Source organism: Lucilia sericata, unplaced genomic scaffold, assembly GCF_015586225.1.
Source record: "Lucilia sericata isolate MDLA Ls3-8-SP2 unplaced genomic scaffold, ASM1558622v1 Contig000104F_arrow, whole genome shotgun sequence".
Classification (NCBI taxonomy): Eukaryota; Metazoa; Arthropoda; class Insecta; order Diptera; family Calliphoridae; genus Lucilia; species Lucilia sericata.
Genome location: NW_023994136.1, coordinates 472,178 through 745,386, shown reverse-complemented (window position 1 = coordinate 745,386; position 273,209 = coordinate 472,178). Strand labels below are relative to the sequence as shown.

At 27.9% G+C, this 273,209-nt stretch overlaps 6 protein-coding genes and 1 long non-coding RNA gene across 17 annotated transcripts; 3 read left to right on the top strand and 4 right to left on the bottom strand.

Moving 5' to 3' along the window:
* The first annotated feature begins 30,352 nt into the window (after positions 1–30,352).
* On the top strand, positions 30,353–211,246 carry LOC119600105. The gene is made up of 3 exons (XR_005231119.1): positions 30,353–30,402; positions 59,572–59,628; positions 211,188–211,246. It is a non-coding gene; the product is annotated as an uncharacterized LOC119600105 (long non-coding RNA).
* LOC119600103 (hemicentin-1) lies at positions 67,764–141,034 on the bottom strand. 10 transcript variants are annotated; one of them, XM_037950162.1, is made up of 21 exons: positions 140,414–141,034; positions 130,346–131,473; positions 127,396–127,413; positions 103,085–103,217; positions 102,075–102,280; positions 85,363–85,476; positions 83,211–83,414; positions 82,626–82,777; positions 82,130–82,274; positions 79,631–79,761; positions 78,348–78,507; positions 77,149–77,363; positions 75,922–76,003; positions 74,996–75,155; positions 74,506–74,642; positions 74,260–74,340; positions 73,444–73,743; positions 73,055–73,374; positions 71,352–71,477; positions 68,951–69,481; positions 67,765–68,596 (listed from the first exon to the last, which is right to left on the bottom strand). In XM_037950162.1, exons 2-21 carry the CDS (start codon positions 130,491–130,493, stop codon positions 68,486–68,488), a joined length of 3,474 nt encoding a protein of 1,157 aa, XP_037806090.1. In that variant the 5' UTR covers positions 130,494–131,473; positions 140,414–141,034; the 3' UTR covers positions 67,765–68,485. The 10 variants fall into 10 exon arrangements, with proteins under 10 accessions (XP_037806098.1, XP_037806099.1, XP_037806090.1 ...); XM_037950164.1 differs by having other exon boundaries at positions 140,449–141,034; XM_037950163.1 differs by having other exon boundaries at positions 140,453–141,034.
* Positions 208,728–209,852, top strand: LOC119600104. The gene is made up of 7 exons (XM_037950172.1): positions 208,728–209,059; positions 209,120–209,152; positions 209,219–209,239; positions 209,312–209,356; positions 209,421–209,444; positions 209,523–209,606; positions 209,681–209,852. Exons 1-7 carry the CDS (start codon positions 208,946–208,948, stop codon positions 209,732–209,734), a joined length of 375 nt encoding a protein of 124 aa, XP_037806100.1. The 5' UTR covers positions 208,728–208,945; the 3' UTR covers positions 209,735–209,852.
* A 3,602-nt stretch (positions 211,247–214,848) lies between the features above and the next one.
* LOC119600108 lies at positions 214,849–216,744 on the bottom strand. Its single transcript, XM_037950175.1, has 5 exons — positions 216,581–216,744; positions 216,437–216,523; positions 216,048–216,386; positions 215,847–215,982; positions 214,849–215,784 (listed from the first exon to the last, which is right to left on the bottom strand). Exons 1-5 carry the CDS (start codon positions 216,645–216,647, stop codon positions 214,917–214,919), a joined length of 1,497 nt encoding a protein of 498 aa, XP_037806103.1. The 5' UTR covers positions 216,648–216,744; the 3' UTR covers positions 214,849–214,916.
* Positions 216,745–253,422: 36,678 nt separating this feature from the next.
* On the bottom strand, positions 253,423–254,580 carry LOC119600106 (trypsin delta). Its single transcript, XM_037950173.1, has one exon. The coding sequence runs from the start codon at positions 254,468–254,470 to the stop codon at positions 253,505–253,507; it is 966 nt and encodes a 321-aa protein (XP_037806101.1). The 5' UTR covers positions 254,471–254,580; the 3' UTR covers positions 253,423–253,504.
* Positions 254,581–264,167: 9,587 nt separating this feature from the next.
* LOC119600114 lies at positions 264,168–265,698 on the bottom strand. 2 transcript variants are annotated; one of them, XM_037950181.1, is made up of 3 exons: positions 265,563–265,697; positions 265,325–265,357; positions 264,168–265,137 (listed from the first exon to the last, which is right to left on the bottom strand). In XM_037950181.1, the coding sequence occupies exons 1-3, from the start codon at positions 265,567–265,569 to the stop codon at positions 264,278–264,280; spliced, it is 900 nt and encodes a 299-aa protein (XP_037806109.1). In that variant the 5' UTR covers positions 265,570–265,697; the 3' UTR covers positions 264,168–264,277. The 2 variants fall into 2 exon arrangements, with proteins under 2 accessions (XP_037806109.1, XP_037806110.1); XM_037950182.1 differs by lacking the exon at positions 265,325–265,357 and having other exon boundaries at positions 265,563–265,698.
* A 946-nt stretch (positions 265,699–266,644) lies between these two features.
* LOC119600131 lies at positions 266,645–267,790 on the top strand. The gene is made up of 2 exons (XM_037950220.1): positions 266,645–266,753; positions 266,807–267,790. Exons 1-2 carry the CDS (start codon positions 266,750–266,752, stop codon positions 267,664–267,666), a joined length of 864 nt encoding a protein of 287 aa, XP_037806148.1. The 5' UTR covers positions 266,645–266,749; the 3' UTR covers positions 267,667–267,790.
* Positions 267,791–273,209: the final 5,419 nt, after the last annotated feature.

The following is a 273,209-nucleotide window of genomic DNA, read 5'->3' as shown; positions in this document are numbered from 1 at the left end:
TAAAATTAATACATTTGTTTATTGTTGACAATTAGTTTAAGTTTAATCTGTTTTAACCTTTTGCAAAATAAAAGCTAAGGATACGAAGACTATCAAATTAAAATTAAACTGCATGCTTAATTCAAAAAATTGTTTAGCAACTAAAATATTATAACGTTGTGTAATTTTATATAGAATAAATAAATATATTTATTGTAGATTTCCATTGAAATGGCAAATAATATTTTTGCATGTACATACAATAATATTTAATAATATACTACTTAGCCCCATTATCTCAATGTCTGGTTATATTTTATCTTAAGGTTAAATTGACAGTTTTCATACAAAAATTATTTTAGCCCGCAGAATGTCTACCGGTTAAAAGATAACCGGAGTTGGTGTTAGTGGGGGTTAGAATAAAATCTGAAAACGTGCATGCTTAATCACAATTATTTAACCAAAATTTGATAAAATTTAGGTCATTAATATTGATTCTTCTCCGATTGCAATTAATATTTGAATTATTCATTATTTGATACACGAGGATTTGTTTTTTTTTTTTTTTTTGATGGAAGTGTTATTGTAATTTAATATTATAGAAAAGAAATTAATTCATATTAAGTGTTTTCAATAAAAAAGTTCAAATTATTAAAAATCAGTACAAAATATAAAAAATTTTACTTTGAAAACATTAAAACGAATGTCTTATGCTATGTTCACACCAAATATCAAATATTATAGAAAAGAAATTAATTCATATTAAGTGTTTTCAATAAAAAAGTTCAAATTATTAAAAATCAGTACAAAATATAAAAAATTTTACTTTGAAAACATTAAAACGAATGTCTTATGCTATGTTCACACCAAATATCAAATATTTGACGAAATGGCCCCTAAAAAATCAACATTTTGATTTATTTGTACAAAGATAATATGTCTTTGACGACATTAGTTTAGAACTCCTTTAATATCTGTTTCGATATTTTTTCCAATTATAAAAAACTTGTAGAATCAAAAATAAATTTACGAAAAATAGTGGTTATATCTTTTTCGTCAAATATTTTATAGGTCTCAACGTACCTTTAGACAAATTTGATTTTTTTAACCATTCAAATAATCGAATAATTTTTAAAACGTTTAAATTACTCGAATAAAAAATTATAATTTGTATTCTAACAGTCGTAAACACGAATAATTAACAACCCTAGAAAGAGTCTCATTGGAACTTTATACTTTTCTCATCTTAGTCATACTGAAAACTAGACTTGTCCGGCTATTCTCGCGACATACCTATCAACTACTTGTTCAATTGTGGTCGATCCCATTCGTCTTGTTCGCTTCCATGATATGTCAGTAGAGGTCGATTAGGTTAACACCCTACAAAAAAATGCACAATTTGCCTAATTTAAAGGAGCGTAATATTGCAAAATATACATATGTACAATATGTACATACATAAATATGTAAGTATACATATGTATATGTAAAATCTTTATTTTTTTTTTATTGGTAGAGATGAGTAAAAAATGAATTTACTGTTTCGCAAATTACTTTAAAATAGCAATAAAAGTGTCATTTTGCATCACACGATATACGATTTATAGATGTTTTTAGTCTGCAATGCAGTTAAAAGTAAACAAAAACAAAACATAAAAAAACAAAGCAAGAGGGCTGAGTTATATACACTATGTACATAGATGTACATATTTATCTATATTGAACATTATAGTGGTTCAAAATAACATTTTCTATTTATGTAATTATATGTATCACAAAAACTTTCTATGAAAAATATGAATTTCAATGAATTTTAAGCTTTCTTCTGACATTATCAGCAAATAAATATAATAATCCATAATTAAAAGTTTACTTAGATTCCTCTCTTTATTGATGAACCATTCTAATGAATATACTATGTACAATTATTTTACATTAACACATAAAAAAACAAACATATTACAATCTGGTAAAAAGTTGAATAAATAGGTTTTAGCTAAATAAAGTCTATGTTTGTATGTGCCTATATACAATTTTCAAAACAAAATTTTTTTTCGTATGTATGCATGTATGTATGTAAAATTAATTTTTTGGTACTTTGTTCATCTTGTGAATTTTTTTCATACTTTATATATAACACTGAATCTAGAAACTTGAAATTAAAGATATTTGGTGAGACTCCGCAAAAGTAGTTCTTTTTGAATTTTTAATCATATTAAACCTAGGAGGTGTGTGTGCAGCAGTGTATGTTACTGAAGCTCATAGGAAATTTTGACAAAATAAGAGTGTGTTTAATAAAATGCATAACAGTTTATTTTTTTATAATAAATAAAAATAATATTTTTCATATTTTGTCTGGTGTTAATTGCTTTAAGTGCGTAATACATAAATATTTCTTTTTTTGTGTATGGACCATCAAGTGAATTTTTTTGTTTTGATCTGGCAAAACATCACAATGCAATTTCGAACTGTTTGAAACAAAAAACTTTTTTTAGTGTCACGCACACAAAAACACGACAGTTGGTCAAATTTATCTATAAAACTTGTGCAGTGTACAGAGATGACCACTTGGAGTTTTTGGTTTTGAGTTGAATGCGTTTGTGGGGAGTCCTTATTACAAGGTAGAAGTATGGGGCGGGAGGTACTGTGACGGCAAAATATATGGCTTTAAGCATTCATACATTTAGTCATTGTTTATTTGTGGGTTTAAATTTATCTGTAGTTTATAGTTGTTTTTATGTTTGTCCGTTTGCTTGTTTGTTTGTAGGTATGATTACGTGCAACATTATACAAAAGTACAAAATGAAGCCCAAATAGTGCTATCTGCTTAAAAATGTGGGTATGTATTGTGTTCTCTTTACGTATGTATGTATGCATATGTGTTGATCAGTGTGACCAGGTCGCAAAAAATGTTGCGGCTAAATCCCATCCAAAATAATGCTAGGAAAAATGCTAAATTGATTTTAAAATGCCAAAAAAAAATGCTAAAATTTTTTAAGTGTTTTTATGAACAATTCATATTAATTTGTAAATGAAATTCATTGTAATTTATAACAAGTAAAAAAGTATATTCTGCTGTGGTTGACCATATGAGTATAAAATTTGATTTGTTTTTCGTAATAAAGCATTTATGTTGAATTGAACCTTGGTTCCGATATATTTAAACTAATTTTCTAATGTATGGGGGCTAGGTAAAATAAAGGACGGTCTTTAACCATTTTTAAAAGGTTTTGTCATTGGATCAAAAAGCATACGTGCTTATTGTTTTGAAAATTTCAACCTCTACCAGACGGTCAGACTTACATGGCTTAATCGATTCAGAAAATGATTCTTAACCGATTAGTATACTCAAACGTAGTATAGTGGAGTAGGGTAAAAAATTAAGTTCCGTGGTATTAAGATAAACAGAAATGCTAAAAATTATTTCAAAATTTTTGTAAATTTAGCAATATGTAATGTCTCTAACTTTAAAATATTTCTGAATGCAAAAATTACATTAAAACTCTATTAATTACACTAGTTGCTCATGGTATAAAACCTATATGTGTTTTCGGAAGGAAAAGTATAATATTTCTAGTTTGACTTTTTTTATATAAACAATTTTATTTGTCTTCCTCAAAACACTTTAAAAATGGTTTTCATGTCACAAAAATATTAAAAATTCCGTTGAAATAATTTTAAATCTCGGCGAATAGATGTCAGGTTTATAACTCATACTTCCAAGATTTTTTCGGAAAAATATATATGAGAATGTATGAAATGAATTGAGAGATATATTCAAATCCGTAAGCTTGTAATTCTGGAATAAATTGTCAATAATATTTTCGAAATTTATGTATTTTTTTAATTAAAAAAAAAAAAAACGTGACAACAAAATTACTAAAAATTTGGCAAAAATAAAAAGAACAGAAAGTAGGATGAGAAAGTCTTAATTATATATTATTGATTTTTTTCAATACTTATTTTCAATAAATTAACAAGAACTCCTGAAGGATGATAAAAATTAAAACCTCTTTATTTCGTATAGGAAAAAATAAAATTTGTTAATTAATTTATTTATCATAATTTAAGTTATTTATCATCATGAATCTTTTTGCATTATTTTGAACTACAGGGTAAATTATTACATTTCTCATATTTCTTGTTGCTTGTGTTTGGGTAGACATTTAATTCTGATTTTTTCCGGTTAAACCTATTTCCAATATAAATCTTTTTTGCAAAAATTTGTCTTTTTTTGTTTATATACTAAAATTGCAAAAAAAGCTAAAAATGCTAAAAATATTTTATAAAAATGCTTAATAAAATGAAAATGCTAAATTAAAATTTTACAGCTAAATTAAAATAAAAAACGCTAAATCTAGCTGCAAAAATGCCAAAATGGTCACACTGGTGTTGATGTATGAATGAATGAATGTATAGATGACGGCACAGCATGGAATGGTATTAACTTAAACTATTACTTCGCCTGCAGTGATGACAGCACGAAAATCATGCGAACATAAATACATGTACATGTGCACACATTCGTAGAATTTCATAAATGTATGTAATAGTAAGTGTATATACTATATAGTAGTACTATACCGAGTATGACAGTGACCAATAAAATGTGTTTATATGAAATTGAATATCATTTTAATATCATTCTATTACGTGAAATTAAAAAAAAAAACATCCAAAAAAGCTTCTAATTCTTCAGATTTGAAAATTCCGATTAATAGATATAATCTAAATATAAACATATTAGCCGGAAATGAAAATTCAAACACATACTTATTTGATTATAACATTTTGATAACTATAACCAATTCTATATTTTTACGGTAACACTATTTTATCCTTATACACTGTAGGTTTTCACTATACCATTAGCAGTTCGTATATTATTTGGGTATTTAGTTTGTTACTTACTTATCAATGCAATGTTACCTTAAATGATAAACCAGATAACTAATTTGCTTTGTTATTGAAATGAATTATTTATTTTCAAAAATAGATTAAGAATAAGCTAAACTTTATAAGTACGGCGATAAACTATTAAGTGTATATTATGAATGCCTAGTAGTGTCCCGAGACATAGCCTTTTTAAGAATGGGTCTCAAAAATTCCGTAATTTTGATCTGATAACGGGAAAATAATTTTAAAGTTTTTGTAGAGCATTTTTGGTTTGGCATTTGGATTTATCCATTTCAGAATTTTTTAGATTATTTTGAAATTTATATGGCCCTTATAATACACTAAAAGTCGTTTTGCGGATATGAAACACAATAACAAACATTTTGCTTAGCTTAGAAGCACATTTGGAATTTAAATTTCACAGAATTTTAGGACCTAAACGGGAAAAGCTAGTGGGTAAAAATATATCCACATTTTTACAACAGGTCACTTTCTGAAAATTACTTTAACTTTTGTAACTGACTTAAAAATACATGTAAGGCGATGTTATTCGATTTTTTTATAGAAAATCTTTGTACCAAATATCGTAAGGATCGGTCTATAATTGATCGTACGCACCCCCATATAAAACCACTTTATTGTCAAAAAATCGCTTAACAAGCAAGAGGAATTCGACAAAAATGTTTTGTTATTAGAAATAAATCTCTCTATCCAATTCTGAAGGGTTCGAATCAAAATTGACCAGAGCCCCCATAAGTGGGCCTCTTCCGAAAATCACATTAATATTAAAATATGAAAAGGTTTTGATGGTGGGTACTTACTATTCGGCATAGTCGAAAATTACATTCTTACTTGTTTTATACTGAGATTGCTAAAGTAGGAACAATGATAAAATTTGTTGTTGTTGACACTTTGCCCCAGCAGTAAGAGTTATTGGAATTTATGTATGCAAACAGAAACCTCCAATAGTAGAATACAATCTCAACATTCATACATATACACATGAATACTACGTATCTATGTTTGTACATGTTCTCATATATTAACTTGCATATACCATACACATAAATACATATATATGTTTGTATGTATATCCTGCAAAAATAAGAATTTATTTTTACAGATTCTGTTTATGTGTTCGAGTGTGTGATGTACTCGTTTTGTAAAGTTAAACGTTTTGCAATTCTTTCGAGAACAATTACAATTATCGGAGCATACCAATAAGTATGTACATATGTATATGTATGAACCGCATATGGGTATATATTTACATATGTATGTAGGAAATAGACTTAGCTATTTCTGTGGCAAATCAGGCACATACGCTTTTTAGTAAATCAAACACTTTATTATTTCTTCAATAAAATATAATTTAAATGTTTATTAGTTTACTTTTGTTTAATCAGTCCGCGTATATGTCCGTCTTTGCTGATTGTTTAATGACAACTCTATTGTTCTTCTTTCTGTTTGCCTGCAACAGCCTCTGTCTGCTTGCCACTCAATTGATCTCACTCAATCTCCTCTCATACTCATCTTTCTACATTGTCCGTCCGTTTGTACTGTCCGAATATTATATCACCCTACAATCGGCGATCCTGACATCCGATTCGCCCCGAATCGGTAACACCACCTTTTCATATTCTCGGCCACAGACACGGTTTTATTCGGACCCTCTTGGTCTCCAACCTTCTCCACCTCATACCTGCCGTGCTGTAACTTACTTGTAACCTTATAGGGACCTAGAAATTTACCCCTCAATTTCAAACCAGTACCAAACTGGGTACGCTTAATGGCAACCATATCGTTCACCGTATATTCCTCTTCCGGCTTCCTGAATTTGTTAAAAGACTTGCGGTTCTCGTCCTGTATTTTCGCCATGTTACCCCTAGCCTCTATTCTTGCCGCTTCTCTTTCCCTATCGAAAACTCCTAAGTTTTCCTCTTCTATCATCTGACGGATGTCCGGGTACTCCGCCAACTTCATTTCCACTCCTGTCATCAGTCTAAACGGTGAGTAATGAGTACTTCGTGTTGGGGTTGAATTAATCACCATTTGCACCTTTCGTACATGTTTGTACCAATTTACTGCCTTCTCCCGACATAACTTCGTCAACATGGGCACTACGATCCTGTGAATCCTCTCCACTTGCCCGTTTCCTCTAGGAACACCTGTCGCTATGGTGAGATGTTGGATATTCTCCTCTTTACAGTAATCCTCAAACAGCTTTGCAGTAAATGCGGTTCCCCTGTCAGTTATAATCCTCGAAGGATTTCCGAAAATTGATGCCTGTTTCTCCAAACACTCAATCACGGATTTCGCGTCAGTCGATTTTGTTGGATAAAGCCAAACAAACTTCGTGAATGCGTCGACCACCACCAAGATGTGGTTATACGCCTTATGTGTAGTCTCCATAGGACCAACGTGGTCTATATGATATGTCGTCATAGGCCCTCCATCTTTATCGATAGGATTTAATAAACCTTCCTTCTTTCCGGCCTTGGCGTCAGCAATTATACACTCTACACAACTCTTCGTCACCTTTTCCACCTTTGGTGCTATCTTCAAAATATAATATTGCCTTTCTATCAAGTCCTGTGTTTTCTTCGCGCTGAAATGACCTTGTCGATGAGCGATCTTTATGATCTCTTCTTCCATCTGTTCAGGTACAACAATAAGCTCCTTATTGGGATCTTTATAGAGTAAATCGGCCTTCAAATAATAGTCATCGTAACTATCCCTCTTCAGAACTGACTTTATAGCTCTTATCCTCTCATCTGCCGTCTGGGCTTCTCGCAATCTATGAGATAAATCTCCTTCTGTCAACAAACAACTTACTCTGCTCAGAGCATCTACATGTTTCATCTTATTAGCGGGTCGATGTTCAATCTCGTATGAGAACTCCTGTAAAAACATAGCCCATCTTGCTACTCTTGGCGGAACATCGTTCTTTTCCATCGTCATTCTGAAGGCATTGCAGTCGGTAACGATCTTAATAGGTATGCCCAATAAATAAATCCGCCATTTCTTTAGAGCCTCAATCACTGCTAATATCTCAAGTTCGTATGAATGATATCTTTCCTCGTAGGGTTTCGTCTTTCTGCTCATGTATTGTACTGGGTGCATTTCCTGGTCTTCGGAGTCCTTTTGCATTAACACGGCACCATAACCGTACTTGCTGGCATCTGTGTGGATCTCTGTAGTCGCATCCGGTGAAAACAAACGTAAAGTGGGTGCTTTGATGAGCTCGTTCTTTAGTTGTTGAAAAGCCAACACTACTTCATCATTCAACTTAAAAGGTACATCCTTCCTTAAAAGGTCGGACAACGGCTTAGCCATCACCGCATAGTCCTTAATAAACTTTCGGAAATAGGAAGTAAGTCCTAAATACTTCTGAACTCCTTGACGATCTTTGGGTACAGGATATTTTCTAACTGCTTCCGTTTTCTCCTCAGAAGGTTTTATTGAACCATTCTCAACTTCATAACCCAAGAACTTCACCTTTCTCCGCAGGAACTGACATTTTCGCCACTTAATCTGTAGTCCGTTTTCCGCTGCCTTCTTCAACACCAACTTCAGTTTTTCTAATCCCTCCTCCTCATCTTTGGCTGGAATTATAATGTCATCCATATAGACAACTATAGTCCCGTCGTATATTAGATCACGTAGAACTGCCGCAATATACCTAGTAAATACCGCCGGTGAATTACTTATTCCAAAAGGAACGTAGATAAATTCATACTGCCCTCTATTGGTGACGAATGAGGTATATTTCCTAGATTCTTCTTCTATCGGCACATGGAAAAATCCATTAACTAAATCCAACGTCGTATACACCCTTGCTCCTTGAAGTTTATCCATTACTTCGTCCATCAGTGGCATTGGAAAATTGTCCCGAACTATTTTTGCATTCAACCGTCTGTAGTCGCAACACAGTCTTTTACCACCATCCTTCTTTGAAACTAACACTATCGGCGACGAGTATTCTGAAAAGCTAGGTCTGATGATTCCCTCCTTTAACCAATCCTCGATTTGCTTTTCCACGAACACTTGATCTGTGTGTGCCATGCGTCTTGGTCGTTGCGATACCGGAATATCGTCCTTCAGCACAATCTTCATTTCCACAGGAGTCTTACATACCTTTCCGGGCTTATAAGTCCCCATTAATCTTCTTATTTCCCCTTGGATCGCAGGTTTCAAATGCGTTAAATCCACTTCACCGTCGTCCTGGAATGTTTCCGCAGCTATACAGATTTCAGCGAATTCCGTACACAAATCAAATTCCATCTCCTTCACATCTTCCATCATCTTTGCATCTTTCAATATCCTTTCATCCTTAAACATCTTTATATCTTTGGGTTTAGTACCCGTCATCTTATCATCTTTAAACATCTTTACATCTTTGGGTTTAGTACCCGTCATCTTTTCATCTTTAAACATCTTTACATCTTTGGGTTTAGTACCCGTCATCTTCTCATCTTTTAACATCTTTACATCTTTGGGTTTAGTACCCGTCATCTTTTCATCTTTAAACATCCTTACATCTTTGGGTTTAGTACCCGTCATCTTTTCATCTTTAAACATCTTTACATCTTTGGGTTTAGTACCCGTCATCTTTTTATCTTTAAATTCACCTGGGATTCTAAAATGTGCCTCACCATTCTTCACAATGACCTCTGCCTTATTCAGTAAGCTATTTCCAATCATGACGGAATGGATAATATCTCTTTCGGGCACGACATAAAAGGTAACTTCAAATGGGATACCATCTATTTCAATTCCCGTACAAAAACTTCCCATAGTCTCTATTTCGCTCTGGCCTATGCCCCGTAATTTAATCTTCTCATCAGTCATGTCGAAACCACCTAGTGTTATCACCATATCCCACCTCATTATACAGATATCACATCCGGTGTCTATTAACGCCTCAATTGTTCTTCCTCCAAATTTGACCTCCTTAAAAATGAGGGATGAACCCGCATTCACCATATTAGCCTGCTCATTATTGTTCCCCGACGACGCTTTAGTCCTACCGTTTCCACATTCAAAGGATCTATGACCCAACTGATTGCATTTAAAGCATTTGTATTGCCGGTGGGGACAATTGTTGGCCATGTGACTTTCATCGCCACATTTAAAACATTTCCTCGGTTTCTCCTTCTTCACCAGGTTTGATGCGTTATCTCCTCCTACAGGTCTTTCAACACCGCGATTTAATGATCTTGGTTTAGTGCGTATTCTGTCGTACACCTTCATCTGTTCCTTTAGTGATCGTATATCCTTAGCTTGGTACAGCACCGCCTTATTTAAATTGGAATCGTTTATCCCATTTATAAAATACTCGATGACACTAACTTCATCCAGACGAATCTGCTTACCGAGTTCCATAATAGCGTACAGATACTCTAACAGCGATTCTCCTCCCTTTAATTTCCGATTACGAAGAGCACGATGCACCTCTGCAGCCGACATCGTAGTTCCGAATTCTTCTTCTAATGCTTCCTTTAATGTCACCCAATCACGAATACCCACTTGACTTCCTATGAATAGTCGAGCAGCTCCTTTCAAAAGCTGCTTAGCGTACACGAACATTTGAAGTGGCGTCCACTTGACGATGGTTGCCGTCTCCTCAAATTCCGAAACCCATTGAAAAACATCCGGTGAACCTGTGCCTTCAAAATTCACCAAACTATCTTCTAAATCCCTTAAAGTATAAAAATTCTCACGTGGTGCTACCCGACGTGACTCATCTTCCGTCAATAATCTACCATCTCCATCATCACCTGCATCTACAAAGTCCAATTCAAAGTGTTCCAATAACCTGTCTCTTAAGTCGTTCTTCCTTCCCTTTGTGTCCAGTCCTAACTCTTGCAATTTTTCCCTTAGGTCACTAACACCTAAACTCATAATAGTTACAACGTCCATGTCCTTTACAAAAATATTAAAATATTATATAATAAAATATTATAAAATAAAATATTATAGAGTAAAATATTATAAAATCCAAGATTTATAATATTAAATCAAAATAAAGTTAATTTAAATCAAAAATGTAATAATCATCAAAAGTCCAGAAAAAGTTCAATATTATTTACCATTAAATCAAAATTAATTTAAATTACGTTAATCTTTAATCATCAAAATTAATTATCAAAAGTTCAGCAAAAGTTCAAAATTATCCAGTATCAAATCAAAATTACTTTAAATTAAAGTTTATCAAAATAAATCATCAAAATTATCTAGTATTAATTCAAAATTAATTTAAATTACGTTAATATTTAATCAGCAAAATCAATTATTAACAGTCTAAAATTATCCAGTATTAAATCAAATAATATAAAATAAATCAAACCGTCCACTCATCCATACAGCTTCACTTGTCCTCTGTAGCGCACCATATAATTATGTTGAATCAAGATCTTACTTGCAGCAACAAAAATCTTCCTTCTTCATTCACTGTATAGTACAGAGCATTGATTTCATCAGCTTGGCGACCAATATGTGTTGTTGTTGTCCTACTATTTGCGTTGTTGTTGTAGTTTCTTCTATTAATCAGCAACCGCTATACACCAATGTACCTTGTACTGTTGTTGTTGTAGACACACACCAAAAGTATACACACATCAACTACGTCGAATAAAATCAGTCGGTTACACTTTGAATAGTTTTCGCTCCCTCGTACTATGCTGTGTTGTTGTTGTTTTAGTCTTTATTTCTTTTCTTTCTTTTCTATCAGCAGCTGCACTCTATGAACACCTGCATACAATACACCATATAAAAAAAAAACGTTCACAAAACTGTAACGTATTTTGCTCCGTTCATTTGCCACACACACAAAAAAAAAGTTCACAAAAACTGTAACGTATTTTGTTCTGTTTTTTCCCACGCACACATGTAATATTGTCTATATCAACATCAACAAAAATCTTAGTGGAGTTATTCTCTCCCACTCTTCTAATTACTCTCTTGAGTATCAGATAAAGTTTCACTCATTTATTTTGATGAACAATTGGGTGGAGCTTAATCAACCACCTTTTAGTCACATACACATCAACACTCAAAATCTCTTATTTTTGGTCTATCGACTCTTCTCTGCTTATGTTTGTTCGTGTGTTCTTGATCAGTCTCAACGTTTGGTTTTATGTGTTCGTCTTCCTCTTTTACTTCTTTTCTCTTAACTTCTTTCGTTCTCTTAACTTCTTTAAACTTCTTTAAACATCTTTAAACTTCTTTTGTTCTCTTAACTTCTTTAAGAAAAAATCTTTTGAACACATAAAACTTCAACACAAAACACTTTAACACTCTTAACACCTTCACACAACACTTTCACATATAATTCTGGTTGAATTAAATTTCGGTTGAGCCCCCATGTAGGAAATAGACTTAGCTATTTCTGTGGCAAATCAGGCACATACGCTTTTTAGTAAATCAAACACTTTATTATTTCTTCAATAAAATATAATTTAAATGTTTATTAGTTTACTTTTGTTTAATCAGTCCGCGTATATGTCCGTCTTTGCTGATTGTTTAATGACAACTCTATTGTTCTTCTTTCTGTTTGCCTGCAACAGCCTCTGTCTGCTTGCCACTCAATTGATCTCACTCAATCTCCTCTCATACTCATCTTTCTACATTGTCCGTCCGTTTGTACTGTCCGAATATTATATCACCCTACATGTATGTATGTACATACGTATGTATGTGTCTGCTTTAAAAAATTGTCGTAGGCTTTAAATAAGTTAAATAACTAACTCTCTTACTTGCCATCAATCCATTTTGATATTTATATGTTTAGATATGTATGCACATCTTTAAATCCTAAAAGATAGAAATAAATCTGATGATAGCCTTTAAAAAATCCATTAAAATTCAAATCACATTTACTTTTATTGTACATATATTGCACATAGAAAGTAAAATAAAATAATAAAATACACATACGTGGTCATATACATACATTCATATGTAAAATGTATGTAAGTTTGAAAATAAAATTCTATAAATAGTAAAAAAGTATCATTGTATTGAATTGTCGATTACAATAGTAAAATTGTAATATGCCAGATTACTAACAATGAAATATTACTGTCTCACTCACTCACATATACCCAGTCAATATATTTTTATAATGGAATGTCTGATCAAGTTATAAATTAGATTGTTTAAACTTACGACTCTTATTTCTCATATTATTCAATCATAAAAAAGTAATTATAACGATTCCTCAGCGCAAAGTAGTCATTACTGAGGAAATGAATATACATATGGCGTTAAAGTACTGGCTTTTAAAAGGACAACATTTCCATTCTAGTTGTTTGGAATTAAACAACACGTAAAACAATATTTACTGGGTATATTTTCTACAAAAGTGGATATAAATTCTTATGAATGTGTGAATTATTATTTTGTTGTGCCAATAATGTATTTTTATGTATATTGTGTGCATTTCTTACAAAAAATTTTTGATCTGCGTATCGACACATATTGTTTATGAATATATTTCAATTTAAAATAAAAAACAAAATCTACAAACATATACATACATAAGTATGTATGTATGTACAATGTACATACATCAAATTATATAGCAGTATGTATACTAAACAGCTCCAAAATAATAAATTTTTAAATAAGAAAACTATTTCCAATGAAATCCCAATTGCTTAATTTCGGGATATTTGCACATTGATAAAATTTCGATCCATCTATATAAATAAAAATGTAATGTTAGGAAGAATGGCATCTGAAAATCGATCTGGCATATTACAATTTTATTATTGTAATCGACAATGTGTGTCGAAAAAAAATCAAAAATATTTTTTCTCAAATTATATAATTTTGAAGTGATTACGGGAAAAATTATCCTTCCAATCTACGGGATACCCTAATGTATATACTTATGTAACTAATTTTGGCGAAATTTTTGGAATACCGCCACGTGATTGCTAATGTTGTATAAGTAATAAATATAATTGTTTGAGAACAAAAACATTACGCACCAACACCAACTTCTTAAATAAACCATCTTTTACCCATTTCATCCCTAGTTTCTAAAAATCACTTCCTAATGGTTCTATACAATGCCAAAGAAACCTAGTAACAAAAATTGATTAATTCTAGCTTCAAAACTTTATTGCGTTTGCTGCGTGAACTTTTCTAACAACCACGAAACAATAATACCGTGGTTTTTCATATTTTTTAATGCTCTATTCGACCATGCTATGCCAATTCTCATATTTGCAAAAAATGTCAATAGTTACACAGCAAAAAAAGAACTTCCAAAGAAGAGAAAAAGAAGTAGAATTTACTCCATGGAAGTACTGAAAAAGACCTGAAGAAGTGATGATTTTAACACAGACCTTTTTATTTGATTCCAAATTTACTATTTCTGAACTCATTCTCAAGAAGTAATTTTTATGCTCTTTTTTTTGAAGTTATTCGGAAAGGAAATTATATTATTATAGAATATAACTAATTTGAATTAAATAATATTAACATTAATAAATTTTTTATCTCATAAAAATGAAAAACAAAAAATATATATTCAACATTGAAAAATAGAATTATTTTCGCTTCTTCGGAAGTCATTAAATATCACTTCCACGGAAGGTAAAAAATTCACTAATTGCTACTTTTGAAGTGGTGATAAATGTTATTCTTTTGGAAGTACTTCGCTTTATTTTTGCTGGGTATACATATCTAGGTATCTAAAAATATCGATAATGATCAGATGGGTCTTATTTAGTTTAGTAGTGTATACACTTATTGGTGAAAATATTAGTCAAATCGGATAACAGGGACCCCTCGTAAATAGATTGAAAATTGTTAAATTGGGTAAAAATATGACTTCTCACGAAGGTGAAGGGTATAAAAACACTTTTCTTAACAATCTTCTTTAGCTTTCCACTATGTATATTTCTTTAAACATCCTCAAAAAAAAAAAAAACGCCAAATAAGAATACGGAGCAGTCTAATTTATACGAGTATATAACTTACTGTATAATTTATAAACATTTTCCAAATTTTCAAAAATAAGAAACTGAATTTTGAAGAAATAACTTGTAGTCAAAACTTAGAAGACGAACGAAAAAATCCTTACACTTCCATATTCATACTATAAGTACATAAATATGTATGTATGTACGTACTAACGTATGCATATATATATGAATTTATGTGTCTGAGCTAAAATACAATATCTTATTGAAGAATAGCGAAAAAGAAAAAAATATGTTTGTATACATATTCATACGCTTTAGAATAATCGTGATATTTATAAATAGTTTTTGTTTGTATGTGTTGCAATTGTATGGGAAAAAATCATATTTCTATAAAAAATAAAATCGAAATAATATCAGAAGTGGCAGTCAACGTAGGAGCAGCAGCAATTGTATTAATAAAAGCAGTACGACTAGTGGCAGCATCATGTGTTACATTTTCATGTTGTGTCAGTAAAAGGAGTTTTAAATTTATTTCTCGTCTTTGTTGTTATATACATTCGTACATACATATGCATACATATACATACATCTGAGTATATATTGTATGTTGATATGAGTATAATCAAATTTTGCTTTATAACATTTGACTATTGCATTATGAGCAGAGTATTTTTATGCAATTTTATATTTATTTATTATTTGTGTGTATGTTAATACATTGTATAGATGTATGAGATTTTGTATTTGCCTGTATATGTGTGTATGCGAGTTTGTGTTTATGCTAAATAGATTGAATGTATGAATGTTCAATCATTGGAAAATATTAAAAAATAATAACAAAAGAGAAATGTAAAATTCATAAATGAAAGTTAATGCATGTGTGAGTGATAACGGTTATTCAGATTACTGAAAATCACACTTTAATATGTACATATAAGGACATTTCCATAAGAATACAAATCTGTAAAATTTATTGATTTGGTCGCGAGAAAGCGATGGAATCATTTATGTATATTGTTACTTTTTACCTTTTAACGTTGGTTTATTATCCTTTGATATGGTCCGGATTCTTTAACTGCAAATTCAGCATCAATTAGTTCATAAATTACAAAAACTCTTCACTCACACAAATTTATACACAAACACTTTTATAAACAACACCCGAGAACACACATGACTTTATTAACTTTACTCAATGACGACTTATTACAGACTGATCCATTTGGTTTCTTGCCGGCGTTATTTTTACCTATGCATCATCTTCTAGATATTTTTTGCCGAAAGGAAAAGTCGACTGTTCGACTTTCTGCATTTTTGAAAAGACAATTTTTCGGCTATTTGCGATTTATGAAAACTCGACTTTATTGACTTATTGCTACTTTTCGACATTTTCCGAAAGGAAATGAATATTTGAATGTAATTTCACAACCAAAACGTATGTATGTATATCGTAATCTAGAAACTCGTAAATTAAATATAAAAATTGTATAGGTAGAAAATGTCAATTCGAATGAAAATAAGTTACTACATACATATTATATTTAATAACACAAAACATATTTTTCTTCATACTTGAAGCTTTACTTTTCCGACTTTTAGATTTTTTTTTTTTAATTTTCGAATTTGTTTTTACTTTTTTCAATTCGATTTTTCGACTTTTTCAATATTAAAAAAAACTTGAAGCAAAAATATGAAGAATTTTGAAATGTTTTTAAATAATGTTTTTATTAAATAAAATTTTTTAAATTTAAACCGTTGGAAAAAATAAAATCGACTTCGACTTTTCGACTTTTTCCGACAAAAAGTCCGACGCAAAAAATATTTTTCTTCATACTTGAAGCTTTACTTTTCTGACTTTTAGATTTTTTTTTAATTTTCGAATTTGCTTCTACTTTTTTCAATTCGATTTTTCGACATTAATGAATTTTCGACTTTTTCAATATTAAAACAAATAACAAACAATATTTTTCTTCATACTTGAAGCAAAAATATGAAGAATTTTGGAATGTTTTTAAAACGTGTTTTTATTAAATAAAACCGTTAAATTTAAACCGTTGGAAAAAATAAAATCGACTTTGACTTTTTCGAACAAAAAGTCGATTCTTCGACTATTGTAACGTTGATTTATAGAATCATAAAAGCACTCTGACTTCATGTTGCCATATCAAATGTTATTTTAAGGCACATTTAGAAACAAAGGAAAACAGAATGTTTATAATCATAACGAATGTTGAAACCATTAAAACCGTTTAGTCTAAATTCTAAACACAATTTCGTAACAATATAAAGCAGCATATCTTGGTATTTTTATAATACAGTGGGACCTCGATTTTCTGTAATGGTCGGAACCGGTGGCATTCTGTGTAATCGATTTTCCCGGTTAATTGAGTGCGCCAATTTTGGCTAGTTTTCTAATAAATGAATATGTACATATTTAATAAAAACTAAATAATTCAAGGATTTTATATTCATACATGTTTCAAAAATAAAAAAAAAAATTATTTTGTCAGAAAACAGTAAACAGTAGATAAGGATTTTATGTTATGTAATTTCTAAGAAAAATCATGTTATTTTGTTTGTCTCGTATTTTTCAATTTTGTATTTTCGTTTCAAGGGAATTCCCCTTTCCGATTTGTTCTAATAGTTTCCAACCCGGATAATCGAATCACGGATAATCAAGGTCCTATTGTATTTATTTCAATAATACAAGAAAAACAATTTCACATTTTGTCCATTAGTGGTGTCCAAAATATATGAATTTTGCTTGGATGGATCTCATTTCGTTCATTAGTATCTAAAACTAATTGGTATAAAATTTTAGTCAAAATACCAATACCGATATAAATACTGTTACCGTTACCATTAAATATTCCAAATAGGAAATACCGAAAACGTTAATATACCAATACCGAAATGAACCATAATACTTATAAGTTATAACGGATTGTTTGATTGTTGTTTCTAACTTAATGTAAGATATCTTGGAGAAGGTAGGATATATAAAAGAAGTTAAGTAAACAGGTTAGACTTACGATGACATAACAAATGTTATAACATTTTTTATAAATAGAAAATTTATCATATAATAATAATTTTCTATCAAAAATTAAATAATTAACACGACATTAAAAAAAATATTTTCGAAATTTAGGACCCGGTATTGCAAAAATCTATTATGATTGAGAAATTTTGAGCCCAGATTTTATTTGTCGTAAATACCTCTACAAAAATACCCCATTTTAACTAAGATACCTTTAACTGGCAACACCATATGCTGCAATATTGACCTTGAAATATTAAATAAAGAGAATGTATCAGTAACAAAACAATTAAGTAGTTAGTGTAATCACATTTCCGCTTCCAAAATAATTTTAAGTTTTCCTTCTAGTTCTCTACTATGACTAAATACTCTCACTTTCATAAAAACATGCGCAGTAAATGCTGCGCAGTAGCAGTTATATGAGCGAATTACTTAATTAAATTTTTAAAATCATAATAATGATGTTCATTTAAAAGAGAAGAAAACACTTGTTGCAACTTGCAAGTATATATTAGCTCTCACAACTATTCTTACCAAAATATAAGTGTTGTTTAAGGGGGTGCTGGGGGGATAGAAGTATGTATTTGTTAGTATATTTTTAATATAGAATAAAGGCGTAAAACATGCATAGTTATGAATACATGTGCAGATGATTTACCAACATACTTATTCCCAAAAATAAGAATACTTATTGGAAAGAGGGTAGTGGGTTGAGATGTATTTTTGGTACAGTCTACAATAAAAACAAAACATGTATTATGGTAAAGTTTTGTTGGTAAAGGGTGGTAGCGAGGAGTTGACATTAGTTATAGAAACCTTCAATAGCATGGGAAAAGTATTTACGTATGAATGCAAGCAAAATCATGAGCAGAGTATTTACCACCAAAATAGTTTGATTTCAAAGGGTAATAGTGAAGTGTTGTTATAATTTTTAGTGAAATCTAAAATAGAGAGAAACGTAGAGAAATTTTATAAGCATGCAAATGCATGTGCAGATGATTTACTAACAAACACACAATTTACTGAATATTAGTGGTGGTGTGAGGTTAATGCAAAAATGATTGACAGTGGCGAAAAAACTAAGTATTTATGGAACATTTTCTTTAAAAAGAAATGTATAAAAAATACCTAAAGATTTCTAAAGCGATGAAAATTTTTATATACATATGTATCTACAAATTTTATAAGAAAATTGCTAATAAATAGGAAATTGATAAAAAGTTTTAAAGATAAAAAATAACGATTTTTTTAATATAGGTGCAAAATCGGAATGCGAGTGGGATATCTATTAAAAAAAATTTAACTCAAGAACAAGATTTTCTTCAATATTTGGCACTTAATTTTCCCCTTTTTTAAAATGGACGTTTTTGTTGTTTTTCTCGTTTACTCAAAGAAAAGCTAAGACCGTTTCCTTTAAGAGCTTTATGGTGAGATGTTCTCAATTGTCTCCAATTCAAAAAAAAAAAAAAAAAAAATAATTCGGAAAATCTTCGCATCTATTCCTTTTGTCAAAATGGACGTTTTTGTTGTTTTTTTTTTTGCTAAAAAGAAAGCTTAGACCATTTCCTTTAAGAGCTTTATGGTGAGATGTTTTCAGTCGTCTCCAAGTCCAAAAAAATAATACGGAAAACAAATATCTATTCAAATTTTGTGGACTTTAATCTGTATTTAAAAAATTTTGGTTATGAGTTATCTAGGTTATGTAGTTATTTAATATATATATATATACTACCTGGTAATGAGTAGTCGTTATTAATAATTTTTTTTTTTATTTTTTTAATAGGATTTGTAGCCAATTATCTAGAGCATCTGCCCAATAAAAAATGTTTGTGGTTCAAATTCTAGTTTATATAAGCAGTTTTTTCAGAAAATTTCGATTTATACTTTTATGTAAAAACTACATATTGCAAAAAGTACTATAAAATAACATGTTAATGGAGCCCTGAGTAAGCGGATAGACTAATAATCACAGAAAATAACTGTAGAGGTTTAAGTCCACGAACGTCGGATAGGCCTATTTGTAAGCAATTATTTTTTGAGCCTATTCGAACAAAAATAATTAGTTATTCACCCCAACGGTAATAGATTTTTTTAAATACTTAGAAAATTTAAAATGTCGTTTAATTAAATGGTTTCTCTATTATATTTTATATTTCCTATTTGATTTTACAATTAATTTAATTAAATTTACAATCATTATTATATATTAATTTAATTATTATATTTCCACAAATGTTAACTCATTGTCACACATTTCGACCCACTGTATTCCTTTTTTTGTCTTACTAATGCTCTCTCACCTAACGGCATTTCTTATGGCGTGATTTTTGTCAAGTACAATGCATCATCTTTTAACCAAGAAATTTATTGTTAAGTGACCGGTGCGTGCGTAAAGTCGTGTATTAAGAACAGTGAAGAAGTTTTATAAAAAGTTAACATTTAAACAAATATAAGTTAATTATTTAAATTAAAGTTAAAAGGACTAGTTTCAGTGAAAGTGTTTTAAATATTTGCTTAAACAATATTTAATTAACCATTTTATTAACAATTAATAGTGCAAAAACACACATTTATATAAACGTTTGTATGGTATAGCTCTGCAGCTGAGATTTTTCACGTTAAACATTTTACTAAATTTTATTAATTTGTTAATTGTTTTTAATTTTGTTAATGTAAATTGTTAGCATTCTTAATAATTTGTTTAAAATTTAAAAAAAAAAGTGATCTAATTGTTGTTTGCATATAGTTTCTGTTTTTTCTGCATCTCTGTCATCAGCTCTGCTTTTACGTAGTTCTCTGCTGCACTTGTTAGTGTATTTTTTAAGAAGAAGTTTGTGGGTTAGAGAGGGGTTTTCTTGCTGTATTAAGTTTGCGGGGTGGTAGGAGGAGATTTTAGTGTGAATAATGTATGTGGGAAATTTGTTTGTGTTTTGAGGAGTTTAGTAGAATTCTTGTTGTGATAAAAGCAGCGCTGCTTGGATTTATTTTGTAGTATTGCTGCTTAAAGTAGTTAATAGGTAGTTGTTGGTGTTCTGTCAGGTCATTTGATTGTTGCAGCTGGCTGTTCACTTTACTTTTTTGGTAGTTTTTGTCGCTTGTTTTTTGTTTTTGGACTTAGTCGTATAGTTTGTTTTGTTTTTATTGAAGTGGTTTGTTTGTTTGTTGGTTGTACGTCTGTTTGGTGGGACAGTGAGTTGGTTTATTTTTGCGGGAAATAGTTGTTTGAAGGTATTGGTTGTAGGCTGTTTAATAATTTTGTTGTTTTTTTATTTTATTCTGATTTCTATTTTTGATTTGTCTTAGCATCTCTCCACGAAGATGTGGTAGAGTGTGAGAGAGACATTTTAAATTAGTGTTTTTTATGTTTTTAAGTGGGTAATGTGGGGATGGAAAATGTTTGCAAATTTAGGCATTGTTTCGTTTGTATGAATATATGTACGTTTCGTGTATATATGAACGTACTTGTTGCTTTTTTATTGTGTTTGATGTTTTTTTAATAGTTCTTTGAATTTCTTATTGTTACTTAAAAGAGTTTGATGATTTATGTTAGTGATTGATAATTTATCAGAGAAAAGGGAGTTGCATGAGAATTGATTGTGTGTATACAAATAATTTTATCTTGTCTATTCATATGCACTATTGTCAAGGTTAAAAGGTCTTAAAATTTAAGTTTTGTTTTTGAAAGCAGTGTGTAGTTATACCCTACATTCGTGCATGTAATTGTGTGTGAGTACTTGTTTAAATTTAAAAATTCTGTGAGTGAAGTGTTTGTTAATTTATCCCCCATCAATAATATATTTTTTTAATTTTTTAAAATAATGCAATATATTTAATTTATTTAAAATGAATTAAAAAATTTATCCGTATAAATAATAATCTTCCTCAATCGTCTCATCTTTTCATTTATACCCGTAATTTTTTGTCAATTTTTAACAATGCCAAATATTGGTCCACATTACAAATTGCTCAAATAGATGACAAAAATCAATCTTCTGACAAAAATAGGCGTTTTACTATAATTTTTAATAACAATGTTCAATTAAAAATGTTTACTAAAATATTTTGTAATTCATACTTTAAAAAACTTTTTATTCAATAAAATTTTAAATTAAATGTTAATATTTTTCTATGTAAAGAAAATTTAAACAGTACACAGTATTTTTTTATTTTAAATTAAAAGATAATAATTTTTTATCTAAATTTAATTTTTTAAAATTCAGTATTAAAAATATTAATATATAATTCAGATTGTAGTGTCATATAAATAATCAGTATTAAATAGTTTTAAAAATTTTAAATGAACAATATGTAATCTGTTTAAAATGTTAATAGACGTTCAAGATTTCTTAGCCTCAGTTGTAAATGTGTTTTTCAGAAGTTCAAAATTCATATGTTTTTCGGAAAAAGGGTTCATATGTTTTGATTTAGCAATGTATATGTATCAAACTCTCTATATATGTACATATGACACATAACTCTTTGTCCATATTTCTGTCAATTTGAGTCAATGTCATATATTCGACATTATAATCTCTCTGAAATGCAATTATTTTTAACATAAATTTGTCCGTTTATACCAATCCGCTTTATACTTGCCTCTCCGCCTGCAGAATTTATATATATCAAACTCTCTATATACATATGATTCATATCTCTCTGTCAATATTTCTGTTTGACTCAATGTCATATATTCGATATTATAATCTCTCTGATATGCAATTATTTCTAATATAAATTTGTCCGTCTATACCTATCCGCTTTACACTTGCCTGTCCGCCTGCAGAATTTTTTAAATTTATTAGAAAAGTTTTTGAATTGAGGCAAATGAAATCGACCCATATTTTTCACAAATTCCAAAACTTGTGTTCTATAACTCTATATGTATATGTCCGTTTGTCTGCTTTTCTGTTAATCCGTCTGTTTGTTTGACTTTAGACTATCAGTACGTCCGTCTGTAAATTTATGTTGGTCCATTAATTAGTCTTTTTGTAGATGAATCTGTATATCATTCCAGTCCGTCTGTGGTTTACCTGTCCGTCTGGAATGAAAATATTGTCCACATACAACCCATCCTGATAAATCATTTTTCCAATTCAAAAACAAAAATGTCTAGTCCGTCTGTGCTTCATAACTTATCTGTCCGTCTGGAATGAAAATTTTGTTGTCATAACATCCATTCTAATATACAATTTTTACAAAAGTTGTAGAGTTTAAACTAAAAAAGAGCCATGTGTTTTCTTAATTCAAAAACAAAAATATCTGTAATTTTTGTTTGTATTTCAGTCTATATGCCAGTATCTGCTATATTTTTAGTTCTGACATTGCTTTATTCATTCTGTTTATCCGTTTTTAAATTATATCAAGGAAATTGCTTCAAATTGATCTATATCTTTTCCAAAATTCCAAAAATTACTTAAAATTTACGCAGATACATATACATATGTCTAATAGAAATTGGTATTAAGACACCGTACCACCACATTTTACAAATTTTCAAAACTAACCATAGTTCCCATTAGCGAAAAAACTAAAAATTCAACAAAATTAACTTCAAGCTCATTCACCTGAGACTTTGCGTATACATTTTCCTAAAAAGTATTTTGAAAAAAATATTTTAACGTTGTTGTTTGCTTTTAATAATATCTTGTAGTAATTTTTTCAAATTATTAATTACTTTACTAATATTAATTAAACCGGAAATGTACAGCATTTTTTGTAATTAAATATTTTTGCATACAATTTCATTACCTTTTATTTAAATATTTATTTTTGATGGATGATAAAAGTTGAATATTTGTGTTTAAAAAAGGTAAGTAAATATTTATGTTTTTAATTATTCATTACATTTTATTCTATGCATTAAGTCATGTATTAATCGATAACATCAGGAACATTCCCACGACAACTGGATCTTAGCTCCGGAACCATCCGAGTCTTATCCGAAAAGAACTATCGGCCAAAGTCGAACTGTTACAACAACAAAATTGCAAACATATGTTCCATTGGTCGTGAGAAGTGTTTCTGCGAAGATTTAAGTAAAATTTTAGTTAATAGAGATAATAGATAATAGAGATAGAGATATATAGGATAAAATGAGGACCGGTAGAGTAACTCATAAGCTAAGAATACGTCTCTGAGTTTTAGGTTTAGCAAATAATTCTTAGTATTAATTATTGTCAAATATAAAAAAATTAATTTCACTTTTTTTCGTATTTTTACAGATCAATAATTTTGCGACAGGCTTAAGAATTTCAATAATTACTTTTTCGGTAAGTTTTTTATAAATACCTTTTCAACTTATATTGTTGCTACTGCTGATAAATAATAAGAACAAAATAAATAATACAAATGACTATCTGTATTATTTAGAAAAAAATTAGTTTAAAATGATCAGTACAAATAGGCATCAATGTATCAATGTTGTGAAAGTAAAATCCCATACAAAATGCACAGTTTGCGAGGCTTTTGAACGTTTATATGAAAAACTTTATTGTTTTTATGTTTGAATACTCATATTTTTATAAACTACAAATTTGACCTTGAAACACTAACTAAGAAGAATGTATCAGTAACAAAACAATTAAGTTGTTAGTGTAATCACATTTCCGCTTTCAAAATAATTTTAAGCTTTCCTTCTAGTTCTCTATTAAATACCTTTAACTGGCAACACAATATGCTGCAATATTAATAAACTATAGTTTAAAGCTTAAAGCAATGGTTTTAAGAAAAAATTCATTCTGTTGACCTTGAAAAATGAACTATTTTGAGCCCAGATTGTATTTGTCCTAAATACCTCTACAAAAATACCCCATTTTTACTAAAATATCTTTAACTGGCAACACAATATGCTGCTTTAAACTATAGTTTAAAGCTAGAAGCAATTGTTTTAAGAAAAAATTCCTACTGTTGACCTTGAAACATTAACTAAAGAGAATGTATCTGTAACAAAATAATTAAGTTGTTAGTGTAATCACATTTCCTCTTCCTTCTAGTTCTCTACTATGACTAAATACTCTCACTTTCATAAAAACATGCGCAGTAAATGCTGCGCAGTAGCAGTTATATGAGCGAATTACTTAATTAAATTTTTAAAATCATAATAATGATGTTCATTTAAAAGAGAAGAAAACACTTGTTTCAACTTGCAAGTATATATTAGGTCTCATAACTATTCTTACCCAAATATTAGTGATGATTAAGGGGATAGAAAGAAGTATGTATGTATGTATGTATGTATGTATGTATGTATGTATTTTTTTGTATTTTGTAATAGAGAGTAAAGCCGTAAAACATGCATAGTTATGAATTCATGTGCAGATGATTTACCAACATACTTATTCCCAAAAATAAGAATACTTATTGGAAAGAGGGTAGTGGGGTGAGATTTATTTTTGGTACAGTCTACAATAGAAACAAAACATGTATTATGGTAAATTCTTGATTTTTCAACATTTCATGAAGAAAATAAAGTTTTGTTGGTAAAGAGTGGTAGGGAGGAGTTGACATTAGTTATTGAAACCTTCAATAGCGTGGGAAAAGTATTTACGTATGAAGGCATGCAAAATCATGAGCAGAGTATTTACCACCAAAATAGTTTGTTGTCAAAGGGTAATAGTGAAATGTTGTTACTATTTTTTAGTGAAATCTAAAATAGAGAGAAACGTAGAGAAATTTTATAAGCATGCAAATGCATGTGCAGATGATTTACTAACAAACACACAATTTACTGAATATTAGTGGTGGTGTGAGGTTAATGCAAAAATGATTGACAGTGGCGAAAAAACTAAGTATTTATGGAACATTTTCTTTAAAAAGAAATGTATAAAAAATACCTAAAGATTTCTAAAGCGATGAAAATTTTTATATACATATGTATTTACAAATTTTATAAGAAAATTGCCAATAAATAGGAAATTGATAAAAAGTTTTAAAGATAAAAATAAGGATTTTTTAATAAATGGTAAATTTTGTGTCATGTGACGCATCTTTTAAAATTGATGTCTTCTGATTTGGAATAAATTTACAATCATTATTATATATTAATCTAATTATTATATTTCCACAAATGTTAACTTATTGTCACACACTTCGACCCACTGTATTCCTTTTTTTGTCTTACTAATGCTCTCTCACCTAACGGCATTTCTTATGGCGTGATTTTTGTCAAGTACAATGCATCATCTCTTAACCAAGAAATTTATTGTTAAGTGACCGGTGCGTGCGTAAAGTCGTGTATTAAGAACAGTGAAGAAGTTTTATAAAAAGTTAACATTTAAACAAATATAAGTTAATTATTTAAATTAAAGTTAAAAGGACTAGTTTCAGTGAAAGTGTTTTAAATATTAGCTTAAACAATATTTAATTAACCATTTTATTAACAATTAAGAGTGCAAAAACAAACATTTATATAAACGTTTGTATGGTATAGCTCTGCAGCAGAGATTTTTCACGTTAAACTTTTTACTAAATTTTATTAATTTGTTAATTGTTTTTAATTTTGTTAATGTAAATTGTTAGCATTCTTAATAATTTGTTTAAAAATTAAAAAAAAGTGATATAATTGTTGTTTGCATATAGTTTCTGTTTTTTCTGCATCTCTGTCATCAGCTCTGCTTTTACGTAGTTCTCTGCTGCACTTGTTAGTGTATTTTTTAAGAAGAAGTTTGTGGGTTAGAGAGGGGTTTTCTTGCTGTATTAAGTTTGCGGGGTGGTAGGAGGAGATTTTTGTGTGAATAATGTATGTGGGAAATTTGTTTGTGTTTTGAGGAGTTTAGTAGAATTCTTGTTGTGATAAAAGCAGCGCTGCTTGTATTTATTTTGTAGTATTGCTGCTTAAAGTAGTTAATAGGTAGTTGTGTTCTGTCAGGTCATTTGATTGTTGCAGCTGGCTGTTCACTTTACTTTTTTGGTAGTTTTTGTCGCTTGTTTTTTGTTTTTGGACTTAGTCGTATAGTTTGTTTTGTTTTTATTTAAGTGGTTTGTTTGTTTGTTGGTTGTACGTCTGTTTGGTGGGACAGTGAGTTGGTTTATTTTTGCGGGAAATAGTTGTTTGAAGGTATTGGTTGTAGGCTGTTTAATAATTTTGTTGTTTTTTTTATTTTATTCTGATTTCTATTTTTGATTTGTCTTAGCATCTCTCCACGAAGATGTGGTAGAGTGTGAGAGAGACATTTTAAATTAGTGTTTTTTATGTTTTTAAGTGGGTAATGTGGGGATGGAAAATGTTTGCAAATTTAGGCATTGTTTCGTTTGTATGAATGTATGTACGTTTCGTGTATGTATGAACGTACTTGTTGCTTTTTTATTGTGTTTGATATTTATTAATAGTTCTTTGAATTTCTTATTGTTACTTAAATGAGTTTGATGATTTATGTTAGTGATTGATAATTGGGCAGAGAAAAGGGAGTTGCATGAGAATTGATTGAGTGTATACAAATAATTTTATCTTGTCTATTCATATGCACTATTGTCAAGGTTAAAAGGTCTTAAAATTTAAGTTTTGTTTTTGAAAGCAGTGTGTAGTTATACCCTACATTCGTGCATGTAATTGTGTGTGAGTACTTGTTTAAATTTAAAAATTCTGTGAGTGAAGTGTTTGTTAATTTATCCCCCATCAATAATATATTTTTTTAATTTTTTAAAATAATGCAATATATTTGATTTATTTAAAATGAATTAAAAAATGCAAAGTACATTTATGATTTTATTACAGATTTTATAGAAATTTTTTAAAAAATTAGATAAAATTGTATTTGATAAAGACTTTTTTCATAGAAAGAGTCCCAACATATTTTTTATTAAATTTAGTTTTTTTTTAATGTTACAATATTTAAATCAAAGTTGACATTTTAAAAATTCAAACTTTTTATAAAAAGGCAATAAGCTACGGTCTGTTTCATAAACATTTATCAAAAGTTTATAGAACAAGTTTTGTTTGAAAATTCGTTTGAAATGAATTTTTTTATTTTTTATTAAAAAAATTGTTAAAACTTCTGATCGATTTATAGCTGATCTAAACTAATCTCGGTGTTATGAATATATCGACTAGTTAAAAATTTTCCGTTTAATTCAAACAGTCTGTTAGTCTTATATACATAAACATTCAGAATAACTTTTTCTGCCCTTATGCACATCATAATCTGTATGAATTTCTGAACTAGTCCGTCTATATTAGGATACCGTATTTGTCAGTATTTCTCAATTTATCCGTATATATCAATCTTCCTCAATCGTCTCATCTTTTTTTTTAACAATGCAACATATTGGTCCACATTACAAATTCCTTAAATAGATGACAAAAATCAATCTTCTGAGAAAAATAGCCGTTTTACTATAATTTTTAATAACAATGTTCAATTAAAAATGTTTACTAAAATATTTTGTAATTCATACTTAAAAAAATTTTTATTCAATTAAATTTTAAATTAAATGTTAATATTTTTCTATGTAAAGAAAATTTAAACAGTACACAGTATTTTTTTATTTTAAATTAAAAAATAATATTTTTTTATCTAAATTTAGTTTTGTTAAAATTCAGTATTAAAAATATTAATATATAATTCAGATTGTAGTGTCATATAAATAACCAGTTTTAAATAGTTTTAAAAATTTTAAATGAACAATATGTAATCTGTTTAAAATGTTAATAGACGTTCAAGATTTCTTATCCTCAGTAGTAAATGTGCTTTTCAAGTTCAAAATTTATATGTTTTTCGGAAAAAGGGTTCATATGTTTTGATTTAGCAATGTATATGTATCAAACTCTCTATATACATATGACATATATCTCTCTGCCAATATTTCTGCCAATTTGACTCAATGTCATATATTCGACATTATGTTCTCTCTGAAATGCAAATATTTCTCACATAAATTTGTCCGTCTTTATACTTGCCTGTCCGCCTGCTGAATTTATATGTATCAAACTCTCTATATACATATGACACATATCTCTCTGTCAATATTTCTGTCAATTCGACTCAATGTCATATATTCGACATTATAATCTCTCTGAAATGTTATTATTTCTAACATAAATTTGTCCGTCTATACCTATCCGCTTTACACTTGCCTGTCCGTCTGCAGAATATTTTAAATTTATTAGAAAAGTTTTTGAATTGAGGCAAATGAAATCGACCCATATTTTTCACAAATTCCAAAACTTGTTTTCTATAACTCTATATGTATATGTCCGTTTGTCTGCTTTTCTGTTCATCCGTCTGTTTGTTTGACTTTAGACTATCAGTACGTCCGTCTGTAAATTTATGTTGGTCCATTAATTAGTCTTTTTGTAGATGAATCTGTATATCATTCCAGTCCGTCTGTGGTTTACCTGTCCGCCTGGAATGAAAATATTGTCTACGTACAACCCATTCTGATATATTATCTCTGTATTTTTCCAATTCAAACCCAAAAATGTCTAGACCGTCTGTGCTTCATAACTTATCTGTCCGTCTGGAATGAAAATTTTGTTTTCATAACATCCATTCTAATATACAATTTTTACAAAAGTTGTAGAGTTTAAACCATGTGTTCTCCCAATTCTAAAAAAAAATATCTGTAATTTTTGTTTGTATTTCAGTCTATATGCCAGTATCTGCTATATTTTTAGGTCTGGCATTGCTTTATTCATTCTGTTTATCCGTTTTTAAATTATATCAAGGAAATTGCTTCAAATTGATCTATATCTTTTCCAAAATTCCAAAAATTACTTAAAATTTACGCAGATACGCAGATAGAAATTGGTATTAAGACATCGTACCACCAAATTTTACAATTTTCAAAACTAACCATAGTTCCCATTCCCAACTAAAAATTCAACAAAATTAACTTCAAGCACATTTACCTGAGTCTTTGCGTATAAAAAGTATTTTGAAAAAATAATTTTAACGTTGTTGTTTGCTTTTAATAATATCTTGTAATAATTTTTTCAAATTATTAATTACTTTACTAATATTAATTAAACCGGAAATGTACAGCATTTTTTGCATGTAATTTCATTACCTTTTATTTAAATATTTCTTTTTGATGGATGATAAAAGTTGAATATTTGTGTTTAAAAAAGGTAAGTAAAAAACTAAAACTATTTTTAATTATTCATTACATTTTATTCTATGCATTAAGTCATGTATTAATCGATAACATCAGGAACATTCCCACGGCAATTGGATCTTAGCTCCGATACCATCCGAGTCTTAAATTATCGGCCAAAGTCGAACTGTTACAATAACAAAATTGCAAACATATGTTCCATTGGTCGTGAGAAGTGTTCCTGCGAAGATTTAAGTAAAATTGTCAGATAGATGGCGCCGGAGTTTTAAAGTTTAGTTAATTACACCTTTAAAACTTTTAGGGATACACATAGGAGGATAGAATGAGGGCCGGTAGAGTGACTCATAAGCTAAGAATACGTCTCTGAGTTTGAGGTTTAGCAAATAATTCTTAGTATTAATTTTTGTCCAATATAAAAAAAATTAATTTCTTTTTTCGTATTTTTACAGATCAATAATTTTGTGACAGACTTAAAGAATTTCAATAATTACTTTTTCGGTAAGTGTTTTACAAATACTTTTTCAACTTTTATAGTTCCTCTTCTTCTGTGGGAAAAAACGACGAGAAAAATTTCAAAATAAAACGACAAGAGTTTAACGGATTATTTAAATTTAATTAAAAAAAATCCTGTTAAGGCCTACAGGACTTAACGATAACAATCGATACAGAAATAAATTATATATTATTAATAGATTATTTTATTTAATCCCGGGAATATACTATAAATATTCCCGGGATTAAATTAATTAAAACAATTTTTCCATACTTTATAACCTAGAACATTTTTTAAGAAATATTGTATTTTTCTTATGATTTCAAAATTTTTGCATCATAAAAATATGGTTAACGTGATATATAGTTTGTACGAAATCAAATTTTATTTCTTTTTGATCTGATTTTTAAAGGATTCTTAACAATAATTTTGTTTAAATTTATATGTTGATAAATATATTTAGCTTGTTTGAAAATAACATGTTTTTACATAAATTTAAAGCCGAAAAATAAATTTTTAATATTAAGGGCATTAATGAAACACGAGTGCAAGCTTGCTCATTTGCACAAATGACTATCTGTATTATTTAGAAAAGAAAATTTAGTTTAAAATGATCAGTACAAATAGGCATCAAATGTATCAATGTTGTGTAAATAAAATCCCATACAAAATGCACAGTTTGCGAGGCTTTTGAACGTTTATATGAAAACCCTTATTGTTTTTATGTTGGAATATTTATATTTTTATTAACTACAAATTTATTTATTTTTTGATATTGAGAATCATGTTTCCTATATACAAACTCCGATAAGCCCATTTTGTATATTATGTAGCCGCAAAGTTTTTAATATCATTTAAATGACTAACGTTATCCAGAAAGTGTAATTTTCTTGATATTCTGTAAGATGTATAAGTCCATAATTCGAATTGCACTGAAAAAAATTTCAAACAATCATGTTTTAATTATAAGGTAATGTGATGCTCTTACTGTAATTTTCTTCTACATATTTGTACAGAAGGTGTAACGCATTATTATTTTAAATTATTACACGTTGAAAAAGAAGGAGTTTTCGGCCAATTCGGAAAGAAAACATATGTTGTTTTGTTGTAGATTCGCATCAAAAACAGCAGCAATCCTTACACATTCACTGGTCATAAATACTAGGGATTTTTTGGTTCCAAAACTAGCCCTTCTTTTCTCTTCAATTTAATTTTTTCCCTTCGCAATTTTGCAACAAAATCACAATTCCTTTCAGACTTATTTTCTGTTGTTTATTTCGATATTGAAAATCACCAATTTTGTTTATTTTTTTAACTACATATTTTAAATGAGAGCCTTGAACACATATTTGCTCAGCATTTGCTGCTTAAAAGTTTTCTCATGACAAAAGTTGTGTATCGTTTTTTAAGAATATATAAGTTAAATTGTAATATTTTTTAAGAAATTTAAAATGTCCTATTATTTACCCAATTTTTCACTTACCTCTAATGTATAGTGTATATCAAAAGTAATTTGCACGAACTATTGAATTTTCATTCTCAATTTTCGCATGTACTTATTTATGTATACAAATTCAGTTAATGAAATTCGTTTCAGTATCTTAAAATTAATTGATTGTGATAAAAATTCATTCTGTTTGCAATATGTTTTATTAAAACAAAATAATTAAATAATATTTATTATGTATGATTTTTTGTTAAATAAGACAATAATGAACAAAATAACAGATTCGACAAGCCAACCAGTATTACATGCATTTATTCATGATCATCGTTTATGACGAAATATGTATCTGTTTTGTATTTGTAATAAAATTATTGTGTAAATATGTATTTGCATTTTATATGTAAGTAGTTATATCTAACAGGGTTTTCAATAGAAAATATATTATTCTGAATTTAAAGAAAATATGCAATAAATAAAAATAAAGTGGCATTTTCTATAATTGGTAATATTTAGGTAATTTCCTTCTGTGTTTCTTAGAAAAGGGGACACCCTAACGAACATACATACATATATGTACATTAGACCGACTCACTCTGTATGGAAAGCAAAAACTTGTTTTTGTTATCCCTCTAAAAATTTACCTTGCTTTGTTTTATGATGATTCCCTAAATATTTTAAGTCTAGCGATGGCCGTTCGTGAGCTGGACTAAATTAAAAAAGGTACTTTTGATGGGGTATCGTTTGAAAGGGGTTTTTAAGCCGCGTCCAATGATGTATTAATAATAAAAAACTGTCTGCTCATAATTGCCATATTCCAAAAAATTTAAAATTATTTATTTTTTTATTAATATAAATAAAATTTATGCACAATTTTCCAAATTTTGCACACCACTGGACGCGAATTCAAAAAACCGTTTACATGATACCACATATTGTATATTTTGTTTAAGAAAAAACTGTAAAATTAAAAAAAAAAATAACTAAAAAGGGACTTTTTTGTAACCAGTCCAGCTCACGAACGGCCAACGATAGATTAGAAATATTTTGGGAAACATCATAAAACAAAACAAAGATTTTTTGAAAAAAAAAAAATCATGTCCCCCATAGGATATTTTCTTGAAAACTGTCCAGCTCACGAACGGCCAACGATAGATTAGAAATATTTTGGGAAACATCATAAAACAAAACAAAGATTTTTTGAAAAAAAAAAAATCATGTCCCCCATAGGATATTTTCTTGAAAACTGTCCAGCTCACGAACGGCCAACGATAGATTAGAAATATTTTGGGAAACATCATAAAACAAAACAAAGATTTTTTGAAAAAAAAATCATGTCCCCCATAGGATATTTTCTTGAAAACTGTCCAGCTCACGAACGGACAACACTAAACCCAAAATATTTTGGGTAACATCATATTACATAATAACGAATATTTTGAGGGGGGTAACTCAAGCACCATTTTTTGTGAGTCGGTGTAATGTAGTATATATGTGTATTTATCTGCATGTTTATGTATGAGTAAATGCAATTTTATGTACGTTGATATGGGCGTTTACCGCCAACCACATGGCAAATTAAACAATTATAAATATTGACAGAATTATGAACTTAATGTTTCTTTTTTGTTTCATATTTTTTCCTACATATCTACATATGTATGTATATGCATTGCATGTTGCAATCAAACTCATATCGATCCGATCCAACCACCCCATCCAATGAATCCCAAACCTATCTGCATGTATTTTAAAGTTCTCTGCATACATTTTATTTCGACTTAGATCAATTTATTTAAAGGATATTTAAAATGATTATTCGTTTCGTTTTAGGAATAAAGTTATAGAATTCAAATAATTTTTATGAACGGCACTGTTTAAGAAACTCTTATATACATGCATATGAATATAATATTATAAATTTAATGTCACATTCAAATTTACATACATACATACATACATATGGACCTATGTATATGCATATATTTACGTATATGTATCTATGTATGGATTGTACACTTCCATATTCATTTATTGTTGAAATGATAATTTTAATGCATTATGGCAATTTTTGTTATAAATATCTACCATAGGATATAATGGTATTACTACTATTTACTATAAAATGTGTATATGTATGTGTGTAGGCATTTACATTGACTTGTGTATTGTTACTGAGTTCGTTTAAATGTGTGTTCATTCCTAGCAAACATTAAGTCAAATGTTAAAAAAGTATTCTTTTATAATTATTATTTTGTTTAAATATATCAAAGTGGTTAGTTGATCCTAATTTAGAACCCCCAAGCTGTGATATACACACGTACATACATACATTTGTATACTAAAGTATAGGAAGGACACTATATATAAACAAAATGTTATTTAGATTTAGTAGAGTCTCAATCGTAAAGAAGAATATTATTTTAGAATTGAGAAAGAGTTTAATTTCAAATCATTCTCAATATGAGATCAAACATGTGTTTGCTGGGTTTATGTGTACAAAGTTCACATGTTTTAATTGTATACGTTTATGTTGATGTTTGCGTATAAAGAATGGAATGGGATGGAAGTGTGTAGTTATAGCATGTGTATTATGAGCCATTATATCAGTTTTAAGGAAATTAATACATACATATATGTATGTATATGAGTCGGTTTGTCTGTCTCTTTTGACTGTCCGTCCGACTGTTTGTTTGGATGTATGTGTAGTGAAGTGCAATATGTTGCAGTTGACACTTTTAGTATTATACCTACTTAAATAATAAATTGCATTTAACCTTTTAAATGCTTGGTAAACTCAAAGGAAACAACTTGATGAAATTTACATAAAACAGAAAAGAAAAACAGTAGAGTGAGATATATGTACATATGTATGTTTGTGTACATTGTACATACATATGTATATAAATTTATATACGTATACTTGTTTACTTATTACTGTTAGTTATTTTATTAAATTAAGGTCAAGTGTTACTAAATAAAGATGACTTTGATGGTAATGACTAGTTAAAGTTAAATTAATAAATATTATTTCATGTAGGTCTGATGTGCATGCAGAAGTAAAGAAGAAAACACAGGGTTAATGCATAACATGATTTTCCTCATACTTTCTTTAATTCCTGGAAAGTATTTGAATTGATTAAATTTTTTATAGCATTTGTTATCGAACGATAATGAATACAATTTTATGATTAAATTCAGTTTTATAAATTCGATACAACTTAAAATCAAGTCGATGAAAATCATGATTTGGTCAACTTTGCTACTTACTGTTTATGATTTGACCTAATACATTTTCGAATTATTGTTTAAAATTTTTTAAAATATAGTGACTTCAAATCTGTAACATTTGTATAGTCATTTTCAAGAGCGAAATTCAATAGATAGGATTTAAAACTTAATGTTTTTGGAACATTTGTTTGCAGAAAAGGTTTTTGTATTTCTAAAACTTTTGAGTTGTCAATGATGATATTGCATTTGTAGCTGTAGATACTTTTATTTTTAACATTAAAAGAAATTACAGAAGTTTATAACAAAGTAAAATGTTATTTAAGCATTTACACACCCAAACTTTTTCAGTAAAAAAATCATTTTATTTTTTAAATAATAGAAGTATTAAATATCATTTTGTTTGTATCTTTATATAATGACAACATAGTCTACATACATACACAGATATGTATATACTTACATAAATTAGGGGTATAACCAAATTGTTTATATTGTATTACATCTTGATCTCGATTTTTATTTCGAAAAATTAAACTTTTAATCGAAGATTTTTTTTAATAAAAAACAGTTTTTAAATATGCAATTCGATTGTTATTATATGAAAAATTTAATCAACTATTGTCCGAATAAAAATTTTCTAGTTTTATAAAATAAACCCTATTATAAATTGTATATACAAAAGCATGACAGGATGTACGACTGGCTAGATGGCGAATAGATGGATGGATGGGTGATTTGAAAGTCGGTGTTTGTTATTTTCTTTACAATTTCATTCTTTATCTTGACAAAGTTTAAATAGTTTTTAGCATTTGTTTGCCTTGTTGCGCTTAAGCTATTTGCAATGAAACAATAAAACGAAAAGAAAAAAATAAGTTATAGAATGGAGAAGGAAAAAGTTATTTGCTTAGGCATGTACATATACATTCACATTTACTTATTCACCAAAATACTAACTATGTAAATGTATGTGCGTAAATGTGTTTAACATTATCCTGGATACTCTCTTAAGGAATACGTAGTAAGTAATATGCAAGATGCGAATGTAAGTGTTTTTGTTGTTGATGATGTGTTGGTGGTAGTTTTGTAAGCCTTTCTTTAACAGCTGCCTTAGGATTTCGATGTCATTATTAAGTTCTTCCATTCTACTGAGTGTACGATTACGTTGACAATGTTTCTGTGTCTTTGCGAATTAATTTTTTTTTTTTTTGACTTTTAGTTCTGTGTGTAGTGGTACAATCCAGTACGAGTATTATTTTCAACGACTACTTTTTATTTTGTGTCCTTTTGTTTTGTTATTGCGCTTGTATGCTACTGACTGCACAAAGGCGCTGGAAAAGTTAGCGTGAAAAACTTTTCTAATTTAAAATTCGTTTTATACACAAACGGAATAGCTTTGTGCGTGTTGTATGTTTTGTATTTTACAACTTGTATCGTACACAGTTTGTATTCGTGCTCGTTGTTATTCTTTAACCATTTCTAAGTATTCCTTCTTCTTTCTTTTATAAAAAGTGGAATTGGAATACATTTTCTGTAATTCTTTTATATCTACTGCAGAAAAAATATTGAAGTTTTAAAGTTTGTAAAAATTTTGTCAGTTTTGTTCAACATAATGTTAATTTTAATAACAACATTTTTAAATGATACTTAAATACAAATGTATTAATCATTGTAATCACTACAATGCTACTTTTTAAATTGAATATTTTTGATTGAAGATACTATATCTTTGCATCACATATAGTAATCAAATAAAAATAATTTTTTTGGAACTCCCAATCATGTAAATTACTGTACTGTACTGTTCATTTAAATTTGTTTGTGAATGGTTTAGAAAAACTATTTGCCAGGGAAGATTTTAGCACCAAAATGACCCGATAAAAATATTTTCGTTATAAGAACACTACTGGCCAACACGTAGTAGGGCCTAACTTTGGTTATAACTCTAATGTATATACAATGTATGCATATTAGAAGTGTCAAAAAAGTATAGATTTTGTTTCGATGGGTCTTATTTTTCACATTTGCGGCGAATGTTGCCAATTAAAATTGTTTAAATATTATTTACGGTAAAAACGAAGTGCTTATAATTTATCGTGCAGTATGCAGAATTCCTCTTGAGTTTTTAAGCCATTGCGTTGCCATTGATTTTTTTGTTGTTGTTTATTTATCATGTAAAACAATACATTCCATATTCACCAATTTGAACAATATAAATGTTGCGAGACTGAGATTAACTTTATTTTAAAGAACAATAGAAGCAAGAAAAAAAAAAACACAAAAAGAAAATAAAAAATTAACTTTCACGTTTATAACATTCTGTATTTTGTAAACTGATTTTGCTTTTATTTCTTTTTTCTGAAATACTGGCATGAGCAAAATTTTTTGGTAAAACTATCGTCACATTTCTCTATTTTCTCTATATGTATATAAACTTTGCATGTGTTTGCATTAAGGTGCTTTACCAAGATCAAAAAGATTTATAGGAATTTCATGCTGAACGATGAACCCGAAAGATGGGCACATCAGCTTGCTAAAATGTAAATGTTTTGAATATCTTTATTTACTTTCTTATATATATATGTATGTATTTATGTATGTATTATTAGTTCATAATATGTCAAAAAATTCAAAATCGCAACAGTAATCACGTCGACGCTATTACTCTCATTAACGAACACCGTTTACTTTATCATATTTTGAAACACAAGTAAAAATTACCACAATTTTTCGTTTATTTTGTGACTTAATATTCATACTCTAATGAACCACTCTAATGTACGTACATACATACATATGAACGTATTGGTTTTAGGTTTTCCCGGTGTCGTACATGGATGCTGATTTAATTCCCTAACGATATCTTTTACTGACCACAGCAATTTTTCAGTTATTTATGAAAAACAAAAACAATTTGAAAATGAACAAAAATTTATTTTTTGTTCATTTGTTCTAAAATATTTAAATTGAGTAATTTTAAATCGTAACTTCATAAAATAGTTTTGATGATGATATAATTTATATTTTTATTAGTTGTTGAATACTGCTTTAATGATTATTATTTTGTTTTTAGACAAATTTTTAATGAGTTTGCAGGTTTAATTTCTTATATTTGTTATACACATAGTTAATTATTTGTTATGTATTAATTGTAAATAAGCATAAATAAATGTGTGTAATAGTTTGTCACAAATTTAACAAAAACGAGACTAGAATTTATATACATATGTATACATAAATCATTTCTGTCAAAAATATTAATTTCTTTTAAAATCTAAATTAATTTACTACGACTAATTTTACGACCTTTGTTACATATTTTTCAGTGTTGTTGCGTTTATAAAGTTGGAAGTTCATATATTGCAAAGTTTCAGCAGAAGTTGTGCTGTCAAGAGATATTTTCATTTTTACTCACTGTATACATATGTAGTACTTGTAATACTTTCATTGTTCCCACTTTTCAAGATTGAAACTTTTTTATTATTCCCGTATCAGAGGCAGGAGAAAAGGTTAATAGTTTATTAGTTTTGTTTTAGTTGCACCCTTATTATACTAAGAACTAATTAAGATTTGAAGAATGTTTTAACGCGATGTATTTTCTTAACTACATATAAATTCTTTGCTTTAATGTAATGGTGTAGTTAAATATTTCGATTGAACTAAGATTTTGTAATCGAATTTGCAGGAATCATATTAAAATAGGAACAGAGTATAAAATATACTTTTCTATCCATAAATAAGCATAGTTACTTCTTTAAACTTAATTTATATATTTTAAGCAACAAATATGTTTAAAATTACCTTTATCACAAAAATATCGTTAGTGAAATAATGTAAATTAACGTTAACTTTTCACCGTTAGGAAAATTGTTAAAACACTACTGAGATAGAGATGAAACAGAATGACATGTCGCGATCTTCAAACTCCAATTTTCTAATTTTTAAAAATTCGAACTCGCTTTACAAAGTTCGCTTATAACGAACAAATTGTAATGGTTCCCCGGGGTTCGTTTGACTGCACATTTATTTATAGATTCTAACTAATGATCTTGCTAGTTGAGGAGAAAATTTTATAAACAAAAAACAATATTGTGCTAGTCATCATCATCTTGTCACCTTCATCGTTATAGTTGGCATAATGATGTGCATCTTTTTATCCTTATGGTTTGTGTAGAGCTTTCACTCACTCTCATACAAAGATTGAAACGGAAATGAGAAAAATACGCTTTGTGTTTGAACAAAAACTCTCGCGTGTTCTTGTTTCCGTGTCTGTATCGTGTGTTTATGAATGGATGTGCGTTTATATGTATGCAGTATGTATGTATATGTATATGGGTAATTTCATGTCAAGTGACCCAACTCAAAAAATCGATTTAGATGAAATTTGCACCACGGTTAGTACTATTGGATAGTAAGCCAGAAACAAAATTCCAGCTCTATCGCACTCTCATTCCACTAAGTGACGACAAAGCTCTTAAAGGAAATGGTCTAAGCTTTCTTTTGGGCAAAAAAAAAAAAAAAATATATATATATATATATACAACAAAAATTTGAAAAATTTGAAAAATATTGAAAAATCTTATTCTTTTTTTTTGATAGATATCCCACTCGCATCCCATTATGGGACTACAAAGCCCTTAAAGGAAATTGTATAAGTTTTCTTTTGAGCAAAAAAGGCACATTTTGAAAAAAATTAACTTTTTTGGGAAACAACGATGGAATAGCTATCTGATCTCCTTTGGACAATTTTTGCTAGGTCCAATAGTTAACAAATTTACACTCATTTTAATAAAACCCTTTTGACTAAAATGTCCAACTTTGACCGCCTCTAAGTGCGGCAGTTCTTGACCGATAGGGCGGAAAATTTGTTTCTGGCCTACTATCCAATATTACTAAACGTGGTGCAAATTCGGAAGACATCGATTTTAAATGTTGGGTTATTTGACACGAAATTGCCCATATGTATCTGCACATGAAAGAGAATCATGAATAAACATCGGTTTGTGTGCTATTGTGAAGTATGAGTGTTTGTAACAGGATGTATGCTTCAATAAGTTTCATGGTTAAAATTACAAGTATTGTTATGAGTCCAAAAGAAAAAATAATAACATTGTCTATAAATTAAAAATACAGTTGGTTGCCAATAGTTAATATGTATGAAATACTAGCAATATTGTATTGGATCATAAATAAGTTAGGTACAGATCATGTTCATTACCAAGCGCAAAAGGATCAAAGTTTGTTGCCACATACATACATAAATACTATGTACATATGTGTGCTTATATTAACAATTCAGTAAGTGTTATTTGATGCTGCATATTGCACACCCAGTTGAAAAGTGACTCAACTCTATTTTTTTAGGGAACAAATATTTTATAAATTCTGATACATAAAGAAAGACATAACGTTTTTTCAACAGTTAACAGCAACATAACCTGCTCATATTTTTTTTTACAGACAAACAAGTTCTTGTGCATAGTTTAAGCTTTAAACACTTAAAGCTTTATGTACATAAATCCGAAAAAATCAAATTTTGAGTTGAGTCACTTTTGAACTGGGTGTGCGATAAATTAAATTTAATTATTTATATTTTAAGGCTGAATTTGTTGGTTTATAAAATGTTTGGATTGTAAAATGAGTATTGTAGAAAGCACTTGTTCATTATGGTTTTTGTGAACATAAACGTTCAAGGCTAAAAAAACATATTTTTATTAAAAAATCTAAATATTTTTTCATATTTATTTTAATTTTATTTTAATTGCTTCAAATTATGTTCAATCTTTCAAATTTTATTTGTCAAGCTCTTTGTGAGTTTGCAAAAAACTCAATAGTACCAGTTAAAGAACAAAAAACGTATCAAAAATGCGTCTCTTATACTATAGTTTAACCTATTTAATGTTACCAATTTTTTTTATACCCTACACCACTATAGTGGTGAGGGTATGATACGTTTGAAATATTGGTCCTACACTTACCTTAAAGTATACCGATCGACACAGAATCATTTCTGAGCCGATTAAAGCATGTCCGTCTGTCTATCCGGCTGGCTGGCTGTCCATGTAAACCTTGTGCGCAAGCTACAAGCCACAATTTTCAAGATATTTTGATAAAATTTGGACCATACGAGTTTTTTGAACGATGCCTAATGAAAATGGTTGAAATCGGTCCATTATTTCACCTAGCCCGCATACAACCTTACCTTCCGATTTAGGGTTTTTAACTCATAACTATGTCAAATATACTACTATCTCAACACAAAATTGTCACAACTAATATAATATTTTTACTTTGGAACTGAGTTATCGATATTTTTTCTTGATCAGCCTTTGTTTTATTTTTTTTGGATGTTGTCACAACTACTTCTACCACTGCAACATTATTCTATTTTTACTTTAGCCTCTGCAAAATGATACAATTGCAAATTCTATTAAGTTTTTTTTTTTTTTGTTGTTGCCGTATGTGTTTTAAATTGTTTGTTCTATTGTCAGAGACGCAATTTTTATGCAGTTCAATTGATTGGAAAATCAAATTGATGCGTTTCTATTTTTGCTTTTAGTTTTCTATTTGTAAAGAAAACATTTTTCTGTTGAAGGGTTTTTTTATAAAAAACATTAATAGGTTTTTAAATCCTTAAAGGAATATCATGTTCTAATTCAATGCAAGTATACCAATATTTGTTTTTATAAATTTGTTAATAATTATTTGATATATGAACAAAATCAGAAATTTCTAAGAGTCGATGAAACTGCATTAAAATGTCTCGTATTTGTTTATGTTTTAAAATGAGGTAAAGCTTTCATTCATTTCGTTATAGTTTGTTTACCAAAACAAAAACGTATCCGTAATTGCAGGCCACTAGCTTATCATCTATTAAATTTATGATCAGAGTTTATTAATTAATTTCTCTGTTTTTAACTTACAGAGCCATCCTTCATAAACAAGAGTCACAAGACTGGATATTCAAATATAATAATTGCATTAATACTTTTTAGTGTGGTATGGTTATATACTAAAGTTTAGCGTTTTTCAAATTTGGCACATATCGTCACCTGAAACGCAAACGGCCCTAAGTAACCAACAATTTTATTGTTGATTCCAATGTATTGTATCAAAACAAATGACCACACCAAATTGGACTCCTTCGAACAAAATTACCGATTTTATTGACAAAAAACAAAAGGCCCTAACTATAAAAACATTTAAATATTGAATGTAAAAAGTCCATTTTATAAATTTTTGTATACACCATTGTCAACAATCATAACAAAAGATAGGTTTCACTATTAAATAGTTTGTTTATTTACCTACAAATAAATCGCGTTGTTAGAAACAAAATTTTCAATATAAATAGTTTTTTGTTTTTTCTGTAAAATTTTAAAAATGTTAGATAGGGCCGTTTGTGTTTCAGGTGGAGATATATTATATATATGTATATTATATACAGAAATCTTACTGTAAATTTTTTTAAGATCGGTCCATATTTGGTCATAGCATCCTTAATAGTACCCCTCCCGAAAATTACTTAAACTCACTTAACTTATTACCAATTAATAATATCCATACAGAATTTGGAACAAATATTGCATTTATATACAGAAATGTTACCGTAAAATTTTTGTAAGATTAGTCATAGCTCCCATACAAGGTCCCCTCCCGAAAATTACTTAAATACACATTACTCATTACTAAATAATGATATAGAACAACATTTTTCACAAATATTGATTTCATATACATAATTGGTCGTAGCTTCTATATAAGGTCCCTTTTCCGAAAATCACTTTAAGCTTATATAATTAGTTGTATTATTATTTTTAATAAAATTAATTTAGTATAAACAAATTGTGTACAACAATATATCTAAATTTCCTAAAATCGTTCACAAACATGCATACATGCAAATTATTAAATATCTCTAAAACATATTTAAAATGTTAAAGAAAAACACTTTGTACACTATAATTTGTTTTACTTCGAAAAAAAAAAATCACTTTTCATAAGCCTTAAAAAGCATTTGTGATTAATTCACAAAATCTTTTTACTTGTCCCAATCTTCCTTCACTGTTTATCTCTATAAACCTTACCGTTATATATGATGGTAATATCAAAGTTGTGTAACTTTTCCTTTTAACATACATAAAAACAAACATCTTCAACAGCTTCATCACTTTCTTTTCACGGTAATATAGAATATTTTTCATACTTGCAATAAAGTCTCACCAATGGATATTTAGTAACTGAATCCAAAAGGAACAAAAAATTAATCATCTCACAGAAAAAAGTTCGTAGATTTTTCAAATGTTTTAAACTTCCAGCAACACCTTTTCCTGACCATTAAAGGGATGAATAATCCAAATGAAACTACATCCGTGCTTCTAAGTTTATCAACGGCAACAACAAACAAAAGGGCACCAAATAAAAAATAGCTAAATTTATACAATTTTTCTAGATTTACGGAGAGAAACGAATGAAAGAGAAAAATTGGCACATTATTACGAAAGAATATAAAAAACTATCTTATGATGTAAGAATGGACTCTGGAGTGTTAAAATACACTCATGAGTTAGAAGTACTGAACCATTGAGTGGATCCAATCTTCATGTTCAACTGCATAAACAGACACAGGACACACTTGATGTTTTAAAAGTTGCTAAATATCTACAGCAAAATCATACAGTGTGTTTAAGTACTACAGAAAGTTGTCATTTAAAGAAGTTACTTTACTCCTTGTATTCAAAATCAAAAAGAATCTTTGATGGTTTTAAGATAATCCGACTCTAATAAAATATTTTAACTGCTGTTACCAATTAGCATTCTAATAGAAATAATTTAGAATTGCAATTTTCCCCAATCCTACTGTATTTCTTTTAAAAATGTCGGTAAAATAAATTTTATGGTCTGGGCATAAGAACTACTTTTATAGCCATAAAGTAGAGATACATATGTATATGTATATATAGGTGTATATATTTTCTACATATTCAGGGATTTCATATTCTGTGTACAAGTAAAGAAAAGAAAGGTACATATAGTCAACAGCTAAAAACAACAACAACAATAACAACATAAACTAAAAACATGTTTGATTTATGTAAATTTTTGTTTTCTTTTTCACTCTTTCACTTTTATCACCACTTTAACATACACTAACACTCACCACTCAGTATATGCATACATACATACATACATATGTACATATTATATATTCGAGAGTGTACCGTACGTATGCACATAAGAGGCGCCCTTAAAAAATATTTAGGTTATGTTATAACAAAACATAACAAATTCCGTACCGAAAATCCATTTAAATTTGTAAAATTGATTTTTTTTAATTACTTCTATATATGTGGTTTTCAAATTAAACTTTTTAACATTTTGTTTTAGAGAATAACGAATTATATACATCTAATGCAAATCAATTTGTAAGGGCCGCCCTAATCATGTTGAGTATGTATGTGTATTGTACAACAGGTGTCATGCAATAGTATAGGATTTCCTGATTTTGAATATCAAAACACAAGATGAACAACAAAAAAAGTAAAAGGTAAACTTTTAGATGTGTGTTCAACGAGTAGAGTTTCTGTTTCAAATATTAATGGATTTATATATTAGTCTGAGAAGTTCGTTAAAAATCAATTAACTTTTTGCAAAGAATTTTAATGTAGAACAAATGCAATGCTGAGATATTCCTATATAATTGAAGTCGATTGCAAAAAGTTTTTCGAAATTTGTCATTTTTGCGTGCCCTTTATAAGGTTAGGGTTTGATTTGTAATTTTAAGTCTGGTACAAAGATATCAGAAAAATTAGAAACTCTTGTGTATACAAGGAAAACGAACTTAATAAAAAATGAACTGAGAGGTAAAAACCTTTCTACAACTTATTTGTGTGAGTGTGTATGTGTATGTGCATGTGTATGCATATGTATTTGTAGATGATTTTCATGACTTTGCATGTTTTGTAGACTAAAATAAATATGTGTAAAAATCCTACATACATACTTACATGTATGCATGTGGCTGAGTGTGTATCAACAAATTATTCCATGTGAGTGTACTGAAGCCATGTTTAAGATTTATGTAAATAAGTTTTTCTTTTAAACAAATTATGTCCACAGGGTGTAATTTTACACACGATATTATAAAAATGAAATCTTAAAGAAGAGTAAACTCTAAATATATACACAATATGCTCAACCCAAAGTAAGTCATAAAATATCGAAAAGATACTTTTTAGCTGAATGTTTATTGATGTTTTTTGCGCTTACATTGTTTTAGACTTAACAAATATTTATTTTTATACTCCGAACTAGGATTTTAAATTGTCCACAATAATGCAATTAATTACTTATTTATTGCGTTGTTATTTATTGAAAATTTTAAAGTTTTAGAAAAAATAATATAAGTACAAGAATTAATTAGAAAAAAATTTAAACTACATATCGTCCCTGTTTTGAATTTTAGTACTATGTGGATTTTTCGAATTTTTTTATTGTTGTAATTAGTAGCTCTACTGGTTATACTTATGTATGTGTACAAAAGCATTTATAAATATCTTAATTGGTTTAGGATTTAGCAAAAGTACCATATATTAAATGCTCTAACAAAAAGTCCTATGTGTTACGAATTGTATTGATTTAAATCATAAAACCGCCATAATATTATTCTATTTACACTAGTTAATATAATGGATCATTTTCCGCCTTTTGGCGCACTTATCAGCTTAAAATCAATTTATGGGTCAATTCAATCTCGTTCGTCCTTCCGTTTATATGTCTATGGGACATTCGAAAACAACTGATGATCTATGTATGTGATGATGAAACTATGTTAAAACCCACATAGTACTAATATTCAAAACAGGGACGATATGTATAATAAAAATGTGAAATGATTTAAATATTGCTTCGACAAAGTAATTATATTTTTTATTCGGTTTTCTGTTCAAGCATTTTTTAACAGATGTTTTGATTTGGAATTTTGATTATACATGAATCTGTTTTTGTTTGTCAAACTTTAACATTTTATGTTAAAATACCATTGATAGCTTATAAACCAATTAAGATATGTAAACAAATTTACAGAAAAGTGATTGGACGATATACATATGTATGTAATTGTAACAAATTAAATTACATTTTTGTGCAAGGACAGTATATAAAACGGAAAGGATATAATGCCATTTTTTTAAATATTTTTCAAATAAATAACGAAAACATTCTAAATTTAAATAAAAACTATAAAATTTGTTACTTTAAATTGTTTATATCATACATAAATAATTTTATAACTACATAACAAGAGAAACTACTGTCTATAGAGTTTATTAAGGACATTATTTAAATATTGTTTTTCATAATGTTGGTCAACAAAAGGGTGCAGTGAGAGAGACGAAAATTTAAATTTTTTTTGTTAAACTTAAAAGAATTTGAGTTTTAATTAGATATCAACCTAATTAAAATTGTTTTGTTTTCATTCATTTATTTGTTCCCCAATAAAGAACTAACTCTTGGAGACATTTACTTCCTCTTAGTAGTGATAACAAAACAGAATGGTCAGTATTGGAAATATTTTGCATGCACAACCACTTAAACCTATGAATGCTACTGAAGCAATAACTGCCAACTGTGACCAAAATGCATTTTCATTGAAAATCTATTGTAACCACGTCTTTTACACCATTCCAAATAGAGAAAAATTCCCAACTACAGACAAATTTACCACTGCATGTACTTCCATTCAGTAAAGCGGGCAGAGCAAGGAACATAAAAAAAATATTTGAAAGGACATCATCGTCATGTAGCATTTGGTTTACAATGCATTTGATAATGGATTTTTATTTCTTTCTGTTGTAGTTAGTTGCAACAAGTCGTATCATGTAATGGACCTACACATATACTAAAAGTGCATATGTGAGTGTGTTGGTCTATACACCAACATCTCTTTAGCTTTAAGTTTTTGTACACGTATTTACTGCTATTGTTGTCGTTGTTGCACGTATGCAAGTATATAGTAAATGTGCTTTCTAACTTTCATTTGACTTGTGATCATGTTCATTATCGAGACTTCGGCAAAGCCAGCACATACATATACAATACCAACATACATATTTATACATGTTGTTGGTCAATTGTCTCAAGTGGAGGTAAATATAAACGTGAGTTTGTATGGATTTGCTCAGGAAAACAATTTTAATTAGGGTTTTTTGTAGGTTCCTTTTTTTGTAGAAGTGATGATAATTCTACCTATTCTAAGGCCTTAATGAATTAATTGTTGACAGAAGAATAAACATGAACACAGTAGGCGCTGCATATTTACGGATGTATGTATATATTATGTCGCTTATGTCATAGTAAATGTATGTAAATCGTCATTGACAATCTCTTGTTAAATTTCAATTATTGGATATTTCACATTTGACATAAGATATCCCTTCTGAATTGGACCTGAACTACAAATAGTAACAATACTAAGTTAATGCATTGAAAATTCGAGCAAACGGTATGTTTTACAAATTGTTCCCATTTTAATTCATTTGATGTTCTGATTTTTCTTATATGCATATTATTGTTGACTGTATTTTGACACAGTACTTGTGTGTTTGTGTGGTTCATTGTTTTCGCCATATTTTATAAATAATATTAATGTTTTTTATGTTGTCCATTTTTAATGAAAATTTCATAATATCTACTGACTATATCTGCACACACAAACATGTACATACATATGTATGAATGTACATAAACACACATACATATACAATGTATGTATAAAAATGAATGTATAGTTGTATTCATGTAGAGAACTGTTATTCACTTAATCGGATTATGAATAGATGACAGATGAATGAATAAAAAAGCCATTCATATATTTAATGTTTTGTGTCATGGATTAGAATATCACTAAAATTTATTCACTAACCTATACTAAAATACTTATATGTATTTACACATACTCTTATGTACATGTGTATAATATGTATGTGTGTAGATATGTACCTAGATGTCTGTCTGTTTCAAATATAAATGAATAACAAACCATTTATCTTAAATGGCTCAACATTTATATTTGATTCGTTCACAGGAACATACTCACTCGTACATATAGTAAATGAATGTGGATATATGAATATATTTGTACATTCATAAACAACTAAACAAATATACAAACATTCATATTCTAATATTCTTCTGAATGATTTTTTAGTTTTAAAATACATTGGATGCATATACATTAGTGTGAGCTGGGTCAAAGGATAAAAAGTTCCTTTTTAAGGTTTTTTGCTATTTAGTTCATGTTTCACGCTAAGATATGATATAACATTTTCATATCATGTGAGAGGCGCTTTCAAATACGAATAATTAATTTTTGTGTTAAAGATTTTGTGTTTAAAATTACTGAACATTTTATTTATTTTTTCGAAAATTTTGTTAGTGTCCTTTTTGTAATAATTGAAATGTAAACATTCCTGAAGATTTTAAGAATTTCTACATCATACATTTCTACAACTATACTTAATATTTTAACATGCATCCATATGTTGTGTATACACAACATATGGATCACTTTAATTTAAAATGAATTGCCTTTTAGTCATAAATTAGCTGCACTTTGTAGAAGGTACTTTAAGTGTACAACTCATTATTAAATATTTAGGATTTTGTTAACTAATTCTATGAATGTTGACAGAAAACAGTTATTACTTACTTTTTTAAACATGTTGTCACCCGAAATACAAATGGGCGTAACAACAAATACATTTTAAATCGACTATTTGTTTGAAAGTGATCCACTGCATTAAAATACATGTTGTCGCAAATTTTTAGATTTCTTAAATTTGCTACAAATAAAAGTAAAATATGGCTCAATTATAAATCTAAATATGCGTTAAAATCAAAACATGCAAAATCATATTTCAATTGGATATTTTAGTTTCCCTGGTCGTACCTCTTTAAAAACGTGTTTGATATTTATGACATTTTACAATTTTTAAATGGCTTTAAATCAAATTTTGAGATTTGAAAAATAGAACTTGATGTAAATAAGGGAGATTAATATGTTTATTTAATCGTAATTTTATCCTTACAACAAAAAATTACTTTTACACCGAAAATAGGAGACATTAAAAAAACTTTTTTAAGTACATATGGGCAATTTCGTGTTAAGTGACTCAACTTAAAAGTAGGCCAGAAACAAACTTTCAGCTCTATCGGTCATGAACTAAAGGAGGTCTTAAGTTCTTTGGACAATTTTTGCTAGGACCAATTGGTGAAAAATTACACCCCTTTGGAAAAAATAAATACAAAATGTAAATATGTATGACAAAATGTCATATTTTGACCCCATCTAACTTCGGCAGTTCTTGACCGATAGAGCTGAAAATGGTATACAATCCAATAGTACTAACCTTTCTGCAAATTTCATCCAAATTGATTTTTTAAGATATGTCACTTGACACGAAATTGCCCATACATATGAAATATTTCATGAAATTCATGCAGTAAATAAGCGATATGTAAGAATTAAATACATGGAAATATTACCAAATCCTATTTCTTATTATTCCAGTGGCGTGTTTACTAAGTAACAAATACTTTGAAAAATGACTGCGTTTTTTTTTATAATCCTACTGCACAATGCAGAGTGGAAGAAAAGTGTACTTAAGTCATACCCAAAGGATAACAGAGCTATTGATGTTCTGTTTTATTATTTTGGTGTTGTGATACAGCAACCATTTCTGTATAAAACTATTTTGTTGAGCACGAAAAGAAAAAAATAAAACATGAAAAGCAAAAGAAAATCTAAAACCGAGAAGAAATTTAAACTGCATTGATGTCTCTCTATGGAATTAAACAAGTACATATGTACATTTATTCATACTATGTATAAAAGCACACACATATTTACATGTGGGGGATTTCATGTCAAGTGACCTAACTTTTAAATGATTTTTTTTTACAATATCGGTCAATCCTTTGCTCATTTTTTTAAATATCGGGAGCAATTTTGAACAGATTTTACTCACATTTCTTCTATTGGTTAGACACAAAAATTTGCAATCACATGCAAATTCAGACCAATATCTTTTCAGGATTTCAGGGAAAATAACCGATTAAGAATTGGAAAAATAGTGCATAAGCTAAAAATTTAAAAACCTTTGTCTTGAGAATTCTTGTCCGATATGAAATCTCCCTTAAATGTGTATAGTAAACGCATTTATTTATATAAGCAGTTCTATTGCCGTTACAAAAATTTTAAAAATATTGAATTGAACTCTTAAAACTTTAATAGTTAATCGCAATGAATATATATACATATATGTATCCGTAAATCCTTAATGGGCATATTTCTTTAATGGTGTGCTACATTGAATGTATTTGTTTATCCTTGTCCATCACTTGGACTGCCGCCATAAGTAAAGTTGTCTAGTTGTTATGTACGTGTGTATGTATTTGTTTTTGTAATGTGGTGTTATTTTAACGCATATTTTTCATTTGAATGCACAGAAAAGTGAAAAGACACTAAAACGTATCATACGAAAAGAAAAGTCAGCCAAAACTAAACACACATTGTTGAACTGTAAACTGAAACCGGGACTAAAGCTGAAACTGAAACACAAGTAGTAAAGTAGCAAAATAGCAGTAACAGAAATGCTATATATTGTGCTGTCACGCGTAAATTATTGCTGTCAGCTTGTTGAGTAAGGTAAAATGTTGAGTGTATACGTGTAAACGTTACCAATAATACAAGCTCAAGTTAAGTATTCTCACAATAAGCGTAGTTCTATAAAGGGCGTTCCGGAACGTTTGATTGTTAAACTGAATTTGTTGAATTTTTCATACCTTAATAGTAAATAGTTCATCTTCATAGTGAGGTATTTTTTGTAAAACCTTGAAATTACATAAATTTGGCCCTATTGCAGAATAGAAAATAATTACGCTTCTGTACGAAAATCCATCCAATACATTTTATGGTAAAATCACCTAAGTTTTCGACTTGAAGTTCAGTTAGTTTGCCAAAAGACGAAAAGAAAAAAGAGAGTGGCAGAAAAATACGCAAAACAACATGAACGTACTCGTATTTGTTAATATTAATACCCCTATACATACATACCTACACGTACACATACATACATTTCAGTTTTGTGGGAAATTAGAGTTAAAATGCCAACATTTCCAAAAAGATGATACTCGAGAAAGAAACATTTATTTAATTTATGAGCTTGTTTTTTTTCTTTCTCGGTTTTCGAGCTAGTCCGTTAACACCTTGTTTGCGAATGCGGGAATTAAAAAAGGGGATGAAGAACGAAATAGTTAAACTCCTTGTTGCTCTTTATTCGCTGGCTACTACGATGATAATTGTTAATTTTTTATGTTTGTAAACAAAATGTTCCCTTCTGTAAAATTATCACTTGCTTTCGAAGAAAATTTAAATCATTTGTAATTTAGACCATGAAATTAGTTTTAAAGTTGTTCGGGCATGTATATTGTTTGTATTAATTATGTTTGATGGTATTTGTTGTTTTTTAGTTGTTGGAAATTAACATGAAAACTTTTTCCTTGTAAATTACTCAGGGGTATTAAGAAATTTCCATGTTTCTTAATTTATTTTCCTCTTTTTTATTTTGGGAAGTAAGAAAATATATTTAGTTTGTTGAATTAATATTCAATTCTTAAATAAATAATATTGGCGTGGGAGTAGTTTTAATTTAAATGATAATTTAAAAGTCAAGTTATTGGTTATAAAAGATCTTCTAAATTATCCAATTCACATTTTGTAATTATGAGTTCTAGTTAATAATTTTGTGCAGCTGAAAATCATCAATTTTAAGGAATAGTTTTAGTTTTTTTTTATGTATCAACAAAAAAAGAAAGAAAAACACACTTTCGAGTTGGTTTTAGATGTTATTTTAATAAAAGAACTGTCAATATTTTGTTTGATTTATGTTGATTTATGCCAACAATTTGTCTAGACAGTAGATGTGCTCAGTATTTTCTCTTGTATTTAACCATCCACAAAATTTTGAAACATGACAAGTTTTGTGTCATTAATCTTTATTTTTTATAATATAGATTTGTTTCCCAGCAAAAACATGGTAATGACTTGTACTTACTCAACAACAACAACTACATACCATCTTACTTACAAGGATTATAGTAATGACTTAAAAAAACCTATATACAGAAGCAGTTGACGTATCCCCGCAGCCTATAGTTTAATTTTTTTCTTAAAAACAATACTTCTTACTTAACTCCTTATTTGCAGGCGATCGTTGTGATTAATTAAGAACTCCCTATTTGTAAAATGCTATTGTGTAAATTAATTTTAGCATTTAAACTCCTTACTTTTCAATGTAAGTTTTTGCTGGGTCTTTATATGTTTTAGTTTAATTTCTTTCGTTTTCAACTTGTTTAAATAAAATGTTAAGGTTGATTCTATTAGATTCTATTTCACTCTGACAACTCCAAATATTATTACAAAAATTATGATATTATGAAGTTAAGTTAAATAATACTTCAGAGCATATTTACTATATCTATATAATGATTAGTAAATATGATAAAACACTTGGAGGAATATATAGATCGGAATCTCTGATATCAAATCGCTTTTACTTATATAATAATTAATATAGTATGTATGTATATTCCACGACAAATGGTAATGATAGATACAGCAACCCTTTGATTTCGTTTTTATATAATGCTCATTTCGTTATGTATTTGAGTTGAATTTAACAGAGTTTATTTTGGCTCTTGAATATTTTGCATTTAACGTTTTTCATTGCTAATGTCAACAACAACGACCGACTTTAAGAAAAGCACATTTTAAAATAATTTCTATTCTTCCTTTTCTTTTAATTCTTAGTTTTTATAATACCACTTTGAATTATTTTTTTTTGACAATTTTCCATTGTTTTATGGAATTACTGGCAGGGCATTAATACTCGGCATAGTGCTGTTATAAGACAAGGCCCTTTTAAACATTTAAAGCCTCTTTTTATGCTTTGTTCTATTGTCTTTTTTCATTTTGTCAAGTGATTTTTTTTCTTAACACTTCATTTATGTAAGGGAGTGAAAAAGAAGGAAGACATAAAAGAATACATTTAATATGAAACATAGAGTCAAAACCCCAAAATTAGCTTAAGGAAAAAAAACAATGCTGTTAAGATGGTGCTCATGGTCTTTGCACTTTTGTTGGGATTTAAAGCGTTTAATTTATTTCTTTGGTAAGTCGTTAAAAAGGAAAAAAAAGGAAAAAGAAAACTCTAAAAAAGGAACTTGTTCGAAGAAGAAAAAAAGTCAGATAAATGGATATAGAAGGCATTAATGAAAGCTAATTTTCATTACATTAAGACTTGCATTATTTCCCTCGTTACGCCTTTATTACAAAATGAGACTAAAATCGATACTTTAATTTAGCAACTTTAAAGTATAAAAATATTAAAAAAGTATTTTGTTTGTAATTTTTAACATATGTATTATGTATAAAAATGTTTGTGCGGTTGATAACTATCCTATCAAATATATGTATATGAAAAATATATGCCAATAAAATGGACATTGTACATAATTTTAAATTTTGATAACCTATACAAAATGAACAACGGTTGTACAATACTATCGGATGAAAATATACTCTCAGCTATTAAAATTTTGCCAAGAAAGTACGTCAAAGTTATAGCGGTTTATTTCAATATTATTAAACACATTTTTCCTCAATTGTGGAACTTATTAAAACTTATGTAAAGAAAAACTTCATTAAAGTAGATATTTAAAGTTTTCTTTTTTTAAATTTTTTTTGCAAAATTATAAAAAAACGGCCGATGATATAATTCTTGGAATAATATTTCGGAATACCGTTTTATGTCACGCAAGATAGGCCTATATATTGATCAAGAAGGGTCCGCATGGGATGAATTTTATCCACATGTAGTACCCACAAAATAGAACAAAATCTATATAATTAATAGGCAAGACTATTTTTTGTGACCCCTTTTACTCTTACCGTATACATCTGCTCTTGGCAAAAGAAATATCATTTTAAAGGTATTTGTTCACAGATGTGCACAATATATATATTAATGAGATCGGTTCAGAATTTTAGGAGCTATAAGCGTTTAAAGTTGTTACTAATACATAGAAACAATAGTCACACGTACGTATTCTTGAAATTAAAAACAAACAAAGCATGAAACAAAACAAAAAGTAAACAACACGGCTTTTTGAAAAAAAGAGAGGAGAGTGCAGGAACGTTTAACTTCTCTGTTGCTGTTTTCTTTTTGTATTTTGCATGATATTTGTTTTTGTTGTTTTTAATAAGATTTTTGTAAACAAATAAGTATGTAAACAGGCGCAGGCACTGCGAAAATAGGATTTTATTGTTTTATATTTTTGTGTAAAGTGCTAAATTGTGAATGAGATAATGATCAATTTTGTTATAACATCGTTACGATTGTTACCAAATCGAATATTTTTATAAGAAGTAGGACTTCAGTTTTATATTCAGAGTTTTCGATTGAAGGTTTTTCGTTATTTAAACTTTTCAAAATAATTAAATTGAAGGACTTTCCTGAGGAAACAACGAACTGGGAATATAAAAACATGTGTAAATAATGCTTGGGGACACCTCAAGATATGCCAAAAAATGTACTGATATTGGTGTTTGACCTGGAAAAATATTGGTAGGACATCAGTACCGGAATTCAGTAATATCGTAAAGTAATGACAAATATCGGTTACATTAACGAATTTTCAATTCCCTAACTTTTTAACGACTGTAGAATATTTTAAAGACAAAGATCGGAAAACTATAAGAATGTCAAAAGTTATGTATTGAAATATTTTTAAATTATAAAATTATTAACGTGAACTTTTTATTGGTCGTTACACTGCCGATGCTTTTCGATTATGTTTAACGAAAAAAATCGGTGAAATAAAATACTGAATTGCGATACATAATTATTAGTTTTGATTGATTTGGAAGATTTAAATGATGGATTAACGAATTAATTCAGTGTCAGTAAGTAATAAAAAAAATCCTGTATAAAATATAAGTAAAGTTTAGTTCGTCATGCCGGTACATGATACACCGCAATAAATGGATAGGTATATCGCTTATATGCAGGTTTAGCACAGCGAGGATTTGATGATATTCTCATTTTTTGGGTTATTCTAACCAATTAGGAAATAGTAGTGTAAAGTGAAAACTGTAAGTTGAATAGGGGATGGTTATATGCTATATAAAAATAGATAAAACTGCTAGATGAAACTGCTAAATATAAATCATGTCTTTTGGGATAAAGAGTGTTTAACCGTACTTAGCAATTTATCGTTTATTTAATAAATGTAGGTCTGCTGAAGTCTTTGTCGAGTGTTATAAGGGAGAATTTATACAGCATATACTTGATGGAAGGACTACTAATGACATCCAAATAAAATTTATTTATAATTAGATAAGACATTATTTATTTTAAATATTTTTATTGTTTTGACAAATTATTTAGAACATTTCCACTCTGTATTTTGAACAGCTAACATATCTTTAATGGTGTGTACAGTAGAGTACTCCAGCATTGTGAACGTAGCGTAAATATGTAGGGGATAATAAGTCGATAGAAGAAATGTTCGTTATTTATTATTTTTAAAATAGTTGAAATACTTTTGTAAAACAAGTTGTATAACTAATTTTGACAATTGAGGTTTTGAACTTCTGATGGGACTTTTACCAAAAACCCATCACATTTTCTAAAAGAAAACATTAATCAAAGCAAATTATACACTTTGATAATATCAATAAAGTTCATTTTTTCCGCAGATTTGAACTACAAAAAAGGGTTTTATTTTAGCATATTTATGCATTTTTTCCAGCATAGGTTCTGGTCGAATTTCGACCGCTGGGCGAACTCTAGTTATTATTAATAATTCCAATTTTTGTAAAATCTGTACTAATCTGAATGCGTACAAATGTCACGTGCGATGACATGGATATGCTTATACGTACACACGTTTGTGTTTATTCATAAACTTATTCTGATCTGTATTCACAATATATATTTTATATTTATCATTTAGTGCCACAAGCCGTTTTATTAGGTTTGGTGATCATTTTTAGCCTTTAGCATTGAATGAAATTGTCAAAATTTATGTTTTTAAAACTGTTGACAGAGATTGCATGTATATATTAATGACCAAATATGTTTGTTAAATTCTTTACTTTATTCATTCTCTCATATTTTTTGCGAATGCAAATAGTATAATTTAAATTAATTTAACATTCATTTTCTGGCTAAACGAGAGGCGCTAGGGCAAAAAGAAAGGAAATCTGTGATCACTCTGAAAAAAAGATCCTCAATTATATTTTTGTCTATCAGCTAAAAAATAATAATATAATATTTCGTTTCATATACATACATATGTATGTATATTTTTAAATAACTAAAAGTTATATTTATCCATATGTGTATAATTAACACAAATTAAATGTTTGGTTTTTAGTGATTTTATTTATTTATTTTGATTATAATTAACCACAATATCATTGAATTTTATTTAATTTTTGTAAATTTTAACTTATGATGAGGTCAGGCATGAAAATATGTATTTGAGGAAAAAACGTAACCACTAAATATAATGTGTTTTAATTCCATTATTTATTTGGAAGAATGAACAATTGTAAAAGTAAAAAAATAAAAATAACAATAGTCTTCAGTAATAGCGCTTCATTGAGGGATAAATCGTTCAAGATTTTTAATAATTATTAAGTTTATAATATAAATTAAATAATAAATATTGTTAAATATGATTCAATTTGATTCAAAGCATTTTTTAGAAATATGAAACCTAATACTCCTAAAAGGACTTTTTTTTATCTAAAATTAATAAAAATAAAACACTACTTTATCTTGATTTTAAAAATAAACAAGTAAGAAATTATAGTCGGGCGAGGCCGACTATAATGTGATTTAGTTTTCATAATAAAGCATTTAAGTTGAATTGTACCTTGCCTCAGATATACTTAAGCCATTTATTGTTGAATAAAATTGTGGACATTTAAGTCAAATTTTGAAGGGGGCTTTGTATAGGGGCTATGGTCAAATGAGACCTATAACTATAAAATGTTTGATGGTCATCAAGGCTAGTATAGAACTTGGTTTTGCAGCTTTTTGTCGAGATACGAGTATATTTAACATAATTATGAACTTAAGAGCCTTATTCGGGGGTTCAGTTGTATGGGGGCTAGGTGAAATAATGGACCGATGTTTACCATTTTCAATAGGCTTCGTCTACGATACCATAGAAGATCGTGTGCCAAAATAAATAGAATCAGAAAATGATTCTAAGCCGATTGGTATACTTTAAATTGTGTATAGGACCAATATTACTGTGCGTTACAAACATCAGCACAGACCCAATATACCCTCCCCACTAAAGTGGTGTAGGGTATAAAAAATGTACTGTAACGTTTTGAAGTTTATGAAATTAAAACTATTTGTTAATTTATTGATTTAAAATAATTTGTTAGTAACAATATAAAACCAATTATTACTTTAATCGCAATACAACAGCATTAAAGAGCATTTAAGAATTTGCTGAAAATAATTTTAAAATTTGATTGTATTTTACTTGATGTTTTAAAGACGTTTTATTACTTACCGTTACAGTCATTTAATAAATATTCGAAATAATCTCTTAAAGCGAAAAATCTGCCTTATTTTTTTTAATTTGAATTTGTATACAAGATATTCACTTAAATCCTTTTTCAATTTCTTTTCAACGCTTCTCAATCCCACAAAGAATTGGTATTTGCGTTCATTATGATTAAAACTTTCCCATGAATATATGTATGTAATTTTGTATGAACTTCTGTAAGAACAGAAGACCTCGAAAGGAAAAGGAAATTTCGCATTGCATGTGCGTGTGTGTCATTTATTTTATTTTGTACTTGTGACTGTTTAAAGAGTTTTTCTAAGCCAACCGTAATATGGCCACAAATTCTGATAGTATTTTAATGTAATAGAATTGTAATTGCTGTTCATTAGTTTGTTGAGAGATCAAAACTAAATAAAATGTCATATTATAAAATATGATCATATGTGTGTATGTGAATCTGGAAAATTAATTTGTAATATGTATTGTATATTTTACCCATCATCAGTTGAGGTTGGGGGATATATTGATCGAAGTATTGGTCGTAGACCCATTAGAGTATATTATTAGATTCTAAGTCGATCCATGACGAGCCATGTCCGACCGTCTGTCTGTCGAAAGCACAATAGAGACCATATGGGAGAAGCTAGGATTTTGCAAAGTTATTCTCAATTGATAAGGTTTGTTTGGTATTAAAATGAACAATATCTGTCAAGGATGTCACATATCCCCCATACATGGTCCCCAAGACCCCATACATGGCCCCCATTATTTAATTTGGCAGAAGTGCATACATACCCAGTTATAACACTGTGATGCATGGCGGACATCAGACCATAATTAACCCCCTAAAGGTCCCCTTGAGAAAATGACTTTAACGCTCATAAGTTATAAAAGCAGCATAGAGAGGAAACGCAACATAGTGGAATATGTATATTGGATTTGTACTGATGTTTATATCATGTAGAATTAAAGCGTTATATATAAAATATTATAAAAAAGAAAAACAATATTTCAAAACTTATCAAAAAGCAATACAAAATATTTGTAATTTTTGACTACGTTCTCAGAAAGTATACTATGTGTATTTTATAAAACAAAATATAAAAGGAAACATTTTTGTTAGACTTTTATACGAAAAGTGGTTGAACTCTACGACATTTTAAGTTATTAACAATTTTCGATGTTTGCACTTTTCATATTAAATTTGACTTATTTTAGCATTTTTTTAAGAGTTCATCAATATATCTTGCTATTTATCTAAGTCCATTTGTATATATAACTTTTGTAATTTCTCGAATTTAATTTTGCTACTCTATATGTATAGTATATACATATGTATGTATGTATGTATGTGTATAGGTAGTCAAGTCAATTTAGCGATGTTATCATTTCAAATCTCATGATTTGTATAAAAGTTATTTAAGAAATTCTGAAATTATGTTTTTGGAGTTATGCCAGTCTTGTAGCAAATGAGCAACATATTCTTACGTAAATGTTATTGTGTAGTTGTTAAGCATTGAATATTGATTTTGAATTCAAGCAAAGCCATTCGTTCGACTTTATTTCGTAGATTAATGCATGCAAATGACACAACATTGATTCAGCTTCAGACAATGCTTTTTCCATACATGGGAAATTTTTTACATTAAAATAAAAATCTCTGATATTTCAACAAATTGCTATACGAACAGCATTTGAATAAAATATATTGATATTGTATGTATGTATGTAAAACAATTTTCTGTATAAAACAAAAACATTTACGAAATTGATACGAGTATACAATTTATTTTCATTGATTTTTCGGGAACGTATTGACTGATATTCTTTTTAATTCTTTTATTTTTAGGGTATATTATAAATTGAATTTCATTTCGGCTGTTGAAAGTACTTCTGCAATTAAAAGGTAAGTGAATTTATCTATTACAGTATAATTTAATTGTGTTCCCATGTTCCCACATACTATTTACATGAGACATTAGTTGTTTGTCATAATTCACATTTCAAATCCATCATAAATAAGGATTATTTACTATTAACATTTATAATAAATGACTAAATTCCAGTGAATGCTGTTTCTATATTCTATTCTGGAATCGTGTCCTTTTTTAAGGTTTTGTTATATTCAAATGTAACCCTATGAAGCAGGTGAGGGAGGTAAAACCCATTTGACATTGGCATTCGTGAATAATGATTTTTCATAAGAGCGCTTCATGTTGTTGTGTTTTATCTACTTTTTCTTTGAAATTATGTCAACATAATACACAAGTAATGTTCATTTAAGTATTTATTTTTTCCCTAAAATTATTTGTCAGTGTTTGTTTTTTAATACGAGTTGAATATGAATGTGTGTGTATGTGTATGTGTATGTGTTTCGTGTGAAAGTACTATGTATGAGCAGAAGAAGAAAAAAGAAGAGCAACAAGAAAATAAGTTTCATTTTCAAAAATTTCATTTCCTTTATTTGCCTTTTGTATTTGTGTTGCTTGTTAAGGAAATAGTAAAGACTTTTTTAATGAGAAAACTTTGTTTTTGCATGCATCTGAGTTAGATGAAAATGAAACAGAAGTAGAAAAAGAAGAAGCAATAGATGATGAATAACAACAACATCAACAATAATAACAACAATAGTATGTACACAAGCTCTGTTGAATTTAACAAAGTTTTTTTTTTATTATTTTTTGTTTTTATTTTTGAAAAGAACAAACGCGGTTTTGCCATTGTTTATGATGTTCGTAAAAAGAAAAAAAAAAAAACGAAATATGTTCTTGATGTTGTTGATATTTGCTCAAAGAAACAATATCAGTTCAAAAAATATAAAGACACGAACGGAAATTAAAAAGTTAAAAATACGGTTACATACAAAGAGTCAACAAAAATTAAATGCGGCAAAGTATGACAGAGTACTAGAGGGAGTGAGTGGGCAATAGGAGAGAAAAATACTGGAATTATTTGCTATCATCATTAATATTATATATAGATGACTTATTTTTCAAGCCATGAAACAAGAAAAGGTCAAATCCTTTTAACTGTAAAACAGAAGGCGAGGTGATAAAAGGAAATTAAAATTTACGTATTCAAATAAAGGTGTGAAAAGAAAAATAGATTTCAAAGTGTAGATGTTACATACACACATTGATAGTATTGTAGCTTGTGGTTTGGCAATAGTCAACAATACCCTCCGGCGCATGAGTGTTGTTTAACTTCACTGATATTTATCATACGTCCCAGTGAGCAGCAATTTCAAAAGAAAAGTTTTAAGAAAATTACTTAGCAACAAGTAAATATTAATTAATATTAACTTTTTCCACTTTCCGCCCAAATATTTAACAATTAAACTTTCGTTTTTCTTAAAATATATAGATGAAAGCGCACGGTAGTATTTCGTGCGTATTATAATTTTAAAATTATTTTCAATGTCACTTATGGTGACATTGTATAATGATTTTTGTAGCTACTTCTTAATTATTGTCTGCTTGTTTATTATCAATTGATGGAGCAGTTTCTAAAAATTTCACAGATTTGAGTTTATTACTTCAATCCATTTGTGTTTAACTCTACATAAATTTGCTCAAAAGTTTGAAATAATAATGATTACTTTATAATTAAAATTCATGGTTGATGTTGACTGTTCTTGGAAAGTTAGATTATCAAAAGACTTAAAGATTATATACTTTTGATAAATCTTACATGTAGAAATATTTGCAAATTAAAATAAAATTTGTATTAAATTTAAATAAATTTGTTTATTAGTTTTCATAACACTAATCTTAGAGTTGATCCTGTCTTCGTTAATTTTCATGTAGACTTTTGTAAATATTATCATTGTTATCTAAGTTATTCTTTAACGAAAATAAAGCCTAAGTTCGTCGCTAATTAAAGAAAATTCTCACTCTCTTATTATTTCAAAATACAAAAGAAACCACTTTTTCATTTGTGTGTTGGGTAAACTTGTGGTTTATATGAAAATTCGTAATATTTATAGTTCCGACATACATAATTAAATACATACATAGGTATTTATATCGAATAGTTATGTATACATGCTACTTATTGTAGTAAAAATTCATGACGGCAATAGATGTGTAACAACAGGACATGCTTTTACAAATTGTACACATAAAATGTATTTAATTTTAAAATAAATCTTACTAATTTAAGAGTCTTAAAATTATCGCATCACTCGTTTCAGGGGGCACAATTATTCAAATTAATAAAACCGCATTTAATTAGTTTCAAATTTTAAGTCCATTTAATACTATTTACAAGAACTTCTATCACATCATATGGAACTAATACAAACACTTTCGAGATTGGTGTTTGTGTGTTAATTGTGAAGTCCATAAATTATATGGATGAATAATCTTTGCCAACCATTTATAAATTAACTAGACGAAACAAAATTTACACACAAAAATATATAATTGTGTATATCTACCCTGTAGTTCCAATGGTATTTATTGTAGAATTTGCACTTCTCATGGCAAGAGTGGTGAGGTTTAGAGAGAATTAAATTAATCAATTATACTTTAAATTACAGAGTTTCATTTTGGATATTAGATTTTCAGAGGGAGATCACACAGATTTCGAACATTTTCATCATCGCTTAGAAATATTACTTTAATTCACTATTTATCCAATGTGAGTGTTGTTAAAGAAATTTCATGGAATTTAGAAATTTTAAGATTTTCATATTAATATTATTTAGGGTCACAGTTAAAACAAGTCTAAATAGGAAAACTACTTTATTTTATAAAAACTATATGTAATTCATAATTTGTTGAATACGTATTTAATTTAAAACGGTTTAATTTTTAGGGGACGGCGTTTTTAGAATACGTCTATATAAAACAAGTTTTGTTTAAAAAAATATAATATACAGTAACTTTGTTGTGAAATTTGATTAAATTGAAACAAGACATTTTTCATTATTACCAATAAATGTACTTCTGATTCAGTTAAAATAATTTTTTAACTCTACTCCTATTCCCCTAAATTCATTACCATAATGCGGTAATAATTTTAAATTTAAAAAATCTTTTGCCAATGCTTCAGTCATATTTTTCGTTTCATACCAAGTGTCATATTAAGATGTAACATCCAATACCATAATTCCGCCTTCTCTACCGGTCTTCGATGCATATATTTCTTACTTTATTGATTATACAAAACATAGAAAATTTAAACAAAAATTTACATCTTATAGATGTAACATACGAAACGACCATATCATTTTACAGAGAGTAGGCGAAGTCATATAAAAACTAGCTTCATAAAATATTGCGATTTTAAGCAACCTAGAAATGAATGCTCGCACAATTTATAACAGTTGATGTTTGATGAATGCAAAAAGTGACACTTCCATACATTGAATATATCAACTCATGCATTGATAGTCTACCACTACCACAAATAGTTTCCCTTAAATGAAATCATATGAAATGTTAACTGCTGATAAAAAAAATAAAAAGTTGAACAAATAGAGAAAAAGGAAGTGAAGTAAAATGTATAAGGTTTGTGCTCAAAATGATAGAATTTTTACTAAAATGAAAAATTCAGTGATGGCTTGGACAAATAATAGTTGTATATGGCCAGAATTGTTGGTGTTTTGAATAAATATTAATTAGGACTCAATAACCTCAATATCCACCATAATTTTTTTCAATAATTGCTATTACTCTTATCATGGTCGAAATTGCCTTGGGACAGGACATTCCTTGTTATTTTAGCGTTACAGAGAAGATTAGAGATTTGTTTTATTAATTTATGTCGTAGGTTTTCTACTGAGTTTAGATCGGAGGATTGATCAGAAGATTGATTGAGAGATTGTATTCTCCAAATTCGATGAGTCCTTGGAGTGACTGTATTATAGTATGTTTCATATACAAATTCAAAACTATTATTTTATTTGCTTTGCAAAACTAGTTTTTTATTATCTATGTAAAATAATCAAATTGTTTCTATTACTTTGTTACTGTGCCTTGTGTTTGTTAATTCCTTTTTTGTTCTTGAAATTTCGTATTTTTTCATTGTCAATTCTTTGTTTTTTTTTTGTTGATTCTTGTGTGACGATGTTCTATATTTCCATTTTTTGTGTAATTTACAGCATTTCATTTACAATTGCTTTGACAGTGCAATTAGTTCTAAAAATCTTTTTCAAAAATATCTTCAACTCACTGATGACTTTCACAGACTCGGGGATGGACAAATTGAGTGTTGTGAAATGTTAGTAGTTAATGTTAGGAAATTACTTACTGATCCTGGAAATAATATTGTAGTGCCAGGTTATAGTTAGTTAGTTTTAAAGCGGGTTGTATGTTACATCAGATCCGAAGAAATATATCTAGGCCATTAGGGCCTGTTGTGCAATCTTTTACTAGAGTCTCTGGTGGAAATCGGACGCGGGCTAGCAGATTATAACACTACTAACTAAATTACAGGAGGCACCCGCCACAGTTATATGTTTGAGAGTCGCCTGAGAATCTATTTGTAATACCAGCCAGTATAAAAAGGAAATTTACAAATGTCTCCATCCCTGTGCTTTTGTAATTTGCGCTACTGCTGTTTTTGTTAGAGTATTTGCTATTATTGTTGCTATGGGATGGTATGATAATAAGTCGATTTTGCAACAAAACATGATTGCATTTAAAAGGGTACAATTTGATTGACAATTTGCAAATTGTTTGACAGTCGACAATTAACTTTTATCATGCAGACCTTAAAACTCTATAACTGATATTTGTAAAAGCATCTTACATAAGCAAATTTATATTGAAATAGTGCGTATATGCTTAGTGAAAATATTTTTTTTGTTCCTTTAAATAAGTAAAAAGTATTTTGCTTTTTTGGAAAAATATATTAAAGAATTTTTTATTTTTTTACTTATTGGTATTAGTGTAAAATTATATAGATTATTTTTATCTATACATACATATATTCTTTGATGCCTTTGAGGAATGAATAAAAGATGTATTTAATAATTTGTTGAACTCATCTCTCACATTTATAATCATATTTTATTATTTTCGTTCTCATATTTATATCCTATACACATGTTATATAATTTATGGCCCATAAAAACTTTTCTATAAAATTTCAATAGTTTTTATTTACATTTTAATCTACATTTATACCAGTTTAAAATCAGAAATATTTTTTCTTGTTTTATTATTGTGTTGTTTTTTTGTACCACAATTAACCCAATAGCAACAATAACAGAACAATACCAAGCACAATGCAATTGTGGTATTTACAATTTATTTGTGTTGTAAAGTCAGCAATGTTGTTGCTGTTGTCCTGAGTTGGAAAACTGAAAAAATATTGTAAACCACACAGAAGTGAATATGTTTTTGATTTCAGTTAATTTAATTTTGAAAATGAAAATAAAATTGATTGTTGCCAAACGAATAGATTGGTTTGGATGCACATGGGGCGTATGATTAATGCGAATTTTATTGAGCAATTAGTCGTTGCTTATACGTTGATATAGTCATACGTACATTTGTATAAATGTGTGTACATATAACAAAAAATACACATGTATATATGTAGAGGTAAAACTGTCTAATTTTTTCACCTACAGGAAATCATACACTTTTCATCAAATATACGTATAGGTCGTTGTTTTTTAATTAAATTTAATTGAGTTTATTAATAGTAAATATAATAGACATTACTGTTCGTTATCTTTTTTTGATACACACTACTTCAGTTCTAATTTAAGACTATCTGTCGTTGTCAGTTAATTTAAAAGCCATTGATAGGCCCTTTATGTCTACTTGTCCGTCTGCTGCAGTGTTGCCTTTTTGACTATTTCATTTGTTTAGCTTTAAAAAACATAATTTGGTCATTAGCCATTTCTATTTTCATTTAGCCATATTTGGCCATTTTGGCCAATTGAATAATGTAATGATTCGATCATTTAAACTTTTTACTGTTTCGAAGCCTTTGGTTGACTATCGAATTCATAAAATTGAAATGATGCAGTTCATTTGCTTGACATTTTTAACCTATTTCGCTTTTTATTAGTTCAGAAAACGAATACTTAAATAATTCAAAAAACTGGAAAACGTTTTGTACATCCTTTATGAATGCATCTCAGATATTCAGTAATTGTTAGAGTACCTCTTTTTTACAATCTACGGGACAATTTTTGGGAAAGTTCTGGACGGAATGAAATATATATTTTTTAAATGTTTTATGTATATATAGAAATAATCATAATCGTAGATAGTCACAACCGATTTCAATAATTTAGAGCTAAAATGAAAATAGATGAAATTATATGAAAGACTTAAAACGGCGCATATTTTTTAGTAATCTACTCAGTTCAAAAAACACGAATGCCAGTCTTGCAGTAAATGAGCAATACGTGTAACAAAATTCCATGGTGATAGTAATAGAAAATTTAAGAGATATAAACCTTTTAATATTCACTGCTAGGAAAGATATTAAAATAGAAAGTGCTGAGAATTTTTTACTCGAGTTGAATTTTCATTTAAACGGTCATCTTTTTATACTCCTTAAAGTCGTTGATACTTACGTGTTAAAAAATGAAATCAGAATCCGGAAGAAAATGCCAAATTTGAGTTTCAAAGTCAAGAAAAAGTATTTGTACTTCAATGACAATTGAATTTAACATTTTAATTTGTTTAATTTTTTAGTGAATAAAAGACTTTTTATTTTTTCCAATTATTAATTGTTTTTATTGTTTATCAGTTTTATCTATAATACATTTTTATTAATTATTTTAACTATGTTTTAATAATGATTCAGTTTAATCACTTAGCTACTAATTAATTGTTTTATTATTTCGTTTTCCGCCTTTTCACTTCTCTGTTAATTAATAATTATTTACAATACAAATAAATTGAATTTATTTCTGTTGTTTTTAACTAAATAATTTTTTTGTTTAGAGTACGTATAAAATTTTTATATAAATAATTAGATTGTATTTATGTATTTTCTAAATATAAATTTTATTTTGTTGATTCAAATTACAATTAATGTATTTTGTTTCTTCACTGCTAGGAAAGATATTAAAATAGAAAGTGCTGAGAATTTTTTACTCGAGTTGAATTTTCATTTAAACGGTCATCTTTTTATACTCCTTAAACTCGTTGATACTTACGTGTTAAAAAATGAAATCAGAATCCGGAAGAAAATGCCAAATTTGAGTTTCAAAGTCAAGAAAAAGTATTTGTACTTCAATGACAATTGAATTTAACATTTTAATTTGTTTAATTTTTTAGTGAATAAAAGACTTTTTATTTTTTCCAATTATTAATTGTTTTTATTGTTTATCAGTTTTATCTATAATACATTTTTATTAATTATTTTAACTATGTTTTAATAATGATTCAGTTTAATCACTTAGCTACTAATTAATTGTTTTATTATTTCGTTTTCCGCCTTTTCACTTCTCTGTTAATTAATAATTATTTACAATACAAATAAATTGAATTTATTTCTGTTGTTTTTAACTAAATAATTTTTTTGTTTAGAGTACGTATAAAATTTTTATATAAATAATTAGATTGTATTTATGTATTTTCTAAATATAAATTTTATTTTGTTGATTCAAATTACAATTAATGTATTTTGTTTCTTTTTTTATTTATTTGGACTTAGAAATAGAAAATGTTTTGTTTATTCATTTAAATATTTAATTACAATAGAGGTTTTGTCTGTACACATAGGTTTGGCATTTGAAACTTTAACTGTTAGTTTTTAAGATCAATATATTTAGAGTTGATCTAATGAAGATGTCGAGGGCTTAAGTTGAATTTAATTATATCTTGAATATACACACAGATGACAATAATGAGTGGCGAATTCAAATTAAATGTAATAATGTTTTTTTTTTTAAAAACAATGGAAACGAAATATTTTTTTGAAACAAATAATTTATAATAATTTATTTAAGTAGTTTCTCACTTTTTTAATTTGCTTAAACTAATTAACAACTTTTTAATATTAATTTATTAATATATATATATATATATATTTTTTTTTTTGATTTTAGAATAATTTTTTTTTTCGGGTTTAGTTTGTGTGTTCAATTAAATATTTATGAATGATTTAATTGTTAAAAATTTAAAATAAATTTACAAAGTGTTTTCTTCGTTAACTTGTTCGTTTATGATTTTAATCGGTTTTAGTTTCATTTTTTTATAATGATTAAATTTTTGGTTTGAAATAATTATTTGTTCAACAAAACAAAAGGCAAAACGTATTTAACAACGGTGGTAAAAAACATTTAAAAGAAAAACAAAATATATACATGTTTGTTAAATTGAATTGCATTTTCAGAGGGCTTAGTGGGTCTGAACCACTTACGTTAGCGATTTTATTTATGAATTCTTGCAATTGTTGTTTTTTTTCTTTCCTACAGGATTCAAGAATATTTTGTTATATAAATTGTCGGCTTGAAAGGGTTTAGTGATAAATAGGATTTAAATGCGATTCTTTTAAAAGGCAGTTAATTGAGTTTTTCTTTTACTATAACGTCTTAATTACTCTGCTATATGTTGTTCTTAAAGAAGGTCTCTTGTTTCCTTTTCATCTCTTACTTACTTTCTTGTAAATTATTTTATATATTTTTGTTTATTTTTTATTTTATATCAACATGAGGTTCACTTTGAATTGATTTAAAATGTTAATTTTATGAATTTTTTACTTATATGAGGTTCATTGTCTACTTTTTTATTGTTGAGATTTGAATTATTAGTTCATTTTTCCTTAAAATTATGTAATGTTTAGCGTCAGAATCTTGTGCCATTGTTTCGATCTTGTGTCATTATAATATTCTCGCCATTAATTTGATGATGAATTATTTCTTCGGGAACAGGTTTTAAAATACCAGAGTTTGTGGGCTGAAAATAAGAGATTAAAAAATTTCCCAATTTAAATTGAGTATTTTTTAAATTAAATACAAGAGAAAAGTTTTAAATGGACATATTATTTTTAGTCATTCTCAAAGGATTTACAAAATAAAAGTTAATGTTTTGCATTAAATTTTCACTTTAAATTTTTTTTTCTACAAGAGCAGTTTTGTTTTTTAATACTGAAATTCTTGTTAGTGTGAAATCTATCATATCGTTGTTAGTGGTTAGTTAGTATTCGAGTTACTTTTAAAGGAGCGCACAACAGACCCGATATGACCTAACAAACTAACTAAGAGTTTCTTAAATAGTTTTATTTGTTTAAGAAATAAGAATAATATTTACCGCTTCGTTAAGATAGACACCTGAGCCACCCATATTGTTGACAGCCATTATACTGCCATTTCCCTGTAAATTTAAGATGCCGCCACCTACTCCACCCGCTGAACAACTTGATGCCAAAGACGACGATGGCAGCGTAGTCGTTACTGATGCCGTTGAATGTGTTGAAGCTGCCGAAGGCGATTGTGGTCTCTTCTGGGACGCACAAATGATGGATTGTTGTTGGGCACTATGATGTGAGACTGGTATATGGCCGGGCAGCATACCAGTAGTTTGCAACAGACTTCCGCCTCCTACGCTACCACAGCCACTGCCAATGTTGGTGGTATGGGCATTTGCTGCAGACACAGATACCATGCTGGTTGGAATATTTTGGGATTGTGAAGCTGAAACTAGTTTATGCGCATACATGGATGGAAGTGGTGGTGTTGTAAAGGTGGCCAATTGTGATGGATGTGACATTGTGACACCAGTTATGGTACTAGTGGCAAACATAGGACTCGTAGAGTACATGGGATGATGAGCAAGATCAATCTGTAAAAATTCATATATATATGTATGTGTATGCATATATTTTTACATTAATGTGTATGTACGAGTGAAGGAATATGGATGTATATGAAAAATAAAAAATGCGTGTCTTGAATGGATCCAATTTTGCACGTAAAAAATATCTGTCTGTAAAAAGGATTGTCCACGCAAATGCAAAATCATTTATATATACAAAATACATTTTTATTTCAAAATCAATATATTTTTTTCGAAAAGCTTTACACTCCAACTTAAGTACCCCAGGAAAATTTGGCAAAAAATTAGCAATTTGGGAAATTTTAGGTAGCTAACTGAAAATTTGCATAACTAGTAAGGAATTAAAAGTCACCGAAAATATCGTGTGCGCTAAGCGAGATATTGGGGGTACAAAAACCGTTTTTAGCGAATATCTTGCTTATTATGCGACGTACGCGTTTTGATGTAATTATAATTTCAATAGAAGATTTAATTTCATGCATTTAGATTGAAGAATATTTTTGCATATTATTGGTGCATTAAATTTCCATTGTACTAATATTTTCAAATCTTAATACATATATACATATATTGTACCGATAACAAACTTGTCATAATTTCTACATTACTGATAAGAGCTTTATAATATATGCTTATACACTGTTATACGTTTTAGCTCAGAATCGCTCCATGACCCTTAGTACAATGCCTGTGTATTCATGATTTTATGAATTATTATGAAGCAATTTTTTAATTTTTGAAACAAAATAGGTATATAATAATATAATAATGATATAAAGAAGCTATTCCGCAACAAAAACCTTATTTTCCTGGGTTATAAGGTGCTAAAGTACAGAGTTATATCTAAGGGCAGGTCTAATATTTATAACGCAGGGATAAGTAAGCGTATGTGTGTACGTGTAATTGAATATCTGCGTATCATACGTGGTCGAGGTGGCGAATGTTGTAGTCCTCGTACAAGAATGAATATGAAAGCTCAATTCATCTGTTAACAAAATAAATAATATACATAGTAACGTACATATGTATGTAATACATATTAAAAGAAGGGAATTCGATTCGATTACTCATATGAAATTTATGCTTCGTTATTATTCGACCTGAGTTTTTCTTTTTATTTATTTACATTTATGATTTACTATTTATGGTTTGATTGCATATACGAATGAATGGATGGATGGATGTGTTTGTGTGGCCTATGTCCTTTACTGTTTACTTTCTTTTTGTTAATACGAATACGAATTTAAACTGGTGATTGACTTTGAATCAATTGTATGACCATAATGTATGAAAAAATATTGGTAACATATTTGCGCACATAAATATATACATACATACATATATTTGATATAAGTAGTAAATATGTTTGTACAATAGCCCTGTCCTTAAAATGGAATTGTTTTTAATGAATACTAGAATTCATTACTTATGTAGATCTAAAACAATTTTCTTTTCTAAGAATTATTGTGTTTTTATATCTCTACTGTAATAAAGTCTAGTTTATTTTAGATCGGTTAGGTTTAAACATTACAGAATTAAATTAGGTAGACTCATCGAAAAGTGGTATGTATAATTTATAAGGGCAGGTGAAATGAAAGAAATTTATCTACTTTTCACTATATAGAAATAAGGTCAAATGAAGAATTAATAACAAATATTTGCGAACATTTACAGTTTTATAAAGGAAACACAATCTCATAACTATGAGAATATCCGCTAAAAGTATATTTTTATTTCTTTTATTTTTTTACTGTCATATTGTTGATATTATTTTTTAGTCTTAGACATTAGTTGAGTACCCTGATATGAAACACGTTCTGTCGTTGTTACTTGCTTCAAAACACTCTTCATTATCGCTATCAATCATGGGAATTACCTGGGAATATATATTGGGTTCGGCTCGTTTTAAATCCGTCTGTCTGGGACGACCTAACGTTGCACTGCAATATTGTGATATACGTTGACTTGTTGCTCCAGTCATGTCGGCATGTGGTAGCTCACCCTGAAAAGCACAAATATGTGAATATATCATTACTAAAAAAAATTATTTTAATCAGATTAAAATAAAATAATTTAAAATTAGTTTTTAAATTCTGTTATATTATTGAGTATTAGACTGATGTCTACAAATTCCCAAAAATTTCCACAGCAAAACCATTTTCATATTTTCGATGAACCAATTTTGCACAAATTAGCAAATAACTAAACAAGTTTTATTAGAACCAATTTTATGAGAATTTTGGTAATCAATGGGGTGCCAGAAATTCAGTGGTCAAGAACTCTTGTAGTCCCAAATGAGCTAAGAATATATACGTGCATATAGGGCAACATTCTGAAATTCATTCTTTTCTAATAAAATAAACGTTAAAATAATCATAAGTTTTAGTTTTGACATTTATAACTAAAAATCATTTTCACACCAAAAATAATCATATCTAAAAGATTTTAACGCGAGAGATATTTTGTAGTACTTAGTTTTAAAACGATGGATTGCTTTTGAGTTATGGCTGTTTAGTTGGAAATAAGCAACTGTGTTTAATTTATTCAAAACTTAACATCCTCACTTTCATATATACATACTTATGTATGTACATTAGGGTGACACGTGGATCATTTCTTGTAGGAATACCTTTACAGCTTTAAACTTTAAATTTATTATTTATTTAATTATTTAGCGTTTTGTTTGTTCACTTAGACTAAAATTTATTTTGTGGACAAAAAAGTACTTTATGATTACATTAGTTAGTTTTGGAGACTTATAAAATCCTATCCAAAGAAAATTAATTTTGTTTGGGCATCTCTTAGATACATAATAATAAGTTGCATATAAAAACACATAGGATGAATACAGATATACTTTGAGTGCTTTTTGTGGCTTTAGTTAGTTGTAGAATGCGATTTGAAATAACAAGATTTTGAGTTTATTATACCCTAGTCAACCGGACAGACATACATAAATATACATACCTAACAAATCACCTAACGAGACTTTATTGTTTATTACAAGTAACGCTTATACATATGTATAAGCATAACTAATGCCATATACATATATGTGTATGGACATTAGAGGTGTTCAAAAAATATCGATTTTGTTTGGTTGGGTCTTATTTTGTTCATTATTTTCTTAAACTAAATGGTGTTAAACGTTTTTTTTTTTTTTGATTTCTTTAAAAATTGCTCTTTAAAAATTATATATTTTTTTACCGAATCTCATTTTCTAGAGAAAATTATATATAATACATTTACATCAAAGGACAAACAGCAAAGTTATTGACATTTTCCCATTGTTTGGTGTTTGTTTGTTTCGCTTTCCGTTACGGATTCCCGTTATTTGAGTTGACTAAAATTTTACACCAGTAAGTTTTAGACACTAATGAACAAAATGGGACCCATCCAAGCAACATTCATATTTTTTGGACACTTCTAATGTACATACATATATATGTACATCTAAAGAGTTATGAAAATAACGGAATGAAGAAAAATTGCAACTGTTGTATCATTTCTTTTGTACATGGCAAATTACAAAAAAAATAAATGTAATTGAGTTTGTTTCATTCAAAGTGGTTGACTTACCTTATTTGCTTGTTGTTGTTGCTGTGCTTGGAAAGCACTCATTTTACTAACCGGTATGAGAGTATTGTATTGTACATATTGACCATGATGTGTCGGCGGTACTGCAGACATTTGTTGTGTTTGCTGTTGATGTTGTTGCTGTTGTTGTAATTGTTGTAAATGCTGCTGTTGTGACTTTTTATCGACGACAGCATATGTGGGTATTATGTGATCATAAGTTGTTGATGACGTTATCACAGCATTTTGTTCGGCCATGGCAGCTGTAGCATAAGCATGATTATGGGCACTAGTTGTCCACTCATCATCCTCATCGTGTCCATCTGAATGTAGATGGGAAACTGTGTAATACAAACAAAAACATATTGTTTCCTAAAGTTATGTTTACAAACCTTGTGGTATTATATCGGGATTTTTGTCAATACTATCCAAACTGCTCGTTACATGACAATTTCCTCGCCCATTGTGCATGTCGTGGCTATTGTGAAGCGGCCCAAGGCCATTGTTGTTTCGTCCCTGAGTTGTTGCTGTTGCATGCATATAATTATTACGGTCTCTTCCAGACGAACCCCTCATTCGCACAATGATTACAATGATTAGAGCCACCAAAATTATGCTGACCACAACACCAACTAAAATACCTAAAAACGGCCGTATATCCTCAATGACAGGAGCATAGGCTAACGACAGATCTAAAAATGGTTGAAGGACAAAGTAATCATTAGGTCGTAGTTTTGAGTACATCATGCCATGCAAATAAAATTAAAAAGTGCAAATCAATATGTTTATATACATATGTATGTATGTATATACATATATGTTATATAATATTTTATTATCAAGTAATGAGCAATACTATATGATTAAAATTCCGAAAAAATAAAATATATTTCAACTCGTTTCGTGTGGGAACTTTTTTAACAGCAGCGAAACTGTAAAATTTTTTATACCCATTTTGGTTAAGGGACGTAAAATTGTATATTGGCAATAGTTATCTGAGTTAAGCCAAAAAGCTAGAAGTCATTATTTTTATTGTTTTCTAATTGTTAGTCGTCTAATTTAATTCTCAGTTTTCTTGTTAGTAATGGTGATTATGAATTATGGTCGCGGGAAAACAATTTTTAAGACATTAACGATTGTGGTTTTAGGAGATGTAAAAATTTAAATAGTTGTAGGATTCAAGCAGTTAAGTTGCTTTAATTTCTTACTTTTCTTTTTTGATTTGGGTTGTGTTAAATTAAAAGGTGCTTGATTAACGGTCTCATAAGATTTTTTGTAAGTAAATAAAACTGAAAATTTAATATAAAGAAAAAATATAAATAAATTGAACAATCAAATCCAACATCCTATCAAATAATACAGCAAAGAGTTATAGTAGAACAAAAACTACAAGGATAAAGTTAAATAAATAGTGATTAGAATGAAAAAACTTTTCTTTTGGGAAAAAAATATACCTGTCTGTTTCTCCGGATCCTTAAGTGTATATACTTGCAATATGGTAGCATTGCTGCGTCCTTTACTATTGTGTGCCACCAGAAATACATTATAACCAGCACCTGGCACTAAACCACGCACCTCAAAGTAAGGTGTTCTATATGTTTGTTAGAGATGGTTGTTGTAGTTTTATGTTTTTTGTTTGTAACATTAAAGACATTTGTAACAGAAAACAAGTTCAAATTGCAATTTGCATACATTTACGAAGTGGTATGTAGTTAAAGAGAACACATATGGAGTTTTTGTGACAGTTTCCAAAGCAAAGATTGTCAGATTTAAAACCATACATCACATGATGAGTGCAAAAATAAAGTGAAAGAAAAGAGTTAGAAAATGTCAAAATATAGAGAGATAATATAATAAAAAAAAAAGAAAAAAATATGAAATTTAAGGTCTGTTTTAGATTCAAATATTTATCACATCTAAAGCAATCGGTGCTATTTTACTCACTTTGATTTGTAGATTTTTGGATGTCTAGTGGTGCCATTCACATAAACTTCCATAATAAAATCTTGCTGTAAGCCACCATCAAATCCTTCTATACACTCAATTTGAAAGCCAGTTGAAGTTTGATTGAGCAATGTACAATTTACCAAAGAGTCTGGTTCACCTTCAATGAACAAAAAAAAGTTAAAATTAGAAATAGAACTTATGAAATATTATTGATATCCATGTGCAGACTTACAAAGCAGAAATTTTAAAAATATTTAAATAAAAAATAAATGAGTATATTAATTTATATCACTCAATATACTAACATAAATTCAAATCTTATTATTTTTTTAAATTTCACCTGTTTTATTTAGTTGATTTTAAATTTTATATAATTAGGACAATAACAAACATTTACACAATTTTTTAATATGTTCATTTCTTTGTCATAGCTTTGTTGTATCTTTTTTGTTGTTTCAAGAATATACAGCAAGTGAAATTAACATTTTCATTAACAAAAACGGTGGAGTGGAAATAAAAAAGCATGTGAAAAAAATCAATGCAAAAATCAACCACATTACAAGGTTCAGTGTAAACAGGAATTGTAATTTGTGAACACATATTACATAAAAGTGACTGACGGACTGGTCTGTTTGTTGGTTGTTACACTGGCCATTTCCGTTTTTATGTTTTACTGACTTATTTTTTTGTTCAATAAAGTGTCATGAAAATTGAAAAATGATGTCTGCATATACAAACATGCTTTCATCATGATATATTAGCATAATGTAACAACAACAAAACAATTAACCACGCCTCTCTCTGTATCACTGATGGATGAATAAATGAATGGATGGTCGAATAAACATAATGGAGCAATACACTGTTACAACCATACATCCATTCAGGCCCCCAAACACTCACTCGCTTACTGTTTCACTTACCTGCTGGTGTTATTGTATAAACACACGGCTCCGTTTGATCACCAATTTCATTACTAGCCCAACATAATAGAGTTCCATAGTCCTGTCGAAAGAACAAAAAAAAAAACAGATTGAAATACCGAAAAAATAAATGTATAATGAAACTCATATACATTGACAATTCGTAAACAAAAGTGTGTATGTCTGACAGTAACTGACACACATACATATGTATGTACGTACTGAAATTATAGGCTGACCGTAGTGCTAACAGAAGCTATCATTGTAAGAGGTTAAAACCGCAATTCATTTGGAAAATTATGCGAATATATTTGAAAGTAGATGATTTATCACTTGACTAACACATTCGTACATTTCCACACATATAGAGTAATATATACATTAGTATACACAAACATGTGTACATTTATATACATCATACCCAACAGTTTCTCAAATAAGTCAGTGTACCCATTATAAGTGCTTTTTTTCAACGTCCAACTATGTTGACTGGAATTTATATTGCACAGTAAATTTTCTATTTATAATCGAAAAATATGTATGCAAGTGTAGCCGCCTAAAGAACAATTGACTTCCTTCTTGGCCATATACATGTTATTTCTGTATTCCGAGTAACCCTAAATGATATACCACTAAATATGGGCAATCACCCCGAACCGCAGGCTATATACAATGTAGACATTTCAATCTCATGAGTCTTTGTAACAAAGAATTTTACTTTTGTTCTTCACACAAAGTTCATACATACATATGTACATGCACAATTCTGTATTTTGGTGCATAACTAACATAAAGAGGTGTGACATCATTATCATTGTTAAAACAGGCTTCGAATTGATTTTTGATTTTTTTAATCTTCATATTCCCATTTCATAACATATCCTCATTTCCCAGTAAAATACTATTCTTGAAATATCGGAAAATTGTGAATCATTACAAGACTGTATAACATATTGTAAGAAACTTATAAATATTTTTTTTATAAACATTTTATATTGAGATTATTTAAATTTATATATACAATTTGGCACTCGGAAGAATTCTTAATAAAATTCAGAACTACTTTTAAAATCGCCAAGTGTTAATGGGATACTAAATTTGACATTGGGTCATTGTGATGATTGCTGTAACCATTAGTTATTCATTATTCATGTATGAGTTTGTGTGAATGTAAAATATTCTTTCTTATTTCTTTTTAATCGGGTTTTACAATTTCAAAGAACTTACATTTTCTGTCATTGGTGTGTAATGTGCAATACTGCGTCCACGATCAATGGCTATAAGTGAGGCCGGTATGTCTATTGTTTCACCAAGTGTGGCATTGAATTTCCACACGTATGTTGTTTCCGCTGGATTTGCTTCAATTTCACATGCAATTTTTACTGTTTCATGACGTCCCGTACTATAGACAACTCGTTGCCCTTGTCGACATACGGGTGCAACTGTCCAGCAAATGTTGGATGTTTGATTTGATGGAGGACAGATATAAAAGAGTAAAAAAAGAATATAACGTTTTTATATTTAATATCAGTCAGTAAATCATTTAAAATGAATTGTAAAAAAATAGAAAAACAACAAAAAACCTTATTCAGCTGTGCCGAATCTTATACAACCACCACCAAAATATGCGTGGTAAACCCATAATATTTGCGATTTTTGTGTAATTTGTACAAAATCATTTATCTTGTTAAAGGATTTTGTAAATTGACAAAATTAAATAGTAAATGTCTATCTAGAGAAGATTCGAAAGAGTTGTGAAAAGGGTGAAATTATACTTAAATTTTTAATATTTTAATGAAATTTAGATTTTTTAGTGTTAACTACATATAAACCGTACCTAAATAAAAGCAATAAAAATTGTCTTCAATTTTTTTGAGCATATGACATAAAGCTTTGATGAACATAAAAAGTACTTGGTCAACTCCAAATTTATACATACATTGATATTAACAAACATCAAGATATTCCTACTCTCAATACGCCTAAAAGATGCACAAAAGCAAAGAAATCAAAATGAAAGGAAAATATAAACTGAATATACATGGTATATGTATATGAATGTATGTATTTATGTGAGTTAGATTATTTCCTTCCATACGGTTTGTCCGGACAGAACAATGACAAGCAATTTGTTAGCTTGTCTGCAACAAAGCAGTAACAATGAGTCTTTGGCCATAAACTACTACAACTACAAAAATCCTGTCATATGCAATATTTATGTATGATACGTGCACAAATATTTGTTTTTATACATAAAAATACATGTATATATACAGATTACGTATTATAAGTTACGGGCTTATACCAAGAGTTTAAGACATAGTTTTCGCTGATTAATTTTGATAAACAAATAAGTTGAGCTAAATTAAAGAATAAATAGAAATATATTATATATTATGCTCTATCATAGTCGTATCTTTACTTACATCGTATATCCAAGTGGACTGGATTACTCTCGCCATCTCCTTCTCGATTACTTCCGACGCATGTATAAATGCCACTGCGTGCTCTGCTTACATTTTGTAGAACAAGACTTTGGTTAGCCACTATAATGCCTTCAGCAATATTATTTTCCAATATATTGCCCTTCATTGTTTGAAATCATCGCATCGGACATAACATTAAACAACATAACAGAATAAAGAAAGTAATGACGATTTAAATTAACAGTTAATGTATACAAAAATATGAAAAAATACAAATTCGAGCATTCATATAATTTAAAAATTTTTCAAAACTTTAATATCGTTTTTTCTCAATATTTTCGTTTTGTGGCATAATGAGTTACTGCAATAAGCCCTTCAAATATACGGTACCTATTATTCGATGGGACTAAAGAAGTGAATCTATTTTTCAGTGTTCAGTATTTAAGTAACAATATATAGTGAGAAGAATGTGTAGTTCTTCAAATTACAGAAATAACATTCAATCAATGCGAACGATTTTTATATTAATCAATAAAATATTAATTATTTTAAAATGGACTATTATATATGTAGGTGGGTAAAAGATTATCAAAAGTTACAATATATTAAGAGAGTCGTTAAGATTATGCCTAATACGTAAATTGATCACAATTAACAAAACTTGTGATGAGTTTTAAATTAAATTATGTTCCCCTTCCATAAAAATGGATATTAATTTAAAGTCAAAAGTTTATTCGCTGTGAATGCGTTTTTCTTTTCCCTTTGTATCTGTTTATTTTTATTTTGTTGTTGTTTTAATCTCTCACTTTAACCATAATTATATTATAATTTTTCAATAAGTATTCGGCCCATTAGCAAACACATTTTGTAAACATTAAGACAGATTATCGAAAATCCTTGAAACAAAGTTGTTCCTTCTCACTTTTTCTTCAGTTTGTTTTCAAAAAGAGGAAAAAAAAATAATTTAATGAAATCATATTAGCAAAATTTACACTTTGCAAAGACTTCAATAATGAACTTCTGCTGACTTTTGAAATTATTCTCTGCAGCTTGTTTAATTTGTTATTTTCCTTACAACAGGCAATTGGGATATTAAAATTTTAAATCCTTGACATTAAATATTGAATAATTTTAAACATCACATGTGAAGAGATGACAAAATACAAGGACTCCTGAAGTTCTTGTGTAATTGATAAATCTATATATAAATTGTTTTGGTACGAACTTTTTATGTGGAAATGTCTTACTTATTAAAATAGATAAATTTTCTTTTGTACACTTACGTTATGGCGCCAACTGACATTGTTGATCCATGGATTTGATTTGATGTTACACTCGAAAAACACATCAATACCTTCGCGAAATGTTGAATTCATGGAATTTGTGCCGAGCTCCAATGTAACCACAGGAATATCTAAAATTATATAAAAAGGCTGTGTTAGTAGGTATACTTTAAGTATGTATATACATAAATAAGTAATTGAATATAAACCTTTTTTGAAGATAACTAAGTTTACTAGTACATAAAATTTCTTTAAGTTCCTCTTAGCTTCATACGAATAAATTATTTATTAAATTTTTCAGCTGATTAAGTTCTCCTTTCATTTATTTGATTAAGTATTTTTACTCTTTTTTTTTTTTGGTCACTTATTTATAACCCTTTTTATCTTGAACTTGTGAAATCCCTTAGGATTTTTTTGTTTTGTTTAATTTTATCATAATGCTGTTGTTGCTGTTTACTTTGGTATCTTTTAAGCTAATTCCAAATAAACATAAAAGTGAAATCAAGTGTTTAATTTTTTCCATTTTTGGCCATTCTGTCGGCCTTTCAGTTTACTTTCTTTCGATTTTCTCAAAAGGGTCGGCAAAACTTGTCCTCAGTAAATTACGAATTAGATGTATGAGACTACCATCTATAGTACATAAATGCAGAGATAATATATTTATTTTTGTTGCTGTGAGTGTCTGTTCACTTTGAACTGAGAGAGTAATGGTGGTCAAGGTTTTAAAAACCTTTGGTCAGTTAAAGAGTAAATCGTTTAATATACATATGTATATGTATGTGTGTATAAGGGTAATAGCTTTTGGTGACAAAATACTATAGCACTAATTTATTTCCAATGCTTTTCTGATAAAAAAAAATCCTATTTTTTATCGAATATTATCTTGATTTATTTGAAGTTCCGTAACAGGGCTGTAATGAACAATTTTCTCTTTAGGGTAATGTAAGAAAATTCCACATTTAGAAAAAGTGATATTTATACAAAACTTTATCGGGATTAATGCGGAAACATTTTCACGATCGCAAAAAACTTATATCACATCCCGTAACATCTGTTCACGCTCTACAACGTTTTGCTATGGTATTTTTGATATTTTCAAACATTGCAAAAAGTTATTACCCTAATGTGTGTGAGGATATTCCCGTCATTTATATAAAAAAATATCCCTTTTTTATATGTATTAATATTCATATTAATACACAATAATTAATTTTTCGAGCTAATTTAATAAATTGCTTAATATGTACTGATAAACATTTTTCATCAAAAATGTATGTATGTAATGGGAAATATATTGTTAGGATTGAAATTATTTAGGTTAAAACGCTTAGTTAGTTAGTTTGAAAGGAGGATGTACAATGTACATACATCAAGTCTGAAGAGATACACCTAGGCCTCTATCGGGCCTACTGTGCGCACCTTCGGTCTATCAGAATAGAACACTAACCACTAACCTGCCATTTTGGTGGAGTAGCTAATATTTAAACTTAAATAATTTAAATCTTTTTTACAACTTAAATTGTGGATTTCTTGTAAATTTTGATGTGCTCTCTCGTTAAATGTTTTTAAATGAACAGACCTAATGTCAGGTTGTTATTATTTAGTTGCATATTTTACCACTCACCTAAGAAATATTTATCTAAGCCATTTACATATTTACATATTTATATGGTTTTATTCAAATTATGTTCCTATAGTTATAGAAATGTGCATGCGTTTAATATTCGATTATAAGTGTATTAAACAATTGAAAGACAAACTCATTATATCCCCTTTGTGAGTGAGAGTTGAATAATATATTTAATTAATTTGCTTATAGGCGAATATTTAGCGTCTTTATCACATTAGATCCGCATCAAAACAAGATGAAAGAACATACACCTTGTTTCAAACTTTAACAAATAAACATTCTCATTTGAATTCAGAAATATAAATATATCCATGACGTGTTCAGCATGATTTTCAAATTAATAGTCGACATCTATCTCATTAACAGAATTTGAAATGGGGAATTATCGCATAAGTATGATTATAAAAACAATAAAATGCAATATGTTTTTATGTATATATATCTTGAATAAATATTGATTGCCTTGTGAAAAAGCATATTTATCATAAAATATTGTATTAAAATATCACTTAATTAAATCAACTTTTATACATAAATTATGAATAAGAATGCGAAGAAAATATATTTGTAATCACACATCATATTAAAGAATGAAACACCTCTTGATGGATACTTACAAAAAAAGTTTATCTTCAAATATAGTTAAAGGACTGCTTTCTGATTCAATGTTTGTTTGTTTGTCTTTCTATCCTTTGTAATTTTAAGGAAATTTTTTGTTTTTATTTCAGTTTTGTATATTTTTAAATCATTTTTGTACCCTTTAATATGTATCAGTGACATTTATCAGCAAGAGCAATAATGACAAAAGTTTGTACGTAGTATTTTTTTACTTCGAATGAAATATTCAATCTCGAGGAAGTAATACTTACGATAAATATCCAATTTCCATCCATCCTCCATACCCGACTCTGGAATCATACTCTGTTCAGCGCGACATGATAAATACTTGCCACGGTCATCAATTGTGGGTGTAAAGGTTAAAATTGATGTGGTCATATTACCATCGGGATTAGCCTGTTGTTTGCACAATGATACAAAAAGCAAGAGGAAAATGTTAAAATATAAACAATATAATGAATAAAAAAGTGAAAAACAATAACAAATCGATATAAATAAAATGATATAAAAAAGTACCGAGTACGGATAAACTCGAGTAAATATATGTACATGTATTTAAAAACCAAAATGGAAAAGAAAATCAAACGAAGAACAACCAACAGTGATGGCAGAGATAAAAGAATTCATGAATAGTTTTAAGTGTTTGGAGTTTGGGACATTACATGCAAAATGTTGTTAATGGTCTGATGTATCTGGACGGAGAAGAGTAGAAAAAGAAATAAAATAAATTACTCAATCTATACTTACAATTTCATGAGTATTTTTCATTGGTGTACTACCCTTCCACCATGTTATTGTGGGTGCTGGTCTCGAGCCAATGACTACACAGCTTAATTGATATGAATTATCCGCAGATAAAGGACGATTTTCTCCTTGCAATTTAACAAGTAATGGACGTACTATAAATTAAAAATTGTTCAAGTTAACGAAGAATTATAACATTTAAACCAAAAGAAAACAAACACACATACAAATAAAAAGTATAAATATTTATCTGATCTGGTATTACTTTCAAAATAATATTTACATAAATATGCCATACTGACAGTGTGAGCGTTTTCAGGAAGTTTTTTGAGCAGGTTAAAATTTTCTTATTTTTATTTTCGCTGTAGTTTTTGTATTTTTTAATACAATTTTCTAATACTTAATGCAGTTATAATTTTTTATAAATATCTATGTATTTTATTTAAAAAAAAACCTAAATAATACATACATATGTGCCTCATAAGTAATTCGTATACAACATGATGGGGCCAATAATTCTACCTAAAGTGTTATTGTAACTCGTGCACTTATTTCTAGGAAGGTATAAAATTAATTTGAATTACTTACGGTTCATATCCAGTACTACGGTATTTGTAATTGGCATTGTTATATTATTGTTTGCAGCTCGACATGTTAGTTGCATGTGCAAATTTTTTCTTATTAATTTTGCCAGTGATAAAACATTACCCACACGGCGGTCTGACAATGCATGTGATGAGGAGTCAAGTATTGCATTTTCATGCAACCAGGTAACTCTAGGCTGCGGTTGGCCTGAAATAAAATTTAAATGCAAATCTTATATGAAATTGATTATGGAAATAGAAAAATATTTACAGGTTGACGTAAATAATGTTAACCATTTCCTACTCAAGCAGTTTTTTTAAATTATTGAAAGGGACCTATTTAGAAAATGGTCTTAAAAATAGTCTTCTTTTTTAAAAATATTAATCATAGAACAAGGCATATTTTAATATGTGAGTCAGTCTAAAGTTTATGATTTTATTATAGCAGATTATTCCATACAATAATTATACTTTTTGTTTTGAGTTTTGGCGTATCAGAGAAACGGACCAAGCAAAAACTTACTTACATAACCATATACTTTTCAATGACTACTACATACCGTCAGTATTACTTTTAAGTACTCATATAATGACTTTCATATGTAACTAAGCAGTGGTGTTGTGAGTACGATAGCGAACTTGACAAACAAGAAGCCCAAGTTCGTATTCTGTGTGATACTTTTTTTATGCGTACTTATTTAAGTAGTTATTTGTAAGCGAGCGTGGTAAATACTTGTATCCAATGACGCTTCGTTGTAAAATAGTACATATCGAAGTCATCGTAAATTTCCTTTCTTCTGTCACACATACATATGTATATATTTTTTCAGCTGATGTGGATTTTCTTTTTTGCAATGTGTATTTCTGCCGCTCATTGTTTATTTAAGCTTTTTGACATTTTCTAGTACTTTTTTTGTCCAAATAACGTACAATTGTGTAAATGACATTTAGTTGCTTATAAAATTGTTGTTGTACTAAATCAACAAATAAACATATCAACTTCGTCATGAGAATCTTCACACACAGTCTCAAACACTTTCCTTCAACAACAAGTTTGTAATATGGATCAGAGAAATACAAAACAGCAACCAACAAAAACAATACGCAATCAAATATACACTTTTCTTGTTTGTTGTCTGTACAACGTCCATTAGGGGTATAACTTGATTTGAATAAAATGTACCATTCGTATTATTTATGTATTAGAAACGTTTCAAAAGCTGAAAAATGGTGAAAAAACCCTACTTTCTTTCAATTTCAGTGACAAAGATGTCAAAAAATCTATATAAATACTAGTTTATATTATGTTACAAGAATATGATCTGTCAAAATTTCATGTAGAAGAGAACAGATGGGATCGTCTAAACGCAATATGTAATGAAACAAGCAAGTTTCATTAGACCAAGGAGGTATTTTTCTGTAAACACATCGAAAAAAAAAATAACCAGTGATAGTGTAAACGCAAAAAATACAAATCATCAACATTTACTCTCTTTTTTAAAATACGGTTGGAATTACATACATAAATTTGATTTTTCATACGTAGAGTCATAATTAAATGGTGTTATTTATAACAAAATTTCGCATTTCTTGGGTTAAGAAACATTTAACAAGTTAAATAGTTACCCTAGTATGGAGTTTTTGGTGCTTTAGCATGGGTGTGTGTGAAAGTAAAGTTTTATTTGTTTTCCATTTAAGGATTTTCAAGTCCTTAAACTGTAAATATTGAGGTAGGACTGGATGAAAGTGTAAGCAATTCCATATACATACGTACATACATTATGTATGTTGTTGGTGCTTCTGTCATTATTAATATAGTTGTTGTTGTTGTACATAAACGTTTAAGTAGTCAAGTGTTTATATTTTCATGTCATGTCGTAGTGGCACTCATACATTTTTTCTTCTTTGTATTTTCTTCAAGTATTGAAATTTTATTGAGGGTTTATTTGTTTTTATTGTTGTTTTTATATACATACAAATAATTTTGTTTAATGTATGTAGGTATGTGAGCGTAAATTGTGAGTAGATGAGAAAAGTTTGTGCGTTGTTTAGTATCACTTTCTATACATTAGCACATTTCTAAGAAAATTTTGAACATTTTGTTTCTTATTTATATGAACGTACAAACATACATATGTAATTTCATTTCCACTTACCTCCAATAGCAACACACGTTATATTTATCATAGCACCTTCATTGTATGGGCCCAAAGTATGATCTTTAATTGTTGTTCCCTTATGATCCAATATAATAATTGATTCGGGAGGAACTGTAAAAGAAAACGTTTTGATGTGTTTAATATATTAAAGCGTATAAAAAACTATATAGTATAATTCTAATTAGTATAATATTCATTTAAGTTCCTGGTTAAACTATAGGTGCTAGGGCAAAAAGAAAGAAAATCTGTGATCATTTCAATTTCCCAACAAAAATAGATTTTTTGAGTGAAAACATAAAAGTCCAATTTCTGGCTAAACTAGAGGCGCTAGGGCAAAAATAAAAAAAATCTGTGATCACTTTAGTTTCCCAACAAAAATCCATTTTTTTAATAAAACATAAAAGACCATTTTCTGGCTAAACTAGAGGCGCTAGGCCAAAAATAAAGAAAATCTATGATCACTTTAATTTCCCAACAAAAATCGATTTTTTGAGTGAAAACATAAAAGTCCATTTTCTGGCTAAACTAGAGGCGCTAGGGCAAAAATAAAGAAAATCTGTGATCACTTTAATTTCCCAACAAAAATCGATTTTTTGAGTAAAAACATAAAAGTCCATTTTCTGGCTAAACTAGAGGCGCTAGGGCAAAAATAAAGAAAATCTGTGATCACTTTAATTTCCCAACAAAAATGATTTTTTGAGTGAAAACATAAAAGTCCATTTTCTGGGTAAACTAGAGGCGTTAGGGCAAAAATAAAGAAAATCTGTGATCACTTTAATTTCGCAACAAAAATCGATTTTTTGAGTGAAAACATAAAAATCCATTTTCTGGGTAAACTAGAGGCGCTAGGGCAAAAGTAAAGAAAATCTGTGATCACATTAATTTCCCAACAAAAATCGTTTTTTTGAGTGAAAACATAAAAGTCCATTTTCTGGCTAAACTAGAGGCGCTAGGGCAAAAATAAAGAAAATCTGTGATCACTTTAGTTTCCCAACAAAAATCGATTTTTTGAGTGAAAACATAAAAGTCCATTTTCTGGGTAAACTAGAGGCGCTAGGGCAAAAATAAAGAAAATCTGTGATCACTTTAGTTGCCCAACAAAAATCCCTTTTTTTTTAGTAAAACATAAAAGTCCATTTTCTGGCTAAACTAGATGCGCTAGGGCAAAAATAAAGAAAATCTGTGATCACTTTAGTTTCCCAACAAAAATCTATTTTTTAATAAAACATAAAAGTCCATCTTCTGGCTAAACTAGAGACGCTAGGGCAAAAATAAAGAAAATCTGTGATCACTTTAATTTCCCAACAAAAATCGATTTTTTGAGTAAAAACATAAAAGTCCATTTTCTGGGTAAACTAGAGGCGCTAGGGCAAAAATAAAGAAAATCTGTGATCACTTTAGTTTCCCAACAAAAATCGATTTTTTGAGTGAAAACATAAAAGTCCATTTCCTGGCTAAACTAGGCGGTAGGGCAAAAATAAAGAAAATCTGTGATCACTTTAATTTCCCAACAAAAATTGATTTTTTGAGTGAAAACATAAAAGTTCATTTTCTGGCTAAACTAGAGGCGCTAGGGCAAAAATAAAGAAAATCTGTGATCACTTTAGTTTCCCAACAAAAATTCATTTTTTTAATAAAACATAAACTAGAGGCGCTAGGGCAAAAATAAAGAAAATCTGTGATCACTTTAATTTCGCAACAAAAATCGATTTTTTTAGTGAAAACATAGAAGTCCATTTTCTGGCTAAACTAGAGGCGCTAGGGCAAAAGTAAAGAAAATCTGTGATCACATTAATTTCCCAACAAAAATCGATTTTTTGAGTGAAAACATAGAAGTCCATTTTCTGGGTAAACTAGAGGCGCTAGTGCAAATCACTTTAATTTCCCAACAAAAATCAATTTTTTAATAAAACATAAAAGTCCATCTTCTGGCTAAACTAGAGACGCTAGGGAAAAAATAAAGAAAATCTGTGATCACTTTAATTTCCCAACAAAAATCGATTTTTTGAGTGAAAACATAAAAGTCCATTTCCTGGCTAAACTAGAGGCGGTAGGGCAAAAATAAAGAAAATCTGTGATCACTTTAATTTCCCAACAAAAATCGATTTTTTGAGTGAAAACATAAAAGTTCATTTTCTGGCTAAACTAGAGGCGCTAGGGCAAAAATAAAGAAAATCTGTGATCACTTTAGTTTCCCAACAAAAATCCATTTTTTTAATAAAACATAAACTAGAGGCGCTAGGGCAAAAATAAAGAAAATCTGTGATCACTTTAATTTTCCAACAAAAATCGATTTTTTGAGTAAAAACATAAAAGTCCATTTTCTGGCTAAACTAGGCGCTAGGGCAAAAATAAAGAAAATCTGTGATCACTTTAATTTCCCAACAAAAATGATTTTTTGAGTGAAAACATAAAAGTCCATTTTCTGGGTAAACTAGAGGCGATAGGGCAAAAATAAAGAAAATCTGTGATCACTTTAATTTCGCAACAAAAATCAATTTTTTGAGTGAAAACATAAAAATCCATTTTCTGGGTAAACTAGAGGCGCTAGGGCAAAAGTAAAGAAAATCTGTGATCACATTAATTTCCCAACAAAAATCGTTTTTTTGAGGGAAAAAATAAAAGTCCATTTTCTGGCTAAACTAGAGGCGCTAGGGCAAAAATAAAGAAAATCTGTGATCACTTTAATTTCCCAACAAAAATCGATTTTTTGAGTGAAAACATAAAAGTCCATTTCCTGGCTAAACTAGAGGCGCTAGGGCAAAAATAAAGAAAATCTGTGATCACTTTAGTTTCCCAACAAAAATCGATTTTTTGAGTGAAAACATAAAAGTCCATTTTCTGGGTAAACTAGAGGCGCTAGGGCAAAAGTAAAGAAAATCTGTGATCACATTAATTTCCCAACAAAAATCGTTTTTTTGAGTGAAAACATAAAAGTCCATTTTCTGGCTAAACAAATCCATTTTTTTAATAAAATATAAAAGTCCATTTCCTGGCTAAACTAGGCGGTAGGGCAAAAATAAAGAAAATCTGTGATCACTTTAATTTCCCAACAAAAATCGATTTTTTGAGTGAAAACATAAAAGTTCATTTTCTGGCTAAACTAGAGGCGCTAGGGCAAAAATAAAGAAAATCTGTGATCACTTTAATTTCCCAACAAAAATCGATTTTTTTAGTCCATTTTCTGGCTAAACTAGAGGCGCTAGGGCAAAAATAAAGAAAATCTGTAATCACTTTAATTTCCCAACAAAAATCAATTTTTTAATAAAACATAAAAGTCCAACTTCTGGCTAAACTAGAGGCGCTAGAGCAAAAATAATTTCCCAACAAAAATCGATTTTTTGAGTAAAAACATTAAAGTCCATTTTCTGGGTAAACTAGAGGCGCTAGGGCAAAAGTAAAGAAAATCTGTGATCACATTAGTTTCCCAACAAAAATCGATTTTTTGAGTGAAAACATAAAAGTCCATTTTTTGAGTGAAAACATAAAAGTCCATTTCCTGGCTAAACTAGATGCGCTAGGGCAAAAATAAAGAAAATCTGTGATCACTTTAGTTTCCCAACAAAAATCCCTTTTTTTTAGTAAAACATAAAAATCCATTTTCTGGCTAAACTAGAGGCGCTAGGGCAAAAATAAAGAAAATCTGTGATCACTTTAATTTCCCAACAAAAATCAATTTTTTAAAAAAACATAAAAGTCCATCTTCTGGCTAAACTAGAGACGCTAGGGCAAAAATAAAGAAAATCTGTGATCACTTTAATTTCCAAACAAAAATCGATTTTTTGAGTGAAAACATAAAAGTTCATTTTCTGGCTAAACTAGAGGCGGTAAGGCAAAAGTAAAGAAAATCTGTGATCACATTAATTTCCCAACAAAAATCGATTTTTTGAGTGAAAACATAGAAGTCCATTTTCTGGGTAAACTAGAGGCGCTAGGGCAAAAATAAAGAAAATCTGTGATCACTTTAATTTCCCAACAAAAATCGATTTTTTGAGTGAAAACATAAAAGCCCATTTTCTGGCTAAACTAGAGGCGCTAGGGCAAAAATAAGGAAAATCTGTGATCACTTTAGTTTCCCAACAAAAATCGATTTTTTGAGTAAAAACATAAAAGTCCATTTTCTGGCTAAACTAGGGGCGCTAGGGCAAAAATAAAGAAAATCTGTGATCACTTTAATTTCCCAACAAAAATCCATTTTTTGAGTGAAAACATAAAAGTCCATTTTCTGGCTAAACTAGAGGCGCTAGGGCAAAAATAAAGAAAATCTGTGATCACTTTAGTTTCCCAACAAAAATCGATTTTTTGAGTGAAAACATAAAAGTCCATTTCCTGGCTAAACTAGGCGGTAGGGCAAAAATAAAGAAAATCTGTGATCACTTTAATTTCCCAACAAAAATTGATTTTTTGAGTGAAAACATAAAAGTTCATTTTCTGGCTAAACTAGAGGCGCTAGGGCAAAAATAAAGAAAATCTGTGATCACTTTAGTTTCCCAACAAAAATTCATTTTTTTAATAAAACATAAACTAGAGGCGCTAGGGCAAAAATAAAGAAAATCTGTGATCACTTTAATTTCGCAACAAAAATCGATTTTTTGAGTGAAAACATAAAAATCCATTTTCTGGGTAAACTAGAGGCGCTAGGGCAAAAGTAAAGAAAATCTGTGATCACATTAATTTCCCAACAAAAATCGTTTTTTTGAGTGAAAACATAAAAGTCCATTTTCTGGCTAAACTAGAGGCGCTAGGGCAAAAATAAAGAAAATCTGTGATCACTTTAGTTTCCCAACAAAAATCGATTTTTTGAGTGAAAACATAAAAGTCCATTTTCTGGGTAAACTAGAGGCGCTAGGGCAAAAATAAAGAAAATCTGTGATCACTTTAGTTGCCCAACAAAAATCCCTTTTTTTTTAGTAAAACATAAAAGTCCATTTTCTGGCTAAACTAGATGCGCTAGGGCAAAAATAAAGAAAATCTGTGATCACTTTAGTTTCCCAACAAAAATCTATTTTTTAATAAAACATAAAAGTCCATCTTCTGGCTAAACTAGAGACGCTAGGGCAAAAATAAAGAAAATCTGTGATCACTTTAATTTCCCAACAAATATCGATTTTTTGAGTAAAAACATAAAAGTCCATTTTCTGGGTAAACTAGAGGCGCTAGGGCAAAAATAAAGAAAATCTGTGATCACTTTAGTTTCCCAACAAAAATCGATTTTTTGAGTGAAAACATAAAAGTCCATTTCCTGGCTAAACTAGGCGGTAGGGCAAAAATAAAGAAAATCTGTGATCACTTTAATTTCCCAACAAAAATTGATTTTTTGAGTGAAAACATAAAAGTTCATTTTCTGGCTAAACTAGAGGCGCTAGGGCAAAAATAAAGAAAATCTGTGATCACTTTAGTTTCCCAACAAAAATTCATTTTTTTAATAAAACATAAACTAGAGGCGCTAGGGCAAAAATAAAGAAAATCTGTGATCACTTTAATTTCGCAACAAAAATCGATTTTTTTAGTGAAAACATAGAAGTCCATTTTCTGGCTAAACTAGAGGCGCTAGGGCAAAAGTAAAGAAAATCTGTGATCACATTAATTTCCCAACAAAAATCGATTTTTTGAGTGAAAACATAGAAGTCCATTTTCTGGGTAAACTAGAGGCGCTGGTGCAAATCACTTTAATTTCCCAACAAAAATCAATTTTTTAATAAAACATAAAAGTCCATCTTCTGGCTAAACTAGAGACGCTAGGGAAAAAATAAAGAAAATCTGTGATCACTTTAATTTCCCAACAAAAATCGATTTTTTGAGTGAAAACATAAAAGTCCATTTCCTGGCTAAACTAGAGGCGGTAGGGCAAAAATAAAGAAAATCTGTGATCACTTTAATTTCCCAACAAAAATCGATTTTTTGAGTGAAAACATAAAAGTTCATTTTCTGGCTAAACTAGAGGCGCTAGGGCAAAAATAAAGAAAATCTGTGATCACTTTAGTTTCCCAACAAAAATTCAATTTTTTTAATAAAACATAAACTAGAGGCGCTAGGGCAAAAATAAAGAAAATCTGTGATCACTTTAATTTTCCAACAAAAATCGATTTTTTGAGTAAAAACATAAAAGTCCATTTTCTGGCTAAACTAGGCGCTAGGGCAAAAATAAAGAAAATCTGTGATCACTTTAATTTCCCAACAAAAATGATTTTTTGAGTGAAAACATAAAAGTCCATTTTCTGGGTAAACTAGAGGCGATAGGGCAAAAATAAAGAAAATCTGTGATCACTTTAATTTCGCAACAAAAATCAATTTTTTGAGTGAAAACATAAAAATCCATTTTCTGGGTAAACTAGAGGCGCTAGGGCAAAAGTAAAGAAAATCTGTGATCACATTAATTTCCCAACAAAAATCGTTTTTTTGAGGGAAAACATAAAAGTCCATTTTCTGGCTAAACTAGAGGCGCTAGGGCAAAAATAAAGAAAATCTGTGATCACTTTAATTTCCCAACAAAAATCGATTTTTTGAGTGAAAACATAAAAGTCCATTTCCTGGCTAAACTAGAGGCGCTAGGGCAAAAATAAAGAAAATCTGTGATCACTTTAGTTTCCCAACAAAAATCGATTTTTTGAGTGAAAACATAAAAGTCCATTTCCTGGCTAAACTAGGCGGTAGGGCAAAAATAAAGAAAATCTGTGATCACTTTAATTTCCCAACAAAAATTGATTTTTTGAGTGAAAACATAAAAGTTCATTTTCTGGCTAAACTAGAGGCGCTAGGGCAAAAATAAAGAAAATCTGTGATCACTTTAGTTTCCCAACAAAAATTCATTTTTTTAATAAAACATAAACTAGAGGCGCTAGGGCAAAAATAAAGAAAATCTGTGATCACTTTAATTTCGCAACAAAAATCGATTTTTTTAGTGAAAACATAGAAGTCCATTTTCTGGCTAAACTAGAGGCGCTAGGGCAAAAGTAAAGAAAATCTGTGATCACATTAATTTCCCAACAAAAATCGATTTTTTGAGTGAAAACATAGAAGTCCATTTTCTGGGTAAACTAGAGGCGCTAGTGCAAATCACTTTAATTTCCCAACAAAAATCAATTTTTTAATAAAACATAAAAGTCCATCTTCTGGCTAAACTAGAGACGCTAGGGAAAAAATAAAGAAAATCTGTGATCACTTTAATTTCCCAACAAAAATCGATTTTTTGAGTGAAAACATAAAAGTCCATTTCCTGGCTAAACTAGAGGCGGTAGGGCAAAAATAAAGAAAATCTGTGATCACTTTAATTTCCCAACAAAAATCGATTTTTTGAGTGAAAACATAAAAGTTCATTTTCTGGCTAAACTAGAGGCGCTAGGGCAAAAATAAAGAAAATCTGTGATCACTTTAGTTTCCCAACAAAAATCCATTTTTTTTAATAAAACATAAACTAGAGGCGCTAGGGCAAAAATAAAGAAAATCTGTGATCACTTTAATTTTCCAACAAAAATCGATTTTTTGAGTAAAAACATAAAAGTCCATTTTCTGGCTAAACTAGGCGCTAGGGCAAAAATAAAGAAAATCTGTGATCACTTTAATTTCCCAACAAAAATGATTTTTTGAGTGAAAACATAAAAGTCCATTTTCTGGGTAAACTAGAGGCGATAGGGCAAAAATAAAGAAAATCTGTGATCACTTTAATTTCGCAACAAAAATCAATTTTTTGAGTGAAAACATAAAAATCCATTTTCTGGGTAAACTAGAGGCGCTAGGGCAAAAGTAAAGAAAATCTGTGATCACATTAATTTCCCAACAAAAATCGTTTTTTTGAGGGAAAACATAAAAGTCCATTTTCTGGCTAAACTAGAGGCGCTAGGGCAAAAATAAAGAAAATCTGTGATCACTTTAATTTCCCAACAAAAATCGATTTTTTGAGTGAAAACATAAAAGTCCATTTCCTGGCTAAACTAGAGGCGCTAGGGCAAAAATAAAGAAAATCTGTGATCACTTTAGTTTCCCAACAAAAATCGATTTTTTGAGTGAAAACATAAAAGTCCATTTTCTGGGTAAACTAGAGGCGCTAGGGCAAAAGTAAAGAAAATCTGTGATCACATTAATTTCCCAACAAAAATCGTTTTTTTGAGTGAAAACATAAAAGTCCATTTTCTGGCTAAACAAATCCATTTTTTTAATAAAATATAAAAGTCCATTTTCTGGCTAAACAAGAGGCGCTAGGCCATAAATAAAGAAAATCTATGATCACTTTAATTTCCCAACAAAAATCGATTTTTTGAGTGAAAACATAAAAGTTCATTTTCTGGCTAAACTAGAGGCGCTAGGGCAAAAATAAAGAAAATCTGTGATCACTTTAATTTCCCAACAAAAATCGATTTTTTTAGTCCATTTTCTGGCTAAACTAGAGGCGCTAGGGCAAAAATAAAGAAAATCTGTAATCACCTTAATTTCCCAACAAAAATCAATTTTTTAATAAAACATAAAAGTCCAACTTCTGGCTAAACTAGAGGCGCTAGAGCAAAAATAATTTCCCAACAAAAATCGATTTTTTGAGTAAAAACATTAAAGTCCATTTTCTGGGTAAACTAGAGGCGCTAGGGCAAAAGTAAAGAAAATCTGTGATCACATTAGTTTCCCAACAAAAATCGATTTTTTGAGTGAAAACATAAAAGTCCATTTTTTGAGTGAAAACATAAAAGTCCATTTCCTGGCTAAACTAGATGCGCTAGGGCAAAAATAAAGAAAATCTGTGATCACTTTAGTTTCCCAACAAAAATCCCTTTTTTTTAGTAAAACATAAAAATCCATTTTCTGGCTAAACTAGAGGCGCTAGGGCAAAAATAAAGAAAATCTGTGATCACTTTAATTTCCCAACAAAAATCAATTTTTTAAAAAAACATAAAAGTCCATCTTCTGGCTAAACTAGAGACGCTAGGGCAAAAATAAAGAAAATCTGTGATCACTTTAATTTCCCAACAAAAATCGATTTTTTGAGTAAAAACATAAAAGTCCATTTTCTGGCTAAACTAGAGGCGCTAGGGCAAAAATAAAGAAAATCTGTGATCACTTTAGTTTCCCAACAAAAATCGATTTTTTGAGTGAAAACATAAAAGTCCATTTCCTGGCTAAACTAGAGGCGGTAGGGCAAAAATAAAGAAAATCTGTGATCACTTTAATTTCCAAACAAAAATCGATTTTTTGAGTGAAAACATAAAAGTTCATTTTCTGGCTAAACTAGAGGCGGTAAGGCAAAAGTAAAGAAAATCTGTGATCACATTAATTTCCCAACAAAAATCGATTTTTTGAGTGAAAACATAGAAGTCCATTTTCTGGGTAAACTAGAGGCGCTAGGGCAAAAATAAAGAAAATCTGTGCTCACTTTAATTTCCCAACAAAAATCGATTTTTTGAGTGAAAACATAAAAGCCCATTTTCTGGCTAAACTAGAGGCGCTAGGGCAAAAATAAGGAAAATCTGTGATCACTTTAGTTTCCCAACAAAAATCGATTTTTTGAGTAAAAACATAAAAGTCCATTTTCTGGCTAAACTAGGGGCGCTAGGGCAAAAATAAAGAAAATCTGTGATCACTTTAATTTCCCAACAAAAATCCATTTTTTGAGTGAAAACATAAAAGTCCATTTTCTGGCTAAACTAGAGGCGCTAGGGCAAAAATAAAGAAAATCTGTGATCACTTTAGTTTTCCAACAAAAATCCATTTTTTTAATAAAACATAAAAGTCCATTTTTTGAGTAAAAACATAAAAGTCCATTTTCTGGGTAAACTAGAGACGCTAGGGCAAAAATAAAGAAAATCTGTGATCACTTTAGTTTCCCAACAAAAATCCATTTTTTTAATAAAACATAAAGGTCCATTTTCTGGCTAAACTAGATGCGCTAGGCCAAAAATAAAGAAAATCTATGATCACTTTAATTTCCCAACAAAAATCGATTTTTTGAGTGAAAACATTAAAGTCCATTTTCTGGGTAAACTTTGGGCGTTAGGGCAAAAATAAAGAAAATCTGTGATCACTTTAATTTCCCCACAAAAATCGATTTTTTGAGTAAAAACATAAAAGTCCATTTTCTGGCTAAACTAGAGGCGGTAGGGCAAAAATAAAGAAAATCTGTGATCACTTTAATTTCCCAACAAAAATCGATTTTTTGAGTGAAAACATAAAAGTCCATTTTCTGGCTAAACATAAAAGTCCATTTTCTGGCTAAACTAGGGGCGCTAGGGCAAAAATAAAGAAAATCTGTGATCACTTTAATTTCCCAACAAAAATCCATTTTTTGAGTGAAAACATAAAAGTCCATTTTCTGGCTAAACTAGAGGCGCTAAGGCAAAAATAAAGAAAATCTGTGACCACTTTAGTTTTTCCAACAAAAATTCATTTTTTTAATAAAACATAAAAGTCCATTTTTTGAGTAAAAACATAAAAGTCCATTTTCTGGGTAAACTAGAGACGCTAGGGCAAAAATAAAGAAAATCTGTGATCACTTTAGTTTCCCAAAAAAAATCCATTTTTTTAATAAAACATAAAGGTCCATTTTCTGGCTAAACTAGATGCGCTAGGCCAAAAATAAAGAAAATCTATGATCACTTTAATTTCCCAACAAAAATCGATTTTTTGAGTGAAAACATTAAAGTCCATTTTCTGGGTAAACTTTAGGCGTTAGAGCAAAAATAAAGAAAATCTGTGATCACTTTAATTTCCCCACAAAAATCGATTTTTTGAGTAAAAACATAAAAGTCCATTTTCTGGCTAAACTAGAGGCGGTAGGGCAAAAATAAAGAAAATCTGTGATCACTTTAATTTCCCAACAAAAATCGATTTTTTGAGTGAAAACATAAAAGTCCATTTTCTGGCTAAACTAGAGGCGCTAGGGCAAAAATAAAGAAAATCTGTGATCACTTTAGTTTCCCAACAAAAATCCATTTTTTTAATAAAATATAACCTAGAGGCGCTAGGGCAAAAATAAAGAAAATCTGTGATCACTTTAATTTCCCAACAAAAATCGATTTTTTGAGTAAAAACATAAAAGTCCATTTTCTGGCTAAACTAGAGGCGTTTAGGCAAAAATAAAGAAAATCTGTGATCACTTTAATTTCCCAACAAAAATCAATTTTTTAATAAAACGTAAAAGTCCATTTTCTGGGTAAACTAGAGGCGCTAAGGCAAAAATAAAGAAAATCTGTGATCACTTTAATTTCCCAACAAAAATCGATTTTTTGAGTGAAAACATAAAAGTCCATTTTCTGGCTAAACTAGAGGCGCTAGGGCAAAAATAAAGAAAATCTGTGATCATTTTAGTTTCCCAACAAAAATCGATTTTTTTGAGTAAAAACATAAAAGTCCATTTTCTGGCTAAACTAGGGGCGCTAGTTTAGAAAATCTGTGATCATTTTAGTTTCCCAACAAAAATCGATTTTTTTGAGTAAAAACATAAAAGTCCATTTTCTGGCTAAACTAGGGGCGCTAGGGCAAAAATAAAGAAAATCTGTGATCACTTTAATTTCCCAACAAAAATCGATTTTTTAATAAAACGCGAAAGTCTGTGATCACTTTAATTTCCCAACAAAAATCCACTTTTTGAGTAAAAACATTAAAGTCCATTTTCAGGGTAAACTAGAGACGCTAGGGCAAAAATAAAGAAAATCTGTGATCACTTTAGTTTCCCAACAAAAATCGATTTTTTAATAAAACATAAAAGTCCATTTTCTGGCTAAACTAGAGGCGTTAAGGCAAAAATAAAGAAAATCCGTGATCACTTTATTTTCCCAACAAAAATCGATTTTTTAATAAAACGTAAAAGTCCATTTTCTGGGTAAACTAGAGGCGCTAAGGCAAAAATAAAGAAAATCTGTGATCACTTTAATTTCCCAACAAAAATCGAATTTTTGAGTGAAAATATAAAAGTCTATTTTCTGGCTAAACTAGAGGCGCTAGTGCAAAAATAAAGAAAATCTGTGATCACTTTAGTTTCCCAACAAAAATCGATTTTTTGAGTACAAACATAAAAGTCCATTTTCTGGCTAAACTAGGGGCGCTAGGGCAAAAATAAAGAAATTCTGTGATCACTTTAATTTCCCAACAAAAATCCATTTTTTAATAAAACGTAAAAGTCCATTTTCTGGGTAAACTAGAGGCGCTATGGCAAAAATAAAGAAAATCTGTGATCACTTTAATTTCCCAACAAAAATCGATTTTTTGAGTGAAAACATAAAAGTCCATTTTCTGGGTAAACTAGAGACGCTAGGGCAAAAATAAAGGAAATCTGTGATCACTTTAGTTTCCCAACAAAAATCGATTTTTTAATAGTCCATTTTCTGGCTAAACTAGAGGCGTTAAGGCAAAAATAAAGAAAATCCGTGATCACTTTAATTTCCCAACAAAAATCGATTTTTTAATAAAACGTAAAAGTCCATTTTCTGGGTAAACTAGAGGCGCTAAGGCAAAAATAAAGAAAATCTGTGATCACTTTAATTTCCCAACAAAAATCGATTTTTTGAGTGAAAACATAAAAGTCCATTTTCTGGCTAAACTAGAGGCGCTAGGGCAAAAATAAAGAAAATCTGTGATCACTTTAATTTCCCAACAAAGATCGATTTTTTTAGTGAAAACATAAATGTCCATTTTCTGGGTAAGCTAGAGGCGCAAGGGCAAAATTAAAGAAAATTTGTGATCACTTTAATTTTTCAACAAAAATCGATTTTTTGAGTGAAAACATAGAAGTCCATTTTCTGGCTAAACTAGAGGCGCTGGGGCAAAAATAAAGAAAATCTGTGATCACTTTAGTTTCCCAACAAAAATCCATTTTTTTAATAAAACATAAACTAGAGGCGCTAGGGCAAAAATAAAGAAAATCTGTGATCACTTTAATTTAGCAACAAAAATCGATTTTTTGAGTGAAAACATAGAAGTCCATTTTCTGGCTAAACTAGAGGCGCTAGGGCAAAAATAAAGAAAATCTGTGATCACTTTAATTTCCCAACAAAAATCGATTTTTTGAGTGAAAACATAAAAGTCCATTTTCTGGGTAGACTAGAGGCGGTAGGGCAAAAATAAAGAAATTCTGTGATCACTTTAATTTTTTAACAAAAATCCGTTATTTTTAATAAAACATAAAAGTCCATTTTCTTGCTAAACTAGAGGCACTAGGGCAAAAATAAAGAAAATCTGTGATCATTTTAAAGTCCCATCAAAAATCGATTTTTTAATAAAACATAAAAGTCCATTTTCTGGGTAAACTAGAGACGCTAGGGCAAAAATAAAGAAAATCACTTTTTATCGATTTTTTAATAAAACATAAAAGTCCATTTTCTGGGTAAACTAGAGACGCTAGGGCAAAAATAAAGAAAATCACTTTAATTTCCCAACAAAAATCGATTTTTTGAGTGAAAACATAAATGTCCATTTTCTGGGTAAACTAGAGGCGCTAGGGCAAAAATAAAGAAAATCTGTGATCACTTTAATTTCGCAACAAAAATCGATTTTTTGAGTGAAAACATAAAAGTCCATTTTTTGGCTAAACTAGAGGCGCTAGGGCAAAAATAAAGAAAATCTGTGATCACTTTAATTTCCCAACAAAAATCGATTTTTTGAGTGAAAACATAAATGTCCATTTTCTGGGTAAACTAGAGGCGCAAGGGCAAAATTAAAGAAAATCTGTGATCACTTTAATTTTTCAACAAAAATCGATTTTTTGAGTGAAAACTAAATGTCCATTTTCTGGCTAAACTAGAGGCGCTAGGGCAAAAATAAAGAAAATCTGTGATCACTTTAATTTCCCAACAAAAATCGATTTTTTGAGTGAAAACATAAAAGTCCATTTTCTGGCTATACTAGAAGCGCTAGGGCAAAAATAAAGAAAATCTGTGATCACATTAATTTCCCAACAAAAATCGATTTTTTGAGTGAAAACATAAAAGTCCATTTTCTGGCTAAACTAGAGACGCTAGGGCAAAAATAAAGAAAATCTGTGATCACATTAATTTCCCAACAAAAATCGATGAAGCGAATGTAAAAAAGAAAGCGAATAATTCTCATTCACATATGCGAAAGCATATTCGCGTTTCTTACATCCCTAGCTAAAACCCACATCGATCCCTAGCTAAAACCCACATGATCACTTTAATTTCGCAACAAAAATCGATTTTTTGAGTGAAAACATAAAAGTCCATTTTCTGGGTAAACTAGAGGCGCTAGGGCAAAAATAAAGAAAATCTGTGATCACTTTAATTTCCCAACAAAAATCGATTTTTTGAGTGAAAACATAAATGTCCATTTTCTGGGTAAACTAGAGGCGCAAGGGCAAAATTAAAGAAAATCTGTGATCACTTTAATTTTTCAACAAAAATCAATTTTTTGAGTGAAAACTTAAATGTCCATTTTCTGGCTAAACTAGAGGCGCCAGGGCGAAAATAAGGTAAATCTGTTATCACTTTAGTTTCCCAACAAATATCGATTTTTAATAAAACATAAAAGTCCATTTTCTGGCTAAACTAGAGGCGCTAGGGCAAAAATAAAGAAAATCTGTGATCACTTTAATTTCCCAACAAAAATCGATATTTTGAGTGAAAACATAAAAGTCCATTTTCTGGCTAAACTAGAGGCGCTAGGGCAAAAATAAAGAAAATCTGTGATCACTTTAATCTCCCATCAAAAATCGATTTTTTAATAAGACATAAAAGTCCATTTTCTGGCTAAACTAGAGGCGCTAGGGCAAAAATAAAGAAAATCTGTGATCACTTTAATTTCCCAACAAAAATCGATTTTTTGAGTGAAAACATAAAAGTCCATTTTCTGGCTAAACTAGAGGCGCTAGGGCAAAAATAAAAAAAATCTGTGATCACTTTAGTTTCCCAACAAAAATCCATTTTTTTAATAAAACATAAAAGTCCATTTTCTGGCTAAACTAGAGGCGCTAGGCCAAAAATAAAGAAAATCTATGATCACTTTAATTTCCCAACAAAAATCGATTTTTTGAGTGAAAACATAAAAGTCCATTTTCTGGCTAAACTAGAGGCGCTAGGGCAAAAATAAAGAAAATCTGTGATCACTTTAATTTCCCAACAAAAATCGATTTTTTGAGTAAAAACATAAAAGTCCATTTTCTGGCTAAACTAGAGGCGCTAGGGCAAAAATAAAGAAAATCTGTGATCACTTTAATTTCCCAACAAAAATGATTTTTTGAGTGAAAACATAAAAGTCCATTTTCTGGGTAAACTAGAGGCGTTAGGGCAAAAATAAAGAAAATCTGTGATCACTTTAATTTCGCAACAAAAATCGTTTTTTTGAGTGAAAACATAAAAGTCCATTTTCTGGCTAAACTAGAGGCGCTAGGGCAAAAATAAAGAAAATCTGTGATCACTTTAGTTTCCCAACAAAAATCGATTTTTTGAGTGAAAACATAAAAGTCCATTTTCTGGGTAAACTAGAGGCGCTAGGGCAAAAATAAAGAAAATCTGTGATCACATTAATTTCCCAACAAAAATCGATTTTTTGAGTGAAAACATAAAAGTCCATTTTCTGGCTAAACTAGAGACGCTAGGGCAAAAATAAAGAAAATCTGTGATCACATTAATTTCCCAACAAAAATCGATGAAGCGAATGTAAAAAAGAAAGCGAATAATTCTCATTCACATATGCGAAAGCATATTCGCGTTTCTTACATCCCTAGCTAAAACCCACATCGACATATAGTTTTCATTACCTTAGCATTAAGTTTACTGTGTTGAATCAGACAAAAACTTTAAGTTTATTATACTTTGGCAAGAAGAACAAAACTAAACTTTCAAATACATGATAAAAAATCTTTATTTAAAATCTGCTTTTTTCAACTAGACAAAAAGTTTGTTGTAACAACTTTAGTTGATTTTTTCTTTTGCTAGCTTAACTAAAACAAACTCCCAAAAGTATACTTGCAAAAGTATTCAAATATATGTATGTGAGAATCACATGCATACACAGATAAACAAATACTCCGATATTGAATATTATGCACCATGTTTAGTAGGATTTTAAAGAAAATCTTTTTATACGTAATATTTATTTCTAAAAAAATCAGTTGTTGTATTTAGCAGCTGTGCAAGAAAAACTTTCTATTATTGTATTTATTCGGTTCTTTTTCCAATTTCACTCCAAGTATACATTGTGTTTTGCATTAGTTTTGTATTTTTGGATATAGCGTGAGTATGTGTTTATCTGTTACGGATATGTACATGTGTTGGTTTGTTTTTGGTGGTGGAAGTGTTGTTAGTGTCAAAAGTAATACTTATTTATTTCCTTTGAATTTCAACACTTTTCCGTTTTAGTTAGACTTGAAGGTATAAAATTGGATTTCAGTATTCCGCAAACCTTTCTTGATTTGAGTATGAGAAAAAAATAAGAAGGGACTTTTTTGTTTAGTGAAATATATTCAAAGAAAACATAAGTTTATGTATGTCTTCTACAAGGGTTAACATAGACACGTCGTGATTATTGCACATACATAACTAGCGTAAAAATGCTTATTTTAAAACTATAAAAACAAATACTAGTTTACATAGCAATATATTTTCATTTTCTTAATGTTAATTTACATATGAATCTTTATTTGCCTATACACCTTTATCATAAATCCTAATAAATAGGTTTAACGATTTAAAAATAAGGTAGTGCTGCAAAAAAGTACATACATACAAGTGTATGTACGTCCCATAGATTTTTAGTTTTATTTAATGTTTACTCACTTATAACAGTTAAATTAACTTTTGAATTTCGTGTAGGACTCTTTTGAAAATCAACACGGCATCTATATTCTCCTGTATCTTCTTGTTGAGTATTTTTCATTGTTAATGTCCCAGTACGCCCATCCAACGCAAAGGATAAACGTTCTCGATAGTCTTCGTCAGACCAATGAGTGCCTTGGGAAAAATTGGACTCTCTCGTGTCAACACTAAAAATTCAACATAATTAAAAGAAAATAAACGTAAAACATTAGAAAACATTATTTACATTACATCACATTAACTTAAAAAACTTCTTAAAAATATTACTTCAAGTGTATGAACACTAAAAAACTAAAGTCTAAAGTGTTTCCTTTTTCACATTTTTCACTTTTATCCTTAAAAGCATCGGATCTAATTGTAATTCATCATCAACTGTGAAGGCCACTATTCTCACGTCATAGTTTTACATTAAATTTCTAAAATGAGAAACCGACTCTTTTGGTTATCTTATTTTTTCTGTTATATATTTTTTTATGCAAAGAGAAGTGTCATCATTATCGTCATTTTTGTCATCAACATTTCTTTAAGTTTATCTTTAACACAAAGTTTTCTGTCCTGATTGTTGACCAGAAAGTAGTAAGAATAAAATAAGAAAATAAAATAGTTTTGCAGCTCATTAGCGAGTTAAGGAAAATCGTTATTTTCAGTTTTTCCTCTTCACACAGCGACAGTTACTCGTGCAAGTGACAAATTAATAAAAAGCCAACAAAACAATGTCGTCAAAAAACACAAAGTTGTTTTCTCTTACTCCAACAAAAATAAAGTTTCTCTTTTCATTCGGAACATAACAAAAAGACGCAGTTTAAAGTGAAAAGGATTTATTTAATATTTATTAAAAGTAAGGGGTTAATGAGCGAGGCAAAGGAAAAAAATATAAGACATTCTTAGAAAAATTAAAGACGTTCTTATAATGTGATTATATTTAAATGTTTATATTTAGATTTTGTTAAATTGATAATAAAATCTCTTACCTATAAATGGGTGTTTTTAATCCAACTTTATACCAAATCACCAGTGCTACTCGATCTTCCTGCAAAGGTGGTGTCACATTACATGGTAGTCTGGCTAAAGTCCCAAAAATTGATTCAACTAACACAGGAGGACCTGAAACATACCAAATAAAAATCCCAGTAATTAGTTGATTACTATTTATAAACTATTATTATTATACTATTAATATTATTTTATAATCAACAGTTAAGATAAAATTTATGAAAAACTATCATAGTCAATAAAAGCTGTGATACAAGGTTGTCAGATCTTACAAAGTTGTCAGTAAAATATGCAAAATTTTTCTTTTGCAACGTTGTCAGAAAAAGCATTACTGACAATGTTGCAAGACAAAATATGTAAGTTGACACTGTTGTTAGACATTTTCCGCACATTTTACTGCCAACATTGTAAGATCTAACAACCGTGTATACATAGCATAAGTAGTATTGTCAATTTTTATTTATAAATAATTGAAGACAATTCAAGTAATAATAAAATAAAATACATTACGTCTTTTGCATTATTTTAGATACTTTTTCAAAGATTTTGTATTTGACATTTCATAATTCTGCAATTTTATTCATGTGGTTATGTATATGAATTTCCTTGTTGAAAGTTCCTAATTGCTATTATTAGCCTTGTTAAAAGCACATTATTTATTTTTTTCTTAGTCATCATTTGTACATTTTGGGCTTTTTCTAATTTTACCCAACAAAATTATTATGTGATTGTAAAATATGTATGTATATATTTCTAATGTAAGTAAATCGCGATGATGGTAACTCTTCATAAATTAAGAAAATTATACGAGATTTTATAATTACCAAAATTATTAAGAACTAAGTTCAATTTTAAAGGAATTAAATGCTATGATAATTATTCATACATATATTTTACATTTTAGTATTATTAGTTTTGTTTTAAAAAGGATTTAACATGGGAACAATGAATTTTAAAACTTAAAAAAAATTAGTAATATTTAATTATCCAACTTCCCGTTACGTTAAAACATCAATTAATTATTTGTCGCATACCAGATTAAAACAAAAACTGAATTATTGAGTACCTTTATGTACAAAATAAATAGAGTCATCAGAATGACGCTGCTTCTACTACTTCTATCTAACATTATATATGCCTTGCTGCCACAGTTCTCATTTGTGTTTTAATTTTATGCATATTTGATTGACTTTGAAAAACATATCGAGACATTAGTTGAAATCTAGGTTCAATATAATAATTATTTTATATTCTTTCAATTTTTATTCAATGTTTGGACAAATTAATAACAGTACGAACAAATAATTATGTATGTTAAATAAATACTGGGCATTATTCTTAAACCACAAAGTAAACACCGTCCGTTGGACTACAGAAAAGGCACTTAAGAAAAAGGATAAAACCAGATTTAAAATAATTTTAAATTTTAATAAAATAAGTAAAATATGATAAATATGATATTCTAGTCAAATAAGCGGACTTTTCTATCTGCTACAATAGTTCCCATTAACAGATCCCAACTCGGACACTCCCAAGTCAATTTAAATAATTGTAAAAATTTTCCACACAAGGAAAAACACGTTAAATGTATTTACATTAATACATATGAACATACACATAAATAGGATAATGTACATATATTCATATCAAGCACATACACACATATGTACATAACATGTTCGTAATATTGTCTGTACATGTTTGACATTTAATTTCCCTTAACAAACATACAAGTCTGTCGGAGTGAGTTACTTATTCATTATACAGACATTCACAAAATGAGATACAATACACATACCTATGTATGTATGTACATCGCTTTGGATATGAGTATTTGAGTGGGAGTGTTTCCCACCGGGGAAAATAATAGACGGTTATTATATGTGATTATTTATTTCTCTTTTTTTCAACTTCTTCATCTTTAAACGTTCAAAGTGAGGTCAAGTTGTCAGGTTATTGTAAAACAACATTGCGCCATAATTTAAGCCAAATAGTCCTTAACACACAAATACACAAACTGTAATAAGATTGTTTTATTAATGGTCTTTGGCCTGTTCAGGGGAAAATTAAAAGAACACACACAACAACCGTCCCAACCCCCACCAACATGCTGACATAGAAGTAAAGAGAAAAATATAAAGAAGCAACAGTGCCACGCAGATCTAGGAACCTGGACTGATGAGAGCGCATATATTTCTTGTTAGTACAATAATCACAAAAGTTGTTAATTTTATCAGAAGACTTCTATTTGTATTTTTCGAAAAATAACTTAAAAAAAATATAACTATCTAGTGAAAATACCAACAAAAGGCATACTCTATCATATGTGGAACTAGTGGGTTGAAAAAATTACTTGTAAAGAATTTCAACAACACAACAAGTACAAAACAGCAACAATAAAGCTTTAATTGTAGACAAAGTGTACTTTTTTCGTTTGTTATTCACATACAAACATACATAATTATTTCCATTGGGCTATAAATTTACATGTACAGTAGGGTGATTTCATTTTAATAGAGATAAAATGTTGGTTTAGTTGGAAATGTTTAAACAAATACTTCCTTAATTTCACCAAATCTTATTTTATACTTTATTTGTAGTTATTTTTGTTAAAATAAATCATACTTTACATATATTTTTACCAAATAGCAAATCATTAGACCTGAATTTCAGGTGCGGTGAAACATCGAATACCAAATTTGAAAAAGCAGCAAATAGGCTATGGGGCGCAACTCAATACTAAAACTTATTCTAATTTTTAATTGATTATTAACTGCTCAGAAATGATGCTCAGTTATAACCCACATGCCTCTTAATATCTGCGGTCAACTCCGCTATTAATTCTTAATTTAACTTAGGGTCATGCCCATATATAATAATATAATAATAATAAATGTAGAACAACATAGAAAAACGGGACTTTAAAGTAAAACAAAATTTGTTTTTCCATATCAAAGTGTGTTTAAATTTATTTTAAAATAACCACCATCACAATAGATTGGTGATATAGTTTTGGTATTCCGTGTGTAAGATAAGATAATAAATACTTCGTAAAATGTTAAAAATTGTTTTATTCAAGGACGAATTATACATCCCATACAAAGTTAAATAATAATTTTCAGTTTTGTAGTTTATACAACCAACTTAAGGTGGAGGGTATTTAAAAATCGGTAAAGTCGAATATAGCTTGTTTGTATATGTACGAATTTAAAAACAAAATTGTTTATAAAGCAAATATCATAAATCTAAAATGAATTTTTAAATATTTTCTATTTAACAATGATTTTTTTATGACTGTTGTTGTTTGTTTATTTTTTTCGCTGGGCTTTACATATATGTGTTATTTGATGGATGGTTACTGATTGTGATACAAACATGTACATAATGTCCCACCAAAAAAAGGAGTGAAAAGTAAGTAAAATTTACTCAATGGAAGTGAGAGAAGCAATGACTTCAACACAGGCTTGTCACTACTTCTAAAATTAGGCTCAAGAAGTAATTATTATGTTTTTTTAAGTGATTTTAAAGTAGTCAAATATAGTTTTACAGTTAACTAATTAATTAATCTTAAATAAGATTAACACAATAAAATTACAAAAATTTAACATAAAAAACCGAAAAGTATATTTTTAAACTCATTAAGATTTGAAAAAGAAATATAATCACTTCCTAGGAAGTCATTAAACATCACATTCCCATCAGCTAAAAATTGTTCTATCTTTGAAGTGGTGATAAATGTTATTCTTTTGGAAGTACTTCGTTTATTTTTTGCTGGGATATACTATTTTTAATGTCAGTTTCTATGTGTTTACTTACACTTATACACTGTATAACAAAAAAAAAAAAAACTCATACATACACTCAAAACATTGAGATTTCCCATAAAAACACATTAAATTTTTACGCTTCATAGGACAAACAACAACAAAAACATTATTAACAACAAAAACAATAATAAAAAAATCAAACATTACGACGAGCGTAGAGTTTTGGCTGTTAGTGGCAGGAAAATCATATTTAGATTTGAATTTAGATTTTGCTTTTTATTTTTCATTCAATATGTATGAATGAATGAGCAATTGAAATTCAAAACAAGAAACAATACAAAATGTGCTAACATTTTTTAAACAAATGGTTGTGAATTTAAAAAAACCGGGAGGAAATTCTTGCAAATTGTATTATCAGGTTTATAAATCAATAAAATTTCTTTAATTATTTATGGACAGTTTCGGGTCAAGGGACCCAACTTCAAAAATCGATTTGGATGAAATGTGCACCAAGGTTAGCACTATTTTTTAACTTAAAAATAAGATTTTTCAATATTTGGCACAAGTAACACTTTAATGTTTCCCTATTTTTTTGGCGTTCTTTTTTTTTGCTTGGGTCACTTGACACGAAACTGCTCTTATGGAATGGAATAACTCACAACTTTTGATTATGGCAATGTTATCTTGTTTAATTTTTATTTTCATCATAACAATTATTCGTTGTTACTAATTAATTGTGGCATCATAAGCTATTTAAATTTGGGGTCTTCACTACAACACGATTTATAATTATCCCTAAAATTAGTAAATATTTGAAATTTGATTATTAAAAATATAAATAAAAAAATAAATACTAATTGCGGTTGGTTGTTTTTCCAGTAAAATTAGATGAAACACAACAACATTATGTGAAATAATTTAGATAAAAATATTTTTAGAAGCCAATTGGTGGGATGTGGAAACAATGAAATCGCATAAAACGCAAATTGAAAAAAAAAAATGAGACAAACAAATGTATTCAAGTGTAAATAAAGCAATTTAGAACAATAAAATTAAAGGACAAACATCTTTTTTCACTTTAGATTCATAAGGAACTTTAGAAAGACAACCAAGTATGCCGTTCAAATCTAAGTACTTTAAAATTAGTTATGGCGCAACCAAATCATACTTTTTACTCTGAATATGTAAACAACTTCATTACTAACATCTCGTCAGCGTATTATTATCCTCATCATCAATGTTTTCGTTGTGAATTCTATTGATGATTGCCGACCGACGCGTCGATTGACTACTGATTAATTTTTTTTGTTAGTTCGTTTGTTTTTATGTTCGTATTATTTTATTCTTGTTGTGATGCTGTGTCCATGAAAGAGAACGCACGTTAATGTTGATGGTCCGTTACCAATGTTAAAATTTTTATAATCAACTTGAGTGCAATTAGTGAAAGGACCATGATGTTGACAATAACAATAAGTAAGATTGTCATGACAGCAACAAAATCTATTAAAATTGTTTCCTTTTCTATCCTGTTCTGTACAGTCGAACTAAGATACAACTTATTTTTATTTATATACTTATTTATTTTTTTTTTTTTTTGGGTTTAAATTGTTTCGCTTTTTTCTTTGATATGGCAGTTAAATCGGTTGCCGGTTTCAATTTCAAAGGAAATAGGGACAAGTGAATTATTTAAAATTAAATTTAAATAAAAAATCACAATCAAAGGGGAAATGATGTTACAAAATGTCGCCTACTAACAAAATTTCACAAAATAATCAATTTGTAAACAAGTCTATTATCTAATATCTATTAAAACAGTGTCATAAATTCTATTACATTTGCATATATTCATACTGTGAATATACATATTAAAGGAGGATTGTAGTTAACATAAACAGGAGTTCAATCTAATATGAAGGTTCTGAATGTTATTAAGGAAACTTTGGACATTTTTAGACGTTTTAAATTACAAAAAACTAATATAAAATCTATTATCCATTAGTCCTTAAGCATTTATTTTCTCTCAATTGAGAGTTATATTTGACAAATTAGCATGAAATCAATAAATCAGCATCAGATGTTTAATTTACTTTTAAGTTTAATGAACAATTTATTTGGCAGCACATTGCTAATTAAGCAGTGCACAAAAATAATAATAAATGGTTTCTAACATATGTAAAATGTTTTCTTGGTACTGTAAGGATTTAAATATCAAAATTTTTTTAAAGATTAAAAAATCTCTAAAAGAAAATATATATTAATTTTATTTGCTTCTTTCTGGCAGATTTTAAATTTCAAAATAAATTTGATTTCCAATGAACCACAGAAAAAGCGAATATGGCAAACAGCCATTTAAGTCAAGCTAAGGAACTATATTCTGAACAGAACATACGAGTACTAAATGTCATTTTATACATACAGTCAAAAAAAAAAAAAAAACACAAAATAAAATTTTCTACTGACTCAATGTTTTTTCAATAACATTAAGATGTCATTTGCAGATAGTTGTTTCCGTTTCCGCCACTTTAACTGCCGCAATGGTTAAATTTCATTTCAATTTTACCCCCTTTTTAAACACTTACAACAACATAGAAGATACTAGCAATAAAAATCAAAAACACACATAGAAATACATATATATGTATGTATGGATAAACTTATTTAGGTGTGTATGTGTATATGTTTATACTTAGAACACATCTATGTAGAAAGAAGCAAAACCAAACAAAATGATTCCTTTATTGCACATCCTTTTGTTGACAGCAGCAGCAGAACGTACAACGATCGAACGGTAAGAAAGTTCGAAAAGGAAATGTTAGTTTGTGTATTTGTGTTACTGTATGTAGCGATTTTCCCTTAGTCTACAATTTTTTCCATTATGACAATTTAAAAGTTGCAAATAAAAAGCAAAAAAAAAAAAAAACGAAACGATTTTTGCCAATAAAGCTATGACGATGATGATGTTGATGTCGATAATGATGATAAGTAAAAAAAACGATGTCTAAAATAATGTTATTAAGGTAAGTAAATAACAGCAAAATGAATTGAGTTAAGGAAAGAAATAAAAACAAAAATCTGAAAAGAAGATGGCAAAAAAGGACATGAGCATAAAATAAACTTAAATGACCTGATTTTTATTTAATTCTCTTATAAAATGTGATGATAAAATTTTATATAATTTCACTTGTTTTCTTACTCTTTCTTCTTGGCAAACAATGATAAACAAATAAGAGAAATCTGTTAAAGGTCGTTAAACGTATTAACCAAAGAAAATTCAGCTTATGACATTTTAAAATTGTTTAATTTTCTTAAATATTTGCTGTCTTTATAAAACAGATTTCGTTCATATGAAATTTTCTTTGCAAGTTAAAAAAACAACAAGTTTTAAAACCATTTAAGTTAAATGTGTAATAATGACTTTTTTTTGGCAATTTTGCCAAAAACAAAAAGTGAAACAGAATAATGATTTTTCCATTTGTTTGTTATTTAAAAATAATGCTGGTAGTCGAAGCATGGTGTGGTGTGGTTATAGTTCCTTCTTTTATGTGTCAAAAGTTTTTAACCTCTAACCGCGCCATCATAACCACTAAACTTAACCATCATTTCATTACCATAACCCACCAAACCACCATCAACGGATTGTTTGACAGCCAGCCAAACATCCAAACAACTAGGCAGCCAACGATCCCAACAATATAATATTATTTTTTCACAATTCACCACTCCTCCTCTTTGTCTTCCACCATCATCTCATCTTCCTTTTCCTCTGCCCTCGTAGAGTGAACAAAATGAGTATCTGCTTAAGCATCCACAGCATCATCAACATTATTTTCTTTACCCGTTATTAATGCTTTTAAAGCAAAAAACTTTTTGTTCCCTACGCCTTTCAGTCATTCGTTTTGTTTGTATTTATGAAAAAAATCAAAATTAAATTAAAGAGAATTTTATTTAAATGATAATTTTAAATGGTTTTTTCAACTATTAAAAGGAATGTTGTTTAACATCATAAAAATGGAATTCTTAGCGCAGAATTAAAATCGCAATCTTTTATTCTGCCATAAATTATTAATAATAACAATTGAAAGCATAAAACAGAATTGTTTATATCTATGTGCATATGTATGTATGTATGTATGTATGTATGTATGTATGTATGTATGCGTATATAAAGGTAATTTAAAGACGTTTTGGGGCTATTTAATAGAGTATATATACTTTATTGGTTCTTGCAGTTAGTTTGTGTTAGAAAATGGCTTTTTTAAAATATGGCTTTAATGAATAATTTTGATGATTGTCATCATTGTTCATTATAAAATATTATGTTCGAAATATATATGAATCATTTTAAAGATTTAATTAAAATTAGCTTTCTTTTAAAAAAAGTAAAGCTTTTTTAGCTTTAATTTTTTATTATATGTATATTTTTATAAACTTTCTCTGTTAGATCTTAGTTATTTTTGAAATTTGATAGATATGTATTCTAATAATCATTTCTAATTCCTTTTAATTGAAGTTTATTTTTTGATCACATTAAAAACTATCTAAGTATATAGAATATTAATGAATTGTAAACTAAATTTTCTATTACCACACAATGAATAAACCGTCAAATATTATTATATAAAATATTATTATTTATTTATTAACAGTACTGTTGAAGCGTATTTTTTTTACACACTTTTATTGTTGAGTGCTTTGTAATGCACTCGTTGAATGTTTGTAAGACATTGAATTTATTTACAAAAATAAAATCTTAAGTACTAAATATAAAAATCTTAAAACTACTAGAACTATGATAAGACCTCATGCGACTTAATGTGCATTCAATCTTATCAAGTGAAAATTCTTATCACTGCGTGGGTATAGCACGCAAGTGATAAAAATACATATCATAAAGGCATGTATGACAAGACAAGGGTTGATTTTTCTTATCTTAGTATTGTACACATGCGCTGTCGCACTAAATATAAAGAATCATAAATTTAAATAATAGAAAATATTTTATAAAATAAAAAATATAAAAACATGTTCAAGTGATTTGAACAAGTACATAATAACATGTAGTGCCCAAAACAAAAAATTAATTTAAAATTTTTTGAAAAATGTTGAATTCTTGCGAACATAATTCTAAAATTTAAACAATTTTTTTTATATTTTTTAGGAAATTTAATTATAAAATAATTGGAAATATAAAACTAGGAAGAAATTTTTAAATTTGTTGTCACAAATCTTCCAATTCCCAAAAAAATTTTGAAAAATCTTAAACTCAATAAAATGTAAGCCTGAGGCATGTGAAATTTCATTCGAATCAGACTAACCGTTTAGAAGTTACAGAATTATTCTCCGTTTTTTTCTATACCACTGTGCAACAGTTTAAATATATACTACATACATATGTATATTTAAGAGTTTTTTTTTGCTAAAATGATAATATTCGAAAAGGTACCTACATTTGATTGAAATTGGAAAATATAAAAGTAATATAGGGAATGCTTAAGCTGATATGAATGTGAATATTATTCACTTGGTTTAAACCGAAAAGTTCTTTATGTTTGTATATCATATATTAAATCGCTTTTGAATTCGTTTGTAGTTAAATGCACTTTTTGCTGTTTTCCTATTTTGAACATAAAATAACATTTGTTACTATTACAACTTTTATGACTGTTAAATCTTATTTTTTATATTTTATTTCAAATTCAAAATCCCATTTATGGACATATAAAAAAGAGAGAAACGAATGATTTCGAACCAAAAAATATGAAAATTGTTGGAAATAAAATACAAAAATATTACTGCTACTTCAACTAAATGTTTAGGTTTATTTGGGTTTGTGTGAGAGTTTATGTCTTTTATCCCTCCTCCTTTCGGTACTTTTATACGTATGTATGTATGTATGTAAGTACGTACGTACGTATTACTTGCATTCATTCTCATACAATTTATTGGCTTAAATTTTTATTAGCTTTGCCACTAGGCAAAAAGTTGTATCAACACACAATCTCAAAAAAATGAGAAAAAGAACATTTTTCCCTTTAATACACATGCAAGGGACATACATACAGAAGACATGTAGTAAGTATAACAAAAGTTTAATACATACATATGTATGGATGCTTACATACATAAATACACAGTATATTAATAATACCCGATTGGAATTTAAGATAAATAAAATATGCCGAAGGCAATATTATGTAGACACGAAGACGATGACAATCTGCTACTACATAATTGGGTATAAAATATTTGAACAATTCTTAAGAAAATAAAAAAAATAGAATTAGTTTCTTTGTTCGACTTTTCCAATGGGCATTGTGCATAAAGTAAGCAAGCCAAATAAAAATGGCCAATATTGTTGACAATGTAAAAAAGAAAATTTTTTTTACATTTTTATTCATTTCTCTATTTCTCTTCTATTAAGTCAACATTTTTGTGTCATCAATTTTATAGACATTACATACTCGCATGACAAAGTTACATTTTATTTCTTTGAAATTACATTTTGTGAAATGTACGAATTTGTGATTTAAATTATTTTTGAGAATAAAAAATTTGCCAAAACCATAAGTTATTGCGCTCAGAGTGAATGTTGAAATGATTATGAATTATAGGAGCTCTATACAAAATTTCGTATCTGTATCCCGTAACGTGTGTAATTAATATTAACACAATATTTAATTCTGAGCGCCATATGCTAATTGTATTTTATTGCAATAATAATTTAATATACCTACAATTACTTATGTGTATAATATCTATATCACTTTTCTTACGTAAATACATATGTATGTATATACATTAGAGTGGCCCGTTTGCACTGATGTTCCCACCGAAAATGAAAATTTTGTTCATTCTACGATATCATTTCCGAACATTTTTATCCTGGAGTGAACTGGGTCAAAGGTTAAAAATTCAATTTAATTTTTTTAATTTTTTTTTTCATATTTCACGCAAAAGAATGATAAGAAAATTGTTTATCATGTGAAAGGGTTTTGGGATAAATTTGTCTAATTATGTCAATTAAACTGAAATAGTTGTTCTAATAATCCACAATAAAAGTTTCAACTGATTTCTGTATTCAAAGATACTTATATTCGAAGTCGGCAATGAAAGAGCGAATGTAATAGCCTTAAAGGGAAGGGAACTCGAGGTAGTTAACCTGACAAACACAAAACCATTTGACGCAACGAGGGCAGAATTGGATAAATGAAACCATGGGTAGAACCACAAATATCCTATTGGGTGACCCTAACGAGAGCAGAACGAGAAGCCTCCTCAAAATGAACAAGTCTGAGGTTAGTATTAATTAGGATTACGAGCACACCTATATAAAATTGGACGTGCGGATTCAGACGAATGTAGAGCATGTAGAGAGGACAGTGTAACTCTGGAGCACTTTCTTTGCCATTGTCAGGCTTTTGTCGAAATTAGATCCAAGTATCTTGGAAGTGATATTATTCCGGATATAATATCACTTACGAACACTGATTGGAAAATTCTTAGGAATTACGTTACATCGGACAATAATACATTAAGTGAATCCTATATAAGGTTTTTGTTTTTACCAACAAGCATTTTCCGTGTAAAGGAGCGCACAACAGGCCCGATAGTGGCCTAGGTGTATTTCTTCGGATTTGATGTAGATACATCCTCCTATCAACCTAACCTATTTACTATTTACTACAAGATTGGCGTAATCAAAAAAAAAAAAAAAAAAAAAAAAACGCATCAAAAAAGACGACTTAATTTTTTTTACGATGTATTAATATAATACTTCTGAAATAACTTTCAAACAAATTATCGGAATTCAAGCATAAAGCCAGATAAACAAGGTTTAGATTAATATGTTTCTAATCTGATTTTAACTAAACTGAATTTTTATTTATATAAAAATATAAAAATGTGGATTTTAGTTTTGACATTTAAAGCAAAAACTCGCCTTAACACAGAAAATAGTAGACATTTTTAAAAATAGATTACATTAAAAAGTATGATATCGAAAATAAGAGCAAACTTCCAAAAATTTGTATTTTTTAATTATTGATAATGAAATTAATTTACATTTTAGGAAATCTTATGAAATAGTCATAGACTCAATAGTTCACTTTAAATGCTGAAATCTTTGCAATATAAGCCTTATTTTTTAACAATTACAGATTCCATAAAATCGGAATATTTGCCATTATTAGCCAGTGTTTATTTTTCTTTAATTTGTACTCATACTGAAATTGTTCCACCCATTTTGTTAATTTTATATTTGGGCATAGTTGTATGCATGTGTTAGTGTTTTTATGGTTTTATATACCTACAACATGTGCCTAAAATAAATGTGTGTAATATTTGTTTAAAAACTTTTTTATATTTGTTCCCAGCTCTTACATTTGCACCGACTTACATACAAACATAAATGTATATATAAGTACGTAGTATATTAGATGATGTCTATAACGAGAGCTAAAAGCACTAACGAACCATAAAGTGTGAAAAAAATCCTCCCAAATTATTAATGTGGTCATATATTTGCGTTATTTCTTTCCTAAAACAGCCATTTATTTGGTTGGCGTTCACATGTACACATACAAATACTAAAAATACACACAATATTGGTGCCATTTGGCTGTAATTAGTGTAATGTTTTTTTTCGTTCATATTTTTTTAATTTTTTCACCAACAGTTTTTATTAGAAAAACTTTATATTGTTCAATGTATTGGCTTCATACGATTTATGTATGTGAATATACATACATTCATACATATGTGTGTGTAATCATTGTACATGTACAGAAATAAATGAGCAAATTATAATAAATTTAACAACAGAGTGTGTATGTATTTATGTATAGAAGTATCTAAGGCATGGTGCTTAATTTGTGTGTGTGGTTATGGGGAGAGTAATCAAATATTATTATAGAAGGAGGTAATTATTTGTTAAACACGCTTATTTATTTCTCACAAAGGAGTTCGCTCACTTCGAACTTTAAGTAAAAATACGTTTAGAGTTTAATATTTAAATTTTAACGCTTCAATTAGGAACTGAGAATTTCAATCGATCATTTACCTTTACAATATTTTATGCAACATGAAATATTCATGGAACACATTTTGCAATGTTCATAAATAAAGAGATTGTATTTTCACAGCAATCCTTAACTTAACATTATTCTCAAAGCATACTTTAATACAAAAGAAAATCCATAAAATATGGGTCAAAATAAAACTTCACCACCGCATACGTACTTATTTTTGTTTTGTTTATATACAAAATACATATGCAAATATATACATATATACATAGATAAATGTACATACATCATATACACACTTATTTGAAATACTTAATGCAAAAAAGAATCCTGTTCACTAACAAATGATTGCAACTAAAAAGTATTTTAGATGCAAACTTCTTAAGTAAATGTATTATACTCATCAGCAGCAGAATATACAAAAATTCAATGGTTTAATATTTTTAAAGCCATACATACATCTCGCATTTTCAGGAATTTTTTATAAAAATGATCATTTCCCTTCGAAATACTAATGGAGTTGAATACGAACTAAAAACTTATGTATGTATGTGCGAATCAACTGAATCGAAATTATAAGAGACGTTAATTTTCTAAAAAAAGAACACTCAACAATGAAAATTTAAATTAGAAATAATTTATGTTGATCATTGACATAACTACTAACTAAAAAAGTTACTTTTACTTAATCCGTTATTAAAGTTAAATTAAAAACAGCAAAAATGTTTTTACTTTCGTAGTTTGGCTTAAAAAATGTTCACAAAAGACAATTACTTTATTTCGAATACTTTTTAAGTAATGGTTCAAGATTTCTTTTGTAATTTTTTTAAGGGAAATCTGATAAAAACTTGAGATGCCCTTTGAGATTTGTATGTGTGAATGGAATGTATATTTTATTTTTTTATGAACAATACTTTGTGGTACAAAGCAACAAATATTATCATATAGATCATCACAATCACCATCATCGTAATTTTCGTCTTCATCGTATGACTTGTTGTTTTGTTTTTATTCAATAGTATTTTTATTTTTATTCAATAAAGTCAACCATTTATATTTATTATGTGTACAATATACAAAACGAATTGTCGGGTGGTTGTTAAATTTGTTTCTTACTTCGAAACGAATAAATTTGTTTAAAATCAAACTTGCATATTTCTGTGTTCATGCTCTTACGATTTTCTTTTAAAATATCCAGATAAGAAAACAAAAAAGACTAGGAAATACAGAAATCTAATTTATTTAAAGATAAAAATCTTATGGTGCTTTTATGGAACTCAGCCTACATAATCTTTGCAAATGTTTTAGTATTGAGTAGGATTTTCTTATTTATTTTTAATTTTATTAAAAGCTGCCAAAGCCAAAGCAACAGATATGTACATTCATACATACATACACCCATATGTATGCGTATACATATTTAGGATTTGTATGTAACTATTTGAAAATAAATAAAATAGGGAATATAGAAAATAATGTATTTCTTTTAGACAAATTGTCGAAGGATTTTCATCAGATTAAAATTAGAAAATAAAACGATTGATGTTGTGTTTATTATATTACAAAGACAAAGACTAATCTGTGGAATCGCAACAATTTCAATATTAAATTATAATAGTTTACACAACTTGGGTTTATAACCATTTGCCACCATGATCCTCAATTAATTTGGAGATCAAAATAATTTGCAAAACAAAACTATTAGATTTAGGATCAAACATTAATGAAATTTTTAGTGTTAATTTAATTTTGGTTATTAATGAAAGTGGGGATTTTTCTTGTAATTTTTGCTTTTTGCTTAAGTTTGAAATAAATTTAAACATAACCTAAACGATACGAGTGAACGTACCAGCAGTATATGTATGTACTCTCGGCCATAAATATAAATGAATGCTCACCCTTTCACTGTGTGTTGTTCGACGTTATGCCTTTTTATACTTTCTTTCATTTAGACATTTTTATTTAATTCAAAGTTGGGTGCTTTTTTCTTCTTGTGTGGCTAATTTCATATGCAAAAATTTGTTTCAAAACAAAGTTTCAGTTCACATTCATTTATTTCAGTTATTTGTTCATTTTCATTCTTTCGTGCTCGTTCTCGCATTTGTTAGTCCCATTTTTCTGGCGTTATAACATGGCAACCGGAAATACTTAGTAGAAAAACACAAGTTGAAAATTGTGATTTGTCTTTGTATAGGCATAAATTAAATAGGACTTTTATTACTTTTTATGTATGTTTTATTTAAGTATACTTTTTTTGCTGCTTTATTTTCGTGCAAAGTCAACTTTTTGGCCCCATTTTTTCTTATTTTGGCCAAAAGTGAGTGTAAAACATTTCAAATTACTTTAGAGTAAAAAATTTATGGATGTCCATTAAATGGGTTTGAAACGGTGGTCTCTTAAGTAAAATTAATGAAGTGTAAAGGGATTTCAAATACAAAGAAAAAACTCTGGTTTTCTTTTTAATCTTTTTAACGAATCATAACTTACAAAGTCCCAAAAATGTACATAATTCCATTCTATTTAAATTCTATTTTCGCTTTCACTAATAATAATCGTACATTCTTACAACAATGTCTGGCTTTTGCGGTTTAAAGGTTACGATTTACTTAAGACAAGTACAATAACAATAAAAAATAAAAACAAATACAAGCATAAAAATAAAATAAACAACGACTTAGTGGTTTTTATTTTGGTTTTGAATGTTTGCTTTGTGTGTGTCTGTCAGTTTGCCAATATAAAAGAGAGTGTTGGTGTGCGACGGAAACAGAGAGCTTTTTTTATGAATATTTGTTTATGTCCCATAAAAGACAAAACAAATACATACATATGTGTTAGGTTTATATACTTAGGACCTGCTTTGTAAAACACAAAATAATTTAATTTGTAAATTTGTATGTACAACAACAAAAAAATATTCACTCATATGTAGTTCTCATTTTCCATAAAAATTTAATAAATAAATTTTTTGCTTTAGGTAATGTTTGTTTTACACTGTCGTAGTTTTGATACTGGATAAGTAAGGTGAGATTATCATTTCAAATAGTTTTGGAGAAAAACGGATTTTATGAGATTTTACTATTTCTTAAATAACTTTTAAATAAACCAGGAACATTCAAAGTAGCGAAAAAAAGAAGTAGAGTTTACTCCAAGGAGGAATGTTCTTCTTTATGATTCAATTTTCACTACTTCATGCTCATGAAATAATTTTTTGTTAATTTTTGGAAGTGATTTGGAAGTACATACTAAAATATGTTATTATAATAACAATTAATTTGACTTAAATAATTTTAACACAAATAACAGAATTACTATCATTTAACATAAAAAAATATTATTTTTAAACACAAAAAACTTAAATACAAATTATATGTATGTATATTTATTATAAAAATAGTTCATACTTAAAAGCAGATTGTTCCAATCAATAATGTATGGCTTAAACATCGATATTTATGTTGTGGTTCATTTTAAATATTCGTACCGTTTAGGCACTTGTAATTAAAAAAGAACAATCATTTTTAAAACTCACGTACAAGCTGTTGCGAAACAACTCTGTATTTCTGGTTCTATATTTCTCATAAGTTGAATAAGCAAAGCCAAACTGGAGATAATCATTGGGTGAAATTCTTAAAAAGAGGAAATAATAAATAAAAAACAGAAATGCTTACTTGTTTAATTGCTTAAGCTTCATTCATTATGCAATGACTTTTTAAAATACAAAATTATTGTGATGCACAGAATTACCCAGATACTTCAACAGATAAACAAAATTAGATAGACCGAACTACACACAAATTCTCACATACTGACATGTATTTAAGAAAAAATGTGTGTGTTGGTATTTGTGAAGAAAATGGAAAAGGAAAAGAAGAGCTGCCACCATTTTTGTTACAAACACAACATTTGAACGCATAAACATACTAATGCCAGTTTAGCGTAATACTATGAACAACAACGTCAGCACTTATTGTTGTGACTGTATATTTAGTTGTAGCATCAGAGACAACAGCTGCAGCAAGAATTTCCTAGGGAAAGACTTTCGAAGGCAAAAAATAAATATGTATAATAAATGTGGCATTGTGTACCAAATGAGTTAATTACAACATTTTTGTGACCCAGATTCAACATTTGTCAGTAGCACGGAGAAGAAGTTAAAACCAACAAAAAGCAAAGAATGTATAGTCGGGCGTGGGCTACCATGTGATACCCTACCTACCCTGTTACAAATGTGGATTATTTTTAATAAAAAACATTTACCGCCATTTTCACCACCACTAGTTATCGTTTAACTGGTAGTTATGCATCCAGTTAATACGATTTTTATATGAGAACTGTCAATGTATCTTAAAGTTAAAAAATAACTAGACATTGTAAAAATACGGGTTAAGGTGTTTTCTATTTTAATTCCGATGTACATATTTTAACAATTTACAAATCAAAAACTGATTATCTGAAAGATGGATTATATGGGGGCAATTTTGGAATTTAATTTTACATTAAATTTTTTATGTTTGGGGGTTAGATTCAAAATCGGCAGTTTTCTTTTATTTAGTCATATAGAGAGATACTAGAATATTTAACATAATTAAATATTCTAGTATCTCGTGGTCCGGTTTTATGGTGGCTAGATGAAATAATGGACCGATTTCAAACATTTAAAATAAGTTTCGTCCTAAGAGTATGCACCAAATTTCATCAAAATATCTTGAAATCTGCGATATATAGAGAGATAATATACCAATATATTTGGGTGTTACCAACATCAGTACAAACGCATAATATACTCCTCACTGTATAAGTGTAGGGTATAATTAAATATATATACATATATGTTTGTATGTGTAAATATATAAACCCAGCAGTTCGACAATTGTCAATGATTACGAAAATTACAATAATTTCCACATATAACCACCTGGTTGGCTCTAAGTCGTCTTTCCTTACGAATGTACTCTATGCATACGAGAGTGAATACAGTCATCACCCTTTTGTAAGTGAGAGCGGGGACCATATTCTCCCCAATTAATCTAGAAGTGGCACTTGAAATATCTAGTTACCTGGGAAGGCGGGTGACTAAGGGAAACCGTAAGTGGTAGGTTAAATAGCTAGTTTAGGACTGTCCCCCCGAACTGCTGAGAAGGCAACCTTTGTACAATACAAACAAAGTGAACCAGAAATATCAAATCCTGGGCAGCTTGTCTTTTCTTGCGCTATGTTGGGTTGTGTGAGAAATAAATAAATCTTCAGTCTTCCACTTGGAGTTGAAAAATATAAAATTAAATGCACATTTATTTACACTTTACTTGGCAATTTTACACGTACACAAACTAAAGAACAAGTACTTTATTCTCGTACAATTAAATAGTTGTACTTATTACCCACTCACAGAACGAGAGTGACGATGAGATGATGCAAGGGCTTCTATTTGGTTAAGGTGTATCTATTATGTTATTTTCTGCAGGATTGTCTACTTTTATACTTCATTTAAAATTGTTTATCTCATAATGGTGAAGCAGATTTCCGCTCTAATAGTAGTAAACATGTTCGTTGTTTTAATTTACACCCAAATAAATAACTATTTTGCTTTTTCTACTTAAGACTCACACACACCCACTTGTACACTGCTTGTGTAGATGTACGGCATTATAAAAACGGAGCTGTTGTATTGGTTAGGAATAGTTTCCCATCTGTTCGGGGGGAACAATTTATTTAACTAACCACTTAGTATTACCCCTAGCCAACCCAGGTGACTAGCTATTTCAACATGTGTTTTAGGAGGATGTCAATCTCTTTGTCTAATTGGTGGGCAATGTTTGTCCATTCACTTACAGAAAAATATTATGGTTCGACCTTAGAATATTAGGGTCGACCTTAGAATATGTAACTATACATTGAATATGTAATTCATATTCATTTGTGTGACTTATTTTCTTTATAATTCCTTAACATCAAATGCATGTAATTGTGATTTTAATCAAAACATAATATTAAATACGTTGTTAAAAAAATTAGTATCAAATACATACATACAAATGTTCATAATTGTTTTAAAAATGTATTTGCTATTTTAATCTAAAAATATTTGTAAGTATAAAAATGTAAAGTTAGCCCTTGTTGTTAATGCCTCGTTTAAAAACTATATATCCAATTTATTCTATAAAATTTGATGGAAAAATAAAAAATCCGCAATTGTTTAATTATAGTCCTGGTACATAAAGTATGTTTTTAAATAAAATATTTGTTGAGCGACAAAACAAATCTACATACAAATTAAACAAACCATTCGGCATTTATAAATATTTTAGTTTATGTTCCAAAACATTTTCGAACATAGAGATTAATTAGAAAATTCAACAAAAATGCACACTTTTTGGGATTAAAACGAAAATGAAAAAATATATTTTCATTAAAGTCATAAAGTCAACACACAGTCCTCATGCACTTCCACATTCATTTGTATATGAATCTCTAGTGTGGGAAATGGTTGAAATAAGTAAATTTTATCTTAAAAATAAATGGTCATTTCCGAAGAACTTTTAATGAATTTTTGAAACATTGTGAATTTTATTTTTGTCTTTAACACAAAAGTTCTGTGTGAACGTGAGGTTAATATGTAAATAAAAATACATGTGTATATATGTATTAATTTATGTATACATATTAAGTTCATGTAATAAGTGTTTAAAGTTCTTTCTATCTTAAGTATTTATTTATTTAAATTTTATTTTGGTTGAATATATAATTGCTTTCAGTTTAGTAGTTTTGTTGTTTTTTTTTTCATTTTGGCGAAAGTATATAGGATTAGGTCCTTTTGCTTTATTCTCTTTAGTCAATGTTAAATAACTGAGGATTAAAATTTTAAATATTTTTATTTTCTTAAACCATTTTGACCATTTGGCAAAATTTACAGTTAAAGATTTATGTTTAAATTATAAACTTATATACACAAACATATGTAAGAGATGTTTATCGCTAAAAATCATATGTGAATAACAGAAGAATACATGAGGAACATAGGACAACTGAAAAAGATTTTTTCGGTTTGTTAAGGAGTTACGAACAAAAAGGCGAAAGTAAAATTATATAGACGAACATGAAAAGTCTAAGAAGCCACAAGACTACATTTAACACAATGTGAATATAAAAACACATTCATGTGAATACAAAAAGAACATCTGAAAGCCAAAAAACTAAATAAGGAATTAAAATGAAAATCCTGCATACTTAACAAAACTGTTAAGCTTCATCTAAGGCATCCTTACATCTAGACTTACTCATATAAATATGCAAACCTACAAACAAACATACATACATATGTATGTACGTACTGTATATGTTTGGCTTTGTATTCTCATGTACATATTTAGTTTTTATTCGTATTAAGGATCTTTAGGGAGAAAAAAAACTCTTACAATTACAAACATCCATTTACAGATGTTTTGTTGTTTTCTTGTAGGTTTATTTGTTTGTTTGAATGTCAAGAGATTTTTTCTCCCGTATCCCCCAGTCATTCTACCGGCATTCATTCTTTATATTATTGTTGGTGTTTATTTTGAAATGAAAATATTTCCTTTTACATGAGTATTTCTAATATAACTGTTGTTGTTTTAACTAAGCACATTTATGTGTGTGTATGCTTGTGCACAAAAAATATTACAGTACGTGTTAGTATGTATATTAGTTATACATATGTACAAGTATATTTACGTACAAAAGAACTTACATACATACTTACAAATCTAAATAACTATGTATGTATTTGAGTCAATAAGTGTTTACAACATAGCTGTCTATGTGTATTTGGTAGTGTGGTTATTGTGTCAATGGATTTTATTATTTTATCTGTGTTTGTGTGTTTGCATTTCATTTAATGTTTATTTATAATTTACAACATTTTTCTGTTTTTGGTTTTTTGTTCTTATTTGTATGCTAATCCTCTAATAGTAATTACATAAATAAATCAAAGGAAAGGGATTAGCAGCACACATACATATACTAAACAATTCGCAAAAAATGTACATACATATACACTCATAAATATGTAGATATGTATATTTTCCAGATATAAAGATATATACATATGTACGTATAATTACTTAGAGAAAGAATAATCTTACGATTGCATTAAATAATATAAAAGGGACTAATTAATATTTGCTTGATTCAAAATAAAGGTTAATTTTAAATCCGCTTTGAATAATGTAGGATATAAGGCTATTAAACTAAATTATACACTACAATATTCAGTTAACATTGTGTACATGTACAATACAAAAATAATTGGAACACTAAAGTAAAAGAAATATTAAACACATGTTTAGATTTACAAAAAAGAAATATTAGTTAAAAAAGTTTTCATTCATGGAAATATCGAACAAGGGTATTAGTACTCATTTTATGAAACATTAAAGACATTTTCAGACTGCAATACTGTGCAGTGGACCATTCTACGAAATGGCGATCAAAATTCATAACTTTTGATTGAATTGGAATTTTTAAACCCGTTATGTTATAATTTCCCCGATAAACAAATTTTTGTATCTTATTTGTCCTAAATATGTGTATTCATACTAATATACTCACAGAAAATTTGGTGACTCTAGCTGTAACAGTATTGCACAAATATGAATTTTGTTATTTAATTTATATGAGAGATGCCACACCCACTATTGATAATTCGCCCATTTTTCTCCTAAGTGTTCATCGATTTCTAAGTTCACCGTGCAAAATTTGAAGACTATAGCTGTTATAGTTTATCAAATAAAAACATTTTTGTATCTTATTAATATGAGAGATACCATGCACAATGATTCTAGACCGCCCATTTCCCTTTAAAAATTCATATTCATATACAAGTTACAAGTACAAAATTTCACTCCAGCTTTTATAGTTTCCTAGATATACGAATTTTAGTAACTTATGGGAGATGCCACGCCCACTAATGCAAGTCTGCATCTCTTTGTATATAGACGTGGCAACTCGGCCATTAAGAATTGCAAAACTTGTTTCTTTCAGTTCCTTCCGGACTATAGGAAGATACTTTGAAAATTTCACGAAAAGAGGTCAGTCCGTTTAGCTGTTTATAGACTTTAAACAACAATACAAACAAAGACACACACATTTCAAAACATTTCTTTTCATAAATGTTCAGAAAAGATTCGATGTTGGGTCAATTTATCTGATGCATATGCGCGGAACCGGGCGTATACATACATATAAAATGGAGCATACGCGTCTAAGGGGAGGGTTTTGGACTATAGCACAGTGTAGGACTTTTTTTGTTCTCATAGGGTTTTTTTCAAGGTTTACATAAATTTCCAGTACAACATTAAGTATAGCTATACCTACATACATTGTATATTCAGCATTGTGGTCTGAAGCCGGCTTAATAGGAAGTATATGTATTTTAAATTCGGTGAAATCAATCGTTTGAATTGTAATATAATTATTTTCATAAAAAGGAAAGGTAAAAATATACTTTCTAAACAACTATTCGGATATTTATATAGGATGTACATAAACTAATTCTAGTGTTAAAATATGCTTAAACATAACTGGAACCAAACACAAAGACAGAAAACGAAACCATTATTGTTTTTTTTTTTCTGCCAAAAGCCACCAACATTGACAATAAATATCCTAAGCAAATAAAAATGTACAAATAACTTTCTGTTTTAAAAACAACCTTTTATTTTGTGGCAAAACCGAAACAGACAAAAAAATAATGTTTCTAATTGTAGGTCTGCATGAACAGTACATATGCCCTACACAATATTAAAATAATAATTCTTTTTCAGTATGTTTTACGAATATTTACAACATATGTAAATGAAGTTAAGTATGTATTTAGTTTAAAATTATCGTTTACATGATAAATGAGAAAATATACATACATGCATATATATGTATGTATAGTGCTTCATCAAATCCACTCCAACAAATAGTTTTCAATGCAAATACAATAGAGAGATACAAATGGAATGACAGGACTTTGTATACCCTTATCATACATAGCGAATGATTGAAAAAGAGTAAAATAGGCCTTAAACTCCTGCACAAACATGTGCCATAAAACAGTAACACAACACTTTTATAGACTCATTAGATAATGTTGGGAAAAATGGAAAAAAAAAAAATAAATAAAAAAAGGAAACAACAAAAATACTTATATACAGTTTAAGACAAATATTGCAAATAAAACCTACGATTGAGCAACAAACAAGGGTGTATATTTGTTAAAAGAAAAATGTGGATTTAGATAAAAAAGGTTAAAGTATTTTAAAAATATTTAAATGGCAAAATAAAAGAAGAAAAAAAAAAAAACGAAAAGATTCCTCCACATTTGTTGAATAGTATAAAAAGGACATTCTTTCTTGTGTTTTTGTTTCTGCTAAATGCGTTACTAAATGGTTGTTTCATTTTTGTTATGGTTTTTCTGTGTATTTAAGATTTCTACAACTTTGTTTTTATTTAGTATCAAATGATAAATGACCTTGTAAAGTAAAAACTTTACAATGTAAATATGAGAAAAAACACAAAACAAACATGACAAACACCAACAACAAATTTTTAAAGTTCAAATACATTAAAGAGTGATAAATTAAAATAAAATATTACAACATTTGATGAAGATCAGTTTTATTCTGAGCACTTACATACGTTTATATTATTTTTTCCTTATTAAGTTAAGTGTTAAGTCTGTTTTACAAAATATTTGAATGGAGTGATACTAAGAAGCAATTAACTACTTTTTAACCATATTCAAGTTATCAATGACCTCATTTACATATATACACATACACTTCAAATTGAAAGAAATAAAGAATTTTAGTATTATATCAGTTATTAGTTATAGTATTTTCGATTTAGAAATTCCCTTCCACCCATAGTAAAGCTGTAGATATATTTATTGCTTTGTCTCCTATTCCAAACCACATCGCATTCAGACAACAGATACTGTATTTGTTACGTTTTCCACTTATTTTGTTCTTATTTGTTCATGACTTCTTTGCTAAATTTTCTTAATTAAAGTTCAGTTAACAGTTGTTCTTTTTATTACACAGCAAGATATACCCACTAGAAGTGTCCAAAATATATCGATTTTGCTCAGATTTGGCTTCTTTTGTTTATTTTTATCTAAAACGTCCTGGTGCATGACATTGTTTTACAACCCAAATTTCTAGGGGGACGGCCTGTCGAATAAAATTGTTTTCCTTTATAAAAGCTAGGGGCACTCTAATATATGCATATTATATGTACATATACGTGAACGAATTTATGTTATATATAAAATAATAGGAAGAAATGCCAGCATATATATATGTATATATATATATATATATATATATATATATATATATATATATATATATATATATATATAAAATTGATTTTCTGAAAGTTTTATTATGAAATAAATTCTCTCGAAAACCAATCTTTACTATACGAAATAATAGTAATAATAAAATAAATAAAAAACAAATTAAATTTAAAATTTACCTTCTAACAAGTATTTTACTGAAAAGAAAAATAAAAAGTAAAATAAAAATTGAGAAATAATAATAACTTAATAAAATAAAGACATTAATAATTAATTAAAAATATTTATATATGCATATTAGGGCATTCAATTATTCGGATTTTTTGAGGTTTTATGTTAGGCGGTTAATAAACGGATAATTCAAAATTTTGAACTAATAAGGAAATTGTATGTTTTTATCAATTTTAAAGCAGTTTTACAACATATTTCTCTTTTTATAACAAACAAAATTGTAATTTTCCACTTCTTCGAGTTCAATTCATTGACGATTTTTTAATTATAATTATTTCTTCAAACTTTAGAAAATATTTGTTTTCATTTGTTTCTATATAAAGAAATTAAGGTAATTAATTTCTGTTCCGCATGAACCCATTCTAGAAGTAGTTAAATCACAACTAATTCTTAAAATGTTTTTAATAGTTTGAATACCCTAAGATACATACATACATATATCATTAAAATTAAGTTTTAATTAAATTATGCAAATCTTATATAAATATATTTGAATTATTATTTTATTATAGTTCTTTTTCTTTAACGATTTCCATTATTCAAGCTTATCTCGTCTAAAAATTCATAATTTGTTAATTGCTCTAAGTTGCGGAATTTGTTTAAATATTAATACAAAATGTAGAAAAGAAATCCTTTAATTTAATTATGTTTGTATTTCATAAAATAATTGACCTTTTAATTTTTGTAAATTTGTTTTTGTTTTTATTTTTAGTAAGAAAAACTTTTTTAACTCAAGTAGAAAATATTTTTAATTTAAAAAACCTGTTTAACAATAAAAAAATAAAAGTTTTGCTAATAAAGTTGATTTTAATAAACTTCTTGTTTTCTGTTTGTTTGCTTTAGAAACCAGGGAAAATACAAAAGAAAACAGTTTTAGCAACAAAAAACAACAACCATTTACATTAATAATTCATAAATCCCAAGGAAAATATGTACGTTTTTTGTTTTGTAGCTCTTGTTATTCCTGCTGCTTAAAATGAAAATTATTAAATGCGATGATAAATGAGCCTAAAAATAAAAAATATATACTCTACTATAAATTAATAATAATAAATAAAATATGTAATGTTTCTGGGTTTTTAATATTTTTCAAATTATATTTTTGAATTGTTCTTTGATCGCGTCTTGTGATTTGTTTTTTAATGTTCTCTGTCTTTTCGCTCAATGTCTGTTTGTAGAGTAGTAAAATGAAAAGAAATAAAATAAGAGACAATGGTATGTTATCTGTCACATAAAATTATGTTTTATATTTTTAATAGTAGTTTTTCTTTGTATGCGAATCTTTGTTTTTCTTATCAGGCTGTCAGTATGTGTGTCTTTTCGGTTTTGGCTCCACAAATTTCATTGACTTTGCGATTTTTTTCAAACATTTTGTTAAACTTCATTGCGAAGCTCGTAAAATACATTTGTTGCCATTCTTGTAAGTGTGTGAGTTTTCTTCTCATTTTTCTGGTTTGTGTTTTTTATAATAAAAGTTAGAAGAAGCAAAAAAACAACAACAAAGTTTTGTAATAAACATTCTTTCTTCAATTCAAGGAATACACACACATATGTAGGAACATGTACTTTGAAAAGAAGTTTTTGTACGAGGTTTTTTCTCTTTCATATTGAATGTAATTTGTAACTTATGACCTTGATTAAAAGCGTGACAAAAAATTTTGTTAATAAAATATGAATAATAAATCAAGAGACAACAAGCGACAAAAACAACAAAACTTTGTTTATATCTATTTTTCAAATGCCAGAATATACACATTTTTTCCGATTTTAAAAGTTAAAATGTTAAACATAACTTTTTTTTAGCTAAATTTTATCGACATTTTTCTATAATAATCTGCATTTATGAAAAATATGATAAACTTATTTGAATGCGGAAAATTACTTCTTTCAAAAACAACTTTAACAAAACTTTATGCAAATTTGTAGTTTCTTTAAGGTTCCTACAAATTATGAAAAATTTTTAATATAAGTAGTATGTATATGATATTCATATGTATACAAAAGTATGAACAGAGCATATGCATGAAAATGTCCCTTATCGGAGCGTATGACAAACACAAACATAAATGTATATCACTCATACGTACACGTGTAACTAAAATAAATTTACTTTTAGTTTTATTGATTTAAAGCATATATCATGTTTTGAATAAATTTTTCAGAAAATTATTCAAAACTAATGGAGATTGTAGATGGAAATATAATTATACACAACTCGGAGACACGCCTCGTATAACATTAAAACAGCTTTATCTTTCATGTTCTTTTTTAATTTTTAGCCAATTGATAAAACGAAATATAATAACACGCATTCGCAAAAGTCATGACTTTCCCCGCGAAGCCATGATCCAAGAATAGTTTATATTAAACGATCATAATTTTAGCGAATCATGTAGTTTTCATGATCATTATGTAAATATGTTGAAAAGATGAAAACTAATATATTGATAAAAACTTTAAGCCTTAATCTACAAAACTTGCGAGTTTCTGTTAACTAAAAACTTAATTTGTTTTGCATAATTTAAAAAATAATATATTTATAAAAAAGTCTATGTTATTCTTAATAAAATGTTCTACCTTATATTTCCTTATAGGTGTGTATGCATGTGTGTACACAATTAAATCAAATATACATACTTATAAATTATCTTATTGTAAAAAATAAAAATGTAAGCAAGTTGCTAATACCTACATACGTATTATGTTTTAAGCATTAATTACAACCTGTTGACTAATTATTGAATAGCAGTCGTCAATATCCTTGTGGTCCCTTCTTTTACAATGTGGCAATTAAGACCTCAATTAGGCAACAATTTATACCAAAGAACCACTTTTATTTTACATTCTTACATATACATACATACATAATAAGTTTACTTTTTTCATAATGAAACTTACCATTTTCTTCCTCGATGTTACGTGTCATGGCTGTGGGTGTTACACGAGCACGTGTTGATGTTGTGTGAGTTGCACAACATATAATGAGTATAAAAATCCAACATAATACAGATGAACAGGACAGTTGTACGTATGATGATAAATCCATAGTTCAGACAGTGTAAATACGTAATACCAGTGATTGTAAAAAAGTCAAACCGTATCGAGATGAGCTGAACTGTGTGGAGTTGAGTTGGATATAGTTAAGATGTGTTATATTATTTTGTTCGGTTTAGAATGGTAAAGTTCGTGTTTCGTTAGTGGAACGGAATTCTATTCAAATGAGTGTTTGTGGGGCGCATAAAATTGAAATAAGGAAACAAATAAAAGGAAGTACTACACATATAAGAAACAGGAACTGGATTAGTTGTGGGGCTGGTTTACGATGAAGATGATAACACGGGGCAGAAAGAGTCAGGAGCAAGTAAGTGCACCAGCAGTTGATCCAATGAATATGCAAGACATGTATGTATATTCAGAATGTTAATTATGTTCAGTTGTTATTGTTGTTAATGATGTTTTTGTTTTTTTTTTTAATGTGCATGTATTTGCTTTTATTCACAACAATTTTATTTTATAGTGTTACGAGTACACTTGTAGTTAATGTTGTTATAGTTGTTTCTGCTTCTGTTGTTTTTCATTTTTTGTTGGTTTACATTTTTGTTTTTATTTTTTTATTAAGTAAACTTGACTTGAGCTGTATTATGTTTAAATTTACATGGCCATGGGTCTTGATTGCTATTTATGTTTGTACGGGTTGCAATATAATAGAAGTACAGGATCAACAACCACCTGTATTTGCTATAGACCGCAAATGATTATAAACTTTGTATTCAAGGAAATGGTTTGTCGACCAGTAATACAACACAGAACAATGTAATGCAATAGCAAAACAAGAGTATAATATAAAATTTGTACAATGTCGCAATATTGTTAAATTTTTGCTTTAAATATTTGCAATAGTTTTAAATTTATTATTCATTATTGTATAGAATTTACATTGAGTGATCTCACACTGAACTAGATAGACTCAAGTTTGCAGTTGAAGTGATTTTTGTTCTTTTTTAAATGTTTTTTTTTCCATAGCAACTAAATTCAAAATTGAAATTAAATTTATACTAAAGTCGACTACACTTTTTGTAGCGAAAATCTATTTGTTATATGTATGTATTTCCATGCAGAAAATATATGTATTTTAAATTGATTTTCACAACATTCCTCGACTTCAATTTCATTTCACAACACTTTCTTTTTCAAGTATGCCACTTGTAATAAAATATTCTCATAAATTTTTTGCATTTCTAGAATGTGGATTCTTAGACTTCTTGTTATTTGAGTGAACTGAGAAGATAAAATAAAAATAAATACATAAATAAAAAAGCAAAGCATGTAAGTAGTGGAAAATATCGTAGGAAAATAGAAAACCAATATATCATCTAACAAACAAGATACAATAAAAATATATGTAATGTATATACATACATACATCCATATCTATGAACTTGTGAAGACACACAAGACAAACACACGTTTCTCTCTAATATTAATATATAAATACAAATAAGTGGGAGGGTTTAGGTAGTAAGTAGATTTTCATAATCAAAAAATGCCAACATAATTCTAATAATTTTAAACACAATGGGTATTTTTAACTAAATTCTAAAGGAAAAAGCTTACAAACATTAACAGTCGTCAAAAGATGAAAAATAGATGAGATCAATCCAAGGGATGTAACACAAAACTTAAGAGTTTGAATTATTATATTTCCTTCACAAAATAGCATCGGGTCTAGATCATTTAAATCAATTGAGATACATTTCCCTTGGAGCTTTAAAGCGTTTACTGTGGGAACATTTTATGATTGATATTTTATTGATTGAAATATGAAATGTCCCACCGTGCATAGTTTTTTCGGTTTTTGTGTTATTATCACGGTAGTATAAAATCAGAGAGAATATACTTTAATATTTTTCTGCGTAACTGTATATAACAGGAACCAATATACTTGTGTGTACAAGGAAAAGTACATGATTTTGGTACATTATGCACACACATCCATGAGCACATACTAGTGCACACAATTCCAGTAAGCAAACAAGAGGAAAAATAAGCACTGCGGAGAGCTGCAAAGTAGAGTAATATAAGCAGGACGACTGAAGAAAACGTTTGTATGCACAATGTGTTGTTTGTTGGTTTGTTTGTTTATATATTTATTTTTGTTGTTATTGCTGTACAAGTGTAGTAGTTATAGCAGTAGTGGTAGTGATAGTCATACTTATTGTATAGTTATGACCATATAGACAGTATACGATTTCCGTTTTCCTGTTTATGGTTATTGGGAGTACATAACATTCTCGTTAGAAACTTACATACACACATAAAAATAAATATCGTACAAAAACGTTTCTTTAAACTGAATATGTACATGTACGTTAGAGTGTCCCGATGAATAGCCTTTGTAATAAAGCATAAAAATAGGCATGGTCCTCAGTTCCCTACCAACGAATTAAAACCTAACTTCATTTGTGAAAAAATAAATATCTCAAATTTTTTCGAAATGGGTCTCAAAAATTATCTAATTTTGAGCTGATTAGGGGAAAAATAATTTTTACATTTTTGTAGAGTATGTTTGGTCCACAAAATTATTTTTAGTGGGTTGAAGAGGCATATTATTTTCGCTATTTATCGAAATATATACATATGTATGTAGATGTCAAAATAGTCATAATTTTTAGCTTATGCTGAGAAAGATTGGTATTTGATTTGGTCCATTTCAGATTTTTTTTAAATTACTTTGGAATTTATATGTCCTTAAAAGCCGTTTTAATTATTTTTCCCACGAAAATGAGCCATTTCGAAAAGAGTGCAGAAAAGAGTGAACATATTGTACTGAGATCAAGATTTTCTATTGTCGGTAGGAAACTGATTTATTTTGTTTTTCTCGTGTTCAGTACTTTAATATGCATCGATTGAGAGGTATTCCTTAAAAATTATGGTCCACGGGACACCCTAATATACATATGTGTGAATACACTTGCATGTGGGAGTATTTTCATTGTACATAAAAAACAATTTTGTATTAAACAGTACTTTTTCTCTTATTTTTGGGTGAATAAGGTTATGATTTTTCAAACTAATAACAGGGCACGTTTTATTTCGAAAAAAAAGCTTTTTATCAGCATTTCATCGCAGCAAATAAATAACAGTAGTTTTATTTTTCTATTATTTATGGATTTGTTAGCAATTGTAACTTGTTAATAAAAAGTGGCCTGAACATAAACAAGATTTCGAGCATACACATAAAAATCATTGTTATTTTAAAGTTAGGTTAAATTCAATATCTGTGGAAGTTTTCGCTGTTTATAAACTGAAAGTCCCTATAAATGAAATACATAAGTATGTATGTGTGTATCTGAATGAATCGGAAACTCTTGACATGCAGACAAACTGTTTATTTTTAGGTACTTATTCTTTACTTATAAATGTATATATGTATGCATGTATGGATGCGAGTAAATATATGATGATGTTTGTTATTGGCAAATATTATTAAATTTTAATTTAACATAAGTATTTATTTTTTAGTTCGACTAAAATCACAAACATACTCATTCTTACTTGTATATATATATATTCATGTAATAAATTTATTTGTATTGCTCTTGAGTTATATCAAAGTGTTCGTCTTCAATTTTGTACGATTTCTGACTGATATGAACCACAAGATTCTCGATAATAGTTAAAGTCAAATATGGGCTAATGACAAATCAGCAATTAAAGTTTATTAATATTATAAATATGGTAGTCAAGAAAGCTCATCGCGGCTTTCAACTAGTCAATCTGCCTTAAGGCAGATTAAGGATCTACAGCGACAGCTCTACATGAGGTTGTCAGAGTTATAAAAATATCCCTCGAATTTTAACAATATATGCATTCAATAACGTAAATACTTCTGCAATTGGTATCAGGAATGTTCCCAGACGTGCTTAGTGATATCATGTCTTATGCTTTGGTGCTACTCGGTAATTGGGCCACAGGCGGCGGCCTAGGAGTAAACCAAATCCAGACGGAACTGGTACTATTCACAACAAAAACCAAGATGCCAGGCTTCAACTTGCCGCGGTTAAAGAACTGCGAAATACGTTTATCGAACAATACCAAATATTTAGGAATTATTCTAAACTCCAAATTATCATGGAAACTCAACATCCAACATAGAGTCAAGAAGGCAACGGCTGCCTACTATACCTATCGTAAGATGTTTGGAATGAAATGGGAACTTAGTCCCAACAAAATTAAATGGATGTACACAGCTATAGTACGTCCTATTCTTATATATGGATCACTCGTATGGTGGACTTCAACTATGAAGAAATTTATTGTAGATCGATCAGCTATACAAAGTTCAGAGATAAGAGTGCATTGGGATAACAGGTGCGCTAGTCCTTCAGAAGCTCTGAACACTATATTGCACATCCTACCTATAGATCTGCATATTATGGCCATATCTGTCTGCAGAGCAGCGAGGATGTACTCATCCGGAAGTTGGAAATCGAGAACATATGGACACCATCCGATTATATTACACCACACACGGATTTTGTCAAACTCAGAGTTCTAAAATCAACTGTGAAAAAACTGGTATTTCAGGCTGAAATATTCTTGAAGGACTTCAATATCTCGATAGTCAAGCGGCACTTCTCTCACTAAATTCTTATACTACCACTTCCCTATTAATTAGACAATGCAAGAAAGATCTGTCTGACATTACCCTTGTTACTTGTTTGGGTCCCTGCACATAGGGACTATTATGGAAATAAACAGGCAGATGAGATATCTGGATCTAAGCTTAATAATATCCTTTGTTTACTGTTATTTACTACATAGTATGGAGTATTAAAAGTTTTAATTTAAAACTATCAATAGATGGAACTACCAATGTAGTTGAAGTATTTTTTTTTTTTTTTTCTTTTCAAAATGGAAAATTATTTTACTTATTTTAATTTCATACTTGGAATCTAACGTTGAATCTAAACAAGTCAAAAAAAAAAAAACACACATTCGAATTTAAAAACTCAATCGGTCAGGTTTGAAGAGGATAAGATTCATTTGTTTCAGACTTTATGTAGATAACAAACAAAATTTGAATGAATAATGAGTAGATATTTATCCCCTCATTTTATAATTAAATTATATTCCAAATTATTGCTAACTCAATTACATTTAATAAAGGTCTGTTGAATTTTAACATCATCAAACGACCATAATTCGTAAAATCAGCAGAAAAAGCAAACAAAATTCCACACGCCAAATAAACACAACATTTTTAAGTGGAACCACCTTCAAATCATAATAAAAATAAAATTAAGCAACAACACAACGAAACACAACAACAATTATAGAAGAACAAAGGAACCATCAAATTCAAATCTGGCGGTAAAAATTTTAAATTAAAATCATTTTTCTATTCTTTTTACGCCCCTCCAAAACGATACATTGTGATTTTTATTTGCATGAACTTTTTTTATTCTTTCATTTGTTATATTTTTTCTTGTTTTGCATCAAACAATTTATATTGTAGACTAGCGGGTGTGAGCGACTGAGTAACTATAATACAAAGAAATATATATATATATATATGTATGTATGTATGTACATTAGACCTGCCCTTTTAAAATAGATTTATGTTTGGTAGATCTTGTTCTTTTAATACAAGATCGATGTATTGTTTGTAGGTATTAAATTTAGAAATACATACACAAGTGAAAACACTTTAATGTTATTTGAACAATCTTTGAAATAATGCGTTACTACAGGAAATTAATTTCTTGCATTCTGAAAATATTAATGATTTATATCGAAAATCATTTTTAAAATTATCATATCAAAATTATTATTAATAGTTTTTGTTTAATTTCTTCGGAAGTAATGCTTAATGATTCTTGTTGGATATTAATGTAAAATTACTTTTCTCTAAATATGTTTGACGTGCATTAGTCATATACAAAAGATATATATATATGCATGTATTATGTATGCATTATATATTTTAAAGGGCAAGTCTAATATACATTCATATGTACGAACAAAATAAAATAAAAATCATTCAAGCGCTTCTAGGGCAAACTAAAAAAATGGCAAAAGTTTTATGTGAAATACTTTTCATATTCATCATAATTTACAATCCGAAAATTGTAAAAACAAAAAGCGAGTTTCCAAAGAGTGCAAAACATTTTGCTCGTTTGTAAGTTTATCTAGTTCAAATCATGGATCAACGTACAATTTAATCATTGCGTGACTGAGATTTTTTTTCTCTGAAATTTTCATGGTGCTGATGATACTTTCCATGATCTTCTGGAAGAATAAATAATAATGCAGAGCAAATACGTCGTTTTGTTGTCTGGTTACACAAACACATCAACATTTAACTATGTTTGAGTATAATTTGCATGAATACGTGAAAAGTACATACAAACATTTTTGCATTCTTATTAAAGACTAGATTTATCCAAAAAAAAACAAAAAAACTTTTGAACACAAGAACAAAAACAAAGTAATAATAATAAAATGTGTAAATTTGTATTCATAAATTTTCATTCATAATAATTGTGATTCTTACTCTGATTTTTTTTGCGATACTTTAATGTGTTATTTAAAACATACATTCATATGTATATGTTATGTGGATGTTATTTATGAAGGTGTGTGTGAGTGTGTACAAGGTGTACCGTTTTTAGTGACTTTTCATAATCAGTCATCATAAATTTAAATATTAAATATCTAGAAGTTACAAACAAATGCATTTTACCATAATTTACAAATATTAAGATGAATTATTAAAAGAAATGTTTACAATAAAAATAGATTTGTCTTGGAGTTCCCGCGTCAAAATTTGATTCCGATTAGGTGAATACTTTAACCTTATTTTTAAATTATACAAGCCAACAACATTTTAAAAAAGTCAAAACCCAGAGACCAAAGTGTACTTTTCTACAGGATTGAGCAACGCTGAATCCGAATATGGCATAACAAATTTTATATGCAAAGGTATCTTGACTCCGTCTCAATTGTGCCCGAAAACGTTTATTTTTCAAACCTCATGACACGATATCTGGAAATAATGTGATGGATAGAAATGTATTGGATTGAGTCAAGATTCGAATTCTGTATCAGTCCTTTAGGAAAATATACTTTGGTCTCTGGTTAAAAAATTTGTTGTCCTGTGTTATGTAAGGATAATAAAGACAAATGAATCAAATAAATAAAATTTGATAATTTTGGTTTCTAACGAAAGCTGATAATCTCTGATTTAGAATAATGGAATTTATTTTAATTTACATGGATGCATAGATAAATGCGAGCTAAAATTAAAGTCATTATTTTAACACGGTGATGACATTGGAGACAAGTACTTACTACGCCCACTTTTAAATAGGGAGTTAGGTAAGTAGTTTCCATGATTGCTTTCAAATAAGGAGTTATGTAAATAGTTATGATTTTAAGAAAAACAAAAAGCTTATGAGGATACGTCAAATGTGGCTACTGCATTATTTGTTATTATGTTGAAAAAAAAGAAAATAATATGTAGAGAAGTAATGTGTAAAAAAATGTACATAAATATAAATTCTAGCTACACAGAAAAAACTGAAAATGTGTTTTAATTATCAAATTGATTGTATCAAGCAAGTTTTGCACCTATCAACAAAATGATGATATCAATTATGAAATTTGTAAAAAAAATATTTTTTTCCAATTAAAGAAATAATCAAAACAATTAACATCAGTAATTAAATTCAAAATTTAAAATTAGTTAATTCATTAATTGGATAAATTAAATATTTAATAAAATAAAACTTAAATTTTAATCAGTTTATTAATCAAATAAAATCAATTAAAAATCAATAAAGTCGATGATTGAAACAATCAAAGCATTAATTGAATGCTTACAACATTAAAGGATTTCTTTACCTTTAACAATGCGTTAAGCACTCTCAAAAATATCTCTTTATTGTCACATTTGAACAAATAAAGTGATTTATAAATTTTAAAGTATTTATGAAACTTCAACTTCTTATGCCTAAAATATTATTGACTATTTGAGAATTATTTTCCATTATAAATAATGAAATTATTTAAATAAAATATCAAAACAAAAAACCCAAATAAAAGAGAAGGCTGGAAAAACTTTTTCAGCCAATTAAAAAATTAATTGATTCAATTAAAAGTTTAATCAAATTTGTATACTTAGGATCAAAACAATGAGATAATTTTGACAACTAAAAAATTGTTTAAATAATAGTTAAAGGAAGAGGAAAACATGTTAATTGAAAATAAACTACGGATAATTTTTTCTGTGTACTGAAAATTAAAAACTAATAAAAATATATGTATGTATGTCTCACTATTAGGTCCGATTTAATATAATATTCAACGTATATTTTGGTTGTAACTTTTATGTACTTTTCATGTTCGTTTTAAATTGTGTATAACATTGAATATTGTACTATAGTATTTATTTAATAATCGCTATTTTTAAAATTTATAAAATTATATTTGTTGATTTTAACCCTCATACCAGAATGCAAAAATATGAATAACTTTATGAATTTTCATGAATGTATATCGCTATACGAAACTCAAAAGGTCTCAATATTAATATTACAAATATTTATTTAGGCAGGAAAAATGTGTATATTGTTTTTATTTAACAAAAAAGTGTTTTGCGTTATATTAAGAACACAAGTCCGTATTTTTTGTTTAATTTCTACACGTGTTGGATGGATTGGGCTCTATATGTTTTTGTTAACTATATACATTTGTAGGTCTATATGTTTATGTATGTATGTACACTAGAGGTGCTCAAAAAATTCGTTTGGATTGGTCTTACTTTTATATAAATGTGTCAAACTTACTTGTGTAAAATTTTAAGAAATCAAAAAAGGCCTTTTATTTACCCATTTTTATACGTATCAATCGATTTCCGGCACGTGTTTCCGTTATCCTATTGGGCTAAAAAATAACACCAGTTAGATTTAGACAGTAATGCACAAAATAAGTCCGATCCAAACAAAATGAATTTTTTTGGGCACCTTTAATGTACACTTATCTGCATTTGCATATGCATGGATGTCAGTATGAGTGCGAGTGTATTATAGATGCACATATTTTATGTTTGTTTATTTATAATAAATATTCAAAATATTGATTTTATTTTCATCCTTATGAATGTTTACTCCTGTTCAAGTATATTGAATATTTTAAACTAGATTTATTATTTTTAAAATGATAAATGATTGTTGACGATAAAAAGCAGGACGAAAAAACAACATGTAAATAAATAAAAATACTATATATTACTTTTTTAATGATAAATATTTGTTGATTTTTATAATGAGGTTAATTTATATAGAATTATTTGTTTGTTTATTCATGATTAATTTTAAATATATTTATTTTTTTCAGGTAGATGAACAAATGTACATAAACATAATATATAGGTTTGTATCATGTATATAATACAGATATTGAATAAGATGATTATAATAGTCTTGGAAAAGTTAATTTTTAACTTTTGCAAAAATACCTAAGAAAAATCTAGGCAAAGTTGAGAGTTGTGATAAAATTATATAAAAATTATCATTAAGATTTATTTACGGGAATTATTTTAAAGCTACAAAGAAAAAAGTATGCAATTACAAATTAAATACTCTTGTAGATAAACTAGGAACAGTATTGTCTGGCATTACTTTGTTTTAGTTTAAAAATCCTTTATGTTACCCTGGAAGAACTTTATTATTTTCCAGTTGATAAATGTATTTAAATTTGGCCCTATTGCCAAAATATGTATGTATGTAAATACTATACAATCAACTGTTTTCTTAATAGTTTATGGCATGAGTGCCATACATATGTACAATGTACATATGTGTGTAGGGGTTAAAGATAGCTGAATATTAGTGGCATACTTGAAAGTCAAAGCAAAATAGTATTAATAAATAAAATCAGTTCAAAAGTAATAATAATTTGTACATGTTTTAAATTCTCATAGATATAATAATTCTTACGCACAACTGAATACACACATACACATATGTATGTTAGTCCACAGTTACATACATATATTATTTTTATATATTTGTTTTTTTTTTTTTTTTTTGCTATTTTATACTAATTTCATTTGTTATACTCATGCGTTTCCTTGTTTTATTTTAGTAATGAAACAAATCGCATTTTAATATTTGAAATTCATTCCACAAAATATTTCACAAACGAAAACTTACGACACCGGTAACGAATTTTATTCACAAAGCAAAGGATTCTCTGAAAGATTCAATCAGAAATTTATCCACAATTTATTCTCAACATTTTTATTTGTGCAAGATATTAGTTAAATTTTAATTTTTTACTTAATAAATTTATTTTTGGAATTTATTACACAGACGGTATTTATTTGTATGTTATGTTTTTATTTTGTATCGTTGTACTAAGTTATAATAGAATAGTAGTTGTAATATTAAAGGAAACAACAATAAGACAAGTAAACCGTATGCGAAAAAATCCCGTATATTTCGACCGTACCCGCGGGATCGCAAACTCTCACTAAACAATTTTTATGATGCAGGCAGAGATGAATGCCGTTCGTAATTCGCAAAACACATCACAGCGTTATAAAACGACTACTGGTAAACAAAAGGCATCATCACAGTATCAGCATCCACAGCAACATCCACACAGCTTCAATTTAATAATCATATGACACAAAAGCTGAAAATGTGTTGTAAAAAGCTGGAAACATTCTCAGTGTGCGTGTGGGTATATGTGTTTTGTTTTCAAATGCTTGCAAAAAAAACAAACATAAGAATCCCCTAAAAAGAGCATGAATTCTGTCAGTCCCATGTAATAACAGTAAATAAAAAAGTTAAGTGCCGAATAAAAACGAGGTTACAAAAGAGATGCTGGATAATTTGTGAAAATAAAAAAGAGAAAAAGCTTTAGCTTGAAGAGTTTTTTAAATTATGCGCATTACTGCGAGTTTTGCTTTGCACTGAGAGTAAGAGAGAATAATGGTGTAATAGTTTACTGCAATTTTGACAAATAAAATTCAAATATTTTATATTTTATATTCTTAATAACTGCTATTATATACATATGTATATGAATTTTCTTGCTCATATACTGTTACATACTCCCATGCATCAGTATTTTATTCTTCATTAAAATTTATTTATTCTGTTTCTCTCCTTCTTAATTTATATCTTTTGTGTTTATGTTTTAATTTTGTGGTTTTTGTTAGATGTAAAAGCTTAATTGTTTACATAGACCTGCCTTAAGGATAAAATGTTGTATCCTAATTTGCATTGTAAAAAAAATAATTTGTACTCGATTTATAATTACTAACAACTTGGCAAATTTTCTGAAAAAGTATTCTTGCAATATCTTTTTTATTTAAAATTCCTCTCGCTGTATGATTATGAAATGTTTTATTTTTCTTTAATTTTACTTCCCATAAGCACATTTCATTCAATTATAACTTAAAATTTAGTAATATTTACTCTGTATGTACCACTCGTCCAGAATCCACACAATTCTCTCAAATTAGGTTTGACTCTCTTATTAACTTCTTTTGTGACTGAGATACATGTGAAATGTTCCAAATAATAACAAAATCAAAGGATGTAGCTCTGAACTCTCCTTTTTAATTCTGTTAACATTTATAGCAGATAAATGTTAGATTTTTTTATTTTAGTATGTTCGTGTCAAACCGGACTCTCGTGATTTGGTCTCTATCATATTTTTTTGAAAACTAAACAATTCTTAAAGGTTCTTTTATTAGACAGAACGTAATGTTTTATATTTTTTTAGTTACGTAAACGTAAAGGAAAGCGTATCAGCTGGTTCGTAGTTGGGTGATAATATTTTTCCCTCAATGCAGGAAATTCTATATTTTTCGATGTTCAAAACCAAATTAAACACCATAAAATATAAAGCGTAGGAGATCGGGGATGAATTTTCCTTTGAAAAGCCTATTTAAAATTGTTAAAATCGGTCCATTTCGTATAGCCCCCATACAACCGTAGCCCCCGAATGGGGCTTTCGAGCTCATAATTATGTTAAATATTCTAACAACAAAATATAGTTTTATTGAAGTTGAAATGACATTGCCGATTTTGGTAATGATCGGGCCTCATTTGACTCTAGCCCTCATACAAACTCCCCTTTAGAAAATGACTTGAAGGTCAACATTCACTTATAAACACAAATAACACTGTGAAATTCTACAGAAATAACTTTGATGTAGACGTAAATTTCTCTAACAACATTTATAATGATAGGACCTATTTACCCTCAACCCTCAACCATATGAGCCCTCTTGTAGAAAATCTCTTTTTTGTCAACAATAAGTAAAAATATTCCGGAATTAAGGTAAAAATCAAATTAAATGCTTTATTTTTAAAAACAAATAATCCAAATTTTAAACATACTCACTGGTGAAGGGTATCATGTGGTCGGCCATGCCCGACTATACATTCATACTTGTTTTTCATAAATTCGTACACTGTAATCTCATTTAAAAACAATTGCATTTCTTACAATAACTAGTGTACATGCAATAAAAATCGTATGTGTATGGATATTTCTTAATAATTTTATTTAAAAAATATAATCAATTAAGACCAGTAATTAACAAAAACCAAGAAAAACTTTTTCCCAGTTACAAAAATGAAATGCCATTATTATATTCTAGTTTCTTTCCTTAGAAAACATGATCAAATGTTAAGCCGTAAGCTATTTATTTTAAGATTTCATATTCTATGATATAAAACCATAATGAAAGCAATTAAAAGTTGTATATGAGTGTAAAATCACTAAAATATTTGACAATAGTTTTCATAATATTTACCCTGAATATTCAAACATACATACATACATACATATATTATGTATGAATTTATTATGCATACTTATGTACATATATAAAATGATATTTAAAGCAAACAGAGTACAACCTCGTTATGTACATATGTATGTATGTACATTTGTCTATCTCAAATGTGAATGAGGAATTCTGAGTATGTATGTATGTATTTATATAAAGAACAAGTTTTGTCATTATGGTATGACATTAATATAACAACAAATTTCTACAATGATAAGACAAATTGTATTGGAAGGGGTTAAACAGAGATTTAAAAGTTATTCCAATTTTTTTTTTAATTTATTTTTCTCAAAAAGCCATTTTCCAACCGAAATATTGAAAACTGTATTAAAAACAAAATATATAGTTACGAATAAACTCGGGAAAGCTAATATTTGCCCAGAATTTTACCGATAATTGTCAAAACAGTTACGTCTGCACCGCTAAAAAGTTATTACATTATGAAATTTTACAATTTTAGATTAAAATAGAATACACACCACTGAAAAATCTAATAAACTTTGATCTAACTCAACATAAGGTTTAAGAAATAGGATAATATATTATTTAAACTAATCTAATTTACTTCTTTAAATTTCTGAGTTAATTAGATTATATTTACAAGTGACATTTATTAAAAAGGGAAAAATTTGTATTTTTGTAAATACTATTCGATCCATGAACTAGAGGCTGAATAAAAATTATTCGTTTTGAAATAAATAAAAAAAAGTTCGTCTAAAAAATAAGGTAAACTTTTAGTACCTTTACTTGCTTTTCTTTTAAATTTAATCAATGTAATAATTTAAATAGCTGGAAATCTTTTTCATTTAAATAAATGAATGTGTAAACTTATGTGTTCAGTTTAAGTTAGTAATGCTAGAATGCGGTTTACTAATTACCAAGCATTAAAAACATACAATTATTGTTTGCAAGGCAAGATACACTCAAAGTCTTATTCGTGTACATATTCCCAATCTACAATTCTTGAATTCTTTTGTTTTTAATTTTTTTAAACAAATATTCGTAAATAAATATAAATATAAATGAATTGTTTTGGAAATTTTGCAACAACTTTATTACAATGAATAAATACATATGTATGTACATAAATATGTATGTATGTAACTTCAAGTGTATGTTGAAGAAAAATACATATAAATAAAAATAAAAATCTTCCTTATCACTAATATCGTTTTTTATTATTTTTTAAGGAAAAAATTTTCCAAACGATTAAATTTTTATTTGATTTTTATATGATTTTGTGAGTTTTTTAGTCCAACACACAACATACTCTCTTACTGTCTGTTGTAAATGATTTTTGATTTGTTTACTTGTACAGCTTTAACTCAATATATAAAAAATCAGACAAGCAAACAAACATATTCAATACATTAAGCAGAATTATAGAAAAAATCTAATAAAAACCTTACATACCGACATTCATGTTAACACACACACATGAACACAAAAAATACTAATATACTCTCATTGGTTTGGCCATCTTTTGTACTTAAGCATTGACATAAACCAACCGTACTTGAACACAAAATCAATGTATGTAATTTCCATGTTAAAATACAAAAAAAAAATAGAGTCAAACAAACAAAATACCCATGAACTAACATAGCAAATCCATAAACGGAAAAATATTTCTATATAGAATAACACAAAATAAATAAACACACTCATACACGTACGTACGCATATACTATATATTTGTTCATCCTTCGACAGTGTTGCCATGTTAAATATATTCGGATATTATTATGCTTCTTTTAGAGTTAGCAAGAAAAATTTTACTTAAAGCAGAATTGGCCGTGAAAATTCGACTTCAAAATATAAATTACTAATTATCTAATACTAAACATTTCGGAATGTTATTATTGTCTGAGTCAAGACTTTAAGCGTAAAATAAAATTAAAGAAAACAATCAGGAAATCGCTTAATAAATAATGATTTAAAAACAATTTTAACTGTTCTCTTTAATTACAACAATGCCCTTGAAAGTATATTGACCAAAGCAGCTGGAAAGTAGATTGTTTGAGAACCTGATGGATTATAACGTTTATGGCAACACAGTCTATGGCACAAATGGGAGCAATAGCAATAAAAGCAGTAACGACAACAACAACAAAAATCATTCAACCGTATGCACAAAGCAATGAATTTAATAGAAGAGAGTGAATAGTCCACACAGAGAATGACTACTACTAGTACATTATCAGTAACAAAATGAAATCAAACGCACAAAAAGGTTACCAATACACACATCTGTACAATAACATCAAAATTATTAAGCCCCATTTACATGGAATAATAAAACTCGATCTGTGACCAAAATACTCTATTACTACTTTTTATCCTGTAGGAACAATATGCATTTACACTCCAAGATCAAGACAAATTAAACTGAAATTAAGTGATCTCCTTCATCAGTGGCCAGTAATACGTAACTTTGAATTTGTTGGGGTTATTCTATTTACTTTTATGTATGACTTAAAGGAGATATGTTTGTATATATTTTCAGCGATAGCTGAATATGAGGGATTTCTTTATATAGAAGTTATTTATTTATTTATTCATTATACATGCATTCCATTATAGATGCTAGTATATCTGTATATATAAAATTCTAACTTTACTGACTGACTGATTCCTCATCGCACAGCCTAAACGGTTGATGCTAAAGTCGGAGACTGGTCTCCTCCCATATACATAGATCCACTAAGACTAAGAGGATTTTTGGAAATTTGAATGTTTAGGGGGTAAAATCCCATATCTTCTAAACTAGAAAAGATACTAAAATATTTCAATTAAAAATAAGCGAACAGGTGTCTTCTACTTTAATTAAGTACTTTTCGGATATTCAGTCGTTTAAAGCGTGAAAATTGTACCTATTTTTGGTACATTTTTCATAAAAATTGTTTCTTATATATTAACTTGTACATATGAACGCTTAATGATGAGCTCCCACTACGATATTTCAACTTTTTGGAATAAAATGTTTATTACTTCAATAGGGAGAAAAAAGTACCAAAAAGGGGAAAAACGGGAAATTTGATTTTATTCAAATTCATTAAGCCAATTTTAATAAAATTGGAGAAATTGGTAGATTTACTTGGAACTCCGGTATTTTTTGATACTGTTTCGTTTTTTAAATTATACTTTTTGTGTTTTTTATAATATTGATCCTAGAAACATGTTGGTACTTCGTTCTTTAAAAGGTACTATAATATTGATCCTAGAAACATGAAATTAAGCATGTAGAAACCGGAGTAAATGAAAATCTTTAACTGGTACTTTTGAGAGTGCACTACGAAATATGAAATAAAGCATGTAGAGCCCAGAGTAACTGAGAATATAAATGGGGTCCTTTTTCTTATATTGAACCTAGAAACATAACACTAAGCATTCAGGGGATTCAGTAAATGAAAATCTGAAATGGACTATTTTCTGGTACTTTTTCGTTCTTTTACTGATACTTTTAGAATTTTGTATAATATTTAACTTAGAACATGAATTTAAATAAAAGAGGTTGAATATATAAACATAAAATTTGAATTTTCTATAATATTGAACCAAAAAACGTGTCACTTGACACGTAATTCCCCATACATACATACAGTTAATCACAAAAATAAGTATACAGAAATACTGACGATTGGTATTATTTAAAAAAAGATATTATTTTTTCAAAAAACAAAAAAGCAACACATTTATTTATTAAAAACAATTATGATAATTATTATTCACTACTTTTTTTCTTCATATTTTGGTTCTTTGAGTTCTCATTCAAGATGAAGTTAAAAAGGTGCAAAATTTACGTCACAAAAGTAAGTATACAGATCATTTCAGTATATATATGGTTTAATTATATTAACAAAATTTATGGAAATTTTACTTGTATTAATAAATAAAATATTTTTTACACATTTTAAAATATTTTTAATAAAATATTTTTTACACATTTTAAAATATTTTTAATAAAATATTTTTTACACAATAACTTGGAAAAAATCTACTTTTAGTTCCGAAATCTTGAAATTTGGGCCGATTGGCTCCGGAATTAATTAGTAGGACAGTTTTTTTCCCACTTCTACGATTTTTTTCCACTTTGGATCTGGTGGTCATTGAACCCTCCAAATGATGCATTGGAAATAGAATTTTTAACTTTTTGGCCATTTTGAACAGAGTACGTTCTTAAAAAACCGAAATTTAACTCCGATTTCTTAAGACTTACAACATAAACTTTAAAATTTGGATAATTCTATATATTTCCTTCAATTTAAACAGGTTTTTCAAATACTCCGATTTCCAAAGCATACAATAATGCTACCAATCATATCTTGATATACTTGATACAATAACCATGTTTTATGGATCGGACATTTTATTTGTTCTAGCAACAAATTAAAATGTATCTGTGTTCAAAATTGTTCAATTCGTATTCATACCACCAATTGAGCCTGATTTAATATAAAAATCTTACTATTTTAAACAATAATCAATTTCAGAACCGATATGTAGTGTAAGTTATTGACATGGTCACCATTTGACGATTATTGGTAGTATTTAGAAGTGTGTAATGGATGATAGGAACCAAAAAACTTGTTTTAATTAATGGATACTAGTACAAATATTATTAATATCGCAATTTAAGATATAAATTTTAGGAAATCGTCGTTAAATATCGAATATGAACGCTATACTATGTTAAAAACGGCAATGTTCCGCAATGGATTGCAATTATTGTACAGAAACAATTAATTTAAAAGTTAAAATATCGTCTTCCAATGCATCATAATGAATAAACGAGGGATATTATTGAATACCCGATCCAAAACTCCGGGGGTTTAAATAGTCAGATGTTCTTAAATAGGAAAAAATGCACCTATAAATAATATTCAAATAAATTACCAAAAATTTAAATTTTTCGAAACAAAAAGTGAATTTTTTCCATGTTATAGTGTACAGAATGTTTTATTATAAAATAATTACATTCAATCGGTAAAATTTTCATGAATTTTGTTAATATCATTAAGCCAAATACATATTAAAATTATATGTATACTTATTTTTGTGACGTAAATTTTGCACCTTCTTAACTTCAGCTTAAATGAGAACTCAAAGAACCAAAATATAAAGAAAAAAAGTAGTGAATAATAATTATCATAATTGTTTTTAATTAATAAATGTGTTAGTTTTTTGATTTTTGAAAAAATAATATCCTTTTTTAAATAAAACCAATTGTCAGTATTTCTGTATACTTATTTTTGAGATTAACTGTATATACATAAATGTATGTATATTGGACTGACTGAAAATTTACAGTAATATTTATTTTATACCATATTTTATTACATTACATTAGTGGTGTGGTATATAAAATTTTTTGCTGAAATCTGTTCAGCTCACCAACGGCCAGTGCTAGACTAAACACATTTTGGGAATCATAAAAAAGGTAAATTATGATAGTGCTAACAAGAATACAATTTTGCTTCCCATACAGAGTGAGTCGGACTAATATTTTTATATGAAGTAAATTTTTGTTGACTTATGTATTTGTTTAAATATTAAATAAATAATTGAACAAAAAATATCTTAAAAATAAAACAACAGTTGTAATTTTATTATATTTACAATAATCCGTAAAAAAGTTAAAATATAAAAAATTGGGGTCGAATTTAATACACCCTATTAAAGGAATAATTGTATATGGATCAAAAGAGATTAATTACTATAAAAAACAGCACCACGTTAAAGTATTCTTTGAAGCAAATTTGTATTAATTAAATGTTGTATAGCACAGCTCTCTTTGCATCTCATTTAATTGTTGAATGGATTTAATAAAGTGAAGTACACATTTTTATAATATTAAACAAAGCAAACTAAAAATATGAGAATAAAATGTTTAACATTGTGTTTAAATAGATGACATTGTTGACGTTATTTTATCTATTTTCTTTTTTATTGAATTGTTGACATTTCATCCATGTTTATGTATATAAATCGTGTCATATACGTACATATGTACATACCAGCATTAAAAAAATGAAAAACACATTACATTACGTATAATAAATATTAAAATATTGAGCATGACGTTGGTTAATGGCTATGGCGCGGCATTGATGCAAACTAATTGAATGTTTTACACTGTTTTGGCATAAACAACAACTATAACAACAGCGGCAATGAAGAATGTATGTATGTGTGAATGAATGAATATACATACGTATGTATGTAGTGTACATACTTAAATAAATTACTGGTATCTACATAAATATGAATTTTTGCAAATTTGCGATGTTAATTAAATTTAAATTTTTTAATAAGAGTCAATTGCAATTTTAAAATTTTTATTATTATCACATAGAACTTCCGGTATTTTGTAAAATATTCATGCTTAGGATTGATAAAAGTTATTTAATTAAAAACAATTATGTATTAAAAAATAATATACATACTAACTATGTGAATTAATCAATAAATACTAGTAAATGAACATCTGAAAAGGTTAAAAAATTTTGTTGATAATCACCTATTTTTATGTTCGGTTAATGTTTGATACTTTATGCAGTAGAACGACTTATGTTTACATTTATTTGGAACCTTTTTAACTTTAATATTTCGAACAATCTCTCAAAACCAATAAAACATATTACTTTTTAGCTCTTTTATTCAAAGAGTTTGCTATTTAACTATTGATTCCGATAGATTAACCATATTAAATTTTATGTAAATGTAAAAAGAAAAAACAAAAACATTAAGTATTAAAAATCTTACGACCAAAAATAAGGATTAAAAAATAACTTAACAAAATTGCGTGATTTCAAAACTTTTATCTGTTTTTCTATGGGTAGTTTATGTATTATTGAGTATTTGAATGTATGTGTGTGTGTATATTGTGTTATTGTTTATATTAATGTATGTAGTAAAAATAATAATGGTATTGACACTTTTCTTTATTACAAATGTATGTAAAGCAGAATCAAATACAGAAACACCAAAACAACAGCACCAACGACAATAATCGCAATAAATAAAATATGAAAAAGTAATAACCAACTGAAATCACATGAAATATTGAAATATGACAACATGTTAACACACACTTACACAAACACATACATGCTTAAGATCGAAATGAGCATTCATATTTTCACACATTTCTAAGTGGAGACAATAAGTTCGTGTTGGGTTCTACACATTATTTCCTTTTTTATATATTTTTATAGCATGTTAGAAAACAATAACATCAGCACTATATAAGAATAAAAAATTAAAGAAGTAGCTCCAACCATGAATACACTACAACCTAAAATTATGCTACAATTTCATAAATTTTATAAAATATGGTGATCATACACTTATAAAATATTTTATATTTGATCGATGTACAATTTTAATTTTGCTTGTATAAATTTTAACATCACAGTGATACGGGCCATTAAATTGCTTGACTATAAATTAATATTCGTATCGTTGACAGGTGGTTTAATCAAGCAAACAAACTATAATCGTTTTCAATATTAATATAAAGTTCTTCAAAAACACAAATATGTACATATGTATGTGTGACAAAAAGGAAAAAAACGAGCAAATTGTTTACACGCATATTTTAATAACAATAACAATATTTATTGTGTAGAGTGGATTTTTTTATTTTAAACATCGCACCATTGTTGTTTTTTATTTCAATACTTTTATATTACATACGATTGGTGTGCAATAAAATCCTGGTGCTGTCTTGTAAACAAGAGCAATAATAATGTCTTGTCCTCTGCCAACCTAACCTCCTTCTATTTTTTATTATTTGCTTCCACAAACTCTCCTCTCAAGCACTAAAAATACAATAACGAACATTTTACCAACAATAAGCCAAAAACTAAATGCGTAAGAGTTTAACATTACTAAATGTTATGAAAATACATACATTTTTATGAACAGACATACACACAAACATACAAAGATACATCTAATATTGGCTGGTATGGGTGTTTATTTAAGTGTGTATGAGTTCAAGTTATAAAAAACACTTTTATGGCACAAGCTCACATGCACAGACACACATACATACACTCACTGGCAAATAAAAACTACTATGAATGTTTTGGCATAAATATTAAAACTAACTAAGCGAAAACAAGCTACTAACCAACACTATAATAATAATAACAGCAGCAGCACAACAACATTACATTTGTACATACATACATGTATGTATATGTACATCCATACATATGTATATGTATACACATATCAAAAGATTGTTCCGCTGGTATTTTTGTTTTATTATTTTCTTCCTACAAACTCATAGTAACTACAACTCATCAAAAATAAGAACAAGTTAAACAAAATTTTTTCGAACTATTGTATTCATGTTTAGTTGCTGGCTAAAGTTTGGTTCTTTCGTTCAAACAGTGAAAAAATAAAAAAAGCTCGAAACAAAAAATGAATAAATAAAAACTAAACTAAACACCCTTTTCATATTTTCTCCCCCATCAACATCAAATGTTGGATCCGAACACAACAATAAGGCGTTAAAATATTAAATAAAACTTGTTCTCACACTTAGTTAAATGGAGCACGTTATAGACAATAACAAACACTTCATATTCAAAATAAAAAACAAATAACACAACAAAAAGTAATATTTTTATATTTGCTTGTATGGATGTGTGTGTTTGTATGTATATATTGTTAGGTATGTTTGTAAGCTAGAGTGGTTCAAATGTACCATCTTTGTACTAAACGTTGTATTTCAATGTATTGTACAATGTCTTCAAACTTCGGTCATTTTTATCGATGAACTCACAGAAATTCTCGAAAAATATTTTCTAATATTGATGATAATGTGATCGCATATATGTATGTGTTAGTTTTATTTGTTTATGATCCCTTCTAATTTTCATATGTTTATTGCTTTATGAAACAACAATATTTTTAGAGGACTGTAGAATAAAAAAACACATCATTAATTTATGTGGGGCAAACAATTTTACACATACATACGTATGTATACAAATTTTAAGAAGTCTCTGTGTCTCAAGTGCTTAAAAAACGTGTTATATTTTTCAGATTTCTAAAACTTACATTTTTAATTACAAATAATGTTTATATTGGCATTTATAAGTAATTTAAATAGTTAAAAGCCGTTCTTCAATTTTTCAACTTTTCTTTGATCTATCTATATATAATGTTTGCTAATTATGAATTTTCATAGTAAAAGAATTCTTATAACCTTATAGCCCAGGGTTTTGCTACGGAATTTTAGATAGATAAATGGAAATTGGCCCATAGCTTCATAGTTTCCAAGATAAACGAATTTTTGTATTTAATTAATATGGGAGGTGCCACGCCCCTGCTACTAGTTCGCCCACTTTTTATCCTAACTAATCATATTGAGACTTAAGTGGCTTCGACAAAATTTGAGGACTCTAACTGTTATATTTTCTGAGATATACTGATTTAATATTTTCTTAATATGGAAGGTGCCATGCCCACTATAGTTATTCTGCCCATTTTATCCAAAAATATTCTTATGGATGTCAAAGTTGTCCGAGCAAAATTTGAGTACTCTAATTGTACCAGTTTCCAAGATATACGACTTTTAATAGTTATTTAATAAATAGGCGTGGCACCTCGCCCACTTGAAATTTTAAAGTAAAACGTAGCCTATTTTTCCTTCCAGTCATACATGAACACACTGTGAAAATTTCCAGAAAATTGGTTTAGTCATTTAGGCAGCTGCAGACTTCAAACAAACATACATATATACATACATACATACATACATACAAACAAGCACACATTCATTTTTATATATTTATATACATAGATATGGGAAGTGGCACGCCCATACGTCTAAGTTGTCCATACAAAATTTGAGGACTCTAGCTGTTGCAGTTTATAAGATATGCGACATTAAATACTTATTAGGTATGTGGGCGTGGCCCTTCGCCTACTTGAAATTTTAAAATAAAAAGTAGCCTATAGTTCCTTCCAGATATAGAGGAAGGTACTGTTCAAATTTTAAAAAAATCGGTCCAGTCATTTAGCCACCTATAGACTTCAAACAAACAAACAAACCCACAAACAAATAAACACACATTCATTTTTATATAAGAATATATCTCAATTATCGCACACGATATTTTCGGTGACTTTTAATCACTTACTAATTATGCTAAGGAAAAGCTATGTACCAATTTTCATTTAGCTATCTAAAATTCCCCAGATTGCTGATTTTTGCATAAATTTCCTGGGGTATTAGACGTGTTTTTAAGTGTCGCACAGTGGTTAATCCGATTTCAATGAAATTTGGTATGCACAAAGAGGAGGTGTTGTCGAGTTTAGGTTTTGAATTTGGACCTTATAAGCCAACCAGGGGCCCGGCGGGGGGTCCTCAAATTAGGACACCTCGGCTATGTTAAATTTTTAAAACGATCCTATTTCTTCATTTGAGTTCCGATTTAAAAAAATTTTCAAAAATTATATACAGTTTTGAAAAATAGTATATAATTTTCGTTATTGTATTTTTAGTGCTTGAGAGGAGAGTTTGTGGAAGCAAATAATAAAAAATAGAAGGAGGTTAGGTTGGCAGAGGACAAGACATTATTATTGCTCTTGTTTACAAGACAGCACCAGGATTTTATTGCACACCAATCGTATGTAATATAAAAGTATTGAAATAAAAAACAACAATGGTGCGATGTTTAAAATAAAAAAATCCACTCTACACAATAAATATTGTTATTGTTATTAAAATATGCGTGTAAACAATTTGCTCGTTTTTTTCCTTTTTGTCACACATACATATGTACATATTTGTGTTTTTGAAGAACTTTATATTAATATTGAAAACGATTATAGTTTGTTTGCTTGATTAAACCACCTGTCAACGATACGAATATTAATTTATAGTCAAGCAATTTAATGGCCCGTATCACTGTGATGTTAAAATTTATACAAGCAAAATTAAAATTGTACATCGATCAAATATAAAATATTTTATAAGTGTATGATCACCATATTTTATAAAATTTATGAAATTGTAGCTATAGTACTAGGTAAATTCTTTCTAATTTTGTCTATTTTTCAAAACTGTATATAATTTTTGAAAATTAAAAAATTCGCGGAATACTTTTTAAAAAAAAATTAAAAAATGTTTTTTATTCAGTTTTTGCGAAGATACAAATTTTTCAAATTGCAATAAAAATTTTATTTATGAATATTTTTTAATGAAATTTTACTGATAGGTAGATTTTTTTAAAAATTTCGAATTTTCTTATTAGAAATCCCGGAATTCCCAAAAAAGTTTTAAAAAATCCCAAAAATGGGATTTTTTGGTTCGACTATGCGATTTGAGAATTTTTGCTCAAAATTGAATTTTCCATAAAAAATAGGGTTTTTTTGGATGGACCTGGTCCCCTCGGTATCAAAAATTTTTAGGTTTTGTTTCATTTATCGTATTTTATGTAAAGTCAGCTTTCCAAAAAGTATAAATTCTATATACATCTTCTTAGAAACTTTTTAGATAACTTAAAGAGAAAAAGATACTTTTTTCCCAAAAAAATGGCAAAAAATCGCCTTTTTTTAATTTTATAAATTAAAATGCCTATAACTTTGGACTCAGTCATGATTTTTACATAATTCTTTCACTGCTTGATATATAAACTTGTTGTTAAGCGAATAAAAAAAAATGGCGAAAATCGGGAATATTTGGACCCGCTATTATCAAAAAAATTTTCAAATGCGAATATCTCCTAAACTATAAGAGATAATTTACTGCTACGACGATATTTTTTATAGTGCTCGATGAGGAGATTCTATATACGAAATTTTTTAAATCGGAACTCAAATGAAGAAATAGGATCGTTTTAAAAATTTAACATAGCCGAGGTGTCCTATTTTGAGGACCCCCCGCCGGGCCCCTGGTTGGATTATAAGGTCCAAATTCAAAACCTAAACTCGACAACACCTCCTCTTTATGCATACCAAATTTCATTAAAATCGGATTAACCGTTTAGAAGTTACTGAATTATTTCCCTCTTTTTTTTTCCTATACCACTGTGTGTCGTAGTAATTTAACCCTCATTTCTCAAAATTATAAAGGGAGATATTATAAGATATAATTTAATGATTAGACAAAAGTCACAATATATTGAGCCAGCATCGGAAGTGATTAACTCATGTACTCCGGATTCATATATTAGCTGGAACAAAGTAATCGTAATCTAAATCATCATAAGTATCATTGTGAGAATAAACAGATATATTATGAGAGTCATTTTTATTGAAACAATAAGTGAATAGAAAGTAATTGTGCCACACCTAATAAATTATTGGATTTGATTACTTTGTCATGATAAAAATACAAATAAGTACTTTATTATCTCAAGACGACCAATAACAACTGTTCAAATACTAATGTAATAAGATTAATACAAATCAAATACAAATATAAATATACATAGATAAATATGTGTGTATAAGTACTTATTGTATATATCTATTATTGTAGAGATAATAATCATTATTAAATAGTTGGAACCATAACAATCAATAACATAAAAACCGAAAGAAAATAAAAAACAATATAATATTTTCTATTCAAATACACAAGACAATATTAAAATAAACCACATCCTGCGAACCTTCAGAGGGACAGAGAAAGAGAGCAGAATAGAAACTAGATAATTTTTTTTAAAATAATGAATGAAATAATTCCACTCTTTGCAAAAGCTAAATTACCATGGTTACAGTAACAGCAAGCAAAATCCTCAATATCACATTTAATGACAACTGGGAACAACAACTGCCAATAATACTATTGTTGTTGCTACTGTCACTATCAGCACACGGTTAAAGCAATCATTATTACATGTATACCTAAACAACCCATACACATATGTATATACATACATACGCTCACACATACACTGGCGTACAAATAAATATACATATAAAAACATTTTTGTCGCAGGGTTTTGCGATTGTAATAGTCATCAATATGGTTATTATTGCTGTCAATATCATTATGAAACAAAACGTTATTGCCAACAAACAATATGTTTTTAATAATGGTTTCTAACACCAAAAACAACACACAACATATCATTGACACAAATAACACTTAAAATAAATGATATTTGTATAAACATACACAATCCATATGTATGTAGACACATACATACATATTCGTTATATGTAACTTTTATCTAAAATATTAATAAACCATATTATGTACTAACTCACACACATGTATTCTAAATCAGAAATATACCCACATATAAAAACCTTCCAAAAATGTAAGCAGGATGTTTGTTAAGTTTTTCAATGAAAAACTAAACATTAAATTCGATTAGTTTTATATAGTTTTTCGCAATGCTTCAATTAGAAAAAAATGGAAATTTCACAATTTTAAATTAACACACTATTTATTAATTACAATCTCTAGCGTTTACAAGTATAACACAATAAAGTTAAATATCCAACTAAATAAATTATATTTAATATAATATATATGCCCAGCAAAAAAATACTTCCTAAAAAGCGAGAATGAAGTAGAATTTACTTCATGAAAGTACTAAAAGAGACCTGCAGAAGCAACGAATTTGACAAATACAAACTCGGAAAATGTCAATAAAATATGTATATGCATTTCTTATGTTTAATAAAAATAGAATTATAATTACTTAGTGCTACTTTTAAAGTGGTGATGAATGTAAGTCTTCTGGAAGTAGTAAGTTTTTCTTGCTTTGGTGATGGTCCCAAAATGAAAGTTGTTAAAATACCATTTCTCATAATTTTTGTCCTGGCGTTTAATACACGTAAATAGATTCACGGTTATGTTCACATTCAAATTAATAAAAATAAAAGAAGATAAATTATAATTTTATTTGTCGTCGTTGGTCAATTTTTTGTTAAATTTACCCTTTTTCTTTCTAGAGGATATTTTATGGTAGTATATTATATTAGCCGTAGCAAGAATGTTTCTGTATATTTTATTAGTGTTGTGTAAAAATATACTACACCATTTTGCAAATGCAATGATGCAAGACCATTTGCACTAGATCGTGAATTGAGCTATTGTATACTTAATATGCATTAGAATTTTAAATTTATCCCCTCTAAAACAAATACATAGAAATAATCATTTAATTGATTTCATATCAAAGAAACATTTTTATTATCGTTCATGATCATTAAACATATTGAAATTTTATGTTACAAAAGATTAACCAAAATAATATAAAAAAGTTATCATTATAATTTATCTCTGGCACCGCCAGTACGTCCACCACTTATATTCTTCAACATTTACGTACACAGAAAAATCATTTGAACATAACGAAGAAGATAAATAAAATTATCATTGTATTTTTAGCCAAAGAGGGAATCTGAAAAGGAAACTCATCATTAACAAATAGAAAAAATATTCTCTAGTACAAAAAGTAAAAAATTGTACCAAAGAAAAAAACTGAAATTCCACAAAAATAACGATTACAATATTTTTAATTCGTAGTTGTTGTAACGAGCATTTACGTTTTGTTTGTCGGTCTGTCTATTTCTTTTTGTCTTTACACTACAGTCAACATAATTGTAATTGTTTTTTTATTTTCCAAAATTCAAAAAGATTTTTTATTTACGTCCTCTCGTTACTCTTGGTCCCTGTAATTATCGTTTATTCTTTAACATTGTGTTTAGTGATAAATGCGTCAAATTATAAACGAATTTTTCATAGATTAATTGGGCGTAAACACCAACATTCTACATGTATACCAAAAACACACATTGATACACTAGCACAAACCCAATAAACACTTTTGTTTGACATTTAAAAGTTTTAAGATCTTTGGCTCAGACAATTCTGCCTGTTAGACAATTTTGCGAATATCGTCATTTGAATTTAAGAAAGACGTATCTAACATATGTTTTTTTTTTAAGTTATTTTTAATTTTCTAACTAGTTCCGTGGAATATACTGTTGAAATGCATTAAAACTCTTCTATCATCTTAATCATCGCTTTTTAATAAGAATTCTTTCAGCTTATAAAAAAATCATTCAATGTATTAACTCTTTCACGTACCTGCGATATTCTTGTTAAGCAGTCATGTTAAATATATTTTATATCGACTGTCAGTACTTAAAAGGGTCGGAAAAAAAGTCAGTCTGAATTTAGCAAAATAATGTTCATTAGGATAGCATCAATATGAAGCTATGATTGTATTTGTATATACATGTTGCATATACATACACATATACAAATGTATACATTTATTTTGGAAATAATTGTAAAAGAAATCCCTCTAACAATGCAATGAACAGTTGAAAATACAAATGTATGAGTGAATGTTCACAACACTACACACAAAAGAAAATACAATTCAGCAAGAGTGAGAGAGAGAGAGGAGGGAATGAAAAATGTAACTCAATTGGAAAATGTTGATTTTTGTTGTTGTTTTTAGAAATTGTCGTATTTCAAATATTATTAAATGTTCACTTCACAACGTTTGTTTTTTATTTTTTTTATATTCACAACTTCATACAAATACATATGAATGTAATTATATTAGGGTTTTTAATTTTATTAATTTCTAAATGTTCTATGATATTTGTCCAACTTAAAGTAGAATACTTTTATAAGTAGTAATTATGGAATTAACAAAACAATTTTCAATAAAATATTAAAAAAAAGTTCTGGGGTCTCTTCGCAAAAATCCGTTAGATTTATGTATAACTTCTCTAAAGAAAATAAATATCACCCTAATGTTTTGTTGTATTGTTTGTGTGAGTCTGAGTCTTTGTTAGCATACAATGTATTACATATACATATGTATATGATTTTCGCGTATTAAATAATGCGTAAATCCACAATGTCGTTGTTTTGTGGTTTATTGTATATAAAAAAGAAATGTTCATTTTAGTCTCTTTTTGGGAGGGATATTTTATTTAATTTTTCATTTTTTACAGTTTATTTTTACACATTTTATTCAACATATGTTTTGTAATGGGAGACATAATAAAATCATGAAACACAGAGTCACTTCTTTAGGAGGAAGAGAAGAAGGGTTCAGTAACGAATATTTCTTTACGAATTGTTTTTCGCTCTAAAATATGTTTGATTTGAATTATTAATTTTTAAATCATTATTTGCATAACACCTACAAAGTATTTGGCTAATAATTACAATAGAAAAGAGAAATATTGAGAGTATTTAATCACATTTTTTCTACCGATAACAAACATGGCATTGTTTTAGAAACATTTGCTTTCAATGAATTTCCATAGTATTGTCGTAAATAAATCATAAATGGAATTTAAAAGATTTGAAAATGCTCCTTCGTTGTCTACGTATTTGTCTTTCTCTCATGTGTGTTTTATTTGGATTTAGGATGTGTTGTTAGTGTTGTTATTTTTGGTATTCTAAGAAAATTATCATAATATATGACATTGTTGTATTTAATCGTGCGTATTGATTTTATTTCATTTTTATTTCTAATTTGATTTGTCGCTTGATTTAGTTGATTTCAACTGTATTAAATATAATGATGTTTCATTTTGTGGGTATTATTACACCAGACAATTTCCCACAAAGCTCATTGGACTTAATGTTATAAAAAATATTTAGTTAATAAATTGTTTTGCGAAAATTTAAAGGAAAAAAACAGCAAATAAGTAAAATAAATAGCAAAAAATTATTCTTAAACTTCATACAGAGCCCTGCTCTAGGTTTTTTACAAACATGAAACACATAAATGAAGTTGGATAGTCTAAGTAGTAGGCGCCATATGAGTTTCTATATACATTTTTTTTTTTTTAATTTCTCAATAAAAGAGTACGTTAAGTAATTTTTTAAATTAAAAAAGATACATACATACATATATGTATATAGACATTTGATTTTATTTATTATGCTTGTAACATTACCTGTCGTATAAATGTTTTTTATTAGTTTGTTTTTTATTTTTCTTGGTATTTTCATTATTAGTTTCATCCCATGTCATTCTATACCGTCGTTACTTATATTTTTATCTTTAACTTCATACATTTATTTACTACTTAGGTACATATGAATGTAGGTAGTAGTACATAGACGTATGTATGTTTGTAAGTGCGGATTGTTTGTAATGTGTGTTTTTAAGGTTTGGTGTTTATCTCTTTGACGTATCTGTTAAAAATTCCTTTTTATTTTCTGTGACATTCTTCGGCAACATAAATCTTTTCTAGCAGCAATTAAAAAACTTTTGCACATACTCACATCTCACATATACGATGGAGAAGATAATCACACCTACGCATGTATGTATCTCTGTATGAACCCTGCAGTCGTATTGTTTACACCGATTATTGTTAAAGCTAAAAAATAAATAAATAAGCATAAAAGTTTTTCCTCATTCAGTCATTATTGTACATAAATTTCACCAAATTTCAATTGATATCCAAGAAATTATGAAAAGCTTGGTTATCGTTGCACTGCAATATTGGTCAAGAAGGAACTAGATTCATGGGCTGCATGTATGTATATATACACATATATTCATTCGGAAATTTTACAATAATAAGAGCAACAGCAAATATTACCACTCAAATGTCATGTGTCGATATGAGGGTTTTGCGTTACAGTTTTCTATATAAGTTTTTTATTTAAGTTTTTATGTTGTTTAACAGCGCTTCAAATACTAAAAAGAAAAGAAAAATCTTCAGTATTTTTTTTTCAAGCTTTTTTATTGTTTTACTTTCTGTGTCAGTATTGGCGATGGTGGTATTATGAGGACATAAAAAATTGAGAAAAATAATACGTATAACTTTTTAATCTAAGTTTTAATATACAACTGTCAAAAGTACGACAAGTAAATTTCTGTTTTACTACATTCTTGTATATGTATGTATGTACGTTTGTATGTAGATACTTATGTATATCTATGTATTTACATGGTACTAAAAACAAAGTGGTAGAAAACTATATTTAAAAATAAAAGATAGCAATAAATATGTATATAAATTCGAAACAAAACATGAAAAAATACTACAAGTATTATAGTTTAGTTTAATGAAAAATATTAAAAATCGAAACCATTAAATTTGGAATTTTATTCGATATGTCAATCCTATAAATGATAATTTCTAAATGTCTTCCAGGTTTAGGAAATAAAAAATGTTTTTATTAGATAATAAAAGAAATGTTATTTATTCCAGCGACAACAAACTAATATAAATTACAATAACAGTGCGTATAAGTAATTCTGGAAAAATAAACAAACAACTATTACTCATACGTACAATGTACCCTACTACGCAAAGTATTTAAATATTATCGTATAGACAATTTGATTTTCTTTATTGTGACCAACAAACTAACGGAAGATCATCTTACCTTTAACTTTTATCGTAAGGTTTAGGCATTTGAAGTTGCCAAGTGACCCAACTTTTAAAATCGATGTCTTCCGCTTTTTTTTTTGGAATCAGTGAAGAAATAGCTATCTGAACTCCTTTGGACAATTTTTGCTAGGACCAATAGGTAAAAAGTTACACTCATTTGAATTGGCCAAAATGTCCAATTTTGAGCACCTCTAAGTCCGGGAGTTCTTGACCGATAAAGCTGAAAAATCGTTTCTGTCCTACTTTCCAATAGTACGAACCTTAGTGCAAATTTCACCCAATCCGATTATTTGTGTTGGCTCACTTGACACGAAATTGCCCATACACATATCGCACACCCAGTACAAAAGTGACACAACTCAAAAAATTTTTTTAATAAAAGGAAACAAATTTTTTACAAATTCTGAAATATAAAGAAAGACATAACGTTTTTTTCCTGAACAGTTAACAACAACAAAATACACTATTATTTTTGTAGAGTTAAACTAGTATCTTGTGTATAGTTTAAGGCTTAAACTTAAGGCTTAAAGAATATAAAAACGCAAAAATAAAATTTTGAGTTGTGTCACTTTTGTGCTAGGTGTGCGATATGTACTTATTCAATTTATTTTTCCAAATAAAAAATCAAATAAAATAATGAAAATAGATAAAGTCTACTTTATTTCTTGCTTTAATTAAAGTTACCATTTAACAAAGTACACTTTGAGAAGTAAAATTTGATTGTACAAGCTTTTATTTTATAATTTCGTGTTTTATTTTTCGAAATCTGATCGAAATTATAAAATTTCGGTCAGATTTTGATTGAAATCTTGAATTTACTTAATTTCGTTCGGTATGCTTTTAAATAAAACAATTTTCTTCGTAATTTAAAACAATTTTGATTTTTCATTTAATATTATATTTATGTACAGAATTATCTGTATTGAAATTTTCTGTTAACTTAAAATTACTTTTTTACAAATCTCAGTAATCAGTAACAGCATTCAAACTGTATTCTATTTGGTCACAGCTTTTGACTTTTAATCCGCTTATAAGTAATTGTTGTAGACATTAAAAAAACACACAAAAGCCATGACTTTGGCCACCAACAGCCAAGTGACCAGCTAAAAACATATACCTGCGATCCAAAACAAAAATGTACAATACTGTTGAAATAAAAAATACCGAACCAAAAATAAAACAACTGACCACAATAAGAGAACAAAACATACATATAAACACATCCATATATTATAATATGCCAAATAAAGGTAAACACAAGTAAGAAATAAATGGGAGAGATGAAAAAAGACATTGATTTTAATTTTCTTACCAATACGTGGTATAAGAATAGAATTCCACTTTCATTTCAACAATAGATGTTCACTGTTGAACCGAAGAGATTTCGAAAATACTAATAGTCACATACTACACGATGCCAAAAGTCTCCTCAATATACTCAAGGGATAGCTATGCATTAATAGGAGCAATATCTACAACATGTGTATATATGTATGTGGCAGGTATACACGTTTTGATTTCATGTGGTGAAATAATATTAAATACTAAATAAACTAATACCAAAACAGTCCCACACACAAACACACTCATATACAGTATCAGACACACTCGACATGACAATGGCGTACAAGTACAAGTTTATTTGAGCTTCTCTTTGCAATTCCATGTACTTGTAAATGTAAACGGATCACAAGAGAGTTACAAAGAGGGAGAGACCAACAAATGACAAACAGTTTATAAACAAAGTTCATTTGATACACATACATAGATTTTTCCTAGAAATAAACAAACAATAGTGACAATTCAATCTCCATCAAACAAACATTTCAATAACTAAACAATCATACTGTCACACACACACATACAAATACACAGTACAGGAGCATTAGAACCCAGCAATGAATTGCACTTTTATGTCATACGAACACATATGTATGTGTTCGTATGACATGTATCTGTACGTCTGAATATGTACAAATCTGTATCTTTATTTATTCGTATGAGAATGTAATTTTTGTTTGTTCTTTTTTAGTCTGAGGTATCAATGCTTCCACAGTTTAGTTTATAGTTTTCCTAAAGTGACCGCATAAATGCGACACAATAGCAACCAAAATTGAGACAAACAAAAAAATGTATCCATATTGTCATCTCGTTATATCTAATACTCTAGAATTGCTGTTAGTTTCTCTTAAAATATTAAAATAGAAAACTTAACTATTGGTGCACGTTTTACTTTCTTTTTTCGTTCATTAAGTGTTTATTAAACATAATTTTGTTTTAGATTCACTAAATTAATTTATATTCTGCAAGGTCGTAGAAAGGAGTGAAAGTAATTGTAGGCAGAAGTAAATATTCAAATTCCTGTCATTGTGAGTTGCTCTTCTTTCTTTTATATTATTGTTATTATGTTAAATTGTTGGTACAAAAATTATTACTTAGTGACTGCATTAAAATTTATGTTTATTAGTTCTAAAATCTAAATATCATGAATATTTAGTCTTTTATGGCAAAATTTATTTAATTCATGTAAAACAGAATGTAAACACGTAAAGTCTTATAATAAATTTTATATGAATATTGTAATTCTACGTCACCAAATCCTCCAAAAAAATATATTTAAAATGTGTTTTGCATGAATAACTTTAGAGTATTAAATAAAATATGTTTGTCTAAAATGAAAATTTTAAATGTTTTTCGAATGTTTTTTAAAAAAAAAATTCTCACCATTAAATTCCGATTTATGTTAGTACAATGTCCCCGAAAAACAGCGAACTTATGGAATTTATTTACGTTTTGGAGCATTTTTTCACATTTAAATTGTAGAGTTATTTAATTATGAAATAATTTCTTAAATTCAAAAATTGTATAGATGTCGGCTTCGCTATGAATTCAATCTTTGCGCTGTTTAATAAATATTTACTAAGCGAAGACGTTGTTGGACATAACGTAGAGTAGAAAATCCTTTCGTCTGGCCGTTGGTCGGTTTCTTGTTGGACATATTATAGAGTAGGAAATCCGTCCGTCCGTAGGCTGGCTTTTTATTAAATCTTTATTAAGCGATAAAACTGAAATTTATTATACTTTGGAGCCCTTCCCACTTGAAAGTAGAAATACAAAATCTTTTTAACAAAAAAATACTCTTAATCACCACAGCACATATAATTATTTTACAGGGGTAAAATCTAAGTATGAACTTCTGTGGATATTATGTCTAATCCATTTGATAATAAATCTATGCTTATCACGTTTAAAATAATTCATTTATTCGTTTTTCATAATATTTCTTTGCTGTCTCCTTATTAATGTTGTTATTAATATATTTTTAACATTGTTTTCGCGGAAATGAATCTATTATAATGGTTCATTTAATACGGTTGTCTCATTTTTTAAAATATTATTTGAAAGTGTATATTATTACAAACAAATATACATACAATACGATAGACATAAATAAATATGTAAATATGTATGTATACTATGAACACGTATTATATTCGATTCGTTATATTGTGATTGAATTTCAGTTTTGGTTTCTTTTTATTTCAAATTGTTCTTATTCGAAGGGTGACAAGAAACTTTTTTAATTTAACAAACTGAACTGAATGGCAAAAACACCGCAAAGTTCTTTGTCGTTATTTCTTGTAATATCATATTTATTAACGTGTGTCTGTGGTGGCATATTCTCTTTATCTAAGCCTTCAGGGAAAATATGATTTGAAAAGTAACACAAGAAAAGCTACAAGTTTATAAATATGTAAAATAATACATTTTTCATTTTTATACAATCATTCGGTTTAAGGTCATTACAAACCTATAATAGATTTCTAAACCATAATTATATAAATAATCAATCAAAAATAAAATATTCCAATATCAATTATATATTTGCATTTCCATTGGAAGGTCTAAAGTTCGCACTTTTGAAGACAATTTAACAAAATTTAATATATGTACCTATCGACTTCTATTATACTAAAGATAAAGGTTAATGTAAATATTTCAAATCGGTTCATTATTTTACTTAGGTCTCATACAGCCGAACTACTAAATAATGGTTCAAAGCTCATAATATTCTCTCTAACTTATATGACCCTTAACTGTGTTTACGATTTTTGTACGATAATTTTCCAGCAAATTACTTAAAAGGTCATAAGTCACCTATAAACATCAGTATATCCCACCACAAAATTTCATGACGCCTATTCTCAAAATAAAATTTGGTTTTATTTTGACCTATTTATACCCTATACCACTATAGTGGTGAGGGTTAGTGCTGACGTTTGTAACCAAGATAAAATTCGACATAAATGCTTTAGTATTGAAAATAAATCACATTGAATATTCGTATTTGGTGTAGCGTATCATATGGTCGGCCACATCTGACTATAGTTTCTTACTTGTTATTGCTATAAGTGTGATCAACGATCGCGTTCGACATTTTGGAAATACTCATATACATACTATATAAAGAAATACTATGAGTATTTTCAGTCATGGTACAATACATATTTATCGAAACCGATGTGTTACAAGTAAATATTGTTCGACTAAAAAACGTCCCTAATGTACATACATATGTATGATACTTACATATGTACGTTTTATTTATGAACTATTGAATTTTCCACTGCATCTTTTTATGCTTCTTCTTTTTTCTCTAAACGTATATATACATATGTATGTATGTATATGTGTAGTTTGATCATTCATATAGTACGAGCATGAGAATTTGGAACGTTTATTAATTTTCTAAAAGCATGTTATAGTCGATTTTCTATGTGATTCCCTTGCAAGTATTTTCTCAACAACTTTCCAATGTTTAAATATATTTTACATTATTCGCTACAATGTATTTTATTATGAAAACTCAGCATTAAAATTAAAAAAAAAAACACATATATTTCTAAGTTTTATATATTGTAAAACTGAATAGTGGTGGAAATAACTGATGATGTGATGCTGAGCAAAAGTTATATAGTTTTTAGATGTTTTTCTACATTTATTTTCTTACTCCTACATTTTTTGTGTTACTTTTACATTTAGTGGTTTAGAAATGTAGTGAAGCGTTAATAATAAATGATGAAAGTTTTAATTTTTCTTATTTTTTCTGCCTCCCTTAAACTGTAACTCATTTGTAATAGAAAGAATTATATTTCTCGAAAAAATTTAATCGTGCGTATTGATTTTATTTCATTTTTATTTCTAATTTGATTTGTCGCTTGATTTAGTTGATTTCAACTGTATTAAATATAATGATGTTTCATTTTGTGGGTATTATTACACCAGACAATTTCCCACAAAGCTCATTGGACTTAATGTTATAAAAAATATTTAGTTAATAAATTGTTTTGCGAAAATTTAAAGGAAAAAAACAGCAAATAAGTAAAATAAATAGCAAAAAATTATTCTTAAACTTCATACAGAGCCCTGCTCTAGGTTTTTTACAAACATGAAACACATAAATGAAGTTGGATAGTCTAAGTAGTAGGCGCCATATGAGTTTCTATATACATTTTTTTTTTTTTAATTTCTCAATAAAAGAGTACGTTAAGTAATTTTTTAAATTAAAAAAGATACATACATACATATATGTATATAGACATTTGATTTTATTTATTATGCTTGTAACATTACCTGTCGTATAAATGTTTTTTATTAGTTTGTTTTTTATTTTTCTTGGTATTTTCATTATTAGTTTCATCCCATGTCATTCTATACCGTCGTTACTTATATTTTTATCTTTAACTTCATACATTTATTTACTACTTAGGTACATATGAATGTAGGTAGTAGTACATAGACGTATGTATGTTTGTAAGTGCGGATTGTTTGTAATGTGTGTTTTTAAGGTTTGGTGTTTATCTCTTTGACGTATCTGTTAAAAATTCCTTTTTATTTTCTGTGACATTCTTCGGCAACATAAATCTTTTCTAGCAGCAATTAAAAAACTTTTGCACATACTCACATCTCACATATACGATGGAGAAGATAATCACACCTACGCATGTATGTATCTCTGTATGAACCCTGCAGTCGTATTGTTTACACCGATTATTGTTAAAGCTAAAAAATAAATAAATAAGCATAAAAGTTTTTCCTCATTCAGTCATTATTGTACATAAATTTCACCAAATTTCAATTGATATCCAAGAAATTATGAAAAGCTTGGTTATCGTTGCACTGCAATATTGGTCAAGAAGGAACTAGATTCATGGGCTGCATGTATGTATATATACACATATATTCATTCGGAAATTTTACAATAATAAGAGCAACAGCAAATATTACCACTCAAATGTCATGTGTCGATATGAGGGTTTTGCGTTACAGTTTTCTATATAAGTTTTTTATTTAAGTTTTTATGTTGTTTAACAGCGCTTCAAATACTAAAAAGAAAAGAAAAATCTTCAGTATTTTTTTTTCAAGCTTTTTTATTGTTTTACTTTCTGTGTCAGTATTGGCGATGGTGGTATTATGAGGACATAAAAAATTGAGAAAAATAATACGTATAACTTTTTAATCTAAGTTTTAATATACAACTGTCAAAAGTACGACAAGTAAATTTCTGTTTTACTACATTCTTGTATATGTATGTATGTACGTTTGTATGTAGATACTTATGTATATCTATGTATTTACATGGTACTAAAAACAAAGTGGTAGAAAACTATATTTAAAAATAAAAGATAGCAATAAATATGTATATAAATTCGAAACAAAACATGAAAAAATACTACAAGTATTATAGTTTAGTTTAATGAAAAATATTAAAAATCGAAACCATTAAATTTGGAATTTTATTCGATATGTCAATCCTATAAATGATAATTTCTAAATGTCTTCCAGGTTTAGGAAATAAAAAATGTTTTTATTAGATAATAAAAGAAATGTTATTTATTCCAGCGACAACAAACTAATATAAATTACAATAACAGTGCGTATAAGTAATTCTGGAAAAATAAACAAACAACTATTACTCATACGTACAATGTACCCTACTACGCAAAGTATTTAAATATTATCGTATAGACAATTTGATTTTCTTTATTGTGACCAACAAACTAACGGAAGATCATCTTACCTTTAACTTTTATCGTAAGGTTTAGGCATTTGAAGTTGCCAAGTGACCCAACTTTTAAAATCGATGTCTTCCGCTTTTTTTTTTGGAATCAGTGAAGAAATAGCTATCTGAACTCCTTTGGACAATTTTTGCTAGGACCAATAGGTAAAAAGTTACACTCATTTGAATTGGCCAAAATGTCCAATTTTGAGCACCTCTAAGTCCGGGAGTTCTTGACCGATAAAGCTGAAAAATCGTTTCTGTCCTACTTTCCAATAGTACGAACCTTAGTGCAAATTTCACCCAATCCGATTATTTGTGTTGGCTCACTTGACACGAAATTGCCCATACACATATCGCACACCCAGTACAAAAGTGACACAACTCAAAAAATTTTTTTAATAAAAGGAAACAAATTTTTTACAAATTCTGAAATATAAAGAAAGACATAACGTTTTTTTCCTGAACAGTTAACAACAACAAAATACACTATTATTTTTGTAGAGTTAAACTAGTATCTTGTGTATAGTTTAAGGCTTAAACTTAAGGCTTAAAGAATATAAAAACGCAAAAATAAAATTTTGAGTTGTGTCACTTTTGTGCTAGGTGTGCGATATGTACTTATTCAATTTATTTTTCCAAATAAAAAATCAAATAAAATAATGAAAATAGATAAAGTCTACTTTATTTCTTGCTTTAATTAAAGTTACCATTTAACAAAGTACACTTTGAGAAGTAAAATTTGATTGTACAAGCTTTTATTTTATAATTTCGTGTTTTATTTTTCGAAATCTGATCGAAATTATAAAATTTCGGTCAGATTTTGATTGAAATCTTGAATTTACTTAATTTCGTTCGGTATGCTTTTAAATAAAACAATTTTCTTCGTAATTTAAAACAATTTTGATTTTTCATTTAATATTATATTTATGTACAGAATTATCTGTATTGAAATTTTCTGTTAACTTAAAATTACTTTTTTACAAATCTCAGTAATCAGTAACAGCATTCAAACTGTATTCTATTTGGTCACAGCTTTTGACTTTTAATCCGCTTATAAGTAATTGTTGTAGACATTAAAAAAACACACAAAAGCCATGACTTTGGCCACCAACAGCCAAGTGACCAGCTAAAAACATATACCTGCGATCCAAAACAAAAATGTACAATACTGTTGAAATAAAAAATACCGAACCAAAAATAAAACAACTGACCACAATAAGAGAACAAAACATACATATAAACACATCCATATATTATAATATGCCAAATAAAGGTAAACACAAGTAAGAAATAAATGGGAGAGATGAAAAAAGACATTGATTTTAATTTTCTTACCAATACGTGGTATAAGAATAGAATTCCACTTTCATTTCAACAATAGATGTTCACTGTTGAACCGAAGAGATTTCGAAAATACTAATAGTCACATACTACACGATGCCAAAAGTCTCCTCAATATACTCAAGGGATAGCTATGCATTAATAGGAGCAATATCTACAACATGTGTATATATGTATGTGGCAGGTATACACGTTTTGATTTCATGTGGTGAAATAATATTAAATACTAAATAAACTAATACCAAAACAGTCCCACACACAAACACACTCATATACAGTATCAGACACACTCGACATGACAATGGCGTACAAGTACAAGTTTATTTGAGCTTCTCTTTGCAATTCCATGTACTTGTAAATGTAAACGGATCACAAGAGAGTTACAAAGAGGGAGAGACCAACAAATGACAAACAGTTTATAAACAAAGTTCATTTGATACACATACATAGATTTTTCCTAGAAATAAACAAACAATAGTGACAATTCAATCTCCATCAAACAAACATTTCAATAACTAAACAATCATACTGTCACACACACACATACAAATACACAGTACAGGAGCATTAGAACCCAGCAATGAATTGCACTTTTATGTCATACGAACACATATGTATGTGTTCGTATGACATGTATCTGTACGTCTGAATATGTACAAATCTGTATCTTTATTTATTCGTATGAGAATGTAATTTTTGTTTGTTCTTTTTTAGTCTGAGGTATCAATGCTTCCACAGTTTAGTTTATAGTTTTCCTAAAGTGACCGCATAAATGCGACACAATAGCAACCAAAATTGAGACAAACAAAAAAATGTATCCATATTGTCATCTCGTTATATCTAATACTCTAGAATTGCTGTTAGTTTCTCTTAAAATATTAAAATAGAAAACTTAACTATTGGTGCACGTTTTACTTTCTTTTTTCGTTCATTAAGTGTTTATTAAACATAATTTTGTTTTAGATTCACTAAATTAATTTATATTCTGCAAGGTCGTAGAAAGGAGTGAAAGTAATTGTAGGCAGAAGTAAATATTCAAATTCCTGTCATTGTGAGTTGCTCTTCTTTCTTTTATATTATTGTTATTATGTTAAATTGTTGGTACAAAAATTATTACTTAGTGACTGCATTAAAATTTATGTTTATTAGTTCTAAAATCTAAATATCATGAATATTTAGTCTTTTATGGCAAAATTTATTTAATTCATGTAAAACAGAATGTAAACACGTAAAGTCTTATAATAAATTTTATATGAATATTGTAATTCTACGTCACCAAATCCTCCAAAAAAATATATTTAAAATGTGTTTTGCATGAATAACTTTAGAGTATTAAATAAAATATGTTTGTCTAAAATGAAAATTTTAAATGTTTTTCGAATGTTTTTTAAAAAAAAAATTCTCACCATTAAATTCCGATTTATGTTAGTACAATGTCCCCGAAAAACAGCGAACTTATGGAATTTATTTACGTTTTGGAGCATTTTTTCACATTTAAATTGTAGAGTTATTTAATTATGAAATAATTTCTTAAATTCAAAAATTGTATAGATGTCGGCTTCGCTATGAATTCAATCTTTGCGCTGTTTAATAAATATTTACTAAGCGAAGACGTTGTTGGACATAACGTAGAGTAGAAAATCCTTTCGTCTGGCCGTTGGTCGGTTTCTTGTTGGACATATTATAGAGTAGGAAATCCGTCCGTCCGTAGGCTGGCTTTTTATTAAATCTTTATTAAGCGATAAAACTGAAATTTATTATACTTTGGAGCCCTTCCCACTTGAAAGTAGAAATACAAAATCTTTTTAACAAAAAAATACTCTTAATCACCACAGCACATATAATTATTTTACAGGGGTAAAATCTAAGTATGAACTTCTGTGGATATTATGTCTAATCCATTTGATAATAAATCTATGCTTATCACGTTTAAAATAATTCATTTATTCGTTTTTCATAATATTTCTTTGCTGTCTCCTTATTAATGTTGTTATTAATATATTTTTAACATTGTTTTCGCGGAAATGAATCTATTATAATGGTTCATTTAATACGGTTGTCTCATTTTTTAAAATATTATTTGAAAGTGTATATTATTACAAACAAATATACATACAATACGATAGACATAAATAAATATGTAAATATGTATGTATACTATGAACACGTATTATATTCGATTCGTTATATTGTGATTGAATTTCAGTTTTGGTTTCTTTTTATTTCAAATTGTTCTTATTCGAAGGGTGACAAGAAACTTTTTTAATTTAACAAACTGAACTGAATGGCAAAAACACCGCAAAGTTCTTTGTCGTTATTTCTTGTAATATCATATTTATTAACGTGTGTCTGTGGTGGCATATTCTCTTTATCTAAGCCTTCAGGGAAAATATGATTTGAAAAGTAACACAAGAAAAGCTACAAGTTTATAAATATGTAAAATAATACATTTTTCATTTTTATACAATCATTCGGTTTAAGGTCATTACAAACCTATAATAGATTTCTAAACCATAATTATATAAATAATCAATCAAAAATAAAATATTCCAATATCAATTATATATTTGCATTTCCATTGGAAGGTCTAAAGTTCGCACTTTTGAAGACAATTTAACAAAATTTAATATATGTACCTATCGACTTCTATTATACTAAAGATAAAGGTTAATGTAAATATTTCAAATCGGTTCATTATTTTACTTAGGTCTCATACAGCCGAACTACTAAATAATGGTTCAAAGCTCATAATATTCTCTCTAACTTATATGACCCTTAACTGTGTTTACGATTTTTGTACGATAATTTTCCAGCAAATTACTTAAAAGGTCATAAGTCACCTATAAACATCAGTATATCCCACCACAAAATTTCATGACGCCTATTCTCAAAATAAAATTTGGTTTTATTTTGACCTATTTATACCCTATACCACTATAGTGGTGAGGGTTAGTGCTGACGTTTGTAACCAAGATAAAATTCGACATAAATGCTTTAGTATTGAAAATAAATCACATTGAATATTCGTATTTGGTGTAGCGTATCATATGGTCGGCCACATCTGACTATAGTTTCTTACTTGTTATTGCTATAAGTGTGATCAACGATCGCGTTCGACATTTTGGAAATACTCATATACATACTATATAAAGAAATACTATGAGTATTTTCAGTCATGGTACAATACATATTTATCGAAACCGATGTGTTACAAGTAAATATTGTTCGACTAAAAAACGTCCCTAATGTACATACATATGTATGATACTTACATATGTACGTTTTATTTATGAACTATTGAATTTTCCACTGCATCTTTTTATGCTTCTTCTTTTTTCTCTAAACGTATATATACATATGTATGTATGTATATGTGTAGTTTGATCATTCATATAGTACGAGCATGAGAATTTGGAACGTTTATTAATTTTCTAAAAGCATGTTATAGTCGATTTTCTATGTGATTCCCTTGCAAGTATTTTCTCAACAACTTTCCAATGTTTAAATATATTTTACATTATTCGCTACAATGTATTTTATTATGAAAACTCAGCATTAAAATTAAAAAAAAAAACACATATATTTCTAAGTTTTATATATTGTAAAACTGAATAGTGGTGGAAATAACTGATGATGTGATGCTGAGCAAAAGTTATATAGTTTTTAGATGTTTTTCTACATTTATTTTCTTACTCCTACATTTTTTGTGTTACTTTTACATTTAGTGGTTTAGAAATGTAGTGAAGCGTTAATAATAAATGATGAAAGTTTTAATTTTTCTTATTTTTTCTGCCTCCCTTAAACTGTAACTCATTTGTAATAGAAAGAATTATATTTCTCGAAAAAATTAAATAAAATAATATAATAAAGTGAAATAAAAAATAGACAATTGAACATTTTCGAAAATTTTACATGTGGCGAAAGTTTAGAACTTTAATTTATATAAATTAATGAAAACTTAAGGCAACATAAATACATACATATATACATATGTATGTATTCGTAAATGTACATTACTTTTTTTAAACAATTTATATACATATTTACGTGTCAAAAAAGAACAGCTCCAACGGTGGAGAATTTTACACCATGGTTTAGACTAACTGCCTACCATGGCAAATACATATTTTTTATTCAGTATTCCTTTCGTTACCTTTACTCTGCTCTACGATTGTTCGTGTTAAAATTTTTAACATAAATAATAACAAAGTTAATTTATGAGGCAGCAGGTTGTCATTACGCTAATAAAGTGTGGCGTCGCACTCGTCAGCGGCAGCATCATCACCATCATCATCATTATTATTACTGTGTCAACATGAAATGAGGAACAAAAAATATTCTTGTACTCGCAACAAAACAAATAAAAGAAGTGATACTAAAATATAATATTATGAAAAAATTACCTAAATAAATATTTGGGGTGTTTTGTAATGGTTTAAAAGATGGTGAAAAGTGAAAAGCAAAAATTAGTTTATGTACGTCACACGTAATCCTTATTATGCGACATATACACACATACACCCGGACAATGGTATGTATTACCAATACTTCTAGAAAAAAAGGCAGTAAAAGTATGAATTAAATCTATGTAGAGATATAGAAAATTCATTTTTAAACTAAAGATTACATTCATTAATTAAATAATAAATATTGTTATATACAGTAAGTGTTAACTATGCGTTAAACAGCAGATTAAGGGGAATTATATCTGACTAAAGATCATCTACTCAAAAAACTCTTACCCGCATGGTCGAAGGGATTAAAAAAATAAATAAATTGAAAACAAACCCAGCAAAAAAATTAAATTTGTTGGTAATGAAATGTATTTATTTCATACATTACTAGGTAATGAGAAGTTTTATCAACAAGTTTATTTAATTTATCTGAATAGGTACAACCGTTCACAAAATCACTACAAAACTTATTAATGGAAAAAAGAAATACAGAAAATAACTGAACGCCTGGATTCAAATCCCGTCTGAGAATCATTTATCTTGTTTGTTTTTCCACACACATAAATATTTTACGTATTTTTAAAATATCAAATGAAATCAAATATGAGTGGATTTTCTAAATTGCGAATATTTCAATTAAAGTTATATGTGTCTAGATAGTTGTTATGGTTTCTTTATGCCACCACTTGTTAACTTTTTGGTACGAACCACCCTCCGCCCTAAGAATAAAGAACTGTCATATGATGTACATAGTATGTATAAGTACATGTTTGTATGTATGTGTACATGTATGTATATTAGTACAAAACATGAAACATACACTTTAATCCGCCTTTTGAATTATATTCTTGTGTTATTTTTGTTTGTCTCCACCAGCAGCTCTGGTCTGGAGTGACAAATAATATTCAGAGAATTATTGTACTTATATTGAATTGTGCCTTCTGCAAGCCTACAGGGGCTGACTGGTGTATGTTATTGTTGTTGTTCCATATAACAACAAAAGCAACGAAATCTACAAGAAACAAAAAAAAAAACACACTTGGCGTTTTTCATACGAATACATGAGACAAGAGTTGCTGTTTTGAGGAGAATAATGTTGTTAAGGTTATGCCTCATTTGTTTCGTGAATGCCTTAATTTTGAAGCTTATAAGACAAATATAAATAATTGTTGGGGTGTTTTATTTTTGACATGTAAAAGCAGATTAATTGTTGGTTGTGTTGTAAGAATTATTTAAAACATAATTTGGACCTACACTGCTGAGATGTTTTCTTGAGGCCACTTATATTGTTATTATAAGCAAATTGGCGACATGTTTGCTCAAAGCGCTACGATTTCGCACACGACTGTTAACTTTAATATATTTCAATTTAATATTTTCATTTTGTGTACACAAATTTCTTTAAATTTTCATAATTTATTTTTTCAACTCCTGCCCACACATAAAAACTCTTGACGTAACAACAGCAATACTTTTAATTTTTAAAAAATTTACCAAAATAACGGAAATTATATTGTTTCCTCTTGTTCTTCCTGATTCCTTTTATAGTATACACCCAAGTACCAACAAACAGGAATAATAATATTAATAACAACAAAAACAACAACTATATCCTCAAATACAACAATGCACTGATGTAATGAATAACATTTCATGTTTCAGTCCATGTTTTTGCGACGAGTACGTTGTTTGTCGTTTCTTGTGTTTTTGTGTGTTTGTTGCGTATTTCTCGTTTTTTTGGGTAGAACATTTTCAGAATAAAAGAAGTCACGTACGTTGGTAAACAGTGCGTAACAACCTCTAATATTATGCGTGTCCTTTAACATAATAAATGATTTCTCTCTTTCTCTCTGTGCAATACAATACAAATTGTTACTTTAACAACGACAACAGCAGCAAAAACAACTGTAGCAACTACATCTTATTTACTTATTTTCCTTTTCATTTTTAATACGACCGTTCGAACAACAAAATTACGATACGTTTTTATGGTTTAAATTTGAATTTCTGTTTTAATTTTTCAATATTTTTTGTAAGACTTTCCGTTAATAACTGAAGAGTGAGAACGTTGAGTGAGTGTATTAAAAAAAATGAAAAGCTACTTATGTTATTTTTTATTCACTTTTTGCTTTGAGAAAAAATAACAAAAAAAAAATAAATAAAAGTATTTACGAGGTTATTTTGTAAACATTTCCGTACCTTAACAACAATTTTGTTATTGCTGCTGCTGTTGTTGCTTTTTTAGCAGTTTAATACTTTATATTTATGCTCTGGTAACATTATACCGTTAACATTACCTTCCCCCAAATATGAAGAATAACGGTGGAACAACAAGAAATATAAATACAAACATATAAAAAAGAATTTGGTAGTTTACATTTCTAATTTGCAGTTTATTAAATATTCTAAAAACGTTTTATTAAATGAACATGATTTGCATACATTTTTCTTGTTGCTTTGTTGTCCTCTTTTGTGTGTTAGTATTTTGTGTGTGTGTGTTTTGTTTTGTAAATTTTAAAACAGTAAATAAAAAGGGATACTAACATTTCTATTTGTATGAAACAATCATTTAATCAAAATGTAATAAAAATTGTCTACATTTTTATAACTGTAACCATTGTTTTTTTTTTTCTTCTTCCTAAATCGGAGGCCAAATTATTTTAACCTTTTTAAGATGACATTTGCAGTTGAATCGGAAATATAAAATTGAAAAGGGCAAAAGCCATTTGTTATCAATACAGATCATATTGAGGTTGTTTTAATAAATAATGAGGTTTTGAGGTTTAATATTTTGAATATATTTTATTAAAATTCCACTAGCGAATCAAATATTACGAATTGAAATAATTTCCTCATTTAATGTTAATTGACAATTCACCGAATTGAAAATTAATACATTTACAATTTAAAAACTATAAGTCTGTCTGTCTGTCTGTCTGTCGTATGTCATGCGAAATATTTCTGTCACAAGTTGGAGGATTTTAATTAATAGGCTTTTTATCCATCAGTCGATGGGAAAGAAAATACAATTTTAATAAATGAAACATAAATTAAGTTTAATGATGAAATAACTTACTACATTTAACCCAATAATAATGGCATGTATGAAAAATCATATACACTATGCAGAAAAACATTAATAAAGCACGCAATCACTCACTTCATATCGAAAAAATTGAGTGCAATTAATAAAATTAAGATGCAATTATTAACCCACTTAGCTTTAGTGCTACTATTTTATTTATTTTCGGATATGGAAAAAAATTACATAAAAATAAACACAATTAATTGGAATCATTATATATGTAAATTATTTTAAGCAAACATAAATTACTTTGGAGGAATTCTAATTTAAATTTAAAAGATTTTTCCCATAGCCGCCGTTTTGGACAAAATTTTGTAAACACGTAAAGGGTTCAGAGGAGTAAAAACCAGCAAAAAATTATAGATACTATTTTTTTTTATTTTATTTCAATTTCAATTTTGTTTTTCGAATTCCTCTTTACTAACTGTGTGAAAAAAAGAAATAAAATTACGGACTATATTCTATTTTCTATTCACAATCGGAGACATTTAAAGTGATTTTTTCATTAAGGAAACCAAAATCGACACGTATTTGCAATTTTGTATATCTACGACCAATATTTAGAGTATGCTTGTTTATATTATGATCTACATATTAATCATACGCACCATGGTAACCTGAATGAAAATAATTTAAAATTGACATCATTTAAATTATAAAGTTTTCATATCTTTTAAACACATTTAATGTAGCGGTTTACTGTTCATAAATGTACATGTCTTAGTTAGTAGAAATCAATATTTCCAATGTAGGGTTAATGAATACATTTTTTTTGTCATTGGATATTAAATTTAAATTAAATCATATCGTCCTCTTAAATAAATACTGTATATGAATTTACTTTATTAATACACGACTGCCTGTCATTTTTGACTGATTACAACTGTTCAATGTATATGTATATGTGTGATAATGTGTGTATGGATTAACATACGGACATTATTTTCCGCATTCCCAGCAACCATTTAATACAATATTAAATCAAACTTTAATGTTAATGTATTGCCAAATGTATTCATAATTTTTATTTTTTGGTTTAAAGCACAGCTAGTTATAGTGCACTTACTTCTTAAAACCCATTAATAAAATAGTGGTAACTATTCTGCTATTGTTGGTTTACGATTTGCCTGTCATTTTCTAGTTAGCAGTGAAATTGTAAAATTATATTGCAATCGTCTCAACTGATAATTTACCGGTTGCTAACAATTTTTCATTGACAGTACTTTGCCAGATTAGAGACTCTGGTCTGCTTCACTACAATGGGCGTATGGTCATCGTCACCCTTCCCGGTAAATTATTTTAGTGAAAACTATAGCGGATTTTTGAAATATTCTCAATATTATTAAACAAACGTTTAAGAAGTCGATAAGACATAACTAGGGCTACTAATCTGTATGGAAAGCTCATTTGTTTTAGGCTCTTCTAAAAGAATATTTTTATTGAAGTTATTATAAATAAATACGTACTTCACATGGATTTTGGATTTTATTATCAAGACAGTATTGATAATGTGACAGTTTTCAGCCCATAAATGTTATAACTCCATTTTGCACATATTAACTTAACTAAAAATACATTAACATGCACATACACATGTACATAGATATGTATGTGTTGGTATTAAAAAATATATATTTCTTTTTAAAATAACTTGTCTTGGTAAATATGTTCGGTTTGCTGTTCAGTTATATGAATTTACAATGTTTTATACGAATTTAATCGAAAATTGTTTTGTATGTAATTTTTCAATTTATATGCTGTTTTGTACTAACAAACAAAAAAAAAAAAAAAAAAAAAGAACAGAAAACAGTTCCGAACAAAAATAAAATAATATAATAATAAAAAGTTCAAATGTAAATACAGTAAAACAATATGTCTAGAAAAATAACAATCAACAGGCAGACTTTGGAAAATATTTACACATGTATAAAATACAATTTCATATAAACATACACACATGTACATGTCTATATGTTAATGCATACATATTCAACTAAACAGCTGAACACGGTTTATTATATAAAAATAACGGATGTAAGAAAATTCCGACATTACAACAACAACAACCATTTTCTATACATCCCAAAAAAAGTAAAACGAACGGTAAAGAACAACAAATAACTGAATCCTCTATATCCATCTTGGGAGAATTAAAAATGCCCTTCGGAATACAAAGATTACTCTTACAAAAATATACAGCAAAGTATATTGCACATATATTGACATGTCAATAAGAGTATAAGTTCTTATATTATAAGTAGAGTAAAAATTATCACAAATATTATTTACAAAAATATTAGGTTTTCAAAAAATTAACTCATGAAACATGTCATTAACTAAATCACAAAAGTCTTATTTCTATTAATTTATGATGAAATTGCTTCTTTGACTTCACACTTTTTTTTAAAATTAAACCATATTTTGAAATTGATGTATATTAAATATTTTTAATTGCCATTATTTTAGACAAAATAAGAAGAAAAAAACATGATGATCGCTTTAAAAATATGTTGCAAGTAAAATACAAAACTTAAGTAACTCATTTCTGAAAGTATTTGATCGAATTAAAAGGGCGAAACGAAGCAGTAATATGGTGTTGAAACAATGCTGAAATAATAGCATAACAACAACAACAACAACGAAAACAAAACAATATTAAAAACCATGCAAGGGTAGAGTACAACAAGAAAAAGTAACAGACGTTGATGAAATTACAAAATATCAAATGTAGACACATGAAAAGCATGCAGTATGACAGAGTATTTTTATATGAAAAAATTTATTAAAATTACATTACACACTATGTATACGAGTAATATATGAGAAAAAAATGATTTCGTACATGTATAGCACGTATGATGTGTATGTGAATAAATACTCGTAAAAAAATCGATGTAAATTTATCATAGTGTCAATTATCTACTAGCCTGCGATAGTGCACATAGATAATATGATTCATTGAAAATGCTTTTAAATAATGGAAGCAACGTAAACTAAGGTGAAATTATGAAAATTAATATTAAATTAACATTACTCTATAGAAATTTACTCATATTTACTCATGTCCAAAAATATGTACATATATGCTTGTAAGCCACTCAAGTATTTTAAATAACCACACAACTTGTTCACTAACGTATGTATATTTCTGTGATCCCAGTTTCCGCTTTCTAAAGAATAAATTCTCATCTTGTGGAAACTGAAAACACCTAGAAAACGTACATACATGTACGTATTTACATGTTCGGGCAAATGTTTATTTATAACAATATTTCTCCATCCCTTTCCATTAAAAAATCACAGACAAGTTACTGGTAACTAATTCTCATTAACATATTTTTTCCATTTCATTGACTTGCAATGACTTATTACCAACTGATTCAATTATCAATATGAATTCCTCTGAAACGTTATTATGTAGCTCACAACAGGGTCATGTTCAAACATAATTTGCAATAAACTTTAGCATTTACGCTAATTAACATTAGCACATCCAATTCAATTTGCATATATGAGTGGAAAATTGATGAACGCTGTAGTAGTGAATCATTAGACACGTTGTGATGTAAGTTTTGAAATATTTCTATATTTACATACACTCTAATACCGTCTATTAATGCAGAGCCTTTGATCAGTAAATATAAGAATTAATATTTGAATTAAATAATTAGTTTAGTAATTAGGAATTTTACTCGACACTTGTCATGTTTGCAATTCAAGAGATTATTGCAAAAACATGTTAAGTGATAAGAGATTTAACGTGTATATACATACATACTTACATAGTATATACATATGTATAAAGATTTGAAAGCTAAATATCCATATGAGAAATTTTTTAAAATATTAATCAATTTAAAATATAATATTAATTTCGGGATTCAACTTTGAACTTTAAATTATTGTTTGTTACCTTGAGAGCGCAATTTTTAAATGTTGTATAAATTGTTAATAAGTCAAATATGCAAAAAAAAAAAAAAATTATTAAAAATTCAGTTCATGCTTTTCATGTTCATAACAATTAAAAGTAGTTTAAATAACAAAAACTTAATAAAAGAAAAATAAAAACAATTAAATACACATAATTATGTTACAAAAATACCTTTTATCAAAAATTTGGCATACTTTTAAAACAAATTCACAAGAAAAAGTTTGCTTTAGTTAATTAACAACAACAAAAACAAACAAAAGAAAATACGAAAACAAAATAAAGAAAGTTGAACACACCCTCAGGCGGGTGGGCTGGTTTGGCTGCCTTTGTTAATTATACCTTTTATAATTTACATTAAAAAAAATATTAAATCATTTCTTGTCATTATTTTATTAAATGCATAATTTATTCTCTTCTCTTGTTTTTTCCATTCTCTTTGCATTTCCTTCTGCGAATTTCGCTGGCTTTCCGCACATTTTTAGATTTTGTACCAAAGTTGTCTCTTATTTAGCTTCAAGAATCAGAGTACTCTATAGTTGATGTTGTTGTCTTTGTCGTCGTTGTTGTTGTTGTTTCGTTAGCATTTTATAAAAGATTATAAAGTTTTGTACAAGTTTTATTTGTAAGAATGTTTAACTTTTGAAATAGAAAAGTTAAACCTGTTAAAAAGAAACATTCTTATTAAAAATAAACCAACAATATTAACAAAAAACAAAAATATTTAATACTAAAATTGCATTCTCATGATTACAAACATTATTTAAGAAATTATAAAAAAAATCCTACTTAAATATAAAAGAAGAATAAAAACCATTTGGCTTATTGACAAATTGGCCTTTGTTTCAAAATGTTATTTAGTAAGAAGTCATTTTTGAACCTAAATATAAATATTTAAGGATAAAATGCATTAAACTGTGTCGTTTCTCTTAGCAAATACACTCAAATAAAAAATTACAGTTGAAGCCAACCCTATTTGGATTTCATACCAACAATCTTAAGATTTAAAACTGAACTGTAAAGTCTTATGCACTTACTCCTTTCAATTATGTATGTAATGCCAGGTTGTTTCCTTCTAAAACAGTAGTTGTAATTTACAGACAAAAACAATATATGTAAATGAAATGTATTTTAAAAATCTTTGAGATACATTTAAAAAAATGTATAAGAACACAATCGGCTTATAAATTACAAAAATAAAACTTAAAAATCAAATGATGAAACATAATACACATACATACTTACATATGTGAATATACGTACATAGATAAATACTTATTTATATTTTAAATTGAAGTTAGTAAGTGTTTAAGTATATTTCTTTATACATACATATGTATGTAGATACATACGATGATTATATTTGTATCTGTTCATTTGCTACTGGTGCCTACCAGTCTATGTTTGTGTTAGAGCATACATTAGAAGGATTTCAGTTGTTATTTTACGAAAATTGACAAATTATTGTGCAGGGATAAATGTCATACATTTCAAACTAGTGGTAAATTGGTATTTTGGCATGAATATGGTTAGGCATAAAATTATAGCATTAAGTAACTATATATGTATACATACATATGTAGAAATACATACCTACATAGACATGAGCTCAAAACATGTACTAAGTATATGCACATTAGGGGAACCACTTTTTTATTTTATATTATTTTTTCCATTTATATGCTATTACTATAAAGGCTATAAAATATTAAGAAACGCAATCTAAGTTTTGCCACACCAACCGCGTTAAAATTTGGTCTATATTTTTTAAATTTAATTAAAATATAAGTCATGACTCATGATCTCCAATATTTATGGTCCGATATTGCTGGATTTAAATAGAATACAAATGCATGTCTGATAGAATAAAACATATAGTTTGGATTCCGAAAATATTCCTTCTTTCTGATTAAAAAAAAATACGGACGGATAATGAAATGACAGGATTTTTTTAATAAGTCATAACCCTAATTTACACATACACATAAATAGAATAAATAAATGAAAGGCTAAAAATGTCTTAATATATTTATTAAATCTGCTCGAAAATCTAAAATAAATTTATTTTTTGCACTCCGGTCTAATAACGTGCATATGTATTTATATATTTGTTCATATTCACATAATCTGATATATTTATATAAAATTAAATTCTATACAAAGTGTAAATAATACTATCTAGAAATCTTTTATCTTATCTTCTCTTATTCTCTTAAATAATTATTAAAATTATACATAAATCTAGTATTATGGATATTCACTCACTAAATATAATTTAGTTTTTTGCAATATTCAAAAATTAATTCATATACATACACAAATAATTTTTAATTTTACTAAAAATTATTCTCATTTCATTGCGATTCGGCACTTTTTCTTTTAAGAAGTCCAAGATTATTCATATATGTAGATATGTATATGTTCTTACATATATGAGCAATTTCGTGTCACTTTTAAAATAGATGTCTTCCGATTTGAAAGAAATTTGCACCAAGGATAGTACTACTAGATAATAAGTCAGCTCTATCGGTCAAGAATTGCTGGACTTAGAGGGAGTCAAGGTTGGACATTCTGGTCATACAGGGTTTTATATAAATGAGTGTAACTTTTCACCTATTGGTCCTAGCGAAAATTGTCCAATGGAGTTCAGATAGCTATTTCATCATTGTGTCTGGCCTACTATCCAATAGTACTAACTAACCTTGGTGTAAATTTCATCCAAATCGATTTTTTGAGTTGCCACGAAATTGCCCATATACAAAGTTACAAATCAAGGATATTCTTCGTCAATGTCGTACAAGAGTTTTTTCTCAGTATTCTTGGTTTTTAACCTATTACATGTATGTCTCAAAAGATTAATTTAAAAATGTATGCGAATGGCGATAAATACGACAACAATAATAATAAAAATATTAGATTTGTTTCGCATATATATTTTGTTTTTAATATTAAACCTTTCACTTACATTTTGATTAAATATTTAAACACATTCACATTTGTGTTTGTATGTTTATATGTACATGGAACCCCTACACAAATATCTCTTATACAAATAATCCGAAAGCTGTCAATACAAATATAAAAATTTTGTTTCTGTCATGTTGAATTAAGAAAAAATCCGAAAACAACAATACAAGTGACACATACATACATATGAACCAATATACATGGATACACAATACAAATATACTGATTTGTATCATGATTTACATACACGTTTGTTAACATACATTTACATGTGTGGATACGTGTGTGTTCGTAAAAATGGCAAAAATTTTGTTTTTGAATTACTTGGCGATGATAGCAAGGCAATTGAAAGTCGTCTTTTTATTATTTTTTAATAAATGAAAGAAGGAGACTGGAAATGTCAGCATAAAATATATAATACAAACTCGTTATAATGCAATCAAGTATGTAATGAATTTCTTTTAAAAAAGTAATTTTAAAATTACTTATCCAAAAGGTATTTTCGGGGAAAATCATCTTGTTGGAGGTGTAATCTCAAATGCAATTTAAATGAGCCAAAAAATCTTTAAAGCTGCGAAAATGTTTATATTTCGACAAACTGAAATAAATAAGATTTTTTAGGATTTAGTTTCGTATTATACATATGTTCTATGCACCCATGCGTATGATTGATACTGAACCTGTAAAAAAATAATCATACGTATATGAGTACTTTTTTTTAAATTTATCCAAATTATCTGTAAGATCATAAATTTTATATTATTTTATACATACATATGTACATAAATATATTTATAAGAAGTTTACTTTTTTTGCTACAATTTTAAACAATATTTAAATATTATAAATAAAAACGTTTATCACAGTTTTCAACAAACGACTACCCAATATAAGTGTTAAGCATTTTGCCTGAAAATCAATCTTCATTATGTTCTTGTTTGAGGTTTCCGCAAGTTAATTTAAAATTAACATTTAAATATTTTATTATTCCCCTAAAATCTAGCACCAAGTTACAAGAAAATGATGACAAAATGCAAATAATATTTTGGGGTATATTAAAATCTCACAAAACAAAGTATAATGAAGCAAAACATTTTACCTAGGAGAGAAGAAGTAGAGCTTAAAGCCAATAAAAAAAGGTTATAAATAAAGTTTTTAATGGCTTTTACGTGGAATGACTACTGAACGATTAGCACCTGAACAATGAAAATATAATATGCAAACAAACTTACATTTGTTTTTGCTATTTTTACGAAAATAAAACGAACTAAATAAATACATATACACAGAAAAAATCGCAATAAAAAATACCTATGTTCGTTTTTTAAGCATCTAACTTTTTGATTTTTGTGTTTAATTTTCCACATGGTCTATTAGTAACAATTTTTGTAGTGTTGTTTTGTTCGTTCATTTTCTTTTTTGTAAAACTTTATCAACAATTGCCCACTTAATTTTATTGTCCTTAACTCTTGAAACGTGTATATTAAAAAACTTTTCCCACAACATTCGTTGGAGATTTTTTACCGAATCTCAAAATACACCAGACCTATAAAATTACCTGTATTTGAACACACAAAAAAGAAAAAAAATATACAAAAATCGACGAAAAAGTTTTAAATTCCAAACATGCTCATTTGTTAAAACGTTATACGAATTTTTAATCATCAGAAATATCCTCCACTCGAACAGTTTATGCAACAATAACGACATTTTTAACAATACTTACCCAACTTAATATTTAACAAAAAAAAAAAAACACAATGAAAAAACGGCAATTGTTGCTGTTTATTTCCATACAAAATCATTTTATTCATTCCTAACGAACAACATCGTCATTTCTCATAAAAACATGACAACCAACGAAAAAAATAGAAAACTCACAAAAAGGTATAAAATGCAATAGACATCAGAATTTTATTTTCATACATACACACATACATACCTTTTGGGATCTATTGTTGTATTTTTACAACTCTTACACTAATTCCACTTAAAGGCAGAGACAGAGAAAACGATTCATTATTTTAAATCATTGCATATTTTCGACTGGTTTATCAACGTTTTAACATGCTGTCAGTTACAAGCAGGAAATTAGCGCACAGAATTTATTCATTAATTGGTTGCGAAATCTGTACTGAGTCTTTCATTAAATATCCAATTACAGTTGAGCCAGACTTGATTTATAATGTATGTATTTGGATCTAGGATGAAATGCTAAGACCTTATGAAGTATGTGGTCTCAAGATGTTCGGAATAACTAAATATTCATTCTAAAAATTATCCGTTTTGTGATACAAAGCAAAATAAAATTAAATATTTTTATTTACTGCTTAAGTGCTATTTTAATTCAAAAACAAAGTCGAGTACATAACTAATAACAAATTAATAACATATTCTATACCTAGCCATGAGGAAAATTATTATTTCGCTTAATGATTAATTTGTTCATATAAAGTAAAGTTGTTACATAATTCCAGCGATTTCCAATCATAATTTTTGTGATTCTTTGGTATTACATTTTTAAAATTTTCCGCTACTATTCGATATTCCCTTTGCTCTATTAGCTAAAACTAACTATATTTTTATTATTTGCTAAGAAGTATATCGAGTATGGCTCGAAGTAAGTTGAAATAAAAACAATACAATAAAGAAAATCAAAAAATGAAGCAATAAAGGAAAACTTCAAAGTAACTCATAAATTATATTTATTCTTAATAAACAGTAGTGATAGAAAACTGAAGAGTTCATTTGGAAACCAATATTATAAATTCATATATATGTATGAATGTGTATACACGCGCTCAAAAAATAAATACAGCTACAAGTAATTTTTGGTAATTATTGCACAAATTATTGTACAAATCGAAAGGAATTACACTTAAATAATGAAAAGTGTCTCAATTAACCCCCTTATTAGTACAGATATTAATCGTTTATTTTTGGTTTATTAAGCGCATTTTCCATAAAAAATTCCTACAATATAGCAACCATAAGTTTTTTAAGCATTTATGAATACTGGGGTAAAAGAATACAACATTTGTTAGTAGCTATATATACATATGCACATATTTTTCTAGCCACATGTGTATTATATGCGCTGTATATGAAAGTAAATATATAGAATAGAGTGGAGAGCATTAAACTGATGATAAATAATTTCATTTTCCTTCTTTAAAATTGTTTTCAACTAGTACAAGTATTAAAAGCATATAATAACTTTTATTGCTTTGCCTTGGGGAATCAACGTTTAATCAAATATTGAATGGGAAAAATGAAGATTTAATGGTTTATTTCTACTTTAATCTTTGTTAACCCAACACCATTACATTAATAGTACAAAAATATTGTAGAGTCACATATACATACATATATTTTTTATAGAACAATTATTTGTATTCCTTACTTAATTTTAAAAAGTATAAAAAACACAATATTATAGAAGACTGTTTATTTTCGCTATTGTACATAAATAAGAGAACAGACAAAAGTTATTTTAACTATAAAATAATATTAATTGTAATAAGATATTTGCTAATAGTTTGGAAATATATACATTAGTCCTGCACTTCAAATAAGTATATGATTTGATCTGAAAAAAAAACATATATTATTTATATTTATTAAAAATTTGAACCATACAGGACAACATATTTGCCTAAGGTCAAGTCTAATACAAATGTACTCCATGTCAAATTAACAATCAAACAAGATGACATGTTGTTTGTTTGTTTGTTTGTTTGTTTTTTCCTTGGTTTCATACGATATACTTGTAATCTGACAATTAGTAAAGAAATCATCAATATAAGAAAGAAAAATATTCTCATAAGAAATTGCCTTGTCAGTTAGTACACATGTAGGAATGTGTGTATATTTCTTATTGTATGATTACAGTATTGAAAATTTGTATTCCCCTTAGGAATTGTACTGTGGACAATTGATAGTAGAGTTGCCAAGTATGTTTTTACTGAATTTTTCAAAAAAGAAAGTGTGATAATCGATAAACTTAGTTTTACTTTTACACATTTTTACGTTGAATGTACTCCCAAATGTCAGTATTTTTATAAACTAAATTTTTTAGTAGATGGCAATATTTTATATTTCCTCTTTAATAACTGTTGTTTTTATTATTATTGTTATTGTTTTTATGTAATGTCCTCCTTATTATGATGTTATTATATGCACACACATATATATGTACATACAAAAATATTTACATGGACTTGTATGAAAGTATAGATGTATTTGTATAACTACATACACAATTACAAAAACGTTTAATATTATATACTTCAAAAATGTACATGTCAAGTTATAAACAAACAACTCTTAGTCATAATCAAGTGCTTCTTCAGAATACACTTAATAATTTTAGTTTTTGGATACTGTATAGAGCACGGTATGTACATACATACATATCATACTTAGACATAATTATGTACATATGTAAGTATATATGTACATATATTTATACAAATACAAAAAGCAGCGACAATTAAAATAGCACGTTAATTTGTATTATGTTTAGTTATTTTGCGTCAAAGAATAATGTATGTAAATGGGATTTTTAAAGGAAATTGTGCTATTTTATTTGCCATAATTGTACATGTATGTATATACATATTTTTTGAAACTAAATCTAATTTAATAACCGAAATATAACCAAACATGTCGATGCATGTAGTTATGAGATAATAAACTCATAACTTATAATTACACATAAGTATTTACAACATACAATGTTGTAGTAGAAATATCATACCTGAAGAGTATAAAATCGATCTAGTAAATAATTACATTTTTGTACTTTTAAAACTTTGGATCTAATCTGTCGATTTTGGTTGTTTTACTCAAGATAACTGCAAGTCTCCAATATATGCATATTTACTTTGTAAATCGGACTTAGGTTATTAATAGGGATTTTCATTCCACAAATATGTAGCAAAACGACTAATTAATGCACATTTTATACCCTACACTATAGTAGGGATGGTATTATGCGTTTGAGCTACTGTTTGCAACGCACACAAACCGATAGACACAGAATCTTATTTTTAACTTATTTTCAAATCCTCAAATTAATTGACAAAAGTTTAAGTAAAATTTCTTTCAAATGATGTCTTCTAGAGAAAATTCTCTTGAAAATTAAAAAGAAAAATATTAATATCGTGCGAAAGTTATAGGGATTTTCTTTCCACAAATATGTAGCAAAAACGACTAATTAATGCACATTTTATACCCTACACCATAGTAGGGATGGTATTATGCGTTTGAGCTACTGTTTGCAACGCACACAAACCGATAGACACAGAATCACTTTATGCCATGTTTGTCCGGCTGGCTGTCCATGCAAGCAAGACATTTTTAATGAAACTTTGGACCACACATATTCTCGACCAAACGACAAAGCCTAGGGCTTATGAAACGGTAAAAGAAGAACTTGGTATAATTAAAGAAGAACTTGTTTAAAACAATGAAACTTTCCGTTTCCCAAGTCAAATTTTAACATTTATTTAAAACTAAATCCCTATTATTTTTAAAATTTAATTTAAATAATGCCAATTTTAAAATATGTACATTATGTATGTCCAAAATCATAATAAAAGATCCAACCAACAAACTATCACTGTGAATCCTTGTATATACATACATACATATGTATGTATGTAGCCTACAAAATCAATTCATATGTATGTAAGTGTGTACATACCATATGTACATCTGAGAAACATTTAAAGTTATAAATCAGACGCACCACACGAAATTGCAGTATAAAAAGTGGAAACAACAAATGGTAGTAAAATAAGAACAAAAAGAACAATTTCTAAAACAGCCAAATATCATTGAACTTCTCTTCTCTAAATGTTTACAGATTTGAGTATACATACATATCTATGCATGTATGTATATACAAAACTATGTATGTATATTACATATATATACATTAGGCCTGCTCAATATAAATGCGTTGTAACATAAACGTTTTAAAATATTAGACATATGCAATACGATTATACCAAATATATAAAAAAAAATGTTCAGTCAAAAAAATTTGATTTAATGAAGTTGACTGAAATAATTGTTTTAAGTTAACAAACCTAATAAGTATAAATATACATACATACATATATGTATAAAAATTGGTGACTATGCCAATAATCAATTTCCGTGATTAGATTTTGTTAGCAAACTTCCGGATTTGTGGTTTGGCACTGTAACTCTAAAAATGTGCAGGAAAAAGGAACATATAACATATATTTTACTAACATACATACATATATACATAGAACGTACATTTGAAACTTTGACATGTGAAGATAATGCATCCACTGACTTCGTCTTTAATATTATTGTCGTCCTAATAAAAATATCGAATGAACGAGTGACATTTTACCCATCTATGTATATATACATATTATTCTATAACATTTATGACAATTTATCGTAAAAATAATAGTGTTATCAATTTTAAATAAAATAAAAATAATATTAAATACATATCTAATTAATTTTCTTCGAATAATATACATATATTTTCAAATATGTACTATAAATCGAACCTTGATATTAAAAACTGTTTAATAAACATTTTAAACTTCATTTTTTTCATTTTAACAATCGGTTTTTAATTAGATTTCATTCAGCTTACGAAAAATAAATTATATGTTAGATACGTCTTTTATATTAAGGTGAATATACATATGTATGTATGTAAGTATATTTATATTAATTACTAGACTTGAAGGTGAGAATAAACAAAAGGTATCTTTTCTTACGCACACTCGTACTTTACTCATTGATGCAAGGTTCGGAATTAAATTCTGGAAAAAATCATACAAGTTTCTGTTAAAGTAAATGCCTACAAAAATGTCTATGAGACAATGTATGTATGTTTGTATGTATTTTTATTTATGTTATGTTTGGATATTGGTATGAGAATTGTTCAACAGTGCATTCATAAATTTATATGCTTTTTTCTACCGATATTTGTTTTTCTTAGTCAGAGTTTTTCTAAGTCAGAGTAATAGGATTATTTGGCAGTTATATGAAATGTTAAAGATGTCCTGTCTTGTATTCAGTCACAAGCATACTCCGGTAGTGTATATATAACATAGCTATGTCGCTTTGTTTTCGTTTTGGGTTGAAGTTCTGTTTTTTAGTCTGCACTTTTTTGGCATAAACTTGTACAAAAATTTCATATGTAAAAGTTTCCTATTTTGTTTATTTTAACAACATTTTCTCTAGTCAGTATATTAAAAGAAAAATTTCTAAAAAGTATACACGTATTGGTATTGTGTATGCGGTACCTGTATAGTTTTAGTCATTCAAGCGTAATAAAACTAGACTGAAATTTAAAAAAACTAAATAAGTAGACCCATTTAAGACAAAGCAAAATAATAAGCTTTAATTTTTTGAAAAGGTCAAAAATATCTTTATTTTCAATTCAAGAAAATAGGATTCTAAACTTCAGGTTATAATAATCGTTTTGCCAAAAGTATTTTTTTTTTTTATTCTAGAAATCACATTAAAATCCAAATTGTTGACAATTTGGATTTTAAATTTAATGGACTTTTTATTGCACTGTAACGTGTTGTCTTAACTAAACAAGTGAGAAAATAATTAATAACATAAGAATAAATTCAAAATGTTATGTAATTATACGATAGTAAAATACAATTTGTATAAAATACAATCTTATCGATATATTTACATTATGTAAATGGTCAGGACAATACAAATTAAAAATACTTGCATTTTTTAAAATACAGAAACACATCCGCTAAAAAAAGGTTTAACCACAATTACCATCACTCCCAATTGCCATCTTTCTAAACAATCCCTGCGGTCATACATATCTTCGCAATAAGTCCACAAACGACATGGCTTCTATTATACGTGTTGTTGATTTATTCATAGCAAGATTAACTGGCCACTAAAAATGTAGATGATTTATGCTGAGGTTTTTAGCCTGGTATTTTTTGCCAACCAATACAAAGCCAAAGTGTTTGCAAATAATTACAGAATATACATATAAAAAATGGTACATATTTCTACAGACATACATACATATGTATATAAGTATACTATAGCTAAATAATTATGGTAATTTAAAAATGGAATATATATTGCATTTTAAATATAAAACTATACATAAACATTATATTTTAATTTTAACACTAATTAATGTGTGGATTTTAATCAACAGACTTGCTATGAAATTCCTCAAATTTTTATTTTTATTATATGCAAACTATGACTTATTATGGACCGATTCTTTAAATTGATATATATATAAATGAAATTTTATTACGAAAATATTTAAGGCAATTACGATAATAAAAATCGACTTACGTAGTGAAAATTTTTGTATTTTTGTCGTATACATATATATGTATGTATAAATATTTGGTATATACGAGGGACGAAAATAAATAAGAACTCATTCCAGTTGTTATTACCTACACTTTCATGTTATTTTTTATGACTTTTTAACTTTTTATTATTATTTTATTTGTATTATAGACTTAAATACGACTAAAGTTGTAATACATACAATTGAATATGTGCATTAGACTTATCCATAGAAATACATATATTATATACATTTGTCGAAATTTAAAGCAAGAAACTTGTTCATTGTTTATTACAAATTAATTTGTATGTATATGTACGTATGTAATTGCATACATATGTATATATTTTTAAATTTATTTCTCATTTTGCATAAATTCACATCATTTATTGAAGTCCTATTCGGCCAAAGTTGTTATTATTATTTTTTTTTAATTTACAAATTTAAAGGGAAGGTCTAATGTACATACATATATACATATGTATGAATGTGTAATACATATATGTACATATGTTTGGGTATTTTACGATTTTTTCGATGAGTATTAATAAAATGGATTTTGTTCTGTTTATTTATTGGCCTACCTCCGTAGATTTTGTGTACGAGTCCAACTAAAACAATAATAATTTTTATCACATCAGGTTTTTATGGTCACTCTTTAAAGCAACACAAACATATGAAATATTTTAATACATATGTTTTTGATTTTTTGATGTTTTGATTTGTGTAAATTATAAAAAAATACTTTTACGACTGTCAATATCTTTTACATATACATACATATATCGCTCATTTACTACAAGACCGTCATAAATAAAAAAAATCCGTTTTGAATATATACTTATTATCAGTATAGAACATGGGTTTTAGTTTTGACTCCTGTATTCATACTCCTAGTATTCATAGCGATCTGAAAAATATATTTTCTGTTTTTAAATTATGGCATCTACATTTATCTACCTGTAAGAAAATCACTTGTGGTTTAGCAATAAAGTAGGATTTCTGGTTTCCCGGACTTTTATGATTTCCCGGGAAATCAGAAAATATGATATCAATTTCGGTTGCAACACTTTAAAGTGCATACATTACTTATTTTTTTAAAAACTTGTATATCCAAACACAAAAGTAAAACAACTTTCCGGGAATTTGAATTTTCCCGTATAAACCCTAAAATAAAGTCAAAGTATCAATCTCAGTCTGTTGTAGACACAAACAACCAAAAAGTTATTCTACTTTCATTTTTACTGTATGGTTTTCTTGTTTTTTGTCTCATTGTAAATAAAACCTTTTGTCACGTCCAGCAATACGTAACAGAGTAAAAACAAACAGCTTGAAAAAAACGGAAGTAAAACAACTTAAAAAAATAACAAATAGAACTCCAAAGAGAAAAAAGAACAAAATTTCTTTTTAAGGGTGTAAAAACAAAAAGAAAATCAAACAGTTATTCAGAAAATGAAAAATTCATTCTATCTGAATTTAACAGGATATATACACCTACCCCTCGACTTACATCGAATTCGAAAAAAATGTATATATTCTTTAAATACAAATTTTTACCAAATGTGTAATACATACATATATACAAACATATACATATGTACATAAAATACATATGTATGTACATGCTCATTTACTTCAAGGCTTTCGTAATATCCGGTTTTTAAAATTCGGAAGAAAAATTAAATATCACACAAATTCATAAATTTGTTTATTTTGAAGTAAGTGTTATTTGACCATTAAGGGTTCTTAATTATTTGGTATTTATTATAGATATTTGATCGCAAAACTATGTGGGAAAGCATTAATTTTATATAATTATGCAATTTTTAAAATAATAAAAAACTATGCTGTAAGCAATTGTAATGTAGTTTCAATAAATCATACAATTTTCATTACTTAACCTGAACTTTGAACTCAAATATAATGATTCAGACGAAATATAATTTTTAACACGTGCCGGACTTTTTGCTCTCATTCAACAAACACAAAAACACACGTACACATTACATGTTTTATATACATACATATTTATGTATATATATATATGTTTAAAACTTATACATATAAATAAAAAATAAAAAACAGGGGTCAGGAAATGTAATATATTGTATATTAACAAATTATATATTGATTTTGATAAACAATGTTAAACAATAATTCATCCTGTATGTTTTATTTATTTTGAAAGTTTTATTTTTTTTCTTGTTCTTGTTTAAATTATGGTTACAATTTTGTTTTAATATTAAACATTAAATTGTAGCCACATTTGCGTCAAGGGGTACATAAATGATGAGAGAAACAAAAAAAAAAATAACGACAAAAAAGGGGAAAGTATATTAAACCCGAACCACTTTGTTCTTTGCAACAGCGGTCACTTTAAATTATTAAAGGCCGTCGTAAATCCAATGATAAATTGCCTACATCCAAATGCTTGTAAAACTTGTTATTGTCATGGACTCCCAACTCAAAATTCACAATATGTATGTACATACTTATGTACATATGTATAATATACACTACAACATTGATTCTCAAAAATCTTCACACATACATTCGCATTTTACTTGGCAAAATGCTCATTATCAAGCAGATAAAGACAAAGTCAGATAGGGGGATTGATGGACAGACCGACAGACAGACCGGCAACCTAGGAAAAATAGAGGAAAGCTACTAAAATCCAAAGTGCTTTAAATTGTCGCCCTTCGCCCAATTAATGTAAATTTCAAATTATGGTTTCCCAACTAAATGTCTTCAAAAATGCCACAGTGGTGTTCAATTTCAACAAAAATTACTCAAATTCAAAATGCACATTTACGTGCGATTAAAAACACCTTGAAAATATTTGCCTGTCTTGACAATTTCAAATAATTTGATTCAGTGGTTAGAACCACTGTATAGACAACGCATGTAATTAGTATTTAAAATAGAATGTAATGTTGGGAATTTTGTGGCAATTGCAGCAATGAAAACAGCCACAACGACAACAACAACTACGATTATAACGGCCACATCATAAGAAACGAACACCACAAATGCAGACATGCAATGACATTTATACAAAATGCAATGTTATGCAAATAGTATAGAGAAAATAAATTAATGAAGAAGTTCTCATAAGGAACACACCTCCCAGCCAAAAGATGTTTATTAGACCAGCTATTCAAAAATAGCAAAAGTTTTGCTAAATTGAATGTCACAAATTAAAATTGGACATTTTCCATTTTTCTTCAATGTTGCTATTTCAAAATTATTTTTTTTAATATACACATGTCAATAAAATACGATTTTGAGGGGCAGCCTAATAGAGTAGTATGATGTAGTGCTTATGAAAGTACAAGCAAAATCATACTCTCAGTAATGATTAAAATGAAGAATAAAATGTCGATTATAATATATGTACTATATAAATTAGGGTGACTCCGTTTGTATGGGAAAGAAATAAGCTACTGGTGTTACTACCGAAAAGTTTTGTTTTGGGGTCAAACTTGGTGAGTTGGATCAAAGATTTTTTTTTAGTTTTTTCAGTCTTTTTTCATATTTCACACAAAGTAATGTAAAGAAATTTTGATATCATTCCATTTTAAAGACCTTTCATATGATAATTTACAGATATTTTCATTGCATACAACGTGAAAAAAAATATAAAAACCTCTAAAAAGGAACATCACCAATTTCTATTTTGGTTCCAACCTAATATGCTTACATATTTTTGAAATACTCGTTATATGTAATCATAAACACTTCTGTCAAACAAATTAATAATAGTACTTATTACTTATTGAAAGCAGGACCAATATAAAAACTTTGTATTTAAAATGTGTGATCATCTTAAAATAAAACATGGAATTAAAATTATACAAATGTTTTCAAAATATTTATTGCAGTTAACCAGACTGAAATCCAAAAGAAAAAAAACTTAAAAAAAATTAAATTAAAAAGAAAAAGTCTGCCCACAGTTAGAGCTTAACATATAAGAGAATATGTAGTTTGGATGTGTAAGTGTTTAGTCTTGTGGGAAATAATTGTGGTTGCCACTAATGCATGTTAAATATACTGCTTGCAACATTCAAATACATATAAACTTTAAGTAAGTGCAATGTTCATACATCCTATGTATTACTGTAATGGAATATGTATGAACATGTAGATATTAGTGCTGTCTACTTTTCATTATTCGATTACTTTTAATTTTCTGAATTTGAGATGGTCCACTAATGGACACCTTTTCTGTGTTCTTTAGTTATTTTGACCCAGAAGTTGTAAAAAGTCTGCCAGTATATGAGTTTCATAACCGATTACAAAAGTATTACATATTCTTTAATTTTTACATGAAATGTATATCAATAGACGCGAAATTTTTAACAAAGAACATTTGTACCTTATTTGTTCTCCATACAAACGTGGCCACCCTATTGTACATACATACATATGTTTGTAGTCTAGTTCAGTGTTCAAAACATACATATGCTGTGTAGTCTTGTGTAGACTAGTTTATATGAGATAATTAGGAAGTGTTAATTGCTTTAATTGTTTTGTTTCCCGCCATTAACAAGTCTCTGATAAAAAAATAAAAACATATAAAATCTAAATTAAGCTAAATATAAAAATAAAACAGGCACAAAACATGAGCATTCAATGTATGAATGGTCAAAAATTAATAGTCAAAATATGGACAAACAAATTAAATCTTCGATATTTAATGCTGAGCCCATTTTTGAGAAATTTTGATACACTCCCACAAAGTAGTAATCATTATAAGATTTGTTTATATTTAGTTAACTACGTCAACAAGGCTATTAAAATATTTTCAAATATATACATAAAACAAGCATGTATAATTTTTAATTCTATTATACAAATACATTTTTTATTACGTATTGTCTTTAACATTTTTATTTTTTAGTTGAGTGTAAAAGTGAAAAAAACATTACTGAAATGAATTGGCACAAAAAAGGTGTGAGTGAGTGAAATATGTGAACATTAAATAAACATACAATTTATTTTACAACAATTTCAGAGTAGCACCTTCACCATCAGCAGTACTAGAAAACCAACTGCTTCCCACCACACCTTTTTATATTTAACGCATTTAAACAGACAAATATTTACTTAACGTAACAAAATGTTGCTCATCTAAATTTTGCGGTAAGAATTTGCAGTTAAAAATAAAAAAAAAACAGTTTAAGAAATAAAAAATACACAGAGATACAGCGAAAAAAGTACTAGAATGAAAACCACCATGGTAAACGTTTAAATGTTATAAATTTTACTTTTGTATGTGTATAAGTTTGTAAATTTACCCTGAAGTCTACAAGACTAATTCCTCTTTGACCAATTCGTTTGTAGTTTGTGCAATGTATTTGATTTTAAATTTAAATACTTTATGCCTCCTACGTTTTTAGCATGATTTATCATCATCTTTTCTATTATGCGACTAGAGGACACTAATGAACTAACCATGTGTTATATTTTTGTAAATAATAATTTCGACTTATAGAACTGCAGGGTAAATACACATATGTATATTTGTATAGTGAAAAAGTGAGAACAAAGTCAAGTTAAAGTGTTGGAGTATATGACATGGTAAATGGTTACCTTTTATTATGTTTAGTACGTGCAGTCATTATTTTAGACGTATTGTACATGCGAATGTACATACACATAAGTATATATCTCTCATTTACTCCAAGACTGGCATAATCCAAAAAAAAAAAGACGTTTGGAGAACAACGGCTTTAAATATTTTATAACATTTTTATAAATAAACTATGGGGCTAACAGGTTTCTAATGTTACTGTTAATGTTTTACTTATTGTATATATATGAAAAAACGTGAATTCTAGTTTTGTCATTCACACCAAAAAATCATCTCAATGCCAAAAATAGTAGACATTTTGAAAAATAAACAAAATTATATGAAATACTTTAAAACGGCCCATATTTTGTAATACACAGTTCAAAAAACTCGAATTTTGAATTATGCCAGTCTTGTAGTAAAGGAGCGATATGTAGGTGTATATATCTATGCATGAGTTTTTTCCAGCGAGCATTATTATAATACAACATTCTTTTAAAATATGTCCGATATTGTATAATTCATGCCAACAACAAATATATGAAATTTGTTCAAACTTCCTCAGACAACAACCAATATATGAACATGTGTATTATTAGGACGACAGAGATTGTAAAATCAAAAATTTGTACATTCATATCGAATTTAAAGGAAAATATTCACTGGGTTTAATATAGAAACTCGCATGTATACATTAGATCTGCCCTAAAAATATAATGTTTTTTTTATTTGTTTCGTTATAAGCCAATCCGATAACAGAACACATGTTAGAATCGAATTAGGAATGTTACTATAAGTTCTCGGGATCTAGTTGGCATTAAACTGTGTATCAGTTATTTTTATATAATAAAACCAGAGAAATAACCAAAAAATGCTCTTTTTTGAGGGATATGTCATAATATTTTTCATTTTTTTTTTTGGCTTAGTGTTAAGTATATTATTATAGTCGCATCTATGTAGGAGAAGGAACAAAACGTCTTGTTGTAGAATTTTGTTGGTTTAATTTTTCTTTTTTCATTGTTTCATTTCATTTTTATGCCATTTCGTGTTAACTTTAATTTATTTCATTTTATTTCATGGCACTTTAACAGTCTTTTAACCATGACATTATTTAAATACTAAAACATCCACCCCATTACACACATATGTATATATACTCACATAGGTCTTCAAAATTACATAATACCTTCAAACGTTCTTAAGGTGTTTCATTTAAAACGACAGCAAGTGTGAAAAAATAATAAAACCTTTTCAAAAATATTTAACATAATAAGAAATTAAAATATATAAAATATTATAAGTACATGTATAATATTCCTCTCACTTTTTTATTAAAATAAATATGTCTGACATTAAGCCAAAATTAAATTTATAAACTTAATGTCTATTTAATATACCAAAATTAAAATTCTGATTCAAATACTCATCAGAAATATCTTTAACATTTCAAATATAAAAATTAAATTAAAAATGAAATAAAGTGAACTATATAATTTTTTTTCCGTATATTTGGGCTTAAATAGAAATAAGGGAATACGATCTCATTAAATTGGCTACAGCGGCTAATTGATGGTGTTTCTATCTCACCAACTGCGCAGACATTAGATATTAGTGAATCATTGTGGATTATTTTTGGATTTTTCGCAAAGCATCGATATTTTACGATGCCCCATAAGAAAACGTTTGAAGGGAACAATCCTCACCGAATTTAGTGAGAATACTATCTATAGAAGCGCAATTTAAATTTATATTTTCTATTAATTCTATATCTATAAAGAGTCTGCAAAGTACTATAATACTATACAAATACATTTTTACATTTGTTTATATTTTACTTACATACATAGTTCGTGAGTCTCAATTTTTAGTGGACGACACTCATAGTCCCCCTGGCGGGAGTCTACCAACAACTCTAGTGTAACATTAATGATTATTATATATGTATGTATGTGTTTGCATATAAATATACATACAAACATACCACTAATTTATCGATTTTAAATGAAAATAGTTTTAAAGATCTTTCGAATAAATTTAATAAAACTGTCTTCGACTCACATGACATCAAGATCTAACAATTAATATATAATTTCAATTTTAATAAATATAATTTTTATCCATATTTAATATAAAGAACTTTTAGTTGACTTTCACATAAACTAAAGCAAAATACATAGATACATATTTGTGTACATATGTATGTATATGTATACATAAGTATGTGTGTATATGTCATAAGTTTATATATGAAGTATATACAAAGTTCCAAAAAAATACCTAAAATCATACTTAAACTTTCTGTATTAATTGCTGGTTAGCCCTGAAAATCATTAAAACTTTTAGCCTCAAAAAAGTTTTTGGTTTTTATTTAAGCCAATATAAAGAAACAAAAAAATTAAACATTTGCTGGCTACGCTTCGACCTTAGCGAATAAAAAGAAAAAGTTATTCACTACAACAAATATTATATCAATTTGTTACATACACACAAAGGCAACAACCAACAACATCAACATTAACATCAAGAAAGATACACATACACATATGTACGTTCATTCATTTATTTATACACTTAAGAATAAATTGCTTAAACTATTTATTCAAAGAAATAAATAAAAAATAAATAAACTTTTTTCTTGGTTAGTTGGTCAAGAGTCAGTTGAGTTGAGTTAAGTTAAGTTAAGAAGTGCTGAAACAATCACTGTTTTTCTCTTAGCCAGAAATAACAACAGCAACTAAATGAAAACGTAAGAAACCAATAGCAACAACCACAAAACAAAATAAAATCAACAACAACATAGACCACTTTATGAAACTATCAAACAAAAATGAAACATCATTTCATTATGAGTTGGAATTTGAAGTTTCTCCATTGTAGTCTTTGTTAGTGTTTCAGTTACCACAAAAGAAATGAGGATTCCATGATAAATGAACACGTGGCGATGACAAAATAAATATATATACATACATTCATACATACTTTCATGACATCTACTATATACATATACACGTATATTTATCCTTTCCTTTAAATATGAATTTGTCTTGTATATTTTTTTTTTTTTTTTTTTGTTCTTTATCAACTGAAATCTCTACTCTTTTAACAAAAAAATAACGGCAAATCTCCCTGTTAAGGACAGGTCTAATGGACATGCATTAATACATACAAGTACATACAATAACTTATGTACATATATTTATAGGAATATGATCAACTTAATAAGTCCACAAAAAAAGGTTGAGAAGAATTTTTTAACCAGAGAATTACGTTCATATTTAGACAAAAAGTTTTGAATAGGATTTACATATGTATACGGAATAAGTAAATCATAAAGTATATGAAGGTTATTTTGAACTTGACGGTCAATGCTGAATGCATAATAAAAACTCGCACATATACAGTGTCTGTGTTCTATAACTTTCGAATCGAGAAAAAAAATCGAAAAATTTATAATCGTCTTGTTTAAAACAGGTATTATAATCACTTTTAAAATTGGGAAACATTTAAATTTTTATATATTTTGGACAAAAAAAAAATGGTATATTTTTGATTTTTATATTGTCATACAAAATTATATCGTACCCAATTTTAATTTGATTAGAAAAAACGATATCCCATCTTAACTGGCAGAAAGGGAAAAAATTATCATTCTTAATAAAGTATCGGTCAAAAGTGGACCTAAAGTTGCAAAAAAAGGTAAAAAAATTGGTTCAATTCCTTGCAAATTTTGCAATTTGGAAAAAAATTAAAGAAATATAAAAAAAAATATTTCAAAAGTAGTTTGTAGGTATTTACAAAATTTGTGTATTACTCATGCGTCCGGTCATATACCTTAATAAATAAATTGGTTTATATATATTTATATAGGTTTTTCCCTCTCCATTAATACTGTTATTAAAAAATTTTAATTTTTTTCATGACATCACTTTATAAATATTTTAAACACAAAACTAGTAAATGTAGAAAGAAAGGATAGTAAACTGAAGTTGAGTTCAGTTGAGTTGAAATAAAGTAAAGAAAAGTGTTATCTATTGACGTTTAAGTGAACATCATCACTTTAGTTTATAAGTTTTTAATATAAAATCCTCTTTTATGTGTCTGTTTTGTGGCTTATCGGTATACACATCTATTCATCCATCTAAGAATGTTTTGTTTCTCTACCCTCCTCAGTGTCAGGGTGCACATACATATGTACATACATTTGTATGTATTTAGTTAGTTTGCATGTATGTATGAAAGTAGTATGTATAAGGAGACATTTTGTAGTTATGACTTGAGGCTGTTTGTATGTAAATAAGAAGCAAAAATGATTTTCTATTATATTTAAGCATATATTGCATATTTAAACAACTTTATTTTTATTTTTTCCTCATGACTTGGCAAAAGTTAAAATGATTATTTTTCAAAAATATTTCTGGCTTTTTTTCTGTATTTAAAACGAACCATTTGCAAGACAAATATTCCCATTTACTAGATTTTTTAAAAACTATTTTAAATTAAAAATTCACTTTTATGATTTTTATGATATTTAGAATACATTATTAAATATTTTATATTGAGTTCGAATTAGGGAATAATACATTAAAAAAATATTTTCACTCGTACTACAATTGTAGCTATTTTAAATAATTTATTTTGTTTATGTAAGCCTCTTTTCAATGTTTATTGAAATTTTATCCTTTTCAATACATATTGTAGAGAACTTGTTTGATGCATGAAATTAAAAATAGTTTTTGCTATAAAATTAGTAAAATTTAAAAAGTAAATTGACAAATAAAATAAAAATGTTTTTATTCGAAAAAAACAAGATGTTGCCATTCCTTTTTATAACCCATGTGTAAACTGAAAGCGATTTTTTTAAGACTGGCATTTAAAGTGGATTTAGACTGTTTTCTTATAAAATTCGCAATTTTTTTGCAACATTCCTATGATTTAGGAAAATTTCAAACACATCTTTTTAAAAAATTTTAAAATAGCCCTCAATTTTTGAAAAATGTATAATAATCGATCATTTAGGGATTTTAAAATTTGTTAAATTTAAAATTCTAGGGAAGAAACAAATTCTTTTCTCTTTTATTCTAGTATTAATATTACTATCTCTAACGTTTTCTTAGCAAACTAGTTATAAATCAATAGTTTATAAATGTGACAATTATTAAATCATTTACACCAGAAGTCTTACATTTCACAAAATGATTTATGTTTTTTTCTGAGATTTTTCGGCATATTTTTCTTGTGTGGAAACCATAGTATCAATCCCATGTATCTTACTAACACCCATCCAAGAAATGCTGAAGTAAAGTAATTAAAATTTTATGCTAACATTACTTTTACACCGCTATTTCAAACTAATTAAGCCCCTTTTTTGATCAGATGTAAAAATAGTTATAACAAAAGAAGCATGAAAAAAGTTGATAATTGAATTGAAACGACTAAGACGTCGTCTTTAGTGGGGCACTAATTTAACGATGCAAGAGAAAGGAACATATGCTAAGGACGTACAAAAGAACATTCATGGTAATGACTACTATATCATACGAGCACTTATATATGTGTTTGTATAAATGAATGTACATTAGGGTGGCCCCAAAATGGAAGTTTCTCAAACTGTTGTCCTGACGTCAGTATTTGGTACCATATAAAAGGTCTTCAATGCGATATCAAACATTTTTTTTTAAATTTTTTGCGTAGTATTTTTTAATATAAATAATAAAATTAAGCCATGATTCAGGAACTATGATTTATATCATTCCTTAGCGTGAAATATTAAAAAAATTGTAAAAACCTCAAAAGAGGATATTTTTATCCTTTTTTAATTATTTTTTTTAATTATTGACCCTAGAACAAAAATCTTCTAAAATTGTATTTTAGAATTATTTTTGGTAGTATTATCAGTACTTTATTTTTTAATCATACAAACGGGACCACCCTAATGTTTATACGTAGATTCTACAATATCTGCTGATGCATACAGAAGCAGAAAGAAAGCATCAACAAGAAAGTGCAAATACCTTTACAAAAGGAAAGTAAATATAAAGCACCAACTACTGCACTACACACTGTATGTATTATGTATGGTTAGGTAGTATGTGTGTAGTTGTGATCTACTATAGTTAGTTGTATATACATACATACATACATATAACTACCTTACTTTTTACAGATTAATGTTTGTTTAACAGAGAAAAAAGCAGTCGGCTGAAAGGCTGTATTCTGAATACGAGTCTGTTAGTAAATACTTAGGCTATCATATACATACATACGTATATACATACATATGCAATCACGTAATATCCCAGCAAATATAGAGTCAAACATTTAAAAAATTTGGTTTAAGATTATTGATTATTATTTACTATTTTACTTTTTCTCAAACTCCATATAAAAAATAATGAGGATATTACATCAAAAGTAATATTTAAGTAAAATGGACTAATGTTATATTAGTAAATATTCTGAAATTTTAACATGTAATCAAACATCCACAGTTGGGATTATATGTATGTATAGATATGTATATGTATATTAACGTACGTTGAGATATCAATCCAAGAATTTACGTGTGCAGGTATGTAGGTGTTGTAAGAAAATGTTAAAACATACCAATTATTACCAAGATCTAATGCTTGCTCTTCACTTTTGAAGCCACTTAAGATAACAAAAAAGAGAGAAAAAATTCACGTGTTTTTTTTCAGTATGCATGAAGTTAGTAAAGGTGTTTTTGCAAGTAAGTAGTTTTCAGAAAATCATTCAGTTTTAAGACATTATTTGTACGTATTACATACTAATATCTATATATTAAATGCACACTCTTTTATACATGAAAAAGCTTATGAAATCGTTAATAGGCAATTACCAGAACAAGTTAATATACATATGAATATCTTTACATCTCCTAAATTGCTCACAGATTGCAGTAATAAAATACATATTTTTTATATTTTTAAGTCTAGAAAAATTTTGTGTTTTCCAAAATTTAAATTTTACTTTGTAGATGGTGAATTTTTTCTTAGTAGAAATTGAAAAAAAAAAAAAATGTTTATCAAAAACAAATATATGTATGTATGCATATATATAGTATACTCAGATCATTATTTGACGAGATACAAGAGCTTAATTTTTTCACATTTAAAAGATTTTTTTATTACAATTCAAACATGAAAAAAACAAAACAATTATACTACGTTGCTAAAGTGTTAAAAAACATTCAAGACACTTAAAACATACACAAAAAAGAAAGTTGGCTAGATTTTTTGGCGCCACGACAATGTGGTTTTATCAAGTTATCGCAATGTTTTACTTAGTAAAATGTAACTATACGTTTAAAAAATCTTTAGTTATTTTGCAATAATTTTTTACAGCAATGTAAAATGATTGATTTAAACAACTTAAAGAAAATATTAATTTATCAATGATAAATTCAATTAATAAGGTTTTATGTTATATCACGCTTTTACATATTTGCATACATAACACACTTACGTACTGGTGAAATTCAAATATTTTTATTTTTTAATTTAAGTATAATTTCGTTTTAAAGTACCAGTTAGTATAACTACAAACGTTTGTTCACATTGTACTTAACTCGTTCTTTTGAAAATATCAATAATTATTTGGTTAAACATATTTTGTTTCATGTTTGATTAATCAAATTTTTATAATAAACACAAATCCTAATTTTCTTTTTATCATTAATATTTAAAATAAATACAAACAAAAAACAACAATGATTGTTGATAACTATTGCAATAAATGTATTATTTATCACCGGCAATTATCAAAGTACTGAAACTAATTAAATTAAACAATTTTCAATCGTACATTTTCATTTACAAAGAAAAAAAACACGCACGCACATTCACTAATATAGGTAATTCGTAATCAATCATTTGAAAATTAACATAATTAAGTAAATGCAAGTATTACCCAATAACAATAATTTTTAAAATAAAAACAACAACGAAAACAAGGCATTAATTGTGATTACAATTAACTTTCTATGCAAATTTACAGCTATACAATTGTATTGTTTACCAGTTGTAAACATACAAACATGCAAATACTTTTTACAACAAATGCAGTTGATACAAATAATATTAATTTTTTATTTATATATTTATAAACAATAACAAAATATACCAAATATACCAAATACACAAATATTCATTCATTCAATTGTCTTTAGTAATATTGAAACAAAACAACCTAACAATGATAATAACAACATGTAAGAGTTCTATATTCGGCATAGCCGAAATTTGAATGAATTTTATTACAACAATCTAAAAATACACGTTGTGAAACGAAAAAGTACCAGAAAGTCCCTTTTTATAGATTTATGTTCAATCAAGGTGTTGCTTTTTGGAAAATTTACTTTTATGGCATTCGCAATAACCCTAAATCTCAATTTTTGATGATATTTCGTATATTTCTACGTTATTTATAGACCGATTTTGCTGATTTTAAATAACATTCTTCACGAAGTATTGAAGATTCGGATCTCTCAGATATCAGAGCTCTTCGGAAAACTGATTTCAACACAGAGAAAACAGATTCGTTGTGATAACCGAATTTGTTTCCAATCGAATTCAGTCGGTTCTAACAACTACCCCAAAATTCGATTGTAATTATTGTATAATTCGGTTAGTATTACTGAATATATGGTGTACACAACAATTTTTAATTATTATTCGGTAATCTGGATTGAAATTATTGGTATTAGAAACTGAAATATTATTTATAGAAAAACAATTTGTGGATTATGTGTATTTGAAAATATATTTATTTTGTGTAAAGTATTTACAATAAAATATAAATATGTATAAACTTACAAAATGTATAAATATAAAATAACTTCTCCCCTATTATTAAAAATTATAGAAAAATAACACAAAATAGATTATAAGATATAAAATACACCAAACATTACCTTTTTTGTCCAAATTTCTGCATTAATTTATCCTCAAATGTAATTAGGTTTTTTTTTTTATATTATAAATTCGTTTTATTTTATTTATTTTTGTATACGTCAACTATAATTACCAATTAATCGGTTGTGCACATCGAATTTGGTTCCTTTAACCGTAATTAAATTTTAAATAATTACTTCAATTGATAATTGGTTGCAGTGCTCAATATTTTTTACTTTCTACTGTTTTTCGGTTGTAGCGACTAATATTTGATGTTCTTACGTTTTAATCCTAAATAAAATCGGCTGCATTTACTGAATTGCCAAATGAATTTAATAACCGATACAATTCAGTTCAAATTATTGATTTAGAAATTGTTAAAACCACAATTCGATTAGTATTTGGTTCCTTTAACCGTAATTAAATTTTAAATAATTACTTCAATTGATAATTGGTTGCAGTGCTCAATATTTTTTACTTTCTACTGTTTTTCGGTTGTAGCGACTAATATTTGATGTTCTTACGTTTTAATCCTAAATAAAATCGGCTGCATTTACTGAATTGCCAAATGAATTTAATAACCGATACAATTCAGTTCAAATTATTGATTTAGAAATTGTTAAAACCACAATTCGATTAGTATTATTGTTTTTTAATACTGAATATAGAAAATCAGTTAAGTATACAGATTTTCAATAACAGCGATACAATTTTAATTAGTTTAACTAAATATTTATCATGGTAACCGATTTCCCATCGATCTGTTTTCTGTGTGAACATACACACACACAGACAGATGGTCATCGCTAAATCGACTCCGCTATCTATAAGGAAATATGTGTATATCCTTTATAGGGTCGAAAAACTATATTATAAAAATTACAAACTAAATGACAAACTCATATATACCCTTCTCTCGAAGGTAAAGGGTATAAAAAAGCACTAAAACATTTACCTTGCAAATTAACTCAAATTTTAATCTAAATCCAATTAATTATTTTGTAAATAATTGTTATTTCGCCATTCGGAGCGTGTGGTGTGTAATGTAATATACAAATTTTCAAAAACATAAAAAATAAAACAACAAGAAAAAAACATTGTACATTAAAAATTTTTAATTTCCCTCTTATCAAATATTTAATGGCAATTTGATCAATGAAAACAAATAATTACATGTACAAACATTGCAGAATAAAACAAAATGTTTTACATTTACACAAAAAATATATACCTACATACTTATAATATTTACATTCATACAAACATACATACATACATATACATCATTGTATATAAAACATGTTAGCACTCATACTCAAACATTCGTTGATTCATTTATTCATTCTTTAATGTCAACATTGAAGTTTATTGTTCTCATGTGTGTGAAGTATTGAATAAAATATTGATGCATTCATTATCAACAAACTATAAATTGCCATTGTTTGCTTTAGTTCGCATGCATAATTCTTTGATTTGTCGCGTTGTGAAAAAGTTATAAAAAAAACGGAGAAAATTTATTGACAGGCAATTGATATTAGTGTCCTGTAGTATTGATAAACCTGATTTTATTTTATTGAATCACTAAAATGCAGCCGTTGCTGAAATTGCATATTTATTTGACAATTATTGTCATTATTGCTGTTATTAATAAGGCGGACATGGTACAGACTAAATCACTGAAAGGAATGAGTGATTTGCTGGTAAGTTACTATTTCAGACAGGACTTGCACTGAATACACTTATAAATATGTAAATTTTAGGGCATGGATGAACCACCAGAAAAAATTCCTGAGGTTGGTAAAAATATTTAGGTTAAGAAACCTATTTCAAATTTAAACCATATTTTTTATTTATTTTAGTTTGAATCATCTATATCAAGGGTAAGTGTCACATACTTTAACTCATAACATTAATTTTTAAAGCATTAAAAATCAAATGACTTTATCATGCAGAAACGTCGTGATGCTGATCATCTTGCTGCCGATGATATACCAGAGGTATGTAAATCATATATCATTTTATTTAACATTTTTTATGAACATTTTAATTTACTATAAACAGGAAGAGCCTAATGCCCGTTTTAGAGTAAGTTGAATTTGTTATACTCATTAAACTAGTAATTAATTATTTAAAATTTGTGTGTTTTTATTTTTTTTCTAATAGATTCGTCGTGAAACTCCTCCTGGTGAATCTGATGTTCCAAAAGATGTTCCAAAAGAATTCCTAGAAACCGCGAAAATAAATCGGGTAAGTATTACAGAGATATTCATTTTTATAATGGCAACACTTTTAACAACAACTCACACTTTATTGCTTTTAAGGCAAAACGTCAAATGCCGCCACCACCCGGAGAGATGCCGATGCCACCAATGTAAAGAAATAAAATTGAACAACATTCTCAAACTATTGGAAATGTCACTTTTATTTTTAAATATTTCACAGCTCTAAGTACCTATTAGGGGACCGTATGAATAAAAAAGCAAAAAAAACTTATTACTTATTGACTATTTATTTCATCCAAAGAACAGTACAAATATATAAATATATTTATGTACCTCCTCCAAAATCTAAATCAATATCAAAATTTTAGAATAAAAAACATCCCTACACATAAGGAAATAATAAAATCCAGATATAGTAGATATAAACATCTACAAAGCAAAAAATTTGATCATCATCAATGAATTGTATTTCTTTAAAATTATTTGTGCACATAAATATGTTTAGTTAGTAAAAGAACATTTAGAGCCCGCCCAACAAATGAAAGGAAAATCAAAAATTCTTAAACATTTCTACTTATTCCTTAGAATAAACGAGTACTTTGCATTTCTAATAAATACAATAAACATAAACGTTAATTTAACTTGTAGTTATTTGCGTACGTAAGCACTTTTAACCTATATAGAGACAGACAGACATACAAACAAACAACCATATGTAAATATGAATGTGTCCCCTTTTTCATTTATATAAAGTTTATGGAAAGACAAATATTGAAAAATACTTTTACGCGTATGTACGTTTATGTGTATGTACAAACGTACATATGTTTGTTGTATGTGCGAATATGCAAAAATATTTATTTACTTTGAAAGTGTATAAAAGGAAAAAAGCTAACTTGCCATTTCCTCAACCACTCCTTTAATTTTTATTTTTCTTTGGAGTGGTGTAACTATGTCTGTCCCGGGACATACATATAAACAAACTTTAAGTAAGTTCGTTTCAACACACATTCAAATATACATATGTATATATTTACGAGTACAATATTGCACTCTCCAATCTAAGTTAAGTAAAAGAATTCAAAATTGTAAAACAAACCAAACAGAAGTTTTTGGCATTTTTCTTTTCATTTTCATTTCCTTTTTACTTAAACTTTTGAAGAATTCAACTACAATAACAATAATAACCATTTTTGAAAATAACAAAAAAATCAAACTGCAATGAATTTTCTAATAATAACAAAAAAAAGAAACAACTGCAACAACGACAAGAGAAAATGTATGAACAACGACTTCAGAGCCATGTACATATTTTATTTACATACATATGTACGTATGAATGTATGACTATTCAATATCCCTGCTAGTTATCAAAACTAAGATTTGCCAGACTTGTACTACTTACATCGGTCACTATAACTTTTATATTAACAAATGAGATAAATTACCGCTATTAATATTGACTGCTTTAACCTAAGCTACATTGCCTGGAAGCTTTTTTATAATATATAAGATATATACATATATGTACCTCCGTTTAATCTTTATTTCTACAAAAATAATGTAACGCAATTTAATATTAAGATATATATTTTCTATTTTACAGATGGTTCCAAATAATTAATTGATCATATATCTGGATAATGCATTTATTATGATAGGAGTAAACAAGTAAGTTAATCAATTATATTTTTATATTCTGGGAAATAACCAAAGTAAAATTTCAACATAATGATAATCATCTCCTTCAGAGAAAAAAATAACAGGAGATTGCAGGGAATTGACCAATATTGTAAACAATTTTCACCACGATTTATTTGTGGATGAAAGGTGCCTGAAATTCGAGTTTGCCAAATGTTATATTTTTCCCTTTTATTATTTGAACTTTCTTTTGGTTTTGTCTAAATGTTTAGTGTATGAAAACAACTCACTGGCAATTTAAATAATATTGTATTACTATTTTATGCAAACAACACCACTTAGCAAACGACAATATTCTTTCTGTGCTGGTATGGCAAACAACCATTACTTTTGTAGTCAATGTCACTGGAACTGTTTCTATATTTTTACTAGGGAAGTAACGAATACTCACTTTCGCATATGCGAATTATTCGCTTACTTGTTTACATTCACATTCGCTAAATCTTGGTGAACACTAAACGAGCTATATTTGTAATGGTTTAGCCAGATAATGGACTTTTATATTTTCACTCAAAATACAGATTTTTGATGGAAAATTAAAGTGATCACAGATAGTTTAGCCACAAAATGGACTTTTATGATTTCATTCAAAAAATCGATTTTAGGTGGAAAATTAAAGTTTTCGCGAGAAATTAAAAGGATCACAAATTCTCATTTTTTTTTTTTTTTTTGCTATAGCGCCACTAGTTTAGCCAGAAAATGAATTTTTATGTTTTCGCTCAAAAAATCGATTTTTGGTGGTAAATTTAAGATTTTCTTTATTTTTGCCCGTGGGTCTCTAGTTTCGATTTTTGGAGGAAAATTAAAGAGATCACAGATTTTCTTTCTTTTTGCTCTTGGGCCTCTAGCTTAGCCAGAAAATGGACTTTTATGTTTTCACTCAAAATAAAGAATTTTAGATTCAGATTTAGATTTTTGATGGCAAATGACAGTATTTACATTTCTTTCTTTTTGCCCTAGCGCCTCTAGTATAGCCAGGAAATTAATGTTAATTTGAATTGTACTATTTGCATTCGCAAAAAAAATTATTATTCGCTTTCGGAAAACTGGCATTCGCAACACCCTAATTTCTACCACAAAGACGTACATACAAATGCATAACAAAACGCATTTGAACATGTGAATATACACACACACACATATGTATGTATGCATAACAAAACGCATTTGAACATGTGAATATACACACACACACATATGTACGTATATACAAACGCGAATTAGAGCAGCCCATAACATTATCTTGTTATACTTATTTTGTAAACTGCGCAAACCTTTCAATAACAAAAAAATGCATATTTTTAAACAATATAGAAAAAATGTTAGACTGTCCAATCCAAATAAAAAGGTAGTTTCGAAAACTAACCATATTAGGATGGACCTGTTTAATAAACATAAAAATATTTGTAGGGTTTTCGAAAAACATTATTATAAAAATATTTTTTAACAATCAAATGTCTAAGAATCTATGATATAAATAAAACATAACAATCAATTCGATGTTTTTGAATTATGTAATTCTTCTAGTAAATGAGCGATATAATTTCTAGTTTTTCGATTAAATCTTAAAGTAACACCCTGAACAGCTAACAAAAGATATATATTTCTTTTTTATTACAATTTTAAGCAATAAATGCAGTCGTATATATGTATGTACTATATAAGTATGTACTTCTGTCCGTTATTGCTTGTCAGTTTCTGTCTTTGTAAAGTACGTTAAATTTTACTACAAATAAAAGTGATACAAGAGGAAACAGACTCTTTAGAAAAATAAGAAGAACAGGAAGATAGAATGCGTGTTATGTAGAAAACATCTATAGAGAATGCAAATAATTTTTGACAATAATGATTATAAGTAGAGTTTTAAATACTCTTTTGTTTGTAATTTCAAAAACTCCAGTAGTAAAATTTGTTTATTTTTATTATACTTAATTTGATATGTTTAAAAAGGGAGATATAAAAAATATTGCAATAAAGTTTAAAAAAATATATAGTCATTTATCAAATTTGCATATTTAATCATTAGTATATATGTGCAGACATATGTATATATTTACTTACCTTTGAAAAAATTGAGTTGTCTTTATTCGCTTTTTCTTTAATCAGTATAATTTTTATTTTCAACTTGAAGTTAATTAATTTTCCTCCATAAACTTTCCATTCGTTATAACGTTTTTTATGAATCCATTAGAAAAGACACCAAATCGTTTCTTTTTAATAATCATTCTAATGAATACGATTTCTTTTTTATAGTTTTTAAAAGAAAAATAAATATCGTTCTTCTCTATACATACATTCATACAATATCCTTATTTTCATAATCTATTTAAATATTCATTGACATTCAAGTAAAAAACTGCACTTACTTGAACAAAAACAAAGAAAGAGCAAGTATAAAAAGTAAAGTTGGTGAAATCCTACTGTGCAATATCCTACAATCGAAATAAATAGAGAATTACTAAAACAATTATGTCTACTATACGACTTGTTCCATTCTTTACATTTAACTGATCTATACCATATAAAATATTTGTATTTAGATATTATTTTGAATTTAAGCTATTGCGTATCAATAATAACACCTATTCCCCAATATACATACTACATACACATGATTTAGTGTAGGGCATACAAATGTAGATTGTAAACTTAAAGGAAAAGTGAAACACAACAGAACAGAACAGTTCTGAATATTTTCATTTTTCTTACTCTTGGCATTAAACTTAATCAAATGTATTTTATCATGTATTTTCTTCTCAACTTCTTATAGCAGTTTTATACACAGAATTGTACCCTTAAGATGCAATATCATTGGCATTGATAATGCTACATGCAAATACAAACATGAAATCTGTTGATACAGAGGGTAAACGGGAAGTGAAGTGAATAAGTACTTCTAAGAACCGTTCAAAGTAATTAGCTTTACTGTGTTTAAAACATCAGCAACTACAAAAACAAAAAAACTGTTAACACAATGCTGATATCCTCAAGCAACTATTCCATTGTCTATAGCTGAGGTGGCAAACCTTGAAAATGTATGGTTCAATTTTGATATCAGAAAAATATTATTCCAAACAGAGAAAATAAAAAGGTATTTATTATTGCAATGCTGAAGTTAAAAACATATTCCTACTTGAGTTTTTTTAAATTTATTTGGTTTATTATTTTAAATTAATTAAAAATTTGTTGCACAATACAGAATGCAAATGATAAGCTTTTTTTAAGAAGAAAAATTAGCATAAAACTGATTTTTAATTAAACTGTTTCATGCAATGTTTAATAAAAAATTATGTTTTTTTCATTTATTTCCTTTCATTTAAAACCTCTGTATTTTATTGATTTTCCTCTGATTAATATGTGTGCATTTTTATATCTTGTCAATAATTATATATGTATGTATATAAGTATGCATATACATACACATTTTTTGCAATTTTATTGTAATATATGTGTGTGTAGCTTTAAACATTACAGTAGAACCATTAAAAGTTATGTAATCTAAAAATAAAAATTCAATTTTTTTTTCTTAATTTGTTAAATTTTAAAAATTTATTTATTCGAGTTATTCTGCCCTGTTAGATATTGCTCAAAATGGCCAAAAAGGTTTGTTAACGAAATCACATATACATCATAATTAAATTTTATCTTTAAAAAAATCATTAGCTTCTAATATTTTCAAGTAATAGCCTTCTCTTCCAGCTTCACTTGTGTTTGTATCATTCTCTGTTACCAGTACTTTGGCTTGAGGTAACGCTTGAAATTTGAATATCTTTTTTCTTAACTTTGGCTCATAATTAAGTTGCATGTGTTTTGGTGTTTGGTATAGTTTTGATTTTATATCGGATGGCAGTTTATTCATAATAGGATGATCTCGAAATTGACGCTCATATGGCAGGGACTGTTTGAGTTGTTCTTGTTGGCTCAGAGTTAGAATGGGTAAACGATAACTATCACGGAAACGCTCTTGGGTGCTACTAAATGCAATCTTTTTATTATTCCTCAATTGTTTTCGTGTAACTCTCTTTGCAATGCAATTAAATTTAATCTGTGGCTTTGTAGTCGATATGTAATTTGGTCTTAAAAACAGCGGTGTCCGCAAAGGATTGTTTATCATTGCAATATATTTTGAATCTGGATAAAGTTGAATATTTTTTAGTTTCTTGCCCTCTTGAGCTGATAGAGCTAGTTTGATGAGCTTAGCTCCTTTAAAGAGATGACGAAACCCTCGTCCTTTTACATGTCTCCAATCTGGTGATGTAAAGCATCTTGTCTTAATTGCTTGATACGGTAAACGGCGAAATTTTTTACGCTTCTCTTTTTCAATTATAAGATTGATTTGAGGTTGATAAACAAGTTTTGTGGAGCAAGGACAGATATTGGGATAACGAATCTCATAACGGCCGGGTGCGCCGGTGAAGCTTGTATGACGTGTATGAATACTATTTATTTTCACTGGTACCGTTGATAATCTATAAAACAAATGTGGATTCGGTTTTTTTACACTAAAAATAAGAAAAATTTTTAAAATTACAGTACAAGGAATATTAATCGATTTCATCTGTACTTTGATGATAAGTTTTTATTTGTATGTTCTTTACAAGATGGGTTATAGGTTGTTGGACCAGGTTCTGAAGGATTTTTGTAACATGTCCCTATATTACTAACCATACATCGGCTTGTAGCACGTCGTTCGCGGGCATCTGTAACATTAGATTTTACGCAAACAAAGTTACAATGACAATCTTTTATATTTAGTGAAACGTACTTGATAGAAAAACTCCTTTTGTCCTAAGGCAAGGTGCGAAAAGTCTCTCAGTTATAGTCGGTGTGTTGTAGAAACTGTTAAGTGGTTGACGGAAACTTGGTCGAGGTTTTGCTTGATGAATATGTCTTTTAGGCCAGTATGCACCACCCATTCCACACCTGCTGTCAAATGGTTTTTTACTCGTATCATAACGACTGGGTGGTAAATACCAGGATTTTTCTAAACCTGTTATTCTGCATTTCGCAGTAACATTTAAATTCCGATGGTTTGTCCTAGACGAGGAATATTTTTTCATACCCACGACATGTTGGAAATATTGTATAGTTGCTCTTTCAAATTCTGTAAACAATCGTTTTTAATATTTTGCCTAACAAATTCATATTTTTTACCTGGATCAATATGTTTCCCATATATATGGATATTTTTCTTTATATATTTTTTCAAACTATTAATTTTTGCAAATTTTATTCGATTTCCTTGAAACAAAATGATAAAAATATTATATGGATTTAATATTAATCAACATTGCTTACTTGATATCATAAAAAGAGGCAAAGACAACCGCGGAGCAGTAAACCTTATATTTTCGGACGAGTCCATGTTAAGCTAAATTATGTTCTGAAAATGTAATAAAAATGGAAAACTTCATGTTTAAAAAAAATTAATGATTAGAAAAGCAGAAAACAGTAATTTAGTTTAATCCATAATATAACAACAAGGTAGTGTGTACATTAGAGGAGTCCAAAAAATATCGTTTTTGTTTGGATGGATTATATTTTGTTCATTAGTGTCTAAAACTAATTGATATTTTTGGGCACCTCTAATGTACATACATACATATATCATATAGGTTACAGTTGTGTCATTGTTTAAACTGTTTGTTGTCGTTAAAAACTAATATTCTAAAATAACTCTTTTAATTCAAATTTAAATAGACTAATCTTAGGTGTATTCAGTGTTTAAGATTTAAAAACTAAACAAGTTAAAAATATGTTTCTATTAAATTAAAATACAATTTAGTCGTTGCTTTTAACATTAAAATCTATCATGTAAAATCCATACTCTAAACTAGGTCTTAAATATTTAAAATCTTCTTGAGGTTTGTTAAACACAACATTCACACACTCATGCAAATGCAAATGCTAGCACAGATACACATGTCAATGATTGTAATGTAGTATGTGTATTAAAAACATACTTGCTTTTGTTGCTATTTTCATTTTATGTCAATGTTTGACATGTTAGTATTGAAAGACATAACGTTGTTATAAATACACAGTTCCAATAGACATACACACTTACTTTAACCAAGCAAACATTGTCTTATCCACAAAATAGGTTTAAACAGCTCTCATAAGGTAGATATGGCTCATATTAAAGGCCTGCTTATGCCTGCGCACATGATATTTTTTAACAAATTGTTGTCTTATTGTTGTCTTGGGCAGGCCTTTAGCTCATATGAATCAACATACATTTTGCATAAAACAAAATGATCAAAATTTATGTATAACAAAATATGTTATTTCCTATGATTAATTATGCATAACGAGTATACTGAATTGACTGCCCGCCATATGAATAATATTTTGTTACAAATTTACCAAATCGACTGCATTTGTTTGTTGGGCAAGTATAAACGATTGTTCATAGAATTGTATAAATACATTAAACGTATCCTTTGTATAAGGAATCATCACGGTAAACATACATGTGTAAGAATTTTAAAATCTTTGGTTTGAAAAATTAATATAAATATAATAAATAGTATTAAACAAAAAGCAAACAAATTATATACATTTTCCCAGAACATTTATTAAAAACAATTGTGTCGTCAAATTGCATATACCTTTTAAGAGCAGACCTAATACATATACATACATACGTATTTGTGTCGGTAATGTTTTACTTTTTCCATGAATATTTATTTTATTTTACCTTTAGTTAGTCGAGGAGGAAGTAAATGTTTGCATTCATGTGTTGTTTGAGTTTCATCTTCATGTAAATAGTTTTAGTTGTATCTTTAAAGTATATACATACATAAGTACATACATTTTATAGATGAAATTCTTTAGAGTACGTTTGTTGGAATATAAGTACATATCTACTTGAAACACCTGTCATTTGCATTCAAACACAATCATAATATGTGTATGTATATCTATTACACATGCCCTTAAAAAGATCCGTCTTTGATAGAACATTTTTTTCGTTTGTATTCTACAGAAAATATTACCCAATGGTTTGCAGTTTGTTTGCAATAGTTTTGTTACTAAAGAATACATTATATGAGCATGACTAATGCTTATGTTCATAGATATAATGTGTGTCCGTGTTTCAAGGGTACTGGAGCGCCTTTCTTTGTCTAACATTTTGTATATGTACTTGTGTATTAGTGCAGTTTTCATATATTAAGTACATTTACTTGTTGACTTTTTTGTATGTTTTACTTACATAGTTACATATCGTAATTCTTAAAGAACCGCTTTAATTTTCATTCACACTTGGGAAAATAATATGCCCAATGCAAATACAAATTAATAATTTCATTGCCACGCCTACTTTCAGACTTTTTACTTACCTCCCGCATATATGTTGATGCACATAAACATAATATCTTTATGTACTTACATACATATATACATATCTATATTACTTGTTGCGTATGATTTACATATAAGGTTTGAAGATATTACATAAATCATACTTCACTGTTCATGTATTCATATAAAGCATTTATTAATTAACCTTAGTTGAGCGGAAGATTTTTATTTAATTTTATTTAAAATTTTTTAATTGCTTAAATAGCAACTAAGTAAATAAATTTTGGTGGTTTTAGCTTAGCCAGGGAATAATCGAACAGATTAATTTTATTCGATTAATTGAGTAAGATAACAATTGACTTTTTTTAAATTAATTTTTAAACTTTTTTCATTTCATCAATTATCTATTTTATATTATACCCTTCATCTAATTTTATTTATTATTCCATTTGTAATGTCTAAAATATAATTATACGATCCCATAAAGTATATATATGTATGTACATATATTCTGGATTCTTATAGATAGCGGATTCGATTAAGCTATGTCAGTCCGTCTATATGTTTCTTGAAATTAATTTTCTGCCAGACATGCTTTTGTAAAATTTACTAAATAAAATCAGCAAAATCGGTTCTTAAATAACCGAGATACATATAAACAAAAATCCGAGTCATAATCCGTAGCCCAAATATGCTGGCAACACATGTATGTATGTAGACAAAATTTTTTGCCTATCAAATGTTCGTGAAAACAAAAATTTTAGTTTTGACGACTTCAATGAGCAATATGCTTAATTTAAATTGATTGATGAAATTCTCCTACTCATATAGATACATACTTACATATATTTAAATTAATTAATAAATACCCAGTAGGAATTTGGAATAACTTAGAACTTCCTCATGGTTAACCTCATGATTAACCACTAAGTCAAAGGTGACTTCAATTCAGTTTTTCTATGTAATTGAAACTAACCTAAAGTTACCTTATTATGAGTTAGCTTATGGCGCATACATTAAAGAGCAGCTATGAATTAGTTAATTTTATTTAAATGTCTGTTCAGTTCTGGATCGTTTTTGAGTTACCTTTGAAGATAATTATAAATAAGTTAGCAAAGTTATAAATAAGTTAACATAATATCCGACAGGGTAATGTTATCGTTACTGTATGAATGTATATACATAGCTATATACTTATATATGTATGTGTAATTTTTAGAAGCATTAATCTGTTAATAATTGTTAGATGTAAAACATAAAACGTAGGAAACCATTTATATAAATTAAGTGTTTATGACGCATTAACGTCGATTAATGTAGCATGTTAAAAATGTTTAAGTATACTGTTTGAACTTGAATTTTAGTAAATTTTTTGTACATTTCCACTGGCTTTATTATAACTTTAAAACAGCTTTAAACTAACAGTCATTATCAAAGATGATATATTAGGTTTAGAGATATGTTAGTAATTTACAAAAACAAACTATACTTGTTTCAATTTAAACAATTTTTCGTTTTCTTAACCGTACTTTTTATAGCAAATAGATTTAAATTTGATAATAAGTAAATACTCGTTGCCAGTTTAAGTAAAATTGTTCCTTAGTTTGACTTTAATACTATACTTTATGAAAGAAATTTCAATTATAGTCTTAAAAACTACTTACCTTTTTACGGTGACTGACTAGCTGACATTATCAAGAATACACACCGACTCACATTCACATATAATACTCTCACCTACATACCACTACTCACTTACAGACTATTCAAACACTAAGTATGTGTAAAGACGACAACTTTGAAAACGAAAAATAAACAATGTCAGTCAAAACTCCTTAAGCAAATATTACTTTCTTATTTATATGAAAACAACTGAACAACTTAAATATATATACAAAGTACTTATGTATGTATAGTCAACTATTACAATAACAAATGAAAATACTTATAGCAATTCTATTAACAACCCAATGTGTTTTTACCGACACTGTATTTATGCAATTACACATAAAGATCTTTCTTTGCTCTTTGCTGTTGGTTGCTTGTTTATCATACAAATACATTGGTACACACATACACTCGTACGGTATAGTATGTATATGATTTTTTCCTCAACTTCTTATTTTTGTCTTACTTTAGCAACAAGAAGATCTTGAAATGAGATAAGTACTCAAGCAACCCGACCATGGAAAGCAATAAACAAATGCATATGAAGGATATTTACAATGATGCAACAATCCTTAAACATAGTAAAATATCCGACAACAACAGCATTATTCGTATACTTATTGTCACTGAAACGTGGTTGGTTCTTCGCATTTTCACATTCGCAGAAGACACATTAAAAGCATTAGAAGGAAAAGACAATGACAGCCAGCGAATGCAATACTTTACCTAAGAGAAAAAAACGGATACTTCAAAAAATACAACAAAAAAATAATAAAATACAATTTTAAAATACATAAAAGTATATAAAGACTTATATGTATGAAATTGTTATGTTTAAAGCAGTTTCATTGCTAAATCTAGGTGTATACTAAAGTCGGTCAAACAAAATTGTTTGCTCTAATAAACGATGAAAATATGTTGTTTAACTATTTCATTTATAATTTGTAAAATACAACTAATTTATTTTTAGGGTAAGTCTAAATGTGACGTATAGTCGTTTTAATCTGTGATACGGCAAAACTGTGAGAGCTATTTATCAACTCTTGGCTACAGACTTAGTCTTTTCAACCCATCGTAGTGTACACCTTTTGAATGAAAGCGAGGCTTAATTATGTCTAAAACATGTATGTCTTCAAAGAGAAAAAGAATTCTTGGTTTTCTATCAGTGTTGCCAGTAGCTTCAGAAAATATTGCATAAATTGGACTATAAAAAATTCCAGTAAATGCTAAAATTTTCAAAAATTAATGCTAGAAAAAAGGCTAACTTTCGGGAATTCCTTAACATACGATACCCTAAACACATAATTTTCAAAAGTGCCATTATATACTTACTAGATCAAACAACACAACGTTTTATTCTTGATATATTCAAAATTACGATCAATACTTTTCTAAAATACTAAATTTAGCATCAGAAAGGCATTTTTGAAGACATGAGAATAGCGTTTACTGTATAGATCAAAAAATCGAATTTTGAGTTATGTCACTCTTGTAGTAAATGAGCGATATGTATGTATGTAAATATTAAAAAGTGTTAATCGTTTTGAAATAAAAAATAAATCTGTTTGTATGTAAAAGAAAGGAAATGTTATAAAAATCAAAAAATTTTATCTGGAACACGAAAATCTGTAAACTGCCATTCAACACGAAATGTTTTCAAAGAAAAATAATCATTTTAATATTTAACAAACATTTTAAAAACAAATTCAACCTTATTCAAAAACAAAAAAAAAAATATCCATAAAACACTGTATTTTCTTCAAAATTGTGTAAGAAAATTAAATAAATTGTAATTTACTTAATACTTTAAATTTCTACTGACACACGTAAATACAGAATCATTAATTTTTTATCTTGTACATACATACAACATGTATTGTATTTTATTGTAAAGCGGGGCACCAATAGGACCAACAAAAATCAAAAACATTTGCTAGACTGGCGCCTGGTTAGGTAATCAAAATTATTTGCATTTCAATTTAAATGGTGCTTCTATTTGTGTAAATGATGGAAAAGTCTGGAATTTATTTTAAATATCAAATACATATATTTTGTTTCATTTTAAAATACTCTACTGAAGAATACTAACTACATTATATTGTATGACATTTAATAATCATATACATATATTGTGAAAAAGATAATGAAGTGATCAGACTGTGATTAATATATGGGCAATTTCATATCGATTTTGACGAAATTTGCACCAAGGTTCTTATGGGATAGTAGGCCAGACACAAATTTTTAGCGCTATCGGTCCAGAACTACCAGACTTAGAGAGGGCCAAAGCTGGACATTTTGGTCATACAAGGTTTGGACACTTGACACGAAATGACCCATATACCAAACTGGGAAATATTTGTTATATGTTATTTAACAATTGTTTTAAAAATGTATATACACATACTACATACATATGTATAAATACTTACATAATATGAGCGCAATTTTAAAACTGTACTGAATCTATCGGTCGTCTTCAACCAACCTCAATTCTTTTTAATATTCCTATTTTTTCAGCGCAGAGGGAGCGAAAAAACATAAATAAATTTATTATAAATATTATCATGTAAATTTTTGTTAGTGGGTTTCTTCAACATTTAAAAAACAAAAACACTCCAAAGAAATAGAAAATGACAAAAAATTTTAACTTATTAACATAATTTTTACAAAGTGACTACCATTTATAAAAATACTATTGTACTATGGATGTATGTATGTATATTACATTTATATGTATTGTATTGTGTTTGTATTTCATTTGGCCAAAGGGGAAACTGGCTAAAAGTGTAGCAAACAACGACAAAAATGTACATATTTAGTAAATCAAGAGCAAAATAAAAACTATGGGGAAAACAATACAAGTCAAATATTTAAGGGTTGCATGAAGTATTATTCAAAAACATTCTAAGAATGAACAAGTTGAGAAAATGACTTATTGCAAGAATTTAAATAAAAAATGTTTTTATTTATTATTAAAATACGTTTTAATCGACAATTTTTCGTCGTATCCTTCTCCCGTTCTACACTTGTTTTCGTTTTCATATCGATGTTTTTTTAGAAAAATATTTATCAATTTTTATTTTGCTTTTGATTTTTTTCGTTCTGTTTCAATCTTCAAGTGTATGCTGTTTTATTATGATTATTTGAAAAACAATATTGTATCTGCCCGAGGTCAAGAATTACTTTCTGTCAAAAAAAAAAAAATAATAATAATAATAATATAAAAACAAAAAAAGAACCGGAATATATTTTGTATTTGTAGAATGTGTCCGTGGGTGTAAGTACGAGAATTTTACCAAGAAATTTAATAATAAAGGATCTTTGTGTATAGAATGAGTTTCAATCTCCATCTTTGTGTACGAGTTGATTTTGTGGCAAGTTTCTATTAAATTTGTTGTATTGGATCTGTACTAATACACATAAATATACTACTTCCATACTTACAAAATATCATCTATATGTACATATATTTACTAAACATACATTCACACATACATATGTATGTATGTCCTGTATAATGTAAGTCATTTTAAATGCGCATATATTGTTATACATACTTATGTGCAAAAATACCTATACATACTTACTTAAATAAGTTTGGAATATTAGGGCAATAACCTAATTCAGTTTAGATATGCAGGTATTTTTACAAACTAACTTCAATGCTAAAAATTTGAGATTTTTCAGAAAAATGTAACCGGAAAAGTATTTAATTGCTTTTATATACATTTTGTAACAATTACAAGTGAAGACGAAGATCTGATTTTGGACGCTGATAACGATGTAGTAAATATTTTTTCCATGCAAATGACATTCGCCCTAATTATTTTAAACACACAAACCATAACAAATAAATCTGTATGTTCATATGAGTGTTTGTATTTATGAGGTTTTTCGTTCGTTTAAAGTACCACATATTTTGTAATAACCCTAAAGCGATAATAAATATTTGGTATGTCGTCAATGGGTTGATGGTTTGCAAGTGGTTAAATTTTGTAAACTGACAGAAACATGAGTCGAAAGAAGAATTGAATTTATTATGAATTCGAATATATGTATTTATGTACTATATTTTTTCATAAATATTTATTATGTTTTTTAATATCAAATACAACAAATTTAAAATAATTGCATAATCAAATGTATATGTATCAAAAGTCTCTCATTTTTAACTCAAGCTATAATTGAAATAAATTGAAAATTTTGCGATTAATCTTCATTTGTTGAAGTTGCTCGTTTTATATAATTATCAATTATATCTTAAACATAAAAAGCTTGTGTATTTATTCAACTATTTACATGCATACATATGTATGTATATCGTCACATGAAATGCAAAAGGGCGTAACAACTCTGTTAATAATGTCGGTGTTTTTGGCAATAGAGTTCTAAAAATTTGCATATATTTTGATTCAGTGGACCATTTTCGATCAAAAAGTAGATTTTTTCATTTGCATTTTAGATAACGATATATAGATATTAAATAATACTCTATAGTATAGTTTTATATATCCAAATACATATATACATATGTCTGGGTATCCCGGATGTTATTTAAAGAGAGTCTAAAAATATGTTCCTTAGGGAACTGTAGAATTAAATTAAAATGTAACGTTTTTTTACCTTAATATTTGATAATGTAAAAAATTCTCTTTTATATGTTTTATATGTAAATTATATAGTTTATACTTCTACTTTAATTTAAAACTAATTAATAACTAACATTATTACATTCTTTACCTCAAGTGCCTTTTAATGTTAAACCAACAGACACAATAACAAAGTAATTAATTATTTCAAATATTTAATAACTTTCAACACCATCGTATAAATCTACTTAAAGGCGCTAACTTGAAACTCAGTCAGTCTATGATAATTATTTGAAATCCTTTGAACACGACAATGAATTGTTGAACATTAAAGAGAAACTCGAACAAGTGCCATCAAGTAGAAGTAAAGCAAAAAGATGAGCAATAAAAAACATCAGGGAAAGTTTTTCTCTCAAATATTTTTAGCAAAAGTGTAAACTAAAGGGAAATTTTGAATTGGTGTTTAATTTAGACGGCAGAAATCAAATCACAAATAAACAGCTGTTACATTTAATAAATTGTTCACACAATCATCTGGATGGCAACCAATGCCAAGAAAAGTGTTTAATAAATGAAAAGTAAACAAAAATAATCGCCTGTTAAAAAAACTTCTAAGTACACATCTGAGGTTAATTAATAACAAAGAAGAAACATTTTTATGAGATAAAATAAATAAATGTTTCAAGGAATTTGTTTGTAATTGCTCTTCCTTAAAATAAAAAATTAATTAAAATTTTTGTAAATAATGGAATTAAAAATGTCTATGTGTTAATTAAGTTGTTAAAAACAATTAACAATAATTTTCTTTAACATGTTCATTTAAACGAGTATGTTAATTTCCTACACTCATTCACACACACACACATGATATTGTCATGATATACTTTTTTGGGTAGAATGTGTGTAAGTTTTGAGTGAGTGCGTGTATGTGTGTCAACATGAGCGAACCTAAAAAATAAAAGCATCCACACAATAAAAACTCATAAAAGAAACATGTCATAAGAGTGTAAATAAAAAGCTCTTTCACTTCGTGTTGTTTTATCATTGAAATAAAATCATGTTTTATGAAACGGAAATCACCAGTTTTGTGTAAAGCAAGCTTTAGAAAGAAAGCAAACAAATTTAGCAATTTGTTTACGAAAATCTACCCCTCGCCACCTGAGTCCAATGGGTACAAACAAACTTTATGCCACATAGGACGAACGTATTATTTTAATGTTATTAACAGTAGCAAATGTTATGAGTTGTTTCTACCAAACCAAACCAATCCAATCCAAACTAGACTAACCGAACAAATTCTTACCAACATCACAACAACATTTACGCATTTCCATGTGTTTTTATTTACCCATAGATTGTACCCCTGAGTAAAAGGGTTGTTTTTTTATTTTTGATATTGTTTGCTGTGCGATGTTCATTACATGATTCTCGTGGTTGTCGGATTCCACTCATTTTACTATTTTTTCTCGTTGCTTCATCCTTGTCGTATGTGAGGTTGTGCTTAAGCTCATTTAAAATTTTAATTTTTTTATTTTTTGTTTGTTAACAAGTAGTGGTTATAAAATTTCCAACTTCCCTCTGCCTTCATTCACTGTGCCTTTTTATGGTCCTTAAGGGGGACAGAGAGATTTGTTTTAAATTATAGTCACTTTTGTGGCTTGATATTTATAAATGCTTGTTTTTGTATGGAATTTATTTTGTAACAGGAGGCAGTTGTGTTATGTTTCTTGCTCTTGTTGTTGTTTTTACTGTAATACACGTGGGAAATGTTTAATGAAGTCACAAGCCAGGCCGACAACAGCAAAAACTAAAACAACAAGAACAAGCAATTAAAACTAATTTATATTAACAATTTTTGTTGGTTTCTTTTGAATTTCACTCTACTCCACTGAAGCCGTTGGCTTCATATTATGTTCGTACTTTTTTTATTCATCTACCTAGGATTCTACTGTTATATCTATCATTATCATCATCCTTGTGCATCTCGTTGTTATGGGTCACGCATTTAAATTTACTTTATTGTCTACGATATTGTCCACCACCCACAAAACAAATTACCCACATATTTTTAAGTTTAAAGAACTTTAGAATTTTTAATATTCCTTTGGAATAAATTACAAATGAATCGAGCAACAATTAAAATGGAATGTCATATTGTCAGAGTTTGTGGAATGCACAATATAAAAATTAATTTTTTTAAATAAGGGAAAAAGAAAAATGTTACTGTGAAAATTTCATTTGACTACTACCAGAATTTAATTAATTAAAAAATATTTTTTATTTTACTTATTAAAAAGTTATAAATAAAATTCTTTGATTATTATTTGGTGAATCATACAGGTGACATGATAAAAAATGTTAGTAAATTAGATACCATTCTTTATGATTTTTTCAATAATTTAAAAAAAAAAAAAAACAATATTTTTATTTCTATTAAATTTCTTAGGTCTTTCGACCAACAAAACTTACAGCTTCTCGAACCTATTACCACTTCCATGGCAATAAGATTCCTTTTCTAATTGTTCGAAATATATTTAATTAAAGATTCAATCATAATTCTTTTTCTGTTGCATGCAAGAGAAATATGTATTTTATATGATTTTCTCTATATTTGGTATTAAATAGAAGGCCTTTTTAATATCATATTAAAAATTTATGTATGTAGGATTACGAATGTAAAAACTATATTTTTAATTTATAGGAAAAAATTATAGGTTTTCAGATTTTTACACCTAATGTAAATAATCTGGTGTCCACTTATATACGGCAAATTCATACAGAATTGATAAACTATAACTATTAATAATTTCTATAGAAATATTTTAAACAGAGTTTTTTAAATCTCAATATTATTCTCATTACATTCGTATAGTTAAAATGTTTCTTCTGTTACAAACACAAAAAATGTATAAATGAATTGTCTTCGAGTCAACATAAAATATGAGCCTTTATGTTTCTTTGTTTTTTTTTTTTTTGTGTTGGTCGTGTTTATGCTGTTTTATTACCAGACATGAATTAAAATTGAACAAATATTTGTTTATTTTCAATGTTTATACAATATTATTATTGTTCATTTGGCATATTCTTGTTGTATAGAAACTGTCACATTACTGGGACAATGTCTACATGCCGGCCATCCGACTGTCTACTCATTCCACTCATACTCGTAGACATGAAAATAATACATGTTGTTGTTATAGTAAAAGCCATGTTTATAATTATTGTTAAACGTTAATAGCGGAAGCGTACAAGCAATTAGTGTTTTACCCAGTTAACTAACATTTTATGTACGAATACATGTTCGGAGTGTTTGTGTGCAAAAGCATTTTATAGGCACATTGCCATATAGATGTACATATAGAAACAAACACATATACTTATGTACTTATATACTATTATTCGTATATTTAATACATGAAACAAACATGTAACACAAACACACAAATGACTATACAACATTGTTGTAGTTTCCTATATAGCAAATTAGTTTTAGCCAATTATTTGACTACTTACCATTAATGTACTAATCTTTTAATAATGTATTATTATCGATTTGCTACAGAGAAAATTAACATACTCACTCATACATACAAACATAAGCAATACTAACATACACATGTATGTATATACATTAGACTGACTCTCAAAAAATTTGGCTTGAGTTCTCTCTATCTCAAAAAGGTTAAAGAAAATATCATAAAGGAAAAATAATTTTACATGCTTAATTCAGAATTGTACTCGGCTTTAAAAAAAATTGTTTGTGTGTTTTTATAATAAAATTAAAAAAAAAAAACTTAAAAATAGCCTTATTTGAAATCATTTCAAAAACACGATTTTTCTTTCAATACACAGCCAGTCGGTCTAATAACATTTATACATACTTATGCATGTATGTATGTATGTATGTATGTATAAAATATAGAAATAGTAAAATTTATAACATACATTAGCATAAATCCAAAGAGATAAAATGTTTAATTTAGATCTTTCGTTCTTCCTTTTTCTATGTCATTTAAAATGCCTGCATATTATATGCAATTCAAATATCAATTACTGACGACTCATTAGTAATCATATATTTTTTTGTTTATTATATGAAAAAAATTAAATATTAAAGAATTTGATTATTAAAGAAAATTACTAAGAATTAAAAAGAAATATTAATTTATATAGTGTATATTTCTATTAATTATATAAATAAATATTTCTTTAAATTTTGAGATTTTTTTAATTTTTTCCTTATAATGCCAAGAAGTCGATTTTTCAACTAAGATTTAAATGTTATTTTATAATCAGTTCTCAAATATGATGAAAGGACACAAGTTAGAATATACGACTTTGTATATTGCTGAGGTTGTGATGGTTTATGTGTATGTTTGTATACACATAGTTGCTAGGTGACAGCAATATTATCCAATTGCATGCAAAAACATCACATTTTTTAATACAAGTGTATTTAACTTTTATCGAATTAAAACTTCAAATAGATTTTTGTATATTTTTTTTATTTTGAAGATTTTATTTGAATTTTATTTATTGTTATTGTCATAATGGTAGTAAACAAGCTACAGAGGCCCGAACAACATATTCATAAAAAATGGTCAACACAAAGTATTTATTTCCATTTATATTTTTTCAGTTAACAACTAAAAAATACAAAAGAGTAACACAGTCAAGGACTCTTAAAAACCTCTAAAAGAGAGGGAGATAAAAATGTTTAACTTGTCTGCTTTGTATTGTATATAATCACCAAATTTTTAACACACACACACATATTCAAGTTTGTTCATATACATTAGACCTGTTCTTAAAATATTAAATCTAAAATAATTATATTATACATAGGAAATAGTTGCAGGTATTTTTAAATCAACAAATTTAACATTCATTATGGTAAATTTGTTTATTTGCTATAACCGCCATACAACCGGACCTTCCGATTTGTGACTGTTAGCTACTTCATATATGATTCGATTAAGCTATGTCCGTCTGTGTGTCCATGTAAACCTTGTGCGCATGCTTCAGGTCGCAATTTTGAATATTATTTGATAAAATTTGGCAAATATTCTGCACTGAATGAAAATATTAGAAATCGATCCAATATTTCACCTATTTTATGAACGAAATTTGGCTCAGACTCTTAACCCGGAAATGAACGGTCCTTATTTTTCGAATTACGTTTAGGAAGTTAATAATAAATTTACTAATTTAGAAATGAACTGTCCTTATTTTTAAAATTAGGTTTCGGAAATTAATAATAAATTTACTAATTTCGAAAGAATATGCGAAGTAGTTTTCTTAAGGCCAAAAATCCTTTCGGATAAAATGCAAACTTCAAAATGCAATATCACCTTATTTTGACCAGATCGTTAAAAATGGATATCGCTAGTTTATACGAGCCAAAATTAGTTTAACGTATCTCAGCCTTTTTCTTTACCATTTCAAAAGTTGAAATATTATTTACAGTAAAATTTGAAAAGCATCTCAGAATTCGCAAAACATTGAAATACATACATACTTAGGTTAGGTTAGTTACGTGGGTTGCTCGCTAGTTAGCGAGTTTACTTGGAGACCTTGTGGTCCATTGTGATACCCTTAGAATTGCCATTCCCTTATGTTGAAAGAATGGTTACCCTCCCCAATTTTGTTGATTATTTGGTTCTTCCGGTCTTCGTTAAAACCAGTCGGTTTTCCTAATAAAGCCGATCATGTTTACTAGTGACACATCTTTAAGACATTCCAGATCATGAAAAAGAGCTGTACCAAGATATAGTAATCTGTGCTCTAGTAAGGCTGGGCAGTCACATAGAAGGTGTTCTACCGATTCCACTTCCTCTTCGTCCAAATAGCTTCTATAGTAGTTACAATGTGGGTATCCCATACGTTCCGACATATGTCTAATCATACAGTGCCCAGTAAATAGAAGCCTAATCGAGTTCTTACTAAGAGACAAGAAAGTCCTAGTCCTATCCGTTGTCGGAGTGAGCCAGAGCGGTCTCGATATTCTACAAGTGGTGATATTTGACCACCTGAGTTCCCTCTCACTCAGAGCCCAATACATACTTACATCTGTTACCAATTTTGCAACTCTTAATCAATACAACAGCGTGCAGGATTATTCTACATATGTATATACATATGTTAAAACACCTACATACATACATACATACATACATACATACATACATACATACATACATACATACATACATACATACATACATACATACATACATACATACATACATACATACATACATACATACATACATACATACATACATACATACATACATACATACATACATACATACATACATACATACATACATACATACATACATACATACATACATACATACATACATACATACATACATACATACATACATACATACATACATACATACATACATACATACATACATACATACATACATACATACATACATACATACATACATACATACATACATACATACATACATACATACATACATACATACATACATACATACATACATACATACATACATACATACATACATACATACATACATACATACATACATACATACATACATACATACATACATACATACATACATACATACATACATACATACATACATACATACATACATACATACATACATACATACATACATACATACATACATACACATACATACATACATACATACATACATACATACATACATACATACTACAGACATACATACATACATACTACATACATACATACATACACCTACATACATACATACATACATACATACATACATACATACATACAACATACATACATACATACATACATACATACATACATACATACATACATACATACATACATACATACATACATACATATGTATGTATGTTTGTATTAATGTTTTGTATTTTTGTGTATAACTTTAGTTGTTCGGTGCTTATGTTGTTGTTTGGGTATATTTATTATGTATTTGTGTATTTTACTATTGTGATGGATTGTATTCCCGCATCACTAAATATGTATATGTAAAAAAGTATTTCAGTTTTGTTATATGGATACTTTGGTATGTTTGTAAAATTGTAAGAGTAGTATTTATTATTTTTTATTTTTGTAAATGCTTATAGCATGGTATCATGTTTTTCGTTATTCAAGTATTTCTTCTGTCATTTATTGTTGGTAAGTGTTAAATTGTATATCATTGTGGTCATGATAAAAAAGATTTATTTTTTTTTTTTTTTTTTGTTAACAATAAATAAATACTTTTTATACAAATTGCATAAAATATACAAACTATAAAATACAGTTTTTTTAAGTCTTTAAGTGTCTAACTGCACTTAATTCAAATGCTGGAAGGTAATTGCCAAAAATGCAAAACTATATTTTTAAAAGACAACAAATAAAAAAACACAAATATTAGAGTCACCTTCAGTATAAGAGAAGTATACAGTGGATATTTTAACAGATTTATTAAACGTATTATATCCGAAAAATAATCCAATACGTTTTATTTTTATATTTTTATACTTTATTAATTTACGTCATTTTTTAAAATAAATCCCTTAATAATTTTTATATCATTAACTACATTTGACATGTTGATATTTATAATATAAATATATTTGGATATATTAAGTCGCATATATAAAAAGTTTATGAGTTTTTCAAGATTAAGTCTTTCTGTAGAATATCATTCATTATATGAAATATTGTACATATTGAAAATCAATTGTTTATTGACAGGTTTGACAGACTCAAGACTTATAAACTAATATTGATTCAAATACTCTTAATATCTAGAAATTGTACGTTTATTATTAAAAATACATATAAGTAAGAGTTGGAAAACAAACATTTTTAAGGAAAAAAAATACAATTTTTTGTGTTAAGCGAGTATGTTACCTAAATATACATAATTCTTCACAAAGAATAGTAGCAGAATGATATATTTTAATACATATTCTGGAATTTGCATTGTTGTTGAATATTTTAGTGCATTTTTCCATATTTATGAAAAAAATTGTTTAATTCATAATTGCTTTTATTTTTTCAATTATTATTATTACTAGTTCTAAGAAATTGTTGGGCAACTTGAAAACTTCTTAAGGCTCATTCTTACACACACCTTAATCGGTCATTGCATAAAAATGTTTTCCTTTTTATATTATTATTATTATTTTACTCGATTAAGCGAATAAAACTTAGATAATTGCCTAGTACATACATATGTATGTATATGTATGTGTAAATTTTATTTAAACAATGTTTAATGTACTTTATACATAGCATAAGTACATAAAAATATTTCATTAAAAGTATTTAAAGTTAAACATCTCGCTATTTAATTGTTAATTAAAAACGTAAAAAAGTTTTAGATGCGAATATTCTAACTTTATTTTTAATTATATGACATGACGGATGATTACACTCTTACTTTTTATTATAATTTTCGTAAAATATAGACAAATGTACAATAATGTTAATGTCTAATTAAAAGGCTATACGAACAGTTGAACATTATACTATCTTATTTTCACTCTAAACCAACACAGTGAAACATCAAAGGTTTGTTTTCGTTTAATACATTTATGTAGAATTTTTTGCGTTAAATTTTTAAATTTTATGTATTTTATTTCAACTATAGCATTCTTAAATAGTATTTAAAGTGCCTTTAGACTATGAGTTTTAAGCATGAAAAGTATAATTAAATTCCATCCGTATTTTAGAAAAGTAAATAGCATGATTTATATTTGTTGCTTTTACAGCTGTTTCATTTTTCATGTGATTACATAAAAATATATCCCTGATCTAATGAGACTTGCTTGTTTTTTGAATCATTTAAAAAAATTTAGGAGCCATTCCTATAAATACGTACAATAAAAGTAAAAAAAATATACTGCACTATTTACTGATAACATAACTGATGAGTATGATTAATATTTTATTTTCATACGCCCTGTATATTACAAAATTGCGAAAGTTAAAAGGGTGTTTGTTTGTTCAATACCAGCGATATTAATTCTTAAATTCGTTAATAATTCTTTCTAACTTAAATATCTCATGATAAAGTTTCTATTTCGATTTGTATATGGTGGCGTTTATTTAACCTTTAGATATACATACATTTGTTCATATTTATATTATTATTATTATTATTTTTCTGATTAATGAAACTATATTTAGCTTAAAAATTGTCAAAATTACTATACGCAAAGGAACTAATCCTCAATTGTTTTCCTCGTCACTGTATTCATGTTTAATTTATGACCAGTCACCGAAAGTCCTTTTGAAATCTTCATATACATAAATCTCGAAAAGCCTTTCGCAAAGCATCTTCATAAGACAATTTAAAACAATTTAACTGTGGCAACTAGCAGTCCATTATAATTCTTCATATATTTATGCACATATACTCAAACAAACACGTATATTAAGGGTGTAACTTTTTTATAGTTACAAAATAATTTAAAAATTCTTAGAAATTAATTTAAAATAATTTTTTTTAAATCTATTAATAAACAAAATTTCAATGAAAAAATGTCGGTATATTTTTTCGGGAAGAGAGTTTCTGTAATATTTTAAAACTGTCCAATAGATGGCGTTCTAAGTACTACATACGTACTTTATGTAAAAAAAAATCAAAATATTTGCTGACATCGTTTAAGGGATTCACTGTCTTTAAGAATACAATTCCATGGATTAGTTAACCATATACTATTTTCACTGAAGGATAGATAACTTTTCTAATTATTCATCAGGTGATATTAAATATATCTCAAATTTGGTTATACCCATAATGTAAATATATATACATACATATATGTAGGAGTATAACTTTTTTATTATTATTATTACTTGCACATTTCTTTAATAACCAACTTAATGTACAAAAGTAATTTAAATACAATAAACTACCGACAGGTAAATTACAAACATCCTTACATACATATGTACATTTAAAGAATGTACATGTGGCAGTATAACGAACAACAGCAGCAACTTTAGTATCAACAAATAAAATGAGTGAAGAAAAAGAACATCCAAATTGTGTGTTGTATTGTGAACACACAAGTTTATATACATTAAACACGCCCTTCGCTATGTGGAAAATAAAAAATAGGTCGTTGAAGTTAAAAAATAAAAATTTAGTGAGCGTATCTTAAAGCATAAGAATTCGAGGTATGTTCGGAATAAATAAATAAAATAAATTTTTCTACAATTTTCAAAAAAAAAAAAATTCATGATTTTTCCAAAATTTGAAAATTTAGTTTATCAATGTAAAGTTTTAATAAACCTTCGCTTTTTAATTCAATTTTAAATTTATTTAATATTGAATGAATTTTCCTATTATCTAACTTTTCATCAAAATATTATAACAAAAATAGTTACATACATATGTATATCCTTGATAATATTATTTAAAGGACTGGTCTAATGTATATGTATGTAATATGTTAATCATTGAATTATATCAAGGAAGTAGAAAACAACAGCAACAACAACCGCAATCAACACACTCCCACACTGCATTCATACATAAATACATACATATAAGTATTTACGTATGTATGTATATATTGTGTACATATCAGTAGAAGTGTGCTCAACATAGCGTGTTTTAATTTTTTGCTCCTTGTTGATGAATTTTAAATACTCATGAGAATAAATACACACAAACGTAGATACTTACATAAACGAGATAATAACTTTCAAAAGAATTTCATATTAACTGCAGTGTAAGTGAATATGTACTTATACACATACGTAAATATGTATGTAAGCATGTATTCATACAATTTACATATACATCTGTAAGTATATGAATTTAAAATTTACTATGATCAAAAACCGTGAAGTATAAAAATACATAAGTAATTATGTTTAACCTATTGCAAAGATATTATTATGTAGGCTTTCTTGCTACATGAAACTATAGCAAACCTTAGTAATAAAAATCTCAAAATTTTAATAAAACAGTATTTAACTAAATGTTGGAAAATTTTTGACCAATTGAATAATTTAAATTGTGCTCTAATATCGACAAAAATTGTTATTTTATGTATGTATGTACAATAAAGTTATATTCAAAATTTGAATTTAACACTACGTGATAGACAATAGCGTCCTAATAACAAAAAAAATTTGTTCGGTTTCTTTTTAAACAAAGCTCTACCGCAGCGAATGAATTTTTTTAATAATACTTACATATATTCTACATTTTAATAAAAATTTCTATATTTCAAATAAGAAATTTTTAAATATCAATGAAAATTTATATTCCAATCAGAGTTATTTTGATAATATACAACTTATTTGAAATAAAAAACGATTTAAATATGTACTAATATTTTATACAAATTAAAATGGCTAATTTAATTTCAAATATGTTTTCAAAGCGCCTTCTTGTATTCTGATTTGATATAAATTTTACATTAGTTAATTTAAGATACATTATATTAAACATATAAAAATTTAAGGACAAGACTAGTGGAGATAATTGTTGCACATAATTAAGAAACTTTAAATAATAGTTAAATATACTTAAATGAAAGGCAGTGTATGAATATGTGCATATTTACATGTATTTATTGTATGTATGTATGTCAAGCTCATACATGCATTTACAATCAGCTACTGTTGCTCATTATCATCATTATTGTCAGCATCACTTGGCATACATACCCACACACTTACAAATGCACACATACATATACATACATTCAGAATCATTTACACAGATACACGAATGTGAACAATTTTGTTTTCATTATTCACATTTATATTTAATGCCTGTAACGCGAATGTATTTTTTAATGTCTGTCTTCTTTTTGTTTATTCTTTTTGTTTCTGCTTTTTTTTTCATTTGCAAGTGTCTTAAGATTTTAATTATTCTCTTTTTATACACTGGGAAAATAAATAAAATCACACAAATGCAGAAACACATGTACATACATAAATATACATATAACACTGTTTGTCTAGATTTAAGTATGCATGTGAATGAATACATATACATACTCACATACATATATAAATACAAATGTGTAAATGAGAAAAAATTTACAAATGAAACGACGTAAATTACAAAATACCTTGACATATTTTCAAATTTCTTCTCCTTTAGTGTCATTTCAATATTTAGCAAAAACCCAAATATAAAATTATACGAATTTCCTTTCGCATCATCCAAAAACCGCAACTGAACGAAAAAAAAACAATTTCAAAAATACAAAATGTCTATAATATCATCCAAGAACATGGAACTTTTTTCAATAAAGTCAAGCAATTTTCGGCAAAAGTCTTAAAGTTAATAAGAGTATCAATTTTTCAACATATTTTACTCAGCTTAAATAATAAATTCACAAGAAGTTAAGAGACAAGTTGAAAATACTAAATGTGAGTCATTATTAGATTTCATCAATTTAAAGAGAAACTGTTAATGCGCATTAACTTAAAGAGAATTTTTAAACACAATTCTAAAACACCAAGAAATCCAAGTAACTATTAAAAAATATGAGGAGATTATTAAATTGCTCATTTATGTGTCCAGAGCAGTTTTTACTGTTTCTCTTAAAAAAGGAGAGAAATAAAAAGCTTTTTTGCAGCATCCACAGTTGCAAGATTATAGCAAATGATTTATTTATTGTTAACATTCAAGTAACTCACATTACCTAATTACTTCACAGATTCAGATTTATACACTTGCAGTTCTTTCTTAAGAATTGCCCAATTTAAAATATCTAAATAAACATATTTAACACAGGCTCTGTGTCACAGAATCTATGTTCTGATCAATCATGTTATAAAACTATTCCAACATGGAAATATACGGGTCAAACTCTATTTAGTACAGTCTGAAAGTTAGTTTAATTTAAAAAAATATTTCTAATTTAGAACATGGTTTCCTTGTTGCATTTGTGTAATGTGCGTATACTTGTTGTAATTATTTATTAAATAAATATTGATCATACGTATTTATTTTTTCACACAAATGCAAAAAATAAATACGTATGATCAATATTTATTTAATAAATAATTACAACAAGTATACGCACATTATATTGTGGAGTAATCCGATGTAGATTTTTTTCCCTTATTACGTAAAAAAAGGAAATCTTCAGTATTATTAAAACAAATATCACATCTTTGATCCAAACATAAACTTAACCCAAATTTATTAAATACTCACTGCATGTTTGCATTTAATATTTTGCAACTAAAACTTAATTAAAAAAATTTTTTTTTTTAAATTTGATCGCCTTTGTAGGTTAATTGTTATAGTCCATCAGTACGGGTGGATTGTTTCCATTCCCACCCACCCAGACTCTGGCAAAATAGAGTATTCTTCACCTCTGATGTAGCATATATTCATTCCCCTTTAAAACTAAAACTTCAAAAAACCTATTCTTACAAAAAAATATTTTTTTTTAACTGAAAAACTGTTTTATATAAAAAAACACATTTTCCATGTTATTAGTCGTTCGAGTTAATGGAAAGACAATTTTCTCTAAAAGATAAGCTTTTATACAAATAATAAAATATATAATTAGAAAGGTATTATGCTTTTTTAAGAAATCAAAAAAAGGCCCCGTGGGCCACTTTTACCTGCATTTAAATATACTTAATATGAAAAAAATAAGAACATTTTTTGAAGATGTCCTCAGTTCCCTACCTGTGATTAAAAATCTTAATCAATATGTAAAAAAGGGTTTAAAAAATTTTGTAATTTTGAGGAGAACTGAGGACCATTCGAAAAAAATATTTTATATTTTTCTCATGTTGAGTACATTAATACGCATCGATTGAAAGGTATTATTCATCCAATTTAACCATTTTCAATCGATTTTCAGTTATCCGATATGACTAATATTTTAAATAAGTAAGACACTAATAGACAAAATGAGACCCATCTGAGCAAAATCTATATTTTTGGACATTTTAAATGAACATATATATTAAAGAGTTCAGGAATACGTATACATAATATTTAATTTATTCTTATAACAAGTATACGCCCATTCCATTCTTGTTGTGCAGTTTTTATCAAAAAATCTATTTTGCATCAAACATCAATTATCCTATAATTAACATTTATTTTACACAATTTTAAATTCTATTTTTTATCTTAAAATTTTAGCAATTAAGTGCGAAATATGATTTTTTGTTTGAAATTTTAATGCACTAATATGGCAGTCAACACAATTTATAGTGTTAAAAAGTATTTAATTTGTCACAGAAAAATTTAAAAAAAATTATTACCATAGGAAAATTGTTATGAAAAATAAAACGAAAAATATTTTAGATTTTTTTTAATGAAATTAAAAAACGCAGTTAGTCTCTTTTAGTATGATAATTACTAATTATAACATTTTTAGTGTAATAAAAGGCAGATGTAATATACATATATAAATATTTAGAAGATTTACCTGTGTAATAAATCATCAGTATCATACATATATGTATGTGTAAATGCTTATTAAATGTTCAGTTACTGTAGTTGTTTAGTTTAAGTTAAACTTTGTAAGCAATAAAACTTGTAAACAGTTAACTTTGAATTGATTAGCAGGAAGCAACGTGTTCTTTTTGCGTCTTTGCATACATGTACTAATGGATTCGAATCAACTTATTTATTTTTATACTACAAATATATGTATTTATATAGTTACATATATTTTTTTGCTTTCTATCAAATGCTCTTATTAATTTTCCAATCAATTAATTTTTGTGGGCCTGACTGACTGCTTACGCATGTATTGATTAAAAAATATACACAAAAGTAGATAAATACAAACATACTGACACACACACACACACACATAGGCGACCAACCAAACTACACGAACATATATGATGAAATTTTTTGAAGGATTCTCTTTTATATTGTTCTTTGCTTTCTGCAGCTATTTGTTGTTTTTGTTACTGTTCTCTTAGTTTATATTTATTACATATGTATGTATATGTATAAATAGTTGTATGTATTTATGTAGGTCGATGCATGAATATAAAGTGATGTTGTTGGTAATATTAGTGTTTCTGTAGTTAAATCAATTATTATTACAAGTACAAAAATAAGCTTCAGTTTATATACATATGTATATAAACATTTATGTATGTATGTTTGTTTGTCTGAACCTTATTGGAGGCTAAACTACTGAACCTTGAATATCTAGGAATGTAACACCGCAATAGTCCTGAAATTTTTCATGGGAAATGGGCGGTTAAAGAAAAATGCCACGCTCTTTAGTTTTTATATCTGGGAATCCATAATAGCCAGAATCATGGAACTTACCAAAAATACCTTTAATGGCTATATTAATATTTTTGCTGAAAATTCAAATAATTTTACTATTGAAATGTTTGTTTATGACAAAAAACGGGAGGTCTAGCTATAATGGAGGAGACCTTTACCATAAACATGAAAAATCCTATGTCGATGCAAACAGCTAAAATCTTAAAATTTTACAATAGTAACTTTTTTATATATTACATAGTTTTTATTTCCTTACGATAAGGGTAGCAAAGCATACTGGGTATATCTAGTAGATGTATATATAGAAATGTACTATGTCCATATGTATGTATGTCTGCTTGTTTATGAAACAAACATTTTACTACTAAAGTCAGCAGCCAAACAGAGCAACCTTTCCTATGTTCATACTTTTGTGTGCATATTTATTCACTTGTATGTAAACGATAATTTCGAACTCTATGACTAGGTCGAACTTTAGTTACCGACGAGTTGGCTGTCTGATTGTTTGGTGGGTTACTTGGACGGATAAATGAATGAATGTATGAGTGAGTGAATGACCAGCGGACCGACTGATGCCTTCTTATGCTTGATCATTGAAATATTAATGTACATGTTTGTATGTATATGTATGTTTGTAAACGTTTGCTAAAGTTCACCATACGCACACATATTGACGTACTATTGTTTGGGTCAAAATACAATGCATACGAAAATCAACAACAACAATAACTACATCGGAAGTTGCTTCAAATTTACATAGAAAAAACTTGCAAAATATAATAACAACAAGCAAAACACACATACATACATATACCAGCAAACAGTTTTTCTCACTGTGAACAAATCATATGTAATGAAATGTAATGGCTGTTGTAAAGAAATCATAACAAAAATATTTAAACAAAAATGAATCTCATAAATAGTGATAAAATAATTTAGGATCTAATAAATCTTCTCTATTCAAAGCTTAACTTGCCAATTTTTTTTTGCTGGGATACGACTGAAAAAACGTCAAAAGCTAAAAGTGCTCTCAACCGTAACCATGTTGATTGTTGAGGTATACAATGTTGAAAGTTGATTGGCGAAATATGTTAGTTTGTGTATGTATGTGATGTGGGGCTTGTATGATTGTAAACGTAATGCAATATTTTGTAAACGGTATGAGAGTGTGTGCACTAGGGATACAACATTCTTTAATTTTTTTCCAAACATTAAATTGACTTTTTAAAATATAATTAAACAAAATTAACAGAAAAAAAGTCAAAGAAATATAACATTTTTTAATGGAGGCCGATTAAAGATTATATAAAGTGCTTTGGAAAGTGCGTTCAGAAACCGATGTTTTCTTTTCAAAACTCCATATACGCATGTTATATTTTTAAAATTTCGGTTACATCCCTACTGAACACACATCTGCATGTTTCTCGATGTAAGCATTCACCTATTTTATATAGACTTACTTCGGTTAGTTATGAAGTGTATAAAAATACATTTATTTTTTCTCCCTGTTTATTAGTTAGTGTATGTCGGTATGTGTATACATGTAGAAATATGTATCTATGTATGTAAGTTTGTTTGAAATATGATGTAATAAATTTAGTAATAACAAGCTAAATTTATTATATTGATGATTTATTACCAATAAAATTGATGGAAAACAAAGAAGAACATTTTATTATTTTTTTTTATTTAATTTAATTAATTTAGCTTTAATTTCGTTTTGAAAGTAAAGTAAATATAACTTAATATCGTTTAATTTAATATAATACTTTTGCTTAATAAGGACCATTGTAAAAAGGCAGCACATGTGTATTACGCACTTTTTGTATGCAGATATGCATTTCTCAAGTAATACAAAAAACTCAAATAACGTTGTCTTTCTTTAACATATTTAATGTATTTCCATTATTTTAATTCATTTCATATGAAACAATTAAGTTGCCTTAATTAAATCTCTAATGACCTTTCAACATTCACTTCCATATTTACGCACCAGCACTTCAATATAATCAAAACCCAAAGTTAAGGTGTCAACTCAACTAACACACATACATATTTACACACATGCACACATTTGTATGTACTGTTCTATATGCTTGTGTACACATACATAAATATTTATGCATTTACTATATGAACACACATACATACATGTTGTTTCAGTATTTCATATTGTGTTTTTGTATAGTGAACTTAAGGTGACATTAAAACGACCACAAACTTAGCAATTAAGGGTAAAATTTAACGCGAAGTTATAATAACATATCAGCACATCCATGCAAAACTTTATTAATAATATCCTAATAAAAATCCTACTTTTTTCCAATCACATCAACAACGTTGGTAGTGAGTTTAGTTGACATTATTGCTCAGCTGTTGTTCAAAATTGCTGTTGGCAATATTATAATAATATTTTTTGTGACAATAGATATCTTGAAGTTACCCATATACAAATATAGATATAAGTATGTATATACATATATCTGTATATTTATGCTGCAAGTATTATAGAATTTTCAATATTATTACTACTTCTACTACAACTACTACTTATTGAAGTAAGTGCTTTCAAGGTTCTTTTCATACACACTACTTAATTTACTTAGCATGTGTTTATAGTTGTGCCTTTAAGAATGTGTATATACATACATATGTACCTAGGACATACAAATTTACATCTTCTGTTTCAATATACATACTTGTGCACATACATATATGAGTAACTTCCTACATATTTACTTTGATAAACATTGTAAATTTGAAATTGAAAACTCACACTTGTGCTTTTCTCTGCCAGTCGATAGACATCATTCAGGTTGTCATAATAATACACATACACACATATGTATGTATATAATATACTTGAATGTATAAGTTCTCTTGTTTATATATGTCTGAAATAGTTGGGCATTTACCCAGGCGACAGTTTTAAATGTTACTGCCCTGCAGAACTTTCTACTAGTCACGCATAGGCGATTATATTTGATCCAGTTTTTATGAACAGTTTACGGCAATATAAATTCCAATTCATTCTAAAGTGATTTTTATCATAGTTTTATATATTTATCCCAAAAAGTATAATGACAATTTAATAGTGAAATTTTAGCAAATGCTGGAAAAAGTTATTTTTCCCCTTCTAAATGCATATGTAGCTTTACAGCCCAAAATGCAATTCTAGAGGAGAAAACGCTCAAAATTCCAAACATGTTATATCATTATACATATGTTCGAATTTTAAATGTCCTCCAAAGAATCAGGGTAGCATTCGCATGTGTGAATTCATACATATGTATATACATATGTATACAAAATACTTTATTTAATACACTTACATCTCCAGTACTCTCCATTAGTAAACTAAATTTTTCTGTTTTCCTAAATAAATAATCTAAAATTTATGGATGTAGATTTAAATTAGTGGGTAAGTTTAAAATTTATTAACAAACATTGTTGTTTAGGCCAAAACAAGATTTTTGTTTTCCTAAAATTGCCATGCGGTATTAATAGCATTTCAAGATCTAAATCTAAATGTTTTCTAAAACATTAAATAAAAAAGGATCTTCGTAATTACCTTGACTTGCTATGCTTTGCTATATAAATTGGAAAACATTTATATAATTTCAAATGTTAGATGAATGTTTAATGAATTCAAATACCCCTCACAAAGGGACAATCTGTAGGTTTATTATGCTTAGAAAGCTGACATTATAAAAAGATAATTCATGTCAATGACAGCACAATACTCCAAAGTAATATTTTAATATTTGTCACTTATTCTGGCATAAAACTAGTTTATGATTTTCACTTTTGATGAGGTTGTCAACTTATTTTATCACTAGACTAATAACGAAACAAACAAGGTTAGAGGTAGACTCAAAAACTCATGTAATTTTATAAAAATGTCACACCCCAACAGCAAACAAACAAAACATTACTAAAGTTCTAATCTCACGAATAGTTTCGAAACAGTATGTTTTATAAAAACAAACATTAATTACCCATTTTAACTTTTTTATTGTCAATAGACTTTTTATCGTATAGATATACATAATCCCATTTTTATACTACTCGTTACCCTTTACGTTAAGTCTTAGATGAAGCTCTTTGAAATACCAGTTAATGTCATTAGTTTTTACAAAATTTATTATAGTATTTGTTAATGTGTTCGTGTAGGTAAAAATGTATGTGTGTTTTTATATCTAATGTGACATTAGACAGACCACAAAATGATCTATAATCTTTATGCATGTACGCATAAATACCTTTATAAATGTACACATGTACGTGTATCCGTATTCATAAACATGCACAATAGGATGGTCCAACCATTTCAAGGCTAAGAATGTATACAAAGTTATTTTTAACCAATTGCTTATATTGGCTGAAGAAATTCAAATTCATAGGAGGCCACCTTATTTAATATAAATATATGTATGTATGTACGTATTTATATCTAAATACATATATACACACAAACATACACATACTCAAATGATATAAATCTATGAACATGTTTACAAATACCGACACAATGTACCCAGAGTACATTATTATGATGAAAGATAATAGTAAATGTAACACTTAATGAGTTACGCGTTTATAAAGGTGTTTTAAGTAAACGCTTTTGGGTGAATTTTATTAGATATAGTACTTATATACATATACAGACCTACTTTAACATATGTATGTACAAAGTACTGCAAATAACACAGGCCAAAGCTCTCTAGCATACACATGAACATACATGTACATTAATAAAGGTTTATTGTATATTCGTACATATACATACATATGTATAACGATAATAACAGAGTTTGGGGCTTTGTAATATTCATTAAGTTTTAATTGGTAGAAAACTGGGAATATGTACACATACACAAACACACTTATGAAAGTAGAAAATTTAAATCAACAAAATCCCTCGCCTAATAAAACAATCTAAACCAAATATATTTCAGCATTCTTAATTAAAGATTAAAAATTCTCATAGTTGTTTATCAAGTTAAATTTATCTTTTTTTAACATGGAAACAAATTTTACATTTTCAATTTTTCAAAAAAGATACATAATTTAATTTTTTTCGTTTCCAACCTTTATTCGCAGAAAATTTCAATTTCAACTCCTACGATTTCTTTATAATTTACTTTTTTAAGAAATTTTACTTTATCAAATACCTATAATAAATTTTATTTACGAAAAAATATAAATTGTAAGAACTATTTAAATTTTACATGGAAATAATAAACTTATTGTAAAGAAATTAAAATTTTTCACACATAAGTGATACATATTAAAAAAAGAAACTAATTTAAATACATTCTGATTGGTGGTAATTTCAGTATTTGCAGAATTCCATTAGCATGCATTTTTGCTGGCAATATATACATGATAATTTGCATTTATATACCCTTCACCTTCGTGAGAATTGTATGTAATAGTTTATCCATCTTTTTGTAATTTTAGCAGTATAATTTCCGATGCTATAAAGTATATATATTTAGGAACCTTATATACAGCGGTGTCGATTAAGCGTCTATTAAAATAGATTTTCTGAATATCCCAGATATCTTCGGGAACCAAATCTTCAACAATTCTATGCTTTCGAGAAGTTTGCTATTTAAAATTAGCAGAATCGGTGGACAAAATTCTGAAACATCCCTTAAAAATATGGTCAAAATTATGAATTTTTGTCATTACATAACAAAACAAAATGACTACAAACAATTTATGAATGAAATTCGATTTTTTTGAAAAATGAAATATTTAAAACATTTAAATTAATAAAAAAAAAATAATTTTTAAAAAAAATTAAAAATAAGATTTGGCACTGCCGAATATAGCAGTCCTACTTGTTTATACAAATGTTGTTTGCTTTTCGAAATTATTAACTTCGTTACACAACATAACAATAACCGCATTCATACATACATTCAGAAACACATATATACATACATATGTACATATACATATTTATGTAAAATATTTATTTACTAACACAACAAAATAATAACAATCAATGTTAAAAAAATCAACATAATTTCCTGCAATGATGGACTAACAACATCACAGTCGTCGTCGTCATTAGTGAGTAGTAAATGAATGGACAGACGTACATATAGTACAAATACAAAATACAAACGAAGACTCATCCAAAAATAAAAAATAAATAAATGAAATAAAGCCTCATTAATATTTACAAAAATGATTGGGAAAATAAATAAAATTATCATCATTGTTTAAAACCACAATTTGATATGTTAATAAACAATTTGGTGCAGGCTAAAATTATTTATCAATCATACAAATATTCAGACTTTTACACACGCACACGCATACATATCCATACAGACAAGCTTTAATGCGCTGATCTATAATGAATTGTAAAAACAAATAAATTTTCAACAGAAAAAATAAACTAGAAAAAATGCAATAATTTTATTTTGACTTTCACAATTATTTTTAACCATACATATACAGATAGATAACATACATACATGAGAATTTTACTAGTACTTTGCATATGGGCAATTTAATATCAAGTGACCCAACTCAAAAAATCGATTTTGACGAAATTTGAACTAAGGTTAGTACTATTGGATAGTAGGCCTGTTGGTCCAGAACTGCCGGACTTAGAGGTGGTCAAAGTTGGACATTGTGGTCATTTTGGCAGATCTGGATTGATAGCAAATTTGTGTATGGCCTACTATGCAATAGTACTAACCTTGGTGCAAATATCATCAAAGTCGCAAAACATCGATTTTTAAAGTTGGACCACTTGACACGAAATGGCCCATATAATTACTTGTTATATATGTACATACATACATATATAAATATATATTAGATGAGTCCATATCATCACATTGACTTAGGAAAGGTTGCAAAAAACTAAAAATGATTTTATCATTCCGATATATACGTTATTTCATTTTTTTGGATATTAATTTTATAAACCAAAGAATATATTGGACTCACCCAAGTAAAATATATAAACTCTAATTTACTTTAAATTCGCATACATCACAAATTATTCAAATTGTAAATATATAATATTTAAAGCCCTTTTTTGGGAATATAACGAATCGGGATAAAAAAGGAACTGATAGATATATAACTCTAAAATAAGACTTTCTCCAAAATCCCATATACACTTGGTCCAGTCTAATACATTTACGTATATATATGTTTTTATATTTGAACGATTCGTTTCTGTTAAATGAATTTAAAAATTAGCAACGACAGCAAATGTCAGTGACACTAATAACGATGAAGCTGATGACGATGATGATTATAATACTGATGACTTTTGGGGTTGTATTTACTATACTTTGGTGACATTACCGTGTTTGTCCATCTAGCGGTTGTTATTGGTTTTAGAAAGGGGAACACATTGGGTAGTAGAGATAATATTTCTATTTTTTTTTTTTTTTTTTTGGTTTCCAATGATGCAGAATATTAAAGATTATTAGTGTAACTATGTTTACCACCGGCTGTTTCAAATGTTATTGCTTTGGGAGATATTAGTTTATGATGATTTTGCAATGATACATACACCCATACAATGATCATACAAACATATCTATTAATATTTTATTTGCATTTATCTACAACTAGAATGTCCTAATATAAACTGATATACAACCATACTTACATAATACGTTTGTTAAATTTGTATTATTGCTCAAAGGCTAAATGTACGAATTTTATTTACGATTTTTATTTAACTACAAATTGTATAATTTTTTATTTTAAATAGTGTAATTTATATGACATTGATTGCTTCAAATTAATCAGGATATTGATTTGATATCACAGAATGAAATTTCCTCACAATAATATTATTTTTAGATTTTCAATTTGTTATAAAAATTAAAATGAGTTATTGAATTAATATTCTTTTAGTGAGATTTAAGAGATTTGATACCATTTTTTAATATTTTTAATAATTTGTAAACTTTAGGCAGAAAAGTTTAATTTTGGCTGTTCAACAGATCGCATTAAATTAGATTTAAAAATACATATATACACTATATGGTGTGTAAGTGTGTATATAAATATTGTTGTTAAACATGTTGCGTTTTCTTTCGTTATTTTAAGTCTTCCAATATAAAATGCAAAGTTTCTTATTTTTTATTTTTACAAAATAAAACACAGTAAAAGTTTTCTTCTTGTTACTGTTTCAATTGCTTTCTTTCTTTTTCCTAGTTTTTCTTTTTTTGTGCATGTTTTTAATAGTTTTTTACATCCTCTATTTCAACGTTATAAAATTTTCATTGTTTAAGTTGATTTTTTACACTCGCTGTATATCATGTTTGAAAACACTATCAACACTTCCTAAACTTGCAACTTAAGTAGTAAATGTTAAGGAAGTAAAAAACTTAATTGTGATGATATTATATTTTAATTAGGAGGTCAAAGATATCTTCATTCAAAAGTTTATGGAAAAAAGAGAAGAAATATCATGCAGCCATGAGCCTTCAAAATTCTACTTGCATATAAGTATTTCAAAATTAACAATTAGCTTCAAAATATTCAAGGAAATTTAATTTATGTGCATTCACTACTAAGTTTAGATTTTTTTTAATTATGATAGCAACTATTTTAATTTCCCTTTTTAAACATATCTGTGTTTTTTTAATTAAGTTTTTGTAGAAACTTGTAAATCTATAAATTTTTAGCAGAAAATTGTTTTTCTTTTCTGCAATTTTCCATGAATTTCATTTAAGATTTAAGATAAAAAGAAATAATAATTTTTCCAACAATTAACCTTGGGATGCATGTGGTTTTTTGTAGGCAAACCATCTGTACAAGAAAATCTTTTATTAAGTTTTTAAATATTCTCAAGCATTTGTTGTTTGCACAATGTCTACATGGGCCTGGTGTTGAAAATTTACTCCACTACATTTTCAACTAACCCGCATCTACATCCACACACACACTCTTACATACATATGTATATTGTCACATATGTATGTATGTAGATATGTATAAGCAAACACATATTCGAAGTGAGTATGAAGAAAAGATACAATTATTTTTGTGGGTAAAACATACATATCAAGGAACTATATTCAATACTCTCTATCTTACATTTGAATGAAAATGAGTTTTTGGTGGCAATAATTTCTGCACTTAAGCCGTTTTCGGAAGATATTGTAGAACATAAAAATATTCTGGTAAATTATCGAAAAAAAAATAGTTTATCTGAAACTTTTGCTATTTAAGATAGAGGTTTTTGAATATAGTCCACTGATATGTATATACATGAGTATGTACAATACTATATTAAAATATAAACAAATACAAACAAAAATTTCACATTTAGTATGCACTTTAGAGGTGTTCAAAAAATATTGATTATCAACGAGTTGGGAAGATATATGTCTCTAAAAGATAATAATATATAATATCAAAGGAATTATTTTTGAAGCATACCATTAATCACCCCATTTGAATCGATTTTTAGCACGGGTTTCCATTATCCGATTGAAATAAAATTTTACTCCAGTTAGTTTTAGACACTAATGAACCAAATATGATCCAACTAAAGATAAACGATATATTTTGGACACCTCTAATGAACATAGTGGATGGAGAAACAGACACATACATACATTACAGTATAAAATAATGCCTTATATTTGTGTAGACTTGTAGTTTTGAATGAATAAATAAATTTATTTTTAACACATGTTCTATAAAATTCATTAAATTTTAGTTCAACAAACAAATTCAACAATTTTGGCCAAACAGAATCCATGTCCGAATGAGGGTCATCTCTGCAAGTTATGCTCACGAAAGAATACGTGAAATGCATGCATGGTTCACTTAAAATGTTTCTGAAATATTAATTCTTTTCTTATAAGAGTCAGATTTTTCCACAGCGTCTGTACTTATAAAATACATACATCGTCCCATTAAGAACCGACTTAAACAAATTCTAAACACTGGACAAAAAGGAAAATTCCGCAAATCAATTAATAAAAATAATAAATACAGGGTGTGTCAATGGAAGTGTTACAGTATTTTGATTGCGACAAAATCTATAGTTGATTATTTAAATTGGGAATTATTTTATAAAATACTTTAAGAAATAAGACAAAGTTTGTATATAAACATACATACATTATTTGATCATTGTATGTGTATTTACACACCTTGTATTACGAGTATAAAGTACAATTTGCCGCCACTGTACTCAAGTATGTATGTATATTTACACTTCTATTAGGGTATAACCGATTTATAAGAAATAAAAACATGATTACATTATAGTTAACAAGTTGAAAAATGTTCCTAAATAAAACTAATACTTTTAAAATTTGATTGAGAGTACAAAAACCTTTACTTAAATTTTATAAATTATAATCATAAGTTACTGCTCTAATGTACATAAGAACATTCATCTATATATTTTGCATACTCATAAATAAATTTATTAAAAATTTTGGGATTTTAGTATTAAATTTTAAAAGATTTGTGGTTTTTGTAGAAATTAGAAAAATAATATAAAAAAGTCAAGATTTGTTAGTGGTGTTAATAAATTGAAAACGGTGCTGACCACACCAAACAATATTTCTTTAAAACCAACACTTACACCACAAGTCAACTGAAAAGACAAAAATAAGAATCTTTGGTAATAATTTATCATTTTATAAATGATTAGAGAATTATTACCATATGCGAAATTCAAGAAAAATTCCATATCCACCCTCTGATACAATACAAAGACTTGACTAAACTAAATTATGTTTATTTAGGTTTAAAAAACTATTTAACATTTCAGAAAGAGAATTCTTCCTATATATGTAGACGAATGAACACTATATAAACAAAAACTTTATTTAAATATTTTTATCAATTCATTAGTGTTATATTTATGCAGACCAACACCGAAACTAATAAATGTACATAAGATCTGCCCTTAAAATATGATTTGGTTCTTACAAGACAATTTTGTTGCTAAGACTCTAAAACTATCGCTAACGGAAAATGTACTTCTTGTAAGAAACTTTAAAACAACTCAATATTTTTTGAACTTTTCCTTCGATCGATATTTTGCCGAATAATATTCTGTAACAGTTGTATTTTTGTGAGCAGATTTAATAAGTAGTTTTAGTATTTTATATACATATGTACATATAAATATACATTTTGCAAAATTTTCCTTAAATATATTTAAAGAACAAGTTTTTGACTAATTGTTTTGTTATACAAATTTAAGAAAATAAAGATTTTATTTAAAAGATTTTTATTGTATAAAAGATAAAACTTCAAATATTCCTATGTGTTTTGAATGATGAGGGAGTTGCAGGTGTATGCGGGCATAAGAATTTATTGAAATCATTACGACATACTTGAACTATTGTATTTTTTGTTAGTTTAATTAAAAATTTTAATAGAAATGACAAACATCTTAAACTAAAATATTTAAATTGTAAATAGAATTTGAGGCAATAAATTATAAACATAGATTAGATAAATAAACAAATAACAAAGTGTATAAAATGTAATTATTTATTCACATTCAGTTAAAGGTAAAACATTATTTTTTAGATTTTTTCTGAAATCATATTTTAAATTTAAAAACTTTAATTAAAAATTTTAACAATGATAACAACATCATGCAATTTCATTGTAATATCATATCTTAAAAATTTGCAAGTTAAATACGTTTGTACAACTTGAATTCATTCTTTAGCAATTCTGAATACTTACATACATATTATGTATTAGAAACATTCACTTCACAACATCTATTGACCGTCAATATTTCTGTAAGAAAATTAATTTCAGTATTTATTTAGATCTCAAGTGTTGCAGTTTTATAAAGATTTTTATTTTGACAAGAAGTAGAAGAATAGGAAAAAGGCAAAATAATGTTTGCGTGAATCAATTGATTCTGTATTTTCGTATTTATTTTATTTCAGTAAAATATTGAATTGATTACAATTTTCTTTTGTGTATTTTTATGAGCAAAGTGCAGCTGTGTTTTAACTTTAATTTAAGTTGGAGCATTTCTTTTTTTGCATTTTTTATTTGTGTTCATATTACAAGTAACACTTCTTCATATATATACAGTTCTTGTTTAAGCCCTCAATGCTTCCCAACAGTTTTTTTAATGGAGGGAAACATTTGTTGGTCATAAAAATACTTGCCGTTAGGCCTTTCAATTCCATGCTCATTCAAGTCTTCTATGCGAAACATATAAGGAGGAGATAGAGAATGACAAAAGATTCAGAAAAGACATCAGCAGTGAAAGCAGCTACAAAAATAACAGCAATTGGAACAAGAAATGTAATGGCGCGAATTATTGCATTAAATGTCTAACACTACTTTAGAGAACAAACTCGAACAAGGACAAGGCGTAATGGCTACAACAACACCAATACCAGCAAAAACAACAACAGATCCAATAACATTAAGAACAACAAAGTCATGAACAGCATTCATTTCCCTTTTTTAGCCTTTTAATTCTATAGTTCTGTGTAAATGTATTGTATCAATGTTCGATGCGTATGTATGTAGGAATATTGCAATACGTTACATTCCTGCAGCTTTAAAGGCATCAACCGTCAACATTTTTAATATAAAGATACACAGGGAGTACAAATTTGTTTTGGCATCACAAACTTACTGACATTTAGTTAGTCATGGATAATACAAAATTAAAAATTGTCACACTTCGATGAGGAACTTGTTTCAAGGACTGCAGGGATAGTCCGTATATATTGTATATGTATAATACATACTTGGATTCCTAGTACATACATATGTATGTATGTACATATAGTTATTTTCTCATCTTTGGTTATTCGCTTCGATGTTTGAAAGTGTGTGTGAGTGTGCCTGTGATTTTATTTCATTTTGTATTTCCTGTTTACAAAATATTTATTGTACCATTCCATTTGCCATTTATATGGATCTTGTATTTATATCGTTCTGTTTTATTATTTTTTTTCTATTCTGTTTTGTCTTTAGACCATTTTTATTGTTGTTGCTGTTTGTTGTGCGAGTAGAATTGTTGGTATTTGGATTGTTCTGGTTGTTGTTGTTGTTGCCATTGTCATTGTTTTAGTTATAGTTATTTTAATCTTATGTCTTTCAATTTCAAATTGACATTTAAAATTAACTTTTCTGTCATTTGGCTAGAAGGCAACTAAATGAAATTGTTTGAGGTTAAAATAAAGTGTTAATTGGATATTTAACTAATTGTTTTTAAGGCTGTTTATGTTTGTTTCAAACACATTTATATATAAAATCTTTTTAAATATTATTTTCACTTAAACAATTTCTAAGCAAAGAAATTAAATGAGAACATTTTATTTACAAATTAAATACATTAAATAAATATAAAATAAAATTAAATAAATATAAAATGAAATTAAATATACTTAAAGATAACTAATTTCTCTTAGTTTTGCATCTATCCAAGGCCTTAAGGCAGCCACATTGGCATAAACACCTGGATAACTCTTTTGAGCGCAACCCATACCCCATGAAACGATACCATACTGTTTCGGTTTCAAAGCATTTGCTTGTAATTCTAATGCTGGTTTGGTATCGGTTTTTGTTGTTGACGTCAATAGCAATGACGACAATCGCAACGATGATGAAACATAACTCACCAATGGGCCACCAGAATCGCCTTGACAACTATCTTTGCCACCTTGGGGGTAACCAGCACAAAACATTTTTGAACTGATTGTTGCAATATATTGATAATTCTTTGAACAAGTATTTTGATTAATTAATCGTACAGCAACGTAGTTGAGTAGAGGGGAGACTAGTCCCGTCTCACTTGTCAACCCCCAACCACTTACAAAGAACTCATTGTCTTCGTTTGGCAATTGCTCTCCCCATGTGGCCAACTCCACTGGCTGTACCGTGCGTGTGTAAGTAAGATTTTTATTAAGCACCACCAAAGCCACATCACTATCCAGTGTCGAACTGCTATATGTTTCATGCTTAAATATATGACGGACACCGACCAATTGACCACCATAGAGATGTGTAGATGAACCGGCACGTACACGAAATGCTGCCGTATCCCAGGGCTGTTCAATGCAATGAGCTGCCGTTAAAATGATATTGTGAGCCACAATTGAACCACCACAAATGTGAGCATTGTGATATTGCAATGAAACCTGATAGGGATAATTTGCAATTGATGTCACAAAGCCACCTACGATGCGACCATCATATTTGAACTCATCTTCCGTGCGTGTACGGGATGAGCGATGAGCGCCATCATCACTGGTATTTGTTGCCAAATCCTTGAGGGCAAATCCCATTACAGGATATGAGTATTTAATAAACAAACTCAAATAAAATATCAAGAAAAAATTTAAATTTCTCATCGCAAATTTTAAAAGTGTACAAATATTCAAAAATATTTAAAATGAGTACAATTTAATAAACAAAAACAACGTATGTACATTTGCTTGTCCGCTCGCTTTAATTGTTTCGATTAAATTGAGTTACTTACTTCCACTATGAAGGCGTTTTTATACAAAGAATCTTTGTAATGGAAGTCAAAATAATTGTAAAACACTTTCATTATAACACCTTCAATTAACTTATCTTTACAATCTTTACCAAAATGTTTAATTTTTATTCGTCGCTTTTTGAGGTGACTAAGAAACTTGTGGTAAAACTTGAGGTTGACTGGTTTATCACTCATCAGCAGTAAATAATAATGAAATATTTGTTTTGTAACTACTTATGTATATACAATAAATGTAAAATGTACTTCCGTATCTAAATATTTATTTAAGTATTTTTTTTAATTGTAATATGATTAAGTAATACAATGTGAATTTACTTAAGATATTGTTGACCTCATAACCTTCATTATTACATATTTGCAATATCACAACATTTACGATTACAGAATCCGACGAGTTACTCTGTAACTAAGCATTTGTATACTAAATACGCTTTGCTTTGAAAATAGGCTAAACCTTTTATTGGACATACATTGTCTGGGCAATTTCATGTCAAGTGATCCAACTCAAAAAATCGATTTTGACGAAATTTGCACTAAAGTTAGTACTATTGGATAGTAGGTCAGACACAAATTTGCAGCTCCATCGGTCAAGAACTGCCGGATTTGGAGGGGGTCAAAGTTGGACATTTTGATCATACAGGATTTTATTCAAATGAGTGTAAATTTTCACCTATTGGTCCTAGCAAAAAATGGAGTTCAGATAGCTATTTCTTCATTGTTTAAAAAAAAAAAATTTTTAAATATTTTTTTTAAATTTTTGTCCAAATGGGCCACTATTTTTTCAAAATGGACGTTTTTGTTGTATTTTTTTCTCAAAAGAATGCTTAGACCATTGCCTTTAAGAGCTTTGTGATTACATAGTACTAACCTTGGTGTGAATTTCATCCAAGTCGGAAGACATCGATTTTTAAAGTTGGGTCACTTGACACGAAATTTCCCATATGTATAAGATTAGTACAATAAATCCACAAACTTCAAGATCTTCAAATATCGATATGAATTTCATACACAGAAATCTTATAGATTTAATCATACTGATAAATAGTAATATGTACTGTAAAAATTATTTTGTTTTTTTTTTTTTATTTCTTCACAGTACCATTAAGCCTTAAACATTTTCAATATTTACATTTATCTGTTTTAACGCATTTCGCAGTCAAGCTGAAAAATTCATTTCAAAATACTCGATACTCATAACATATACATACATTCTTCATACCTATGTATTGAAATAAATTGTAGTCTTGCAAATAAAAAGCACAACATGATGTGCATTAAGTACATATAAACGAATTTTGTTTACTCTACAGTTCAATTCACAGCTGAAGTAAATACATACCTACAAATGATAGGGAAATATACAAAGATAATTAAAATAATAAGGACCCTTTAAATCAATTTACTGACTAGCAAAATGAATAAGTATTTTTTATGTGCGTGAAGAATAAACAAACACACATCTATTTATATACACATACATATATGTATGTATAAATATGTATCTAAAATATGTTTAACCAAACATACCTACACGTATTGTGCAAGTGATTCCAATAACATCGAAAATCATCAATAATGTGTAATTTCCTCATATTTCCGATGCTATTGACATGTTAATTACAATATGTATTAAAACAGTGAAGCAAATGTATTTAAGAACTGACGTAATTCTTAAAGTTTTCTTTAAAATGCATTAATTTAGAAAAAAACTACATATCAGTAAAAGAAACTCATTTCTGTCTATTTAAAGGTCTTATTTCAATATTTTTTTTACATTCTTTAAGTTTTAATATTAAGAAGGAAGCAACAAGATAAAAAATCAACATAATTTTTTTCTTTTTCTACTCTGTCTCTTTCTCTGCCAAAACATATTATGACAGTGTCACAAAAATGTCAAATGTTTGTTTGAGTTAAAGCACGAATTTTTGTCTATAGACAAAAAAATACATATTTTTTTCAATGTTCGGTAAATAACATTACATACATAGATAAAATACATAATATATACTACATACATATGTATGTATATATGTATGTATATCTATATAAGGCCTTATTCATAAACACATTTTTATTTTATAAACGGTTTGTAAATCTAATTTTGTATGAAAATTTTTATTTTATTAAGCTTTATTAAAAAAAGTTGATAGTAAGTATACATATCGAGGGACTATTCTCAATTCCCTCTATATTATATGTATATGGATGAAAATTATGCTTTTGGTGGAAAAATATTGAGCACACAAGCCCACATTTGTTATAAAAAAATTACAAACAACGAAGTGCAAAACCTAAATAAAAGCGTTGAGCGTGTATGGGACTCAACCCTATATCTTAAAAAAAGTTTTTTTTTTTAATATAAAGCTCTTTATAAATTTTTAAATTATGGTTTAAAATTCGATTATTTTCAAAAATTTTTATGTTGCGAAATATTCATGCTAGTAATATGGACATGCCCAATAAGAATTTTAAATTGACTGAATCATTTTTCGAGATTATCAGCCATTATAAATATATGAAAACCATTAATCTGTAAGATTTATTTATACATAATTAATATTTTTATAAGTTAGCAAAAAATGAAATTTTTTTAAAACTATATACATTGTATGTCTATAAAAGGCTTTAGGTGTGTTCTTGAAATATGTACATTATAGAACAAAAAATTAAAGAAGACAAATAAGTGAAACAACTTGTTTGCTTTGCTAAAAACTTTTGTTTTGTGTAAGATAGAGGGTTTTGAATATAGTCCCCAAAATAAATGTTTTATAGTAAAAACATAAAAAAACATTTTACTAGTAGCAAATATTTCTACTTTTGTCTATGTCATTAAAACAAAATTGTTTGCTGTAGAGTTCTACGAACTACCATCTTAGATAACAGATACTCCTATCAGTTAAAAATATTTGCATAGATACTTACATATATAAATATTGTTGTCACCTTTAAAAAATTAGTCAAGCATAAAATCGGGTTGTGTTTTACATATTTTAAATACGTTAAATACTTTAATATATACTTTAAAAATAGGGATGTAACGAATGCTCGCTTTCGCATATGCGAATTATTCGCTTACTTACAGAAAATGGACTTTTATGATTTCGCTCAAAAATTGGGTTTTTGGCGAGAAATTAAAGTGAATACAAATTTTCTTTCATTTTATCATTCATTTTCATTTTAGCCAGAAAATGAACTTTCATGTTTTCAATCAAAATATAGATTTTTGGTGGAAAATTAAAGTGATCACAAAAACCCTAGGGCCTCTAGTTTAGCCAGAAAATGGACTTTTATGTTTTCACTCAAAAATTCGGTTTTTGGAGGAAAATTAAAATGATCACAGATTTTCTCTCTTTTTGCCCTAGCGCCTCTAGTTTAGCCAGAAAATGGACTTTTATGTTTTTAGTCGAAAAATTAATTTTTTATGTTAAATGACAGTGATCACAGATTTTCTTTTTTTTTACCCTAGAGCCTTTAGTTTAGCCAGAAAATGGGTTGTTATGTTTTCACTCAAAATATAGATTTTTGATGATAAATTGCAGGGATCACAGATCTTTTTCTTTTTGTCCTAGCGCCTCTAGTTTAGCCAGAAAATTAATGTTAAATTAATTTGAATTATACTTTTTGCATTCGCATTCGCAAAAAAATGTATTATTCGTTTTCGCTAAACTGGCGTTCGCAACACCCTATTTAAAATATTTATTTAAATACTTTCCTAAAAATATGCTACAATTTACGTCTTGTAGTCGAAAAATGTGTCTGTTAATTGATTTCGTTTAGAATAATGCTCAGAAATTTATCATAGTTAACCTTTTGTTTTGTAAGAGGTTTAATTTACAAATTTACTTCTGGGAACAATAGATAAATGTGTACATCTACCCAATATGTATGTATATTAACTATCGTACATGTTCTCATTGTTGGTGCTGTTCTTATGTTTTTTATTTCCATTCTTAGTATGCTATACAACAATAAAGAAAATGTTAAACATTAGGCTAAGCCAAATTGTATAGTTTTAGATTCTTGTGAGACATTGTCCTATGAGGGAAAATTTTTGTATACAAAAAATCAAAGTTGAACATGTGGAAATTGCATGTATTGTAAAATAAAATCTCTTCATACATATGTGTAATATATAAAACATACGTAAAATATGAATATATACACATACTATAAATTATTTTATGTAATTATAAAGTTAATTTCCATCAAAGATTGAACGCTTTAGCCATCATAGCGTATGTGAAATATAAATCTCATACAAATAACAAGTATACTCAAGTATGAAGTTCAATTTTGGTCATTCGTCAAATCGTTATTCAAATAATATTTTTGTCTGACATTTTTTACTTTACACTTCCCAACATCTTATTAATGGCCAAATTTAAAAAATAGCTGAATTTGTTCAAAAGAAAATCTGGGGAAACATTCTCAACTTCCGATGTATTGATAAACACTTCGACAACACAAAAACAATTAATGACAAGAAGTAATACACTTGCAAAAATAAAGTTCGCGCTTGTTGATCATTAAGATTTTCGAGATTCAGAGTTATTAATAATTCATTTAATTCCATTTGAGTACTTATCCAAATGTAAATACCTACATATACATATGTATATACATGTATGTACACATATGCTGGATTATATGTCAGACTTCAGAGATTAAATACATACTTTCTTCAATACACATGGAAGTGTGTGTGTGTGTTTATTATTAGGTATGTATAATGGGAGCAGAATTTCTCATCCCCATCACATGGTTTAATTTAAGTTTGTTCAGTGTATTTAATTGCATATTAAAAAAAGACTTTTGGAATCTTTAACTTCTGTTAAATTTATTCTCGTCTTTACTTTTGTTCTTGTTGCTGTTGTTGTTCTTTTCATTAACAGTAAATTATTTTGTTGCCATCATTAGGAATTCTTGATAAAAACCAGCTTTAAATAACGAACTTTTGGTAACTTGTTACGGTGTATTCTTTTTATTTTTGTATCTCTACACAATTTGTACGTGTAGATGTATGCACCAACATGTTTGTATATATGTGTGTGATTTACTTGCTGATTTCCAAGTAATTTATGTTGATAATTGAAACAAAAGCAGGATTTTGTGCTGGTGTGTAAGTAAATATGTATCTTTTTGTTTGTTTATTTTATTTCATTTTTTTTCTAGTTTCCTTTGTAAATAAATAGTAAGTAGCAGTACGTACGTTTCTTTAACTTTTGTCTAGTTTTAACAACTAATTGTGAATTTGTTAACAACTAAATTTACGAAAAAGTAAAAAAACTAAAGCTCGTAAAAGTTTCATTTTTACAAAACAAAAAAACAACTGGAAGATAAAAGACAGGAACAATGCAGAACGGAACGTTGCAACAAATGTGTATGTACTACATAGTATGTTCTGTGTAACTTCTCTTGAAATTTTGTTTTATTGTACAAAATCTACATTATTGTACGTGCACCTGTAGCAAACAACGATTTATTTTTGTAACATGTTTAAAAAATTACAAAACTATTCATATAAACATACTTACGTACTTATTTTTTATTATATGAGTTTATTTATATACATATGTATATTTGTGTATGTACATATGAATCTAAGAATGTCCATTGGATCTTCTTTTAAAATCAATATACATATATAGTACTTATTTTTTACATTAAATTGTATGTAAATAATAAAAGTGCTAAAACCTAGAAATATATAACAATAAACTTTAACTCCTTATTCATAACAATTAATCAAAGATTTATAGAAGAAATTTGTTATGAAACAAATTATAAAATATAGATTTTGTTCGGTAAGGGATTGAGATTAGCTGAACTTTACGAAATTGTCAAATATTTGAGTTCATATGGAAATTGGGCTAGGTTAAATACCACAAACTTGTGTTAGTTTTAATCAATTAAATATTATTTAATCGATATACATACATACATGAATGTGTACACAACGACTATCAATGTACATAGTACACATAAAAATCTAACATGTTTTATCAAGTTTAGCTTAAGAAACCTATTTTTTACTTTTTTAGAGACACTATGCACGTAATTCTAACTTTTTGTACAGCATAGAATGCAGGTAAAGTAATCACAATATACGGTCGTTTGTAAGTCATCTTTGAACCATGTCATATAGTTTTGCTCATTTAAATGCAAAATGCAAACTAAAAACAACAATGACAGCAATTGATAGCAATAGATATGCAATAAATGATCTTCTACCAATCCCAGGATAAAAGGTTGAAACTACTTTTTCAACTGCTTATTGTATATAAACACATTTCTATATATTTCCCACATTTTCCGCTCATAGATTGTATTGAACAATTTAGTATGAAGTATAAATGAACAAACATTATTGTCACCAGACAATATTCAACAATCCATAAAACAATACCTGTAGTTTTTCACGTAACAGTTCTATTTAAAAAGATATCTAATATTCTCTTGACATTTATGAAACAAAAACTATGAGCACAAATATTTGTCGACATTTAACCACAGTTCTTTAGCTGCTTTTGGTTGACAATGCGAAATAGATTTAACTCATGCCTAAAAGAGATTGCATTGAAATAAATTAAACCTTACAAATAACAAGAACTACCATAACTAAATATTTTTCATGATATTGTACGTGTTATACATTTTGTAGCATTCTTCATAAAACATCTACATAATGTTGGTGTAATTTTTACAAAATAAGTATTAAGGCGAGAGGCTTAAAAATATTAAATTTAATTTTTAATATATACATAATTGTATCAAAATCAATAAAACCAATTATCCAAATTGCTTTAAAATATTTTTGACATCGTCGAAGAAGTGCATTAATATTATTCCACAAAGAACAGACCAAGTATTGTTTCCCGAAAACACAAATATAGAATTTCAAAAATCTAAAAAAATAAATTTACCTAAACGTATAGTGAAAAAATTTACCGAAATCCCAGGACAATTTTTTATTATTATGTATATAAAATGATGTGGATAATTACAAGCGATATCTTTTCCCACAAACGTACATAATTATATGCATATGTGTATGTGTATATGTATACATATACAAATGTATGTGCTTTTCAATAACTACTAAAATAGCATTTAATATACTTTTCACACACAATAAACCCAGATACAATCCTATGAACAAATGCCAAAATTAAGTACAAACGTACATACATATGTGTATGTAGGTGTGTGTGTCTGCATGTTCCTATACATTAAAACAAAATTGTTTTGCAATTGTACTCACGTGGACCTGTATGTTGTACAAAATAGTATACCAAAATAAAATAAAACTAGTTAGAGTGCTATATTCGGCAGTGCCGAATCTTAAATACCCTCCAGCTTAAGTTGGTTGTTTAAATTATATTGCCTTCAAAATTTTCTTGACATTCTTTACATTTTCATTTCTCTTAAAATTATGCTTGTGTGTGAGAAATGTATAGAAATTAAGGTTCAATATGGCAGGTTTAAGAAATTGTAGACCAATTTTTAACATAGTTCCTTAATAATAATAAAAAAAAAATTAAGTGTAAAAAAATTATCGTATTATTTTAAAACCTATATATAATATTTGTTAATTTTTTGTAAGTTAAATTTTATTTTTTTAACTTAAAAATTCCAAATTCTGCGCATAAATTGCTTATAATCCTCTTTTAATATACATATTGTCTATGATTTATTCAAAATCCTAAATAAATCATGCTTTCTATGAATTTTGATCATATTCCCTATTTTCCTAGATTGCTGATATCTAGATCTTCAGAAACTTAATTTTAACTTATATTTTAATAAAATTATTATAAGAATGGCAAACTTGTACATGTATGTATATCCTTCGTACGAAGGTGAAGGGTATAAAAACAATAATAACAATAACAACTTGTTGTACAACATAAATGCATAAATGTGTTCATTTATTCATTCGCTTTGTGAAATCACAGAGAGAAAGAGAGATCATTTGACAATTCAATGCAATAATTGCGGGTAATGTTGACAAACCACAGAAACCAGTAAATGACAAAGTGTATGAATTTATATATACATGTATATAAACATTAGAATGGCAATGAAAAATCAATCGAAATCGGTTATCAATATTAAATTATTAATTTTAGTTTAATAGTCGACGTATTCATAAATGTTCTAATAAAAATATTACAACAGTAAGCATTAACGTATAGCCTTCAAGTGAACAAAATTTTTAGATTTGAAAATTTTTTGGAAAATTAAAAAAATATATATAAATTTTAGAAAAAATTAAACATTATTTGACTTTGATCCAATTTATGTAAATATAAAGTGCATTATAATATAAAATAAATTGTTGAATACATTGCACAAATAAAAAGTTAATATTTTTCGTTACAGCCTTAATATTTGCATACTTCCGAATATACCTATATACAGTATGTATGAGTTTTTTGTTATTTCGGTTGCATAAAATAAAGGTTGACATGTTGATTTTTTCTCTTTACACAAACAAACGTAATATGTACCTACATTAGAGATGAGCAAAAAATATGAATTTAGCTTGAATGATTCTCATTTTGTTCGTTAATTTCAATTCAATTTTACACTTTTCAATCGATTTCCAAAATTATGTTATCCGATTGTGATAAAATTTTACATAAGTAAGTCTTAGATACTTATAATTAAAATAAGACCAAACAAAATCGATATTTTCGGGCACCTCTAATGTGTGTATGTATATGTACCTATATACACATATTTAATTTTTCCACAATACACAATAAAAATTAATATATTTTGTTGCATTAAATTTTATTTTATTTCAATTCATTTAAACCAAACGAAATGTTGTGATAAAATTGTTTGTGTTTAATTCGTAATTTAATTAAAATGTAACATGTGTACAAAACTGCAACAGAGAATACTAAGAGGATAAATAAATAAACAAATGAAGAAAAATTAAATACATGTTTAATGAGCAATATACCAACACCTACATATATATGTATGTATATGTATATATGCATGTTCGTTTAATATATCAATATTCATCTAACGTTGTTGTTTGTAAATTGAACCAAGTCAAGAGACCATTTGCAGCAGCTAGCAAAGGATTTTCGTATATTTTTCGTCCTACTCTATATCAATGTGATAATGAAATGCCATTTGTAATGTAACTAAATTTTTGCATTTAAGTGTTGCAGGAGTCATAAATCAGATTGCACTTTCGTTGTTTGATTTCTGGTCTTTCCAAACAAACAATAACATCAACGACAATAGTGTCAACGTAAAGTTTTTTTCAATGTCCCCTGTTTAAACTCATTAATGTTGGTCACTCACACAAGCCATTCAAAGTGTATGCAATGCCATTAAAAAGACTACTTGCAACACTCACTTCACTATTTGCTACTAATTGCCACCAACAGCATACAAACATTTAGCATTCATTCAGCTTTATGAATGTAATGAGTTTTTAGACAGCTATTGACTGCAACTGATTTATGACATTTTAACGTAAACCATTACTGGAGCCATTAAAACAACAATAGGAAATAAACAGATTGTTTTTTTTTTCAATTGTTTTCTTATTCATTTTTTAATGCTTATATTTATTTAAATCTTTGTATATTAATTCACATTCAGAAGTTGTATCTGATTCATTTTTGCAACTCGACTATTGTTTGATTAGAACTTCGTAATCATTAATACGAATTTCACGACCACCATATGGAATGAAAAGGCATCTTTGGCTGACAGAAACTAAACCGGGTGTTAAACTTCCACTATGATGACCGCGACCCACAAACAGAGGTTCACCATTACGAGATCGACCGGTAGATACTGCATTAGGTGGAATTACATGATGATGTGGCTTAATCCATGCATAACCGAAACCACACAATACTTCAAAATTACGTTTGTTTATCTCGTAACCACCATAACAGACATAGGCACATCCCTTGCTGGGTATAAATTTGCATGGTAACATTTCTCCTTCATGCATCGCTCTTCCTACATAAATAACAGCACGATCTGTGTCGTGTCCGGCAACAACTGCACCTGGAGGAGTGTAGTTGGGCGTTGAAGCCACCCAGTTTTCACGATTTTCAAACACCAACACTTCATACGTATTTATACGCACCTCCTGGCCGCCAAAGGGTATATACAAACAGCCATGAGAGGGATGTATCTTACCAACACATAAGCTGTTGGCATGATGGCCTCTACCGACGTATAAAGGTTCTCCTGTACATGTCATGCCTGTGCGCACAGCGTTGGGGGGAACAGCACCTCCATAACATGGTTGCCAACCATAGCCCTGGCCAACTAATATTTCGTAGTGTGTCTTTACATGTTCGAGGCCACCCCATGCTATATATGCACATCCCTTGCTGGGCACAACTTTCGCGGGCATATTGTCCCCTTCATGATAAGCCCGCCCAACGTATATTGGCGAACCGTCACAGTCATGGCCACCGATTACAGCCAATGGTGGCAGAGGGGCACCGGGGGCAGAATGGACCCATGTTGTTTCTATAATATTAATTAGTCCAGCAAAAAACAAATTTTTATAATTAATCACCAGTTAAAAACAAAGTATTAAAATGTCATTTGGGCATAAAAAAAAAACTAACTAAATACTAAAATATTTATACTTAGATCTTGTGCTTGCTTTTTATCATGTTTTTTTATAAAAATTGTGCATTGAAAGATAACATACGTGGACTGATAATACCACCGGGGTGATAAGAACCTAAAAATGTATTACAAAAGGAAAAAGTAAAAATAGTTAAAGTGCAAATATCGACAGTACGATAGATTTAGACAAACAAGTGCAAAAATAAACAAAAAATGTAAAATAAATAAAATTCAAACTTTTGTTTGAAAACAAATAGTTTTTTTTTCGAATATGTACGTATAATTTTTTTAAATTTATTTAATAAACATTTCATTCTCACCCATCATTTTGCTATTTTATTGCTACTTTTAAACCGTTTATGAAATATTTAATTGAATTATAATTAAAAATTAAATATTGAAAAATACGTTATTCACTGAAGCGCAGAACTATTGATACTAAACGTTCAATATAAAATTTACACTTGTTATAGAAAACCCAAAGGGTTTTAAAAATAAAAAAAAAATGATAAATACAATATGTATACAAGAACAAAACGATAACAAACGATTTGTCATATACTGCAAATACTATACGTATGATTTATTATCACTTTCATATGTATTAATAAAAACACGGCACATATCTAAAATTCTGATAACAATTTAATATTAATAAACAAGAACAAAACAAAAAAGTACCTCCAAAATTACACCTTTTTCGTCAAATATTTGATTAGTGTGAACGAAAGCACAGCTAACCATTTCCTACCGTCTGTCTGTTGAAGGAGTTAGAGAACTGAATTGTTGCACAAATATTCTCCATTGAAAAAGGTTTGTTTGATATTGAACATTCAATTATGTTTCAAGAAAAACGGAAACATAATTTATGTGGAATTTTGATTTGTAATAGGGTTGTATATATCTGCCTATTTTTTGCCGCCCATAACTGTATGTCTACCAATCGCATAATATATTGATTCATACAAGTGCGAAATGATTTTTTTATTTTGGTCTGAGTAATTATTATTCATAATTTGGTTTGTTATCAGTAAGCTTAATAGAGTTATAATTTTTTTTATTTAAAATTGTCTTAGCGTGGTTCAATTAATATATGTACTTAATAAATACTAATATTTTTCTTGATAACACTAGTTAACAAATATTTTCCTCCTTTTTGAGGGAATCCACATGTTAAAATCACTGCAGGTCTTTTTCAGTATTTCCAGGGAGTAAATTCCACTTCTTTTTAGCTTTTTTGGGAGTACTTTTTTTGCTTTGAGTATAAATATTTATCATTTGATTATTCGTTAGTTATATTTATTTTACTTTTATTAATTCCATAATTTCTTACTGCTGACCACAACATTTATATTTTTATATTTATACTTATATATATAAAGAAATGAAATAATACTAATTCACAAGTCGGACTATTTAAATGCTGATTTCAATCAGTTCTATAGACTTTGATTCTTGAAAGTTTAATACACAACACGGTCCGCAGCAATATTTTTCATATTAAATCATGGGTAAAATTTTGGAAGAAACAAAGGCAACATGTTTAATAAATAATTCTTTTTAGAGCACTATTGGATACAATCATCATCGGCAGACGATTTGCCAGATTTTGCTATTGAAGGTGGTTATGATTGTGATGGGACCCCTATCTATGTAGGACGCGCCAAGCATGAAGGTGATATTTTACCAGCCAAAGTAATACCGAGCAAAGGTTGTGCCTATGTGTCATGGGGTGGACAGGAAATTCCCAAAAACTATTATGAAGTTCTTGTTGGTCCTGGTTATGGCTGGTGTCCCTGTGAAAATGGAGCTGTACCCTACAATGCAGTATCTAGTGGAGTTACATCTAGCGGTGAGACATTATATATTGGCCGTGGTCAGCATGCCCACAGCTTAAGTGTAGGTAAAGTACATCCATCGCATAGTTGTTTGTATATACCATTTGGAGGGCAGGAAACTAGTCTAAGCTCTTATGAAGTATTAGTATGTGAGAACAATGACAAATGGATATCCTCACAATTGGATCATACTCCTCACGATGCTGTAGTAGCTGGCTACGACTCTGACGGCACAGCCATCTTTGTAGGAAGATCCTGGCATGAAGGTCAATTTATACCGACGAAAGTTGTCACTAGCAGAGGTGAAGCCTATATTTGCTATGATGGTTCAGAAATCAGAAAAAGTGAAATTGAAATTTTGTGTGGCTACAATTATAATTGGATTAATACTGATTCCCAAAATATTCCAAACAATGCTGTTTTTACAGGCCGATTTGAAGATGGGGAACCTTTGTTTGTAGGTCGAACTCACCATTGCGGCAGCTTGACTCCAGGTTTAGTTTCACCTGGGGATCATTGCATATTTATACCCTACGGCGGCCAGGAAATACGCAAACATGTGTTTGATATCCTAGTAAGACAATAAGCAAATAATATTGCATATCTTAATGTACATGATATTATAAGTATGTGTGTAATTACATATATTTAATTTTAGAGGTTATAATTACAAATACAATCTACAAACATAAAATTTCGAATATTTATTAATTAATATTTTTAGTTATTTAGAAACGCTTTAGTGTAATACGAGTGTTGTTAATTTGTTCGAATATAGTGATAATTAGTTAGTAATTTTATTAAAAACGTCACAAAGCAAAATCTTTTACAAAAATATGGATTTGGTTTCAATGTGTTTTTGTTCTTACAAAATATATAGTTTTAACAAAATCGAATGAAATATAATGCAAAAACATCATTGCTAATGGCATTATAATAAATGATTTAGTCCTAAAAGTAATTTTATGGTTCAATTGATTTACCCTCGTATAGATTTATAATGTCCTCAATTTGTGTTTCGATAATAACAATTATCTTTATCTATATAGAAACACTCCAATTATTTATGAATTTGTCCGTATATATGTATACATACGTATTGCAAAAGTATTATAAATAAAAGAATTCTATATAAATTATTTGTGTGTGCTGGAAACCTTTCACCTCTTTCAACCAGCTGAATATAAAAATGAGCACTATAACACAAAAAAAATAATCTAATGCCAGTTCGGATTTGCAAATTCTCCTATCAACACTGAGTTTTTACGTTTTTATAATTTGTGTGGAAAAAATTGTTTTATATAACAAATTGTCAACTAAAAGAGAATAAAAAAACAACAACTTTAAAAACTGACCCTAATTTGCATATAAACAAATAAATGCCATTTCTACACATTCTCATGAATACTCACACACAAACACATTTAGTTATTTATACTCATACACATTCATAGAAATAAACAGAACATTTTGTGACATTTAAAGCCAAAAATGGAAGTAGTGGCAACAATATTTGGGTCTATAGAGTTAGAAATGTGTCAGTGTGTGGGTTTTAGAGATTAGGGAAAAAGAAGTCCTTTTGCGCTAAACAAAAACAAAGACAACTACAGTGACAATGACAACATTTACATAAATTTTGTAAAGGTGTTTTCAGTTTCCTTTTTTTGCAGAGACTCAACTTATCAAGGCACATTAAAATCAAGTCTGAAAGGATTTAAGCTAAATAAAGATCAGTTTTGCATAAATCCCTCTGAAAAAGGATGAGACTGAAGAACAGCTCATAAATTTAAGAATTAAACATAAATGAACACACATTTTTAAATCTTATTTTTTATTATTTACCCTCCCTCTCGCTCGCCCTTTCCTTCATTCTAAATTGCAAAAGTCAGAAAAAGTTTTTTATATCCAGAAAATCAAGGCCAAAAAAATTAAACGTAATTTCAAAAAAAAAACTTTTTTTCAGTTCTTTTGCCTTCATAAGTCAAGTCTCTGAGTACCTATAAATTTAACGTGACATGCATAAATAATAGGACGGCATATTCCCTGTGTCTTATTTGTGCATGTATGTATGTATATGTATATCTGTGTGTTTGTGTGTGTATTAAAGAGTAAAGTAGATTTAAAGGCTCACATATTCGAATGCTTGAGCAATTTCTTCAATACTTCGACTTTTCCTTCTTCATGCTTCGACTTAATACACCAACCATGTTCCAAAAGCAACACAGTAACAAAAGAAACTTATTGATAAATGCCTCGGATTACGGATGTTGTTCACAAATTTGCTGTTAAAATATTAACAAACCGTCTTTTTGTTAGTTTGGCAACAAAGAAAGGCTAAAATACTTCTGTATGTGTGAGTTGGCGATTTGGGATAAAGAATGGGAGTGGGAGAAAGGGAGAGGACGCCAGCCAACACAGCAGATCATAAAACAAATTGCCACTTACAGGCAAATTTGTTAAACTTATAAGCGTAGACAGCCTGTATTTATAAATTAAAGAAGATTTTTATGAATTATCACAAACATGCCTCCACTTACAACTACACACATACATACTCAAACGTAAATGTATGTGTGTAAGTATGTATATAAATAAATATGTACACGCATACAAAATATACGATACACCAGAGAATACAAATAACAAATTCAGACTTCAACATCCAGCAGAAAACTGAAAGCAACAATGAAGATTTAGTACTTTTGAAAGTTTATTAAAACAAGACGATGACTACATTTAATAGTGTTATTGAACAAGAAAAAACTTTATTTTACCAAAATAAATACAAATCTACCTTTGCTGAAAAGTATCTTGGACACAATTGATATTTATTTACTTCCCATCATACATACATAAGTTTTTCTATTTAAATATCAACTGAGGAAAATAACAAAAAAAAGTTTATTTGCTTTGAAGGGTACATAATTGATGAGGTTAAAATATAATCATTCTATAAAATAAGATTCCAATACAATTAATAAAGAAGATTTTTGTTTCATATTACATCTACATGAAATATACATACATATGTACACATGTATGTATGTATTAATATTTGGGCATGTTGTTTCTAACGTTTCACCGAGAACTCTTAAGTATCATCAAAATTGGTAAAAGAAAACACAAGAATTTAATCAAATATAATGCATTACATTTATCTATGGTTAACGCACTACATTCATACATATGTACATACCAAAAGCTATTTATTATTTTTGGTGTTGTATTAAGACATAAATGAAAGCAACTAAAATAAATCGTTATTAAAACCAGTCTTCAGAAACATAAAACCATCACGCATCTATGCAAACAAATGCATTTTTAACCAATCACTATAAATTGAGCCAAACCAAGCAATAAATGTTATAATCATCATACACACACATACATACATACTTATTTTAGCAATCTAGTTTGCAATAAACTATTTATTTAGTTTTTGGTTTTTCTATTTTTAAGATTTAAGTAAAAATTATATAAAATTCTACACTAAGTCCTAAAGTTGGGATGAAAAAAAATAATAGAGTTAAAATAAGTAAATACACAAGATAGAGAGAATAGTACAGTATAGAATAGCAACAATATTAATAACAAAAGAAACTTTAGAGAAAAATTATGACTTTCGGTTCTGTGACTTGAGGTTTTAAAATGAAAAATAATAAAAAAAAAAAACAAATACTAACTGGAAAATGTGATGAGAGAAAATTGAAAAAAATGATATTGGATTTTCTATACGAATCACTACGAACAATAACAACAACATCAGCAATGGCAGTGGCAGCAATATCATTACAATCACAATCAACATCAACTCTAATAACAACTACAATAACAACAACATTGACTTTACTTTACAGCAGAAGCTAAAGGAAAAGCATCAACAACATTATTATCATTATAAGCGGAAATGCTTATCAAATATAATTCCATGTTACAGATTCAATAAACGTACACAGTTTCCGGTTTTTATGATGTCTCCATTTCATGTTTATTGTTATCAACAATCTCCATCTTCCAACAATCTTCTCTACACTTGATTCCCTAGCTGCTACAGCTTTTATTGCTTTACTTACTTTATATCTGTACATTTTGAAGCTTTGATGTAAAGCATTTGTTCCAAAATGGGTGTGGTTTTACAAACTTAAATTCTTTATGTCCAAAACTCTTTACAAAAATAATTTGTAATACGATTTTCATTAAGCATTGCAAAAAAATATTATTGAAATGAGAAAAGTATAAAATTTATGCTTGACTTTTGTTACTTATTGCTCGATGATTTTTTTTTATATTTTTAAAGCTAATTCGTTATGTTCATACTCATTAGAAGCGTCAAGGTATTAGAAGAAGATTTAGAACTTGTTTATTAAAATTCTTGAACAGTAAATGCAGTAAATGCCAATTCGTAATGTTCATACTCATTAGAAGCGTCAAGGATTTAGAAGAAGATTTAGAATTTGTTTAATAAAATTCTTCAACAGTAAATGCAGCGAGAAGTAATAAAGGTATTTAAAATGTCATACCATAAAAAACATTGAAGTTACGTAAAAGTATCTTTGTTTTAAAACATAATCTTATTATTACTTCCCCAAAAAATTACTAAAACCCGAAAAAGAAATTAAATTTAATCCACAGAAGTACTGTAAAAGATCTGAAGAAGCACTGATTTTAACACAGGCTTGTCATTGGAGGTATGTCTTCTTTTATTTCAAATTTGCTACTTCGGAAGTAGAGCTCAAAAAGTTATTTGTATGTTTTTTATTGGAACTGATTTGGAAGTTTTTAATATTTGACTTAATAATATTAACACTAATAATACAATTACACACATTTAACAGAAAAACCCAAAAATGAGATATTCCAACTCACAAAAATTTTAATCCAAAAAAGACATACATACATACATACTTCGTTTATTTTTTTGCTGTGTTTAAACTCATATAGGAATTGCATTTTCTACATAATATGCATTTCAAAACATTGAATCATATCTATACTTATATGAACAAATGAAAAAGCAGGAGGAGAGAGACAAGATTACTTCATCTATGCCCATCCAATTTTTAGTCTTTAAATTTTGGAATCACTAATAAAAAAAATGTTTTTTTTCATTTAATTTATTCAATTTGTGGGGTCGAAACTTGTAAAGAACTATGAACAGATAAACTTTTCTCAAATTCTATAAATCATAAAACTTATTTATAAAATAGTGAAAAAAATGTGTGTTATTTTTCTTATACAACAAAAGTATTTATTTAATATTTATAAATATATGTCGAGGCTTACTTTTTAAGAGAAATGTGTTCGATGATAAATCTCTGCTTTTTTGTTGAAAACTCACTGTTTAAGGGATCGATATGTTTACTTATATGAGAATGTGTGCATGCATCTGTGCCGTTTCCGGTCAATTCATATAAACCACAGATAATAAACATGCATGAGTGGTTTGTTGTTTGGCGTGTTGTTATATTTGTTTTGCGTAAAGAACTTTACTACACCAACAGCAATAACAACAATGATTACTAGTGCAGTGACAAAACAAGAGGCAGAGAGAGAAAAAACATTTTTAAATAAAATTTTAATCGCACAAATACATAAACGAAACTACAAACATACATATATTGCAATATGCATACATACATGTGATGTGTTTATTTCAATTTCAATCACTAGTTTTGGGAAATAACCCAATAAATCTTGAAATGGTTGTATAAATATAAATTAATTTTATATTTTGGGAGGAATTAAAGCCATTTTAAAAGTATTGATTAACAAATTTAAAAATTTAATTACTACTATAGTTTTTAACTAAAAGATTGTGAAAATGCAGAATTTGTTGCATGGATATTAAAAAAAAAAAATTTCATTAAACTTTAAATAAATTTCTTGTGAAAGTAGTACTACAAGAGAAAAATAAAAAATGTTCATAAATATATTTGTATAGTATAGAGATTTCAAAATTATACAATTAATTTACTAATAATCTCAGCTGTTTTAATTTTTGTTTGCTGGGAATATGTAGAAAATATATGTGTCTGATTGCTCAAAAGTGTTGCGACCAAAACCAAAAATTGATGATGTGTATATTGTAGAGACTGACAGCCAAACGATTGGCCAAAAGAACTTAAGGAC

Excerpts from the sequence above, each read along its gene's own strand:
- LOC119600108 (XM_037950175.1), bottom strand. The coding sequence starts at position 216,647 with ATGGACTCGTCCGAAAATATAAGGTTTACTGCTCCGCGGTTGTCTTTG. Across the intron at positions 216,387-216,436 it reads TGGGAAACATATTGATCCAG|AATTTGAAAGAGCAACTATA; the intron begins GTAAAAAATATG and ends GATTGTTTACAG. Across the intron at positions 215,983-216,047 it reads AAAAGGAGTTTTTCTATCAA|ATGCCCGCGAACGACGTGCT; the intron begins GTACGTTTCACT and ends CTAATGTTACAG.
- LOC119600104 (XM_037950172.1), top strand. The coding sequence starts at position 208,946 with ATGCAGCCGTTGCTGAAATTGCATATTTATTTGACAATTATTGTCATT. Across the intron at positions 209,060-209,119 it reads AAGGAATGAGTGATTTGCTG|GGCATGGATGAACCACCAGA; the intron begins GTAAGTTACTAT and ends TGTAAATTTTAG. Across the intron at positions 209,240-209,311 it reads TTGAATCATCTATATCAAGG|AAACGTCGTGATGCTGATCA; the intron begins GTAAGTGTCACA and ends TTTATCATGCAG.
- LOC119600114 (XM_037950181.1), bottom strand. Across the intron at positions 265,138-265,324 it reads CGGTGGTATTATCAGTCCAC|AAACAACATGGGTCCATTCT; the intron begins GTATGTTATCTT and ends TTAATATTATAG.
- LOC119600106 (XM_037950173.1), bottom strand. The coding sequence starts at position 254,470 with ATGAGAAATTTAAATTTTTTCTTGATATTTTATTTGAGTTTGTTTATT.
- LOC119600103 (XM_037950162.1), bottom strand. The coding sequence starts at position 130,493 with ATGGATTTATCATCATACGTACAACTGTCCTGTTCATCTGTATTATGT. Across the intron at positions 74,643-74,995 it reads CCAAAAATCTACAAATCAAA|AACACCTTACTTTGAGGTGC; the intron begins GTGAGTAAAATA and ends ACAAACATATAG. Across the intron at positions 74,341-74,505 it reads GGATCCGGAGAAACAGACAG|TTTTATTTACTTACAAAAAA; the intron begins GTATATTTTTTT and ends TTAAATTTTCAG.